This window comes from Clinocottus analis, unplaced genomic scaffold (genome assembly GCF_023055335.1).
Source record: "Clinocottus analis isolate CAN_PGR_092001 unplaced genomic scaffold, fCliAna1.0.p SCAF_14, whole genome shotgun sequence".
Lineage (NCBI taxonomy): Eukaryota > Metazoa > Chordata > Actinopteri > Perciformes > Cottidae > Clinocottus > Clinocottus analis.
In genome coordinates, this window is record NW_027175865.1 from 3,302,623 (window position 1) to 3,583,868 (window position 281,246).

Below are 281,246 nucleotides of genomic sequence, written 5' to 3' on the forward strand. Positions count from 1 at the left end.
CGCTCCTCGTTGACCTTTGGTTAAGACATGCAAACAGCACAGGTGCTGGACACTTGGACAAGCCAAAGTTAAAATTAACCTCCAGACAAATCCCTCCTTTGGCCACAATGTGACGGGCAGCCGCGGCTCCTTGTCTGTCGCTTACGAGCTGTTTATGTGGCCATGCCGGAGGTTTGAAGTGGCAGGGGGCCACTCTGACCAGTGAGCTCATGAGAGGAGAAGTGAAATAAGAGTCGGTGAGATTAAAGGGATTGGGACCGCAATATGAAACCAGTGGAGCCTTTTGTGTCCACCATTCAAAATAGAGCCAACAAGTACCGGGCAAGAATGCAACGACAGCAAAGGAGCACAAACAAAGTCCAGAATATTCTCTTTCTATTAGGATATGATATCTTTATGAACTTATTTATTTCTCTGAAGTAGAACAAGTGACTTATACGTCTAATTTAAGCAAAAAGGGATTTAAAAGTTTAAAAAAATTTAGATCAGGATCATAAATCTTGCATAATCTGCCTGGAAATAAGTGTACTGCTTTCAGTGGTGAAAGAAAGTAGCATCACTGAAGTCATGAATTTACATTGCATGAGACAAAATCCATCATTACTATTCATATTTCTATACTTTAAATGCACGTTAAGTATTTAAAGAAACCACTCATTATGCAGAATGTCTCCTTTAAAGGTTTTACGGGACATTAGCACAGTTTGTCTTTTTCCCTCATGAATACTTTTAGGAGTATTTTAATGTAAAGTTTGTCAATATGGAGACAAGTTTGAAATACTGCGATAGTACTGTAACATATGTAAACATATCATGTGTATACGTACAACTATACAGTGTCAAATCAGTGTGTTGGAGTAAAAAGTATTTCCCGATGAGATGGAAGTACAATATAAAAAGGAAATCTTCGAGTAAAGTTCAAGTAATATACACATAAGTGTAGTACTTGATTGAATTACATGGTTGCATTCCATCACTGATTTGATTATCTTGTTTGCATTTATTTCCGAGGCTTCTACTGTGAAACATTAGATTAAATAAAGGAATAGAACGTTAGACCTTGACACCTTTAACTCATATTACAACACCTGTTACTACTCTCAGAGAAAATTGAGAAACACAGCAGCACGACATGTAAATGTGTGTGAGAGAGAGAAAAGAAAGTAAACGGCTCACCTTGCAGGGGAGAGTGAAAGGGACCAGAGTGAGACGTCTCTGTGCCTCCTCGCTTATAGAAAGGAGTGAGGAAAGGAACCTCGAGGAGGAAGCACCCACCGCTGGCTGATGTCAAGCACTTGGTGAAATCACATGTCAATTATAAATAGTTGACTCTCTTTGGAGGTGTTTTTTTCAGGCGATGTTGTTTTTGTTTGCTGACTCCTCAGTGGGAACGGGGGGCGAACAGGAGGATTTAAAGGTGCTTCATCATTTATACACTGACACTGATCCCGTCTCATTTTTGGCGTGTGAGGGATGGGCCGGTTGACTCCGCTACATGGCATACACTTTGAGGCCGTCGCTTCATGGCTGAAATCCCGCCTCGCCTCTGTTCACAGAGCGCAGAAGTTTTTAGGCAACCTGGTCAAAGATCTGTATCTTCCCTGTCTGTAGTTGCCGCTGAGATTTAATGTCGTTGTCCCGACGGGATGTCACGTTTAGACCCTGCCTCACCTCACTCGTAAAAGAGGTTTTAATCTCAGCGTGACTTCCTGGTTGCATGGATGTTAAACACAGAGGAAGAGAGACACGGAGGCTCTTCAGTTAGGCCGCTATCTCGGGTTTTCAATTTTGATTGGGCCATAAACCAACACGGGTCAATGTGGGGCCCGGAGATAGCAACCTGGCAGAAGCTATCGAAGCCCCGCATGATGTCACGCTGTCGATTACAAACACTGAGGCTTTTCATATCACAGTCATGAAGAGGTTTTCTTGCAACGAACAAACTGTTTAGAAACCCAGAGGAGCAACAGGATGAGATATACTCTATTTGAAGGATCTTTCCTAAACATGCTACCGTTTGCTAATTAGCTCGAAGCACAAAGTTCAGCTGAGAGGAAAGTCAGGACGTACCGGACTGTTTAGGAGATTTAATTACTTCTTTAATTACATTTATATTGTATAACCCAAGAGTACAAATGACAAATTTGATACGTGAAATAGCTGCGACCTCTCACTAGCGCACGACACGGCAGCAATGTTTTTATTTAGGTTCATGAAAAATATGGTTTTGCATTAAATTAATATGTAAAACAAAGTAAAATATGTCTGTTCTGTGAGATCAGGTTGCCAAAGTCATTATGGTTCCTCCTCTGGGGAAAATGAACCTCTGCACCAAAGCTTCAAGCAACCCATCGAATAGTTGCTCAGACTCATGTTGGAACTAAAACTCAGAGGCTCTCCACAGTCGGTGAGATTCATCCTCTGGGGAACAAGAATGTGTGTCCAATAGTTTTATTACAATGCATCCGATGGCTGTTGAGATATTCCAGCCTGGACCAAAGTGGTATCAGCGATCACACAGACCGTGCCATCAATAAGAGAAGGACCTCTGCAGTGTTGCGCCTGTCAACATCCACCGATCGGACGAACAATGGAAACACAACGGAGCCATTAATTGCAGGGGAAGTAAACGGGGTCTCATCGTGCCCAACGTGGACTGACTCTTTGTACGCATTGTTTGTGTGAGAAATGCTCTCTGATTACAAAGTCCCCACCCAAAGCAAAGCACACAGAGACAGACAAGCATCCCCCTCCCCCCTCCTCCTCATGCTGGGTTTCAGTCCAGAATCACATCTCTGTGCGCGGTCACATTGAACCCGGCTCCAGGGCATTCTGTTAGTCATCCGATACGCTCGCGGCCCTGTGACAGACTGCACCGGGATGACCTAAAACCCACCGGTGGGCCGCCGCCGCAGCAATAAGAGTCCTGTTTGAGGGAAAACGTTCACCTGGAACTGAGGGAATTACAGCAGCGACCACGAGGCCTCTAACGCTTGATTGCGAGAGGAGTGCGTTATAGCAAGAGGTCAGCAGGTCTCGCACGCCTTTGATCCTCCGGCTGGACTTTACCTCTGAGCTGTTTGTGGTCGGCTCTCTGCTCCGTGTAACATAAAGCCACAGTCTGACAAACAGGCTGGAAACAGAGGCGCCCTGGTCCGGGGTTTTATTTCGTCACCATTTCACACTTTCAAACTCCTTTTTCCCAGGGACACCTCGCTGTCTCTCTACACTTTCAACTGTCAAATTAAAGCAAAAAGAAAGAAAGGAAAGCTGCTTTCAAATTCAGAAGTGACAACAACAACAACAACAAAACGTGTCATGGCTTCACGGTTGGGTGCACTGAACATTTTACCACATATTTGCAATTTTTTTTGGTACAGCCACTCATTTATTGTCCTTTTGTTTATGAGTAGCGCTGTTTCATATCAGCTATTTATCTCTGAATTTGACAAATGAAATGTTAGATTTCATCTTTATTGCGAATCAGCTCATGAAAACAGTTGTTTTTCAATTTGAAAGCTTTAAAGCGTCCATGAATACTGTGGCATTGGGTTTCAAAGACGCCATTGGGATGCCATGAAGGGACTGATGAAGAGATGCTTTTGCATGATGAGACATGTAGGATCCAGTGTTTTTAAAGCTCAGGATTATCTTATATCATACTTTTGATTAAATATGTCTCTCAAAAATCCACTAAGTTTGACTATGATGTTTTGACACATACATTTGGTAAAATAAAACAAGGAAAAAGGGATTTGTATGTGGATACATGTATTGTATTGTATGTGAATATAAATACTCCACCACCATAAGCACTCATAATGGAACAGATGGACCTCATTGGTTGTAAACATGTCTGATTACTGGTAGCAGCACACACAGACGCAGTTATTTACGTTTCATTGAAATCCTCTGTGCTGCCACCTCCTGGTCTCTCTGAGCATTACAACTCTGTGATGCAGCTGAAGGGCAGCGCACCGGCACCCGATGCTGCTGTGTTCTCTTGTTTCTATACCTGAGACCCTCCATTTATTACTTATGATTACCAGGGCACATTTTCAATTAAATTAGTTGAAATCGTTATTAAATTGCAAGATGCATATTTGCTGTAAATCAAGCTGAGGATGATTCGCTACTGAATCCCTTTATAGAGAGTTTGATCATGTGCCACAGTTCATGATAAATAATATGCAGAGAGTTCTTCGTGAAACAAAGACATGTGTTCAAAATAAACTACAACAAAACTTGACATTATTAAAGAATGAATGAGTATGTATAATGTAATATAATATGTCATCGAAACCTTTGCATCTGAGGAGTTTACGCCTGTTTGCAACTAATAACAACTCATAGACATGAAATGAGCAACAAGGTGCAACAACCAGACCAAGAAGGTTTAACATCATTTAGCATTGTGTTTTATGTTAAATATAAATCTGAAAAATAACTAAAACTGTCAATTAAATGCAGTTGAATAAGAAGTACCATCCTTCTTTTTGAGATGTAATGGAATTAAGTAATACGTGGCATAAAATAAAACCTTTAAACTATACATAAAAACCACAGTTTGGTAAATATAATACCGTCTCATGTCTGTGTGACGCATAAGCGTCGATACACTGTGATTGTGCAGCTTTATTATGAAATCTAAAACAATTAATGAGAGAAAAATCTGAATTTTGAATGTGAATTTGCAGCATTAGTTGCTTCAGATCTCAGCAGGAGATAGAGCGGATCTCTGATGTTTCATAATAATAATAATAAATGCAGGAGTCCCTTTCATAAAGCTTTATTTCACAGATCCCCTGTAACAGGAGGCCTAGGCAGCCAGGCTCATTATACATTTACATACACTGTCTGTGGCCCGTCCTGACAACGCTCCCCTTGTTAAATAACTCAACAATATAAGACGAAAACAACACAAACACACACGCACGCACACACACACGCACACACACACACACACACACGCACACACTGTTCAACTTAAGATAACAATAACGATATCGCAACGACGGTAATAAGAACAACCATTGTCAAATATTATGTCATTTTTTTCTAAAATGTGTTACACAGTCAGTCATCTTTAAGGTGCGCCATAAAATCTGCATTGTGACATTTTCAATAAAACTTGACAGACGCCGCACCAGGACACGCGGTGGAGACAGAGAATACTTTGTTGCTGCACGTTTGTATATTTTCGGATGAGAGCTCCTCTTCCTCCTCCTCCTCCTCCTCCTCCTCGTCCTCTTGCGACAGACTGTGTGATGGGAATTCAGCGCAGTTCATTGTTTGTTTTTTGGCACACGATTTTTCATAAGCCGCTGCGGTGGGGCATGAATCTCATAGCTCGTGGGTGGGCGGGGCCAGGAGAGGAGGAAGGAAGGAGGAGGGGGCGGAGACATAAGGCGCGCGACTCCATGAAGATGTGCGGGGTGACTCACAGGACCTCTGCAGGATGAAGAACAACAGAGGGTGAGACACGGAGGGACTCTTCTGCACCTGAAGGAACGTTCTGAAGGGAGAACTGTAAATGCGACACCGCCCGGCTGACCTTTGACCTGATTGGGGGACTTTTTTTTCTCGTTGCACGTTTCATGACAGACTGACTTATTTGATGCTACAATGTGTCCCAATTTTAGGTTCAGGAGCCTGAAAGCGGTCCTTTAGGATTAATAGGAAGGGGGCAACAGATGTTACAGATATATTGTTTTTGGCACAAAACGGTTCTGTCTGTCATTTTTTGCCAAAATCAGAATATGTGTGTCTGTTTCAGGCTGGTCCCGAAACTGTGATTAGGCTTATTTTAAGGAACACTGATGGGTTGGACCTTAGACCAGTGGTTCTCAAACTGTGGGGCGCGACCCTCTAGTGGGGCACGGAGGTATTACAGGTGGGGCGTGAGGGGAAATGCAGATTCTTTAAAAAAATAAAAAAATGAAAATCTTTTTTTTTTTAGTTAAAAAAAAAAAATCCTTTATTAATCCCATAGTGGGGGAATTATTCTCTGCATGTTACCCATCATCTTAGTAATGAAGGAGCTTTGTGCTGCTGTGAAGCTCTGGGGCTTCAGTGCCTTGCTCAAGGACACTTCAACATGAAACTATGGGGAGAAAACAGGGATCCAACCGGCTTCCTACGTCATCTTTTTGCCAAATATAAGTTATTTTTTGCACATATGTAACTTTATTTGCATTGTTTTAACACAGTGATTGCACATGGTATTATCTTTTGTCAGATGGAGCAATTTAGTTCACTTAAAACGGATTTCAATTTTATTTAATTTATTGATTAAAAAAGCATGGATGGAGAAGTCTCAAAAAGTTGGACCATTTTGTTCCAACGTTGTTGGGGCCCAAACATTTTGCTTCCTCCAAAGTGGGGCGTGACAGGAAAAGTTTGAGAACCACTGCCTTAGACAAAGGTCTTTTATGGACCTCATGACTCATTCATTTCCCCCAAAATAGCAACAAATATCCTCCTTTAAGGTTTACCCCCCCCCTCCTCTCACTAAGCATTAAGCTGTGTGTCAGCCTCTGCTGCGCGGTCACAGTCTCATCGGGTGTCTCTTCACTGCACCTGCGACATGCTGAGGCTTCATGGGGCCCGTCTTCATCAGGAAGGGCTCCCCGCCCTCGAACGGCAGGATGGGCTCGCCGACCAGCGCGCTCTGAGGAGGCGGCGCCGGGCCCCCGCCGCTGTTCAGCTGGACCATCTCCTCGAAGTCGGCCGCCCGCCCGTTGGCCGAGACGCCGTTCTGGTGAGCGGCGGCGGCGGCGGCGGGCTGCACGCCGTTCACGACGGGGCCGGACACGGCGGCGCCGGGCGCCTGCGGGTTTCCCGCCGCTGCGGAGAGATGGAGAGCGATCACGTTTCCTGAAATAATGAGTGAGAGTCCATTTTTGGATACGGCATGGCGACCGGGACGCTTACCCTTACTGAGCTCCGCGTCCTTGCCGTTGACCTGCGGTGAAGCTTTGACCTCCTTCTGGGATGACAGAGAACAAAAAGACTTGTGTTACTTCAGAAAAAGACATCCAGGAGGCTTAGATTTATTTTCACGCTCGTTGAAAAGGGAATCAAACGAACCTTTTCTCCGGCGTCGCTCTTCCGAGTCCTCTTCATGATCTCGTCAAGGCGCTGTGCACATCAGACAGAGAGATCAGTTAGTCAGATGAACTCCAGTGTGAACTCGCTGCACTGTGAAGTTGTTGTTCCCCCCCCCTTCTCCTCCTCCTCCTCCTCATCATCACCTTCTTCCTCTCCAGGCGCTCCTTCTCCTCTTTCTGGAAGTGTTTCTCCCTCTCCAGCTTCTGACGCTCCGTCTCCTCGCGAGCTTTGGCTTCAGCCTCCTCCCTCTGGAGAGACAACAAGACGACGAAAACATGATATAATATAACACTTCCAGTCTAAAGACAAGAGGACCCATCAGCTGCCTCGCAAAAGGACAAGAAGCAGCGGGAGACGTCGGCCATATTGAATGGACACCCACTTTATGTAAATGTTCTGTCACACGCGTCAGATGCTCTGGTGTCGACTCCCACAGAGAATCACAGCTGAACATGGAAATGACTCACCGGTGCAAATGTACCCAAAAGCCCTATTTTTGTCCCTTTACCTTTCAAAATGTTGAACTAAAAAATCATTTCAAGGCTTCTATTTTCATTTTCTCTTCTGTGGGTTGTGATGAAGAAGTACAGATTGTGAAAGCGCATCACCCCTCCATCTGTTTATATAATAGAAATGTATGTGGAAAGAAGTGTAAATGAATAACATTCACATAGTTCTTTTGACGTGCATTGACAATACTGGCTCAAATTTCATAAATTGTTCTCCCCCATTTGTCACTTGGACACAAAAACATGACATAATAGGGTCGAGGTTGAAAAATACCAACGTGAACACGCTTTAAAACCCCGACTGGTGTTCAACGTGTGAACGCAGAACAACCCCTGACCACCGGGGGGCAGCGCGTGCTCAGTCTGCTCAGTCCTTCAGGCCAGAGATGATATTATATGAGCAACTCCATTACTTGGTTCACTGAGCATTTAGATCCAGCACCAACCAAAATAGATGCGTTGAAGCCGGTGGTGAAAAGAAGAGTTATGAAGACAACTTTTAAAACCCTAACATGTGCAGTTTTCACGCGTTTAACCTACAGATCGTTTTGACTGCAGCCATTTGGCCGTGCACAGAAATCTTAAATAGTCACGCACACGTTCAGTGTCCGTTGCAAAGAGAGAGCTCTTAAAAAAAAGTAAGAGGCCACTCCGGTCTGGAGCCGTCCGGGCGGAACAATGGTCCGATTGACGGGGACGGAGGGGAGCGTGGCCGAGCGCTCCAGGAGTGGCCTACACTGACGCTGCTTATCCGACTGTCGGGCCCACTGCGGGGGCCAAGTGTACGAGACGGAGGGCCACACAGGCCCGTCACTATCTCCCTCGACCACAATGGCTCCCCTTCATCCTCCCGCTCATCACCAAAATGGAGGTCACCGGCTGGCATGTGGCCGGGCCGGACGACGGGGCCGCCGAGTAACTGGGCGCACGGATGGTCCGTGACAGCGGCACATATTCTCCTCCTTTTAATCTGCCCAGATGCCAGACAGCCAGTCAGTCAGTCAGTCAGTCAGGGGGGGGTGTGAACCCGGTGTTCGGGCCCCACATACAGCATCAACCCCCCCGACAGCTGATGCATCCTCATATGTATTAATCTGCCCAGATGGTAACTGGGCTTACGGATCAAAGGGATTCATGTCGGTTCATGAAATATCAGAGGGGTTTCAGTGCATTCAGTGTATTTACAGTTAACTCATCGTGTGTCTCACTGACGACGTTTGAAAACGGGTTTGAAGGTGATCTTCCACTGAAGTCATAAGGGTTCTGAGTACAACACAAATAACAGAGGCTTTGTGTTTCCTACCGAGTCAAAAAACACACATGGTTGGCAAACTGCTGCGTGTTTACACATCCCAGCTGTTGAGGAGCAGCTGGATTATTCATCCAGAGACGTTTTTTAAAAATAAACAAACTGTAAATAGTGGATTACAGGTGCGCTCACTGCATTCTCTCTTTATATGTGACGTGTTGAAGCAGCGTGGGATCATGGGAGTTCTCCCAGTGAGGGTTCCTTCGTTGTTCATTGTCCAGGAGGTTTGTGTGACCCACAGAGGTCTCCTCCTCCCCCGAAACAAATCCACCAGGTGATTAAATCCAGAAAAAAACAACACAGAATGAAGTAGTTTCGTGTTGAATACCTACACTTGCTCATCTTCTATCCGACTCGAAACATGGAAACATTTTGGATAATGTAAGTACACAACATATGACATGGGTCGAGTCGTTTTTAGACATTCTTGCAGAGAAAAGTGACACATTATACCTTCAAATGCAGCCACGGGCACAGATTGTATGATTATTTTCGCTCGTGAGACAGAGAGAAGTCTGCAGTGTGTTTCCTGGTCACTGACCTGCTTCTGCAGCTTCTCGTTCTCCTCCTGCTCGGCCACGGCTTTCTCCTGCGCCTCCTTCTCCTCCTGAGCTTGCTGGGCTTCGTCGCGGACACGCTGCTGCTCGGCCATGAACCGGGCCTCCTCCTCCCTGCGCTTCCTCTCCTCCACCTCCCGGGCCATCGCCTCCTCCCGGAGGATCCTGTGAAGACGCGTCGTCCGTGTTACACGCGCGTTATGTATCCGGACAAAGGTCTGTTAGAAAACCTCCAGTTCCTCCACTATTACTCAGGAGGTGTTCTTCAGAACCTGAGGCTGAAACCAGCGTCATCCCACAAGTCATCCCACAAGTCAGCCCACAAGTCATCCCACCAGTCATCCCACAAGTCATCCCACAAGTCAGCCCACAAGTCAGCCCACATGTGACACATCCGGGCTGCAGGCCTGAGGCCACTGAACTGATGAACACCAAGATATCCTTCTTTTAAATGAAAAACACTTTAATATATACATATTTTTACTTGTATAGGTATGTTCATAGGTACTACAATAAAGACAGTGTTCAAACAACTTTGTTTTCTTCTGCTGGAGGTCGGCTGAGCATGAAAAAAAGGTAAAATTGTCCTTGTTGATTTCAAAGTAATGCGTTGTGAGCGTTGATTTCATTTTATTTATTTGTTTATTCATTTATTTGGGAGCAATTCTTTCATGGAAGTTGTTTTTTTTTCTCCCTGCAGTCGCTGCCAAATGACATAGAAATCATGAGAAATGTTCAAACTAAAATAAATCGGTCCCCAAATCGTCAATTTCTTTTTATGTACCAGGTGACTACGAACCTCACAATGTGACGCAATGCAATGCAAGTTTACTTATTTATTTTTTCATTGCAGGACTGTTGTATTGAATGACATCATGTTGGAAGGTGTTTGTGTACTTTGACCGTTTCAAAGTCCTGACCTGTTCTTCTGCTCCTGCTCCAGACGCTCCTGCTCCTCTCTCTCCCGCTGCTCGCGGGCTTGCCGGCGTTTCTCTGCCAGGACGCGAGCGGCCTCCTCCGGGTCGTTGGTGCCCGCTGACGGCCTGCCGCCGCCGCCGCTGGTGCTGGTGGTGCTGGTGCTGGTGTTGGTGGAGGCAGGGGCAGATGCTGCGGCGGCGGCGGCGGCGGGTGCAGCAGAAGGAGCAGGATTAGCGGCGGCGGCGGGGGCGGGAGAACGAGCCGAGGCCGCCGGCTCTACGTTTGGAGCAGCTGGAGCCCCCGATGCCACCGCCGGGCTGAGGATAGGAGGCGTGACCGGTACAGACGACACCACGATGGCAGGAACACTGCCGGAGTCTAGAGAGGAGAGACCAGGATGTAATATGTATAAGAAAGCAAACAAATAAATCATCTGAAGAATAAAATGAGAGGAACGTCGCCAGAATCTGACAGATGAAACATTATTTAACTATTTATTTTGTAGCTTTGATTCAACTTCATATCTAAAAATAATACTCAAAAAAGAAGCTCTGTCCATCAGGACGCTACTGGCAGTTTGGGAAATCCTGTGGAGAGTTTTCCCGCAGTGGAAACTTCTTGCTGTCTGCTGCGTGCAGAGTTATAAATATGAATACAGCAGTTAAAATCTATTGGCAAGAAGAGCAGATGACTTTTCAAGGTCCGATTCAAGTCATTTCAGGTTCACCTGACATCACAATGGTTCATACAGTAACCATGAAAACCTCCGTAGCACTGTTAATAAATTAAATATGTGGGGTTTTTTTGGCACGCTGTAATCTTTTTTTCTGGCTTTTTTTGTTAGATTGAACATTTTTATATGGGGAAAAAAATAATTGCTCAATATCATGGAAATGAACTTCATATTGTGACATGTGATCCTGATGCTAATCCAGAAATACATTTGAATTTATAATAATAATAAAACTGGGTTCTCGCTATAAAATGTAACCTGAATGATGTTGCTGGTCTGCCTGTAGTGTCGAATCTGACACACACATGTCGCCCCAAAACCTCCAAGGTCACCTTGAAGCCTGGATATGCCCTCCATGGTATCCAAACTCACTCTTTTTCTCCTCTGGCGCTCCGGGCTGCTGGGGTTCGGGGCGCGTCTCCACCGCGACCGCCTGGGCCTGCACCCTGGCGGGCGTCTGGGCTCGCTTGGGTCGGGCCTTGGTGCCGGAGGGAGGCGTCTTCTTGCCCATCGGGGTCTTGGAGGCCGCCGCCGCCGCCGCCGCCGGCACCAGAGGAGACAGGGGCCGACTTTTAGGGGCGGCCGGTGACGGAGGTCTGTTCCTGGGCTTCGTGGTGCTGGTGAGAAGAGAGGAGGTGGAGAAGGAGGTGACGCTTGAGTCAAAGAGAGAGGGAGAGAGAGATTTAGTCGCAGCGGAGAGAAAGGTACGAGGTTGCCAGTGCACTAAAGCTCATAACTAGGTCATGTGGAAGATATGAGCGGCTCCATCTGAAACTCTGTGATTCTCCGGCTGCAGGAGAGTGTAACCGGAGAGGGAGGGAGGCAGGGAGACATCTTTTTTTTCCTCCTGCGCATCAGTCTGACACTAACAGACCTGCTGTTGGCTGTCTGAACGGAGTCCAGCAGCAGAGTCCCTTTCAGCAGTTAGATTATAGCACATTGGACCATCTGTCGGCCGTTAACCTGATAAAACAGCAGAACACATGAGCTCCCGCTCTCTCTCAGCCTCCATCCCGCTTGAACTGAGTGCACAATAAAGAATGAATTCAACATTTCGGGTTGTGTGATACCTGCTCTCCGGCCTGGATCTCTGGGTCGTGGCGGCGGGAGACGTCAGCTGTCTCTTCTTCGGCACTTTGTCTTTTGTGAGCGCGTTCTTCTCTTTTTCATTCTCCCTCTCCTTGTCTTTCTTCTCTTTCTTCTTTTTGTCCACCTTGAGGGGAAGACGTGACACCAATAAGCAGTTATCTCCTTCAGGCCGAGGCTTTTGCTAAAGGTCGGTGTGTGATGGAGTCTTTAAGACCGCCACCACAGCGTACTGTCTTTGCACGATCTATTTAGTAGTATTATTGCAAAGTTAAGGTTCTTTAAAATCATTTTAAAAAACGTTATCGGCATTTACTGATTATTTTCCCCCACTTTAAACCTTTTATTGATATATTTTCATGGCGAATGTGTCACTGTCTCAAACACAGAGCAACATTCTCGTTCATTTGGAGTGTTATTTGTGTCCATCTGACGAGTGTAAGTCCAATATTCACTCTCTTCTAGCTCTGTTTGTGGTCTCCACCACCTCCTGAGGGAAATATTTGTCTCTTCAGCTGCTAAAAAACTCAACCGGGTTGGCCAGCTAGTCTCTACCTGTGTCTGTCTGCTGTTTGGTGCGAGTGTCTAGCTTTAAATTGAATATTTTTCTTCACTATAAACCAGTGGCGGACCGTGGTTTTAGACCTCGACCTCGACACCCGACCCGACGTCTAATACCTTTGATGGATCACCAGTAACCGATTTCGTTGGCGTGATTCAACGTGAAGATGTTGAACGTGTCAATCCTTTCTGGTTGTTTTTTTTGTTCCAAACATGATGTATACGTAAGCGGGTCGGCATGTTTGCCCTACCGGTGTGGAATTTCGCCGGCGTTGGCGCTGGGTGATGTCCGGCGTGCTGGCGGAGGAGAGCCTCCAGCGCTCGGCGTTCTGGTGCGGGTGGTGATGGGAGGAGGCGTTCAGCGGGCTGGCGGAGACTGAACGGGAGCAGTGGTGAGAGTCTGAGTAACACGTGGACGTGCAGAGAGAGCGGCAGCGGGGGGCCGATTGTCAGGGGACCCCACACACACACACGCACACACACACACACACACACACACACACACACACATACACCATGCAGAGGGATAATAAAGACAAAGGACAAAGACTACGAAGCACAAATGAGAGGCCGGAGAAGCTGATTTCAGCTTCCACCGCGTGACATTGGGGTTGTTAAACTTTGCTATAATATGAAAAACAGTGTTCTCACACTCACGGGAGTCGCTGTTGTTGAGCAGGGTGGCGGCGCTGCGACTGCGGGCCAGGAAGGACAGCGTCGGCGTCATGAGCCGCTCCACGATGCGGCTCTCCCAGGGGCTCAGGCGCAGGCTGCGGGCTGACAGGTGAGGACAACGTCAGTGTCGGGTTACGGCCGCGGCCGCGTAGGTACTCACCGCTAAAACACACCGCCGGCCACACAGGTGAACACGTGTTCGCTTCACACAGACACACACACACACTGAACACACTCTGTCTCCATCGAAGGCAGAGGGGAGTTTTTACGATGCATTCGTGTGCTGCTTGAAGCTGGTAAGCCTGAGGAAATGTTACCAGGTTATGACGTGTAATAAAAAAGCATCACATGTGACCTTTGTCAGTGGCAAAGGAAAAACAATATCACTGATGTTTAGCTAGCCAAACAAACCCTCATCACATGAAGAAAGAAAAGGAGAAAAGAAGCAAGGAGAAGCAGCCATTGTTGCTTCTTTCTCCTTTTTTCTTTACTGAATAAAAAGCTGAGTTGCTTGGTTTATTATACATATCTTGACTTGTGATTCAGACATCAGGAGGTGGAGACAAGCGGCAAAATTGAGAGTCAGAAAAAAACTCCAGTCTGCCAATCAGAGACTCTCTCAGACTCAAACATACAGAGAAACCATACAGGATGAATGACTGAACGTTAGCCCTCACACACACACACACACACACACACTACCAGACATCAGATAACCACACACAGCGGAACAAGCCCAAGTTAACTTCATTACTTACCACTCACAATCACAATCACGTACAAGTCAGAGAGGCAGTTTTGCTCGAACCAATCAAACCCCGTGCAGTGCAAAGTGAGTTTCAGCATTAGCACAATACACTCTGTACTTTTATTGAGTATAGAGAATATATATAAATAATATATATGACATCCAGCAGCAGCAGGATATAGAGGATGTCTTGTAATGACGGGTGGAAACACAGAGACCAAGACATCATTCTCTCGTGAGTCAAGCAAACTTAATGTCAGAGAATGAAGTTGCTTCTCGTCGGAGGTCGGCACCGTCTTGTTAGAAACTAGAGGCGCTGTGTGTGATTTTCATGAAGCTACTAAATACTAGAAAAGCCCAAAAAAGGGAGCGGACGCAGAAAGAGATGATGAATGAGGCAGAGCGAGAGCTCAGAGTTTGAGACACACAGAATATCACGACGCTGTAGAGCCTGCAGCAGCAGCTGACACAGAGAAATAAACGTTTGAAGCATTTCCCCTCAAATAATTTAAACTTAAAACCTGCAGACAGTACGGGGAGGCAGTACTTTTGTAGTACTGTTTTGAGTTTGAGGTACTTTGCTCTCCTGGTTCGACTTTGCACTTTGATTTATTTGAATTGGATTTCTTTTAAAGCTTTAGTTACTAGTTGTGTTGCAGATTAGGAATGGATGTTTCTAAAATATGATTCATTTTAGTTCAAATAAGCTAAACCTCAATTACTTCATCACTATTACTAAACAGTATCATACAACACTTATTGAGATGATCCAAATGTAGATATAGGACTTTCACTTGAGAGTATTTTATATATATATATTATCTAGTATCAATCCTCTCTTGTACATTTAATCCCCAAAATGTTCTTGAAATGACATCAGTAAGTGTTACTTCTCTTTTACTGTGCTGTCCTGCTCCTTAAAGACAACAGCAAAACCACAGGAAACACTCAAGTGTGCACAAGACAACAACACACAGGTGGACACAGAATGCACCGCCTCAACGTGAGAGCTGATCCATGACAACAGACTGTCCCCCCCTCCAGTCTGTCATGACAAAAACTGACAACATGCTGTGCAAAGACAGATGTTTAGTGACAACTCAAATGTGCACTCTTTCATCTCGACGCTCTGTTGGTGTGCAGGACGCCGACAAACACGCAACCACACAAAACACATGAGAGTCGTGCAATCGCAGCGGCGCGTTTTTTGTTGTTGTCGTTTCTACACAAATGAACTCTTAAACACTGGCCCCTCCTCGTGCAACAGTCCCCTCTGCCGTACGTTGGATGGATCACATTCACAACATTTGTTTTATGTCTTACTGATAACTTGACTACCTCCCATTGCTAGGCAACAGCAGTTTCCCCCTCCCCCCCACACTTCTTCCTCAAATGCGGCAAGAGGAGGATGAGCTGCTGCTGGTGAACGACATACACATACATATATACATACACATACATATATATATATATATATATATATATATATATATATATATATATATATATATATATATATAAAATGGTACTGGTTCCAGATCGCCTCCGGAGGCCATAACCACAAGCTCCGATATGAACTTAAATAGGATTCAGCTGCAAATTGTCTTTTCATGTCCGCGTTATTAGCGATTTTTTTCTGAATCTCCAAAAAGCCGAACTGCTGATTGCACTGCGGGTGATACGATCGGTTATGACACAGGATATGAGGCGGGACGAATCTGTGACGAAGACACTCAGGGGTCTGATGAAATGAGTTTAACAGCACAAGTTCATTCAAATATTCATCATTACTTGACAGCGCGATCCTATAGAAGCCCATTACCGCCACACAAACAAAGAAATTAAAAAAAAAATTAAATGAAAAATTTGGATTTTCGGACCAAAAAAATAAAATAAAATTAGGACAATTGTGGTCCTCATTTTTTTTTTTTTTTTTGGTCCTAATATATATTTTTTTTGTGGTCCTAATTTATTTATTTATTTATTTTGTCCTCATTTTTTTTTTTTGTGGTCCTAATATTATTTAATTTTTTTTGTGGTCCTAATTTTATTTTATTTTTTTTTGGTCGTAATTTTTTTTTTTGTGTGTGGCGGAAATTAGCTTCCACATGTATGGTAGGCTTGCAAGGACAGAAGGTTTGTTAAGTTGAATGGGCTAGTCTAGTCCACATGACTCATGGATCCTTTATCCGACTAAGGTTTATAGTTAGAGTCTTTGTCCTCGACCGAGGCGCTGACATATCAGGAGCTTACACAGACCACTCCAGACAATGCTCGTGATTGCACCAGAAGACGAGGCGCATTGTGTTTCAGAAGTGGCTCTCGGTGTGCCGTGTATTGATAAATCCACGGCGACGTCCCTGGTGCTGAAGCAGCAGACAGATATGTCTGCTTTCAACTTTCTGTTCCCCTCGCCTGTTCAAAATGAAAAACCTACTGAGTACTCTACATATCAAAATCTCCTAGTTTTACCAGACATATTACTTTATCTTATATATGACATATACAGTACGTAACAGAAACTGTTAAGATAACATATGGAAGGTTTTAGCCGCGCTTTTAGCAGGATGTAGGTTCGTCGGTCCACCGCGATGGTCCAGAAGTATCTCAACACACTTTGTATTGATTGTCATGAAATGTTGCACAAACATTCACGTTCCCCAGAGGATGAATCCTAAAGACTTTGGTGATCATCTACTAGCAACACCATGAAACTTTTGAAAGAAGAAATTACATGAATTAAATGATGAATATGTAATGAAACGCATCACAATATGGTGTATTTATGTTGCTAGTGACCCCTGCTGTTCAGCAATAACTACATACTAGTCTCGACTAATGCTAGCATGCTAACACACTAGACTAAGATGGGGACCATCATACAGACCCAACATAGGCATGTTAGCATAGTTAAGAGTCTTTTAGCATGCTGACGTTAGCATTTGGCTCAAAGCACTGCTGTGTCTAAGTATCCGTTAGCATGGCTGTACACACTTTGACTTGCTTGTTATAGCAACATGCTAACTTACACTATTTATGATGATAAATATTATCATTTTAGCCAAATGTTGGCTTTTGTGTAATTACAGAAAGATTGATTCAAGTTTCCTGTTCAAGCAAAATGACTTTGTATGAAGAAATAATGAATAAATGTGCACAAAGAAGTGTGTTACAAAGAACATTTCCTGTGACAAGAAACTGAGCAAATGTGCTTTTGTCTTGGTGGCAGCAATGCAGCGCTGTAAATAACGGATGAAGCAAGAGAGGTTTAATCTCCATGGAAACAGGCTATAAGATCGACATAAAACAACCAAAATAATCATACAACACATGTGCATTTAGTTGCCCCCACTTCCATTTGCAGCAGTCACACTATAATATCCACCACCAGTACCACCACCACACCAGACCACCAACAGTAAAGTGGAGGGCGGCAACCGATGAAGACGAGATGAGAACTCAAAACGAACCTTTTGAAAAACAGAAACACACACACACACACACACACACATCACAGAATATGGCTCGGTGATGTCGCGGTGAAAGGGAGGCTGATCAAAAAAAAATGCAGAGGGAGACTCAAATCAATGACAACCACCAACTGAAACCAAAAAAAATCCACGATGCATACGAGACCGAGAGCGTGACAAGCGAAGGGAGGGGGAGGGAGGAGGAAGGGGAGGAGGTGGTAAATGACCAAGTCACCAAGCACAGGCAGGCAGGCAGGCCACCAGAGAGACGACAGTTATAATAGTAACAGAAGAAAAACCCAAAATAAAACAGATTAAGGGGGGGGGGGTGGAGAGGGGGATGATTAGGAAGGGAGAGGGGAGGGAGAGAGGCCTGGTGGACATTGACGCCGGGTCGTCCTTACTTCTGTTGGGGGAGTTCCAGAGCGTGGCAGAGGACTTGGACAGCCTGTTGTTAATGACAGGGTCCACCTGTCTCGGCAAGTTGACAGTGGAGGCCGAGCATCTGCCTGCACCGGAGAGAACGCAACAGACAACAACTGTTCACAAGGCGGCCGAGGTGCAGGCGGCCCCCCCGGCTGAGGACTGATCTCCACTTCGGTCCTGGGGTCTGGAGATCAGGGACTCGCCATCCTCTGAGGTTCTCGTTAACATTAAAGGAGGAGATTAATCTGGACTCAGACTTGGGAGGAGGGAGGCGGGGGAATAGGGGAGGAACTTTGAGGAAAAGCGCGGGAAGGGAGTGGTAAAGTTAGAAATCGCATTAACGCTTTCTATCTGCTGCGGGAAACCAGCATCAAGTACCACACACACGTTCACACACACACACACATTCAGACTCTTTCGCACTCTGAAGGAGAGAAACTTGTCTTGACCTCAGTGTCACGGGTCCAAAAAGAGGCCGCCCGTCACGTGTTTCCACGGTCGGAAAAAGGGGAGTGAGTACGTTTTCACGGCTTCCTCGGTTCACACTGCCGCTCTAATGAAACACGTTCGCGACGGCTGCCTTGAGACAGAGACCTTCCAGTGAAGAATCAGAAAGGTTTAAGTTACTGAATGAGGCCGTCCGCCTCCGGTACCCCGCCTTCACGACCCTTCAGAAGTTATTTCCTTGAATTGCATCAGTTGGACCAGTGAGTCACGGTCTGTGCGGCGTTGCTCAATGCGAAGGTTTGAGTTACAGCGAAGATGTGATATATTCTTTGTCTCCGCGGCATTGTGGGTCATTTGAAACTCACTTTCTCTGCGGGAGGTCTGGTTGAGTCCGCCCGCCCAGGACCACCGCTGCTGGCGGATCTCGGCCCACGTCTTCTTCGTCGACCTCTTGATCGCTGACTCGTACCTCTCCTGGTGGGACCACGCAGTCACAAACACACCCTCATACGTTAGTTTCGACATTTTGGAGATTAAGCTGATTGGCTTTCTTGTGTGCGAGCACTGTGAATGTGAAGCTACAGCTAAGAGCTGCTTAGCGTAGCTTAGCAAAAAGCCTAGAAACATGGGGAAACAGCTAACTCTATAAGGTATCAAAGTTCACCTACAAGCAACTTTAGCCTGCTATTTAAAATGTTGTCTATTGTTTGTTTAATCTGCGTAAAATCAACATGCTGTGGTTTTATGCGGCCTCCATCTGGTCATATAAGAAGAGCTGATTAGCTTAGTTTAGCATAAACACCAGAAGCAGAAGAAAGAGCTTGCCTGGCTCTTTTTTAACAACATCAGACTAAACTGCTGCTGCCTCTTTTTAGTCTTCATGCTAAGCTAGGCTAATGGCTGCCTGTAGCTTCAAACTTAAGAGTGGTTATGATCTTTTCATTTGACTTTTGACAAAAAAAAAGCAACTTATTCCTTAAACAATGACTGAAATTGATCAATCTGCAGTTAGAAGGGAGACTAAGTGTTTGGTAGGTTTGAGCAACTTGTGACACCGTTTCATTTTCAGAGGTAAAGCAGAAGTAAAAAAAAGATAAGGGATCACAGTTTTGATCAATAACTGTCCATTCGAATTACAGCCAATGAAATGTCTGGATTTATGAGCACAAATGTTCTGTACTCAGCCAACACTTGGCATCACAACTGACATTCAAGATGTGATCAAATCCCTGTTAACACAGGCAATCTTCCAGTGGTCAAAGACTGTATAGGCATTAGGGTTGCATAAACACTCGCCAGTGTCGACTTTTCCACCCTGACTTCAATTAACAAACTATTTTGGAGAGCCGGACACACTTCTGTCCCGGGCTATAAAACCAATCTGTCCGCTACAACCATATTAGCTCAGTGATAATAACTAAAAGCAAGCTTTGGAATTGCATCACTGGGTTAAACCATAATGAATTTGGATGGTTTTGACTGAGCAACTTCGTCCTAATTGGTTGTACTTTCTCACCTTGTTCTTTTCTAGTTTCTGCCTCTGTTTTTCCTCCAGCAGAGCTCGGCGTTTCTCAGTCTTCAGCCTCTGACCCTCCAGCTTCCTCCTGCGATCCTCCAGCTGGCTCTCCCTCAGGCGTCGGGCCTTCTCCTCCTTCTCCAGCCACTGCGTCTTCTTCGCCGCTGCAGGGTCACCAAAGACATTCGTCAGAGATCTTTTACATTCTGTGGTTATCTGGAGAATGTTTTGTACGAAAAGCCCGGCTTTATTTATTTTCTTTCAATGATGATGCAATCATCCTTATAATAATAAACCTATTATATATGGCACTTTCCTTAAACACTGTTTAAGGAACTCAAAACCCACAAATCTCAGGGTGGTGCTGGAAGTAAATTTAGGGTAACACCTTAGACTTAATGGTTCATCCTCTGGGGACTATGAATGTCTGGCCAATATATCTGGAAAATGTTACGCTATTTTACTTGATAATCAGGGAAGTACTTAAATCACAGAAAAAATATTCTCTGAAGTCCATGAATATCTGAAACAAATGTTATGGCATCCATCCATTTAATAGAGTCATTAGGATTCATCCTCTGGGAACCACGAATGTCTGTGCCAAATATTGTGCCAATCCATCTGGTTAATTAGCCATTAATGAAGTGTCAGTGAAGCACTACAATCATGGGAATTATTCTCATAAAGGTTGGCTCCATTTCATAGTTTTTTAAATATGTCTTCATCACTCGAGCCACACAGTATTTAAGGAGACAAAGAAAAGATGCTATAAACGAATTTATGTAAAATATCGTCATCTTTTAACTGAGATTTTCCAGGCACTCCTCCCGAAGTGGATTCTTCAAATCTCACAGTGTGAATTACTTAAACTCCTGATACTCAAACACATCGAGTGAAGCAGATGGAAGACACTGTGTTGACGCCACTTTAATCCTGATAACAGTAAATAAGCAGCGGTGCCCCGCTGTGTTTTACAGCGGCCTCCAGCAGACGCCTGTTTCTCTTTGCACATTCGCTGCTGTGGCTCATTTCGCGCGGGGAAACAATTAAAACAGCAATCAATCCTCGTGAATGAAACCTTCTGTGTGCCGGACAGCCGCTGTCTCTCTCATACAGCTGAGATTCATATCTGTCCTTTCACTCACTTGCATATAACCCTGTTTACCTTTTTTATTGTTTAGCAAGAGTTAACACAATGGATGATGATGATGAGGGCGGGTTACATGCTGCATCCAACACAAAGTCATGGCACGGTTTCAGTGTTATCTCGTGTTGCTGCGAGTTAGACGGCATTAGAAATACTTTTTTAGTGGATTAAGCTCCGCGAGGATGTAGCAGCGTTGTGCGGCAAAGACATTTTTTGTATTGAGTTCAGAATTGCGCAGCTCATCTTCACTAATGAGGCACACAAGTCTGAGCCTCAAGCACAATGAGAAAGCCTCCTTTACTCCTCCGTAAATCTAATTCCTGGGGAAAAAAAAGTCTGCGCTTTGTGCAGCAGGATTGAAAAATATGTCGGTTTAATGCGAGCGTGAGTTCTTCACAATATGTGAAGAGCTGGATTTGTCGGAAACGTAGAGTAAACACTGTGTTTCGTGACCCAGATGCCATTATGTGCATACGTTTCTGAACAAATTGCATGCTCAGCATGAAAAAAAAGCCGTGAAGTTGTATAATTACAGCAAAAAAAAAAAAAAACAGACTGCAGGAAACTTATCTCAGAGCAACTGAAGCGTAGTGGACCTTAGATAATATTGATAACAGCAGAACTGCGCTGCGGCATGACCCCATTATTGATGCTAATGAAAGTAGCAATTAAATCTAATCTGTCTGAGAGGCCCGGTCTCCGTTTGTGGTAATGACTGCTCATTTTTCAGGCCCCCGGGCTCAGAGGGACGTCTCTGCAGGGAAACGCCCACCGAGCCCTGCTGTGATTGGCTGCCTTCATCCACAGGCGGAAAAACCCTCTTTGAAGAGTAGATTTCAACTCTAAAAGGTTGTTTTTTTTGGGGCGAGAGCTATATTTTCACAAGAGAAAAGTTTCATTCTGCAGCCACAAAGCACGACCATGACTAAAGGTGTGGTGGTGGCACATGCAAAAATCCAAAGTATGATTTAAACAACACATAAAACGTTCAAAACTTTCCACCGAGCGACGACGGAAAAAAACCCAAATAAAAAGCACAAGCGATTGATGGAGGAGAAGAAGAAAGGGCGGGACTTTGAAGCCCATCACAAAGGGGATTTCTTTCCCAAATGGCATGACGGCGAGGGTTTCCAGTGAAGCCCCTTCCTTACCTTGCAGCTGAGTTTGCTGTTCTGAAAGCCATGCGAGGAGAAACAGTGAGAGACGACAACAACCGTCAGTCACAGAGACAGAGGAAAGAGGAACGTGAACACTGCGTTAAGAATAGAAGATGTGCATGCATCTCGTTGGTTAACGCCCAGCTTCATGCATCACCAGCAGAGTTTGTTTTGAGGAGTATTTTGAAAAAGTTTATTTGAAAAAAGCTCAAAGTACTTGATGTTTTTTATCGTTTCTCACCGATGTATTTGGCTCTTTCCTCCCGCCGCTCCTTGGCAAGTTTCTGTCGTTGCTCTGAGCTCATCGAATCTGCAGAGGGAAAGAAAACACAAAGCTTTGAGTTGAATATTTCATCTTAAACCGGCTGAGCAAGTTCTGTTGCTTATTCACACGTGCAGCAGTTAAAGCTAGAGGTTGGGAATCTTCAAAGAAGTGTTTTGTCATATTCGTTGGTATCTTCTTAACGTCCCGACAGCGATCATGTAATCATGCCGGTCCGGTATCTAACTCGGGTCTGAAAAATGAAGCGAAAGCAGAAGCGTTCTTTCTAATGGCCGTCACACTAAATGGGTCTGGAAGCTGAGCTGGTTTCACAAAGACAAAGACGCCGAGGAGAACCGCTTCAGACATCCTGAAGGAGCTCGGAGTAGAAACTCTGTTCATTTGCATCAAAGCCAGCCGGTTGACGCGGCTCGAGCGTCTGGTCGGGACGCACTCGAGGGCTTTTCCAGTAACGACTTCGACTGAGAGGAGACCCCGAAAACACGACATGTATATTACAAAGAGCTCGGGAGGAAGAACGCCTGCATGGGCCTAAAGATCTGTGGTAGTCACAGTATTAGAAATGAATTAAACTTCAAACAGAAATGCGTCATTTCAGGAAATCATGTCAATGTTATTGTCATTAATCCACAATCCTGCAAACCGTGTTCAGTGGAACGGAGGAATGGTGCTGTTGTACACAGCTGACAGCATGTTGTGTGGATTATCCCGAGTAACAAGGACACTGTTTTTCCGTGTTGCTGCAGATTTTATCACATTTTTTCAAAGCTGTGAGCACCAACAACCAGATTTGATTGCATCGGGGTGATGGAAAAGCTCTCTGAGAGAGAGACAGCGTGTATCAAAAAATGGAATAAAAAAAATAAGAAGACTTGGATGAATGGATTTCACACCGATTCGGGTTCTCTGTCCCCTTCTCCTCGCACACTGGCGGCGTGATAACTCTCGTGAACAGCGTCTCATCTGCAGCGATAATCGGCGCGGCGTCCTGATGCGCTTTCAAAAAGACGCAGCGGAGGAACGCCGGGATGTCGCGCGTCTCTCCCCGCCCCCGAGGCGGCCTGTGAAAAAGCCACACCGATGGATGAAACCAGGAACCCCTGTGGTGCTCCGTCTCCTTATTGTGGCTGCTATGTAATGTGTATGCGGCGCATCCTCGACCAATCGCAGGGGGGCCCTGCACCGTCTCCATGGCAGCCTGAATTTCCTCCCCGCCTTTTTCACAGAGTTTGCTTCTTATACCCGGCTGCACACTTCAATCCGACTGATACGCAGCGCACTGTGAAGTGCAGGGGAAAAATGAATCTCGCCAACGTGGAGGTCTCACTTCCTGTCTCCCCCGTAGCAAATGCTGATTGGTCGTTCAGCAAGGTGGAAAAACTGTGAATGCTTTTAGGTTTTACATGTGATGGATTTTTGGATTTCTTTTTTTTCCGCCTGCTTCCAGTGTCCCAACAGTTGTAACCGTCGCTATTGTTTATTTTCCGTCACAACAGCAGCGGCGATGACCTTGCGTTGTGTCATTTGAATGAGCGCCATCGTCTCTCTGCTGCAGCCTTTAATTAGCTTTTTATAGCAGCATCCTATCTGATCCCGGCTATCTGCCCGATGCCTGCAAGTGAAGCACACAAGTGGCGGTTCTGTACGACACAGCAGCCCAGTCTCGTGTGTCATTTCCGATAACTTATCGTTTTTAAAACATCTCCATAACATATTAGCATACAAGCAGACAAAAGCCACAATTTCGTCCCCTTCCCTTTTCTGGAAACGTTCATCATTTGGCCACAAAAGTGTGTGGGCTCTCCTGTGGAGCTCAATGCTCCATCTTAGAACGACATTGTCGACAGCAGATTGAATAAATCCACAAAGTCTGTACACAGAGACCTGACCAGGAACTCTGGGAGAGCGGAGGCTGATGCTTCACTGCCCAAATCTGACAAGTGTGCCGATTATAAAGTTGGACGCTATGATTGAGACGTTGAACAACAACCTTTCTTGGGCTGAGGGCTGCAGGTGTTGCCCGGGGTGGAGGGCCCCACGTCCGTCTTGGAGGAGGCGTCTGTCTTGGTGGGGGTCTCCGCCATGGGGCTGGAGTCTGTTTTGGGGGAGAGGTCTGTGACGGCGGAGTCGTCGGAGGTCGGAGTGTCCTTTCCCAAAGCCTTGTCCCCATTCTGGATGGACTGCGGCGCCGTCTGCAGAGGAAGAGCTGCAGGAACGGGGGAGGAAAAAGACACATTTTGTTACCCGATGCGTCGTAACGTCACAACACAATGATAATCTACGTACACGTGGTTTTCCGTTGCGCTGTCGCTGATGCTTCATGTGCGATGTCTGACGCCTCTTAGCATCATCAGTGGACGGTCCCCTGAGGGGGCGTTTCCAATTGTCTTTCACGCCATCACCCCGAACCTTGAAATCCCGTTGCAACTTAATTAACTGTCGGCTCATTAGAAATCATTAACACCTCTTTCACACGCAATTCACGTACATCAGTCGATGGAGGAAGGTTTTTAGTCCCGCAGAGAAAAGGCCTCGTGTCAGCAGCGTTAAACGCGCGTTTAGGGGAGACACCAGCGTGGGATTACAAAAAAAAAGACGAAGATACACATAGATTTTTCCTGTAGGGGCGGAAGAAAACACTGGAGGTTGTTGTGCGGGTCTTTTTCAATTCCCAAACGAAGAATGCTCCCATAGTGAGTATCATGGGGATAATTAAAGATAATTGCTTTAATTATCCCCACAAAGCCGCCTAAACGGAATATAAATCCCACCACTTCACTCTGGGGCGAAAAGCAGAAAATGAATCACAAAAAGTTGAATCACCGAATAATAAAAGTTTTATTAAAGTCATTTTCTTTAAGTAAAAAAGATGGTTTAGGCTTCTCACAAAAAAATGTGTTGCTTTTCTCTGATTGAAATTAGTTTTGGACGGTTGGTCGGACACAAAAAGCAATTTTAAGTTGACTTACATGTTAATGGATATTTTTCAGAGGTTAGAGAACTTTTTTTTTAAAAGAATGGTAAAAAAAAAAATGGCTATGTGGCACTCTGCATGACTTGAAAATTGACTTTGACTTGTAAAGTTGCGCTTTGACCTGCAGATTAATCAATAATGAACTTGCAGCTCCCCGTTCAATATCATGTTTTATGCAACGCGGAGGCCTCCGGGCCTCACGGAGGGCGACAAAGCAGCAAAAAACACAAAACACATCCTGTTTTAATCCCGGCTGCGACTTTTGTTTTCACACTCCTTCCCGGCGACTGTCACTGAGTTCGGCTGCTGCTTCTTTCTTCTGAGCAGAGCCGCTATGACGCATGGAGGAAGGAAATGAAGAGGATGAAGGGGGTTGGGGCAGAAAGACGAAGAAGAAGAAGAAGAAGAAGGGACAATTTGTGCCCTTCAAAAAGGACACATGGAGAGCGAGAAGGGAGTCGAAGAGAAAGGAGAGCTGGAGGACAATGAGAGCGGGAGAGGGAGGAGGGGGGGAATGGTGTGGCGGGATGTTTTATAACGACGAAGGAGGAAGAAGAAAGCGCAGGATTTGAAAAGACACAAAAACAGGAGAGGTAAAGACAGTGACAGCGAGGCTAAGCGCTAGGGGATGATAATGAGACGAGGGCTCAGAGGTAGGAAGGTGAGAGGCTGCAGGCTGCAGGCCAGCTCTCCTCTCCAGTCAGCCAGAGACGGGCAGATGGTCCAAACATTCACCGAACCACATAAATCACAGATTAACACTGGGCTCCTCTCCAGCTACCCCCACTGTACTTCAAGCACAGGGCTTAAACGCACAGGCCGCGTTATGGAATACTAATAGAGGAATGATGGGACGTGAAATAGAGCCCCCATGTGGGTTTAGAGAAGAGAGTAAAAGAAAGAAGGAAATAGAGATGCAGGATGGCACTGCTTCTACCTGGAAAAATAGGATTTGACAAAAAAAAAAAAGAGGATCGCAGTGCTCCTCCTCACTTGACAGGATTACTTTTTCACCAAGCCGCGGCTGACTTATGGCAGTTTGAACAGTTTACCGGCCTTATACGGCTTTAAGAGACCGTCGCTTGAATTCTGAGAATTTCAAATATTCCTGGTAAAAAAAGGATTTAACAGACCGACGAGACGAGTCCAATTTATGGAGACTTATGGAGTACAACTTATTGTACTGCCGCCGCAACAGAAACGCATCCACATGGAGTCAGATGTGCAGAATCAGAGAGTTGAGCTGCTGTAAGTCAATCAAAAATTGTAAATTAGTGAACTGTTTTTTTTCTTCAGAATTAGTTTTAGATGTACTAAATGTTGGTTTTTGTGTCATTTTTATTGATGGTTTTATTTCCTGTTTTTGTTCATGAATTGTGTATGAACTAAACAAAAGAAGATGAAAAGGTTTGCCAATGTGATTGCCAAATAAAAACACAGGTATTAAACTGTATTATTGTCTAGATTCTTGTAGATTATCGCCGAATGCCTCTCGTGATTAAACATGCGTGTAAACCAGGTCCCACTGTGTTGACGTGCACAAACAAACCCCACAAGATCTGTCATACGACTCTAGTTTAGGCTGCAGAGCGTACTCTAACTATAGGTATTACCATAAGTACAGCACGGGTGTGGCTGTTGTGGGTTTTTCTTGCATCTAAACAGCACTGACTGAAAGAGAGGAGCGATGACAGGAGCTATGTCAGAGCAAGACTCCAGGATAAACTCCCGAGCATACAACACAGTTAATGGTGGCGAGGTAATGTCAGACATCTTTAGACGGACACACCGCTGAGTAACACACATTACTGAGTCAGTTCACTGACCCCGTCAGTCTTTCTCTATGACTCTCTACTTGTGCAACTGTCTGAGGAACACTATGTGTAAATATTAGCGTTTAGCGAGTGCCATTTGTGGCCACAGTGTTCAGCAAAAGCTGCATAGTTTGACTTTAAGCAGAGGAGAAACATTCGTGAACAGCATTAAAAGAAAGATGACACCAACTTACTGCAGCTGTTTTAAAGTTGCTGTTGATGCTTATTGTTCACAACAAACATGTTAATCCTTTTTTTATTGATAGATCAGAGATCATTTCTCGTTTCTTTTAGATATTGGTTCCAATGAAATGAGCAGGTGCTAAAAACAAGTTATCTTCAGTATCAAAGACATCCAGTGGTAGTTGTGTGTGTACATCAATGAGTATAATGCAAACAGGAAGAGCCAATAGATAATTAAACATACATTTAGTGACTTTCTAACTAATTACAGGCTAGAAAAAAAGCATTAAAAGCTAAAAATAATGCTTTTAGCTTTCTAAAACAATGACAACATCTTACTTCCTGTTTACATCCCCCCAGAGCATTGTGGTAACTTCCAAAAGTTAGAAAATAATTATCCTCAAATAGAAAAAAAGACCAAGAATAATAATAATAATAGTAACACAATATATGGATATTAACTTTTTCCATGCTTGTTGGCAGTTTTCTAAGAAGACCCCCGGTCATTCGAGGGGAAATTAAACAGCGAAAAAAGTCACACCTGCCTCCAATATAATAGCAACTGCTTATTCATAAAATCATAACATTGGATAATGCCTCAATATGAGCGTGCATCCATAATAATAATTCACATGGCTGCAGTGGTGGCCCCGCAACAGAAATACATGTTTTATCGCACATGATCAGCCATCCATTTGACAAGCTCCGTTTAACACAGAAACACAAATTCAGCATGATGTCGACCCGTCACTCCCCCTCCGTCCCTCCCTCCCTCCCTCCCTCTCTCCATCCTTCTATCCCTCCCTCGGCCCTCCACAGCCATCTCAGGTTTCTGTGCCACAGTGACAGACTCTGGGTTTATAAATAGCCATAAGCGCCATACTGGGAATGTCGGCCATAAAAGGGGCTGGCTTCTGTCGAGGCACCTTGGGACGGCACAGTGACCACAAACTGCAGCATGTGGTGCACCAGACTTACCGCTCAGGGAGGGCAGGAAAACTTAATTTGTGTTTGTGTGCGGGCCACATTGGCTGGTACAATCCTACTCCATCTGGCATTATTAAAAAAAAAAACTGTTGTAACCAATAACAGAGTAAAACAGAGGCAGACGTCCAAATGAGAGTTGGTTACCTGCCAAACTTGACTGATATTTACCAGCGAGTGTGGACGCTTGTCATTTTAGTCCTAGAGCACTACATTTCCCAGAATTCCTTTTTGATGAAAGAGCCAGCAGGTGTGACAGCAGGTGTGACAGCTGTGGGTTGTGTGTGCATTGTCGTGGCACTCACAGAATGAAATGTGAAACTATGAAATGTAACCAAAAATGTGAGTTATGCTACATTCCCAATCGATCTTCACTTTAATTTAACACCCAGAGGAGATGCTGTGTGCAAGCAGATTAAACACGTTTCGTAAGAGGGGTATCCATCACAAAGAGCAAGATGGAGATAAAGACGGGACATATAAGTGGATTAGTAGGACACATTCTCTCATTTTCTCTCTGCATTCAGTTTGTCTTTCACAGCCACAGCATACACATTCTCACTAAAATAAACCTTGGGGGAAATTCATATTTTGTATGCGTTCACACACAGTTTAGAGACAACAGCTCATCCAAAATGGAAAGAAATGCACCTTTAATATCATATAGCTACTATCGGTGTCCCTGGTTCGATCCCGATTGGGGACCTTTCCCTCCTCCCTTCCCCCACTCATTTCCTTTCAACTCCCTACTGTCTACTTTCCACTAAATGCAACGTCTCCAAAAAACAATACAGATAACATTAACAATGGCTCTGTTGTATTAAACTGCCACAGTAAACAGCAAGTCGTGGTTTGTCTATGACCTCGAAACCAAAGCAGCTAAAATTCAATTGAGAGCCATCGTTAATTTTATGTGCTGTGTGATTTTAAACCATGATTTGACTTGTGCTGTTAACATCAAAACGTAAATAGTTATTACCATCGGAAAAGATGGGATCTTTCTGAAAGCTCCAATGTGTTTCGATGATTTTGTCAAAATATTTATAACATTGACGGTAGCCATAGACTGCATTGGTTTAGTTAATATACTATACTATATTATTATAGTAAATATGAAACATATTTGAAGTGAAGCATCTCTTTAATCAGTCATTTTTAGAGGTGGAGGGGAGCTGAACCCCATGTTGTGTGAAGCAGGTCAGACTCTATTGTTTGGAGTTATGTGCATGAGAGCCAGTATGTGAACACACATGTGTTTGTGTGTGTGTGTGTGTGTGTCTTTATGATGAGCAGGACATGTTGGATCTGGGTCAGGCCCACCTCAGGAATCCCTGGCATCCACATTCCCCTTGCACATGTTTTATAAAGCAAATGTGTGTCTTTTTTTGAACGTGTCTGTCTGCATGGTCCGAATGTGCCAAAGACTCAACGGATTAAAATCCTCCTCCAAAAAAAATGAAGAGATTAAATCGTGTATGTGTAGTCAAAACAGGACAATATCCGATTGATCTCGCTTCCACAAAATGCACAAACTCAGATTGAGGGACTCCAGGAATTTGTAATCCAACCAAAAACAGTCATTTTGAGACATAAATTCTCATTTCATAACCTTCTGCAGTACGTATCTGACCGCTTACACATCGTCAAAGTGCACGTGTGGCCTTGATGAACGCCTCCACAGCCTCTTCCTCTGTGGATATACATACAAAATAAAACGGAAACGCGCTTGGGCAACAAGCATCCACGCCCCAGGGAAAAGCAGAGGAAGAACATTCCTGGGACATTGATGGTGCTTAGAGCAACAACAGCCAAAAAAACACACACCTCCAGTTTAGATGTCTGGAGAGCTATAAGAACTGAGTGTGTGTGAAAGGTTCACACAAATTGAATTACGGAGTACATACTCGGGTCTTACACATTTAAAGCTGGAACAAATGTATTTATTGTCCATTGTACTGAACTGAAAAGCCTCCAGTTGCATCTCATAACAAGCAAGAAGCACTGAGTAAGCCAAAAGGCCACTGAGTCAAAACTCAGGCATGTGTGATTTAAAAAAAGCACCAAAACAAAATGTCAACCACACAATTTCCTCCGAGGGGGCAGGAAAACTTCAGGACTCACGAAACAAATGGCGCGTGAACCTTTGAAGCCCTCCGATTCTGCCGTTTCGCTGTGAGAGGTCACCAGAACCAACAGCTGTGTCTGCAACGAGCTCCATGTCGCAGCAACTACATGCACAGCTACTAATCACTGTCCCAGAGGAAGAAATGTGGCTTCTCTGTGCTGATGATAGAAGAGAAACCTTCATTTTTACGGCTAGGTTATAATGACAGACGCCTGTGTGTCAGCTGTAAGGCAAAAAGCTGTGTTTTCTCTTTGGAGTCTGGTTAGAAGAGGACATAGCTGAGTCCCGCTACTGGGCTACGCCTGTCAAGTTTCCTCTTCTTTTGTTAAAATCTATGGCTCTTCAAATGTAGACAAAATAAGGCTCCTCATTTCTACCCAACGAACGAGGACTTACCTTATGATAGCCACCCACCATATGCTAGCTAGCATAAGCTAATGCTCAGTCTGACACTCAGCGAGTTGGTTGAAAACCTCGCTGAGGTTTTAACGTTTCCATTCGGCTTGTTTAAGATGGAGAACCCTGTAAAACCCTGTGTATGATGTGGTAAGCCTGTTAGGTGGACGTGCTAACTATTGCAGCTTACTTTGACACATAGAAATACATCAGCATGAGCAGACTTGTTTAGATAAGGCTTAAAAGCTACAGTTTAGGTACTGTGTCTGTGTACCGTGTTTTACAGTTGATTTGTTTGGTTTCAGAGTAACCTAGCTCACAGGAGCTAACTGGCTAACTCTGGTAGCAGTCGTTGGTATGCAAGGATGTGTGTTCGTCCGACAGCAGACGGCCATGAAATGTGTTAAGAAATAAGACTTGACAGAAAATGTGTCATCAGAAAAAGATAATGAGTAGAGTTTGAATACCTCAACCCTTCCCCCGTCTCTGAATACGGTGCAAAAACAGGACAAGCTATTAAAAGTTAATTAGAACTATAAAAAGTACAACAGAGCCTGTATTGGTCTGAACATGAGAGCTAAAATTGATTCATTCAGAATGGCGGGCAGGAGACAGGATGTTACTCCACAGCGAACACAAGGGATCTCCAGATGCTTTTAACCACAAAGAAGTGGGTTACCCAGTCACAACGACGCACAACAGAGCCCGAGATGAATCATAGATGGAAAATCTATTATTCACCTCTTCCTCCTCTCTATTCACTAGCTCAGGGTTGATATTAAAACATAAAGTCACAGGTGATGCAATGAGAAACGGAAAGATGTCAAAACCATTTACAATGGCGGCGTGCTGAGCAAAGTGTTTCTTCAAGACTCTGAGGAAATAACTCAGGCGCGGCTCGCTATGACTGAAAGCTGTAATCTAGTAAGTTCCACTTGTACGGCCATGACCACATCATTAGGTCATCTTCTCGAGCACATAGCAACAATGAGCAAGACGTGATGTAAATAAGCACAGGGTTAGGCACACGGAAGGAAGTCTGAACAATACAGCAGCTACAGACTCAGTCATTTACACATTACCCTATGACCTAGAGGTCATAGGGTAACAAACAGACAGACAGTAACAAACAGACAGATGAAATAGAGGAAAGTATGTCAATATTACATCAAAACTAAGTCTTGGTTGTGATTTTTTGTGGTAGAAACATCAGACTCAAGTGTATCTAGACCACGGCTGCCCCACCACACTCAGCCACTTGTTTTGGATCCATATGTAGGCCATAACTTTATCTGGCTGACTAATGTTGCAGCGTGGTGAGCTGTAATGACGAACTAAATCTAATCTCAGCTGAGGTCTGGTTTCAGTGCTGCATCACACCGGGTCAACAAACAAAGTTTATATCATGCGCTATGTCCATTTCAGTTGAGCCTTTGTAGTTTCCCTGGGTAAAGTTTCTTAGGCAAAGGGTGTTATTTAGTAAAATACTATACTTAGCGATAATGACGAATAGGGGGATGGTAGAATGAGAGGCTGAGAATCCTTAAAGTACATATCCCATTAATTCAATTAATTCCATTTTTTTTGTTTCTGTAAGTGTAAAATATGTGTAGAAAATGAGGTAAATCAAACTATTACAACATGCACACAATGGTTCTTTTCATTTTTGTGGACATTTGAACTGTATGAATAATATACTCCTGTAAATATATTTCCCAAGTATGCATTTCTTTTGAATGTTATCATTTATTGCTATTCAATAAAAAAGTTGAAGTGTTTTCTGAAAGCACCTTTAGCCTCAAATACTGACAAGCAGACACGATCGTAAAATATTAAACTCCTTTAATTTCCTCAACGCCATGAGAACAAACGTTCAATACCTCCTTTCACAAAATTCAACGGAAAGAAGAAGAAGAAAGTATCATTTATTAATAATCCCCAGTGTCTTGCTCAAGGACACTTCAATGGGGAGACCAGGGATCGGACTTGCAACCTTGTGGTTTCAGCTACAAGAGGCTGCTGCAGCATCAGCTAAGTGTTTTTGATCGAAAACATCAGATGTTCAATATATGTGGGCGAGAATGATCAATATACTGGAGGTCCATAATGATGCCCCAAAAGAAAATCTGGCAACCAAGAGGGTTTGTGATAGTCCACCAGAATTGAGGAAAACCGGACCAGCTGCGGCCAAAATATGCCGGCGTCTTGCGGCAGCCTGCTCGTCCTCCTTCCTGGAGACGAGCTTCTTCGAGGAGCAGAAAAAAAAACACATGGAGGCGGATTGAAAGGAAAGAGAAAGAGAGAAGACGCCTGTCAGCCACATGATGACGCACTCTTACACAACCGAAAGGTTTTCTCGTTGCGGCGCGTTTGGGTACCAGGCACCATTGTAAGATGTCTGTCTCAAGTCAAGATGGCGGATCATACAGACATGTTGTTTATTTGTATTTTATTAATATAAGGTTTGTTGTCCTGTTGCAGTCAAACAGAGTGTTAGCAGCATTCATCAGCCATTATCTGCGCTCTAATATTAGAGCCTGTGGGTCCTGTGACTGTGAGGTGGTTAGTGACACATGTGTGTTTGTGTGTGTGTGTGTGTGTGTGTGTGTGTGTGTGTGTGTGTGAGCATAAGTGGGCAAAGACGGCCTGTTTTCTCCACACACACACACACACACTTAAGCACACATACACTTCAAAGCAAGAACTGGAGGGGGGGTACATCTGTTGGTGATTCCCCTGAGGTTTGAGTAGCACATCAACAAAAACATCCAGTGCATACTGCAAGGCATGCTGGGTAACAGGACAGGAACCAAACGGATGCAGACGCATTGCTGTTACAAAAATCTTGCTATTACAGGGGGTTGTTTCCTAAAAGAATAAACATATTCATGTATCGTCTCCTTCGAGGAAAGAAGAGTCAGCCTATAAGGTCTCCTTTGCAGCAAGCGCAGCAAAAACAAGCTCCTGCTTATCACCGATGAGATGAATAATGCTGCATTAATATTAATCAATTACACTTGAATTGGAACAGCCAACGCCAAGGGAAGTCAAATCTGAGTGTGCTGCAGAATTTTTCCAAAAATGGAGGAAAGGAGGGAGGGAGGGAGGGAGGGAGGGAGGGAGTGAGGAGATGGCCTCCGGGTCAGCTGGAAAGGCCCTGAGGACACAAGCAGTACTGTAGTATTCTGTGTAATACATCAAAGAGAATCGTCATCTTGAATTCTACATTCAAGAGCAGAGTTGCTCGTAAAGCGTAAGAGCAGAAGCTTCTGACTGAACCGTGGCTGCAGCACCAGGTCGTGCAACTCGCTGTAAGTTTCAGTTTTTCTGCAGATTTTGGCTTTACTATTGCAGAAAATTGATCAAAAATGTCCATCACAATTTCCCCAGTATCCAATGTGACATCTCTGTCTCCCCACAACAGTGTCTAGCGGTCCTGTGGAGTTAATAAAGTGCACATTCTTCTTCTTTGCAAAGTCCCAAAACAAAGTGCTATTTTGTTGTTGAGTCCTAAATGAGTCATTGTTTGTCTGTCAGCTGCTCTGCTGTGTTCAAGTGATTCAAGTCTTGATTGATTTTGTCAAATCAAGTCTAAAGTCTACTCTCATGTTTTAAGTCATCAGACCGATGACCTGAGACTGAATCAGTCGTAGAAGCTTTGACTTTGCAAAAGTAAAACATCCTCAGGAAGTGATGTGTCCTTCCTAATGCAGAAGCAGCGGACCATGTGGAATAAACAGAAGAAGAAATTTCTTTTAACAGCTACGAAGAGCACCAAAGTGCTATTTGGGAAGTGCACTGCAATAAAAAAAATTAGCAAAAATCGGATGATTTGGCTTGAGTGTGAAGCGTTTGGAGTACGTGTACACACTTTTGAATCATAAAGAGATCAGCGCTCTGATTACTCTCATTACTGACTCCACATTAACTCTAAAATAGTCACTGTTCGTGTAGGTGTTTGCAACAATGACTCTAATCCATAAAATGTGATATGACAGTTCCTTTTATGACTAAACTCTTGCCTCACACCGTTCCCGATGAGGATTATCCCGCAAACAGGATCAACATCCCATTCAAGAATACAGATTTTTTTCTTCTTCTTCTTTTGAATACACCCAATACGACGGGAAATATGTACAGCGCTCAGGAGGATACACTTCCTTCTCCCTCTTCTTACTCGGCAGCAGAATGAAGCACTTCCTCTCCTTTCTTGTGCCTCTCGGCTGTGATTTACAGCATGTGGTCACAGGGGCTGCTGACGTGGAGGGTCCTCCTCCTCCTCCTTCTTTCTTCCTCAAGGATCCACTCAAACCCCAGCCACACCCCGCCTAAACCTCGACTGCCCGTCCAGTTTCTCAGAGTCATTCTGAGTTGTGTGAACTTGAGCTCTTTGGCTTTAGTCTCAGTTTGGACCCTTCGATGCTCACAGAAACTGTATCAAAAACACTATGTTGATACCGGAAACCTGGATGAAACAATCTAAAGTGCCACGAGTAGTCAAGAAGACGATCAAGAGAGATTCAATCTGTGACTATCGCTCAGGTCGTCCACCCACCTTTAGTATTTTCTCAATTCACTCGAAGCTCGACACGCTAACGTTTGACCGTTCAATCCATTCCTCACATTTCTTTTTTGCTCTTGTATGTTTTTGGGGGTTTTAAAAAAGCTAAAACAGACACCAACCTCCAAAACCTTGTTTTCTTCTAGTATCACTCTTGCTCCAGCGTCAGTTTTGGTTGCTGGATTGTGATTGAGCGAACCCACGTCGCGCTGTTAGCTTGTTAGCTAACAGTCAAGTGAACATTTGACAAACTTTCTTTGGTTCTAGCTTCTCAAGTGTGAGGAGTCGCTGCTCATGTGCTTCTTAAGTGAATATCTTTGTGTTTTCGGACTGGTGGTCGGACTAAAACAAGCAGTTATAAGACAATCGTGAAAATACTTCTTAGCTGCAGCTCTCCATAGAAGTCCCTCAGCTGTGTTTACTCTCCGGGAAACCCGACTTCGAGGTAGCTTCTTCCCGGAGTTTGAAACTGATGATTGATGACAAATTAAAAGGGAGGTTTTCTAGGCCAGAACCCACATTTCCAGCCCGGCTTCGTGATGTTGAACGTGTGCCAAGAACATAACGTCAGCGCGACTGGGGAAGCTCGCGGGGCCAAAGGGAGGCCACGTCTCATGATCACTTCCACAGAGGAGCGCTCACTGAGGCAACTGCAGATAAACCAAACAACTGAACAATTCAAACTCCTTCACAGACGAGTTGCAGTGGAGTGGTTCTGTGCAAAAAGCCGGTGCCGCTCCTCCAGTGGGCCATAAACAAAGACCCTTTGAACATGTTGTGTCTTGGAGAGTCTTGGTTTGGCTCCAGCACTCGCAGAGTTAGTAAGAAAAGGGCCGCCGCTAGCTGCGTTTCCTCTCGGAGAAAAAAAGAAACTCTTTTCTGCTTCCGTAACATTGACTCTGACACACCAGCAGAACACAGACTCTGTTTGAGTGTCGTAATCTTGCTGGCCGACTTTTTCAGGGCGTGTGGAGGGTGACGGGAGATATATGAGGTCAGGAGAGAGATGAATGTATGCATCTATGTGTTAGGGATTTGGATGGTCTACATGCATTAAAGAGCTATACCAAGCGTCTGCCGATCTCAGACTTGAATAACTCACTTGGGAATGGGATCGTGGTCCCCCCCCCTCTCACACTCCGCTGTTTCCTTTTATCCTTCTTTCTTTTCTTTTTTTTTTGAAGAAGAATGAGACTCACTGCTCTCAGAAAGGCGTCAGAGAGGAAGAATGTCTCTGTTTATCTATCGCCACTGCCTTTTTCGGCGTCCTGTTGAACAACCCTGCTGCGTGCTGCGGCTCCGACTGCAACCAAAACACGCTTTGTGTTTTTTTTTTACCTTACATCCCTTATCCATTAGGGGGAACTTGCCCAAGGACAATATGAGCCCTTTGATTATTTCAATAAACACACTTTGTTTCCAGCAGAAATTACACATCTAAAGAAGAACTACCACAAAAGTTCCACAATTAAGGCCCGAAAGACATCTTCAAAGTTGATCAGCATTTGCCTCAGGATGTTATTTTCCTCCTGTTGACCACTGAACCAGCAGCCTCTAGTTCAATGTATCCTCAAAGTTGACAAATTATACATCGAGAAGCACAAAGCCTCACATGGTTACGGGTGTGAACCATTTAAAGATACAAATATCAGTGCGGTTTGACCAAAGGAAGCACTGAAGAGTGGATGTTTTTTCTCAGTCTTTAGGTTTCTTGGTCAAAACAAATCAAACAAGATGGCCGATGTATCGTTATCGGACTCCAAAATATTGATACCGGTACCTGTCGGACTGTTGCTACTCTTCGTCTTGCAAACAGCCGATTCACATGCCGCCGTTCTGGAGACACCTACACATGCAGGGAGCCGGCACCATGACAGCCTGCCTTTGCGGTGATAAAAAGCTGCGGCAAACGTTTCTCCCTCCATCCAATGCCCACCATTGGGGGGGAGGGAGGCTGCCAATGAGCAGAAAGTCACCTTCTGCCAGTACACAGGTCAAGGGCAGAAGTGTGACGGATGCAAGACACCACAAATTCATATAGGCCGATATAAAAGTGTATACTATACAATATATAAAATACTGGAAAACTAGCCTAATTAAATTATGCATATAGCCTCCTTTTCCGGGCTGCTGGTCCATTTCTTGTGATGTGTTTACACTATTAAATCATCATACATGTACAGGACAAGAAAAAAATGGGAATCACTATCAGCTATTCATTATGTGAATTTTGCTTCACATAAAATCTTCACTGGGCTACTGGATCAGCCACAAAGAGGCCGGTCACAGTGCGAGAAACCATCAGCTGGAGATGCAGATGTTGAACATCAGGCGCTGGGTCTGCGCTGCTGACGTGCTCTTGCGCAAAGACACTGCCACTGGAGCTGTTTAGCATCTCACTAGTCTTACTTTTGGTAAGAGTGATTGACAATTATTTATTTTTTCTGGACCAGCTTTTTTCCTCATTGCATCTTTGTGGGCATGTTTCACCGCCCCTGTGCATCACTGACGTGCTTCGTAATGGAGACCACAGCTCAGTGCAGCATTTTCAGGATCTCTTGCCGGTTAGGACCCGTCTGTTATAGAGAGAGAGATGCGGAACAGCTCGCTGTTTGAGTGTGTGTGTGGGGGGCGACAAACATCCCATCTTTTAAGATTTGAAGTGGGATGAATGTGATGTGTTGCATCGATGCAGCTGTTGAATCCAAAGTGTTTAGTGGCCAGAAGCGGCTGGAAAATACCGACACACTTTCAGTATGATTGGTGGGATAAAAAAAAAAAGATTAATGGGGGAGCACATAATAATCAAAATCACAACCACCACCCTGTTTAATTCTACAGTGACGTTATTGGCTGTTGCCTGATATACTCACATTTGTCTGTTAGCGTCAGCTTCTCTGCGAAATTGTGTTCAAGCTCTTTATAATCCATTGTTTCCATTCAGGCGGATCGATTCCCAGTCGCTGTCATTCCTCACCAGTCGCACCAGTACAGGAGATAAACTCCCGGTACAGATCGTCCCCCCCCACCCCCCCCAAACACGCCCTTTGTAAAATCCAACCGGAATAGAAGGAGAAAAGTGACCAAAACAATAATGTGGAAATAAAAAAACAGGATCCGATCCAAAAGAGAAAAATCGACAGGGAATGTCAGAAATGACGATTTGGAATAAACTGTTGCCAGAGCCCAGTCGGTTCAATCCAGCGAGTCTTTCGTGGAAAATTTACAGTGTGAGAATAAAAAAGCTTCAGCGAGTCTTGCGGGGACCAGAGTCAAGTTGCGATGACTCACAAAACTACTTCCGGTCAGAGTTTCTAGAATAAAATGATGCCGCCGTATTTCGAGTTGCTGCATTAAAACGACAGGCTCGTTTTCACTTTTTCATCAATGCAAGTTATTTTCCCGGAAACTCCAGAAATACAGCCCAGAGACACATCCGGTCACAGGCAACTGTACAAATTTTTTTAAAATATATTTTGCCATATTTTTTCCATTCAACACGCACAGTAAATATCCCCAAATTAAACAAATTCAGACTTCAACATTAGGCTGTAATGATTACAATATTGTAGGAGGCAGATTGGAAGGACACTTGATCAGATTTCCATAAGTATGGTCGTAATATTAAAAAGGTCTAATAACAAATATATCATTATAATGTACAATATTTAGCTGAACGACACATTTTCTTTGCACTCCTTGGATAGGTCAACCTTAGAAATAGCATTAAAACAATGACGTGGTCCTACAACACTAAACAGACAGGACAAATAATACAAAAGCATTAATAAGAATTTAGTATTATATCCATGAATGTGTACTACTACTAAGGTTGAAAATGACTAATGATAATAGATACAACAATTGATTTGGAACAAATGTTTCGTGGACCGTTTATTGTGAAAGCAACATTGTTCAGTTTCCGGTACGTGTCTCGTCCTCCCTCGTGCTCGCTTGACGCCGTCGATCGCGACGAAAAACCGCATGCCGGACAACTGGACTGCACCAACCTTTTTTTTCGCAAGGGGGCAAAACTAATTTACCAAAATCACCAGCGCGAATAATCTGCCGGAGACGAATTAAAAAAACGAAAAACAACACATTGAATCTACCAGTTATAACTCTCTCATCGGTTTTGTCCGCAGTAAAAGGACAAAAAGTGTCCCGTTGGACGCCGCGAATGGTTTGATCCATCAGATGATTTCCAGCAGCTGAAAGCAGCCCTGCTGCCGGGAACGAGGTGAAGCGACATACCGGAGAAAACTGACCGTGTGTGTAATTACAGGAATTAATTCACAGGTTGTAACAGTCAATGGTATTCTTCACGCTACAGACAATATATATATATATATATATATATATATATATATATATATATATATATATATATATATATATATATATATATATATATATATATATATCAGGTCAAATATTTATAGTTTTGATTTACAATACGCCTTGATATATTACTAATAAAGAAATAATTACACAAAGTAACATTTCAATGTCTCTGTAAACCTACCGATGAAGGACAATCAATCCTATATACATTGCAGGGGAGGAAGCCAGGTTTATAAATGGATGTTCTGTATAAGCATAACATATTGGACACTGTATGCATAAATTTACCCAAAAGGACAGATTAATTATAGATGAGGTCATCTGTATATCTCATGTTTTATTTGTTCTTCTTGGTTCAGCAGGACATAAGGATGTCACTGAGTTCAAACATACGTTAAAGGGTAAAACATTTTCCAGAGCAATTAATTTTAGATCATGAATACAGAGTGAATTAGAGCTGTGCTTAATGCTGAAAGGCCAAATGTATGTGGGCTTTACCAGAGAGATAAAATATGCATGACCCACTTAGCTTGTTGGAGACACTGAGGACTTCATAGACCTCCGGACTCCTGATGCTTGAGACTTCTTTCCTTTTATTCATAGTTCAGCCCACATTCAAATATTACCAGTTCAATGTCTTGAATTCCTAAGTCCAAAAACTAGCTTTCTGAATAAAAAATAGCCTCTTTTATTTCGTAGTATTCCCATAAACATGGTACGGAGGCTAAAGACACCGCTAATCAATCCACTGGTGACACATGAAAGGGGAAGAGAAGCAGCTCCATAAGGACTAAAGGAATCTGAGCTGGGGAGCAGACGGCTCTGTTGTTGATTCTGTAGTCTCTGGTATAAAAAAAAAAGGATCTGTTGATGCATTAATGGGATTTGCAAGGGCAGGAAATGTAATACAGCGGCAGAGGAAAGGCAGTGCTCAATAAACTTCACATCTCTTGTTCATCTGCATAAGAATGGTCACCTTCTGAATACACACAGAGACACACACACACACACAGACACACACACAGACACACAGGACCAACACACCGCCAGAAACATTGTACAGTATTCACTGCATGTGTTTATGTGTCTGCCAGAAGGATCCGATAACAGACCGGTTGAGAGGCGCTCGATGCCACCGGTCACACTGTGAACTTGTGTTGTTTTTCTACTTCAGTTAGTCATGTGTTGGACGGAAAAGATCTTGAGATATTTCACTTTCAAGGCAATAACCTCAAAATAAATATATGACGGGCAAATGTGGTTCGGTGAAGGGACTCTTTGTCTCCGGTGGCCGTATTCATTCAGACAAAGATTGCAGTGAAACGAGGAACCGACTCCAGCTAAACCTTTAAGTCTCATTCTCCCTGTTACTTTCGCGTGCTAGCATGCAGACGTTTGCTAATTTGCGTGAATATCCGCACCAAATGTCATCCTAATCCATCCTGTGGTTGCCGAAAGCAATGTTAATAAAAGCCACTAGACTAAAAGTCACGGGGTCACATGAAGTCATGAAGATCGCTCCTCTGAGGACCACAAGGGCAACTTCTCCGTGAGTTGCTGAGTTATTCTCCACATTGAGCGTGGCTCGTTGTCCATCATACTTCTGATTCTCAAGAATTCCATAAATACACCGTTTCATGCAAAGGCTCATTAAACTACAGCGGAACGAGTCGTGCCTGCAGGCCACTGATGTGCTGCCAAGCGACACATAACGGACGCAGGCACCGTCACTTTAGCAAGTTAGTTGCATTGTATCTCTCAGACTATTATTGGTCACATTTGGAGCCAAATCTAAGCCAGTATACCAGGTGAGAGCACTTAAACGCACAATATTTAATCAGCGAAGATCCACAAGGAACTGATTCATCCTTCCACTTTTCCCACATCAAAGTGCTTTTTACAAAGAGACTCCCGTGCATGTCCACACTCGCCCACCTGACTGAGACACAGGAAGGTTCAGAGCACCTCCCCGTGAAACCCACAGAGGCATGTAGTTAATTGCCCCTCCTACACACACCACCACAAAGGCAACCCACTAACGTAAAAAGCCTGCAGTTGCACTTAAAAACATTCGTCTGGATCCTCCCCTGCGTGTTTGACCAGGCGGGGACAAGATGTTTTCTGTCTGCAAAGAGGAGTTATAAAAATGGGCCTCATATTGTAAAAAACGCCACGTTCACAATGGTTTGGGTTTTTACAGGGTGAGCGCACATATTTGGTGAGCACACTGCTGAAGTCAGGGTCTGAATATAACTACAGCTGCTGCGCGTGTGGGAGTCGAGCAAGTCTGCAGTTGGTGCGGTTATCGAGAGAAAAAAATACATATCTCCAACTGGTTTCCTTTGGAGCAGATGACACTGTGGGTTGGACTGGAGAGCATCCTCTGTCCTTGCAGATGGAAAAAGAAAGAAGAAAAAAAGCTTTCGGTTATAAATAAACAACTCTTTGGCACCACGTTGATGTTTGGATCTGTCTTTTCCAGAGAGCAGCTCGCTACCTCTCCCTGAGATTATTTTCCATGTCAGCAGCTGCGTCTGATGAACACAAAACGCCGCGCCGACGTTGGAAACGTTTTCAGAGCTGCGGAAAAGCTGGTTTGCTTTGTGAGGGAGAGTTAAGATGAGAAAATCACACCACTCTCGCGTCTCTATAACAAATGTGAAGCTACAGCTAGTGGTTAGTTAGCTTAGCATAAATACTGGAAACAGGGTATACAGAATCAGTCTACCAATAACAAAAAAATGCATGATAGCACCATTGGATATTCCTACATTTATACGTTACACCTTGTTTGTTTATTAAGTTAAACAATGAGCTGCAGCTCACAACCAACTCATCGTGGGGTCAGAAAAGTGTTGCAGCCACTGGTCCAACAGTGTAAGATCTAATAAAGGCTGATGACTGAAGTGTCCATTTGTCTTTCGGGTTAAACGCCACCCTCTCGCCTCACGCCCGGTCAGTCACATTGCTCACATACAGTCCCCTCCACCCCTCTGTCTGCCCTCTAGCAGTTGGCACAGCAGTGTCATCTCAAGCTCTCAGCTGCCGCCATGGCGCACCACGGACCGGACCAGCTGCTGTCGGGCTGTGCAGCAACACCTACTTCTGTGTCCTCCACAGATTAGAGCATCGGGATGTCAAGGTGAGGATCAAACATATGGCCTTTCAAAAGATTTGCATTCCTTTACTCTGGAGAAATCAAGTTTAAGATTCATCTTCCAGGATATATTGTACATCTCATCGGATTACTTTAATAGAAATGGAGACTAAATGGTTGCAAACATTTAATATTGACACGTTTAAGATTCATCTTCCAGGATATATTGTACATCTCATCTCGGATTACTTTAATAGAATAGAGACTAAATGGTTGCAAACATTTAATATTGACATTCCCCCCGCCCTCCCCCCTCCACTCCCCCCCCCTCCTCCAACAACAATGACAGAGATACATGAACCCCAGTACATTCGATCACAGAGACGCTTACCGTGCATGGCAGCATTTGTATACAAATAGTTAATGTGTGCAAAAACTGTACATTTCTGCAGTGCAGGTTTCCCTGAACGCGTTACACAGGAAGCCAGACTCTGGAGTTGTTGTAGAAGAAGGACTGCTTTGGCAAAATGTGTGGATCGTAGAAACCTGGACAAAAAGAGAGAGCGTATCACTTTCCAGACAAATGGGCAGGCTGAGCTAGTCCCACCAAATTAAATTTCGCCTGGAACTTAAAAAGCCAAGTTGACCTTTATATAATAGGACAGCGACTAGTTGCGGGGGAGTTGCTCTTCTCTCTTGCTCCAGGCGGCAGGAGAAAGAGATGAATGTTCATTGAGCGAGAGCTCTGGTCTCCTGCTTAAATCCCCAAAAGCCCAGAAGGGGCATTTGATATGAATAGAACAGTAATTCAGTTTATTAGTGACATCATCTGTGATGTTTGTGTGACTGTGTACTGTATGTGTCGAGGGGGTATAAACCAGAATGTAAACTATTTACAAAAGCATCACAACATAATAAACAAAGGCAAACGTTGGCTTTTTTTGCCAGCATCTCCTCTGACTTCATACAGTGTACCATGTGTAATTTGTACATGTTTGTTAACTATAACAACAAAGTCAACATCTGAGCAGGATAGATCATTTTGCTGGCGAGGAGCACGGCTACTGAATAAAAATGAAAAAATCCCAGGCAGCTATTATAGTGCACCTACTTTTCCTCACATGGCCTCATTTACATATACTAAAGTCAGCATTTTCCTACATTTTCCAAACTAAATGGCAACAGCTCTCAGAGTAGTAATGTAAATGTTATGCAAATTTAAAACCAAATTAGCATGTGTACCACAAGGAAGCAAATGAGTGCATGAAAATGATGATATTTCACACCACAACCAACTCACTGAGAAGTCAGGATTTTAGTTCATGTAGCACATATATTTGTGTATGAAATGTATATAATGATAAGTCTACAACCAAACCTTTTCTCTGGGTAGACACCACAGCCTGTAACAACCTATAAGACCTTGTGAAATACATAGTGTTTGTGTTTCATGTCATGATTTTGCTTTTCTTTTGGCATTACCTGGACCTGGCCTCCTGTCAGATTGTTCTGGTATCCTGTCAGTTTTAGATGCAAATGCAGCTGTGGGCATGGGATGCTTAGACAGGCCATCACAGCCCCTGATGTCATACTGCGCAGGGCCCGGCAAGAGAGGGTCCTTGGGAACAATTATAGGTGCCGCTGATATTGTCAGATAGAATCCCCTCCTACAGACACAGTTCACAGGATACACCTTTTTAGATAGTTAAAAATGAATAACTGGGAGGGAGCGGGGGAGGGGGGCATAATCAGAGCGATGCATATCATCTTTACTCACGGCAGGATGGTCCTCTTCACCGGTGCCGGGGTCTGATGGGGACTGTAGGCTCCTGGGCCTGGTACGCGGTGGTCCAGCGGAGGAAGGATTCTCTGAGTCTTCGACTTAAAGGGGGACAAGACTGCCTTGGAGCCGTCAGGGATTAGGTATCCGCTCACCTCATAGTGGCCTTTAACATATTTATGATGCAAGATTAAGATACATCGAATGCATACATTAAAATGACGTTCATACACGACTTTTCAGAGAGGGCTGAGATGTAATTACATGGCGATGGCTCATTTTTGTTGGGGTACATAGAGTCACGTCCAGTTTTTGACAGGAAAGTCGATGTACCGTTCGCTGAGGATAAGCTCTTTCCTATAATATCACATCTGACCTGTCAATACCGAAGAAACAACACAAAAAAAGGTGCACATAAACGACAGGATGCGCAATACGGCCTTTAAGAGCTACTCGCATGACTCACATACATACATCATATTGATTTGGGGCTGGAGTTTTGTGCTTCGGACCCTCCAGCTGCACAGCCACGGGCAACTTGAACACCCTGGAGACTCCGATGCTGAAATTATTCTTGTTTATCAAGGTGCTCTGCAGGTTGTATACATTTGGTCCCGGGAGGCCTCTCCGCGGGTCAATGGAAGCCCTAGGAGGCTATCGGGTAGAGTAAGATATGACAAGTAATTGTCCTTTTTTTAAAAAGCATATTTGGTGTATTTACAGGCAATCAGCTGGATCTCAATTTTTCTGGGGTTTTAAACTGTCATGTCGGGAAATAGGATTTACAAAAATTGACGTTAACCCATGAGTAAACAACATATTGAATACAATATAATGGTTTCAAATAATGCCTCCTGGACTCTATTAGAGGTTTTCCAGGCATGTCCAACTGGTAGGAGACCATGAGGAAGACCCAGGACATGCCGGAGGCATTATATCTCCTAGCTGGCTTGGGAACGCCTCGGGATCCCCCAGACTGAGCCTGTAAAATGTCTGCTGGGCCTGCTGCCACTGCGACCCGATCCCGGACTATCGCATGAAAATGGATGGATGGTTTCAAATAAGTGTGATATTGTCTTAGACTTGACCTTTGTGTCTCTATAATCTTGGCTATGGCGCTGCTGGGTGTGCACCTGAAATCAGTGGGAGTTACTTGGGGGGAGCCTGACCTTGGACGCAACAAAACCGGTGGTGCCTTTCTTTGAGAAGGAAGGACTTTCGACTTCAGCGCTGGCAATAAACCCATAGCTGCCTGGTCCTGGATTTCCATTCTGAAACAAACACACATTGTCACGTTTATAGTTTTTTTTTCATCAATTCTTTATTGAGATGTTGAATGAGTCCCTACCAGAAAGTCTTGTGAAGGGAATCTCTTGGCTTGAGATGAAAAACCCAACTTTTCTAGATTTCCTATCACCCCTCTTTGGTCTTTAGTTGGCATTGTGGATGAAACAGGAATCATATCTGCATTTAAATCAACAAAAAATAATTATGATTTCTTATTTCATATACAAATGAAATAAAGTTTTCACTTGGACTCACTGTTATGAACTTCTCGGTCCACGTTGCCCATATTTCCCTACTAACTCACGTGTATCGTTGTTATGGCAACTTAAACACAGAGCGAGACGTGTGCGAGTTGACGTCGTGACGCGGTCCTCTACCGCCACCTGTAGGTACCGTGGTGTCCGACAGGCGCTTTATACCAACCCGCCTCTGTTTTGTTTCTACAGATAGCTCCATCCATCATGGCGATGCATGCGAAGGCGACTCCACCACAGATCCCGGACACCCGCCGGGAGCTCGCCGAGCTAGTGAAGAGGAAACAAGAACTTGCCGTAAGTCCACGTTACCGTAGTTCCCTCTAAGATAAATGCTGCATTAAATGTGTTGTTTTACCACGTGGAATCACAGGTAACTCTCACTTTATCTCGGCGTTTGGTAGCTGAGGCCTTGCTAAGTGCTAAGCTAACGTTAGCCATCTCTCGGCCGTTCATAAGCGCAGTGCGAGTAGCTCCTGCTAACTTGGCTAACTAGCTAACGTCACCGCTAAGACAATACTGTAGGGAGCGTAGCGTTATTAATTATAGGCCACCCGTCTATTATTTGCTTTTATTGGAATATTCGGTTGCATTCAGTACTGCTAGCGTTTTAAAATACATTGTTTTTGAAAGTGTTACCGACCGTTTATACTGCAGCGAATGTGCTAAGGAGTTAGCATAGCTTCAATTTAGCCGCCGCCCGGTTGGCGAAGATCTCGCGATACTATAGCTTTACGGGCGCGTTACACATCTGTGGCTGGCGGTCGTTTAACAACACAAGGCGAATATGGTGACAACGCAAGTCATACAGAAACAAGAGCAGTGAGTAAAGTAGTTATTGTAGTGGGTAGACTTCTCTAGATTCTTGACATAATATTGCAAAATCAAGAGTGACAAACATTCTAATACTTATTTGTCTGGTCGTCTGTGCACAGTGCCTACTCATTTCTCACAACTAATTCAAGCGCCATCTGTTTTTCAGGAAACACTGGTGAACTTAGAAAGACAAATATATGCATTTGAAGGCAGTTATCTAGAAGACACTCAGATGTACGGTAATATAATCAGAGGATGGGACCGATACCTCACCAACCAAAAGTAAGTATATCCAACACATTACTGTCGCATCACTCTTTATCATGCGTATATGTAGAAGAAAACACAATAACATAGTACATTGTACAGCTATCACAATAGCAATACACATGTACTTGTGGAATCACTTTTCATTACTTAATCACATTACTTTTTAGTAAATTTATTAGAATCAGAATTAATGAGCATGTGCTTGGTGAGAATGTAGTGATATCCCACTACTTTAAAGTCTTATGGATCCCATTTTTATGTGGAGAATAATGTATACATACAAATAATCAATAATATATATCCCAATGTTTCCAATAACTCCAGGGTGTTGTGAAGTCCAAAAGTCAAAATATATTGGCAAAACATTTCCAAAATTCACAACATGTTTTTATCTAATGACATATTGTACTTTCTACTGCGGTCAAACTCTTCTCCCGTTGGCTGGTGTTCACAAAGGGAGACAGACTCCCGCTGACAAGTTATAGAGCAGCTACACATTCATAAATAAAGATTCATACGTAGATGATGTGTAGGAATGTAATTTTAGCCACATTAAAATTGTGTATCGGAATTAAATTCATATTATACATCCTTTTGTTTTCAGCACAGTCAGTGTGGGTTTCTTTGTGTGCCAGATTTGCTTTTGAAATGCTAAATCAAACAGGCAAGAAAATTATATGCAGCCGAGGGTGAGCCGGCCAAGGAGCTATGTGTGTGTCTGTCTGTGTGTCTGTCTGTGTGCAGCCAAGGTCCTTTCAGAGTTAATTAAGGAGCAGGCGAGGAAAAAAGCAGGCAAATGAGTATTGAAAACGTTTTAATACAGAATCGTTGAATATCCTGATCGGCCTTCGTGGAGACCACCGATCAAACTATTCAGAATAACTATTGGCATATTGGTCGGAACACCCTTAATCAATAACAGCGTTAACCATATTTCTGATATTTTAACAGGAACTCCAATAGTAAGACTGATAGAAGGAATAGGAAATTCAAGGAAGCAGAGCGTTTATTCAGCAAGTCATCGGTCACATCAGTTGCAGTAAGTTCCCCTCTCACTGGACTTTTTTCCGAAATACTTTAGACAAGAAAAGAACTGCTAATGCACTGCACTCTCTGTTTTGATTTGCAGGCAGTTTGTGCACTCGGCGGGATACCCGATCACATGAATGAAAAACGTAAGTGGGTTTTTTTTTCGAGCCAAACGGCCGGTTTCTCTGTCATAGTTCTTTGTACTTTCTGACAGTGAATTTGTGCTGTCACTTGGGTCCCAATAGGCGAGGCAGGCAGCGGCACGGAAAGCGACGCCTCTCCAGATCTCCAGAACCAAGAGAACGAGCCCAGCCAGGAGGACACAGAGGATGTGGACTCAACGCTGCAAGACTTAAAGCCTCAGAAAGCTGCCTCCTCTTCCTCTTCAGGCAGCCATCACGGGAGCCACAAGAAGAGGAAGAATAAAAGACACAGGTACACGATGAAGATACAAGAAGCAGTGTGTCATCATGCTGTCTGATTTTAGCTTCTTCTTCCTTATTCCTTATCAATTACATATCCAATTTCAGAATTTCTTCATTAGGAATCTGAGTCTATTAATAGCCGATCAGTATGTTTACAGGCACACAAGAAACCAGGTTAATGGGAAAGTGGTTTACACCCAGCATGTCTGGGAATGGGTCGGAGTTTATCAATACTATTAGTAAAAACCATTTTGTTTTTAGAGCGGAAACAGTGATTTTTTTTACAGCAAAGTTACAAAATAAGCTAAATATAAGATTGTATTTTTATAGGTCTTGAACCAAATCTTATTACACGTTTTAATGTATTATACGCTCCTTAGAGCTAGTTAGGAAGTTAAACTAATGTATATTCTCACCATCACGACATTTTATGAGATTACATGTGAACACAAACTACTCATTTTCACTGAACAGAGCCTGAACGCATCTTAATGTACCTGAACGTTACCACCACCGTGTATAACAAGCAGTTAGCAGCGCTCCTGTCTCTGTACGGATCGACAACAGTCCGTTACACCACCACTACTTAGCGTCGGCTGGTTTTCCCTGACTCAGCCCTCACTGTTCTAACCGCATATTAACACAGCAGGTGCTCCACCTAACACACTGTGCCGCAGTGGTTCTGTCACTCTGTAAAGTATGGACTGCGGTGTTATGTAGACTGTATGGCTGTAGACTCAGGTGGGTGAATTAACACTTGCTGCTCTCTTCCTTTCCCTAATGCCGCCCCTCTCGCCCCTCCCCCCAAGTCCTTCTGCCATGTTTGATTATGACTTTGAGTAAGTCTGAATTTTACTTCCTGTGGTCTTTACATCCTGCCTGCTGTGAACCCCATCCTTTGCTCTCTGTCTGCTTGTGTTGACCTGAACTTTGAGTTAAGCCTGCCTCGCTATTCAGCCATACTGCATGTCCAACACGCCCATCATTCTAATGCACATCCACATCCAGCACTCTGATCTCCATTCGATCTTTCTTGCTTGTTATTGGGGTATTTTCCACATCTTTGCGACTCCAGAGTGTGCTTCCCCAACTCCCAGCAGTTGAAGAAAAACATTGCTGGATGCGTTCAGATGTTTGTCTGGCTACAGATTGGTGCACGAACAAGAACGAACACGCGGCCATTTAGTGTTCTTGTTATGAGTTTGTCTTTAGGCTTCTTCGTGATATGGTAGTGGTGTCGCTTCTCACCGTAATTCCATCTGAACCTGGTTCGATCAATGCATATAATGCCGCCTTTCTTTGTTTCTGTTGCAGATTTGACATGAAGGTTAACAAGAAACCACGAGCTGTAAGTTGGAGTTTCTTTTTCTTGGTTTTATTTTACAGCAATACTGTAAACTGGTCAGAAAACTAATGATTTTATTTATTGACAAAACATCTGATGTTTGAGATGAATTGTTTCGTCGGTACAATGTCGGCAGCTTTAATGTCAACTGTTCTGACTCAAAAAAAGTCTGGCAATCAGGTGAAGCGCATGAATACTTTGGACTTATTCTCTCATTTCAATAACCGTTGCCATCATTCGTCCCCTGTCTCCCTGCAGGACTATTCAACTTAACAAATACGACTGCAACACCTGGACACACACGAGGAGGATGCCTGTAGAGAAACTCCAGATTTCTGGACTTCATGGACTTTGTATGCCTTTTTATTTTTATTTTTATTTTTTTCTCGGTTGTCATATTTCAGCCTGTACTGTGTTGCTTGACCCCCCCCCCCCTCCCCCTGGTCACCGACCTTTGGTCAAGGTTACGATTTTAACCTGCCAAGTAGAAATATGGTGTCGCATGTTACTTGAGGCCTGACGAGGCCCATCGCTAGTAACACACCATTTTGTATAGTGTTATAAAAAAAAGATTGTATTTATTATGTAGTTAATTTCCCATTGTAAGAAAATTTTTGTTTTTTTTGTTAAGCATCACATAGACGTATAACCCCCTGAATATCCCGGATTCTTTTATTACATGGTTGTTTTGCAAAAAAATAAAAACAAATACAAGTAAAGAATATGTTTTGCTTGTTTACAATGCTTTGCGTCGCTCATCGCGGCAGTGAACATATCCCTGCATGTTGTTAAAGTCCGCGCTGCCTGTAATAATAACCCTACATCTTTGTTTTCTTCTGTCGATCGCTAGCAGATGCACGCCTGTGAAAAATGTAAATTGGGCCAATTCTTGGATGCAGTTCCCACACACATGTTCCATAAAAAGTTGTATGACGGAATAGTTTAGTCCGAGTATAAACAGTCTTTACCGAGCTAATGTGGAGAACAGCCAGCACATTTTCTTCTGTCAGTTCTGTTTGTTTCATGTAGTTACGAAGGTAAACACTGAGCACAGAGTGTCGACAGCACCATGTTACACAACGGTCCCTGGGTTTTAGCAGCCATAGATTTTTAATATCTACTTTAATATTGTTTGGTTAGCAAATGACCGTAAAAGTTGCACCTTTTTTTTTATTTTTTTAAAATCAACATGAAGTGTGTCACTTTTTCCACTAGGCTGCGCCAAAAACACAGTGGGCCGTATGTCTGTATACGACAAATGAAATACACACTCATGCAGAGTTTAATACTTTTGATCTAACATGTAGTGCTGCTTGTCAATCCAGAATGTTTTCTTGTTGGGAGACGTCATCCATAAAGACGTCCGCCTTCTCTCCGATGCAATGGGACTTAAATGGCAGTCAGCGTCTGGCTTGCCATGGCTCCCATCTTTCTCTATTTGGATATTTTACAGCTCTTCAGAGTACTGTGAAACATGGAAGTAGTTGAACCTCGCCGTGACTCACACATTGGTCACAACTGGGGGTTATGGAGAGGAACCAGAGCTGCTGACAGACGCATATGATGGAGAGGCTGACTAGGAAGAGTCCGTCGCTGGAATGCTCTCCTCGGTTTCAGGCTCCATCCACAGAGTCACCATTCTGCTCCTATGACTTACACAGCATCGCAGCATCTATAGGACCAAATATCAACCAAATACATGCAAAACTAGCAGCCGCCTCTGCTGTAGTTTATTTGCTTTGTGTCTCCGAGAGCTGTTAGCATGGCTGCAGGTTGTTGGTGCTCGATTTTAGCCTCTTTGCTACTTTATTGCTCTAACAAACGGATGAGAATTGTTTTATCTTTCTCTCCCTTGAGGAGGTTTCACACGGGACTTCACTTCTTTAACTTGTGATTCACATAACTTGTGACCGGCCGCTGAACATTTCCGCAGGTTCGGAGTCACGCTGCACATTTTTCCCCTCAGTGGTGTTGCGTCCTCGTCTCCTTCCTCATCTCCTCCCATGTCTCCTTCAGAGTGTGTGATGGAGACCAGGGCTCATGTGACCTCGCTCACAACTCACATTCAACCTCCACCAGCATACATAATGCAATCTGGCTGGAAAGAGTCCCGCTCGCACCGCAATGCATTCCACACGTTTAACCTCGGGGTGTGTGAGTAATGAGGCATGCGCGTGCAACGTGTGTTTCCCACTTAGCAGCAAATCTTTGTTTTATTTCCTGTCACGTCAGGGCAGGGGCGGGATTTTGATTTCAAAGGTGGTGGTGGTGAAACCCAGAGTCATTAGTACAGCCACAGAAACATGCTCATCATTCTGATTGTAACAAACATATTTTATACAGACAAAAAAGTGATGAGATTGATCCATGTATTGACTCGCCCTACTCAGGAGATGGTGCATCATGTAGTCATCACTAATGGATTTAATTTATTTAGACTTTGCACTTGTAGTCCCCTGATATCTACATTTTGGAAGCAAATGAATATCAAACCAGAGCCTATAGAGGCTTTTAAAATGAAGTTATTGTTAATATGTGATGGTATGTTGGCACAGTTTAGGCCTTCACATTGATGAAGAAACAATAAATCTATAAAAGTGTAACCAAAAGGCTTCATAGGTGTCACAAGCAAAAAGCCATACACCAACCCTTTCCAAGGTCAAGAATGTACTTTCTGTCTTTTATTGATTGTTTTTCCAGACACATTACTGTATTAAAATGTGTGAATATTGATATGGTTGAGGGTTTTATGATAAAACATTTAAAAAAAAAGGAGGAACCAAGTCAAAAAAGATGATAATCGCCGTCCATCCCTGTCAGTTTACATAGTAACCATCCAAACGAATAGTTAATCCCTTCAGAAACCAAGAATCAACTCGTGTGACGCTACACAGGAAACAAGCAGGAAGCAACAGTGTAGCCGACCGCCTTCCTTCATCTGTGGTCAGTCCGTTGGAGTAATGTCGTCTAATTACTTTAACAGCCTGCAGCAGCGGGGTCCAGCTGAGTCCCCGACCGCTGAGCGGGGATGACGTGAAATCTTAAATATTCACTGAGGGGCTTCGACCCCCTGGCCTTCCTTTCTCCTCCCGGGACCAAACAAGACTCGTTTCGCCGACATCCCCGCAAACAAGGTCAAACATATTTCAGGAAGAGTCATGGGAAAAGCTCAAACAAATAACAGCACCACATGGCGCTTTTATTCCTCATCTGGAGTTGATCTTGTGACGGGGTTTTAACAGGAGAACATGCTTGTTGCACCAAGTCAACACTTTTACACAAGTCATAAAAGATGACGAATAGCAGGAAGTAACGGGAGAGAGAGGGTTCACATCTTGACGGCGACATTTCACAGTTTATGAAGCAGCGCCTGGAGAGAGACAAGCAGCCATGTCCTCACATTAGCACCTGTCAAGGCCAATTTCAGATGTTTACATCTTTTTCATGTAGTTTTATTCCTGAAATAATAGAAGTGCATTACGAATCTGAACTTAATGTCCGCTTGCGAGCTCTCTGGACTTCTTGTCAAACAGTTTTCAAGGTCGAAAAGGAACTTTTTTTTTATTAAAACTGTCATGCGAGACAGTGCGCACGTGTATAAAAGGTATTTCAATTAGCACTAAATTCATAGAAACAAACTAAGAATATTTTAAAGGAATATTTCTGGTGGGAAAGTGTGTGTCCTGTTCAGTGTGTCCTGAACTACATCATGTTGGTTCTCCCACTCGCTCCTGACATGGACACTAGCCTGGCACAGCCGCCATGTAAACACAATCAGAGCAGATCAGCACAGAGGTTCTGAACTGTAAATATTTATGTAGATTATGTGAGTAATATGAGGGGAAGTCTGCAGGGGACGACCCGCAGAAATCCATCGTTGGGAAACGGGGTAAGGGTATTTCAAAGGGACCGCGAAGACATTGTGAAGAGAGTTTAAGATAATATATATTTTTTTAAATGAAGTGTCAGCAAAAGGAAGATTTAGTTTCAGCAGCTCGATGGACTTTAGCGTGGCTGGATGATGTGTGTCTGAGTGAGACAGTGAAAGAGAAACCTTTGAAGTCAACAGGAAGCATTTTGAGCATTTTTTTATTGATATTTCTGAGTGTATTGTAGAAAAATAAGCACAAATGTGTACTAACTGACACCTACTGCACATTATGAAATGTATTGCCCATGTCCATACAGACAAATACTCCGCTGATTAATTCATTCACACACTACCCTTTATTTTGTTACATTTACTATTATTGGATGTACGCCAGGAAAGACATTTTTGAGCTGAAAAAGAAAAGAAAATATACATTACATTCTCGACAAATGAGTTTACATACAGGGAGTAGAAGGGCAGCAATATAGAAGTTATATTCTCTAAAAAGTAGAAATATTTGTCAAGCGGTCATAACATAAACATGTTGGTTCATTAAAAAAAAAAAAAGGTGTTAAACAGTTTAATTTAAAGCTCTAGATGCTGTGTATGGGTTGTATATTTCATTTAGTCTTTGGTGTGCAAAACATTTAAAATATCAAAAAACAAAGTCACACACGTACATCACGGGATGTTTCTGCAGAATTTATACAAACAGTTCAATGTGCGAAAAGGCCGATGAGAGTTTTGGCTTGTGAATACTGAGCTGTGCGTCAGTTTCCACCGCCAGTGAATTAGTGATATCGCAGTGTCCGTGTGCAGGGCTGAGGTTTTTGGACCAAAAACCATCTTTTGTTTCGCTTCACACTGGCCGCGGGCGTCGCGCTCAGTCGTCGTTGTTGCAGTCTGTGCACAGAATCTGGTCGCGGTCGGGGAAGAAGCCGGAGCCCACCAGCGACACGGAGCAGCGCGAACACTTAAAGCACGGCTGGTGCCACTGCCGGTCCTCAAAAGACACGTACTTCCCATCCCCGAACCCTGCAGGGAGGGGGGAAAGAACAAAACATGAGCAACTGATGACGGATGGATCGACCAGAGGAGGGAGATGTGCAGCAGTTCTGGCTGCTATTCCAGTCCAAAGCCATGACTAAAGTTCTCTGGCATGTTACGTGTGTTTGCCACCACGGGATCAAGGTGCCACAGAAAGCATGAAGGTTCCTGCGTGCACCACCTTTCTGCACCAATATCGCAAATTCATTGTCCAATGTCATTGTTCTTATGTTCGTGTATGTTATTCAATATATATTTATGCTGGAGGCTGTGCAGTAGTTAAATGTTCATGTTGATGCTAGTTTCTGTGTTCTACTCTGTTGTCTCTTATTTATTTGTATATATAATGTACATTTGTACGACCAGAGCAAAGTGTAACCGGAGTCAAATGACATGTAGGTGGACACACACGTGGCCAATGAAGCTGATTGTAAATATTTAAAAAGATTCAAGGTGGTTTAAAGAGATTTGAGTTCCACAACTCGAGTGAATATTGATACATTCATGGGGAAATAATGTGTTTGGGAAAAGAGCATTACATCTCCTTGTTTCCCTGCGTTCATTCAATTGTAACATGGACAGTTTGTTTGGGATTATAACTTCAGGTTCGGTGGGAAAAGGAGACAATGCCGGTGTGAAAACTGGTTCAGTCGCAGGTTTGTTTTCAGGAACAGCGACACAGTCTGAAGCCTCCACGCAGCTTCAGGGTGAGTTTCAGCTCATTGTTCAGCGACGTGGCCGTGTGACTTCACTGTTTTGCTTCACTCGCCGCTCTTTTTGAGCTGTTTTCAGTTGGAAAAGCTCTCAAAAAACTACACTACACAGCAGATAGCTGGTGGGCCCGTGGAGCAATCAGCTGCTAAAGATTCAGATATGATACATGAAAACATGCAAATCCCAAAGTAAGCATCACCTGACTCACCTGACTGCCTCCACCTGTTTGTCCAAGATGATTGCTTTGACATTTGATTGATAGCAGTTGAGACAGACAGGAATTACAAGGAGAAAATGGAAGCTGATAAGCGACCCCAGACAGAATTGAACCAGGGACATTGAGACTTCCCACTGACCCGTGATGGCCGTATTGCAGCCGGCGCACTTTTTGGCGTACAGGCTGCTGAAGCACTTGACGCAGTACGGACTCTCCCCCTGCGAGGTGAAGGGCTGGCCGGCCAGCGGGGCCTTGCAGCCCGTGCAGAGGAAACACTCCTTGTGCCACACCTCGTCCTTGTAGGTCACGCCTCCTTTAGTCAGGGCCTGCAGAGCACAAGCGCAAACTCTGTCAGTCAAACGTGACGCTTTAAACGCCTCGTGATTCACCTGGCGGGGGCGTCTGTGACGGCACCTCGGTGCTCGCTGCTCGCTTCTTCTTGCACGTTGTGTCTCATTTATCCTGCAGTCTAACACCTGGATGTTTAAAACATCTTCACTCAGAATAAGTTCCAATAAAACTGGACATTGTCAAATAAAACCACACATGGCCAGTATCCCCCCCCCCCCGACATATTATGGTGTGGACTGCCAGCTAGGATATTGTAAAAGAGCTCACATACCCTTTCAAAGTAAAAGGAAATGAAATTAAAATGTCATTACGGTGAATCTCATTTGTAAGAGTTGCTTTTTCCTTCCACATTCGAGTACATATACACTTTCATGCTCATGCATTTGATCAATTTATATTTTTTTTATACTTTTCCACTGTATCAGATCATGGCTCTAGAATTATTTTTAAATACCAGTTATTTTGTTCTTACTGTTCACTGTTTATGCTGTGTGTATTTAAAAAATAGGACTAGATAAGTGGTGGATGATGACTTCTAACCTCTCGTTGATTTAGTGCTGAAAGGTTCAGTGGACTAATCAATGAGTCGATCGACATTATTGACTGTTAAAGTCATTTATGAAGCAAAAACCCCGAAACACGTTCTGGTTGCTGCTTTTTCTGTGATTTACAGCATAAACATGGAATATATAGTTATCCATATCTTAGTGTGGGACTGACAAACTAAAGGCGACGTTGGAGGGCTACGGGACGCGGCGATGGACGGATTTTACCGACTAAATGATGAATTGTAAATGTTTTCCTACGGACAAAAGGTTGACCTTTTTGCAGTGGCTGCACTGCGGAGCCACCCGGCCCTCGTAGCACGGCACACAGTAATAGTTGTTGCTGTCTGGGATGAAGGCCTCGGCACCCATCGGCTTCTCGCAGCCGTGACACACGAAACAGTCCTCGTGCCACGTGGAGCCGTCGTACTCCAACATCTTTGATCCTGAAGAAGAAGAAGAAGAAGAAGAAGAAGAAGAAGAAGAAGAAGAAGAAGAAGAAGAAGAAGAAGAAGGAGGAGGCACAGATGAGGATGTAAGGTGAGACGTCTGGGATTGTTTGCCGACATCTTCCCCCACATTTGTGTGTCACTCGTGGGGCATTCCTCTGGTCGGTGCCGTAACCGTGAGCTGGAATGAAACCTGAATCACACGTCGGAGAAGACGAGAGGTGATGATTTCAGTGTGACGGCCGAACCGGTTTCTGCACCGCCTTGCCCGCTCCGTACAATTACTTCAGCTCATCGTCCGTCAAAACAATTTGACAAGCTGCGACAAACGCTTGGCGCGCGACCAACGCTTTATTTATTCATTTTACTTAACCATTTTTACATGGGTCTGCTTTTTCGTTGCTAAGAAAACACACACGCTTCACTGCGAGGCGTTTAAAAAGTCAGGGAGCCGGTCACGCCTCCCGGCTCCTTTAATCATTGGCCCTGCTTTATGGCTTTCGGGGCCCTGAAGTGCAAGCCGAATGCTCGACGGTGGGGTTTTGTTTTTTTTAACTTGAACTTGGCCGTGCTTTTAAAGGCATTCCAGGCCGAGCAACGGGACTGAAGAAAAATCCACCGCTCGGGTTCAGGGAAGATCTGGTGAGCTACGAGATCCCACACTGCCCACAGGCCCCGGGTAATGTTCAGTCATCCGACACCACTGGTGTCGTCACAACCCTGCCGGGAGACATTTTTGAAGCGGAGCAAGGAAACAATCCTCCTGTCACAGGGTGTGAACCGTTCTGACTATTTGGCCGATCGCTCAAGTGAGCGGTCCCCAGCGGAGGAATGTCCACTGTGCTTGTTCGAGGCCGTCACAAACCTGGCATGACCGTCTTGTCGCAGGACACACACTTGGAGGAGTACTCGCTGCAGTAGCAGTCGCTGCACACCAGCGCCTCCTCCTGGCTGGTGAAGGGCTCGTCCGCCAGAGAGCGGTCGCAGCGGAAGCAGCGGAAACAGTGCGCGTGGTAGTGTCTGTTCTCGTAGAAGAGCTCCTGGAGGAGGAAGAGGAGGAGGAGGACGTTAGGGAAATCGCTCTGATCACGCACAACGCAGTCATGTGGTCGTCCCTCTTGTTGGAGCCCGCTGAGTCCTGTACAGTGTGACCTTTGACTGAATAAATCCCGGCCTGATTGCCTCAAATGTGTATTGTTATTCATTGTTGTCCACCTGGATGTCATCAGGCGACGATCAGTAGGCTGATGAACCTTTTGTCCTTCGAACAAAGACATGGGAGATACTAAGTGAGGGGAGCAATCAGAGGGTGACGACCAAGCCAACGTGTAAAGAGAGAGCAAAAAAAACACTGTAAAAAACGTTTTGAAAAAAGTAAAATGAATAAGTAGTAAAATACATCTTTGCTCAATCAAATATACTTTGAGGTTTTGTGTCTGCTGCGTTATTCGGTCTGGTCTAAGCAGTATTATGGCGGTGAAAGGTTCACATCCATCCTCTTGCAAATGTGTTAATCCGCATCAGAAAATAGTCCCTCCCCGAAAATACTCCACATGCTTACAACTCCGGTGTCAAAAGGTTTATGTCTTCATTTTTGAATTAAAGCACACACACAGAGAAGTCAGATATTGATGTTACATTGCATCGTTGGTCCACTTGTAAGATCTGTATGATGATAATAAAACTATAAAAGAACGCCAGTTTCATCCTTTAACAACGGTTCAATCACTTTACCCTAAACTGTGAGGTTGTTAACAACACTTGATGCGTTATTGTTCCCCACAAGAATATTCTCTATGCGCCGCTCGGAGGTCACAAGGTCACGAGGTCACGGCCGACGAAAGCACTCGGTTCCCTGTATTTAAGATGCCGATCGACACGGGAGCCTCAGTCAACCCGAAAGTTTCCTATTTTCCACGACATCCCGACGGCCTCCAACACAGCGGGGTTGGCCATTAGCAAAGTTGTTTTTTTTTTACTTAAAAAAATATGAAAAACCTCACTTGGTGGCTGTTTTTCTTCCAACAGCTGCTTGTGTTCCAGTTCATGTGCAGTTCAGGCCGAGCTCCGTGATAAATGGCCTCATTGAATGAGCGGTGGGTGAAAAACTCATTTTTTGAGGCGTGGAGCTTCACAGTCAAAGAAACACAAGTGATGCAGAGGAGGAGAGAGACCACTGATGTTATGTCTTGTGCAGGGAGGGACGGCCAAAGCAAGCAGGAGTGTAATTTACTGCAGCCCCCTCACAGGGAGTCATCACTCACGGGACACTGGTGGCCTCATGGCGTCTGTGGGTGATCGCTTCAGGACAGTCTTTTACATTTTCACTGACTAAGGGGTTTCAACGCAACTTAAAAGGGGATTATTTGGGGTTCTGGAAAAGAGGAGTTTTCCAGCTGGTTTGCATAAGTCGTTGATCATAATGGAGTCAGACAGGTACAGCTTAAGCAGAGGAAGAAGTGCTCTGCATTCAAAGTGTTATGACTTAAATAGACTTAAAGTATCAAAAACAGAGGCTGAATAGTCATTATGTTATTAAATATAATTTGATTATTTTTAGCTATGCTTTATCATCGAGCAGCATCTTAGCTGGTTTATTTAAACTATTTACTATACTCTTGGGTAGTTTTATTGTATTTTAAGTAATACATGATAATGATGATGGAGCTGAAACTATTACTTTATCAAGAGAAAATGAATATATCAACTGATTTCATGCCAACTATTTTCTGGTGTCAGATTGGGATTTGTGGCTTTTCTTTGTTTAAAGCCATTTTTAAATGAATTTCTTTGGGGTTTGGGCATTTAAAGACGTCACCCCGTCCTAATTTTTCCCAATTATCGAGGTTTAATAGACCAAATAATCAATCATTCAATTACTAGGATTTTTAAATCTCAATCAGTAACAATAGTTTTCAAATAAGTGGAGTTTAAAAGCTACAATATTTCCTTCTAAACTGTAGTGGAGTAGATAAAAAGTACAATACTTCATGTACTTTGTTACTTTCCACGCCGTGCACAGTGGCGCTTACCTTGGCATTGTGGCTGATGACCTCTTTACATTCCTGGCAGGTGTTGGCGTGCAGCCGGTCGTAGCAGGGGATGCAGTGCGGGTTGTCCTCCACCTGGATGTATTTGCGTCCGCACAGGGACTCGTTGCAGTTTTTGCAGTCGAAGCGCTCGCTCATGGTGTCGTCCTGCTGGCGAGAGAATTCACAGGCACAGTTTAGCGTTCGCTGAAGGCGGCGCAGGAAGGAGGAGCGAGATTAGTAAAAGACAGAAAGAGAGCGAGCAGGAAGAAAGGGAGGCGAACTGTTTCTGGAATACAGCCGGGAACTGCCATGTCAAAAGATAGGGGGTAAAATTAAAGTTTTAGAGCACCATAGTGAGCGCTTAACCCACGATTAAAAAAGATGATGGAACTAAAAACAAACCACCGACAAAGTGTAGTACAGGACATTAAATCAAACGTTAAAAAGTGCAAAAAAAAACTTGAGTTTTGAGTCTTGAACATAAACAATTATGACGTACTGAAGATAATTCAGGACTGGAGGATGCACCATGAATAACAACGTGGCAGTAGTCGAGTCTGGATGTGATGAAAACGTGGATCAAAGTGTCCGGGATGGGTGGAGTGAAGCTGTACGTTTGAAGGGGCAATGAGATAAGGAGACTCGCATGGCGGTCGAACACAGAGCCTGCTATCGAAAAATCAGTTAAGTATCCAGCTAAATATTTGGCGGCACAGTCGGTCAGAATATGGGAGTGGCAGCGTATTTAGTGGAGACGTGGAGTCGGCCATCGCCGGCGTAGCAGTGGAAGTGGAGACCATGTGGGGCAATGAACAGTGGAGGACCAAGCATTGAACCCTGTGGGACGCCTGGGGACAAAGTGATGGTGGTAAAGGAGGAGGAGGAGGTGCATATTTGGGATTTGGGATATCTGTTTACTGATATTCTATATGTTCCCATCCTACCTTCACAAAGCATGTTCCTGCAAGCGGAGAAAATAGAATGAACACTAACTCACATTTGATTTATTGCAAATGAGGCCTGTAATGACATAACCGCTTCTCCTGTTTCCTCATTACTCACTAATCATTGAAAGCTTACGAAGCTCCGGCTCTCCCTCCGCCTTATTCTCGGACGAAACCCCCTGCGGTGGTTTGGCACTGGGAACGAACAACTAAACAATATTAATTGTCGGGAGCTGAATTGAAGCAGCGCTCTCCATTTCAAAGGCTCCCTCTCGAGGGCTTTTTCATCTTTGTTTGGCTTGAGTTTAAAGGGCAACTGCACTCGTTTATCAAGTTACTCCTGATAGCAACTCCCTTTACTCCTTCTGTCCACAGCTCTCAGTGACAAAATAACACCGTGTGGATGTTTTATTGCTGCAACTCAAGCATTTAGTTTTGTCCAAACTAATTATGATTTTGACAAAGTACTGTGTCTTATGACGGCTGTGAACATGACCCTGAGAATGCTGCGTAAAAATAATAGCAACTGGGAGAAAGTCGCATCTAAAATGTATGAGGAGAACGACTGAAGCCATTTCTTTTCCTTAAAGACATGCTGAAGTTCGCTGGCAGCAAACGCGACACAAGAAAGAGAAAACACCCGGTCCAAAATGACAACACTCAGCAGTGTTTCATCATGATTTGAGGGTCAAAAGATGTTCATCTCAAGAGAAGTCGCCTCCTTGTACTCAATTTCTTGGGGCAGAGGAAGCACAGGAGGAATAAAGGCCGGGCACACTGACAATAGCGTCATCCCACCAGTAATGCTGCACACAGCGAGGCATTAGCAGGGTACGTGATCCCCCATGTTCTGCAGCAGCGAAAGGGAAATGAGCGAGGAAATGAAGTGTGGGAGGTTAAAATACTCTCCTGTGGAACAGTGAAGTCAGGGCAGGCTAAGCTCAGAAAAGATACGTTCAGTGTGGACTAAGATTATGGATAAGGAGCGGTCTCTTCGGGTTCATGTTCATGCTCAGGATCACGACGTCTGGAACATTTACAAAGGCAGCCACTTAAATATTTCACTTGGAGACGGTAATTGTTTATAATTTCTCCCCCCCCCCCCCCCCCCCTATTTTGGTCACAGCGGGGCTTTGACATGTTTTTATAGTGTCAGAAAATGGGAGGTGGGTTCAACGAAGTGCAGCCGGAGCAATCGCGCGGCTTTGAAATCTCCCTGAGGGATTGTGGAATGAGTTGAGACCTCCGTCATCCCCCCCCCCCCCGGAGGACAGAGCACCGGCTCGGCCTGAATGATGAGAGGACCCAGAGGCGGACTATAATGAAGGCCACTTGTTTTCCCAGAAACACGTATTGTTTTTCGTCGTTTTGTTGCGAGGCTGGTTCGAATTAAAATCACATCGTGACGATGGTTTTCCCGGCTGCACGCGTTCACAGTTACAGGTACTGCGCTGCGCGGTCGTCCACCTCCAAATCGGGCCTGCCCGAAGGAGCCGTCGAGAAAGAGCAGTTTACATTCCGGCCGTCTGACTGCTATCAAACATTTTGTTTCTGCTGAGCCGATGATGCAGCAATCTCAGATAAACATGAAAAAAGGGATAAACACAGTCTGCTAGAAGCCGGCGCGGGAAAGCATGAAAGTGCCGCTCGCTCCGAGGCCTTTTTCTCCCCATGCCATGGTCGCACAACGCAGAGGAGGACATCCCTCACGCCGCCTCCCCGCCTGCAGATAACGGCCGGCGCTTCCTCTCGCAGGGCATCAAGCTGGGTCAACAAAACAGAGAGGACTTCACATCCTCTGTCTGTTTTCTGTCAGATTGCTGTCTGGATGAGGGAGGGGAGGAGAGGCAGGAGGAGGGGGAATCAGCACAACTTCCCTCCTGAAACGTCTGAAGGGGTTCGGGTTTCTATTCTCGTCCGTCCATGTCCAACGATGAATGCATGTGACAAAACAATGGGTTTTTTTTTTTTTGTTCCCCTTCCGGCTATAGTCCTTCTCAGTTGTGAGCTTTATGTTGCTCTTTCCTGAGCCACAACATCTGTGAACACATTCTGTGGTCTCCAGCTGTTGTCTGTCATCAAATGCTCCTTTGGGCGTCCAACAAGGGAATCTGTGTGCGACTCCAGAACACAAAGGCGTCTAATTAAAAATCCATCCATGTTGAGACCAATATGTTTTATGGTCCCTATAGGGCAGTTTATTATGACTTTATAGTCAGCTATAAAGTATGGAGAGGTGTGGGGGGGGTATTGGTGGGACTCCTACTGTACAAACTCCTGAGAATCGGTGCAGCATTAGCTTAGCTTAGCATACAGACTGAACGCTTGTTGTTTTTGCAATTGCACCGTTTGCAAATAAATGTCTCTCGCTTTTTTTTAAGGTCACAGCTGACGGGCGTCTAAACATCCGGGACAAGAATGTGCCTCATCCCACGCCCTTCGACACCGTCTGACGCTCGCCGTCTGAGCCGCTGACTCAGGCGTCGAGGAGGCGTTCACGTCCCTCAACAGGTGTCCTCTCGGATCGCACCCGGGGCAACTCGTCGCCGCCGTTCTCCTCCCCTCAAAGCGTGACGTTAAAACCAAACACTCATCCATCCCGTCTGAGTACTCTCTTTCTAGTAGCGCAGGCTGTTGAAACTATTTAAGCCCACAATTCACCTTGATGAGTGGACATGTTGAATTCCTCGACCGATGCACCGACCGTCCCCGGTGAGAGATTTGAAGGAGGCTTACGCAGGATCAGCCGAACGGGAACTGTCTCCCGGGTTCAGGCCTCCTGTCTCATGTCCCTTCATGGCTCGCTGCTGTTATTTTACACCTCGACAAGCTGGATAGTTTCTTACACCAGCGCAGCCAGAAGCTCTCTCCGCGGGCCATGGGAGCTGCCGCCGCTGGGTGTTACTGTTTATTTTCACCCCCGCGGAGGAATTTAGACTTTGTGTCTGAGGTTAGTCCACGATGAAAAAAACCTCTGTCACACGTAATAAAGTCCAGTGGAACAAAATGTGTAGGAATGTGTTAAATATGTCAGGCACACAAAATACTAATTCACGCATCGTAAAACCTTTTTTTTGTGTGTGTGTGTGTGGGAGGGAAGATGACATTCCTGCACACGCTACTGTTGTGTTTTCATATATTATTAAAGTTACAATCGCTGTTGTCTCCTTTAATGTGACACCTACTCCACTGGACTTTACGGGCAGTTAGAACAGGCATGCAGCTAAATAAGTAAATATCTCAACAACTACGGGATGGATTGTCGTGAAATATTGTCAAGACGTTCGTCGTGCCCACGTGATGCGTCCCAGTGAGTTTGGAGATCCTCTGATTTTCTTCTAGAGCCGCCATGAGATGGAAACACATCATGACGCGTGGTTCACGCTCACGTTTGCTCATTAGCAGTAAACAGGGAGTAAAGCATCATGGGAATGTCAGTTTTTATCACATTGGCATTGCTGTTCAGACTTTTTTATGTGACACTACAGCTTGAGTTACTTCAAATAGTTGTGAAGCCAGATAGAAACACTGCAATGCGTGTGTTTCTATTTGTGTTATTCCCAATATCTCTGACTGAATAACACTCAGAGGCTCTGGCGTTTTTCTCGGTTGCTCGTAAACGATAAATACAGCCTTCCAGACTCTTAGCCTTGTTTTTTTTCTTCTCCCCAACGCTTCAACATACAATCACCGCTTTCTCTATTGCCGTCGCGCTCATTAAATGACTCAAAACTGCGCGCGCATTCCATGAAAACAGGAAAAAAGCGCGTAACCAAGTTGGCTTTTTAATCACCACCCACCCAACTTTACTGTTTATTCGCCCCTGAAATGGATTAGGGTACTTTACCGGCCTCTGAAGCCCAGAACAGTCCTCATATTGTGCGACTCCATGGGTTGCATAACCTGGATTTTTTTTCTTTTTTTGGGGGGGCTGAATGTGAATCTGGACACAATGCTGCGTGGAGCACAGAGGAGCCCTGCAGCGAGACAAACAAGGCCGGTTTCTTCTGGTGGCACGCGCTCCCTTTCATCCCGCTATACAAAGATGCTCAATGTCTAATTTCGGGGCCGGGCCACGCACACAGATCAACGCGAACGCGCATGGGACATTTCGTTGTCGCCGATTAAAGTCCCTCGTCGGGAGGAATTGCCGAACGTGCGGAATCGCTTCCTTATAAGGTGAAATAAGTGACTCATGGTGTGCTTCATTTTATACGACCGTGCCATAAATTCATCATCATTGCGCTGAACCATAACACGATCAGCTTCCCTGGATATTAATGACACACACGCCGTTACCCTCACGCCTCTAACATCAGGGGATGAAGCACCTCTGGAGACAGATTACGTGTCTGGTTTTGTTTTATGAGTCTCCAGGCGGCTGCTTGTTTATCCAGTGAAACAATGCGCCGCCGCCGCCGCCGCAGCAGCTGGAGTTTCTCCCCCGAGGCCGTCAAACCCAACTGACAAATAGACATCTCAGTCTGTCAACAAGTAAACAAGTCACCGCCACGCCAAGTCCTCATCACGGTGACCTGACACTTGAGGTCCTTGGGATGGAGGCGGGGATGATTACTGAGGTCCGAAACAGGAAAAACACAGGAACTTCTCTTACTTCTTATTTAGTACTGTACAGTTTTGCTTCCTCTGACTTGTTAAGGACTTTTTGGTTCTATAATATTGTAATCATTTACTTGGAAAGAAGCATGTACTTTCGGGAGACATTTAGTCTCCGATTTGAATTTCTTCTTCATTTAACCAAAAAAAAAGGAACATAAAAGTATTGAGTCCAATAGCACATTTTGTTTCTTGCTATTGAGCTTTGAGCTGCCACAGAGGAAGACTATGAGACGTGGTGAAAAGCTCTGGGATGAAGTAAAAAGTGCAGACTTCTTTTTCAGAGGTCAAGACGTAACTTTCACACTTATCATGCTCACCGTATTTGTCAATTCATTTGCATCTGACAACCTGAAGCAAACACCTGTAACTATAACTCGTGTCACATTGGATCAGGAGGTTTTCTATTTCATATCATAGTATATTTTAGTAATTTCTTTGCCGAGCAACAGCAAGGAAAGTGACTCTCCACATCTCATCAACTCAACTGCAGCCTAACCGCTCTGACAGAGCTAAATGCTAACGAGCGCACCATAAAAAAAAATGCTAACTCCCTTACTGTGTTTGCCATCAATAAACAGCACGAAACACCGCTGAGGCTGATGGGAATGTTGTTAGGTTTGCAGGTATTTGGTCATTAATCAAATCCAGTGGAGATATTTCAGTGGCGGACCGACTGACATTGCCATCCAGGCCCGAGTGCGGCTAAAAATATATGTGAACGTCCAAATGTTTACGCCAATGACGGAATATTGAAAGTAGAGGAGCAGATTAAACAGATTGCAATCAAGTGCGGTCATGGAGTCTCTCGAAATGAAGTACCTTTTGTAGAAGTCACTTTTGGCCGCGCGGCTGTTGCCTTTGGATCGTGTTTGCAGGCAAACGCCGACCGAAGCAAATAAACAGTCGGTCTGATCTTCAAAAAAAAAAAGAAGAAGAGAGAATAAACGACAGCTATCGTCCAAAACAAACACACGAGTAAACATATTTTCCCATCGGCTGCCAGCTGGCTCTGGACAGTTCGAGTCGTGGGTGTTAATGGGAACAGACGTTTGTTTTCCGAGAGACCGGCCTGATGTCCCTGTTTCATGTTCGCTGCTGCGTGTTGGTTCCTCGGTTTCAACCCGTTACACCTGCAGCACAGACACGGACACCGGCTGGAGATGTGAAAATATATATATATATTTTTTTTAAAATAAGGATATCGACTCCAAACTGAAGTGGAAACTACTACTCGGGACAAATGTGACCTTTCCTGTGACTCGTTGAAGGAGCTGTTAGACACTTGAAGGAAATGGCCGATCTGCTTTTCCTGCCCAGAGTTATCGGAGAAGATTAACGCGTCTCTCCGAAGCGCGGATGGTACAAATTTAGGGAACACCCAGCGGCCAGTTAGCTTAGCATGTAGCCTGGCTCTGAACCAAGGCGACAAAATCTGCCGACCAGAATCTCTCAGGCTCAGTAAATAAAACTTTGTGTCTCTCTTTTTGTTTAATCGGAAAACAAAACCTGAAATGAAAACGTTTGTGTGTTTTTCAACGCAGTTGAGGAGATGTGGGAAGTCTCTGTTCCTGGCTGTTGTTCAACGAAAAAAGGTTTCAGCATGTAACACCACAATTGTTCTTTTTACATTTCTGTTGGTGCACGGATTAAACAAACAAGACAGACCGTTTTAATTACACGCTTTACGCATATTGTTTTGGGAGCTCTTCCCTTTGCTTTCAGTCTTCACATTCAAGCGGATCAACAGCTAACAAAAATGTCTGTTTCCCGCTTAAAAAAAGGAACATTTTTTAGCGGTTGGCTAGCCGTTTCCCCCTTTTTTTAATGCTGAGCTAGGCTAATGGCAGCAATCTTTTCGTCTCACTCTCAGCAAGACAGTAAATCAACGCGTGCCTCAGAAATGGGAGATGGAAAAGGCGGCGAGGCGCGAGCGAGGCTGACCCGCGACGAGACGCTCTGTCGGAGCCGACAGGCGCTTTGACGGTCCCCCCCCAAAAAAAAAGCCATCTTCCTTTCAACTGCTTTATTTTGCGTTTGGCTCGTCTCCACTGATTGTACACGAGGAGGCCCGACTTTCGCCCAACGCAAGAATCTCAGAGGAATGCGACTGTGGTCGAAACGTGGCAAAATCTTGTGGCTGAGAAGAAGAAAAAGAAGAAGAAGAAGCAGAAAAAGCAAACAAGAAAAGCATTTTTTTCTTCTTTCGCCCTCTGTGTTCTAAAAAAAAATCCCAAAAGACAAAAGTCAAGAATTCTTTTCTGTGGGAAACCAAAAAAAAAAGACCCCCCCCCCCCTCACTTAAACACATTCACATGCAACTAGAGCTGCATTGTTTCACTGAGTGTATTAATTTCACCCTAATGGATTGGAACATGATGGTGGTATGTATGGGGATGGCGTGCGGTGATGGAAACTATGAGCAGCGCCGGAGCAGGAGGTGAGTGTGTGTGTGTGTGTGTGTGTGTGTGTGTGTGTGAGTGTGTGTGGGGGCGGGTTCGGGAAGGTGGGTCACTGAGTCTCCAGAAGAAAATGTGTAATCTGAAGGAGACGTGACATCACTCGAACTCGCCGAGACTGAACGGTGACGTGCGCCTTGATAACGAATAAGAGCAACGACTTATTGTCTCGTCCAGATGTGGAGGCGCATTTTATGCCAATTCAAGAAAACATTAAAGCGAGGGATTGTTTCCTCAAAGGTCTCCTTGTTCTTGTTCTCACGACTCCTACTAGAAAAACAGGGGCCGCGTGCACTTATTCACAGTATCAGTTACTCACTTTGGACCCCACTCAGGCCCCAATAACATCCACTGCTTCCTCACTCTGAAGAAAGGACTTCCTGGATGTGTGTGTGTGTGTGTGTGTGTGTGTGTGTGTGTGTGTGTGTGTGTGTGTGTGTGTGTGTGTGTGTGTGTATGTATGTGTGGGTGGGTGGGGGGAGGGAGGGGAGGATATTTGGCCTTGTCATATTTTATAATGTAATAATACTAGTAATGAATCATTTACTAATACTTTTGAGAGCAATTATTCATCATTAACGATAGAATATTCACAGTTGCCAGGTTGTTAAAAAAAATCCCTTTTCTTTTTTGTATTTGTCTTTTTGGTGATGATGTAATCAATGTTAACAATCAGATTCTTATGCGCATTAAAGTCTATAAACCGCATTATCACACAGCTGTGCGCCTCCGCGTCGTCCCCGCGGTGTGAACGTACCTGTCGTCGCCTGTGGAGATGCTCAGGAGTCTCTGCGGGGCCTCGAGCCGTCCGTCCGCTCTGGAGAATGAAATGACAAGATAATGAAATCCTCCGTGAAGCTTCCCGCGAGCTGCGAGCTGACGGGCTTCCCAGTGACTGGAGCATCTGGTGCGTAAAAAAGAAACCCAGAACTATTCCCCCCGCAAGCCCCGCCCCTTTCCTCTCTCCTCCTCCTGTCTTTTATTTTCACCTTGTGGGGAGTTCAAGCCGAAAGAAGGTAGACTCTTTTGAATGTAATTGAATATTTTAAGTATACAGTATGTTTTTTGGCCTCCAGCAGCTGATGTAAACCCCTTGTTGTGCCTCTGTGAAAGGAAAACCCTTCCGATGATCTAATTGAATGTGTTTTACTGCGAATATCACAATATAGTGATGTTCACTTCACCACGACAGCCCCACTCCAATGTATTAATCACCAGCAGTACACTTTATAAACACACTATACAATGTCATGTTGTAACCAAGACATTGTGACGTGTTTATTAATGTATTCATCAATAAATATCACACATCATGGCCCTTTACGCGACATCAAATCGTATAGTGTGTTATAGCACTTATCAAGTGTATACGTGTTGTACATTATTTACTGGCTGTTTATAGATGTTATAAACACGATCAAACAGTTTATACACACATACAAATCTTGAAAAATAGAAGTTTGACATAGGATGATGATATAATAAATGAATACGTAAATACTCTTAGTTTTGTAGTCTTCAACATGTACAACTACATGATGTTTACAAGTGATACACAATGTATTAGATGCTTATGCAAGCTGAACAGCGGGCTTAATATATGTTTTTTTATACGGTCTCCTTTCCTGCGCTAGCAGCCATCACGGGGATGAGGATGCTGAGCAAGCAGCTTTAAAACCCCCTCCACACTTTCTGTATCGTCTTTCACTCTCAAGTCTTCTCGGCTTCATGAACTTCTCTGCGGCGATGAGCAAAACTGCAGAAACCCCGGAAAAATAAATAAATACAACACACAAAAAAGCAAGTAAGATATAATTTTCTCTCTCATTGACCTCTATTTTCCACAGCGGTGAGCAGGAGGTCTGGGGACGATTAGAGGCTTCAGCTGTGGCCCCATCCTGCCACTACACATTAAGTCAGGAAGTCCACCAGTGAAGCGATGACGCCTCTTCAGTCACGTGCGCGGCACGATGAAGCTGCTCTTCAGGAGCAGCTGATGAGCTGTTTGAGCTCATGGAGCTCATGGTGAAGGGCTTCTTGAAGCTTTTGATTTATTGGACTTATAACACTTGAGAAAGGGGGAAAGCTTTGCTGCGGCCTCCTGACATGTCACACACTTACATGTGAATATGCTGCCACCTGCTGGCCAAACCTGTTAGTTACAACAATTCCACTGCGGGTGATCAAACAGAGATCGATTTTTTTTTAGCATAAATAAAAAATTGTATTGTTACAATATTAAACTTAGAACATAAATCATTTCAGTCTCTTTGAACCTGTCCAGTTGCGCTACTATTTTTAATTGTGTCATAATTATGACACAATAATTATGATGAAAGTGGGTAATCATACCTTTTTGACACATTTGAGGATAAAACACTTCATAATGTCAAATGTAGGTGCTTTGTGTAGATTTATAAGCTTACATGGTAATAATAAAGCTATGTATTTCTAATAATATTGACACTTAGTCATGATAAGATATTTCATAAGGAAAAAAGGAAGAAAATTGATTTAAATTATCAGACCGGTTTGTGTCATGTGATACAAAGCAGGTGATGGACTTTAATCTAACCTTGTCTCAGATAATGATTTTGTAATTATTACTAACAAACCTTATGAGAAACTGTCATTTTTTAAATTATTTTGTATATCTCATAATCGTGACAGTGCCCCGACTTTGCATGCATTTAAAAATCTCTAAATTATGAGTCAAACTGTAATGACTACGTAGTTCCTCGTATTTAACTACTCAAATCTCTTTAGTTTCTCTCAATTCTTTGTATCGCACACACACATAAGATACTTTCACTAAATATAATTATTACATTATGGTTATGAGATAATACATTTTAATTGGCTGAAATAAATCCATAATAAATGATACAAAAGTTAATTTAACTACCATATTTTATAGTCATGACCAAATATATACACACCAAAATATACTATTTATTTATTTACTCAAAACTATGATAGATTAGTTCATAACAACTTTCTTAACTTGAGAGAAACTAAACATGGAGCAAAATAAATTCATAACTGTGATTCAGAAAATAAGAAACATATTTTATTAAAGAATTATGTACAATAATTACAAATCTTTGAAATAGTATTCAAGGCCTGTACCCGAAAGCAAAAAAACAAAACGTTACAAACTGAATCCCTGTGGAGTGCATTTGGTCAAAGCGAGCAACAGAAAGTGGCGAAGACGCGTCATCCGTTATGTCCAGACTCCATTAAGACCAGCGTGTTGCTAAACCAAGGCTCTAATGGTGGAACTGGCACAGTACTGGTCTGACGGGGATCCTGAGCAGAGCTCCGGCCGCTGGTCACTTGATTCATTATCAACAGAAAACACGCAGTAGAACAAACACTGTGCTTTCTTCTCTCTTTCTGGACATGAGAGCCACTGACAGCGCGCGATACGTCAACGTTTGAGGAGCAGGAACAAGAAAAGAAGTTCACAGCGGCCCTTTTAGTTTGTGGAAATTCAGTTTTTGAACTTCAGCCAACTGAGCTTTTTGTTCATATTAACGATAAGTGCTTAAACTGGATCAGAAGACTCATTTATATACACAAAAAAAATTGCAGAGTGCACAAAAGTAACTGGCCAATAAGGTAAACAAAGCTGACATTTCCATACCGATAATAAATGTGCAGAAAGAAGGAACCACTATTTTGTTATTTTTTTTGGCGTAAGCTCAGTTCATCAGTTTTTAACTGATTCACATTCAGTTGCACAGTCAGGCAACGTGTGTTTGACCGTGTGCATGTGCGTGTGCGTGTGGGTGCAAGTGTGTGTGTGTGTGTGTATTCTCTCCACGCGGTGCAGCCTCGCTGCTCTCCGGGTAGCTTGAAGAACTACGCGGGCCGGCAGCCCTTCAGACAGCGCTTCCATTCAGAGCGCTGTACTTTAGCCCCATCGGGTGGCTTCCGGGGGCGCGGCCGTATTGCGGGGCGCCGACTTCAAACACTTCCTGGATGGCTTTTCGGAAACAGTGGAAGTTGTACTCTATCAGGCCTGCAAAAGGGGGACAAAGAAGCCATTTTCGTAAGGATGTTTCAAGAGTTTGATATCAACAGAAATGTGTAATTAGCACTTCCACTAGTTATTCTATAATAACGCAGCATATTTTCTAAATTTGTCATATGCTTTGTTTGTAAAATAACACACTGTAGTAATTAGCAACTGTACAATAATTGTAGTGAAGTAAAAAATACAATATATAAAGTATAAAGCAGTATAAAATAATATACTCAAGTAAAGTACATCCAATTTCTTGGAGCATTTGGTTCATTGATTGCTGTCGGGATGTACGCCAGAGAATTTAAATCCCACGTGTATGACGTCGTGCGTCATCAAGACTCCCGGTCTACTGGTGCCAACTCCACTGTTTATAAAACTACCCACCTTTCCTCTCGAAGCTCTCCTCTCGGAGGATGCAGACGAGAGCGAGGAACTTTGTGACCTCCTTCAAATAAAGCACCGTGGTGTTGTTGAGCTTGATGATGGCCATGGACTCGTTGTCGTAGGCGCAGCCGCTGCCGTCCTCCATCAGCCTGCCGAGGAGGAGGAGACAGAGAGGCGCCGTTAAGCTTCTCAACGAGAAAGAACGCGACCACTGCCAACGCTCCAAACCGACGCCATCGATCCTTCTCACCCGTAAATGCAGGACACGTCGATGACGACGTCGATCATGTCGCAGCAGAGTTCGTAGGACTGCATGTCCACAGGAGAGCTGTCTGTGGCGATGTAAATCTTGCTGACGACGTCGAACAGGAAGGCTTTCTCGATCCCAGAGTGCTGCAAATCACGGAGAGACGGAAAAAAGAGATGGTACCAAATAAAAAGGCGACACTTTAGAGACTATTTATTCGATTTAACAAACGTGAACATACCGATATGAAAATGTTCAAAAGGTTCTCCAACGTCGGCAACTGGGGAATGAGCTTCTGGACGACTTTACTGAAGGCCTCGAAGATGGAGTGGTCGTAGATGCTGGTTAGGTAGAAGCTGAGGGTGGGGAGGGAGCGGGAGAGGAGAGTTAGGACACCGCAAAAAGACGCAGTGTCGGCAAACAAGTCTCGGCCATAATGCTGCAAGATGAAACAATGCACCAATGCAACAGTGTCACAGTGAGAGAAAACCCAATGCTAAGCCTGAAATGTCTAGACTTTCTAAAAAACATAAAAAATGTAACTAAAAACAGCCGTAGGAACAGCTTGATTTATCTGTAGGAGCTATACAATATTGGGGTTCATCTGAAAGTTGTGTCAAGTAATCTTTTGGCTGCTTCAGTTAAGCAAAACTTGGTCCCACAAACCAAGGAGTTGGGTAACAATAACAACAAGTAACATCTCTCATTACACAGTTTTCACAGACGATTAACATTTTAAAAGAACATGCAGCTTTAAAAGGTTCCCTATACAAATTTCCGAGCATTAACACAGCATCAAATAACTAAACAACATTTGATCTGCACCTACATCTCAAGCGTCTGACCTGTGCAGACGTGTCAGAGGCTCACCTGAGGTGAAGCTTCTCCAGGCTGGCGTCTGCCAGATCGTCGTTGGCTCTCTGGTGGATGTCCCTTTGCGTCTCGATCTTGTGGTCGTCCGACAGACCGTCTACTTTATGGATGAACACCTCAAAGTTGATGTCTGGATTCACTCTGTAGGCTCTGGACACGGTGAGATGTAACCGGCTGAGGGCCTCGACATAGTCATCCTAACGAGGGGAGAAAAGTCTTGTGTTGATTCATCTCACACAGGAAACCTTTAAAAATGAAATAATAATAATCGCAGTCGTCTCCTTGAGGCTGAACTAATGTCGTTCTACCTGAGCGTCGATGACAAAGATCAAAGCGCCGGTCCCGTTAAAGATCATCTCGCTGTCAAAGGAGGGGTCGAAGAAGTCCACCTGGCCAGGAAAGTCCCAGATCTGGAAGTTGACGAAGGAGGTGCTGGAGATGTCGTCCTTGTAGATTTTGTTGGTGCTCTCGAGAAACAGCGTTTCATTGGGGGACATCTTGTGGAAAACCACCTGGTCAGAGGAGCAGGAGGATTATTGTCTCAGCCCAACGTTGTTACACCTGTTTCATGTCCATCTGTCCGTCCCTGAAGTCTCCACCCCACACACGTTTTCCCTTTCTTTAACAGAACAGTTCTCCCCAAAATAAAAATAAAAAGTATCCTCCCTCTTGTGCCTCATCAATCAAGATTGTTTTTATGAATTGAAGAGTGTTGGGAGATGTCAACCATAGTGATGTCATTGAATACTATGTGGCACTCAAAGCGCCAAAAAACAAATGATGTAATGTCTCTTTTCCAGAAATCATGAAGTGGCTACTGGAAATAATCTACAGACCTTGTTGAGAGAAGTTTCATGTAGGAACTGGAAAGAGACGTGTTGACAACATCCTCTGTTTTTTGGTCACGATATTAAAAAACACCTCTCAACATTTCATTCTCTACATGGCATGTTGTGTAGTTGGGGAACTGGATCTGTGAATCTCTAAATGGACATTAGTACCAATCTGGACTGCTGGTTGTGCACATTACCACACCACTGCCCTCATCCCCACCATGACTATGAAATTACTCACAATACACCAAACAAGATTCAAAAGGCAGGCTCATAAACCAACAACCAAACAGCTGTACATTCATGCACCTGCCAGTGCTGTGACTGAGCTACCTTCGTGCTGCTGGTGGTGGTTGTGTGTTTTAGGCCGTTTACCTTCTGGATAGAAGACTTCCCGCTGCGCCTCAGTCCCATCAGCAGGATCCTCGGCTTGTCAGCTGATGCTGAGATCTCCTCCATGTCAGACTCCTCCACCCCGTAGCCAAAACTTTTAGGAAATGACCCCACGACATCGTAACTCTCCGCTAACGCGGGCTCCTCGTACTGAATAGACATCCTAGCCTTTAACTGCTGTCTCTGTTATGTAGTTACACTCTCCTTTGAAGCCTTCCGGGTTGTTGTTTTTGTTGACTTTTCTTTTTTAAGTGTCTAGATAATCCCTACAGGAATGCTGTTTCTTTTCACCAGGAGCTAGCATGGCTAGCTACTTAGCTCGTAGTTGTAGACGCGTTGCTAATATGTTAAAAGTCCACGTGATGCCGCAACGTGTCCGCACAGGGTTCAAGATAACAGATACCGAAAGGTGAACTAACGACAATGCAGCGAAAGCATTATTTCAGACTAGCAAACAAACATGATTAGCAAGTTTGCTACCAGTTACAACAAGGCGAGTTCCTCGTCAGACGGGTCCGCCTCTTGAATCTGATTGGCTGTCGGCTCAACGCGCAGTCACGTGACAAACCGTCCAGCGAAACCGAAGAATCAGTTTTAAGCAGGAAGAACACAAACAGTGAGTGGTGTTTTTGGGTATTCAACGTTACCGTTATCTTGTTTTTGAACATTAATTAGACTCCATGTACTTTATGAATATTAGTTTTATTGTGACATTATTCAGAGCATGAATCTGTGTCTGCATGTTTGAGAAGTTATTGATTTCTTTCACGTCCCCCTCCTTGATTAGTGTTACTCCGCGTGTTCGCGCTCACGACTCATTGATCTTTTTTGCCTTTGCACTATTTTTGTGTAATCATTTTTCTTCAGCCTTGTTGTTGTGTTTCTGTGCAGTCATGATGACGAAGTGTTGCCGAAAGCCGGAAGTGATTCAGCTTAGTGTGTTTTTGCTTCTTCACGTGACTGTTTCAACCTTCTCACTGCCTTTATTTTATTGATCTAACTTTATACTGATCTATATTATTATTATGACAGACAGAGATCAATACAAGGAACAGGGTGGATAAAAAAAACGCACACACGATCCTTTATTTTTATTATTAAATGCTTAATAGAAAGAATGACGCATTCAACTGAAATCAGCAAAATATTCAATATTTTTTATCTTGACTGATTGGATCATTTCATAAGTTCAACTTAATTGATCCCCACAGAGGGAATTCAGTTGTTGCAGCAGCACAAGGACAGCAATGCTGATAAAGAGAAAAAAAAGGATTAAAGATGTATATATTAAATTACTAAAATAATATTAGCAGCACTGTCATATGAAGTTAACAGTGTACACCACACTGACACATTGGTTAAATAATGGTAGTTTGTCTGTATCCATTTAGATATATTTCATGAAAATAGACTATAAACCATAGGGGATGTGGGGTTAAGTTGATCTGTTATGGCTCTAGTTGTTCAGGTCTTGCAGAGTCTTGATGAAAAACAAAAAGCACACTTTGACCCCCCTGTGCATTTGTTTCAGGATCCAGGATGGCAGCCGCCCTCCTGTGTTTCCTTCTGGCTGGTCCGGTGCTGCTGGTCGCCAGTAGCCCAGTTCATACCGCCAATAATGGGACCGTACCACTGGTGCTGTGGCATGGGATGGGTGAGTGACCGCCCGGCCCGTCCTTCTACTCGGGCAACAGAAAAAACATTACATTTCCTCTCATGAGAGTAATCTAATGAAAACGTCTGAAGACTATAACTATTTATTCCAGCCGTTTTACTGTCTGTACTATATCACACACGTTTCACTTGTAACTGGGAGAATGCTCATTTTAATTACATAGTGGTTGAGGAAAATACAGTCAGGGGAAGTGAAAAAAAACAAAGCACTTTCTCTTCTCCTTCAACAAGCAGGTGTCTCTGTTTTATGTGTTGAGAGATGTTAATGTCAGCCATACACTTCAGAAAAAAGAGCCTGTGTTCATGCACGCCGTCCTTTGATAAGGATGCTGTTTTTCTATGTGTTTTGTCAATAAAAAGACAAAAACAAACAACTATTCAAACAGGAATACAAAGTGCATTTTAAAGTACATTTAAAATGTTGGTGTGTCCACCAGGCGACAGCTGTTGCAACCCGCTCAGCATGGGGGCGATAAAGAAGATGATCGAGGAGGAGATCTCTGGCATTTACGTGCTCTCACTGATGATCGGGAAGAATGTCGCTCAGGTACTTGTACACTTACTCAGCCGCTACTGAAGTAAACGGTTAACTTTGCGTCCCAGTTACTTGACCCAAAATGGTGACGTTGCTGGAGAAAATAGGATCTGCTCTATTTAAAAAATGTTGTGCTTTTCAATACACAAACAAAGCTTCACCTATGCACAGTGTGTTTTCCATGTGTGTGTCTTCCCAGTGTTTCCTGATTGTTGATTCCCTTCTCCTGTACTTGTTCCAGACTCCTCCCCCTCAGTGATTGTAAAGCCCCGCCCTAATTGTTTCCACCTGTGTCTCATTGCTAAGAACTAAGTTCTGTCACTTCAAATGGAACTAAAAAAAAGATGTATTTCTGTAAAAGGTACATGAATTAATATCCTGCCATTCTCCTTTTCCATTACACGCACACACACACGTGTGTGAGTATACGACCCGTGTTGACACGTTGAGCCAAGCGTGGCGCTCGTGAACCCACCGGTCTACAATACAAGCAGCCGTGATTGAAACATCCACATGACGTGCGAGGATTTCTGTTCTGTGATATTTGCAGCGCCGGTGGCACAAGTTACATCAGGGAGGGGGGGGGGGGGGCTCTTTTACAACTCCAACTATGTCATTTCTCAGCGGTAATATTCATAGCGAGCCGGCGCGCTCTGCTTTGATCCCTCGTAACGCCTCCGACTTTATATCCCCAGCTACCTCCTCCTCGAGGCCCCGTGCTCGTTTTGACTTCTTTTAATCTGCCCGTCATGCTTTGAGCTTTTCATGTTTGTCCTCCTGCAGGACATGGAAAATGGCTTTTTCATGGACGTGAATGAGCAGGTGTCCGCAGTGTGCAGTCAGCTGGCCCGGGACCCAAAGTTGAAGGAAGGATACAACGCCATGGGCTTTTCCCAGGGTGCACAGTTCCTGTATGTAACTACTGGTCTGGGCACTGAGTGGTTTTCATTATGTGGATGTGAGAGAAAATTGGACAAATGATGCGCTTGTATAGTTTCTCATGGAAATATAATTACCAACGTCTCAGACGACAGTGTGATATGAACTGTTGGGCTTCATTCTCAGGCCTCTGTTGGAGCATGTTGTCCATTGAACGTCTCCGGATAAGAATGAGGAAGCTTGCGTTGACTCTCCCCTGCTTCCTCTCTCTTCCTCGCAGGAGAGCCGTGGCTCAGCGCTGTCCCTCTCCACCAATGAAAAACCTGATCTCCGTCGGGGGCCAGCACCAAGGTACCGCTATGGGGAAACCGAAACGCCACCGATTTAAAACCGCATCAATGAGCCTCACTGTTGCACTGGATGACATGTTCCTTCATCATCATGAATGTGGACACTGTCAGGTTTTTTTTTCTTCATCCCTCCCACACACATACACACACACACACACACACACACACACACACACACGGAAGAACCGTGAATACTCACTAACACACCATAATGTGTATTAATGCACGGTTGAAAATAGTCCCCGGCATATGCATCGTTTAATCTAATTTGACATTTGTGGAAAAACTATAGTGCCTAATTGTTTTAGGGATTTAAAAAAAATAACTTAAACTATATCTATGACTCATTTTTGAAGATTTTTCATCTTCACTTGGAACAAATGGACTTGGTTCTGAGGGCCACAGACACAAAGCATTGCCATGAAGAGTGGAAATGATGGTTTGGCTCTTTTCATGGAACTTGTTGGTGTGATTATCACTCATTACAAACTGTCTTGACAAATATTGTGTGTTTTTAAAATCCTCAGGAGTGTACGGGCTGCCCAGATGTCCTGGAGAGAGCTCCCACATCTGCGACATGATACGCAAAGCCCTGAACAGTGGAGCTTACACCGACATGGTTCAGAAACAGTGCGTCTCTTTCCCCTCCTCCTCTGATCGATTATTTGTCCGATGTGTTCAATGGCCCTGATATCGTGTGGCTATCGTCGTCGCCGCTGCAGCTGACTGAATGTTGTGTTTGTGGTCCTCAGCCTGGTGCAGGCCCAGTACTGGCACGACCCCTTAAACGACGACCTGTACAAGAAGCACAGCCTCTTCCTGGCCGACATCAACCAAGAGAGGGTCAGTACACTGTAAACCTGTAAGACGTTGAGGAATTAAATAATTTCTACTTACAAAGCATGTCTTAGTCATTTACTTTATTAAAATCCATTTTCTAGCTTTTTGTGGGCTATATAAAGGGGACATAACATGCTCATTTTTATGTCCGTACTTTGTAATTTGGGTATGCATATATTTTTGGGGAATCTGAATCTAACAATTTCTCATATAAAAAAAATAGTAATATTTAATATTTTGTATTGTTAAAGGTTGTAAATGAGACTTACAGGAAGAATCTGCAGCTGCTGGAAAAGTTTGTCTTGGTCAAGTTCCTGCAGGACTCTGTAGTGGATCCCGTTGATTCAGAGGTACCGAACACACACACACACACACACACTCACTAATGATCTACTCTACTGGACCATTTCACTGAATAAAAGAAAGCTGCATCACAAACCGCCTCATCGTGATTGTGTGTTTTTGCTGCAGTGGTTCGGCTTCCTGAAAAGCGGCCAGGCCATAGAGACGGAAACGCTCCAGGAGAGTGCGCTCTACAAAGAGGTGACGCTGTTTATTGGCTCATAAATACATGCAGCTGACAGTGTGAGGAACTCAAAACTTACTTATGCCAAGTAGCAATACTACAGTGGTAAAGTGCTCTAATGCAGGTCAAAAAATACTTTGAGTACCAAAAGCCACAGCACTCATTAGAGTAATAGACGTATATGCATTCATATTGCAGCTGGTTTAACTGTTGTACACACGGTCGTACTGTATTGTTTGTCGTTTCTTCCATGCTGTCGGTTTCTTAAAGTTAGCCAACAATGGGGTGCAGTAGCTCCGCCTTCTTACTGCAGCGTTTGAGGACTTTAACCTGAATGTCTCCACCCGCAGGACCGTCTGGGCCTGGCAAAGATGGACAAAGCCGGAAAGCTGGTGTTTCTGTCAAGTGAAGGAGACCACCTGCAGTTCACCAGAGAGTGGTTCAACGCAAACCTGCTGCCTTATTTGCACTAAAACTCAATGACTATAGTATCAGAGTTAAACTACTATTCGGCTTCAGGAGCAACATAATGCCGTCAATAAGCAAAAAAGCTCAAGAACCTGAGCAGTGCTGCAGCGAGCACATGATTCATTCCTATTGCACTGATCACTTGTAGCATCTTGTTGTTTTGTGATTTTTTTGTTTCACTGCATTGCTAACTTGTATCTCTACTGTACACGGTTCTGATGACGTCACTGTCAGACATGTTGAATCAACTTTTTTTTAAATAAATTTTGTTCTTATGTAAATCATTTAAATGCCTCGTCTGTAAACATTACATTTTAATCCAATAAAGACAAACACACTTTATTTCAACATTTTTTAATGATGTCTCCAGTACTAATGAGCATAATTCTGATTTTTGGACCCCTCCAAAAAAAAAAAAAAAATGTAAGAGGTAAAAAGAAACGAAAGAAAATTCTGCAAAGAACCTGAAGAGCTGAAGATAACCAGAGAGTCGACGTGAGCAATGAGCGAGTGGAAAGACGTCGGCGGCTAATTTTTAAGACTATTCAGTAATAATTAATGTCTATAGGAGGTGAATAAAACAGATTTTTCCAATCTAGAGACAGAGGTGAAGCTTTTAACCGTGATTCTGGCCTTCAGTCTCTCCCACGTTCTATCAACATCTTTGCTCTTTATCGCAAACATTTTCTTACATGCTTCTTTATATGGAATGTTTTGTTTTTTAATACTCGGGAATGTCCTATGTGCGGGTTAAAGGGAAATCACGTGGAATGATCAGCTTCCTGCTATTCTAACGGTTCCAACGTCATCTAGATGAGTTTCATGATGTGCACACAGCTTGTTTTTAACTCCTATTTATGTGCTCAGAGTGCTTTTATGCATTCATTGTGTTCCATATTATTATCCACTATGAGTGTTAACACTATTATAGTCAACATCAGCAGAGGTGATATGAATGCTATTATCCTCTTTGTTTGACAAGTGCCAGTAGACTGCATATAGTGGAACAGAAACCTACCAGCGCCCCCTGACCAGGAAGAGGAGCCTGATTGGCTTGCAGAGGAATCAATATGCCTGTTTTCATGTTGGCTATTCTACGCGTTAAATTTAGCTTAACATCATCCAGATAGATACAGAGCATCCCAGCTATTGGCGATACTCATAAATGTTTTTTTTTAGTTTTTTTTTTTTAAAGTGCTCTCTGGCTCATAGGAAAAAAAAACAGCAATTTGAATGCCAAGCCGCTCCCTGCTGATTGGCTGGAGGAATTAGCTCCAGATAAAAGTGAGCAGTCCTCTCATTGGCTGATGGAAGGGGACAGCTTAAGCTGTGATTGGCTGATGAAAAGGAAGGAAGGGAGGGAGGTATAATGCATGAGGTTCAAATCTCAAGTCTACAGTGTAAAAGTGAGCTGGCGAGGGGGCGGTTGATCGGTCGAAGAAAGGCGTTTTAGCAAAAAAAGGGTGTGGGAATGGTATCGAGGACGGGTAGCCATTTTTATACATTTTATGCGTCTATCCAGCAATCTCAGTTGACGTGGTAACGAGCTTCTTGCCGTCCCAGATGGTCTTGAACTGCTCAGGGACAGGGAGCTCCGTCTGGAGAGATGAGAGAGAAAGAAGGCACGTTGAAATCAACGCTTTGCATGCTACCGCTACGTCAAGGATACGGCTAAAGAAACAAAGCTCCAAAAATCCTTTTCAATATTGTTTTACCCAATTTCCCCCCTGAAAGGATACTCACAAACTCTCCGTCTTTGTCGGGCACCAGGACGTTCATCTCTGAGCTCTTGGCGCTGACGATCTCGCAGCTCAGTGAGTCTTTGCTCAGGTAGACGTGGCAGCCGTCGGTCTTGTTGATGGAGATGGTGGGGACCTTCCCCATGACCTGGACACAGAGACACATGTAGCTGTATTCACACATTTATCTGCGGGCCAAAATGGAGCCGTCTGCAGTGCACCGCCACATGAACAGTTACACTTTGCTGTTGCACTGCAACGCACCTGGACTTTGACATCCCTGCAGTTGATGATCTCTACGATGCCGACGACGTCGTCAAACACCAGGCCCAGTTTCTTACAGTTGTCTGACGGAGAGAAACAAAACGCATATTTATAGAGAAGAAATATATACAATATATTCATCTTCAAACAATTACTTAATCTGTAGATTCAGAGTATCTTCTTAGAATACTTTAATTATTACACAAAATATAAATATACTATAGGTTATAATCCAAATTAGCTGCACTTGTTTTTGTTAAAAATTTGCACATTTCCAGCGCAGTACAAATATCCCTTATGAGAGATATGTGTCATTGTTACAGGAATAAAAGAACCACTGTGTCACTTCTATTATTGTTATTTTCATTCGGGGGATCATGCTGCAGGTTTTGGAGGTGACGCTGCAAGCTACAAAGCCTGTGTTTGTTTGCATTTTTGGAAATTAGCAAAGCGAGTTCTGAAATCACGTCTCTCTCGGATTTCTCTGCAGAATTATTTATCTAAAACCTCAGAAGATTTGGACCGGTGAGGTTAAACATCCAACACACGGTTTTGTTCTTACCAATAGTGATGGAGTTGATTTTGTTCTTGACATGCAGGGTGCTCTTGTTACACTTGTAAGCATAAACCACTTGTTTCAGCTCAGTTTTCTCGATCACCAGGTTCTGCGCATCCTCCTGGTTCTCCTGCAGACGGCAAGAAGAGGAAAAAAAACAAAACATCGTTGATGAGCGATTATGTGACAACAAAAGGCTAGCTATTTAAAAAAAACAATTAAACGGTAATTCATTTGGTCCGACAGGCCGCTGCATAAACAAACCATTCCTTTTAAGCGAGAGTGAACCAACAACTTACCACTTTCCATTTCTTTCCATCCAGCTCGAACACGGGGGGCTGTTTCGGGGCGGCTGACGCAGCAGGTCGGGGAGCAGCGGAGGCGAACGGTTTGGGTCCGGAACGTACTGAAGTGGTCGTATTCCTCAGATTAGGATTCTTGTGGGTCTTCTGGTCGTCGCTCACATGCTTCAGGCCTGAACAGGTCAAGAAAAGAAGGGAAGTAAGTCCTCCAGTTATAAACTAGGCGGTAATATTTGGTTTCTGAGCAATTAAGTGCATTTCAGTTCAATTTGATTGATGAAGTCACAAAAATTCAAAAGGAAATGTATTACTCCATCAAAAATATTGTGCATCAAAACTATAAACAGACAAAAAGAAAGAATAAATACAATTAAAATGCAGCTTCTCTGATGCGCGTCACCTACCACTGGTGACGCTTGTTCCCTGGTTGATGGAGGCGAACAAAGCGTTACGGCTCTCATTGGCGCCGCCGCCACCAGACGATGCGCTCAAGTCCATTGGAGGAGGAGGTCCAGGGGGAGGTGGAGGAGGACATCCACCAGGAGCCGGGGGTGGCGCTGCAGAGGCTGAAGCTACGGGGCCCTGAGGAATCATTTGAGCACTTTACAGCTGTTTTTAAAAAAGGTTACTCTGACACTTTACTGTCAGGCGCTTGATGAATATGGTCTCTTTAAACTTTCTTTTAACGTTATCTCTGAAGAGCATTTATCTCATGAGACTCACGCTCTTGCTCCAGGTCAGCCCGGTGGTGTGGTGCTTTTTGATGTAGTTTTGCAGCTCAGTCCAGATGGAGACGTAGGCCTTCACCCAGTCCAAATGTGTCTTATCCCTGTGAGGAAGAGACAGAAACGGTCAAGTCAAAATTTCACCATTTTATTCTGTCTCTTTTCCCCCCTCAAGCAATTATCTGGTTTATTTTCACGGCTCTGTGTCCCAGAGGAAAACAACATATAAGAACCTCCACACACAAACAAAACTAGAGATTAACTACTTAAAAGTTAACATTTTTCTAACCCATATGAAACACTAAGTCCAGATCTCACACGGTATACATATTCGATTGCATGCTTTGTAATCAGCATTCGACTGCAGAGCGCTAACTGACACATTTGAATAAAAACTGTGTGTGTGTGTGTGTCACCGCTCAGCATAAACTAGATGATTTTAGCCTCATTAACGTCCACGTTCTAACTTTTTCAGTTCAAAACACAGGAAGTCTGGCGGAAGCACGAATCAGCGAGTCACGTGTCGCAGCAGCGACTCTGTAGAAATGAACTCAAAAATAAAAAATACAAAAAAGTGCCTGGAGGAAGAATAGATGGACGACAGATGGCAGAGCATGTTGCTTGGCTGCATATGGAAGTAAAGCTGACTATTTGAGTTTTACAATAGAAAAAAATAATAATTAAAAGAAATGGCAGAAGGGGGCCATTTAAAATGAATGTGTGGCCAACTTAACCGCAGACCATACTATAGCTTTACTTACTTTTCCTTGAAATCCTTGAGCACACGGTTGGTGTAGAACATGGCAGCATCCTGCATCTCTTTAACATAGGGGCATGGTTTAGGAGCCTGCGACACAACAACAAAAAAGAAAAAGGTAAACACAAATGCATCCATACCTAAACTGAGATTTATTAAATGTTTTTATGTTTGTGAGTGTGAGATGGGAATCCTTGAATGAAGACTGGAAGAAGGGAGAAGAAAACATCTCCGAAGTAAAGAAGTAAATTAAAAAAAGATACTCGACAAATATGCTCATTTCCGTTCATGAAGAAGTTTTTGAAAAGAATTGGAACAAGGACAGAAGTCTGCACGCTAAATGTGACGCTACAGCCAAAAAAGGACTGTTGGCTTAGCATAAAGACTGAAAGCAGAGGGGAAACAACAAGCCGGGCTCTGTGAACGCAACAAAAGAGTTGCCTTTATGCTTTGTTCTGCGTCTGAATTATACATCCAAGATGTAGTATGTGAACTATAGCTACTGGTAGGGAGCTTCTGTTCACAATGGACAGAGTCAGGCTAGCCATTTCCCTCTGTATGCAGTCTTTATGCTAAGCTAAGCTAACCAGCTGCTGGTTCGAGTTGTATATTCAGTATACAATCACAACGGTATTGATCCTCTCAACTCCAAAGAATGAACGCATCAATTATGCGTATTTGACATCCTGATGTATTATTCACAAGAATCCAAACAACAACAAAGAGTTAATCATCTCCACTGTAACAGCGAAGCTCTGTTTCTGTTCCGGCACGTTTCAGCCAAGAAACCGTCGCTCACCAGACGGCGATGACAGAATCAAAGAGCGTCTTGTTTCCGACCATCGTGCACTCATTTCTCTGCCCACCAAACCCTCTCCTTGGAACGCACAAACTGAAAATTTCAAAGAAGCTTCCCTTCCTGCTCGTTAAACCCCTACCATCCCCTCGTCTTACCATGGCGACCCATCCGAGGGCGGGCACGCTCTCGGACACGGCCGAGAGGTGGTTGAACTGTGGCGAGGTGCGGTGCTGCTCGCGGAACGCCTGCACCTGCTGGATGGCTTTGGACACCGGCTGCAGGAGAGCCGTCAAACCGGCCTGAACGGGGAGAGACGACACAAAAGAGTCGCGGTTAAAATTACAACTCACACTTATGAGCAAGTTGCATCTTTTTTTGAGATTCAGGAGATTGTTTTCTTTTAATCTGGTGAGCTTTTGTGTTCATTACCTAAATACAAATTAAATGCTCCATTACAAAAGAACTGGGTGACTTTGGGCTGCTTTTATTTTACCCAACAAGTTTCTGATATTGGAGACCAAATATTCTACTTTTCAGAAACGCATATCGAGCATAAATCCACAGCATCATTCTGCCTCCTGAGGAGAATACAACCACTGTTCCTCCTTTGACACAACGTCACTTCAGCAGCGCATTAAATCTGCTTAGGAATGAAATCTAATAAATAATATAACCCACTTATGTTCAATTAAATAAGTATCACATGAATTCAAATAGTTTTGATTCATTTGGACTGTACGACTTACGCTGAATCACTCAACAGCTGTCGAGTCTTGTAGCGACACAAAAGACATACATTTGATTTTTTTCCCCCTTGTTTTATTAAATGAGTGTTAACTTAGTGCTGAGATGGAAAAATACTGACACTTGTCTCCAATTTTTAGAATTACATCAAAGAACTACACACTGTTCCTCCACTGCGTCTATACAACTGTAGATGAAAGACTGCGTTGTAGAGATCATAATTTAAGTGCGATACCGACTGATCGCGTACAAAACATCCATCTAGTGTTGCCGGGGTGCCACCAATGGAAAAAGTCCACACATCTCTGGCAGGGCTCCCGTTAACCCTTTGCATTAATCTAGCTGGAATATATAACAGTTAATCAGCAGAATTTTAAATGTAAAATTAGCCGCAATTGTGAGATTCTGACCCTGTTTTCACTCTTCAGAATGAAGCAGCTCAACTGCCAAAATCAAAGCCGCAGTTTGGGCTTTACAAAGAGCAAAATCCCCTCTGTCGAGTTTAATACAATCTAAAGAAAAACTGATCGCTCAAACTCTTCCATGACTCGAACCATTTGAGGTTTCTGGCAGGAAACAAGGAGAAAGACCGTGACAGAGAACCGAGTGAAGGGGCCGCAGGCCAAGATACGAACGCATTGAATTATTCAAATTGATGAAATTGATTAATCAATGCCGTTTAGTCAACAACGTGACCGAGCAATCACAGAGTGTTCAACTCACGTCAGAGGGCTTCTGGGAGGATGAGGCGGTTACGAGGAGTTGTCTCTGACTGGAGAACGCCTGCTTCATCATGTCTGCCTGCAGGAGAAGAGAAAGGTTCACAGTGGCAGAACTCAAATTCAGAACAACGCATGTTGGGCCCCGTCGGTCATTTTTAAACTGCCACTTACATGAGTCTTGACGTCGCCGCCGATCTTCTGGCTGAGGGAGACGTACTGAGCCAATGGGCCGTTGACAATCTCGTCAAAGGCCTCCACGAACACTGATACAGCTATAGAGGAAAAAAAAAGCATACAAAATACATTTAAAAATCATGAAATAGTTTGGAGGAGGCTGAGCTAATGTGAGCGTTGCATGAACAAGTGTATCTGACGTCTAAACTTTAAAAAAAAAAAAAAAAAAGCCTTCAAGCTCTCTTTTTAGACTCAGCTTTGGTCTCTACAGGTAAATAATAGATTTATCGGATTAAAGCATCGTTGAGTAATGCTCCATCACGTTCAGCAGAACTGTTATTCATGATAAGTGGACTAAATCGTACAACAATGATGATGATCATGTACCTCCACCCCCAGAAGAATCTCCACTGCTGCCTCCTGGCCCCGACATGGACTCCAGGCGACCCACCGCCACCTCCAGCCGCTGCACCAGACCCGCCAAGTCAGCCATACCTGTGATGGAGGTCAGGGAATGAATATTATAAGTCTAAAGATTGTTAAAATTAACATTCAAGTGTGAAAAAAAGAACTACTCCGTCTTCGGTAGAAGCCTCTGCCCTTAACCAGGCTCACTGGCAGATATTTTCTGAACCAAAAATAGTTTTCATGTTGGCTCCATGAGAAGAAATAGACGGCGTTACACAGCCCATGTATTGATGAACTGATTTTAGTTCCCCAGAGTGAGGGCAACCTGCCAGTAGTGCAACAGGCGAGTTCAGAGACTGACTGCATCTATATATTGATCAAGGCTCCGGGTGAATAGGTTCAAAAACACATTTTATATCATGTTTGTGAAGGTGTACTGGTTCATGGTCACACCATAACGCAGTTACCTGCTACTCCACAAGCTGCTTTTTGTGTTTGTCCCAGTGTTTATTTTTAAATCGAGACTTTCTGTCCTAGTAGTCCTCTAATTGGGGACTGAATTACTCCTGGGACAAAGGGTAAAAGGCAAATACTACAATTAACAATGAGCTACTTTGGTAGGGTAACAAAGACAGCTGTGCTCTGGCTCCTGGCTTTTCCTTTGCTTGATTTAGTCCTACGAGGCTATGCGTAACTACCTGCAACACGGTGACAAGCTGTTCCAGATAAAAGCTGACATCTTTGATAGAAACATGGTGAAGCATCGGGTCATCACTCCAAGCAGTGATATTTGTCTAACAAAAAATGTCATGGTTTGCTCGACTGATTGTTGTGACGGCCTAAAGCTTTTGACCAGATATCACCAGACTTTTTTAGAAGTCTGAAAATGTAAAATCATCCAATAAGTCCTACAAAAATAGTTTCAAGTGGCAGAATTGTCTCCTTTTTGCTTTTCTATCCGGTTAACCATCTTTGAGCCCTCAATTCCCAAAACTGCCAGCAAAGAAGTATTTTGTCCACACAGGCTTACAACAAAAGTTATTATCCAACATTGCCTGCACAAACCAAGTCTCCCAGAATTTGAATCAGATCTACAAACATGTGAATATGGCAGACCCTTGGTTGCAGAGTGTTTGCGGTGTACGTCACAAATCCGACCACAGAACCTTTGGGTTAAAAATGCAAGAAAAGTAGTCACATTCCACCTTTAGAGTGGTTGGGTCATGAAAAATAAAGCTGAAAGGGTGCGTTGGCAAGCAGGTCAGGACTTGCTGAGGTATTTAGATCATTACAAGTCACCGTCGACTCTGCAGAGTGCAGTCCTGGCCTGTTGTCCCAACTAAGGCATCTGCAGATGCTTGGATGCTTCACAACACTATCATTAAAAAAAATTACTCGCCGCTAAAGTCCAAACTAAGGAGACACTTACAGAATGAAAAAAAAAGACAGCAACCATTGTGATGACCAGACAGTTGGAATGTATGCCAACATGCAATCTGATCACCCTCGCCCCTTTGACTACATGATTAACCAACGTCAATCCAAGTCCAGCATAATCCTACACGGATACACCCGATGAGAAAAGCTGACATTACATAAGATGGCATATTATGTAACCCGACGCTGCCTTCACCTGTGTGAATGAGTGCCTCCAGCCTTCAGGTACTTACACCTGGCTGACGATGAATTGATGCACACAGACCACTCTTACTAATGAGTCCGACGCAAGGGAAACCTGCCGCTACAGTGTCACTTTCACTACAAGACACTGAACTAACGCTTTAGATATCTAGTAACCGAAAGAGCGCTTAACGCTTTTGGCTGTGATCGATGATGAATCTGGAGACTCTTTCCTGGTTGTAATACAAGAGCGAAGGGCGTTGTTCCAGAAATTACTGGCCAATTAATTTGGATACATAAAAACGGTAGGGCTGCGTAGCAAATGTCAATATTTTTGCCAGCAAAATGTCTGTTCAAGTTCATGCTTTAATAAAAAAAAATATGCCAATTTTACTTGATCTTATAATTATGTGCTTCTTGTAGTTAGACAATATTGAACATTTGACAACATTTATTTGTAGAAAAAAACATGTTGCCTTCCCAAATAAGATTAAAGTTTTAAACGTCTGATGTTTTACTGATTCCAATATTAATCACGTTGCTGAGAGCAGTGTATTGGGGCCCTAAAGCCTCACTAGTTGAAGCAGGTTACAGATTAAGTCAGCCCTAAAGCTGTTAAAGGAAGCCATATCAACAGCGTTTGAATGACGTTATTATAAAATACACCAAAACGAGTGCAGGAGAGGCGATACCATGCCACATTTTAAAAAAATAATTAAAAAAAAAAATGACTCATGATGGCCAGCAAAGTACTACTCTTAGCAGATGAGTCAGTCAGTTCCTAAACATCTCAACTTCCTTTTTTCAGCCGCATTCATTCAGACAATGCTGTATATTAACTTCACGAGGCGTGAAGCTAAAACTAGATCATAGCAGAACACATAACATTACTACCCTTGACCTAAATGTTCAGGGCTACTACAGCATAAACTGTGTAGCTGCAGGTATCACAGATATATTTCCTGGTGTCAGATGAGATATGACTCACCAGCAATACAGGAAGGGAGTGGTCGCTAAAGGTGTAGGCTCTGAGAGTAAAAAACAAGCACCTAAAATGGACAAATTTTTTTTACTAACTAACAAACTTTACTCAGTTCAGTTTATAAGCTGGAAAACATTTTCTAAAGTGCATATGTTTAAGCAAAAGAGCTGACCTTCAAGGAAAGTACACAGTCAAGAAAACAGCAACAACTTTCCAGAGACATGAGGGCCGATGACTTCAACCAGGGAATCATGGCTTTCATAACATTTTCCTGAGATTCATGCGCTATAAAAAAATTAAATAAAAATAAAAAAGGCAAAACCGGGGCTTCACTGCAACGTCACAGGAGTAAGAAAGTAAGGCATTTTAAAAGGGAAAGTTAAGAAATGGGGTTTGACGTGCATAAGCTAACGAAGTAATAATAGATTTGCGAAGTACAGCTCTGTTTTCTTTTGCATAAGGGCGTGTGCTAGCTTTTGCCTTTTAAAAACTCTCCAAACGAAGTTTGACTTCATCCTTTCAGCCATGTTGAGCTCTGGAGATGCATGTAAGTATATATGCATACATACTATTACTTATTCTGCATTATAGCTCTTGCTGGTCTTCCTCCAACATGTAAAAACCCTGTCAACTGTATCCATAGACCTACTTTTTGTAGCCATATGGCAGAAATGTTCTGAACAAAGCACCCTCAGCATGCAGGGGCAGTGAAGCAGGCTAGGCCTGTGTGATGCGTCTCTGCCTAGGGGCCAGACGTGCAGGCATAAAGAATGTGTGCGTGTAGCCTCCTCTGATCATTTGCATGGTATAAAGCAAAACCACACAGTTAATGTCTACTTCTCCACAGAAAAGAGGACCAAAACAACGCTGGTGAGCTCTACCTATCCCTAAACAGTCCTACTTGTAGGCTCAGGGCTCCAACGAATCATGTTCAAAGCCGCTGATGTTAATGAGATCACTGGGTTTCCCCAATCAGACGGCCCTGGATGCTAGCTCGGCTAAAGCTAGCTAGCTAGCTGGCTAGCCGGGTGGGTGTTGTGCGGAACTCGGTGTCCCGGGCAAGTGTAACCTACCTAGCCGACACACCGTGACAAAACACACAGGTCAAGCCTTCAATCGTGAAGGAGAGGTCGACGAGACAGTCGGACAGCTTGAGTAAACATAGGTTTCCCCTAAATAACGCTATCTAAGCTAGCTATAGACCGTTGCTGCTCCGATGAGGAACCGTTCAGCACGGCTTGCACAATGTGTCAAAACACCAACGGCGACAACGAGAAAGCCGAACGACATACGGGACGGCTTTTATTTGACAAAGACATCCTACATCGGAGTTAAACATATACCTGGATTGTATTAGTTATTTAACCCTCTCTGTTGTGAAGGGTCTGCAGTCTTTCGGCATTTCCTGGATCTCCTCCACACACACACACACACACACACACCTCAGACGCACACACACACCCCTCCCTGTCAGCTATTGTAAGTCTGCAGGAAAAAAAAAAGAAGTTTCCACATTTCAGCGAGCAGACGTCTCTTAACACAGAAAGAAGAAGTTAACGGACCGGACACACACACACATTTAAACATTTAGCTAACTATATGTAAAGGCTAGCAAAGCAGCCGCCTGTGCTAGCAGGGTGTATTAGCATCACACCGACTTTAACACATTATTTCTGAATGGTTCACTGCATGACGTGTCGGCGCGCGCTGTTTTGTCCTTTTTGCTTATTTTTTTCACGCTTTAGCAAAGCCAATAAAACCCACATCGCGACAACTGCACGACACTTACCTGCTAAAGTGGTCGAGCAGTGATTTGGTCGTTTATGTCACCGTGGGAGCTCGCGGGCTTGTAGAGCAGACGACTGGGCTTCGTCTTTTCTTTTTTTTTCTTCCTGTATCTCGGTAAATTTACCCAGCTGTCACCGCGCCGCGTTTCCGCCCTTGTTCGCGCAACTAATTCCTTTCCCATATAAGGAGTGCGAGAGGCAGAGGGCAGCTATGTTGGAAAGAGAAAAAAAAGAAGAAACAGACGTTTTCCTTCCTCATGCCATGACAGAAGGATAAGCAAAGATGTCGTTGTAGTCTTAGTTTTCCTTTTTTTTAAAAAGTGCCTCAAAAATAAGAAAAATGATCTCATAAATACTCAATATCCACCTTTAGGCACGTGCTGTTTGCATAATTACAGGAGGAGCGTCTTGGTTGCACACTGGCCCCTGGTGTGAGGATGTTGATGTCTAAAGTCCTAAGTAGTTTCAGTCCCTGCATCTGTTTTTTTTGTACATGAACGTAATGTTAAAAAACAGCCAAACACACACACAGAACATATGCATTTACAATGCAGACATTCAAACAATCCCAATTAATGGCACATTTTGTGCCAAAAATATATTTATGTCAATTGACTATTAATTAAATATTTATTTTTGTAAAAACGTCAGATAATGGGGCCCATGTCAATTCTGCTTTGCCAAATTATCTTCATAATTCTTCTTTCCGCAACCTATTTGAAACACAAACATACTTGGATGAATAGTTTTTTCTTCTTCTGTTGTTCACACGTTCCCTAAAAAGGTGTGAATGTGATGGTGTCTTGCATACATATATCACGGTCAATGGGCGGCCTCAGCTAGCAGGTTATGGGACTCTGCAGGCTCTGACAGTGCAAGACGGATGAAGGAACCGTTGAAGCTGGTGCATTGAGGCGCAGTGACACAGCAGATCTCGCAGACACTCAAGGCCGGGGACAAGTCATCATTCACATCAATAGAGGAAGAAAAAAAGAGCTTTGAGATGTCAATCTCAGCGAGATACGTTATCACATTTGAGGCTTCTACTGTAACTTAAAGCAAATGTTACACGACTAAAAAAGGTTTCATAACATATGAAGCCAGATCACATCCGTGCATTCTGGCAGTGGAAAGAAGGGACAAAAAGGAAATAAGTATAATGTGGGGTGGGGAGAAGAAACCTTATGTTCAGCCCAAAAACTCAAGCGCAAACTGAAACATTTTATTTTAATTTACAGATAATCCAGTTGCATCAGGTCTGGGTCACAGAGATGGGAACAAGGATGGCGGGAAGTGGGGGTAATCCTTCACTACAAGCTTATCTAAACATCTTAAGTTAAACTCCCTTCAATCAATAGTTGCTCCCCATTTTTCTCTGCGTGACTTCACAGTGGACTCAGTCAAAGTCGAGGTCAATTCTCCTACTTCTATGAATCCCTAAAGGGACTTGGCTAAAGCAGGACGTGGAACAGAAGATGTGCTGAATCCTCTCAAATTGGTTAAGAATTGTCCTCGAAATGAGTAAAAAAAACTTGGCAATTACGCCGGTTTATCGGGTGCACTTGGTTTTGGTTCGCCTTCACACAAATTGGTGAAAAAGGGGCCGGATATAATTCAGCAACTTTGACTGAGATGTTGTTGATGTCGTAAAATATCTCCACCCCGCCTTGATGTGCACCAAACTAGTGCAGCAGAACAGACATCAGCATGAGAGGACTAAACAGTACAAAAGACAGTTTTTGCAAATGAATCAAACCAATTTCTAAAATCCACACAGCGAGTGAGTTAAAGTGAATCGACAGCGTCCCCTTTCACATTCAGCAGAACAACAAAAGATAAAGTGACTCAACATGTGGACTTGAATGGAAGAGTCGTTTGGTTAAAGTGTTCACTCAGTGCAGAAGCACCCGTCTGTGTTCCTCCAGCCTTCCTCTGGGCGCCGATCCCCTCAGAGTAACCTGCTGCGCTTAGTTGTGGGAAGTCAGTATTTTTTTTTAAAAACACAACTCACTAATTAAAGTTTAGCATTTTCAAGTCAAATTGTTTATGCATATTTTCCTTGTGGTGTGTGAAATTTCCTAATCCCCGAACTTAAAACAGGACCAATGGGCTATTTTTTGAGCCAAATGGTTCATAATTGGTTGTGAAATTACCTCACAGGATTAAAAAGTAAAATTCCCACTTTTTTTACTCCACGCTGAGCTTTTTCATTTTCAAGCCGACAGGTATGTTTCAATTACCGGACTTGAACTGCATTCACACTTTGCTCGAGTATAGCCTTTCCTTTCATGTTTAAAGTCAAGGAAATTAAATATTTTATGCATTTTGAATGCAAGCAAATTGGGTATTTTCTTTTTATGGCTGAGCCTTTCCAACTTTAACCATCACAGATCTCCCAACAAGAGAGAAAATAAGACTAAAGCTGACAGACATGAAATTAAAAGTGCATCGACATCTAATTCACAGCCTGAAGGTTGTTTTAAAAAAAAAAAAAGACATACAAAAACAAACAAACAGTGGTCTTCGTGGTTCAAGCAGTCGTTACATTAATGAAGCTTGAGGTGAGGGAGTTCAATGTGTTGTGAACATCTCCTCCTGGACGTTGTGTATTCCAGTGTTTGTCTCAGCGACTTCATCCACAGAGAAACCTTCAGAATAAAAGCACGGTGTTTTTTTGTTTTCTTAAAGAATCTGCTCCCCCCGCTGACAACATTGTTAACAATTCCGTATGTTAACAATAGAAATAAAAGCATACAAACTGCTCTGAAGCCGCATCTTTTGACACATACACCCGACATACAGACATGCAGGCGATCGTTCCAGCAGCAAATTGGAGCAGAACCGCAATCTGTCACTCTTCATGCACATATTTTTTTTTCTCTTCTTTATACGTGGAGGAGGGTCCGTCGCCGTCATTGGCTCTTGTTTTGGTAGTTTTTTTTCCTTCCCGACGAGTCGCCATGTTGGCCACTGACTAAAACAATCAGAGTTCACCGTTGGCTTTCAGGTGGCAGTTTGGTAGCTTCAAGTTGACCTGGACCAGTGTGATTAGGACGTCTTCGTGTGCGTACGTGTGTGTGTCTACAAGAGGCAAGGTGTGAGCGTGTCAAGTGGCTGGTTTTCGTGTCATCCAAGCAGTTGTTTTTTTTTTCAAGTCAATGTCACGCGGGTTACTTTGTGAGCCATCGGTTAGAGAGGTGACAATACATTCTATACGTCTGTGTTAAATAATCGGGATCTGTGTTATTTTTTTACACCATTGGAAAAGAGAGGGTTCACCCCAAGTTGTCAGCGAAATGGTAGCTTGTTTTTCCTTCCATAGTGGCTCAGTGTGGGAGCAGGGAAACGTTACTACAGTGGTGTTTGTTTGTTTTCTGTGACAGCAGGACGACATGTTGCTCCTCTCGTTCCCTTTCCTTAATCCAGGGAGCACACAGCCCGTCTTCATGGACTACGGGTGTGAGGTTTCTGTGTTGAAGAACAACAAAAAGGGAAACAGGAAGCGCGAAGGAACGGCGGGGGAAGTGACGGCTGGACGAGGGGTACGAGGCGAGCAGCGAGCTCCCCGCCCCCTCTTCTGTTGCTATAGCAGCTCCTCTCTTTGCTTCTTTCCCCTGACCGGGCCCTGGCCGTTCCTCAGGAAGCCGTTCTGGGGCCGCAGGAGGTGGCCGCGCTCCTGCTCCGTCCACGGGACCCCGCCCTGCCCGTCGTCACTGTCCAGGTCAGAGTCAGAGTGCATGAGGGCGGAGGAGGTGGGAGCGGGCACCGGCTTCAGGCGGGCTGGCAGGAGGCGGAGGAAGAGGAGGAGAAGGGGGACAAAAGGACACAGGAGGGTTTCAAATGAATGCTGTATCAAAGCAGAATATTCTATTTAATCAGATTTCTGTGAATTACAGTTTTTTTGTGATTTGCAGCAGTGCCTGGTACAAAAACAGAGGTGAGGTGTGCGTGCGTCTTACCAACTCTCTGTGGTTGTAGCTCCAGACCGTCTTGCTCATCAGCTTCTAGCATTTTATACCTGCTTTTGCTTCTGCGCACTTTACTCTTACGCCTTCCAGGGAATAAAAAAGAAGCAGAGATATATATTTTTAACATGTAACAATCGAGAATAACCAATAAAAACAGTACATTTGAAATGAATAAAGAGTATATTTGAAAGGGAGTAGGCAGAAGTCAAGACCTACAAGGTTCGGCCCCTTTGTATAACTTAGATGATGAACTCAATCTTCATCACACAGACACATAAATAAGCACCTTAATATATCAAACACAATAACGACAGCAATATCAACAAAAGCGTCTCAGTCCTGAGAGTGACATGGCTATCTAGCCATCTATTCTTTTTTCTTTGTACTTATTTTATTTATTACATACATTTCACATGGTCTTTCTAATGTTTAAAAGGTCTTTCTATGTTTTAACCTCTCTGTCTGAGAACATTGCCTGTTATTTTCTACATTGTTCACTATCATCAAGGCGCTTCTTTTCTATCAATCAGTAGTTATGAGAAGTGGGTAAAGTACAGCCGGGCGAGAACGGAAATGACGCATCGACTGTTCGGGTCATCGGACATTCAGCTCACCTGTTGCAGCAACACACCATCCCCCAGACCAATGTTGCTATTGCAACCACAATCATGAAGGATGCGATAGTGACGTAGAGGACGCTCCACTCTGAAAACAAAATATTTGTGATTGTGTTATTACCAAGTAATGGAATACATACAACATGAGTATCAGGAGATTGAAGCCTTATGAGATCAATCACAGTGTTTTAGAGAATTCTTTTAAAATTTTATGTAATGCACTTAGGAGGAATCTTAATTAAATATTTTCCTCATCTCACCGCAATTGCTCTCTGTATCTCCAAGCTGAGCTCTGATGAAGTTCTCCATCCAGAAAGGCTGGCAGACGCAGCGCCGCGTGAACGAGTCGCACTCGCCGTGACTCGAGCAGTTCAGCTGGCAGACTGAGGTAGAGGAGAGCGTACAGGAAGAGAAAGGAACGCTTTAAAATCCCAAGAGTGGTGGATTATCTTACATAGCAAAACGAGAGAGACAAGAAGCGTACAACACACTGAACGTAGGACATAAACGGGTGCATTCAAAAAGATAACAGGCAACAAGTTTCACAACAGACGCAAGAGAAAAAGCAACTTGCAGCGACAACTCAAAACCATTGACCATTATCGTAGGTAACAAAGGTCAAGAGGTCAAAGCAGCTCTGGTCCTATGACCTGCTTGTGGCGTCTGGCTCAAAGTGCCAAATATTTGTTTCTGCAAAGATGGTGTTCACTGCTATTAAACTGCTCAACTGTATGACGCACTTATGTATTCATGTCCACCAATAGTAGCACTTCATTCTGCTGACAATGTACATTCTGACTTCTCCTTTTCCTTTGTTGTACTCACCGACTGTATCCACTCGCCGGGCCTTGTAGATTAGAAAGTCATTCTTCTGTTTGCGCAGTTTGTTGCGTAGGCTAAGTGCAACGCTGCGGCCCGAAAGAGGAGGACGCCCTGGACCGCCCGACACCAGGAAGACCAGACGAGTACTGAGGAGAGGAAAGAAAACCTGCTTTCTTACTTGCATCTTGACGTTGGGGTTTTAATATTTTTCCAAGGGATTTCAGGGCAGAAAAAGGTGCAGTGAGACTCACCTGTGCTCATTAAAAGCACTGATCTCTCGCACGGTGATGTCGCTGTCGAGCACGCCCAGTAGGACCCCCACCTGGCGCAGCAGCATGTCGCGCTGCCGGTGGGACACCTGGGACACGGAGACCTCCAGCACCAACTCCACCAGGTCACGCTCCCATACGTCTGATAAACAGAGAGAGGGAGAGGAAAAAAAAAAGAGGAGATTGAAGATTAGAGCACAGAGCAGAGAGAAAGAGATAAATAGGAACCAGGAGAAACGCATAAGAGAGGCTGATGGCATGGACCCGTCTGACAGTCTGCAATCTGGGAGAGAGGCCAGAGCACCAAGTGACGGATTAGTCTCTGGCTGCGTTTGCGTCTGTGCACCGTATGCCGCACACTGACCTGCTCAACCCTCTCATGTCAGTTGCTGAGTGGCTGTGTGGAAAACATTTGCATGCACACAGATGGGCAAAGGCAAAATTAAACTCCAACTCCCCTGAGAGGGCCACGATAAAATGCTGCAATTTACCACTTTGAACATGGTCGGCTTGCAGCAGCGGACAGAGCAAACACAATCATATAGAAAAAGTAATAACCTGGTTTGACCTCCACTGTGCCGCTGTCACTGCTGGTCTGCCCCTTACTGTCCGTTACAGTCAGGGTGAAGCTGTACTTCCCAGCCACCAGGTTTCCCAGAAACAGCACCGCCTGGTGGTCAGAGTTGTTCAGTACTTCCTGATGGAACAAAGAGACAAACAAGTGTGACAATGTTTCTGTGGTTTAAGTGTTTGAATATGTTGAAAAGGCCTTCGAAGGTGGATTTATTTGCTTTGTAATAGTCGGTCAGAGGCCAGTCTCACCCCCGCAGCAGGACTGTTGTCATCTCTGGTCCACAGGTAGCTGACTCCACCTTTGTCGTCAGTGGAGTGAGATCCATCCAGAGTGCCGGTCCTGACAGGCAGAGCGATGGGCGGACTCGACACAACATGAGCCACCGGCGGCTGGTCCAGTTCTGGAAGGGAAAATGACCATCAAGGAAGAATTGAGACACAATAATGGGATTATGACATGGATAATACAACAGATGGACTGAAGACTGTCTCATTGTGCCTGTTAACATGCTTCATATTATTATCAGTGAGTTTGCATTTGAATATATGACTACAGCTGTGTGTGTGTGTGTGTAACTGTGAGTGAGAATGAACATCTGATTGTGTGTGTAAGTGTTTGTAATCATGTGTATGTAGGATCAGTGTGTGCGCACAGTATTTTTATTATGAATTTATATCTGGGAGACTAGCATTGAGCTAAATGAGATCCAAAATTAACAAACCAATAAGTTTGAAGACACAGCAATGTCTTCTACACATCTGCTTATAATACAACCTTAATTATGAATTCACAACATCCATAATTGTCATCGCTCTGACTGGAACCTCAGCGAACATTAATATACATTTACATGCCCTGACCTTCTCTGACGATGACCGTCACGGCGTCTTTGCTCTGCAGCTTCCTCTCATCCGTTACAGTCAAGGTGAACTCGTACGAGCCGACCCCCAGACCCGTCACGGTGGCCACGGCGCCGTCCGCATTCTCAATCTTCACGCCGCCAGGACCCCTTAACCGGAGGGACAGACGGACCGAAATGGGAAAAGGAAAGAGTGAGGAAGAGAATTCACTGCAGAAGGACGGTGAGACCTTGATGACACTGCAGCAGAGTCTGTTTTGAAATCCGTCTCTTTTGTACATTTTAAGTCGTACGGCGCATTGGAATGACTCCGTTTCAGTTATTGCGTCAACTCGGAGCCCGCGGCCGACGCATAAACTGCAAAGTGTGTCCGACTCACTTGGTTTGTTCCCAGTGGTAGGTGGCGATCTTCTGGTCGTCGCTGCTCTTGCTGCCGTCCAGCGTGGTTCGGTCGATAGGCAGCGTCAGCTCTTTCTCCGGCCCGGCGTCCGCGACTGGTGGTTTATTGTTTTCTGGAGGACAGAGATGAAAGTACAAACACACATCCATCACCATCATATGACACGTGACGGATACAGTAGGAATGGCGATAACGGCGGTAAAAAAGTGTCTGGTTGTCCTTGAAGGCTTCACTGGAAACCAGATGAAGCAATTCCCCTCATGATCAATGCAACGTAACAAAGCACATCCTTCAACAATAGTGCGAATCCTTGACAAACACCTTCATACTTGGCTCTAATAGCTTCATAACTGGCTCCAATACCATCGTAAATATTTCAATCAGAGGTAAGAAAGACAAGGAGTGAAAATAAAAATAAAATAATGAACAACAGCTCAGACAAACTAATTTAAAAAAGGTCATAAAAGTGCTTCTTTCTCATATCATTACTCAAACGGCTGACATGGTCTGACCTTGCAAGTTCCTGTACAAACTCTATATGAGCGCCATCACAGTGTGTGTGTGTTGGCGGTCTACCGTTCACACCAGGTGCTCATCAGGTTGACCGTACGTGTGCACACATGTGCACCAAAGTACACCCGCTCACCGTCAAAAACACTGTTGACCAAAGCCTACGCAAACAGAACTTTCTCGCAGCAGCTTCACACATGATATTGGCCGTATAAAGCTACATTGTGGACTGTTGTGTAGTATGCTCCTCACACTTGATGAGTACATTTGTATATATAACCTGTGGAAGAGATGGAGAGCAAACAAAAGAGCTGATACGCAGGGCATATTGAGTGCAGGAGGAACGCTGAGATAAGGAGTTTAATTCTAGGCTATCTTTGCTTGGTGCATAACTGCACACAGCTGAGCAAATAGGATTAGGAAACACAAGTTAATGAGTGTCAAATTAAGTAAGAAAAGAGGGACGGTTGTAAGGACCTGCAATTAATACCCTCAGCGGCTGAATGACCAAAGATTCCTCTCAACGTTTCAACGACAAATTTAAAAAGTGCCGAGGTGGCATAAGCGGGAGCAGTCTACCTGGCTGCACGATGACGGTGACCTGCGCGGTCTCCTGCTGTCCAGCGGAGTCCGTCACGGTCAGCTGGAAGGTGTAGTCTCCCTCCTGCATGGCCGACAGCTGCAAGATCGGCTTTCGTACGCCCTGAGAAAGAAAGGTGAGGGCGCGAAAAGATGCCGCCGTTAGCCTCGATTCTTTTAGCCAAGAAAAACTAAAACTTGGGGAGTGTAGAATATGCGCAGTAGTCGAGTATCTCACCTGCATCTCCACCACCTTGTCTTTGCTCTCAGGGCTGAGGGACCACTCGTAGGACAGGGAGTCGTGGTCGTCGGTGCTTTGGTTGCCATACAGAGTGATGGAGTTGCGTGGCAACTGGATGACCTGGATGGAGTGAGAGGAAAGAGCAGCAAGTGGTTACCGAGAGGGTGCTGGTTTGGTTTGACATCTTAACATTTTTTCAAGTTAAAAAAAAAACAACAACAGAAAATGTCTGACCTGGTTGGCGCCGGCATTGGCCACAGGCCGGTAATCCTTGGCTTTGTTGACTAAGAGGGTGGCCTGAGTCGAGTTTGTGGCTCCGTCTGAGTCCGTCACAGTCAAACTGAGAAAGGACAGTCCTCAGGTTAAATAGGTAAACCATATGGCAAACACAAGAGTAAACGTTTAAGCCGGCTGTTCTTTTGCTTTTCAAAGATATACTTATGACAGACGTATAGAGAGAAAAGAAGTCGGAATAATAATATGAAATTGGGGCCTATTTATCTTTGTAAGCTCTCGGGTGGGATGTCAAAGCTGCCACGTACATGAATGTGTAGTTCCCGTGCACCAGGTTGGTGAGGGTGAGGACGGGGGTGTCGGTGGAGACTTTGTCCTCCCTCAGGGGACCTTTGACCTCGTCCCAGTGCCACGCCACCACCTTGTCGTCATCTGTGCTCTCTGTGAGGAGGAGAAAACGAGGCGTATGGATTTAAATGTTGGAACACAGTGTACCTATAAGCTGGCGTTAAAACACGTTTGTGTAGTTGTGTGCGCCGCGCGGGACACTCACGGCTGCCGTCGATGACCGTGGAGCTGGTGGGCAGGGAGATTTCCAGGAACTTCGGGGAAACAACTGCAACGGGAGGCTTGTTTACTCGCGGCTCTGTCAGGTGGAAAACATGGAATTAACTTCAGCGTTACGGAAACAGTGTCAGCTCGGCATTCAAGTTTATTTAACCAACAATGAGGCGGACCGGTGCACTGACGCCCGATCGTTTACATCTGACAGACACTTAGGGAAGACACTGCCATCAAACATTAGTCATGCCCTTCTGACGAGCTGCTGCTGCAGCAGCAGAGGCGCCTCACAGCAGATTATTGCTCATCTCATTAGAATTAGCATGCGGACTATTACACAGCGTTAGTGTCAATCAGCAAATATGTATAAAAGGAAGCGCAGTAGAGATATCTGTTCAATCCTCCGACCCTCGATTCAATTAAGGAAAAATTACAAACAAAATTACAGTATGTACATTTAGGATGACAAAATTAGGGATAGAATGCACGTATAGATTGGGTCGGAGCCAACCTCCTATCCACTATAATATTCCAATGAGTCCTAGCATCATCTGCTTTATAACCTATTCATCTTCATTTGACTCAAAGCCAACATTCACATTAAGGGCCGTGGATCTCAATTCCATTTTTTTTCACACCCAGATACAAAATCATTCTGCCTCGGCTGTCCACATTTATGTGAAGCGACTCATATCCGAAAAGGACTTCTGTCTCGCATGCAACCAATAACGTGACACACATGGAGAGAGGGGGGGTGGGGAGGGGCTTGTGAAAGTGGCCCAGATCTCAGGAGATCCCCACTTTAATGCACGATATTCGACATGTGCAAGCTCACCTGGCTTGACTGTGACATTGACGTAACCTTCTCCATGAGCCCCCGCCACGTCTACCATCACCTCAAACTCATACAGGCCCACAGTCAGCTGGGAGAGAGATAGAGGGAGAAAGAGAGAGAGAGTCAAGCAAACAAGAAGAGGAAGTGATCTTTTTGAGACACGACTGAAACCTTCCGTTTAAACATTCAACAGAGCTCCAGCTGCATGATATATTTAGCAGGACATGAATATGAAATGTGGAAGTAGTGATCTGCACCTTGCTGAGTTTCAGAGTCTTGCTGTACTTCCCTTCCATCTCCCCACTGTAATCTTTGGGATGAGTTATCAGACGCCAGTCGAATGCATAGTTTGTCCCTGTGAAGAAGCAGCAACGACAAACTAAACAAAAACGACAAACAACTGCTTGTGCATTTAATTACAATCCATCAGGATAAGGATCATTTCCAGATGAGAGATTTTTTGGGGGATCGTCGGAGCGTGTCGACGGAGGGATCAAGAGATTAACAAAATGATGACGTGGCAACGGTGTAATCTTCCTTTTTCCAGTGAGGATTTGGAATAGTCTGACGAGCGCTCAGTGTGACTTTGCTGACGGTGACTCAGTAATACACCTCGTCAAGCAGGTTGTAGTTAATGGCTCCATTACTGAACAACACCACCACCACCACCACCACAACATGCTAAACCTCACTCGGTCTGCAGTTGTAGAAACCTGCTACATATAAAGAAAATCAAATGTTTGGAGAAAAACTTTTCCAACCTTCAAATCGTGTATCGAATACTTCCTTACCTGGTGGGGGCGTCGAGACCACGAAGGCGTTGAGCTCGACCTCGCTGCGCGGCAGCGTGACCTCCACGCTCTCCCCCGCCGACACCACCAGCTCCCTCACTGTCGCGGGGAAACAAACGGGAATCAGATGGAGGCCAAACGTACAAGCGACAGACACAAACTGCTCGGAGAGCAGAGTATTCAACAGGAGAGGAACAAATAACACACAGATGCATGTACTTGGGGAGGTGGAAGTGGGTGAGATGCATCACATCCCTACGTGGCATATTCACTAAAACTATAAACAACGCAAACAAAAACAGTTATTGCAGCAGAGGATGAAAAGCTGCAAAGTTTGTCCACTAAACCCTCCCACCCTTGCAAACAACCAGCGCACGTCATCCAGTCCACGTTGCGATTATTGCATCGTCAGCGTTATTTTCTCCGACCTGACAAAACTCCCTCCCGAGCCAAAGGAGATGTGAATACAAGTGTTCACACAGGCCGAGGACTCCTCCACATGACTAGTAGCCTGATCACGATGTGTAAGAATCAGTTTTCTCTTGTGAACGCGAGACGTTTGAACAGCGGGAGAGTTCAGCTGGCTTTTCGTTCAGCTTTCCAGTCAGACCAGCTCATCTTGTTTGCCTTTGTAACCAGATTGCTTGTTTAAAAAAAAAAAAAAAAAGGGCAAAACCTATTTCATCTGCAATGACATGCAACGCTGTTGTCCGTTTGAAGCTGATTGCTGTGCTGTCATTCAGGAGAAACGGATCATTCCAGTTCTTCCTGTTTGAAGGAGACGGCATGTCTCAGCACATTCCTGTTGCCTAAATCAAACCTAACACCCCTCAGCACATGTGGCTTTCATCTGGAAAAATAACAGCCGAGCGGTCTGCCGTAAATACATTTGTGGGCAAATGTTATCGAACATCGGCTGACGCGAAAACACTGAAACAGATCCTTTGCAAATTGTGTGTGTGAGACAGAAAAATGCACAATTTAAAAACAAGGACAAGGGTGTATTTACCCAATTTTTGTAAAGAAAGGACCCGACAGTCGTACAAAATCTTCTTTCAAGGCTGCAAAACCCACAGTGCTGCCGCTATAGCATTTAGCAGCTCGTAATTAATAAATGAAGACAAGACGTATTACCGAACAAGCTGAAAATAGGCGCCGCCGACAGCTCCCTTACCGGCCTGTGTTGGCGCCGTGATGAGGGCGCTTGTGGCTGTCGTTGGCGTGCTCGCGTCGCTGCTATTGGAAGTGTCGGCGGTGGCTGTCGAGTTCGGCTGTGACGGAGCCGGAGCCGGAGCGACGGCCACGCTCCCGTTGGACGACCGGCTCTGGTTCTTGTTGGCCGTTTGCAGCAGAGCGATGGCGCCGGGGGTCATCGGAGTCGGGCCAGCCGTTTCCACTTTGGTCTTTTCCTGCAGAAACGGTTGCAGAGTGAAGGTTTGAACAATCCGAAAGACAAAGATTTTAGGAAGAATTTGGGGGAACCGTCAAAGAGACAAAAGTTCTTCATACTTTCAGGTTTATGCATTTGTATTCTCCCTGAATCTACCATCTATTCTCTTATCTCATAGGTGCCATTGCAAGAATGAGGAAGCCAACTTATTAAAACAGAAGTTTCAGGAAAGCCAGATCAATACAAAGTTTTTAAAAATGAGTCATATTCTGTGAAGTTACCGTGCTGGTTAGTTGTCCCGCCTGCGGTGCGGGAGCAGCCCTTCTACGTCTTGCTCGGATGACAGGACTCTGAAAGTAAAGTAACGGGTAAATATTTGAGATATTACTGATATCACACACACACACACCTCTGCCGATACCGTCCAGCGCAAGGGCTCTCCATACCTTCGAGAGCAGCTGAAGGAGGCCGAGGGACTCCTGGTGGGGCGGGGGCAGGATGGTGATGGGGCAGCCCGTACTCCTCGTGCAGCGGAGGAGCACGCATTGCCCGCCGAGGCTCCACACGCCGTTGCAGCTGGGATTCAGGCAGCAGGACTCCCAGCACGTCGCCCCGCCGCTCCCTTTGGCCAGCGAGTGCCAACCCAGGCCGATGACGCTGCTCCAGTGGATCCCCAGCACCCCGCCGGTCACCCGGCAGAGGTTTGCGGACACACCTGGACGGAGACCGAGGGAAAGAGTAAAACAATCGTGTGTACTGGGCTGAGGGGGGGACTTATGTGTCACTCGCGGGAGACCTTTTTGCACCACGGTCACGCCGAAAAACGTCGGAAGTTGGTCCCGAAATATGGGTGAGTGGGAGGGTGACAGACTGGTTTCATTGGAGAAAGAGTTTTGTTTCTCGTGTGGGTCGATCAAAAGGATCTGCCAAAGGGCGACATCACGGATCCGCCGCCGGGCAGCGCTTCCCAGGCCTTTTCAAAAATGTCCCTGTTAGATATCAATCAGGGCATTGTTGGCTGCTCTTGGCATTGTCGCGGGAAAACGGTGTGACGCGAGACCCACAGAGACCTTTCACCGGCCGGCCTTTTGACTGGACACTTTCTCAGAAAAGCAGACATGCAGGCGTAAATTGAGCAGTCAGCCAAGTCAGCGGCGGAGAGGGGAAGTGAGGCTTTTCCCTGACAAAACAAGACACTGATTAAAACCCAGAGCACAGTGCGCAGTATGCAGTGCACATCTCTCCCTCCCCCCATGAGCCAGACCATATCAGGCTGGTATCAGCAGTGCGGTGAGCCGGTGTGACTCTACATGAGCATTGGTCCGGGAGCTTCAAACTAGATTGTTATTCAAGCCTTTGCCGTGTCAAAAAAAAAGTCAATTCATCCACTGTTACAACATAAGAAAGTCACAGTGTAGACAAGACACAAGGAACAGCACGGACTATAAAACACACAGACTTTAAAAGTAACAACAGGGAGAAACGGAGGGGAGGGGGGTTATATCTCACCGCTACTGAAATAACACAGAAGCCAAAACTAGCATTGAATAACAGTCCGGGGTCGGCGGAAAACTGCCGAGTCACTCTGTGAATTAAGAAAACTGCGATTGCAAGGAGAAAGAACTTGTTTTTGTTGTTTTGTGTCGGGCGGTTATGAATGGTTGACACACGTAAGCAGATCAAAGAGTTTGTCCAGGTGTGTACACAAGATTATAATCATATCCTGGTCATGATTGCTTGTTATTTATTAGTGCCATCAGTATTCTTCGCTACATTTGAAAATATGCAGCTCAAGGAATGCAGCACAAGTACAAGTTGTTCTAGCCTTGCTTCACACTGCAATTTAAGAATAATTAAGTTACATGTATCGTTATCCCCACATAGAAACACAGTTTCTCCATCATTGATGCTATCCAAATGGACTCTCGCGAACGTTCCTTAATATTTCATTTACAGCAAACTATTCCTCAGTAGTGTTTTGTCAAAACTGCAGCGGAGGAAGCAAAAATCACGCTCAATGATCAAAGACGGTCAGTAAACCGTTTCCTTCCTGTTATGTGGTCTGATTTAATGCCGCACACAACAGGAGAGGAACAGCGAGAGGTGATGGTTACCACGCTCACTGTGGCTGCTCTTTCTTGAAAAAAAAGGCCAACATTGATTTTGGAGAAGCTTTTTTAAGGGGGGCGGGAGGAGGGCGGATGTGCAATCGCTGTCGGCGCTAACCTTGCGTTTCCTTTGACTGCCTCGAACGACAAAAACGACTCCATCGGTAATTCAGAACGTGAAGACATTGAAAGGCTACGTGCTGAAAAAACAACGCCAACAGTAAAATGGTGTGAAAGAAAGGGTTTCACTTCATGAAGATCTAAAAGAGTTATAAAATACCTGCACTGCGACACTGGTGCTCTGTCAAAAAAAAAGAAAAAAAGAGCAAGAAGCAACAATATTCTAGATCTTCTAAAGACACGATCCAGCCGAGTGCAAAGGTTAGTCGGTGGACAAACGCTGCTCTTCCGATGACAAGGCCGCCAACAGTCTCAAAAGAAAAACTGAAAAACACATTTCATCCGAGCGTCTCTGACAGTGCTGCACTGTTACGACCATGGCAACAATGGTTGACTTTATGGGTCATCAGTGTAACGCAAGGCTGAAAAAAACTCAGGTCTTCCAAAAAAAACAAACAGACAAAAGCACTATAGTTTGTTTGAGAAAGGACCTTTCGGCCTGTTTAGTCACCCCCCCAACACACACACACAATGTCCACTCACAGAGCCCCTATTGTCCTGTTTCATATTGTAACCCACTGAGCAGAGTGGCATCTCACACACACACACACAGACACACACACACACACACACACACACACTAAGAAGGATGAGTCCAGCCCTGAGCAATTAAAGGCGTGTGATTTACAGTGCAGTTGTCTTTTTGCTGTTCTTTGTCAACAGCCGTGGTTTTACCAGGTTGTGTACAGGGTGGCGGTTTGCTTTACCTGTGGGAGACGCCAGGAGCGAGAGGTAAGTCAGCGGTAGGAGGAGGAGGTGAGGTAAGCTCCAGGTGAGCAGCTTGTGGTGCGCATAGGACATTTTACACAAGGACCAAAGGACCTAGAAAAACAGGAAATAGAACTGTGTTAGTGTACTTTGATGTTCTCACGATATCCATTTAACAAAAGCTGACCTAAACAAACATAATTATTCACAGCACAGTCTGGTGGGCCTCACACCCCTCTCACAGAGAAAACTAAAAACAATTTAAACAAACTGAAACTATTTAAAAAAAGTTATAGTTGCACTAAAGTAATCAAGCACACTTTCTAAACAAAACAAAAAAATGCATCACGCAAAACGCGCCATGTTTACCTGTCTCCCGGCCAGGTGCTGGAAGAAAGAAAGAGAGAGAGGGGGGTGGGTGGGAGCAAGGAGTTAGGTCGGCATCCAGGTGCTGTGAGGCGACGGGCGAAGACGGGTCAACACCGGCACTCTGAGGGAGAGATCGAACATGGCCGCCTCCGGGAGCCTTCACAGGCTCAGCTGCTCAAACACCTCGCTGCAGGGTGCAAAGACGAAGTGAGAAATTCAGTTAGCAAGTGGATCTGTGACACTTTTTACAAGGTTCTGTCGTATAAATTCGTCATGAAAAAAAATGCAAAAAAGAGATCAAAGCTCCTCCTCACCTCCCACATCTATTACAGACAACTGGGATTCAGCTCTTTAAAAGGACTTGAACAACCAATAACACACGGACTTGATCACATAACTTTTTGCCACAAAAATTCAACTAGACTCAGTCCACAGATCACTTCATAGGAGCGTTACTTCAATCCGCTCTACCTCGCAAACACACGCGCGAAACACATGGGACCAAGACATCATCCCATGGCGATGGCAAACAGAAAGACCATCAACATCATCTTCTGTTGGAATTACGACACAGGAAGAAAAGTCCCATGATTGAGTGCAACCAGTCTGTTTCATAACGCAACAGTTGTCCTGTTCACAGCAACTCTCACGGAGGAAGAACACAACTCATTACCTGGTGAGCTCCCTGCTTCAAACTAGAAATGTAAGCGACACGCGAGTGCAAACGAAAAATGCATGAAAGATAAAAAGCATTTGCATACGTCAATCATAGGTGTCTAGTCCTGCTCAGCCAGCGGCAGTTTGCTCACACATTATGCAAAACAATCATTGCTGTGCACTCTTATCTGTCATTTGTATCTTGTTTTGCAGCCTCACAACCTATTACTCAGTCTGTATGTTCAGAACAAAAGTGAAAATAAAGATTGCTGCATCTCATCTCCTTCCTGTGCAACCATCACAGCCGTTACTCTACACACGGCAGTCGTATCTCACTGTTCCTCCACACTATTTTGTGAGTTCTTTGAGGCACTTGCTGCAAGTCACTCTAGGTAAAAAAGATAAAAAGGATAGCCCCACGTGGGGTACAAGGATTGAACCTAAACCCCCACTGATGCATGTGCCACATACAAAGTGACTTTATCCCATTTGACACCATTGTGGGAAAACGCAACGTAGGTTCAATTGTCCTCAAGACGCAGTCACAGGCCATCCGGACCCCGGTGGTAACTTCCTCCCGCTTAATGCCCCATCCTGCAGGAAGTGTGAACAGGAAGTTCCTCATTTCAAAGTAATTAGTCATGATAATGAATTCATGCTGGAGAATAATTACCTTGCCAAATGAGCCACCAAAATAAAGGGAAAAAAAAAGGAGCAAGCGGTAGATTGTTGTCCAGCGCTCGTGTTCACATAATGTTCTTTTCCAGTAAAGGAACACTTCAGGATGGCAGACTTGTGATTTTATGAGAAATGCATGGAGTTGTTTGGAGTGAAAAAAAAGCCTAAATACAGCCCTTTCTTTCCCACGTCGCAAATTATCATGCAAGTTATTGCAGGAGAATGGGCTAAAAAGAAAAAAAAAGAAAAAGAGGAGGAGGGAACAGTACAAGTCCTGGGACACTGTGTTCAAGACGTGAGCGAGCCTCTTCCACCTCAACGTCCCACTAGGAGACCACTACGGGGCGGTATGGCGATGGGTCGAGCAGCTCTCACAAGCATCTGCTGTCCAGACGGTCTGGAGAAGATAGCTGGACGCTCCCTCTCTATTGGTCAGTTTTTAAAAAAAGGCATATGAAGATACTTTTACCTTTTTGCCGTGAAGATTTTAAGAACACACAGTGACACTTAATAGTTGTTTTTTTATGCTTGCAGATCACTGTTTAAGCTGAAAGCACCCTCATCTGTGACAACTATATTAGACATGTTGTGAACACCTGGCATAGATCACCAGCTCTCACGTTCTCTCTCTTTCTTTCTTTCTCTCTCTCTCGAAACATGAACTTCTGACACAAACCTGTATGGTCTGCCTCCGTACGTGGATCTGCATTCCTGCACATGGACGCTCGAGCCCCAGGAGCCTCCTGTCCGTGCTGTGATGAACGGCTCAGTAAATCCCAAAGTCACCAGCGGCCATCAGTCCTCCAGCGCTTTGTTTTTGTTTTTCTCTCCAAGTTAAGCCACCAAATCAGAGAGAAATGAAGAAAAAGCTCCAGGTAAAAATAATCCAGACAAAAAATAAAAAAGTGGTGGATCGTTTTTTTTAACACCTTGATCTACAACACAGTCGATTTTTTTTTTTTTTTACTGCGCAGCAAATACCCACGAGCTGGTGGTGACTGAGTGCGTGCTGCACAGTCGTGCTCAGGTGCACTTGGTCATCTGGGCCGATGACAGATAAGCCATTATAGACTTTTCAATGGCTACTTTTTCCCACGAGAAGCTTTTGCAAAACAATGATCTCTGTGACCAAACACCCTCCTTATGTCCGGAGAGGACAAGTTCTCCCTCTCGTTCGCTCTCTCTATTTGGCTGTTTCTTCCTCCCTCTTGGTTGCAGCAGTCAATAGCACGCTTGTTAGCTCTGTGTTGGTTTCTAGGCAGGCAGGTTGGTGGCGCTTTCTCTGCAATGACACCAAGTCCCACACAGTTTCTTCTGGTTGCTACATGGGAGGAAAATTAAGTTGTTTTATCTGTATGCAATACAATACTATTAATAACAATAGTAACACTCCAATAACAACTACAGAAAAGTCCTTGCAGCAAAACTGATCCATTGCATTAATTTTTGACTTGGGGAAAAGAAACAACAGTGTGTGCAAACACTGTTGGCAAAAAAACATATTTCTAAAGGTTCCTTGTTGTTCATTTTACTAATTCTGATTGATGAGTCTGTCTGCAACAAATTTCTCATTCAGGACGACACAGACTGAACTGAACTGACAATACATTGATTCTATGATCGTTATAATCCACAGAAGAGATCAATTACTGCCACACCGATGCTCATTAGAGCCTTTACAAAAGAATTTTCAGGGATCCATAACTCCTCCTGTACTTCATCAAGTAATTGATCAACATTTAAGAAAAAACAATGTAAGACAAAGAAAACAGAAATCATGAAAGCAGTGGTGCTTGCCTCCATATAGGGATGGATTGACTGATTAGTGCAAATAAGTGCATGATTGACAGCATGAATGGAGGTATGTCACTCAGATGAAACGCACGAGTAAACCCACTGCTGGGATCATATCTCCGAGACATTTCATTCAAAATGGAGGGGCTCGTGCATTATGTATCTTACCAGGATAGAAAAAAAACAGTCTTTTTTTTTTTAACTCAAGACATAAAGTCTGTGGCTGTCAGATAACTCAATAAAAGGCAGATGGAGCGACGTAGTCCACCGCACGGTCACACGCAATTACAAGCCGGGGACGTTTTGAGTAAACGATGGTTTCGTGTGTATATGTGGTCTTCGTTTCCCCTTAAAGTCACGCCGATGTGCAACTACAATAATAAGGGTTGAGGTAGAAAACCCCGTCAGGTATTTCTACCTGCGCAAAAACTGGAATCGCTCCTGAAGAGGCACCTTGAGACGAACAGCTGCTGACATCTCTCTTTCACTACTACACCGTGCGAGACCACTGATTTTTTTTTTTAATGGCAATTGGCACGACACAATTTAAATAAAAAAAAATGTACAAGGACTTACAGTGATAGTAAAGTGACATTCACTTCGGTGCGTTGTGTCGTCGTTGTTGTCGTCGTCCCTTGTAGAGTTAATTAGGTCAGCGTTGCTCTCGCATGTACAGCTGAGGTGCCTGTGGAACCACTGTCAAGCCAGTATAAGTGATAAGTAGCATTTCCGATGGCGGGCTTTTCAAAATAAAATACATGGTGGCACAGTCGCTGCGGCGTTTTGCGACCGACAGATGCACAGCGTTTCAAGGCAGCGATATTTCTGGGAAATGACTATTTAGTCAATTAAATTAGGCAAGGCAGGTGATATAACACGGACATCTCCTCCGATATTGATTGTCCATGGGCTACTCCGTCTTAAACTGAAGGCAGGTCGCGCCACCTGCTGACCGGCTGTAGATGGCGAACACGTTCGGCTCAACGTAAACCGTTAACCTGCTGAGCTTTGGTAACGTTTGTGGCTGTTTACTTCTGTAAACCCTCAAAACAGAAATAAAACAGAAATGTCTTCCGTGACATCGAAAAAAAAAGTAACGCCGCGTCTCTTATGCGACGTTTCAACACTGACCAAAATGGCGTCTCCGCCTTCCAACTATCCCTTTCGCGATTGGTCCGTTGACATTCTTGGGCCGTTTTCATTGGCTGTCTCGTGGCTCTCGTGACGTTTCACTTCCGGAAAGTGCCCACGAGCCGTTGCCGCGCGGGATAGAGCTGTCAACAAAGTAAGTTATTTTATATCGCTACGTGTACAATTATCTGTTTCATTGTTGCCGACCGCACATGAGAGTGACTCGGCAAACCAACCGGATATCATTAAATGAGGCTGCTGTTGTCTCCTTCAACGGAGTGGAGCCAATGAGCCGGTTTTCCATTTGATTTTCTATCACTTTGCTTAGTTTTCTTTTTTTTAAATATTGTATTCCTCTCCTCGTTACTAAGGTCATAATGGCTGACGGCGCCGAGGTTGCACTTGCCGTGATCACCCAGCCTCCGGCAAAAGAGGAGCAGGAAGGAGGAGAAGCCGGAGGAGGCTCAGAGAGGGATGCAGGAGGAGGTTTGACTGATTCCCAGATGGAGGTGTTGGAGAAATGTCTCCATGCGCTCAGGCAGGCTCAGAATGACAGCCACACACTGGCTGCTCTCCTGCTGGTGAGTGTCTCCTTGCATGAACAAGATCCACTGGACTCACTATTTCACTGATCCTTGATGTTGATCATCATTGCTAACTGTTTCCCTTTAAAACGAAAGCATTGGCATCTAGAAAAATATATGCATTCGTACTATTTATCCACATGTAAATAAAAGAAAATAGTTGCTTGACTGCAGCTATGAACTGAACATGAAAACTTTCACAGAGGTAGAATTAATAGCATACATGATACAAACATGCATACAAAACCAACATGTTTTAATAGCTTTGTGTAACTAATTATACACACATATAGGGATTTGTGTACACAAAGAGTCCAAGTATCGGACCTCAGCATTGACAGGTGCCCCCTGTCTCTGTCCTCAGATAACTCGTTTGTGCCCGGCAAGCCAGCTTGACAAACCCACCTTGAGGCGCATTTTCGAGGCCGTCGGCCTGAACCTTCCGGCTCGGCTTTTGGTGACGGCGGTCAAGGGGAACGACAACTCCGGCTTGCCCCCGCAGGAACTCCTATCACTGGGCACAGCTCTGTTGGCCGCCTTGAGCACCGACCCGGACATGGCCTGCCATCCCCAGCTCCTCACCACCATCCCGCTGCTGCTGGGCATTTTGGCGAACGGTCCTGTGACGCGACGGAAAGCAGAAACCCAGGAACAGAGCCAAGGCGGAGGGGTGGAGCCGAGTCCATGTGATAAAGTCCAGTCAGAGGAGGGTCCAGATGCGGGAGAGGGACAGACAAGCAAGCAGAAGGCTGTTGAGGGCAGTGAAGCAAACGGACCGTCGGCATCCCAAGAAAGCTCCCCTTCCTCCAAGCTGGATGAAGCCGTGGCTTCCGACTGCTACCAGGTTCTCACAGCCGTGTGTGCCTTATCCAGAGGCCCCGACCAGCTGCTGAGCAGGGGTGCCATTCCTGCCCTGTGCCAGGCAGTGGAACACAACCAGACTTTCAGCCACGAGAGGGGGCTTGCCCTGCTGGGTCTTCTCCTCTCGGGTAAAACCAAGGACAAAGTGTGGAGTAAAAACCCTGCGGAACTCCTCGCTCTGTTGGTGAGGCTCTCCAAAGACTTCTGCCTCGCCACAGGCCAGACCCAGCTGGACATGTGCGCCCAGTTGGCGCACTTTCTGCCCCCGGTGGGTGTGTCCGTAGAGAGCGAAGAGCTGAAGGCAGCCGTGGTCCGCACGTGGGGGGCGTTGAGACCCATGCTGCAGGCGAAGTTGACGCCGCGACAGATCGGGCCGATCCTGGTCCTCTGTGCCTGCCTGCTGGACTTGTGCGGGTGGGAGCCGGTAGGGCCGCCGAAGTTCTGCTGCTTGCTGGTGAACCGGGCCTGCGTGGAAGTCAGAATGGGTTTAGAGGAGCCGCCTGGTAACGAACTGAGTGCAGAGCTGCAGCACACGCTCACAGGTAGGTGGGCCCTGTCCATCGTGAAACCGCGAGGCTGAGATTAAATTTTGTTATTCAAACCCTTCTTCTTCTTCTTCTTCTTCTTCTTCTTCTTCTTCTTCATAGGCTGTTACCGAATCATGGAGGCCGCCATAGAGCAGGCCTGTTGTCAGGCAGTTTCCTCGACCACTGTAAATCCTCAGAGCTCCATCCCGTCGATCAGTCTGCAGCAGAGCAGGCAGATCCTCGGGGTGCTGGAGGAGAGCTTCTCCGCTTTAATGTACCATCTGCAGCAGGTGAGAGGCCGACGTTCAAGCTTCCGTTAGTGGATATAAATCTGCAGCTTCCTTGATAACAAGTGAATGTTGGTCATTAATCTTTGCGTGTTTCAGACCATAACAAGCAAAGACCCCCCCCCCCCGCTCCCTTTTCCCTGACGGATTGTCTCCTGCTTTCTCCCTGTTCCTCGTAGGTGGACCCGAGTCGGTACGGCGACCCTTTTATCTTCGCCACGTTCCGCTCCCTGTGCTCGTGGCTGGCCGAGGAGACTTCCTGTCTGAAGGAGGAGGTGACCGGGCTGCTGCCGTTCCTGGTCGACTACTCCCGGAGCCACCTGCAGGGCGAGAGCCCAGAGCAGGGCCTCTCTGATTGGATGGCAGAGGTGTCCCCAAGAGAGGAGGGCGGGGCGTGGACGGGCAGAGAAGCGCTGAGGTAACGATGACGACGACCTTTCAGAGAGAATCGATATACAGAACTCCTTCTTGTCGTCTGACTGCATCTTTATTCCCTAATCTCCTAATCTCTCTACTCCCCCCAGGTACTTCCTCCCGGCTCTGTGTCACCTGTCTGCGGAAGAAGGTCCCAGGAAGGTGCTGCTCACCCTCGACACCCCAGCACTGCTGGTGGACTTCCTGTCGCGGTGCTGGACCGCCCTCAAGGGGAAAAGCAGGGTGGCGTCCAGCAGGGATCCCAGCATGGAGACGGCATGCTCAGCGCTCCTCAACTTCACCGTCACGGAGCCAGAGAGAGTCAGGTAGCTGATTTACAAGAGAGAGAAACACTCGCCTGAAGCCTGCTATCTGTTGTTTCATGTATATTAATACTGAGATATCGCCACTCATTAAAACTTTTTGTTGTTGTTGTTGTTGTTGTTGTTGTCCAGGAAGGACCCATGTTTCAGAACTCTGGAGGCCCTTCTGAGTGAAGCACTTCCTGTTTTGGTGCACAAGCCCCGCCTGCTGGTTCTCACAGCGAATTACTGCACGTTGGGACTCATGATCGGCAGACTGAAAGCAGCTCCTTCAGGTGAAAATGTCTTCTTTTTTATTGTTTGGTTTTTGTTTTTTTCTCACACTTGGTGTCATTTTGTTTTCCAGTTTTTGTGTTTGTCATTAACTCCAGCGATTTCTTTTATTTTTTATTTTTTATTTTTTTTAATTTCATTTAAATACATTGTGGGACAACCTGTGTTTTTATGCAGTGTTGTCGACATGTAGTTTGTAGTCCTGGTGCTTGTAAAAGACGCCTTTTTTTCGTAGCGGACATTTTGACATGTCGCAGTAGGAAAATCACAGACTCTGTTCTCTTTAAATGTCCCAGCAAGCCCTGTGACATTAAGCTAACATTCACAAACAGGGTCAGTGCTGTGGCACTGGCAAACCAGTGCAGCCTTTACTAATAATATTGGTTCCTCTTTATGTGTAACCGCTTTAAAAAAGGCTTATGGGAATGCAGATCATGTCGGCTGTAGGTTGGACAGAAAAGCTGCTATTCACGAGATGCAGAATCGAACTGTGAACGGCTCTACCAACAACACATACCCCTTTTCTTTTCTCCCCCACCCCCAGGCTCGGTTGAAGCGGGCCAGAAGCGCCTCTTCTCCGCCGCTCTGCGGTTCCTCCGCGGCGCCCTGGACTCCGGCTCCAGCCCCGGCCCGGTCAAGGTGAGCCCCGGCTGGGAGGAGAGCTGGGACGAGGCCGCGGAGCTCTGGAGGTTGTGCCTGCAGGCTCTGGGCGGCTGCGTGCGCGCTCAGCCCTGGGTCGCCGCGCTGGTCAGGGAGGAAGGCTGGCTCAAGCACACGCTCACGACGCTCAGTCAGTGCAGCGCTCTGCCCGACCAGCACACGCAGCAGGCGCTGGAGGAGGCTCTGTGCGCCATGGCCGACCAGTGCCCCGTCTGTAAGAAGGAGATCGCGGACGCGATGAGAACTGACCAAGGAGCTCTGATGCGCATGAGGAACCTGAAGAAGTCAGTGGGAGTGAAGTGAAACTGTCGACGGCAACAGACAATGTGCTCCTTTTTTTTAATGGAGTGCTAACATGAAACGCTGAGGGAGAGTCGTTACTGAAGCCAAACTTGTGTTTATTACGTGTATCAATGTGACATTTAATAATGCGTGACCTGACACGGTCTCTTACCTGTCAAGTGTGAAATGTTAATGTCGTTAATAAAGAACTATTTTGTTAGAAAACCAAACCACAGACTCTTCATGTTTTCATGTCTTTCTCTTTCTTTTTTGCTTTGAACATTATACTTTTTCCCATCACAATCTATTTATTTTTAGGATTTACGTCTTTGTTAAGAAGAAATGGGCCGACAGACAGTCAAAGAGACCGATTACCTCATCGTTGTGGGACAAATCTAGAAATATTGCATGTTGTCGGTCATTGTCCTTTTATCCTGCAAGATGTGCGTCTTAAAGATCTTTCAATGAGTGCAATAGTTTTTTATTTTTATTTTTTACATAGCTTAGCCTTCATCCAATCAGGACATAGGCAAGATCATTTAATATTCAAGCTGCGTAGCAATGCAGAAAACGCTGATATGTAGTTGCATTCTTTTTGTATTGTTCATTTAAACGTCAAAACTTGTGAATGTCTTGGTTTTTAAGCCTCAAGTAACTTAAGTCCAACTAGCAAGTCTGCTGTTCTAGCTCGAGGTTTTGTTTTACCCAGTTTTGTAACAAATAGACTTCATGTTAAAATCTGGCAAACTACAGGACTTCTCAGCAGGTTTCAGTCAGGATGGATTCACTGTTCCTGTCTTTTACATGAACCGCCACAAGATGGCGCAGTGAGACTCGTTTGCATCTAATATTGCCTTAAAGTTCTCTATACTGCATCCACAGTATGTCTGTATACATTGGTATGTCAACCTTAAAGAGATTATCTTTCCTCCTAATTCTGCTGTCTGGCTCATAATCAGAAGTTGGTAATTGTATGCTTTTAAAGTTGTTTGGTGATGGAGATTGAACACATAATATATTTATATATACATATACTCCATTGTTTGATGGTGCTTTCATTAAAGGGCAACAAGAGCAGCTGTAGCAAAGTGACTCCTCTCAATAAAACATTAAATATTGCTTCATATTTATTCCTCAAATATTCGGATAAACACATTTTCTCAGTGTAAAATATTTGAAAAACGGACGTAGATTGAACAGGAAGTTTCAAAGGGAGATGATCCCGTTGTTGTTCACACCAGGGACACTTCGCTTTGTGATTGTCTTCCTTGTTCACGCACGAGCCGTGAAAGAAAAGTTTTGCTCCCCTCTCCGCGACTCCTGTCACCTCCCGCCCTCTTTCTCTTTCTCTTTGTACCCCCCCCCCCCCCCCCCTCTTTTCCCAACATCCATCCATACAAACTCCTGCATCATCTCTCAAACTAACTCACTCCTCTCCGCACCTTCATCCCGTCTCTTCTCCACCCCGCGCGTCACATTAACCCCTCAGCTGCAGCGTGACAGCCGCACCGAGAGCCACCGGCACCGCCACCATGCTCTGGAAGTCCCGAACCAAGACCGACCTTCTGCAGGTAAAAGACACACGGCACAGGTTGTGGTTTTTCTTCTTCGGCGGTCAGTTGCGTTTTTAATTTTTTTTTTTTTTTTTATCTAGGCCGTTTTAGGCCTGTTAATGGAGAAGTCCATCATTGCGCAAAAAGGCTGCACATTGTGGGCCTGTTGGCTTTTTTTTTTTTTTAAGGGAAGCTGCATCCAGTGAATACACTTGTGTGGACGATTCAGTCTGGGTGGAATTTTGGAAGGAAAGAAAATGCATTTTTAAATACATGATCCAAGATTTCTGACTAGAAAGATGGCTCCTCGTGCGTAAAAGTAAATTATTTGGACGGTAAAAGTGAGAAAATGTGAATATTTGTTGTTGGAAATGTGATTTTTGTTTAAATTCCTTATAAATAAACACATGACAGCTCTGATATTTGATAGTCCTTTTGTCTCGATGCCAAAAAATCGAGAATAGGATTCAGTGTAATTTCTTAAAACGAAAAAAAAAAACATCCTAATAAATGTGAAAGTACGTTGTGTTCGTTTGAGTCCACGGAGGCTAATTGAATGAAAATATCCCTTTAAGAGAAGTGGACCCCGTCGACCCCTCCCCTCATTCTGCCGAGCGCGCGCAAAGCCTATAAGTAGTGCGCTCATGGAGAGTCTGGAGGACTCCGTGTGTGTTGTGCGCGCGTGTGTGAGTGTGTGCATATCTGACAGCAGCGTTTCATCCGTGCGTAAAGAGCTCCGTCAAAGAGAGAGAGAGAGAGAGAGAGAGAGAGAGAGAGAGAGAGAGAGAGAGAGAGAGAGAGAGAGAGAGAGAGAGAGAGAGAGACAGAGAGAGAGAGAGAGAGAAGGAAGGGAAAAAGTAAATAACGCCTTTGAATTTAATGGACCGGTGAAAACAGCCTGGATTACATCTCGCAGCATTTGGTGGCTTCTTTCAGTCGTTGGACGCTCCGCATCCTGTTGAATATTACATTTGGGGTTTAGCCAAAGTGTTCCAGATGTTAATCCACACCTATTCGGCTATGGTGAGTTTAGTAGAGACTTCGTGTCTAAGCTTCTTCTTTCTTTCTGTTTTTTTTTCAAAACATTTTTTTTTACTGTCGATGTCTGTATATTTTAGGAAAGAGTTTATTTCCTGTGCCAAGTGTCGGGCTGAGCCTGAAAGAGCGCGCGCGCAATGAGTTTTCACTTAAAAAGCAGCTCGGTTTGGGTGAACAAGGTCGTGAAAAAAAAGACGTGATGATTTAATCAATATGTTACATTTTCAGACAACTCTCATCCTGCAGAGTACACCAGCCCATGGGATTTTATTTTTTACTTCTACTATATTTTGGCTCACAATGAAATACATCTCTGATCCGTGCGCCTTGTTCTTTACTCTCCAGTAGAACCAAAGTGTCCGGTGCGTCCCGATGAGCCGATCTGACACACACAGTTTAGTGTCGCGGCGCCGCGCATCTGTCCGCGGAGACGGTCTTTGTCCGCGCGGTGTCACAGCGAGTGAGGCCGGCTGACAGTAAACTGTCATCTCGCCGCACAAACTGTGACATGCCGCAACACGGAGGAGCGTTATCAGCTCCAACAGCCTCTAACATTAACTGCGTTGGACTGAAATGACTGAACGCGCCCGCGCGCGGTGATGGATGACAGATATGTGTGTGTTTGTGTGTGTGTGTGTGTGTGTGTGTGTGTGTGTGTGTGTGTGTGTGTGTGTGTGTGTGTGTGTGTGTGTGTGTGTGTGTGTGTGTGTGTGTGTGTGTGTGCTCTTAAAGCTGCTGTCCGGCTCACATAATGGACATTGTTCCGCAACAGCAGCATTGATCTGGCTGACCCCAAAAAAAGGAAGAAAAAAAAAGAAATCCAATTTGGCCAGGATGTGTGTGAGCAGAAATGTAGGCTAGTGGGCTCCATGTGTTTTGTGTCTCATCTCGTTTTACACGACGGGTTTAAACTTGTCAGGTATAAAATCACATTTGCTTTGCTGGAATCAAAAGCCTCTTTTTCTTCCTGAGCTGTGGGGGTCATTGTGGTTTTGTTGACACGATGACGGATTGTTTACAGACCCCCTCCTCTCCTCTCCTCCCCGAGCAGCGTGTTGTTGTGCATTACCTGTCCTTTGTGCAGCTTCTTGGTGGCCGTGACCTTTGTGACACTGTTCGGCAGCGATGCCAAGGGCGTCTTCTGCCACTGCGCATCACTTCAAGCACGGCGGCTGTTTCCAGCCATCTAATAAAAAAAAAAGAATGCAGATGCATTTATTTACGGGGTTACAACTGTTCATGTATTGCATTACAATTGTCTTTATGGGTTTGTTTAAAGTTTGCCTCGGACACACACAAAAAAAGCATAATTTCACGGCGCTCATCCCTATTTGCAATGTGACATTTGATGTTTTCGCTCTTTGAGAGTTTAACGAGGACTTTTGAGCTGCTGCTGTGAAGCAAACTTTATTCTGCAATGTGTCCACAGGACCGCGCGGACGGACTCAGCGGCTCCTCGCCGAGCGGGCGGCTCTCCCAGCTCTCCTCCCTGAACCAGGCCGCGTACTCCTCGGCTCCCCCGCTCTGTCACACTCCGGCCTCTGACTTCCAGCCTCCGTACTTCCCTCCCCCTTACTCCCAGTCCTCCCTGCCATACTCCCAGAGCCAGGACTCATATTCCCACCTGTCAGACCCGTACACTTCCATCAACTCCCTCCATCAGCATCAGCAAGTGGCGTGGCACTCGCAGAGGTCGCGCTCCGACGACGGGGGACTCCTTTCACAGTCGCACCGGGCTCTGAGCCTCGACCCCCGGCGGGACTATGCAGCTGTTCCCCGGCTGCTGCACGGTCTCGGGGAAGGCGCTGCCGCTCTCGGGGACGGTCCTCTCGGGATGCACATGGGACACCACGGCCTGGACGATCTGCAGGTGACTTTTTTTTTATTTTTTATTTGCTTCGTTTGGGCTTTCCATCCTTTTGGAGCGTTGGCGCTGCGCACTCGGAAGCTCGTGCGTAAAAGTCCCAAACCATTGCGCACAGGCATGAAGTCTCTGTGAACGAAATCTCCACTGGGCCTCTTTGATACTTTGTTTTAATTCATTTATTCTGATGCCGTTATGATAATTCTACATATACTTAAAAGATACTGGAAAAAGATCATTAAAGCAATTTATCTTTAATTTCCTTCAAACGACAATTAATGAAAAATAGCTCACATTAATCAAATAGATTTTTCAGTAAACAGCTTCAATTAACGAATAATACACACTATTAATCATGTTTATTCATTTAGAATGTTTAACCTAGTATTATCTTTTATTATTTTATTATCTTTTATTATATATATATATATATATATATATATATATATATATATATATATATATATATATATATATATATATATATATATATATATATAATAAAACTCCTCAGTTTATTTTACATTTTCCAACAAAAGCAAAAATCACAGTTTTGGTGTCTGATATTTAAAAAAAAGAAACATTTGTGCGTCGCACACTAAAAAACTCAACTTAGTGAAATACAAATTTTTGACAACATTATCAGCCGAAATGGTTTGTTTTCTCTTTCAACTTCGTTCATAAAAGAATACATAAAACCATGTTAGATAAATGTCCTCCATTTTGTTAAGTGTGAATTGTAGATGCTCTTCTTTCTTTCTTTCTTTCTTCACATATTAATTTGTCATTTTAAGAGTTTTTTGAGACAGGGCTGCTTCGAGTTTATCTGAAAATGTAAGCATAATAATGCATATCACATATATAAAGTATAGGGATGTGAAGACGTATACAGCCTTTATGGAAAAGAGAGATTTGAGTCATATCCCTCCGTCTTATTATGAGTCAGGACATTCAGCATCCCCCGACGTCTCACACAAAGACAAAGTCATTCTGCAGCCCTTTCGCCTTCTGCAGGGTTTTTTTTTATTTTTTGGGGGGAGGGAGGGAGGGGGGGGGGGGGGGAGAAGAATAGTTGCTATGGTTTATGGAGCAGTCAGCTTCCCTGCAGCAGGTGCAGCTGCAGACGCTGTTTGTTGCCTCCTCGCATGAAGAAAAAGAAGAAGAAGAAACACACCGAGACCAATTGATGTGCTCGGTCATTAATAGAAAAGAAACGTTGTCGCGCAGCGCCACGCAGCGAGGAGTCAACCCGGGCATGTCGCTGTTAAACGCTCCCCACTTGACAAGGACCTTTATTTGATTAATGGATTATATCCTCCGCGTTTGAATCCTCTTATAAATTCACCACAAAAGGAGACATCCGAGAATCGGCCTGCAAGACGGTTTCACCCCGAGTGATGAAAAGATCAAACACTCCGCGAAGACTTTTCATTTATTATTTCAATATGTGGACCGAGGTGGCTGCTTTTAATAAGCATTCTTTTTTTTTTTTTACTTTTCCCCCATTCAATAGTGAAATAAATATATACATTTCTGTATCTTTACATGTTGGAAATTATTACATTTCTCAGCAAAAAAATAGAATATGAAAACAAACTGCACTTTAGTTATTTAAAACACTGTACATTGTGACAGTATTTATTATATTACATTGTATTTTATTTTCTAAATAAGTAGATTTCTTGCACTGAAAAATGAAAAGGCAGCTTACACAATATTTTCAACCAAACATTGAGCTCATAAATGACATAAAATATACATTTATATGATTCCTCAAATGTAAAAAAAAAACACTCCAATCCTTTTGTTTCAAGCTGTAGAATGAACTATGTGAAATCATCCGTCATAACTTTCATGATTTACTCTCTCTGCTCTCCTCCATTCTGCACAAAGAAACAGAATCCAATAAGAGGAACAGATTTCATTATTCACCCGGATATGGATAGTTGTTCATATGTGAGCTGCGAGGGGAAACCTCTAACACCGGACCGTCCATCTTGCTTTGGCCTGAGAGAGAAAAGCTCAGAGTGTGTGTGTGTGTGCGTATATAGAACTGTGTGTACATATATATAGAAGCGTGTGTGTGTGTGTGTGTGTGTGTGTGTGTGTGTTGGCTGTGAGGCCGGTGGATAAATGATAGTGACTGTCTGTCTGTCTGACACAGGGAATGGAGGAAGGATCAGCCCTGGGCATCCTCGACCACTCTGTCATTAAAAAAGGTAAGAGGAGAGAGCTCTGTGTGTGTGTGTGTGTGTGTGTGTGTGTGTGTGTGTGTGTGTGTGTGTGTGTGTGTGTGTGTGTATCGCAGAGGGAAGCGAAAGATTGAGTGTGTGCGTGTGTGTGTGTGTGCACATTTGTGTCTAAGTGTGCACCTATATAATTGTGCTATACATGCTGAAGGGGGTTTTGTGTTTAGGGGCACTCCAACACCAGTCTCTCTCTCTCTCTCTCTCTCTCTCTCACACACACACACACACACACACACACACACACACTCACACACACGCACACACACACTATAAATAATTCTGTTTTGCTATTTCATTTGAAGTCAAGAAGTCCTCTAATACTCAGCTGCAGACTTCACCCCAAAGGCACACATTCTTAATGAACTGTTCATGGTCATATGAGAGAGAGCGGGAGAGCAAGAGAGAGGGAGAGAGAGAGAGAGAAAAAGAGAGAGGGATTAGAGTGAAGAGGAGAGGAGAAGTGGGGCAAAGAAGAAAAGGGAGGGGAACATGATAAAAGAGGAGTTGTGGGGGAATTTGCAGAGTGTGATCACTGTAATATTACCGACTCCGAGTTGCAGGAGACACAGGGGCACGATTAGAAAACTCAAGTTGGATTTGTCGCTGGCGCTGTGATGCTGGGAAAAAAAAGAAGAAAGGAACTCCTGATATGATAGACGGGCCTATAGGGTGCGTGCTGCAGCAAAAAATATGATATATATATATATATATATATATATATATATATATATATATATATATATATATATATATATATATATATATATGGGAGAGAGAGATGACACCCGGTGTGTCGTGAAAGGCCTCACAGTAAAGACAAAATAACACCCAACACACATCATGGGTGCTTTGTATTTGAGAGAATTTCCTTTCTCGAACCTCATCACTGGCCTTCATCTCTTCGCGCCACAAAGTTTTCACAAAATCAAGGATTTCATTCTCCAAATCAAGCCCCCCTCCCCCCCTCCCACCGCCCCCCACCCCGAAGAAGAAGAAGAAGCAGAAGAAGAGGAGCGTGCTCCCGCTGTGGGTTTCCAGCTCGACTCAAGCAGCTGCAAACCGGCAGTGATGCGATGAAGTGACAGCGACTCCACTTGTTTGCCAAACGCTTTCGAATTGATCAATTACCACGGCGAGACTCTCTCTCCGGCAAGCACTTATATAGCAGATAGCAGAGCAAACCTAAAGCCCTCATGAATAAGAAAATCCAACGGGGAGAAGGGAACGACACGGAGTATAGGAGAAAGAGAGGGGGAAGATGAAGAGTGGGAGGCACAAGAAAGAGTCAAAGATGATAAGAGGGAGGGAAGGAGGGAGGGAGGGAGGGGCAGAGGAGAGGGTGAGAGAGAGAGAGAGAGAGAGAGAGAGAGAGAGAGAGAGGAGGCTCTGCTGCTCCGTGGCCTCGCCGGCTGGCTGATCGGCTGCTTGTGAATGAGAGAGAGGGATTTCAGAGGTTTCTCTCTTTCAGTCTGCGCCGCTCAGCCAGCGTGGCGTCGCAGGGAGGCCACCCCGCCGCCCACAGGGTGCCAGAGGAGAGCCGGCGTGCCACTGTACAGCACCACAAGATGACATTTTACAGAGAGACAGAGAGAGAGAGAGAGAGAGAGAGAGACAGAATGAAAGGGAAGCGTCAGGATTGAAGAGAAGGGAAGACTGAAAGAGAGAGAGAGGGGAGAGGGGGGAGATGTATAGACACATGTTGCATATTCTTGTAAACACCCATAAGGACGGCTTCTCCCAAATTAAAAGAGAGAACTAAGTAATAAAATGCATGTTATTCCCCTTTATCCCTCCTAGTGTATCCTTTTCCCCTCTTGTGGGGTCCAGTCACGCTGATAGTTGCAACAGGTTGACCAGATCTATGCCCCCACACCGGAGGTGTTGTTGTAGTCGAAGAGAAAAAAGTCTCTTTCCAAATCCAGTTTCCTAATGAACCCCCGACAACAGGTATAATGAGGACTTTAGCGACAGATGAACACAGAGCAGGTTTATGGATTGTGTCTGGAAAGACATTTGGTGTCACTCTTTGAACAAAACGAATACAATCCCATCCCCTCCATTCAGGCCAGACCTTTAAGACGTGGGCATCTCAAAACCCCAAAAGCAGATGTATCTGCATGGCCTCACCCCCCCCCCCCCAAAAAAAAACCCACCTGAAAACAATGAGGTGGAGCTCTACTTTGTATCCTGGTGAAAGACTGCGCTGCTCATAGAAGTGGAGCCGCCAAACGCACAAAGGAGTTGATTCCTTTCAATCCTCTCAATTCAGAGGATTTCTGCCCACACAACCGCAGATTTGAGTGGATTTGGTGGTTTAAGATTCAAGACTCCGCAGCTAATTTCATCGACACCAATTAGCTCCTTCCAAAAGATGACAAAACAAAGATGGAGGAGCCGAACAAGAGCCAACGTAGATCCTGACGAGCGAGGGGGCGGGGGGGAGGCCTTTAAAACCAAGGAGGCGCCACGCCACCTCGCCTTGAACCCTTGAAAGTGGTCGGCTTCTCCTCCTCCTCCTCCTCCTCCTCCTGCTCCTCTTCCTCTTCCCAAAAACAAGGCCGACACACTCGCGGTAAAAAAGTTTGCCTCCTAATGTGGAAAAGTGAGTGCGAACTGGAGCTGCTGGAGGTGTGAAGCAGAGCAACGTGACAACGTCGCCGTCAAAAAGGATAGAGGATCGACGAGCGGCGCTCCAGATATAGAGCTGTGGGCCCGAGGGGGAGAGGGAGGGAATGGGGGGAGGAAAGATGGAGGGGGGATGAGGAGGGGCGTTACACTGAATAGATTCATCGGGATCATTCACACGACACCACAGCTACCGCAGAAGGCACATGATGATCTTTCTTCACCCTGTTTTTTCCCTCGTTCCTCGGCAGATGTGTCACAAAGCCTGTAAACTGAACCCCCCCCCCCTTTAATCTCTCCTCTCTCCCTCCCTCCAGTCCCCATCCCGTCCAAGCTGAACGGCTCGTCCCTGTCCATCTTGTCCCTCGGCAAGGACGGCCTCGGGATGGGGTCCGTGTCCAACCCGGCCGAGGTGTTCTGTTCGGTCCCGGGTCGCCTCTCGCTGCTCAGCTCCACCTCCAAGTACAAGGTGACGGTCGGGGAGGTGCAGCGGCGCCTCTCCCCGCCCGAGTGCCTCAACGCCTCCCTGCTGGGCGGAGTCCTCCGCAGGTGAGCTGGAGACGGGGTTATAGGGTGTGATGTTGTTTTAGATTCGCTCTTCATGATTCCTACGCTCATTACAATATTCAGAATTCTCCACCTGGTTTGACTCTTCCTCAGTCTTTGTTTTTCATACTCGAGGGTTTCACGAAACATATGCCATGATCACCTCCGCCTTACATCAGTGGAGTTCAGATGAAAACAGCTGTTTTGACTTGCCGGCGCCATTTTGTCGCTCGGTGGTTGCATCTCTCTTATATTCCCGAGGCAACATTTGTGATTTGTGGTTGCAGGTTCTCCCAAAAAATGAATTGAATTAAAATAACTGGCTGAATTCAACCTGAAATATTGGATGTGTTTCATTTAACTATCTGGAAAACCAGGGGTTCATCTTCAGTGACAGTTTGGCACCAGCGCTCCATCACAGGAGGACGAAGCTGTGTCGCCTAAAAATAAATAAAATACAGTTTGAGGAAGAACCACAATTGAGGCCTTTTTTTTTATAGTGTCACCAAACTTATATTTTAGTGAAAACTGAGCTTTCAGGAGGTTAACAGAGTTCAGGGAAAGATTTGAAAGCTCTTTACTCAAGTGAAAGAGGAAAAAAACTCAACAACAATCAGTATTTATTAAAAATATAATGCTAACATACAGCAATCTTAACAAATCCACTGTCTATAAATACACATTGTACCTTAATGTAGGACAAACACTACTTCCTCATATTGATTTTGTGAGTTTATTGTGGCTGTTGGCTGACAGAAAAGGCTTTAAATCACAAGAGGAGGCCCGCGACGCCATCGTCCTGAAGCCTTTCACAATAAGAGCGCTTTAACTTCACTGAGGGGCCGGAGCTGAGGACCCAAAATGGGTCATGGGACTAAATCACAAGAGAGGCGATGTGGTTTAATGAAGCGCCGCCTCGGGGCAAGAGGAGAACTTTATGGCCGGGGTTACAGGCTGGAGGACTTCAAGAGGGCATGATTAAAAGATCTAAATGGTCGTAAATATGGAGAACCTCCTCATGAGAGAGATGAGAGATATTACATCACTGCTTGTCAATTTCACGTACTTGTACTCCAGTATAGATTAACCACCCAGTATATAAAGTAGTACAAATTAGCTCCGCCTCCACTGTCTGCTATTTCCACATGAATGCCTACACTCTATTAATGTGACAATATTACACCCACAGAGGCCGTTTTCTACACAATAAGTGCTTTTATTTTGGATGATTGAAGTCTTTTTTAAATGCAGGACATATTTTGATGCTATGCTACTGCTACTTTGACTCATGTGAGGTCTCTGCCTTTCATAAAAAATACCCCATAATGGTTAAAAAAAATAAATAAAAAGGGTCTGCACTAATATGTACTGGAATGTCTTTAAAATATAAATATTCAAGAATGAAGAAAGGGGCGAGAACAGGCAGAGGAAAGTAAAGCGACAACTAAAAACCGTGAAAGAAATACAAGACACTATCAGTGTTGACAGGGAACATACTGTAGGGAGATTTCAGCCTCACATTCACTTACATAAACGCACACAGACTCAGCTATAGACACACACACACACACACACACACACACACACACACATGGACAAGGACCATCTCCTAAAAACTGCTCTCTCTGTCTCTCTGTCCCCCCTCAGGGCGAAGTCAAAGAATGGTGGCCGCTGTCTGAGAGAGCGTCTGGAGAAGATTGGCCTCAACCTGCCCGCCGGGCGACGCAAGGCAGCCAACGTCACTCTCCTAACATCTCTAGTGGAGGGTAGGCTGAACACACACACACACACACACACACACACACACACGCACAGTGACCTGCATACATCCTGACAGATAGAGACACATATTCACATAGAAATCTCCGCGCATGAGCAGGCATGAATAAACAAGTCAAAGCACAGCGAGGGGGAGGGGCTGGTGGGGGGCGGTGGGTGTCATTTGAAGGAAAAAAGCAGCGGCTGCTTCGCAAAGCCAAAGAGCGGTGAACTGTTTGAGCGGCGAAAGTGAGAAAAATGGCTGCAGAGCTCGTGTCCCCTGACCCGAGCCGACCCGGTCGTTGGGGAAAAAAAAAAGAAAATATGTGGATAATTATCTGACATGAAATCTAAACTGAAGCGTTGACCTTCTGCTGAACGAATGCAGAAGACTTCCCCCTTATTTGTACTAGTTAGGACTCACTCTCCTCTTCCTCCTCCTCCTCCTTTTCCTCCTCCTCCTCTTCCAGGTGAGGCCGTCCATCTGGCGAGGGACTTTGGTTACACGTGTGAGACGGAGTTTCCCGCCAGAGCCACAGCCGAGTATCTGTGCAGGCAGAGCGAGCCGGACCAGCTCCCGACACGGCGCAGCATGCTGCTGGCCACCAAGTGAGTGATTTTGAGGGTGTGTGTGTGTGTGTGTGTGTGTGAAACAGGTGCTTTTCAGCTGCATTATGGGAAGTGTAGGCTCCACCTTTTACAACACTATAGTAGAGGTCAGGAGATTTTGACCTCTGCTGCTTCTCTTGTCGGTCGTGCAACTTAAAAAAAAAATAAGCGCAACACTTAAGCAGCACTTTGCTGTTGCTGTCGGTGGAGGCGGAGCTAATTTGTACTACTTTATATACTAGGTGGTTAATCTACAAGTAAAAGTATGTCAAATTGACAAGCAATATCTACGTGGTCGCTACTTAATTGCTGGAGATAGTGGCAGACGTCTGAACTATCAGATCCACACCGGTCATGTTTTATGTGTGCTCTTCATTTAAATGCTTCAGTTATATCAAGTAATTTCATGAATTGACGTGCTGAATTAGTTTGAGAAGAATGTAATAAAGGTTTGCGTGAACAAATAGTAGCTGAAAACACAAAAGTGTGCTGTATATATTTGCTTTGTTTACCAGGCAAAAAAAAAAAAGGCCCGCTCTCAGTGTGAAGTGTTAGATTTCTACAACCAAAACGATGCATGCACTTAAAGTATTTTACCAGGTGTGCAGGACAAAAGGCAGAAACAATGTCAAGAACAAATGGGCCTATTTGGACTTCTTTGAGCGTAAATATCCGACGGGCGGAGACTTCGAGGCCCAACGTTTTCCACGTGACGGTGTGTTGCCACGACATCAAACTAACGCCTCGCCTCGTGGTCTTCTTCCTCTCAGGGAGATATGCAAGGAGTTCGTGGACATGATGTCCCAGGACCGCTCTCCGCTGGGCGGCAGTCGACCCACGCCCTGCCTGGAGCCCGGCGTCCAGGGGAGCCTCACCCACTTCAGCCTGCTCACCCACGGCTTCGGCACGCCCGCCATCTGCGCCGCGCTCTCCGCCTTCCAGAGCTACCTGGTGGAGGCCATCAAAATGCTGGACAAGGGAGAGGGCGGGGGGAAGAACCACCACGACAAGGAGATGAAGCACCGCAAATAGAAGAAGGGGGAGGGCCGGGCGGGCGGGCGGGAGACGGACAGGACGTGCTGCCTGCCGGCCGGATGGACGGACGGATGAGAGGCGGAGAGGAGGAGTGACTTTCACCTTCGCCCTCAGGACAAAAACTGAGACTTTTCACCTCCTGGAAAAAAAAAAAAAACCCTCTGCTGCCCCTTTTGTCAAGGAGGCGTCGGGAGGAGAGGGGGCCGTGATGATATCTGTACTGTAATGTGTGTCCACAACCACCTCACTCAACATGACGCATGGACCTCTCTTCTCAGTAGCTGGTTTGTGTCATGATGGCGTCTACAAAACACCTCTTCAGGATGAGTTCCTACATGTGGCTGTATTTATTTATTTCCTTCCCTTTTTCTTTTCTTTTTTTTTTTTGCTTCATTACTTTGGTAAACAAGTCACTTTTTATCTGTGTTTTAGAAACCCCCTGTCTCCATCAGTCACTTTCTCTCTCACACACAAACACACACACATACACACACACACACACACACACACACACACACACACACACACACACACACACTTGTACACGTCTATTTTTTTTTGGACCGAACTCATCTGGGAAGTGTCGTAAAGCCATATCCGAGACAACGACCTGCTCTTTGCTCCTCTTGAACTTTGGGAGACTTTTAACTCCGCCTGATTGGACGAGCACAGCCTCCACATGTAGTTCTTCCTCGTGGGTGGTCATGGGAAATTGAGTTCTCGAAAAACAGGGGGGTAAGGAGGAGTCAAAGGCAGCTAAAGGAGATTTGGTTTCTTTTATTTTGAAGTACTGCGTGTTGGTAACTTAAGGAAATAACACAAATCATTTTGTACTTTCTGTGTATGTTTATTATTAATGTTATTACTGTTGTTATTATTATTGTATTACGGCATAAATGTAATATATTATTAAAGAATTAACTGATTGCTTTAGTTTCACGGCTTTGTTTTTATCTTTTCATCCGGGATATCAGAACAATAAAACAAGTTATGGCACCCTTCAGGTGCCTTTAAATTACAAATGCCCACTTCAACTTTTTCAATCCAAAGGTGACGATGGGCTTTTATTGTGCTCTCTTTGTAAACGCTTCCTCTTTCCATTTGTCGCAATAATGATATTTTTTATTGATCCCTGTAGGCCTGAGTCTATTGTGACTCCAACGGAAGGTCACAGCGAGGGCTGCAGCGAGCCGTTCATTTAAATATTGATTGACGTGTTGATTTTTTTTTTTTTAGGTCAATCGCTTCGTCTATAAAATGACTTAAAATAGAGAAAAATGTCACCGCTTCCCAGAGCCCAACGTGATGTCTTCAGAAAACAAACAACATTCAATTTATAATGATTACACACACACAAAAAACAGCTTTATGGCATTTCATTTTGCGGGATGGTAGAAATGTCTCTATGTAACTATCACACAGATGTTGGGGGACCATGAGACATTCATGTTCCTCAGAGGATAAGTCCTTTGAACTTTGGTGATCCTTCAAGTGTTCCTCAAACGCCATCAGCAGGTCAACGTGTTCACTCATCCAGGGAAAATTTTCAACAACTTCTGAAAGGATTGGGACAGGAAGTTGTGCAGACATTCGTGCTCCCTTCATGATGCGCCCTCATAACTCTTTTTCCCTCTAGTGACACCAGAAGCGTGATATATTATAGTCCTGAGAGAAACGTCTCCTCCAGTTTGAAATGGATTGCCATGAAATTTGGGACCGGCATCCATGCCCTCCCTAAATTGTAATACCTTTTAATTTGCTGCCAGTCAACATGAGGTCAGACTTTGATTTATGACCAAAATACCTTTTAAAACTCAGCCGCACTCTGTGTTTTGTGCTAATTAGCAAATGTTAGCATGTTGACCCCGCCGCCTGAACGTGGTACACCTGCTAATTGTCAGCGTGTTGGCATTGTGAGCCGGTTGGCGCATTGGCGTTAGCATGTAGCTCGACGCATCTGTACAGCCTCACGGAGCCGCGAGCGCGGCTGTAAACTCTTATGTCTCGTTGCTTCATTAATGACCTCGGCTATTAATCAAAACGCCCAAACGAGCTGATGAATGTTCTCTCAACCTACTTAACGACGAACCAACAAATTGTTTCAGCGCCCGCGTAGCGCAGGGCCGCGGCTCGCTAACACAAGATTTGGAAATTAGTGGTCACACTCATGCTTCATGCTTCATGCTTCATGCTCAGGAGTCGGGACAACTGTGGCCCCCAAGGGGCCGCTCAAACAAACAACAAAAACAACAAAAAAGTAGTCAAGGCCCTTTTATTCGCGAAGGGCTCCAAGGAGGGGCCCCGGTGAGAGGTGGCGGCGATGGCGGCGCAGCTGCAGCCCTGAACGCTGTACCTGGGAGAGCGGAGGCAGCGGTGCGACCCCCAGCGCCCACCAAGCCACACACACACGTCCCGCCCCACACACACACACACACACACACCACGGTTTCCCCCCCCCTCAACCCATCTGTTCCACATTTCTCCCACCGACCACCACCACTCGCCTCCGCTCCACAGTCCTTCGCTTTATTTAACCGGGACGAGCTACTCAACACAATTACTGCTTTCCAGGGACCGCACACGTACACGTGTCGTCTGCTCGTTGCCTCTCGAACATCACTCACTTCTACCTGCCTGTGTCTCCCTCTCTCTCCTCCCATCTCATTACCCTCCTGTGTCAACCCCCCCCCCTCAATCCCTTCATCTCCCACTCTGTAACCTAACCCCCCCCCCTCCCTTCCCCTCCTCCTCCTCCTCCCCCCATCTTCCTCTCCCTCTATCTGACACTCAGCGGGGCCGCTCTCCATCTCTCCCTGTGCCTGCAGGCAAAACATATGCTGCTCTTCCCGTCAGATTCCGGTGTGTTTGAGAGAGGAGGGATTGTTTAATGTTTATTAATCACCTGTCTGTGGTGGAGACGGTGATAGCGCCACACACACACACGCTCGTTTACACATGGGCTGTCTCGCACACGCACACACACATGCACACACCCGCTGCGATGTTACCAACGCGGCCTGGTTGTTCCATTTACAGCTGTATACGAGTACGCTTGTTTACTGTAACACTCGCTGTATACAGTCTATTTCAGCCACTACTTTTTTGATGGCAAATCATTGACATTGGTGTGTGTGTGTGTGTGTGTGTGTGTGTGTGTCCCCTCCCTGCATAGATTGTCTTACATGCCTGTTGTTGATGTGTCAAAGGCAAAAACGGTATCAAAAATACAGTTAAGATACGGTGTAGAAATGCTGCACACGGTCTTCAGCATCAAGGTGTTGTCGTCCTGCTTTGTGCATTTGATGCCTGACAAGAGGTCTTCAACTACAAAGTTGCTTTTTTCAACACAATTATTGAATTTTCATATCCACGTCTAAGATTTGGTTTATCTTTGACACGATTGCACCCCGACGGTAAATTTAAATTCCTTTAACAGCCTGATTACTGAGACATCACACGGTTAAATAAAGACACGGTGAAATGTGGCTTTCAGAACTTGGCAGGCTTTTGTTTTTTTCCACCCGAGTTGTTCCCTGTTATTTTTCGGTGCAAACGATCTGCGAGAAGTGTGTATACGAGCTGTGATGGTCCGAGTGGCAAAAGGTCATCGCTGACTGAGGGAACGGTGGTTATATTGCTAAAATAATTCTAGTGTTTTTTTCCCAGAGCTGTCAACCGAGTGTGCAACCTCAGTATGTTTTATCTTGTATGATCAGCAAATATATCGTACCGGTAGGAAGATTTACAAATGAGCTCTGACAGAGTGAACTCACCCGCTGACGGAGAAGAAAGACTGTGAAGTGCGATGGGAAAGTTAGTCAGTGGACCTTTATTTAGGACCGCCGTCACCTGCCTGCACGTTCAGGTTAAAGGTCAAATGTATTCTTAATCTGTAGGCGTTGTTGGTGGAATAAACTCAACCAGCGTCAGAACAGCTGCACACTGTAAGCCAGCTGGTTAGTGCAGGTTATGCGTGTTCCTCTGTGACACTGCAACACAGAGCTGCAGCTTTACGGTAAAATAGTTTTGCGTTTTAATCCATGGATATATTGCAGTTATTAACGTTGGGAAGTCAGAAAGCAGCTAGCGTGTATTGAATGTACAGCAGCTAGCATCTATTGAGTCGTAAACTAAATTAAATTACTAATTTCCCCGAGAGGGATTCTTAAAGTATGCTTTCATGATTCATAATTAATATGAATAATAATTAACAATAACCCTAACCATTGAATACATTATACGATACAAAATAGAAGAGTTTTAAAAACACTATATAAATACCACCAATATTTCAATGTGTTTTAGTCATTCGAGGAACAAAACTATAAAGAAAAACTACTTTTTCTAAATCCGAGTTAAACCATGTGCATGCGTTTTTTATTACACGTGTACAAGCATGAGCAAGTGTACATTACCCACACGCACACTCACCGAGTACAAGTGCAAAAGTACACAGCCAGGAGGCTGTTCTCTTTCTATGTGCAGATGAGTAGACTAGAGAGCAACGAGAAAGCACCACAGGGACGGACAGCTTGTATCTCAACTGTGTGTCACTTTTTATTGGAACAGAAAGAGCAAGGAGGTCAATGGTACAAAAAAAAAAAAGAGGGAAAAGAAAGAAACGAGGGCGTGAGGGTTGGTAGTTAAGCAGTGAGCGGTCACTTTGAGCCCGAGGTGAGCGTCTCCAGGTCATGGATGCCCTCCTTGTCAATCACTCGGACGGTGAAGGAGGGGAGGTTCAGGATGAAGCGCTTCTTCAGCTGCAGGAGAGAGAAAGAGAGGGAGAGAAAAGAAATATGAAGACAAAGACATGAATACGCAGACTGGATGTAGCATCAAATGAAAAGCAGAAAAATAAGGGAGACGCAATGAGAAAAACACAAGAAAACTAAGTGGCATAGTGACTATTTAAAGCAAATTGCCTGTGAGTCGGCCACAAACAGCGCTTAAAAAAAGGCTCTCTGTGCGGCTTTACACTCGGCTCGTTTCACTGTAAGAGAAGATTCCTACAGATTCACATGAAAATAATAATATAGAAATATATAAACACACACACACGTCTGTGAATCAACAAAAACAAAACATGCCAATCCCCTTCCCTGCGGGAGCCAACGTGAGAAACTATTTTTTGTTGTTGAAATTTCAGCCTGGTGAAGACAGTTTGGCCGGCAGCCGTCCTCTCAGCGCCGCGCGGCTCGAGCTAAGGTCGGGCAGAAGGTCGCCGTGGATTGAGCGAACTCCCAGTGATAAGAGAAAATCCATGCGGGAGTCTGGCTTTAGATCTCTGTTCCTGAGTACTTTTTTTATTTTTGCAGGGCCAAGTTGGCTGAGCAACATAATTAACAATTAATTAAAAGACGCTTATTGTTCTCATTCATACAAACTCAAACTCACTTCCTGGATGCACTTCTTCAGCAGCTCCACAGCCTCATCTCGGGTCAGATCTGGAAGGAAACAATAAGCAGAAGAAAATGAGTGTGATGAAAGGAGAAAGAGGAAAAAGGAAAAAGGGGGAATGAGAGAGCCGATGCTGCAGTGCAGTCTTGGGAAGAAAAAAAAAAAAAAAAAAAGGAGGAACAAGGATGCCGCGTGAGGAAAGATAACAAGTTGCTAGAAGCACTTAATGCTAGTTTAAAAAAAACATGCATGAGGCATTTCTCTGCACCGACCTGGTCTGTAGTGCTGGTCGAGAATGGAGAGCGTGAGGAAGGCGCCGTAGCCGTGGGCGGCGAAGGGGGCTTTGGCCAGGGAGGATAGGTAGTCCATGTAGTAGAGGCCGGGCCCGTCCGTCTCGTCGTAGCCCGCCAGCAACAGGTTCACGTGGTAGGGAGTCTGGAGCCAGAGAGGAAGAGGAAGAGGGAGGGGGGGGGGATATTCAGATCAGACTGTGTCCTTGTGTTGCTACTTGATCCGAGCTGACGTCCACTGGAATTTTAAAATGGACCTTTAAATCATAGTCGCCGTGTATGTGCGGCTTACGGACCGCCTGAACGGCGCAACTTCTGTTCCTCAACTATTTTGGATTCTTCGTTAGCTTGTTTACCTCAAAGATTAGCAGAGAAGTGCAGCGATGCACACGGCACGAACAGCGAAAAAAAGGGAGGGGTAGTTTTAGAGTGACGTGAGGTGAAAGGGCGTCACAGGACAGAGGAGGCTAGTGTGCGTTCGTGTGCGAGGAGAAGGGGGAGGAGGGGCGGAGGAGGAATCAGAGTGTCACCGGCAGTGTGACATCTGCTGGGAGTCAGCACCCCCTGTTGCACCCGCCATCGCGCCCTCCCTCTTCATCCCTTCTTTACCTCCCTCTACCCCCCCTCCCGCCTTCACCCTGTGCCCTGGAGTAGCGCCAGGGCTCATTAAAAACTTCTAAAGTCGTTTCTCTTGCCCCTTCCTCTCCCCTCCCCCCCTTCTTCTCTTTTTAAATTACATCTTTTACGCTCCCAGCCTCTTCTCCCTCCTCTTCCTCCAAAAACACTAATTTTCTCTCGTCGTTGTTGCAAGCCACTGTTCCTCATTTAAAAAAAAAACCTTTAAAGCTAGACTCTTTTTTTTCTTCATCTTCTCAAAACAACTTGTGGCCTAAATTCTTGACGGAGGTAGCGGTGTATTTCGGGTTTAAATGCAACAAAGCGCGGGTGGGTTGGTGGGGATGCATCGCCACAGTCGCCGCCGCGCAGTGAGGCGAGCGTGACTCACGTGGCGACTTTGCGATCCGCACACCTGCCCTCATGTTTCAATTCATCGCTGAGCCAACCTGCTTGCCACTGTGGCTCGTGCGTTAGCTCCGTGTTTGCCACCGGGGCATCGCTGAGCTCCCTGTGGAGCAGGATATCATCTGTGTTAACGATGGTTTTGAATACACACACGTGAGAAAAAGTGTGTGTGTGTGTGTTCAATGGGCGTGAATCTCAGGATGAATATCTTAGTGTGTATTTATACACGTGTGTGTGTGTTTTAACTCCTCCGTGAGCCTGCGAAAGCCCCAGTGGCGTCAACCCCCCCCGCCCCCCCTCCGCTAGACACCTGTCTCGCTGGTTACAATGTAACAATAATATGGACTTGGCATCAAAATAACCTTCCCGTGTCACCTCGGAGGGAAGCAGGCACCTTGTTAACCAGCCACCTGAACTCACACGTTCATGTACAAACAATGCACATCATATGTTTTATCCATATCTCACCCCCCCACCAACCCTCCCACCCAACCCCACCGCAAAGCTTTCTCTCAGCCAAACAAGGCGCCCGCCGCGCTGCGAAACTTAAAGCTGCACCTGTGCGTGACACAAAGACGCTACACCCGGTTGTTTGTTTGTCCAAGGGAATGGTTTCTGGAAAGACATTTTTTTTTTGAAGGAAGAAAAAAACAAAACTGTATTTTGCATTCTTGCCCAGAATTAGATGCGAAGACTGATACCACTCGGTTGTATGTACGGTAAAAAAAAAGTTAATGAAGCTAGCAGACGCTTAGCTTAGGGAATGGCGCAGTGTTTTGGGAAATGTTGCCGATTCGTCTAATTGTTGAGAGTTAGAGGATGAGGTGGATACCACATTCAAGTCTGTACACTAAGTATGTGACGCTACCGCTAGAAGTTGGTTAGTTTAGCTTAGCACAAAGACTGGAAACGGGGGGGATGCTAGCCTGGCTCTTGGAGGCTTCGTTAACGCTGGACAGAGCCATGCTAGTGGCCATGCTAGAGGTCCAGCTCCCCCTTTCCAGACTTTATGCTAAGCCAACCAGCTTCTAGCGGTAGCTTCACACACTTAAGATTGCAGACTTGAGTGGTATCCACCTTCCAATCGAGAAGACAACGAAGCAAAATGTCCCACAATGCTGCAGCATTCCTTTAAAACATCAGCACTGTCGGATCCAGAGCAAAAAAAAAAAGAAGCTTTAGTTGCGACACAAATTAAGGTCAGGCCTCTAAAAAAATCATGCAAAACTCATTCCCCAAATTCCCCTCTTCAACGTTCCAGCACTTCCCCCCCCTCCCTACCTCCTGACTCCCCACCTCCCTCCCCCATATTTTTTGCACCCTGCCCCGGGGCGTGTTCTCTTTATTGGCATTTCTCCTCAATCTGCTGTATTAATTGTTCATCTGTGCAGGAGCAGGGGAGCCGCGCGCAATATGGCGCCAGTAATTATTTGTACCCATTGTGTGCCCGCGCCACAAAAATGTTTTACAAACCCATATGGGGCCAGCTGTAGATCACCAAAACGCGCAGAGGCTAACTGTTGCTGCGGCCTCGCGGAAAAAAAAACAGCTCCAACTTCACGGGGGTGGGGGGGGGCTCGACGGAAACCGTACTGGTTCAGCGCGAACACCGAAATGTATCCAAACATATCAAAAACTGGATGACTGCGAGGCATTTGGGCCTCGACGTGATCTAAAGATGTGATATTTAAAAACCATCTGTGTCGCTGCGTCTATCTGACCTCACGCCTCGGCCCTCCTGAGCCTCTTTACTCAATAGCAAATCTCCGTTTGTCTTGGACACACATTTTCTTTGCAAATATCGCAGGTCATCAGACGGGAGGCAGAGCACAAGCGGCGCTTCTGTGTCGCTAAAACTTTGTTTTCACTTTCTGGTGAATTACCGGTATGATGCAGACAGCAGAGTCCCGGCCTCAGGTGATGATGCGTACCGCTAGTTTGTTTGTTTTCTCTTTGTCTCCCCTCTAAATCTTCAGTGAATGCAGTACTCCAGAGGTTAGGAGAGTTGTTTTTCAGGAAGGCCGGGATGGTAAGCAAGTGCACGTCCGTATGCCAATGGCAGGGTGGGGGGTTTGCTCGCTGTGCGGCGACATGCTCCGCTGGGTTTAGCTAACGACGCACCTCCCGGAGGTCTGCAGCCACCGGGGGGGCGCGACGTCTCCCAGACTAAAAAGGCTCGTCTGTAATTTATCCTGCAGGAATACGGCCATCAGAATTAACAATATGACACGGAGGCATTCATCAGCCAGTGGTTAGTTCACCTTAAGGGTCTGGATGTGCCAGTGGATCCAATGATTGTTTTGTTTTGGGTGTGGGAGAGGGGGGGGGAGGGGTCAGACGATGATTTAAGGATGGTCAAAAAAAAAACTGATTTGATATACAAAAAGCAGATCATTATCTTTCCTTTCTGTCTGGGCTAAAACTTTAATCTGCCGTGATTTAATCAGATTAATTGAAAAAGATCCCAACGTGTGCGGCCAATTCTCCAGACCGGAGCGGCGGCGTCTTGCACTGCAGGCGGTTTCCAGCCACATACGTCCACATTGTAAAACGTGTTTTAGGCAACGAATGGGCCGAATCCATGTTGTCGGAAATGTTGTTAGCAAAAAGTTTCAACGTCGCAATTGTTATAATCACTTTAAAAATGTATTGATGAAATGATTAGTCAAAACTAAAATTTGACATTAAATCGTGTCTTTTTAAAAAAATTTCAATCAAAATTGCTCAACAATGGAAGTCTTTTACATTCTGAAATGTGAGCATTTGATGCTGATCGTTGAATATATTTCTGGTGTGCGGTTGCTTGTTGAACAAAATAAGAACTTCAAAGAAGTTACCTTGGGCTCCGTGAAATTTTAAAATGGGCTTTTGTCAAATGTTTTGTGGCACTGTGGAAACCCAACGATTCATCTATTGATTGGAACGTAAATAGTAAACGATTAATTAAAAGTAGGAAGGGACCACTTGCACTGAAGGGTTACACGCTTCAGAGAGAATCATTTCTGACCCAAATAAGATAGGAATCGGGTCAGGTCTCCCTCATGTTTGTGAAAGAAACATTACTTCTCGTTGATATTAAACGTTCCGAGGCTTTTAAACGGACGACACACTTTACATATTCTACATACTCAAGATGGTCTGAGGCGGGAGGGGGGGAGCTGTTTATACAACATAATTTGCAAATGTCCATGCACTCTGGAGGTTGATGAATGCGAGAGGAGCGTAGCTGGAGGAAGGTGTGGGATGCAGAGAAGAAACTGCTATTGCTTCAGTTTCTGAGCACTCCTGAGAACGCGGCATTAGCAAATCCTGCACTCATAAAACCAAATTCATCACCGTGAGGCACGAAAGAAAAATAACGATACACTCGCCGCTCATGGCAAGACATGAATATAAATGTCATCCTCCACAACATGTGCAACCTTGACAGAATGAAAGAAAGAAAGAAAGAAACATCCCGATCCTATAGGTCCCTCCCGTGCGCACGCACATTGTGTCTGTGCGTTGTGTTGTTGACTCCTACTCGTTCTCACCCTCAGTCTGTGTGGTGTTGTCTACTGGGCCTGGTTGCTTCCCCCCTGGGACCCCCACACACCTCCTCCTCCTCCACCCGCTCTACCCCTATCCCCCGCTCGGTGTGTCCCACATTCCCTTCCCTGCCACACTAATTGTTTTTTGTAATTATTTTCACCCTTCTGCTATTGTGACAGGCAGCGGCTGCACTGCTCTTAACAAATTAGTGCGAGCGGTGCTTAAACGCGCGGGTTACGAGCAGCAGCAGAGGCCGACTCGATCGGAGCGCGTCCTTACATCGAGACGCACATATGCCGCCGCCCACGTGAACGCCGCCGTGTACCAGGGGGAGGAAACGGATGTAAAACGTATGTGGGGCTGAAACAATTAGTTGATCAATGGAAAGAATGTACGCGCCGCTGTTTGTGGTGGTGGATTAGAGACATTTGGAGGCAGTGACGTGAAGCGTCATCTTGTTCTCGTGTCATAAATGTGAGCATTTGGCGCTTCTCCAGTTCCATTTGACAATTTGACATCTTTAGAATAAACCTGACTTAATTTAGTCTCATTAACCAAGTTACCGAACAATGATTGCTACATACTGAATATGCTGTTGTCTTTCAAATTGGGGCAGGAACTGAACCTCCACTGACCTTTACAACTTCATCCTTAAGTGTAGATTAAGTAGCATAATAATAAAATACCTAAACATGTATTGCATTCAGAGATTAAGTCTCCATGCTTGTTTTCCAGTAAAGGCATTTAGATCTAGTTCTTGCTTTTGTGCCTTTCACTATACTGCTTTTTGTGTGTTTTGCTTCTGCAGGGCTCCCAGGTCTCTGCAAGGCCTTAAGGACACACATAATAATTACCACAAAAAAAGCACTGCACTTTTTCACGACGTGTTTGGCATAAATAACGCAGCCAGCTGACAAACATGCGAACTGATCAATTTGCTGGTTGACGGTGCCTGGTCTTGCTTAAAAATGAGAAAAGATTCTGCACCTTCAAGTGTTCTGATTTGCCTGTTTCTTTTTGGGTCCGGTTTTGGTTCTGATGTGTCAAAGGCCAACGCCGTGGTATTTGGATAATATACCCAGAGCAGCGGTGCAGCTGGAGTAGAAGACAGGGGCGGCAGGCTCAGGTGTTGTCAAGAAGTCTCAAGAGGGGAGGGGGAGCTGACAAATGTACTTGTCAAGATGCATCTACTGGTTCAGTTCACAAGGGCACAAACAAAAAGGTGTAATTACAGGTGAGGCTTAATTCCCACCAGAACATCACAGTAGACTCACGTCAGCAAGACAATTAGGTTTGAGTGCTTTTAATTTAATAAAAACGTTTTCTTTTTCTTTTTTCAAGCAGAAATTACGAGGAAACATATTTCTGATACGGTTTGAGTAAACCACATATGTTACCGCTCCAGCCATTTCAAGTGAGTATTGCCTTAAATGAATTAATTTGCCATTCCATCATTCGTCCCCTACAGCCAAATGAGATTGTAAATGCTAACAGAGGAAGGTAATTAAGTTAAAATAGAAATTCAAATATTTATAGGCATGTTCAGTCATTACTCCACAATGAATACGCTTAATTCAAAAGGGTGACCACTGGTACGGGGGGATTAATTAACTGTTTTGTCAACGTAGGGAATGTACACAGATACAAGTGGGTTTGAAACGGTTTGTCTAAGCGCACAGGAAGAAAAAACAAACATGTATCCCAGAAGCAGGGAGCAGGTCAGAGGAACTGTGGCGACACAAAGTACAGAAGACGATGCAAGTCGAGTTAACATTCGTGTTGACGCCACAAGGCCGTTCAGCTGGTTTTCTGTGAAAATCAATGTGTGGTCTTGTTTTCAAAGACAGTTGTCTAATTTCATACAACCCTAGCTGACAGCGTAGTAAAAGTAATCGTATAGAATGACAGTGAAATAAATTACACTAGTTTGCTGGTTGCCTTTAGTTTGTTTTGGCAAAATAGCTGTATTATTTAAGTTCCCTTAAATGTGACAACAGTCTAATCAAATAGCATGATTCTTCTTCTTTTGGAGTCAAAACTACTTTTAATATAGATTAGTTTGGGTCTCTTTTAATAGTTATTATTAAGGAAGGAATTAAAACAACAGAGCAAGTGACGACAAACTTTTGAGAGGATGTGCATATTCTGTTAAAAAGTGTTTAGCGAAATAAACAGGTTCATATTGACTGACTGTGTTCACCAGAGAGCCTATTTTCTCAAATCAAAAACACAAAGTTATTATAATTGTATTCTCTGTCTACTGTGTGGAGCCAAAGTGGAGAAAACATTGCCTCACAAAAAGACATCCCCTCTGTTCTTGTGTGCAGAGATGAGATTCGAAAAAGAAAAAATTGTGCCCCATTAACTCAAACAATTACTTTGTTTATGACCATATTCACATCTCTCATCAAACTGTTCCCTTAAAAACAGACTAAATCCTCTCGGGGCACGAGAAAACAACTCTCACATCATAAAACTGCTGCTGCTTTATGGATAAGAGCAGTGCCGAAAGGAACGAGTGATTTCAAAAGAACACAAATAAACAAGTGGACAAATCCTTAATGGAAGTGACAAGTAACGCAAGCTAAAATACATAGCGTTCTACTCTTTGCGATGCGGTAGTTATATGCTTCGACGGTGTAACAAGTAATCTGAATGTGTCGACTTGCACCCATTATGTTCCAAATCAATCTAATTGTAACGCTAGCTCATTACGGTGTAGTGAATAGTCAGGATTGTGCCTACACAGCTGGTGAATTGAGACGCTCTGGGATGGTTTTCTTGAAACTAAAAAGAACAGCCTTTAGCTCATATGGATTTGTATGACACACATGTTCTCCTATAGACGCGCGTCGGTCGTGTTATTGGGATAGTTACCCTGCTCCGAAGGTAGTCTGCAAGATTCTTTCGTGTGAAGTTGGCTGCAGCTGCTGGACTGAGTTCATAACCTACAAAAAACAAAGATTTAAAGAAAGACAGTAGTTATGTGTGTGCTTCTGTATATAATGTCATTACGCCATATTATGGAGTTGAAGAGGAGACTTCCGGAAAAGAGGGACTGTGTTTTACCACACACACGGTCACCTTGAAGGGGGTCTTACCATTTCTCATCTTGTAGAGCTGAACATTTTTCTGGATGTACTCTGCAAACTGGGCTGTGTCCCCTGCTTCTCCAACACACAGCAGCAGGATCTTCTCGCTCAGTTTGAACATCTTGTCGGCGTCTGAAAAAACAGGGAACATCATTTATTGTCGTTTTGTCAACGAATTGCTTTAAAAGGCCATTTACTGACGACCGCCGAGAATGAGCAAGCACCGTCACACCAGTCCTCTCTTTCACTTTCACTGTCAGAAGTCTGAAGCTCATGCTAACCGTAGCTTGATTTTAAAAAACATTAAAATTGAGTTAACTCCGGGTAGTAAGTGGAAATAATTGCCCGCAGTGTTGAGAGTTAAAGTTATTAAATAGAAAGTACCCAAACTGCTCAAACACAATGAGAAAGATTTAACGTAACATGCGACTTTAACTTATCGTAGCTACCATTGCGGTTAGCTTTGCTAGCTCATGTCACATTCGGAATAAGTGGTTAGGCTTTCATTGGGATTACACGTCAATATGGCATGAGAAGAAACAACGTTAATCACATGTATTAGTAACACGAGCAGGTTTTAATGTGAACAAGAGCTATGACAACAGCTCTTGTTAGCAGGTTTAGCTAAAGCCACCGGCTGAATGGCTAAGCTAACGCGTTGTCATACCGTGTTTCATCTGAAGGATGCTGTTGGCTGCAACATTGTCGGCGGCGACGAGGACGAAATCGGGTCCCTGTATGCCAATTAAATATTCCATTCTGTGAAATAGATGCGAGCCTAACGATTCCCGTAATATTCAGAGCTATCAGACGTCTCTTAACCCCGGCTGTACAGATTACACAGCAAAACTTTGAGATTGGTGGCGCGGGCGGATGTCGTCACCGGAAACGGTGGATTCGTCATCACCCCGCGACTCGGGCGCGCAATTTGAGATTTGAGCGGACTGCTGTTGTTCGTCTGGCCCGTGTGGCGATAAGACCCTCCGATTATCGAGGAAATCCACGGATACTCGTTTATTTCACCAAGAAAAAGGGGTCAGTATGAACGAAGGGACGCTCCGAAACGTAATGGCGGAGTCTAATAATGTCAACGGCACACAGAGAAGACGGTCGCCGCGTTTGACTTCTCCTCTTCAGGCTAACGTCAAAGCTGACAGCAAAATGGCGCCGGCCTCCTTTGCTGTGAAACGCTCCATTACGGTGAGGAAAATAGCACCAAGGAAAACCGTCGCACCGTCGGAGCACGACAAGGAGAACACGCCGAGACGGTCGGAAAGGTCGGAAAGCATCCAGCAGAAGAAACAGCAGGTCTCCACTCCAGGTCCCGTCCCGGACCGCGGGGGCTCCACCTCGGCGAAGAAGAAGAAGAAGAAGGAGGCCGCGGTTTTGTCACCGATCCTCCCTTGCTCTCCGCCGGCCTCGTCTCACCCCCAACAGCCGGCAATGGGTGCAGAGGACGCGGTGTGGTCGCAGAAAGTGCGCCGCTCCTACAGCAGGCTCGGCGACAGGTCCTTCAACAGCTCCGGCGACAGGTCCTTCCACAGCCCCGACTCCCGGGACAACCTGTTCGGCTTCGATAAGATGCAAACACCGGAGGTGGCCCCGAGGGTCCTGCGATCCAAGGCGGGTCTGGAGGTGTCCTGCGGACCCCCGTCTGGTCTGAACTCATTCACGTCATTGCTCGAGGTGGAGAACTGTGGCTCAGAGGTCCCGGAGCAGGACTTAAACATACCCGGAGTGGTCGTGAATAAGGAGAAGAGGATTAGGAGGAAGAAGGTCCAGCAGATCGGCACCACGGAGCTGGACGCACTGGCGGCCCAGCTGAACGCAGTGTTCGACGAGGCGGAGGAGTTTGAGCTGCTGGTGGAGTAAATAATGTGACTGAAAGACTGAAGGAAGCTCATGCTGCACGTTGTTTTCACCTCTGACGTGCTGGGAAAACAGACTCTGGAGGGACAACACGCCTCTGTGTGCCTCCTGCTCTCAGAACACGTTTCTGTACGTTTCCTGTTCTAGATATTGTACATTTGGATGCCTTGGAGTTCCACATGTTTGGTTGTTCCTTTTTTTAATATCAAGTGTTGTTGTTTAGGACATTATGTAGACCAGTAAAACCTAAAAGCATGTTCTTTGTTTTGGTTCATTGTTGACACATTACACAGATTTAGTATTGTGGTCAAATATCTTCTGTTTGTCATGTTGAAAGGTCCAACTTGGAAAAAAAATTGCATTTTGGAAGTATGCTTTTTAAATGGGCGTTTGACAGTTTTTATTTACTTTTTTTTTTTAAGTCTAAAACTGATTTTAAGCTACTTCATAATCGCATATGGAAGCTGCTTTGACACATTATTTGCAGGATATCAGGAGGCAAATTGAATAGACGGACCTGGCATTTTGTATTTCTTATATCACTGGAAAAGCACAGAGATGTAAGCAGCAGTTCAGTGTCTTTAATCAGGATACCGACCTTTTTACACTGTTTTACAGACACAGTTGTCATACCGTTTCAGAGTAAGACAAAGATATCATCCATGTTGTACACTTATCTTTTTTGATGTTGTATCTGTCCACAATTAAACATTAAATTGGCTGTAAATGTATATCTAATCATTGAAGTCAGAATAGAGGTTAATTCAATCACATTGTCTGTATTGCCAAAACAGCCCATTTTGAGACTTTGTCAATGTTTTCAGTGATGGCTTTAACGTCGATCTCAATACAACCTTAGCACAAATTTGCAATATTTTAAATTCCAGTTGGTTAATCCTCTATATCTGGGTCCTATAACAATCTCTGGTTTCTTTTGACATTGAAGCAAAAATTATCACGTTAACCTACACAGGCGCCTGACAAGGTTCTAGCCGAGCCACCACCTGACTGACAACACATTCACATGGCACAACACATACACACAGCGTCGGCCTCCAGTGGCTCTGATGAGGCGGCCTGAGCGATCAGTCTGGATTTAATGAGAATGGTGGACAGGTAAAACGTTTTCCTCTGGAGTCTCTTAAAGGTGTAAGTGGACGTGTTGCATAATTTGCACTAACGAGAGGGAGAAGGAATGGGGGAGGAGGTTGTTAACGCAATGTCTGCCTCTTGACTGCAACCTTCTCTCTCACGTGAAGTCTTCCAAATCCAACCTGCTGCTCTGGTAGTTTAATTAATTCTTCACAGTTCTTTTTTTTATAGAGGGATTTCAAAATCAAACAGTAAAGATCTGGTCTATGTGTATTACCAAGGGACAGAAGCAACTGGGTATTGAACTTCATCATGTTTGGAGGGTAAAGTGCCTGTAGCAAATGTTAACACCTGTACCTTCTGTAACATTCCACTCCATAAAATATAATTGTACCACACTATATGACTCAAATGTCCTGAGGAAGAGTTGTTTTGTTAAGTGATAAAAAACTGATATTCCACAAAGTATATAAGCTAAAAAAAAAAACCAAACGTGTAAAATACCCAGCATGCACTATTGCAACATAACTGCTCCTCCGTTTACCATCAATCGATGAAATGTGGGAACTTTATTCTCTCCTCGCCAGTAAAAGCGTCCCAGCTGGTTCCGTCGCCTGACTCAAGCCGGTGTGCAAGTTTACTTCGCAGATGCCTCTGTGCCATACCGCGTTATTGCTGTATAATCACTGCTGTTTTTACAGCTCCTAATTAAAATACACGCTGCAGCTGTCACAGCGAGAGAGAAAAAAATAACAATATCGGGGTTTGGAATAAATAAACCCTCAAGATCTGTAGTTTAAATATAAAAGGAGCGATCCTGCGGAGGAGGAGGAAGAGGATGCTGACAAGTACATCTTCATCTCTGAATAAACTCCGAAGCCGGTTGTTTACATCTGCCGAGAGCGCGCACGCACGCGCACGCTGATAGTATTTGCGAGCAGACAGCGGAGGGGTGACGGCGGAGCGAGTAAATCCACAATTTTGGCATTTCAGCTGCATGTGAGAGAGGAGAGACATGTTTAAACTTTTTTTTTTTTGCCGAGCACAACACATGCTGGCTTTGCCTTTTTATCCTGTATATTTATAACAAAGGTATTCATGTGTGCGTGAGGTGAGAGCTGCAGAAACACTTATTGATTTACATCACTGCTGCTGCTTCTGAGTCTGTTCGTTTTTTTTGGGTGGGAAGGTTGGATATTTTACACTCATATTCATGTGTTTTATTTTCTCCCTTCTCCCCCCTCCCTCCCTCTTCCTCCCCACATTTCACTCACGGCAGTTGTCGCTGGTTCAGCTTGACTGCTTCGTTAGGGCTCATCATTTGCATTCAGATTAATTATCTAATTACCGACAAATGTCCGGCGGCCACCCCACACTCCGGCTCGTCAGCTCTCAGCCTGTAATTATTTTAATCATTTACTTTCATCTGGAGCGTTCTTGCCATTCTCCTGTGTTTAGAGGCCATTCTTAATTACCCTGCCAAGACACTCTTTTCCATGAGAGGGGAGGGGAGGGGAGGGGAGGAGAAGGGCCTGGTTGGAGGGAGAAAGGGGAGCAATTGGGTGAGGGAAAGGCGCGCGTGCGTGCATACGTGTGTGTGTGTGTGTGTGTGTGTGTGTGCGCGTGTGTGTGTGTGTGTGTGAGAGAGAGAGAGAGAGAGAGAGAGAGAGAGAGAAAGAGAGAGAGAGAGAGAGACCAATGGGGACATGATCCAGAGGCTTTGACAGCACAGAGGAAGCTCCCTGCTCTGCTGGATGCTCTTTCCTCTCTCTCTCTCTTCTTTTTTCCTACTCTCTTTCTCTCACTCGCTCCCTCCCCCCAACCCCCCCCCCCCCTCCCCAAACCAACTTCCTCATCTCTCCTCTCAGCCCCCCCCCCCCCCCCTCCTCTTCCACTCCCCGCTTCCCCCCACGTTATACTTCCTCCCTTTTTTTTTCTTCTTCTTCTTTTTTTTCTCCCTTTATCGCAAGCACACACAGGAATCGCCCGTGGGCCTCAGTGCTCTGACTGCTAATACACTGACACACACACACACACACACACACACACACACACACACACACATACAGAGAAACAGGCAGAGAGAGGGCGTCATGCGCCCTGTGTTTGCGGGACTCATCAGGATGCACACATCTCTCCACTATCTCTCTGGAAATCTATACCGCTCTGCTTCCGTCTCTTTGTCTGTCTGTCTGTCTCCGTCCGTCCGTCCCGCACACTGCTGCAGGTCTGTCTGCTGTCTCTCACCATCTCCACATCCTCCTCTTCGGCTGTGGACAGGCCTCCTGCACGCTCCCCCGTCCTCGATCAGGGACGCGGGTCATCTCTTTCTCCCCTCACCCCCTCACCCCCCCACCCTCCCACCCCTCTGTGTGACCGCTCCATAATGATGCTCTCACTCACCCCTTAAGCCACTCGCCTCCTCGCCTCCTCTCCTCCTCCTCCTCCTCCTCCTCCTCCCTGACTGCTCTTGTTAAGAGCAGCGAGAGGGAGAGAGGGAGATACAAGCTCTGTAATTGGGCTCTTGAATATTTAAGTCACTGGGGATGAAAGTTTAATGAAAAGATGATTATCTACCAGTTTATCACACCACTGTTTCATATTTCATTTTCACATCCTCGTTCGCCAGCCGCAATGTCCGTCCTGGCAGTCGCGGACGCGGTGACGCCTGTGAGCCAGTGTGTGTGTGTGTGTGTGTGTGTGTGTGTGTGTGTGTGTGTGTGTGTGTGTGTGTGAAAACAGGGTGTGAGGACACTGAGGTCGCGATACACAGGAGACACTTTAAGAGAAATAGAGATGGGACGTTTTGTTAAAGTCCAATTATTTCTGACTGTTTTATAGGATTTTGCCACATTGACAAGACAACAGCTTTCTGATCTGCTCAAAGGATTGCAGCTGCACCATGTGAGTGAAATATAAGCAGAAAAGATGGCTAGATAGATAGATAAATAGATAGATAGATAGATAGATAGATAGATAGATAGATAGATAGATAGATAGATAGATAGATAGATAGATAGATAGATAGATAGATAGATAGATAGATAGATAGATAGATAGATAGATAGATGTTGACTCAGGTCCATTGGTCACAACATTTCTCTCCACAGAGTGTTCGTGGATCGGAGGAAAGCTGACGTAAAGCTTTACGTCATGTTGCCGCCTCCATCTTGACTTATAAATTATGAGTTATGATCAGTGAGTGTTGAAACTATACTCAGCAGGAAGAGAACTGTTGAGGCCCTGCAACAAGAAGGAGACACTTTTGCCAACGCCAGGGCCCCATGGAGACTTTAAGTTATCGCTCCTATCTTCTGCTGTTGTGTGTTCTTTGTGACCCCCTTTTTTTGTGTTTTTTGTTTTGCATGTGTTGCAATGTTTTGCCCGCAGTGTCCAAGTGGAGAAGTGTCACACAGTCGTTAGCCAACACATAAACATTAGCAACCGTAATCTACTGGTCCAGACCATAATAACATTTAAAAATAATAATACATATAAAAGAGGAAGAACACAAACAGAACATCTGAATGCTAAAAGGTGCTGATTGAAACACACGGAGTTCAAATTGTCCAAATTCACTACTCATGACATAACGAAATGGATACATTGAGAAGTACAGAAGACAGTATGACGGTGAGCATTGTGATGTATTGTCACATGATTACTTCATGCTCTGTGGTGTAAATCAGACCTTTTGTTGCCTTCCTTAACACATTAATTAAGAGATGCATTCAGAGCTGCGGCTTAGCGCATCAGATGGTGACTTACCGCCACCTCCTCCAACGCGCTCAATGAAATACTGAATTAAAAAAAAAAGCACAAGGACACTCTTTCCTTTATTTAATCGTGCGAGATAAAACAGACGGCTGTTTGCTATTCATTCTCATTATTCATAATGGTGCCGACATTAATCCCTTTTTGCTGGAAGATGGTGTGAACAAACAACAAGAAAAAAGCAGCGTCCTGTCGCACTTTTTGGCCAAACCCCAGCGGAATAGCAGGGAGTTTTAAAGTGTGTGTGTGTGTGTGTGCATGTGTGTGTGTGTGTGTGGGGAGGGGGATTACGCTGAGGACCCACACATAGCCTTGGGGCCACAGTTTGGAAATAAAAGGGGGACACAGTTTGGACGACAGAGATTAGAGAGCAAGGTGTGAGCGAGGAGGCCATTTTATACTCACAAACAGCCTGAGTGGGTCAACATGGGGGAGATGAGGAGGGGGGGGGGGCTATCTCCTATGATAAATTAATTCTCATGCAGGTTTTTAATTTTTTTAAAGGCATGAACATGAAGATAACAGGGGACGCCTCCGTGATAGGCCCCAAAAAAAAAAAAGGCGAAAAAAGCCCACACAATGTTCATTCTTCGTCGTTATTTGATTAATTATTGCAGGGATAAATTCATGAGCTGCATTATTAAGCAGCAGCAGCTTCATCTACAGGCCCCCTCCATATATACGTCACACACACACACACACACACACACACACACACACACATAAAACCTTAAATCCCCTCAAAAAACCTGTATGAAAGGGGGATCCTCTGGGGACCGAGGGGAGTTAAAGAGTGTGTTAACCCGGCCTCGCCAGTTACTTGGCACTCACTTAGTCCCATAAAAACGGTGGGATCCGTATCATTCTCGCCGCTTATCACTTTTAATCCAAGATTTCACGGCGCAGAGGCGTGAGGGTGAGGGGAGGCGACCCGAGACGCTTGTCGCTTTTGTGGACGGGGGGGGGGGGGGGGGTGTCACCGTTTAGCCCCACCTCGGCGGCTCATAGAGGTGGGACGGGGAGTGGGAGGTGAGGGAGAGAGGGAGGGTGGGGCGGGGGGGTAACCTGGGTAAGAGGGGAGGGGACGCTCCATCCCTGGTGCAGGGGGTCAAGGAGGGAAAGAGAAAAAGAGCAAGTTAAATGAAAGTGACAATCTGCAAACATTCCTGCCGGCAGCTGCAATAGCGATTCTCCATAGTCCACCTCCCCTCTGCGTGGTCATCGGGCCCTCCCCTCCTCACCCCTCTGCCTCCCCTCCTCACTCCCCCGCCCGCCCGCGACCCCCCATGCCCGGCACACGCACCTGCCGCTCCCACAGCCGCGCTTTCACCCACAGCCAGATAATCTATGGGCGGGTCCGGCTCCTCAATGCGCGCTTGAGAAAACCCCTTATGCGTGAAAGAGCCCCCTTTCTTCCGCCTTTTGTCCGGCGACGTTTTATGGGACAACATCGGGGCATTATGAGGTCTGGGGGATTTTTCACGGGACTCTATAGAAGGGGATAATCCTTTCAGGCACGAGACGCATGAAAAAGTTTTAACCTGCTGTTTTCATATTTATTAGCTGGTTAAAGCAGACGAGGCAGCTGAACCATCACACACACACACACTCCCACTTCTCTCTCTCTTTCCCTCTCTCTCTCACACACACACACGCACGCACACACACACACACACGCACACACACAAACACATGCACACACACACACTGATTGCTTTAACTGAATTAGTGAAGAGAGTCAAGTGGTGACTGACACTGAGGTCACTGGAGGCCTATAGTTGCTGTTTGAGTCAACAGGTTGCCACACACACACACACACACACACACACACACACACACACACAAACACACATTATTAGATGTTTTGGTTGATAAGAGTGGACTTGTCTTTGTCATGTTTCATGTGTTCTGCTCGTGGTTTTTAAGTTAATTTGAATTAAGGGACACGTTTAGGTTTTCTCTCTCCGTTGCTGATGAGACGGTTATTTGTTTCAACCCAAAAACTGACAGGAACAAGCAGAAAATAGCGCAAAACTGATGATTGTTAGTTGAGCACAGTTCCCGTATTAATTAACGGGAACTGTCAAAACATTTCTCTTTTTCTTTTCTCTTCTCTTGAGATTCAACTCTCGTTGTCGTCAACGCACAGCAGGGTTATGAACAAACCAACAACTTTCACCCAAAAAAAGAGAATCCCACAGTGGTCTCCCACCATTAAAGTGCCTCTAACTTATTATTTAGGGTTTTATTTGACTTAAGAAATGGATTTGCATGAATGTAATAATAATAAATAATATTTTTTACAATAATGCTAATTCTTGATTACTTTTTTGGCTGTGATTTCAAACTGAAGCTGGACTTCAAAAAAGTTGTGATATCTATCTTTCCATCCTTCCATTAATTCATCCATCTATCTATCTATCTATCTATCTATCTATCTATCTATCCCTCCATCCATCCATCCATCCATCCATCCATCCATCCATCCCTCTTTGCGTTGTGTTGTTTCTCTTCTGACGACAGGTCTTTCTATCCAGTTCATCATACACGGGCCTCGGGGGTGCAGCCCCCCCACCCCCCTCCCTCTCCTCTCTCTCCTCCTCCACCCCCTCCACCCTTCATCCCTCCCTACTCCTCTACCTCCCTCTCTCCTCCCCACCACCACCCCCTTTCTGTCAAAGCTGATTGTTTCCACGCCAGCAGAGTGCTGCGGGCGAACACACTGTCACACTACATCAGGCAGAGGCAGGAAGGGGGAGAGGGAGAGCATGATAGGGTGCACATGTATATCTCTGCGCCCACAGAGCTCAGCAGCCACAGCCCAGGCCTTTCAGCGGGGGTCCCCGAACTTTTTGCATGTCAAGGGCGTCCGCGTACAAGACCGAGGCCCTCCGATCGCGTCCCCGAGGAATCTGAATCTGAGAGAGATGCAAGAAATAAAGAAATAAAGAACACTGTAAATGTGACAGCGAGAGGGATTAAAGCTTTGCGAGGCCACGGATGTGCACAAATAGAAAGGACTGCTTTCATGAGAGGTGAATTTAGGCAGAGGGCATGAGGTTGTTTTCATGAGAAGTATTTTTAAACCCTATAGATTGATTTTAACAAGTTGTTAGTTGTGCAAAAGTGGCGTGGAAATGACATTTCAAAGCACAAAGGATTCACTCCTTAATGACCCCATGTGGCAAAATAAGCTAGTTGGTGTCGTTGGGTTGTTGGACCGGTGCTCTTCAGTGTGTGCGCAACATGACGCACAGAACTTTATTTAAAATTCTAGTCGGCATCCCAAAGTCACGAGATGGTTCCAAATATGTGGAACATTTCTCTCAGTGTGAACATTATAGTTATGATGGAGCGCTGGAACGTTTTGATCCAGGAAGACACGCTGCAGACGGTGAGGAAGAGGAAGAGGAAGGGGTTTTCAACCTTAAAGGGATTGAAGAAGGTAGTGTTCAGAGACAAGAGACTCCAACACAGTCTCTCCCCATTAATATGTTCTGTAAATAAAATATGAATGCACAAAAAAAGAATACATAAACCTGGGGGAAATTATATGAGTCAACATGGAATTATAATTTCCTATTCAATGTTTTTAGGTGATCTTCTTCCTTTCTCAAAAATATCTATTGGTGTCTCAGTAGGAATGAGAAAAAGGGAGGCTGCCCAAAACTTAAAAAAACTGAAACTATATAATCATGACATCATCAAACATTAATTGTGACCTATTAAAAATAAGCCATGCCTTCTTTTGACCCTATATCATTACATATTGAGTCTACAGGTTGCAATCAGCTCGACAAAACCAAAATCAACATTTGTTTTCCTTGTTTCATCTAAATATTTGTTCCCAAGGAAATGAAGCAGACATTTGAGGGAAAAACGAACATAAATATATATTTTTTAAATATATATCTATATGTCCCGATCTCAGGTCATGACTCTCTGCATCATACCAATTCAACATGTAGTGGAACAACACTGGGAGCTCCAGGGGGAACCCTCTCGGGGTCCCAGGTGCTCCCCCTCTCAGCGCGCCGCTGCTGGAGGATTGAAACCTGCGCGCGCTCCGCCGCCCCCTGGCGGCAGCGCGCGGGAGCAGCAGCCGCTGCTCTGAACGGAGAGAGTCTGTGATGGAGTGTCGCCCCCTCGTGGACGCTGCTGTCCGCGGTTTACTCTCACAAAGAAAGCCTCTGCGTGTGTCCTCCGGGTCAGAGATGAATGAATGCGTGAGCGCCCATAAAATCACACACACAGATAATTTCTCATGGGTGATTTTTTTTTCTCTCCTTTTTTTTTTTTAGCAGGAAATAATGGGGAAGACAGATTAGTTGCTGACAGCAGGTGAACTGTGTCAGGTCACAGGTCAGGCAATGGGAGGTCAACTGAATTCATGTTAAATTACACATAATGTTTGATTGGTTAAATAAACAACATTTCTCGAAATTAAGAATATTTCAGTTATTTGTCGCCTGATTATTTTTTTTTAGGAAAGCCTGAAACATATCAGCTCGGCCTCTTCATCACTCTCTTCATCACTGTGTCTGTCTTCTAGAAGTGTGTTAAAGGGAAGGCAATAAACAATCCCTCTGCTTTTCCTGCTCTTTCTTTATCATTAAATATGTATTGTTTGTTGGTTTTATTCTAATGAAATGAGAAAGTATACATAAGGGATGCTTTTTAGTTTAGATTTTTATAATTATTGTAACTACGACTGTGCACTTATTGTGTATTTTAAACGACCACATAGCCTAAATGCGATCATTCAGGATATCTATTATGTTGTTTTCTTCTTTTCTTAATTGTTGGTATATATATATATATATATATATATATATATATATATATATATATATATATATATATATATATATATATATATATATATATATATGTATTATCACATTTTCCGGTCTGGTAAGTGTCTCTGTAAAGGAAATGCCTGGTATAAAAATACAAAAATTGAAAGTTTGTGTTATTTCAGGATACAACAAAAATGACAATAAAACCTCAAAATATTGTGAAGGTGAAACAGCACCTCATGCTCTCCATGAAGTTTTGCACTGGAAAAAATAAATAAACATATCTGTCATTTACCATGTGTTGTTTTCCTCTCATTAATATTTTTTATTGCTGACTAAATGAAAAAGGAGAACAGAGAAAGAGCCTTCAGAGCAGTGCAGCAGCAGACCCGACAGTCACACCCATGTTTGATCACAATACATATGAATACATATACACATATATATATATATATATATATATATATATATATATATATATATATATATATATATATATATATATATATATATATATATATATATATATATATATATATATGATCGACTTCCAGTTTCTGCACTTATGGTTTTATTTCGATGATGATATTGTATTTTCTTTTTAGATCAGCTAGAAGCTATTCATTGGAACAAATGTTTATGTTGTAAAAAATAAAGACAAATAAAAGACTCTCTTTCTTTCTTGTTGTTGTTGTTTTTAAGTTCGTCGGCTCGTGCTCCGTTTGACCTCTGACCTTTCGGGTAAAGCGCTGCTGAAGAACAGCCGACAACCATCCTGAATATTTGTGCAACTTTTAGCAGCAGCTCCTCTCCAGAGCAACACGTCTAGAAGCCTCGATCCCAGAATTTCCCTTAGGGGATCAATAAAGTAATTATCTATCTTATCTATCTGTATGAGCTGCCGGGCTTTCAGGAAGGCGAAAGCACGTGACCCTCATTGGATGACTCCTCTGAAAGATGCTATTCAGATTTTATTATAACAAACTATAAATTGATCTAATTCACGACCTATAACTGAACATAAACTATGAGCTCATGTTTATTACCCATTAATGAGACTTTAAACTCTGCACAACGAGTCTCGTGGAGCACCGACGTGCATTATGTGTTGACTTGTTTGTTTCTTAATAGGCGGAAATGGTAACAAGCCAATACCACCAGGGCTTTATTACTCACATTAATACTGCCTTTGCTCTAAAAAAAAAAAAAAAAATACCCCGACACTTTCTCCTGAGGTGAAACCGATCAGATTCATCTCCAAAGCAGCTTTCAGGCTCATTTATCTCCTCGCACGCTTTTGTTTGGATGAATTCCTCCTTAACTACCCTGAAATCCCGTCTCGCTGGTTTACAGAGCCCTCCATCAAAGGCCTGTTTGTTCCCCCTCAGTGTCCCTCCGTGTTGCTACACAAGGTGTCTGCCTTGCGCGTCGCTTACAAGTCACTACTCCGGTGTAAACATGTTATCCTCGCGCTTTAAAACAACAATAAAAAAAAAACCTCCCAACCTTCAGCCAGCGAACACGGGGATCAATATGTAAATCGACTGCCGACTTCTCCTCCGCCGACGCCTGCGTCCAGGGGAGGCGATAAGCTTCAGAAATAAAGCGGGAGTTATAGTTAGGAGGCACGGCCGGGGATTATCCCACAAGCCGCCCCGGGGTTTGGCTCTCCAAGCGCGCGGCCGGACCGGCGTCTGTTCACACCGAGGCCCGGGAGAGGACCCGCAGGGCCCCGGGGCGCAGACCGGAGGGGGGAGGGGGGAAGGGAGGGGCACCCAGACCTGCTCGGGATGGAGATTATAGGGGTGGCAATGCGGCTGGTATCTCTGACACACACACACACACATACGTATATACACACATGCACGCACACATACACGCATGCAGATGGAAGGAGGTGAGATGATCTCGGGAGCGCCCGCGGCGGCATCAGCAGCAGCCATGCCCATAAAGATTGAGGCTTGAGCCTCACACGGCTATCACACTCCCCGCAGAAGACACACACACACACACAAAAAAAAAAACCACACACACACACACACACACACACCCTTGCCCCTGTGATGAGCCGATACAAACCAACTTTGTTCGGCCTGACAAAGAAGCAATTGTTCGATGAAAGGTCATTGGCCCCGGGGCGGCGGGGGCCTCCAGAACAGCAAGTACAGCTCCAGAAGATAACAACTGGCTCTTCTTTAGTCCTATCTGCACTGAGGGAGCTTTGATAGACCTGCTCCTTGAAATCAACATGCTGAGCTGTTATGAAACGAAGGCTCCGGGCTCCCGAAGTGCTGATATCAGCCAAAAGATGTGGACTTTCCCTCCGATCACATCCGTGATGGATCTCACTGGGATTCATTTCATTAGTTCAGATCGTATACGAACGTGCGGAAAAAACAGACGACGCAAACCCATATGGATATATCATATAACTTTATTCTTTGAATTCACCGTTCATCTCCCTCTATATACACACAAGCATGACCTCAGAGTACAAATCATCTCCAACAGTTACATCGACACAATGTTCTCTTTTTCTTTTGGTACAGTTTTTTTTAGTTTTTCACGCACAGGTCAAGACAAACGAGAACAGCGTACAGACGGAATATTGATTTTTTTTTCCTAGATATGAACATTTTTGGTGTTGATACACTTATGTATTGATGCTCCAAGTCGCCAGAACAAATAAAATCATTACAATCAGCAACATGAGTGTGAAGTACAAAGACAATGGGAGACTTGGCTTCTTTTCTTTTGACTCAAACCAGATGAAATGTCTTCAGAATGGAAGCAAACCAAACAAAATGTTGTTTTTAAACCACTTCCTGGTTCAGATCCTCCCACGTCGCTCTCTCTCTCTCTTTACGATTGGCCGGCGACGGCGGCCTGAGAGGCGGCGTTGGCGGCGGCGTTGGCCACGGCGGCGGCGGCGCCCATGCGCAGCAGCTCCTTCCTCTGCGTGAGGATGACGTCGAAGCTGGACTGCAGGCGGTTCTGCTGCTCCTGGATGCGGCCCTGCAGCGTGCGCACCCAGCGGATCAGCGCCAGGCGGCGGTACATGGTCAGCTGCACCTGGTGCTTCTCCATCTCCTGGGCCTTGAAGCGCTCGCGGTCCCGCAGCGTCCACACCGCGTCCATCAGCTCCGGCGCGTCCACGTCAGAGTCCGAGGACCGGTCGCCGCCCTCGTCCTCGCCGCCTTCCTCCTCCAGCAGGTTCCCCAGGCTGCTCGCCGCCAGCGACTTGCGGCTCAGGCTCCGGCGCCTCGCCGCCAGTTCGCGGTTGCCGTTCCTGTTCGGGTCGCCCTCCCGGGGGATGGGTTTGGGTTCCCCGACGCCGATGCGGTCCCAGCCTCCCATGAGCGTCCCCTCGCCGGCGCTGTCCATGTTGATGGAGGACGCGCTGCCGCCGGACCGGTTGCTGAACTCGGACTCGGAGTCGCTGTCGCCCCATTCGTCGTCGTCCTCCTGCAACGCCACGTTGTCCTCTTCCTCCCTGGCCCTGCTGCTCTTCCTCCTCTGCGTCTCGGCTTTCGTCTCCCCGACGTGGCTCGTCATCATCACCTTCCTCTCCTCGTCCTGGAGCCGGCCTTCCTCCGCCCCGTCGGGGGGAACCCGGCCGTAGCCGTCGTCCCCGCACTCGATCTCCGGCAGCGGCTCCAGGCGGCTCCAGCAGGGCATGCGGGAGCGCGGCGACAGGAGACCCGGGTTGTGGTGGTAGCCGGAGTACGACGACGAGGAAGAGGAAGAGGAGGAGGAGGAGTTCGGCGGGTCGCGGCCCAGCGGGCCCAAGTTGCGCAGTCGCACCGGGTTCCGGTTCTCGTCCCCTCCCCCTCCGGTGCCGTCGTTGTCTTTGCCGGGCAGGAAGTTGAAGTTGCCGTCTTTGTCACACTTCCTGTTGCGCAGCGAGGAAGAGGAGCCGTCGCTGGAGCCTCCTTTGCCTTCGTAGGCCGAGTTCAGAGGTTGGTCCCGATGGTGGAGCATCGCTGACGTGGACTGAGCCTCACTGGAACGACAAGGGACAGAACATTACAGAACCTGAAGGGCCTCAGATTCTCTTCTCTCAGACCATGTTTGTTTGGTGGAGCGTTAGCTTGTTCTGGTCTGTAAATAAAGTTATCTTTTGTCACAGAAAAAGGCCGAATGTTACCGACCGAACCCACGGGGTGCGGTACAAAATCAGCCGTTGTATGGAATTTACACCGGCACGTCATCGGTGGAGCTAAAGGAAAGAAGCTATGGCACACTCTGGGAAATGTGGGGATTGCGACAAGAAAAAGAAGCTGCATTTAAAAAAAATTAGAGAAAAGATTGGACGAAAACAGATGAGTCGAAACAACAATAAAAGGGCACACACACACACACATACGCACACTCACACACCCCAAACTCCTTGTTTATAAGGGCTAGAAATACAGGCAGGCACACTCCACTTCTATTAGCATCAAATATTTACATGTCTCCTCCGAATGGAAATTACTCTAATCCTGACTTCAGGCTGCTGTCAATCAATCCCCCTCTCCCCTGTCTCCTCTCCTCGCGCGTTCACGTGGTGCTGAAGGACAGCGACTGTGTCTTTGTCGGGAGCGCGCGTGCAGCAGACGCGGAGGACCGATGCTTGCCGGTCACGAGGAGACGAGGAAAGCAGATTCTCCCTGTATACATTTCATTTTAGATATCATTTCTTTTGATCGACCATTCTTCATCGCTTCAGAGCGAAAAATATGTATGTAAAATAATGCATAATGTGGTCAAAACATATGTCTGTTTGTGGAATGATTTGCTTTAATAGATCAGTAGTGCACGCGAGGGAGGACGTGATCTTGTCTGCGCTACAAGGTCGACGACAGAAAACACACCAAAAAAAAAAAAAAAAAAGGCGACTGCATGTTTACGGCTTATGATGAATGTGAGACACGAACCACGACAGCTGTGCAACGCAACAACAACAACACAACAACAACACGAAGCCTCGGCATTTCCTCTCAACGCGGTGAAACGACATGAAAACGCTGCAGAGGGGAGAAAAAGAAGAAGAAGAAGAAGAAGAAAAAAGCCCGGGTAATATGTGATGCGCGCTGGGCGTCTTACGTAACGCTCACCCCATGTCTGTGCCGTGTCCTCGCGCCGCTCAACGACAGCCTTTCACCGGCTTAAAGGCGAGCGACCGACGCACCCTGCCGCGCGGCCGCGTTACAGCACCGCGCCAGAGCTCCTTTCTTACCTTTAAAAACAAACAAATGTTCGTCTTCTTCTTCCTCTGCTGGTTCCGTGGAGAAGCTGGACGCTGCCCCTCCTCCTCCTCCTCCTCCTCCTCCTCCCCCTCCGCGCCTCCTATGTGATGTTTATTTCCCCTCTTCCTCCTCCTCCCATCCTCTCACTGCTGATGTGATTCTGGGTGGAGGGAGGGGAGGGGGGGGGGTGAAGCTAATGGCACTTCCTACACTGGGCTGGGACTGCAGGAGAAGGGAAGCCATAGAGAATAGAAACAATGTGAGCAGAGATGGCCGTCACGCTCCATATATAAATATATTTATCTGTCACTAACAGTAACAGCCGCATGCCGTCGTGATGTTGACCTCATTGCAGAGTCACAGTGAGGTCTTGTTGCGTTGCCACTTCGGCCCTCTGGCAACAGGCACTTTTATAAGAGTCCTAAATGGGGCCTCTCAGTGTTTACAGCCTGTGTTATGCTCCCTTTAACCCTTTTAGCATGTATTAACAGCGTGCAGCAGGTTGTAGTCTCTGACGAGTATTTACAGTGACACAGCCTTTGTTTTAAATAACTATGTGAGGTATAGCTCCCAGCTACATAACACTAATATTAGCTACTAATATCGGTTGGACTGCTGCTAGAACAATAGTTATGCGTTATATAATAAACCAATTTGTCACCCTTAATCCAAATGTAATCAATTTTGAAGCTTGGGTTTTATGATCGGATGTCCCTTGCACGTTATGGGAGCTTTCAGCACATGTTTTTGTTTCATGACTTCTGTCATTTGGTTTTATTTATATTATATGTTCAAGTTTGTATGCGTTGTGCGACAAGTATTACCCAAAGGGTTAGGGTTAAGGACAATGTGTGTTTAAAGTAGAAATGTGTGGCTGATACATGTTTTTTTTCCCACAAAATAGTTAAAAAAAACAAATTAGAAAACTATATAAACTCCTCATCCCTCAGTGAAAACAAACCAAATACATGAATCCATGTTGCTTCGCTATATATTGGCTTCCAAACTACAGCTATGATGTCATAAATATATGATACTGATGGTGGGAAACAAAGCTGCAAGTTCACGTGCAGGATCGCAGTTATTTGGAGAAAAAAACAGCTTGTTGTTCAATCATTCTTTTTACGTAAAGTGATAAAATACTCAGATACTTCCAGCTCAGTAAAAGGAGTTTGAGTCAGATGAGAATCAGAGTCAAGTTTAGCGCCCCGCTAAAGTCGTGTTATCACATGAGAACATTTACAACTGTAACACCATCGAAAGAGAGTTTTTTTTAACGCATAGGATGTGCAGAATATCCTGATCCGGGGTTGTGCAAAAATTCACGGCATGAATGAACTAGCAAGTAGGAGGATGTGTGCGCGTGGGGACGCAGAGAGACGTGATTATGTAACGCAGTGAGTCTCACGGAGGAAGCAGAGGAAGCTTTCCAGCTTCAGGAGACTTAAACTCACTCCCCCCCACACACACACACACACACATCTGTTGTTTTCCACTGGGCTACTGCCGTTAATGTTTCTCTCTCTCTGCACCATCTTGGTCTTATTGACCTCGACAGGCGAGCCAGGCCGTGCCAGTCCTCTGGTGGTCGTCGAACGGCATTCTGGGAAATGGAGCTAGATGAACAAATCGCAGCAGCAGCGAACGCCAAGAGGCTTCTGGTAGGCGTCGGGTATATCTATACGTCAAGCTCAGCCCCGGTCGGGGGGTTCTTTACTAAACCTTATGTATCTTCAAGTACAGGTGTGTTTAAGGCTTTTAAAAAACTACCCACAATGCAACACGCACAGGCAACGTCACATGTGCGAGAGCTTCTGCAGTGTTTCTCTGAACTGGTGACGCCCGATTGCTTTTGTGATCGTCAATCTCAGATGTAAGGGCACGGCGGGCGAGTGTGTATTCTAGAGGTGTGTGTGTGCGTGTGTGTGTGTGTGTGTGGTATAGAGGCTACATCAGACAGACTTAACAAGTGTTCACTGTCTCCCTCCACCCTGCTCTCATCCCCCTGACATGTCGTCGCTGGCGGCAGAGAAGAAAGAGAAAAAAAACTTGCGTCCTCCTCCTTTTCTCTCTCTCTCTCTCTCTTTCTCTCTCACACACACACACACACACACACACACGCGCACGCACGCACGCACGCACGCACGCACACACACACAGCATTCTATCCCTATCTGCCCCCCCTCTCCCACCTCCTTCAACAACATCCCCATTCAAGTGCATCAGCTCCAGGCATCCTCCCTCTCTCCCTCCTCCCTCCATCCTTCCCTCCCTCCCTCCCCCCATCGTTCACCAGTAGCCTAAGCACATAAAAAATACATCAAACACAGCCGTCCGCCCAAGGCCCCGTCACACGCAAAATCATCTCTCCCTCCATCTCTCTCTTAAAACGAAAAAAAAAAAAACAAGTTACAAAAGACGACTACAGAGGACACTGATAGGAGCGATAGGATGAACTCTGAGGACTGAGGGGTCGTCAGTGAGGCCTCCTGGGGGAGAGACAGATTATTTTAACGTTAACACTAACCACATCTCCCCCCTTTTTCACTCACACACACATGGGAAAGAGTAGAAAAAAACAAAACCAACTAAAAAAGCAGGCAGCATGACTTACCTTGTGCAGAAGGAGACCTTGTGTGAATGGTACACTTGCCTGCAGCGGCCTGACCCACTTCCCTCAGTTCAGCTCCGCATCTGCTCCGGCACCAGTCCCCGGCCGTGACAGCGGCCGAGGGCGGCCGGCAGCACCCACGGGCCACGCTGTCAGATCCCCGGCGCCGAGATGCACAGAGATTGAAACGAGAAAAAAAGGGCCTGCCGGACCTCCAGCTCGCAGCCAGCACCCTCCTCCTCCTCCTCCTCTTCCTCCTCTTCCACAACAACAAAAAGAGAAATCATCCAAATCAGCCCAGACGTGCTAAATTGAACAGCCAGTCCAGCACACGTTGGCTTTGCGGACTAATTATACACTCTTTTTTTTTTCATTTTTTAGGCATAGATGTGAGCAGACACGCGCGTATACAGTGTATACGTCACAACACAAGCGCTGCACACACACACATGGACACACACACACCCCTTGGGTGCTAGAGCTCATGTTTCTCTTCAATTATTCCACCCTCTGCCCTCTCTCCTCCTCATAATCTGAATAAAGCCAGATCCGTGTCCTCTAGATATTTAGAAGCCGGGCCTCGGTGCCAAAACATGTAACCTTCCTCCTCTTTCAAGTGGGGGAGTGAAAAAGGAGTTCAGAGGCGGGGGGTGGGAGGCTCGGCTTTACTGCGTTGACCTCTGAATTTCCTCCCAGGGGTTAGACAAAGTTGCAAAATTGAGTTTGGAGAAGCCGGCGAAGAGAAAGAGAAGAAACTTGTCGACACTATTCCTATTAAATCCTAATTAGGATTGATTTCTTGACCCTGCAAACAGGCCCCGCAGGACTTGGAACCAAGTCTTTATCTGGCTTAATTGCGTCGTAATGGCTCGAAAATAAAGACGGAGGCGACTCAACAACAAACCGTATCATGCATCGGCCCCCCACAGCTCGTCGGCTCCGTCAGATCTCTCAGAGACGTCCCGAGTCTTTTGAAGCCAAACCGTCAGGAGACGAGGGTCTGAGCACGTGGGACAAAAGGTAGAACTGTAACGACCACTTCGACGGCAATAGGGACGGCAATAGGGAGGGATTAAGGGAGGGCCCGCCAGCCTGCAGGTACGGCGGCCCGCTGTGGGCAAAGCCCACCATGGGGTTCATTCCAGAGCCTCCTGGCTGTTGGCCCCTAATGATGTGTAATGGGGCCTCCTTGCGCGCCCGTTCCTAACCCCGGGACCTCCTCCTAATCACCGCGGCCACTAATGAGATGGAGAGACATGAAAGAGGCTCGTTAGAGGACCCTCCTTCTAATGCCGGCCTATTCTTAGCCACTTGGCAAATCATTAGTCTTTAAACTGCGATTATGCTTCCCTCCAAAGCCAGGAGACAAAAAGTGGAAGAAAGAGAGTGAAAGACTTGCAAAGGACAGGTGGAGAAGCGGAGCGCTACGACACTCATCAGATCCCTTTCACGTCATCTTTGATGTGCAAAACTGCAGGCCGGAACAAACGGATTCTCTTTACCTCTCGAAAGGAAAGTCATACAATCTAACGACGCCCAAACTCTTTCCAAATGGACCATGTTTGTGTTGTAATCAGTGAAAAAAACAGGAGAGTAAATGCTGTGATTCTCTACTGGCATGTTAGCATGCTCACGTTTGAAACCAAGCACAGCTGATTCTGATGGGAATGTTGTAAGTTTTGCAGGAATTTAGTCATAAATCAAAAGTATTTAATGAATTAATTATGTCTATTAACAGAGTTTATTTACAAATCCTGATCTTTGGATCATGGGCATCTGTACCATATGTAATGTCTGCTCCTAAAAAGCAGACAGGCACACACGCACAGAAGACAAAAGCAAAGGTCTTAAAATACACTTTTATTTACAATGTAAAACAAATACATTTAAAATCATCATTCAAATAATAAAAAAAACCTCCAAAATCATTAAAAACAAATCAATCATCCTATTTACATGATAAAACATTTGTAAATGGACCTCTGTCAGAAGGTCCAGATTATGTCAAGTACAGTGTGACCACGAGACGCGCCTCGGTGGCGTGCTTTAGCTCGCCATTTTAAAAAGGCAACGTAAACATACACACGAGTGTCCGTATTTGTGTTTCTCAGGCGACGTCTACCTCGGCACGCAACCGTCCCTTCTTTTTAAAACCACCTACTTCCTTTTAGAGGTCTTGCTGGTTTGTGAAACACTGGATGTGGTCGGTCAATTCTGGCCCTTTTGTCTGCTGACGATCATCACTCAGCGGGTCGTGCTGCGTCCTCAGTGGTCCAGGAAGTTGAAGATGCTCCTCGGGGGGCCTTTGGTCGGTCCTGCGGGCCGGTTCTCACTACACACCCTCTTCGCTGCTGGGTTCACTGCCTCCAGAGGCCCTCTCTTCTTCTTTATCGTCTTAAGGAGCAAACGCATCCAAAGTTAAACTGTTAGCTGATGTAGAATTAAGGACAGACTAAATAAAATGGGGTTAATGATGAAAATTGTGATAAAAACATGCTCGGGAAAATAAATAAATGAAAAAAATTGCGACTCAATAGGATCTGATAGAAACAGCGGGCTTTGGCTCCACCTAGTGTCAGAAATCTAAAAGACACCCGAATCGATAAAGTCACCCGTCCCACTCATGACCGTCGCACTGAGCTATCTCTGGCCACCATCTTTGGAAAGTATTTTGTTTTGGTGCTTATGTTCAGATCAAAACCAGACTGGATAGGGAAGATCAAAGTGGTTAAAGGTCAGGGGAAGAGAATTATTCTTTTCATTCACGAAACAGCTGGAAAATATGTCTATAGTTGTTTGTTTTTCTGGTTTGATTAGCGACCAAAGTGGTTTTTCCTTGAAAAACACTGATGACTTTTAAAGAGAACCGATGAGTTTGTTTGAGACTATTGTTTTTTAAGATCGGTGGTGGGGCAAATTGTGGTCATGTGGCCACGTTACACCCTTGTTTTGCAACACCACAAGCTGCGATTTGCAAAATAACGTCCTTGTTTGCCCTTTACCTCATTTTAAAACAATACAAAGCATTCGCCATGCTTCGCCAGAGCCCTGGCAGGAGTCCCAGACTCACCGGTTTCTTAGGAGCGTCCGAGTCCTTCTCCGGCGACAGGGTTTGGAACAGGAAGCCTCTGCCGTTTCTGGGCGCCAGAGGATTCCCCTCGGAGATGGAGGCCAGCTTCTGGAGGACGGAGTGAGGCTGACTCAGCAGTGAGCCTCTCCTCACCTGGAGGAAATAAATAAATAAGTCTCCAAATGACCGTGTACAGAGCACAAGCAAGAAACAACAAACTAATATATGAAGCTACATCCACTCGCTCCTCTCACTCTGCATTGATCTCTTTCAGTAAGGATGAAGTTTAGTAGAACATGAAATCAAGACATTATCATACGAGGAAAAAAAAAAAAGTTTTACTATTTGGTTTGTCGAACAGATGTAATATTCACATAACGGTTGTCTACCTGTGAGGGATGTGATGGTCTCTGGAAAGGGTTGAGAGCCGGAGTCTTCTTCTCTGGCTGTGCTGCCTCTGGGGGCTCTGGTATGAAAAAAAGTGTAAAAGTTAAGATGGCGAAATATTGTGAATATAACTTGCCACAATTTTTTTTTTTTAAAGGGGAAAAAAAAAATACTGAATCTCATTTGTCTCATTGTTACATTTGTAGTGCAGAAGTATTCGTGATACAGTGATGTAAAGGACTCTGACAAAGCTGCTGTATAATCATCATATAAAACGTTAGTTATTTTAAAGCGGAGTGTAAAATAAAAACATGTCTTCAGTTGATTAAATTACTTTGAGATCGGACTACTAACATCCTGCACAGCCCACTTTGTCATTTGGATGAAAGGATGTAAAGTGACCACGATGAAAAACACAAAAAATAATGATGACACGCCGCAACTCACACTTCTTTTTTCTTCTTCTCAGGAAACCACAGCTATGTTGAAATTAATGTTCTGAAGTAAGTCGCCATTTAGCAACGACGGCATTGGCCCCAGCGTTAGTTTAGTTTGCTGAGACACATGCCAGTGTTTTGGTGCTGCCGGTGTGAGTTTGTGTTTTTAATCTCTAAAACGTTTGAACACATCAGGTGAAATTATCAACGGTCTTTTTAGATTAGACTTTTTCCTCTCTGCTCAAAAAGATCTGGAAACTGTTGATGAACACGGAGGAAATAATCCCAAACTTTAGAAGGATCTGTGTATTCCTGTAATTATCATTGGACAACAGCATGTCTGGGTTTCATTTTGAGGGTCTTGATTCTTCTCGCGAGGCCTCACGTCAAACCGACCTTTCCTCTGCAGAGTCTTGGCGGTGAGTTTCTTGGCCAGCTTCATAAAGCGACTGTCTTCCTCCCCGAGCTTCTCGTCGTCTGCATCCAGGTCGTCGTCCCCTTTCTTTGCTTTCTGCTCAGACTGAGAGAGGAGACACAGGAAGAGAAAACGGTATGAAGACAAAACATATCCTTTGTTGACATTTACACAGACAACAAACTTTGATATCAGCCAACATTCCCAACAGAGTATTTTTAAAATATATCTTCTTTCCATCAATTGCTCCTCACTATAACCTGCGAGTAAAGCTACCTGTTCTCTGAGCCACTGTTCTCTCTCCAGCCTCTCCTTCCTCCTCTGGACCTCGGACAGGTCCACCTCTTCATCGTCCTCCTCCTCTCCGTCGCCCTCTGCGCCCATCCTGTCCGCATTGAATGCATCATCTGGGAGGAAGAAGTCAAAAAGAAACTAAATGATTTGTTGCAGCGACTCTATAAAGTGAGCTTAGTTTTGTTTGAGACAAACTACTTGGGGTTTGTCTGCTTTTAACAGTGTTTCAAATCCCATCAAGCTCAAGTTCCAGTACGGTGACATTGACTCACCCATATTTTTCCAACGGAAGCGGCGAGCTCGCCCCGGGCCGTCAGAGTGCAGGTCACCGTCAGCGAGGTAGCGTTCCTGGTAGATCCTCAGACTTCGCTTGTCGTCGTCCATTATCTGCTTCCTGTGGGAGCGAAGCACAACGGTTTATGTTTTTCATCTCTCAGCTCGATTCATTTCCGAATGAGAGTCTGAATCGGGCGAGTTGGAGCGCGGGACGTTGGCACTCACATGTGGATCTTGTTGACTTGGTCCTGCAGCTCTTCATCAGAGGGAAGCTCCTCGAGAAGCTCCTCCTCCTCGTATTCGTTCTCTCCGTCGGCGCCCTCGTCATCGCTGCCAATGTCGCTGCCGGACAGCTCCGCCTCCGACTCCAGGTAGTCTGTCAGACGCCTGCGGGCAGGAGACAAGAAAAGTGTCTGTCACAGCGTGTATCGTCTGAGAAATATTACTTAACACAGAGAGAAGAGTACAAAACATGAATTTTGTGCGCATATGTTCATACATGTGATTTAGATTCAACACTCACATCTTCTTCTTCTTCTTGACCCGGTGTGATGCGAAGACACCCTGCATCTCCTCCTCTTCTACGTCATTGTCCTCGTCCTCACCAGCGTCTGCCTCGTCCTCCTCTTCACCTTCCTCATCATTGTCCTACAAACCCCACAATTCACGTGTGATTTCAAAATCACAGACACGTACATCCAGCATGATCTTTATTCGACAGAAACAAGCTTACCGATTCACTCTGACTTTCCACATCTGACAGAAGCCGGAATTCGCAGTCCTCTTCCTCCTGTTGCTCTTCTTCCTCTTCCTCTGGCTTATTTTTACTTTATACAGAGAAATTACTATGAGAATTTTACATTGCATATTACAATGAGTAATCCTTTATCAGAAGGAACTGAAGAAGCGAGTACAACAAATACTTTTGTAAAGTATTATGCCCCCCCTTCAGGTCTTTGAACTTTACCTGTCGAGTGCCGACGAGGCCGTGTGAGCAGAACCTAAAATTGTAAGCAAAGGAGACATTTTAATATTGTGGAACTGGAAGTCAAAACATTGTCAAACCTCAAAGTACAGGCGAACAGATGGAGCAGCAAACCGTTGTTCACCTGGACTAGAAAACTTCCCCGAACACAGGCCCAGCAGCTGATCCATGGTATTATCCAACTCCTCGTGCCGTCCATTCTCCTCCTCCAGGTCCGCTCTCTTCTCCTCCTCCCCGGCCTGAGTCGGCGGAAACGCTCCGGAGCACAACCCGAGCAGCGCGTCCTCCTGCGACGCTCCGGGGTCTCCTCGCCCCGGAGCGTCGGAGCCACCGCTCTCCGCTGTCCTGAAGACCCCCGAGCACAGCCCGAACAGCTCGCCCATGTTGGCGTCCATGGCGTTCTCGTCCAGGCTGTCCAGGATCAGCTGCCTCTTGTGGGAGAGAGGCGCATTGGACCGCGGCCCCACGTTGAGGAAGCCGTCCGCGTCCAGCAACTGCGAGTGGGTGTCGTCCTCCAGGGAGAAGCGACCCTGGGAGTCTCCGCTGAGGCCGGGGCCGGAAGCAGCTCGGCCCAGGGGCCCCGAATCAGCTCCCGGGGACTGAGGCCCGTACAGGTCTTGGGAGTCCTCAACGGGGAGGCAGAGAGACGGCTCGGAGAGTTTGCCTGAGCTCTGATGGAGGGGAAAATAGATGATGGGTTACTATACGACATCAATGTAAAAAAGATTACTTTTCTTAGATTCTTCTTCGTAGTTGCTTTTCAAAATATTTCAAATGTTCTTCTATGAACTTGCAGCTTCTTACCTTAATTTCTATTTCAGGTAAATGTAAACTTTGGTGGAAGTGTGACTGTACTTTTACCACAATGTCTAAGAGTGCATACCATATCTTTATTGGGGTTTTAAACAAACAAATTAACTAATTAAAATGTGACAGTAAAATTGTCGACGTACGTTTAGGAGAACTCAAACCCCTGCCGACGACATTTTGGTAGGTCTTACATCTCTATTTCTTACCTTGGAGGCAGAGCCGAGGAAGCTGGGCCTGAAGAAGCAGGGCGAAGGGGAGCGGAAATGGGAGGAGTTGGAGATGCACCTCCCTGCCGAGCGCTGATGACTGACAGGCTGGTAGGAGGTTATCATCGATCCCGCCAGCTCAAAGCTGCTGTTGTGGCTGTTGTCCTTCACCAGGTACAGAGAGTCGTCCTCTTCTGGAGAAGGGACAGACGAGAGTGCGGGAGTGAGAAAAGACAACGGAGTGGATTCAAAAACATTTGTGTCACTCCACTTAAAGCCTCATCCCTCATAAATAACTAATGATAACTATACTTTAGTCGGATTTGAGCACAAGGGCCGAAAATGCTACCCACCCATCTTATTGCTGCCGCTGTAATGTCCAGAAGGACCAGACCGTCTTATGCCGTCACTGAAAAGGAGAACAGTGCATGTGAAGCTTTACTCCATGAACACACAGTGCTAAAGTAAAGACACCAGCTCATGTTTTGTCACTTGATTTAAGGAGGGTTTATTATTTTGTTTGTTTTTAAGTCACTTACAAAAAGGTACAATGTGAAAACCATAAAAGACGAGAAACTCAGAAGTGCACTTACCCGGTACGAGAGCAGGAGTTCCCTGGGAACAGCATGAGTGTAACGTCTGTATTAAGGTCAGAGGGTTCGTTCAGTGCCATGGGAGAAGGACTCCTGATACTCTGCACTACGCTGCCCTCCTCATCTTCATGCTCCCTCTCTTCCTCCTCAACTCCATCACCTCCCAGTAAGTCGTCTACGTTCTGTTAAAAACAAAAAAAAAAGAAGAGGATGAGAAGACGATCAGGCTTGACGTGAGACCAATGTACATAGCAATGGTATTGTCTCCAAAGCAGCAAACAAACCAAACACCCCCTTACCTCTTCCTCCTCGGACTCATCGGTCATATCTTCCTCCTCCTCGTCCTCCTCCCCACATTCTTCGTTGTCGAGGCGATTCAGCTCGGCCCTGCGTACCCTCTCCTCCTGCCTCCTCTGGGCCATGGCGAGCTGCAGGCGCTGCTTCAGCGTCAACAGCTTCTCTCCTGCGAAACGAGAAGAAAAGAGGTCAAGTGAGGTTGCGAACGGGATAGAGGGTCAACAATCTGGTTTTTTAATCTCTCGCGTCCATCCACACCTGGTTTGGTGGCCGCGGGGGGCTTCTCCGTTCCCTCTTTAACGGTGACAGTGACGGACTCGGTGCGCAGCTCCTCCTGGCCGGATGGGGTGGTGTCTTTGCGGATGATGTTGAGCTGCACGGTTCGCTCTCCCTGAGGGCGTGCGGGTGGCTTGACGTGGCGCAAGTAGCGCTTCTTCAGGGCCTCCAGACCTGGTTGAAGAAGAGAGATCAATGTGATGGCAGACTGGGTTAATTCTGATCGTCTTTCTCCTCTCACTTGGCTGAAATCTAAAAATAAATAAATAAGCGCTTACCAGGGTTGAGCGGTGGCGGCTCGAGTTCCACAAAGGCGCCGTCGTCTTCACACAATTTAGCGACAGGCGGGGGATCCAGTCCAAGCCTCTTCAATCTGGCCAATTTGTCCGCCTTGAGTTTGGTGGGCTGCCGTGCTGAAGGCTCTGCTGCGGCCGGATCAGAGCTCCCAAACTGGGTGGCTGAAGGCTCCGCCAAACCCCCGGACACGGGAGCTTTCTGCAGGGCTTCCGACTCAAACAGCTTTCGGTCCGAGGGTGGCGGAGACGTTTCTTCTCCGCGATCAGAAGCGGCTCCAACTGCTGGGACGGACTCCTCCAGACTCTCGGAGAGGTACAGCATCGGTCCTGATTCCTGGTCGGGATCCAAGTTCGCTGTGGCCTCTCGTGCCTGATCGAGGCTCACCTGCTGCGGGGACGAGGTGGCGGCGGGTTGAGGTATGGGCTGGATCTGAGTGGAAGACAGATCTAGAGAAGGAGGGGAGTCCTGCTCTGTGGATGGCTGCAGAGGCTCACTGGGAGGAGCCGGCGTCTCCAACATCATGGCTGAATACTTTGTGGATCTATTAAGGAAATAAGATTTGTTTATTTATTTTAAGTGTGTGGAAATGATATAATGAATGATCAAATTGTGACAACTGATGGTAATTTCTTGTGTGAGTCATCCGTGTCTTTACTTCAACAACGCCATGGCAGGACCCTCTGGCCTGGCTCTCTTCTTGAAGAACTGGTCGATGGTCTTTGGCGCAGGGACGTGGTAGGGCAGGCCAAGTGTAGACTCTAAGACAAAGACAAAGATGCAGTATGACTCACACGGAAGACATTAGACCCCCCCTCCCCCACTCCCTTGTTATTCTGACGCAATCACAATTTAAATGGTGAACAATCAGCAGAAAACAGTTCACACGTTGTTGTTAACTGACCTCTGACAAGTCTCTGAGTCTCACTGTGGAGGAGTCTTATCGCCTCTTTGCTGGCACGCGCAGCTTTCCTTTCCTGAAAGCAACACATGTTGAGAATGAAACAGCTGTTTTTGGGTGTACTCACATTAAAGCATTTAGAATAAATTCAAACATTTAGCCACTGCATACCACACGCTGGGGTTTCTCCACTGCAGCATCATCTTCATCATCCTCCTCCTCCTCCTCATCCAGAAAAGGATCCTGCAGAAATATTTTAAACACTGATTACACAAAGGCCTGCTTGGTGAAAATGCTGTGGTGACAGATGTTGTCCAAAGTGCCATTAGCAAGTTGTATTCCCCAGTGTTGTGTGAACCAGCTGAGTCGTGCTACAAACAACAAACAATGGCTCAACTTCCTGCTGACAGCTCTTACATACAAACACAGTGCTTGTTCTGATCCTTGATATTGCAAACAGTCATTCGTTTTTGTACCTTGTGTTTTTTCATCTTTTGTTTGACAGCAGCTCGGATGGCCTCCAACGACTCTTCCTCCTCCTCATTGTCGTCCAGACCGGTGTCAAACAGGTCCGTGTCGCCCAGCAGACACCCACTATCATTCAGGGCCCGAGGGAGAGGAGTGTTCTGGGGAAACGGGCATAAATGTTGTTTTAAAATATAAAATATCATCCGAGTCAAGGATTCTTATTACTTAACAACTGTTTGATTCGGCTTCTGCTTAGTTTAACATTTCACATCAAAAATTTTGAACTTTAAGGAGATGTTTTTATTTGATAATGTGGGTTATCCAGAGCAATATTTAAAACGCACATTACCATATCTCCATTTACATAAAGAATAATTCCATTAGATACAAACCTTGGTGTGTGAAATATGCAGAAAGTAATTAGTGACACATACAGCCGCGTGTACTTTAAATATACACAGAACAAAAGGTCTGTGTGCAGTTTCCTAACTTATCACAATATATAACATGGAAGTGTCCAATTTGTGTTTTTCTTCACACATCTCCAGACTAAAATGTCAGCAGAAGAAGAAGAAAACACCACAGAGAAAGCGGCACTAACCTCATTCGTTTCTGAGTGCCTTTCCTTCTTCTTTAGTTTTTCCACCGCTTTGCTCTGCTTCTCTCTCTTCTCCCTGTGCCTCTGGCTCTTCTCTCTCTTCTTTGTTGATTTCACCTCCTTCCTCACCTCCTCCTGTTGCTCCTCCGTTCCTTCCCTTTGCTCTTGCTCCGGCTCGCTGACGTCGCTGTCCACGGGGGCACGGCTTATTCTCTTGCTTTTCTTCTGCACCCCGCTGTCTTTCCTGTCATCCTTCTCTCCGGTCTCCATCTCCTCCCCGCTGGAAGCGGATAAGACCAGCGCTTCGGCCATCTGTGCGCTGTTCTCCGCCGCTACCTCCTCGGCCTCACTGTCACTGTCCCTAATGGCGTTACGGTGAGGCTTTCTGTGGACTGTGATGTCTTCATCCTCGTCAGAATCTGAAAAAGTAAAAGAACAGTTTAGACTTTTACTTGAAATGGGTCTAGTTGCTACTGGTGTTACTTTTACTTGCTCTAGTTTTACTACATTTATTATTGCGTAGCACTATTTTTTTTACGTAGCATACATTTTTCACAGCTTTGAGAAATTTATGCAGGGTCGATTATTCATCCGGAGAATATTGTGGTTCACTTGATGCCACTCAAATGACTTGATTGAGTTTTTAGAGGACATTTAGTCACAAAGCATACCATAGCTGCATCACACAGTGTAATGCAAATGGGGCAAGTTCACTGTGATTGCATAGACATTAACACAACTGTGGCCCTCATTTACACAGCCAACATCTCCTGCCCATCACCCATTGTTTTGTTACTTCACCTGGAAGCTCTTCTCTTTTGTTGGCCGTCTCGGTGGCCATCTCCTCTGCCGGAGAGCCCATTCCACTGTCTGAATCACTGTCTGTTGCGGTTTGAGCCAAAGCCGGGAGCCCTTCAGCCTGGATACAATAACACAAACACGGATTTCACCCACCATGAGGTGCTTTTTCTATAGTCTGGGGAAACTGCATGGGTTGGGATGACGTCTGTTTACTGAGGGGAAAAAACATGACATTTAATAGTCTTAACTCAAGGCACATAGTGCTAAATGATAGTGTGCAGGGTGGCTTATCTTGCTTAGTGTACTTTAATGCAATCTAAAAAGGGACTGAGTATGAATGCCACGGTTAATGTGGCAGACTGCAAACATTGATTTAATTAAATTAATAAAACCTACACTGGGGTGTCACTGTTTGTCAATATGTATTAAAAAAAAGAAATACACGAAAAGGGATTTTCTTTGCAAAGTTGACATGAAGCATTTCAGTCGATTGTGTGACTTTAAGCAGCCAGCTGGATGTTAAATTACATCAGTGGTACATTGTAATAATGCAAACAATGAGCACGTACGTTAGCGACATTGCTTCCTTTCAACGAGTATAGTTAACATAGCCAGCTAATGGTACGTGCTATATATAAGTATATACATATATGTGAAAAAAAGTTACTGCAACAAGTGATTGATTTCCGTGAGTAATCCCCCAAGATCGTAACCTGCTTAAATATACAGTTTTAACAGGATAGATTAAGTAAACTGGGAAACATGCACTTAAAGGATGGGACCAGGCCGAGACTACAACCAGCAGCTGGCTACAACAAACCTAGCGAGCTAACGGCTAAAGCTAACGAGACCTGCAGTTAGCTCAATCTTATTAACAAATGCTTCGTCGCTGTCCAGTAGTCTCTTAATAACGTTACTCGTAATTAACGACATGTATGTTAGACTCTCACTCTCACCCCATAACCCCGAAACAACGTCAAATGTCCAAAATACTAAACTAATATGTGAAATAATGTCCTCACCAGTTGTTGAGGAACGACAAGGCTCATCTTTGTCCGCCAGGCTCGTTTACGCTCTTTTGTGAAATAAACCAGCGGACACGACGCTTCGTCAAATGTCAGCAGACTTAACAGACGTCAAAGAGCGAAGGCCTGCGTGACAAAGGTTGTTTCAGACTGTTATAGCATTTTTAGAAAGCCTTTAGCCGGGCTGTTTCTCTTCCTCCCGCCTGTTCCACCTAACAGAAATTTTGATCTTTCGCGCGCCGTGACAGCTGGCCCACAGTTTCTCCTCACTGAGGTGTCAATCGTCATTTTCTCGGATCCTATTGGTCTATTGGGGACGTTTGTATCCGCCCACTTTGACGTCATGGCTTGGTGTGAGCAGATTTTAAATCCCGTGGAAGCTCAAGCGTTGCGTTGCTAAATTGTTGCACAGCATTTCCAAAACAAAGTGGATAAGGAGGCACGTAAAACTAAAATATAAGAGTAAACATAACAATGAACATAAGCACAAAATGTAAAATCATATACACACAATGTCACACATATAATACTATGTAATATGGGTAACAGTAAGCTGCATTTCAAAATATGAACGTGCAAAATAAGCACATGTCATGGATAACAACACAATAGATAAAGAAATACATAAAGATGGTTTTATCTCTCTGGTGTATAAATAATCCCTGAGCATTATTTCATATAATACAGTTTTTAATAATGTGGAAATAAACCACATAGTTATAATGGGTTCCAGGCATGCATTATTAATGAACTCATGGTATGTAATGAGCATCCTAAATCATGAAGAGCACATTTGCAAAAGCCATCAAACATTGATCCTGTGGAGTAAGTCCTGCATGACTGCCCTCAGTGTGACGTTCCTAAAATCTTCCTCTTCTCTGAACTTGCATATTCTAAAACAAGAATGACCTACTGTGTCACATACATTAACAGTTTTGCTCCTCAGACAGCACATTGTGAACCTTCAGTGATGATATCTGCATCTTGCGTCAATACACTGACAGGACTTATATGTATGGACACTCTCTTAGCTCTGAATGATAATGTAATAATACTGGTAATTAAATTTCAACAGTGTAAGTTAAGTAAAATAACTAAGTAACATGCTTTTAATCGACGTGACAAGGCCAAAACTTTAATCACCACCCCTATACTAGCGAGCTGGATATCTGGCTCAGCAAAATAGTTATAATTTCTATTCAGATAAAGACTTTACATACAGAATATTTAATTACTTGAATACATTAATTGTTCTATATTGAACTACACAGGAACATAGTTCAAATAGCTCCCTCTTGGCCGACTAAGTCATGTAGAATAACACAAGTACATTTTTCTGACAGCTTAAGTAAGGACCATTTTGAATGCAGGACTTTTACATATATGTTTAAACCGTTGTAACTATTAAAGTAAAGCATCTGATTCAGTGGTGAAACAAATACTCTTTTATTTGAGCAAATAATTAAAACAATTTAAGTTATAGTGCTAGTTAGCACAATTCCTAATAATGTGTCATTATTTATTTGTATCTGGCATGAAGTGGAATCCCTAAAGTATCCTAATTAAGTAGGCTCTTTTCTAATCAACTTCATGAATTAAGTAACACAATTTATTATATAATAATAATTACAACTACTATGATCATATTATAGTATGTAAGTGAATGCTCTTTACACCCTTACTATACTTTCTTTACTATATTTATACACAAGCATATATAAATATATATATATATATATATATATATATATATATATATATATATATATATATATATATACATATATACATATATATGCACATATAAATGAATGTGTGTAGATACAACACACTGTATATTGTCCTATATTCATGAGATTTACAGTCAGAGCGGTACAGCAAATTACGCATGCGCACAGCCATCCCTACGACTTCTATCCGGCGCATGCGCACTTACAACTCCATAGAGCCAGCAGCAGCGGCGGTAGCTCAGGTCAGTTAGTTCAGTCAGCAGTCGTTCACGCATCTATCTTTATTCCCTTTTCTTAAATTAGCCACTCTAAGCTTCGCGATACCGCCCCCAGTAGCAGCCTCGGTACGGAGCCGCCAGGCCGGGACAGAGACGGAGACGGAGGCCTCGGCCATGGAAGCGCTCGGACCCGGTAAGAAAAAAATGTGAAAATAGAAAGCGCAGCAGCGGAGAGAGCGAGCCGTGTGCGGGACGCGTGTGCACAAATGTCGCATCACTGGGGGCCGCGGCTGCAGCGAGGCCTCGGAGCTCAGACGGGAAAACAAACCGAGGCCCAGCCCGTGTGTACATATATGTGTGTGTGTGTATACATGTGTGTGACTTTATTTACACCGAGTTGGAGACACGTTTTGTGCCTGTAGGAGGAGAGTTGGGGGTTTGATTTGTTTTTTCCAGAAACGTCTGCGCGGTTTTATTTATCTGAAGCACGCACTGCTCGTCGTGTCGGGGCTGGCATTGTGTGAGTGGGGATTTAACTAGGACCTTCCTGCCTTCCTTCCTTCCGCGTCGTGCTGTGTTTACGTTGTTTGCTCACGACGTGTTTTCGCTTTGACCACCCAACACGACCCCGTTCCGACAGCGGACACACAACATCGTCGAAATGTGTCCAAAATCGTACCCTTCCTGTATCAAAACACGTCCTGCGAAACCCTCTATATTTGTACCATCGCCATCAGGAACAGTGCGTCTCCTCGGGCTGCCCTCCGCTCCGTCCAAGATGACAGCGATGGGTGGAAAACTCAAATAAAGGGCAACAAAACGCATGTTTACCGGGCGTTAAACAAGCCAATGTGCGCGTTTTGTGACAAGTAACGTTATTACACTGTATTTTATGCATGCCTGTCATTGGTTCACGTGCCATGCGCCTGTTCGAGCCCAGCAGGGATGGATGGCGCTTTCATCGATCCGATCTGCAGGCCAGCTCCATATTATTCTCCTATATGATAACAAAGGCACTTGTTTTTGCAGCGATCTAATGATAAAAGTATGCGATGAGAAATCCGCCTTCCACCTGTACATCCAGCGGCACAACGCTTTTTTTATTGGCCAAAATATGTGTGCACCCCCCCCCCCCCCCCCGTCCTATACATAGACCCATTATGTTTGTGAAATGCGCTTTTGCATACATGAAGAATTGAGTCCAGCTTGCAGAGCTAATCACATTTTCTTGCCACACTGAATAAATTGTTTATTTTTGTTGACGCGTTGCATGTACACACACACATACACATACATTGCTTCCATGCTTTTGAAGGAAGGTGGTGGCATTAAGGACAACCCAGATGCAATTATTAAGGAGGGAATAAGCTTAAATGTTGAATGCCTGCACGCTTCTCGTTGTTTTGGAGATGACTGTATTGTACAATCATTCACAGGTGTGAGTGTGAGCTATACACAACCAGGCCAAGCCACCAAGCTCTCACCTCTGATAATAGCTGCTGCATTACATTCACCTGGTACATGCATTTGTCAGGAAGTAGGGTTATTCAATGCACAATTACCTCACTAGGTGTAGATTCAGGCTTTCTCTAGCAGTCATTGTTTAACCAGAATGAGGATGAACAGGGCCATTAGTATGGGTGTTGTGTCCAATCCCAGTGTCCTTTGACATTCATGTTGGCTTGATACTTGTATGCATGTTTGTAGAGCGACAGACGGGGGAACTGATATGCATGTTTATAGAGAGACAGACGCGTTGATGTGCAAAACAAGCTTTACTCAGTCGTTGTACTAAGTGGTGTAGACTCTGACCCAATCAGTTTCAATTCTACAAACAGCACAGTGATTTAAGAATGAGACTGTACTCAAACTTTATTTCAGACTCATGGTTTATATGTATATATATCTATATGTATATATATGTGTATGTATGTGTGTATGTGTGTGTGTGTGTGTGTGTTGATTTTCCAAACTACCAATTATATCTAGTGCTATAAAAGATGAAATTAGTGTTCAAATTTTAATCTGAAATGTTATCTGCCTCTGGTTCAGTTGCATGGGAAATCCCCCCCAAAGTTTGTGTGTACTGATGTGACGTCGGCCCCGTGTGCCTTCCCAGAGCAGCTTGTTTAATCTGTTCTCATTGTTTCGGTGAAACGACTGAAGTGTGGTGCTCAGAATTGAAGCAGTCGACACCAAAGCATTTGGTCTCGGACTGAAGGACAACAATTCACTGAGGGGGGCGGGGGGGGGGGGGGGGGTGAATTAAGCCAAGGATGAGCCCGCTTGAGTTGAAATTGTAATACCTTCAGTTAGAAATTCCAGACTATTTTGGAATATGCGACTCCACTGCGTACAGAGACGGGTGCAAAAAAGCCTTGAGGAACGTGAACGAATACAGTTTACGTCAAAACGTCGGATCGATTGACGTAGGTGATCACGGCAAATTTTTCTTTATTACACACAGACTACGCTATTTCAGCATTGCTTTGCTGATCAGATCTCTGTAGATGGCGTCAATTTTGATTTGTTCCTGACGCAAAAGCGGTGCTTCAAACTTCTCTACACTTCAGAGGGAGATGTTTTCTTCCTGGGAATGCTTTCTCACTCTTGCGTGGCTCTTTTCACAGTCCAGTGTCGTACCTTAATCCAGGTGCATTTGCAGGTGTGGGCGTCTGCATGCTCCCCGCTCAGTGCGGTTAGTCTCTGACTCATCACCAGGCCAAACCATCATTCTCATGCTTAGCTTAACCCCAGCTGTCTCTCTGCTTGATCACAGTGTGGTTACCAGGGACATTCATAGCATGAATGCTCTCTTGCTACTCTAACACACAATCTGATGTTTTTTGTTTTTTTTTAAACATGAGGTCAGTGTAGATTCATAGCAGGCGATAATCTTTGTGCCGTGTTGTGTTGCTCCTTGAAGATGTTGGCGGTCAATTTGGATCCGAGCTGAAAGACGCACGTAACCGGAGCAGAAAGACTCGTTTGGCTTCGGCGCAACTGTCATTTTCTGCGCCAGGGAAAGCTAATTTCACTTCCTCTGACTCAAAGTCGCTGCAGCTCTGTCTCACTTGGATCAGAGGCGTAACATTTTTAGGATGTAACTTAAATGCCAATTTGGAATGTAAGGGTCTCTTAATTGTGAATTATGTTTTATTATGTTTACCGTTATTCTGTTAAGCGCCACCAAAAAAATTCACACACCTGTTCAGATCAAATTAGTGCTCTTCCATAACGCACGGCAGGGTTGTTAAAGAGAAGAATAAAGCACACACAGTAAAAACAGAACACTTTTTATTAAAATACGTTTGTGACAAAGATAGAAGGGCGTTTTCAGGAAAGAAATCACTCAAGAGAGGGATGTCTTCTCGATGGATGTAATGTTCTTCTGCATATTTGTAGCTATAATTTAATTTCCCTGAAATGTTGGATGGTCATGTGATTTTCCTCCTGGTTTATTTTTTATTTTTTCCTTAGAAGCTGTAATTTTTTAAGCAAGAAATATTGAGATAATGCTACTCATCGTCTGGTTTCTCTTTCTCGTCCTTTTTGGATTTTTTTCCCCCATAGACTAAACGATAATCAGCATTTTGTTTGTACTCATAACCTCATCTGAGACGATGCAGAGAGAAAAAACAACAACGAACCCAGTCTATTGCGATTATGTTTAAAATGCATTTGAAGCTGAAACCTTTCGTCTGTGTCCACCAGTTGATTGACACTGTTTTGATAATCAAATGAATCATTTCAGTCATTATTATTTTAAGGCAGCTCTTCCTATCTCCAGCTGCTTGGTTGTGAGAATCTTTTTTCCCCTATTACAAAAAGTAAGGCTCAGACAAACATTTAAACCAACATTTTGTCAGCTAAACAGTCAAGAAATGAAACTATTAGTTGTGAGTTTTTAGCAAAGTGTTCATTTAACACCCTCGGTTGGGGGTGTTGGCTGTGGAGGAAGGATGAGTTCAGGCATTGCATGTTAAGACACATCTAAGTGTGGTAGTGTGGCAGCTGAGGAGGCTATATATAGGTACATCTCTGGTTTTGGTGAACGTGGAAGAGGAAGATCTCAAACTCGCTGCGCTGCTCTCCTCCAGAGTGAAACCCTTTCTGTCGTGCCTGTACATGCACGCGTTCAGCAGAGAAAGTACAACGTCGTACAATTCAATCGACCCGTTATCTGCAGGTCTTAAACTGCGTTTCATGTTTAAATTTAAAAAAAAAGGCCAGAGAAAAAAATACATTATTTTTTTGTTACGTTTGTGCAGTTTAATACATGTTATGTCATATCATACCTACTAGTTAACCTTTATACTTTCATAATTAAAGCTGTTATTAGACATTTAATCAATTGGTCAGTCCTCAAAATATTTTAAGAGTATTTATTAATCACAGAGTACAGCAGCTCTGCAATATGCGCTAGCGTGAACTTGTGCGAAAGAGGTCTCGACTCAATTGTGTGCTGAGTTTTGTGTCCATCGTTTGCAATTGGGCTGTTTTATCCAACTGCATTTTATTCAAATAATTTCAGCCACCCCCACGTGCATAAAACCAAAGATACGTTTTCCCGCTTGTAAAGCTTTCTGGGGACGCTGTCATTACTTCAACCAAAATGGAGGCGTCAAGGAATGCACTTATATTGAGTTACAATGCACTTTGAGTGTGTCAGTGTGCATTTGATACTTAACGTAGAATTATAGCAGCACTCGGTCGGTATGCCTTTTGTTGCTATCAGTAACGAGGCCAGCGGGACAAAGTGGAGTGAATCATCAGATGGTTTTAAATCCAAGTCGTGACAAAGAAAAACAGCCAGTGCAGCGAGCAGCTCCTCGTTGGAAACCGTATCATGAGCATAATAACGGCGCATAAAAGCAGGACTATAGCACAGTGTATAATCAAGCTAATGGTGTGTTTTGTGCGACGGAGGTGGCGGGTTGGGTCTCGAGGAGGAGGAGGAGGAGGAGGAGGAGGAGGAGAACGAGGAGGGGATTTGGGGCCCAGGCTGGATGGAGGGCATGTTAGGAAGCGTGTTTTCAGGAAGCGATGGGGAGGGTCCCGATTGTCCGTGCTCTCGCGCTTCACTTGCTAACTGGAGCGTGTGGGTGCATGGAGTTCAGGAGGACCCCCGCAGTCCCTTAGCTGTCAGTTAACAAAAGCTGTAAGCGGCCCCCGCCAACCTCCTCCAATACCACCAACACAACGTTATTTTAATATCGTTGGTGTGTGCGTGTGTGTATATATTTATATATATTTTTGATAATGTTAGCACTTGTACATTGGAGATGTCTGAGGTCTTCACCCATTTTGGCTACATGCTCCTCTACTGCCTGCAGATTTTTATGCAAGACGCCGCACCTATGGGAAGCACCTGTGCACATTACATACACTGCATGTGATGCGTCTGCGAGCGGGATGTGATGTTTGTGTGTGTGCTGTGTAACAGAAATCCCAGACCCCTCTGCGCGGCACCCCTCCATATGGCCCTGCTGCCGTCTGTCTGAGAGGAGCTCGGCCTTTGTCTCGGCTTGAGGGGTGGGCGCCCTTGTGTGTCTGGGTGGAGCTGGGGGGCGGGCCGAAGGATAATTGGAGGTCATTGTTTCGCCGGCCCCTTGTTGACCCATGTAGGTCAGGGGGCCGGGGGTTTCGGATCAATCAAACATGCGTATGTGTGCCGGCGGGTGCCTGCGAGGCCATTTCAGTGCATTCAAGCAGGTGTCACTGATGAGATAGTTTGCAACAAGCTCGGCATTACGTCGCCCACGTTCCCCTTCTCGAATCTGACATTTAATGCACAAGATCAGCGCACACACTGTCCCTGTTACCCGCTTTGTTAACGTTTAGAACAAATGTCAAACGTGGTTTATCTGAAGCGGGGCCCTTTGGTGACGAGGAATCCGTGCCGAGCGTTTTCTTCCGAGAGGCTGGTAGGTTAAGTCTTCACTGGAGGGAGGAAGCTGACAAATGTTGCGGGAACATTTACAATGAAGGAAGTTGCTGATGGTCTTATGCAAAGTAGGGACTCGCCTGTCAATAAAAGTAACGGCTATTCTTCCTGGTCTCTTAAGATGGTGGTAACTCAGTCATTTTTTCTCTCTGCCTCTCTCCAGGGCCGCCGGCCCCTCCTCCTTCTCTGTTCCAGCCTCCGCGGCGTCCCGGCCTTGGCACGGTGGGGAAACCCATCCGGCTCCTTGCCAACCACTTCCAGGTGCAGATTCCCAAGATTGATGTCTATCACTACGATATCGACATCAAGCCTGAGAAACGGCCTCGGAGGGTCAACAGGTAAATCCTCACAACAGGTTTAGATCATCTTGAGATGCCTGTTGCATCTGTAGCTTTTATAAACTCTGACCCGTTTTAGATGCTAATAAATGGGTAAATTGGGGGGGAGAAAGGAAGTATTTTAGTTTTATTGCAGTGAAGTCACCAGAATGAAGTCACTGGCATGCCTGTGTTTTTGGCTCACCGCCCTTTTGTCTCCCAGGGAAGTGGTGGACACCATGGTGCGGCACTTCAAGATGCAGATCTTTGGAGACCGACAGCCTGGCTACGACGGGAAGAGGAACATGTACACAGCACATCCATTGCCAATTGGGAGGGACAGGGTTGGTATTTTTAAACTCGGCTTGTACAACCATTAACTTGTGCCTCCTTTTTTGAAAAACAATTGAAATTTGTTCCATTTCAAGACCCTCGAGTCTCGTAGTCGTGTCATGTTATGGTGAAATTAGGGTGTTTTAAAATATATTTAGTTTCACATTTCAGCTCCTTAAACCAGATTTGCATCAGAATTTAATAAATAATTTACCCTTTTTCGCTTCTGGTCTACACCTGTGGACTGTGGCTAAACTAATGTTGTGTTTCAATATGGATCTTTTGTCGTTCTAAAAAGTAGGAGTCTGTTTTTTGCCCTCTTTATTTCAATCTACTTTGCCCTTGGGTGTTCATTGGCTTTTATCTGTCCCCGTCACCGGTTCTTCAATCCATTTCCCTCCGCTTATCTTTTGTTTCCTTCTCTCCCTTTGTCCTCTTCCCCCCCCCCCCCCCCCCCCCTTCTTTAGGTGGATCTGGAGGTGACTCTGCCTGGCGAGGGGAAAGATCAAACGTTCAAGGTGTCTTTGCAGTGGGTGTCTGTGGTCAGTCTTCAGATGCTGCTGGAAGCCCTGACGGGTCACCTGAACGAGGTCCCAGAAGATTCGGTTCAGGCTCTGGACGTCATCACGCGGCATCTGCCTTCCATGAGGTACCGCCACTCGCCTCAAACGCTCCACCCACATCCCTGACAGAGTTATTGCTTCTCATCTTTTATTTGCCCGTGTTACTTAATTTCCTGCCGCCGTGCGTCTTTGTGCATCATATTAAACTCATTTTAAACATCAGCCTTCGTACAGTAACCTGTGCTCGTCATTCGTTTCGCTCGTCGCGTGGCGACAAATTCTATGAGAACAGTCCTCTTGTTTTCTGCCTGTTGCTAAGTAAACAACATGTTTCCTCCATTTCTGGAATATTGTCAGACACTTGTTATTTTTTTTATCTAAAAAAGGTGTGAATTTATAGTTTTTTTTTAATGTTCATTTGCAAACGTGTCTCTTAAAGGGTCCTCCGCTGCTTTCACCGTCTGCTCTGAATCAGAAACCAAAATGTGGTTTTGTGTTACTGTTATATTTGTTTGTTTTCCATGATAAACAAAGTTTAAACTTGATCCGGCTGATTTTTATGAAAAGGAAAAACAATCTTGTGAACAATTGATGACTTGAGGTGTGACTTTTGGTCCATTATTCAACGTTTTTTCTGTGCTCAGGTATACTCCTGTGGGGCGCTCGTTTTTCTCCCCTCCGGAGGGCTATTACCATCCTCTGGGTGGAGGCAGAGAGGTGTGGTTCGGTTTTCATCAGTCTGTCCGTCCGGCCATGTGGAATATGATGCTCAACATCGACGGTAAGAGCTAGCCGCCTTCTGCTGTGATTTTATTCTGATATTCGATGTGTCTGTTAACTGACAGATACAAGAAATATTGCGACGTATCAGCGTTTACTCAGAAAGACGTACTGTAGATGTACGCACACAATCACTGACGACCAGCTACTGATTGTGTGGAAAATAACTAAATACATTTTAGTTTCATTTCCACCATCATATTACTCGAAATGTGTGGATTGTATTCCACGAGGTTCCCCCGACAATGCATCACCTTTTAATTTTTTTTTAAACCTGGAGGCTGTTGTTGTCGCCAGTAAAGTCAGTTGAAATTGTAAAACTCTGTATTTCACAAGGGATTTCGGCACTAAAACCAGTTCCTACATTTATTCAGGGTAAAGAAGGTAGTTGAGATGCCCGCTTGACACCAAGACCAAAAACATAAACTCACTCTATGATCCACACTGTTTAAAATACTTTATTACTGGACTAAGAGGGTTTGCGCTCTCGATGGCGTGTTTGTTTGTATCCATTCGGTAATATTGAAAAGTAATTCTTGTGTGGAGATATTTGGCGTTGTGAATGAGATCAGGACGTTCATTCAGGCCGAGTGAATGAGCTTTAAAGCTCCCTTTTTGGCACCGTTCTACAGTTTGACCGCACTCTACGTAGGACATGCAGCATCGAGGACTCATTTGGCTTGCGTTCAGTTTATTGATTGAAGGGACCGATTGGCTGAGTATTGTCATATCTGTCCCCCCCCCTTCAGTGTCAGCCACAGCTTTCTACCGCGCTCAGCCTGTGATCGAGTTCATGTGCGAGGTGCTCGACATACAGAACATCAACGAACAGACCAAACCACTGACGGATTCGCAGCGAGTCAAATTCACCAAGGAAATAAGAGGTAAGAGCTCAATACCAGCACAGAGACACAAACATATCTTTATGAGTGTATGTGTGTATGCATGCCGACTGCTGCCAAGAAGGACAAAAGGGTCAATGTGAACAGAGATGCTCACGTATGCACAACAACTGTACATGGAAATATTTGCTACACAGCGAGTCACACATTACAGATAGTTATGGGCCTGCAGGGCACATGGGTGTTTGTTTTTATGCAGAGTGCAAGAACTAAAGAAGCTGCTCCCACTCACACACATTCATGCTGCACACCCACTAAACACACACACAAACACACACACTCTACTTGGCCTCCACCAATGCTTAACTCTTGTTCTTAGCCACAGGGGGACAAAGGATCGGGTTTCTCAAATCAGAAACTATGTCTGAGCTTTAAAAAGTCCTTTGAATGTGTCTCCTGAATACAACTTTCGTTCATAACTCACCGATTTATTGTTTTGAATGCAAGAAAATACTGCTTTTCCAAACAACTCCGGTCTCTGTTTGTCTTCACTCCTGTCTATTGTAAATACCCAAAGAACCAACAAATAATCCTGCAAGAAATAACCCTGTTTTCCTCAGATAGTGTGGCATTTCTAGCTGCTTATTTTTCTTCGGCAGGCCCATGTAAGCTTTGCGAAGTCTCCTTTTTGAGCTGAGATGTAACAAGTGTGTAAAGTGAAGTTGCAGAGAGCGGGACTGTCAGCATTTGTCGTGATCTCACGGCATCTGAAATTGCTGCCTCTTCCCCATGCCTCTGTGACGGTGCGTTCTCGTATGTGTTTTAAACAGGCTTAAAAGTTGAGGTCACACACTGTGGTCAAATGAAGAGGAAGTACCGCGTGTGCAATGTGACACGCCGACCTGCCAGCCACCAGACGTAAGTGTCCACACTCGTCAGCTTGTTCACCGCCACATGGCAGCGAAGGCCACATTGTGTGTGCGTGCGTGTGTGTGTGTGTGTGGGCGTGTTCTGAAATCCACTAAATAGTCGTAACATTGTAAAGACACAATGAATGATTGATTCATTAAATCTTTTTTGTGTGTTTTTATACCCTTGTGGGCTTTCCTTGTGCGATTTCCTCACATTTTCCATTCATTCACAGGTTCCCCTTACAACTTGAGAACGGCCAAGCCATGGAGTGCACTGTAGCACAGTATTTCAAGCAGAAGTACAATCTGCAGCTCAAATATCCACACTTACCCTGTTTGCAAGTCGGACAGGAGCAGAAGCACACCTACCTTCCCCTGGAGGTGAGCAAGAGGCTGTTTTTATATGATTGAAATATCATTTTTGTTAAGTGTTTGGCAAGCATCACCAACTCTGACATTCTCCCCTCTTTAAGTTTCCTGCTGTGTCCGATTGATTTTTAGTTGAACTCATGAAACGTTTCTTCCCGCTCCGCAGGTCTGTAACATAGTAGCAGGCCAGCGCTGCATCAAGAAGCTGACGGACAACCAGACATCCACCATGATCAAAGCTACCGCTCGCTCGGCCCCCGACAGACAGGAAGAGATCAGCAGACTGGTGAGTGTTTCCTCTTGGGACGCCAGTAAAAAAAATTACATTTACCGATATGAACCAGGGCATACGCCACTCGCGTACAGGTAATGCAAGAAAAGTGTTTTGGCCTTTCGGTTACACCCGACTGTGTATTAGGCCACTTAAAAAAAATGTTTTGCGCCGTTTTCATCGTCTCTGAGGCGTCGCTAACGAGGCAACCTGTCGTGCAGCAGCAGCATGAAGGCATTTATAAACGAAGTGGCAGAATACATTTTTATGTTTACACATGAATGTGCAGTTACTCTTCCACTATATTGAGGAACAGAGGCGTCAGATCGCTCTATGGAGGTCACTGTTACATTATCAAACACTTAAAACAGACCACAACAGTTTTTTTGAGAGTGGACTAGGCCTCAGTCTTTCCTAAATGCCAAATATGAGAGAAATTCGCAAGTCAAGTCTGTGTATGTCTTTTTTTTTTAAATATTTCTTTTTCATTTCTCAATCAAAATGTGTCTCTTTTTTTTACTATCACTTATCTCGGGCAACCAACACCTTACGCCCCTCCCTCACGGTCTCCTCCTTTCCCCAGGTCAAAAGCAACAGCATGGTCGGCGGCCCGGACCCGTACCTGAAAGAGTTTGGCATTGTGGTGCACAACGACATGACCGAAGTGACAGGGCGTGTGCTCCCAGCGCCCATGCTGCAGTATGGGGGCCGGGTCAGTACGGACACGGGGCGCGACTGTGGCAGGGTGAGTACTGGACGCGGGCTGCAATCTGAGATTGTGGGCGGGGTTTGGGGGGCATCTGAGGGAATGCTGGGAAAATACGGCGTTTGCAGAAGTCACTCACCGGAAGGGTTAGAGTTTATGATGTTTTTTTTAAAATTATTATTATTATTGAACTATTTGAGATTGAAATACTCAATAAAAATGATACAATCTGCACCTTTTTTTTAAATTAACTCAGTAGCTCAATTTTAGATCTCTTCTCCATGGCAACAGCAGCCGTGGCTCATCGGTATTGTGTTTTTTTTTTTTTCCAATGTGTAAATATAAGGAAGCTATTAAAATGACCGTTTCAATTGGAAATACAGATTCTATGGAGAAAAAATAACCACCCTCTTCCTCATTTATGCAACTCTCTAAACAGTAAATTAATTCAGGTGGTGACTAGATGACAGTATTCAATTTATGCAGAGCTGGAAGTTGCCCCATGTTACAGTCTGCAGTCTGTTAAGTGCACCTCTTTAAATACTCTGTCCCTTCACTGACAGGTTCTAAGTCTGTAAATATTGCAGTGTATGTACAGTAGATGAAGGCTTAGGTTTTCATCTGTTGCATCCACTAGTGTTGTTAAGGAGAAGAGTGGCGATGAGGAGCAAGTCACTGCAGACTGCTGAGGTTCACCCACTGAATCTCAAACCTGCATTTGCATCCAGCTCGTCAACAGAAGACATAAAAATCAACATTTTATCGAGATGAGAAATTGGCCTGAAAGGGATGCATACCTTTTGATTCTGATATTTACTGGTTGTTAGATGAGAGAGAGGCTGAATTGAGATTAAAGGATTTTGTGTAAAGGGAGGCGAGAAGGGATGCGCTACAACAGGATAAGACTCTTAGTCACCCAGCATTAAAGTAAAACCTGTCTGAAAGATTCACTTTTCAAAGCCTGTTTGACTTTAACTCAAAAAAATGTGCTGTAATACAGCACTGCACCCATAGGCACTGTTACAACTTAATGGATCTTTGTTGGGCGGTAATTTGTTCAGTATATGAGCCAGCTTCTCCCTTTTTATACTATATGAAATCTAGAATCTTTTTTTACAGAAGTACAGCAGATTGTTCCTTGAAAACCCAACAAAAAGCTCTTCTATTCCAGTGCCAGACTTAAATCCCACTATTGGCTAATTTACCCGAGATCCCATCGCAACGCTCTTTCTGAAAGGCTTGGCGACTCGCCTGCTGGGATATCGAGTCTAATCGGCTTCCAGTGAAATGCCCTTAAATGCAGACTGAAAGCTTCTCCCATTCCCGCGATCGCTTGTGATGAATTAAATCAACATTTTGTTCCATTTTAAAATGTCATGCGGACGTTTGTTGGACATACAGTTGGCTCAGAGAATGCACAAAAGGAAGGCCCTCCCTGAAGTGACTGTACGTTCAGACAACCTGCGGTCATTCATTCGGTAGATTCGATCCTGTGACTCTGATTACGTTGCAAACATTTGAGACGATCTGGGGATGCGACGGAGAAGCTCTTGAACGTCTCCTGGCACGCCACACCCACGTAGTTCATTGTGGTCGCTCGCTTTGGAGAATATAAGCTTCTAATTCCTTTGGCAAATCTTGTTAACTTAATGGAAAGCCACTGCCCTTTTTGAATTTGTAGTCACAATCACACTCTGGAGTCGGACCACTCGGCTAATGACGCGTCCTCTAATAGATACACAGCTCCTGATATGGGATGTTACAAAATCAGGATAAACACAGACGTGAAGATTTATCTCCAAAATGAGTCTTTACCAGCTGGGTGGGCTTGTGACGCTTGTCAAGGTTTGAGTGAATGCGTTTGGTTGTAGTATCTGTTGTATTGGCTCATCCAACCGGGGGGTTGACTAAGAGGCTAGGGACTCTCTCCGCAGAACAAAACCGTGGCCACGCCCAACCAGGGCGTGTGGGATATGAGAGGGAAGCAGTTCTACGCCGGCATCGAGATCAAGGTCTGGGCCGTGGCCTGCTTCGCCCCACAGAAACAGTGTCGAGAGGACCTGCTCAAGTGAGTCTCTGCGCCGTGTGAATGAGTCATTTTTCCAGAAATGCACATGAAAAAGGGGGTTTTGTGTGAAATGACCAAACACTCTTTGGATGGATTGTCATGACATTTGGTGCAGAAACATGAACAACCCTTTAACTATGAAGGTAGATTTGTGTCTTTTTTACCTGAGCAAATTTCTTGTTTGTAAGTAAATTGTCTCCAAATCTTTGCTCTCAATTCCAAAAATTGCTATCTCAAAAAAAAAAGAAAACGCTCTAAAAACTAAAATTTGTTCTCCAAAAAAAAAAAAAGCTCTCAAAAAAAATGCTGTCAAAATTTTTTTTTTGGAGCTGTTTTTTAAGAGCAACTTTTAGTTTTGATACCATTTTTTTTATAAGAGCAACTTTTTTTTTTTTTTTTTTTTTAAGAGCGTTTTTTTTTAAGCGCAAATTTTAGTTTTCAGAGCATTTTTTTTTTTTTTTAGAGCAAAGATTTTGAGATAATTTTCCTACAAACAAGAAATTTGCTTGGGTAAAAAAAGACAAATCTACCTTCATATTTAACTGCCCGCGCACAATCATTCGGTCAGTCAAATTTTGAATTTGTCCATGACATGACTTTAGTATCAAAGCCCTGCAAACATTCGTATCCATTTTTCTGATCTGTACTTTGTGTACTAAAGCACTAAACGAAAGATGGTGACCACGGTAAACAGGAGCAGGTTAGCATTTAGCTCACATCCTAGTACAGCCTCTTGCATCAGTTTAATAAATCTCTTTTCTCCCTGCTACGTTGGGTTGCATTGGATGTCGTCTGCTTGTGCTGCTCATTTCTGATGAGCGTCTAATGCTTCTTAACAGGAGTTTCACTGACCAGCTGCGAAAGATTTCCAAGGATGCCGGGATGCCCATTCAAGGCCAGCCATGTTTCTGTAAATACGCCCAAGGAGCCGACAGCGTGGAGCCCATGTTCAAACACCTCAAGATGTCTTACGTGGGTCTGCAGCTGATCGTGGTCATCCTGCCCGGAAAAACACCAGTCTATGGTAAGAACGGGGCGAGTGACGGTTCGAGTACAGACACGTACTCCTTGCTTTAGAATTAAATGAGCAAACAGCTTTTAGACAAGAGGATGAAGAAAACATCATTTCTGTGTCATTGAACGTGGTTATCTCCGTATGTGTCTCCAGCCGAGGTGAAGCGGGTGGGCGACACCCTCCTCGGCATGGCCACGCAGTGTGTGCAGGTGAAGAACGTTGTGAAGACGTCCCCTCAGACCCTCTCCAACCTGTGCCTCAAGATCAACGCCAAGCTCGGAGGCATCAACAACGTCCTGGTGCCTCATCAAAGGTCAGCACGGATTTTATTCATTTCTTCCTTTACTGTTTCTTGGCTTTCGAACGTTTTTCGCGGACTTTCCCTAATTTCTAAACCTAGAACCGCTCTAAGAAATGGCCTGTAAGGAAAAGTCCAAGATACCAATAGTGTTTTGTGTCCCGTTCTCGGTTCAGGCCCTCAGTGTTCCAGCAGCCGGTCATCTTCCTGGGTGCGGACGTCACACATCCTCCAGCAGGAGACGGGAAGAAGCCGTCCATCGCGGCGGTGGTGGGCAGCATGGACGGCCACCCCAGCCGATACTGCGCCACGGTGCGAGTCCAGACGTCGAGACAGGACATATCCCAGGTAACTTATTCGTGAAAGTGACATTTTCATCGTGACAACTCGTATCGAGTAATTCCTTTTTCATAATAAATAAATAAATATATATATTCATCAATCACTTTGGCATCATCCAGTGTTTAAATGCTGTTACTAGCTATGAATGTAAATATTTCTATTTCAGTTGTTCACCTTCGAACTGAAGTTTACTTTAAGTTTTTTTTCTTTTGTGAACAGTGCCCTACTCCTCCAACCAATCAGGAGCAGCTCTTCAGCCAGGAAGTAATCCAAGATTTAACCAACATGGTGCGAGAGCTGCTCATCCAGTTCTACAAGTCCACTCGCTTCAAGCCCACACGGATCATCTACTATCGCGGTGGAGTGTCGGAGGGACAAATGAAACAGGTGAGAGCTTTGCTGTATTTGTGGGCCCCCAAGAGCGATGCTACTCAGCAGGGATGGCAGCTGTGGTGATTTGTATCACCTGTATTTGCACCTTATTGTTATCTCAGACTTTTATATTGCACCCTTGTTATATTTTGACACATTTCACTTTGTACTGTAACTGCTGCACGGCATGAACGCAGTTTTATCTTTTTATATTAAAGATGACACGCTGCTTGTGAACAGGCACCAAAACAAGTGTCACAGGAAAATGATTTTCAACCGTAGTATATCAAGGCAACATGTTGCATAGGAAACATTTCAAGTGTGTGTGTGTGTCTCTGTGTGTGTTTTCAGGTGGCGTGGCCGGAGCTCATAGCCATCAGGAAGGCCTGTATCAGTCTGGAGGAGGATTACAGGCCGGGCATCACCTACATCGTGGTTCAGAAACGTCACCACACTCGTCTCTTCTGCTCTGACAAATCTGAGCGGGTCAGTTGGCGTTCTCCTCTCCAAGATGTGTGTGTGCTATTTAATTGCCTTCTATTGTGCGAGTCTTGACATAACATCTTAACCGATCGTCCGCTGCAGGTGGGGAAGAGCGGTAACGTCCCAGCAGGCACCACGGTGGACAGCACCATCACACACCCGTCCGAGTTTGACTTCTACCTTTGCAGCCATGCTGGGATTCAGGTGAGGGTCGCACATTTTCCGTAGTTGGTGCAACATAAATTACACAAAAGTAGTTTTTGTTTGTGTGTGTCACCAAGTTATTGACGCGTGCCATGTAACATCTCCCCTCAGGGAACCAGTCGTCCGTCCCACTACCACGTCCTGTGGGACGACAACTGTTTCACCGCCGATGAGCTGCAGCTCCTCACCTACCAGCTGTGCCACACCTACGTCCGCTGCACCCGCTCCGTCTCCATCCCGGCTCCGGCCTACTACGCCAGGCTGGTGGCTTTCCGAGCCCGCTACCACCTGGTGGACAAAGACCACGACAGGTGAGGCAGCCTTGGATGTCTGTGGCTCCAGTTCATGGAAGATAGTTTCTTTTATTTATATATGTATATCTTGTTCTAGTTTGGATGAGATTTATAGAGCATCCGGTCTCTGCAAAGCACTTTATAACATTTGTTTGAAGACAGACTGGACCTCTTACCTACCAGAACACCTCTTCTGAGTCCGGTCTTCATCAATGTGCTTGTTTTCTCCTCCAATTTAATTTTTTTGTGTCGTGGTTTCATTACCAATAGTCAAACTGAACTCTGCCCTCTCTCTGTCTTGCAGCGCTGAAGGAAGCCACGTGTCGGGCCAGAGTAACGGCCGGGACCCCCTGGCCTTGGCCAAGGCAGTTCAGATCCACTATGACACCCAGCACACCATGTACTTCGCCTAAGCTAGCAAGCGAGCGTGTCAGCCAGTCCACCCGCAGATTCTTCTTCTGTCTTTTAATCTCTTATTTGCCAGTCTCTCTCTTCTTATCTCTCTCTTTCTTTCTTTCGCTCTCTCTTCATATCCTTGTCTCTTTATCTTCACACTCACTCTACATTTTCTAAATCTGCACCAAAGCGGCTCTCGGACAGGGGGGAGGGGAGGGGGGGGGGGGGGGGTAAGGGGTAAGGGGGGAAGGGGAGGGAGGGAGGGAGGGAAGGAGGGAGGGAGGGACGGAAGGGAGGGAGGGAGGGAAGGGAAACCTGCTGTGTCTCAATATCAGCAGGTTTTTTTTATTTCAAGGAACAATCGCCAACCAGCGTTCCCAATCGAGCCGCCTCTCAAACCAGCAATCCAGCACTGCAAACCCCGAGGAGAGGGGGTGGGGGGGTTTCCAATGCACAAAAGGAGAGAAAACAAACAAAAAAACAACACGAAAAAACAAAAACAAACCACATACACATATACTACAAGTTGAGCCATTATTTTTGAGTTTGTTTTTGTTTTTTCTATGTGAATGTCTGCACTCTTGTGTTTGTAAGATACACTGAGCAAGGGAGCGGACCGGCACAGTGTGTGTCGGCCAGCGCAGCTCTTCAGCTCTCCCAGCTAAGCAGGACTCTTATCTACTTTTACCTCAAAGCCCCTTTGGGCAAAATCTGTCACACGGTCTTGGGTTTATTGGGTGGTCGGGAGGGAACTCTACATGAAAAAGAGATGGAGGGGAGTCAACCTTTTGAGAATTATATATATTTTTTTTCTCCTTTTTACGAGTGTGTGTGTGTGTTTTAACCTTTTTCTCCTTTTATGGTGTTTAACAAGCGAGGTGACCTGGGTGTCCACGCCCATTACTGTTTTCCTCCCATCTTAGCGAAGAATATGCGTTTTTTGTGTGTTTGTGCGTCTCTGTATATACATGTACTCGTGTATGAGTGTGTTTGTGTGTGTATGTATGTATGTTTCATGGCAGGCCACTGAATTGTAAAGGGAAATCAAGGAGATAACTGCTGTAAATGCCTCAGATTTGTTGTTTTTATATTCACACATACAGTACATATAAGCATATATTTACATCTATAGAGCAACTTTGAGACATATGACATAAACAGGCCTCCTAGAGGCTGGTGTGGGTATTTGTAGCAGCCCTGGCTCACTTGTTAGTTGAAATGCTTTCAGTTACATTTCTTTTAAAAAAAAATTTTTTTTAATGGTTTGGGGGCGGAGGGGATTTGCACATTTGAGAGCCAGTTGCTCCTTTTGTGCCTCAAAACATCATTGGATCCCAGAAGAAACACAAAAGGCAACTAAATCCATTTCAAGTAGCAAGTGAAGTCGGGTCTGACTGTAGCAGTGGTCACCGTGGTCTGGCCTGAGACCGGCTCAGCAATCGCGACCTGTCGACTGGCTGCAGGCATTAAAACGCAGAGTATGGTCTTTATCAGCCTTGCTGTCTGTGTGAAAAGCAGGATCCTATTTTTCTTTGGACCTGACTTATCTGAAAGATTATATGACGACACTGCTGGACTTTACTTTTCTTTTTTTTGGTTTGTCATAGAAGTAGTATCAAGGGCCAGAAACCAACGTAGTTTTTTGAGGTCTCCTTTGCTAATATTGGCCAATTCATTGCACTGACCCGGGACGCTAGGCAAGCAACAGAGGGCACTCAATCTCTCTTAACTTTATGCATTTATACATACGAATCAACAAAGCAGATTTGTAAAAGTTTAATATAAGATGTTTTGTGGTTATCTTAAGAAAAAAAAGCAACAAAAAAAAAACAACGGTTGTTTTTAGAAATTGGTAGTTTATCGTGGATGTTGTTGTCGTTATCGTTGTTGTCAATGTTGTTACTATCGTGATGAAAATTTATGGTCCGCGGCAAAGCCAGTGATCTAGTTACTAGTGCGACTTCAGGAATAGACATCCGTTGTTGAGCTGCAGGTTAGCGCGTAGAGCTTTTTGGGTTTCTTTTGTAGCACTCTGGCTAATGGTGAGAGGAAGTCGGCCCCAAGAGGATGAATTCACGCCTCCTTTTCCGTCGGTTTCCGATGCGAGCGAAACGCAGCGGCAGATTGGAGTTACTGCGTAGCACTCTGACTGGTAAATCGGGTCTGCCGCTGTGCGCGCCGCTCGGCTGGCATCGAATGGTTTTGATCAGATGGATGGAGAAATCAGGGATTGTAATCAGAACGAACCTAGATTAAGGGATTTGTTTAAAAGAGAGAAAAAAAAGAAAATGGTTTGATAGGCAATGAGTTGAATTTTTAGATTTTTTTTTTTTATTAAAATGGTTTCTATGACTCTGTGTATTTGAAGTATACCCACCTTTTTAAAGTCTCTGCTATTTGACGGTGTTTGTTTTCATATTTTTATGCATTTTTAACACTGGATAAAATGAATTGACAATAAGCATAAGCACTGCCCACGGACCCCCGCTCCGCCCGCCCCTGTGCGAACAACCCCTCGGCGGTCACCTCCTCCCCCCCCTCTTCAGTTGCGCTTAGGTGAGGGAGAGTTTGTAGAAACGGTCGGCGCGCACGCCTCATCAGGAAGGGACCGCTCAGCTAAAACCCTTTTGTAATAAACCACCCGTAAAGCAGCAGGTTTACTATGAATGAGTTTGAGCACCTGCCTGTTGGAGGCGTGGGCGTTGGCAGTGGACAGGAGCGGAGAAGTGAGAGGAGGAGGGGAGGGGGGGGATGTAATACAGGGAGGGAGGGGAGGGGGTTGTCCAGGCTTTGCATGCAATAAGGTTTTTTTTTCTTTTTAAACGTGCACTAGTTTCACCAAGCCAAGTGGGCTGGGGTTGAACATTCATGTGGCATTTTCGACGGGGAACGACTCGACGTTTTTAAACCCAATATTTGATCGTTGAAGCATCCAGTCCGATAAATGATCACTCCCCCTTTTTTTTTTTTTTTTTTTGTAACATGACATTGCAAAGCAATATTTACCCAGTTGTAGTTTTCAAACGTGGAAAAACAAAGCTATAATTCTACTCATTGTGGTTGTTGGTCTCTCACTATTGTGTATCTGTACTATAATTTGTCTTTTTTGTTTGTTTTGTTTTTGTTGCTTGTATCAATCAGTGGGAATGTGCATTTGGTGGAATAGTTACGTAGGCTTTAGACAATTTTCTTTAAAATAACACAAATTTAGACTTTGCTCGCCTGCATGCCAGAGTATTTGTCCTTTTAAAAAAATAAAAAAAAAGAACTGAAAAAAAGAACAACAAAAAACTTTTGGGGAATCATATTTATTATGAGAAAGGAAAAAATTACAATCGCTTTTTTTGGGGGGGAGGGAGGGGTAAATGTTTATCAATTTAGTGGGACTGTTTTAGGCTAGCAATATTTGTCAAGTCTCTCTTAAGATGCTTTTTAAAGATTCCTACACAAATGTCAGTGATTTGGGAGGTACAAGCGCTTCTCTGAGGGGAGGGGCCCGGCTCTTTGTCGCGTCCATATTCAAACGAGGTACCTTCTTCAAACGTGGACCCGTTAAAGACCAAACCCCTCCTCTCTTTGCCAGGTTACCCGTAGCGAGTATCCACATTGTCTCCTCGTTCCTGGTTTGTACCTGTGGCCACACCTCTTGGTGGGTGGGTGGGTGGGGGGGAGGAGGGGGCTCTCCTGTCTCCGTGGCAACTCTGCTGACCCCTCACAAATGCACTTCCTCTTTGTGAAGGGGTCCCCATGGCATCAAGGGAGCAGGATTACCTCTTTTTAACCTTTTTAAAAACAATCCATAATTCTTTCTGTGCCCCAATAGAGAGAGCATGAATTATTTTAAAATTCCTCTCACTTTGATATATTGTTATATCTTAACGGATTTGTAATTTGACATTGTGTATTGTGTATGTTAATTTTTCTTTTGTTTTCCCTCTTTGGATCCCTTTTTTTGGGGGGGGGGGTGGGGAGGGGGGGATGTTTTAGCTCTGCTCAGTTAATTTTTTCTCGGTTAATTTGTTTCTCCTTACTTTTGTTTTCTGCTAGTGGTCTCTGAAGCTGCATGTGAGTGTCTGACAGCAATAGAATCATAGAATTGGAACATTCCAATTCCAAGAATGGAACACTCTGATTCTGTGAATGAACGGAACCCTTTCTGACCAGTTGTGAGGGGGGCGGGGCATGTTCTGGCTCCGCCCCCTAACAGAGAACCATTCACTCGCTGTTATTGCTAATTTTGTGACCTGTTCAAATCCTTTTTTTTTTTTTGTTTCTTTTTTTTTAGCCTGCAGGGAATTTTTGTGTTAATGTGCAAAGTAATAAATTGGTATTTTATGCCTATAACGTAGCCGTTTGTGTTCTCGTCATTGAAAAGATTTGGGAAGTCCTCATTGACCTTTTAACACCAAGGTCTTCACGCGCACGCATCTTGCCACTAGATGACGCTCTTCAACAGGGCCGGTCAAAGGGATAGCATGATTACTGAGAACGGTGAAACATTAATGACCTAGACCAGTGGTTCCAACCTTTTTTCAGTGACGTATCCCTTGTCGAATTTAGTTTTCAGCAAAGTACCACTAACAGGCGCTAAACATTTTTGGTTAAAAAAAACAATGTAATACACAGCGCTGTGCCACCAGTGTCTGAATCAGAACCATTTATTGCCAAGTAAGTTTGCGCAAACAAGGAATTTGTCCTGGCAGAAGCTGCTCAACATTTAACAACAACAACACTAACAATGAACATTTAACTATAAAATTTAAAAAAAAAAATATATATATATATATATATATATATATTGATAATACAAAATGAAAAGTATATAAATTGAGATAAAAACAAGTATGCAACAGTAAAAATTTTTTTAAAAAAATTGAAATTCATGCTAATTTTAAATATTTTTTGTGATACCCCTAAGGTACTAGAACCCCCATCTGAGAACCCCCTGACCTAGACAACCTCCAGATGACTCAAATGCTAAAACAATGCATTAATGAAGCTACTACTACTTAATGAAGGTACTCACGGGCTAAACAAAGGAGGGAAGAGGTGGTTCTGTGTTCCTTAATAATGAATGTCTTCACTGTGTTCTCTGTAACCAAAGTGACTTTACAAAGTATTTTTATGAGAGCATCCTTAAGTTGCCTTTAAGACATGCCCCTTAACAAGTGTCCATCCATCCTCTCTCTCGATGGCCATCATTGGTATGTGTTCGCCTTCCTCTGCTTCCCTTCTTTTTTTTTTTTTTTCCTCCTTCGTCTCATCCCCTCTGCTCTCCCCCATTTCCTGTGTTGGCTGGTTGTCATGACCACCGTTGCCAAGGAGCGCGGAGGCTACAGAAGAAAGGAAACCCGAACCTCGGATCTTGATGCTCGTGATATTTAATTCATCGGCACACCGAGGGTCGGTGCGATGCGGCGTGTGGAGCGAGCGCGCTCTCGGGCCGAAGGGGACGTTTCCCACAATGCGAGGGACAAAAGACGTGCTGTCGGATCCTTCTGTTGCAGCCGGGGGCAAATTATTTTTCCCCTCCTCTCGCTGTTATGCAATAACCATAATAAATAAACTGGTAGCGACCAGCCAGTTGATGTTTCTGCCCCAATTTTGTGACATTTCATTGGAATGAAACAAATTAGATGAAGCTGAGTGTAAGAATTCAGGGTTTTGGGTTTTTCCTTTTGTCCAGATGAACACACACAATACTTTTGTTGTAGTTTTACCTGTGGCTGTTCAGCATGGTCGCCCCTTTTGAGAAGCAGTTTCTCCCTTTCATTGCAGACAAAAGAAGGTAATTAAAGGGTCATTTTTGTGAAAGCTTTTTATGTGAGTTTGTGTGGTCAAAGCAATACAAAGTGTCTAATCCTCATTGTAGAGCCCCATGTTGTCTTTGTTAACTGATCCACCTCCAGACAGCGCTCCATCCTCGGCCATCCCTCCCTCCCTCCCGCCTTTTTGTTATCTCACCCTCTTTTGCCCTCTCCCTCCCTCCCAACGCTTTTTTTTTTCTTTCCTGGTGTTCATTGTTGCTCTCGCAGGTTTGAGTGTCGACAGCGGCGTTGAAGATGGAAGGCCGGTGAACAGATGCTCCGCTCGCTCACTCGCCTCACTGTGTACGGCCCTGATTTGTCACCTGGAACCAAGACGTGACCCATTTTTTGGGGGGGGTGGGGGGGCTTGCGCTGCTACTGAAGGAAAGCGGGTTTGGGGGGGCGGGGTGAAGCCGAGCGGCCGCTGAAGTGGCCTCGCCGTTCATCGACGACAAGGAGATACTTCAGCTGGCAGCAGCAGTGTCTGATGACCAGGTTTATGGAACCGTCGTGCTTTCTCTTTGGAATCGGAGACACGATTTAAAAGGCAATCTCCTGCGAACTGTGACGTTGATTCTTTGGAAATAAACTGGAATAACCTTTTTTTTTGTTGGATTGACTTAAAAAACAGCCAATTGCTCATCTCAATGGGATGATTTTGTCGCTCGTTCCATGAGGACCGAACATCGGCTCTCTGTCGACGAGAGGTAAAACACTTGGTTCATTGCGAGCACCCCCCTTTTTTCCAACCTTGGCGTGACAGGATACACGCACAGCTGCATCGGACCCAAGTATCGGGTTCTATCAGGCGGATCCATCTCGGTAAGACGACACCGTACCAGGAGTGTGACACTGAAGCACACTGGATTTGAACCAGAGCTGAAGGCAAAGACACACTTCCACCGAGGGGATCCATTTCACCCACAAGGCCGATCGATCCCGTCCCGCTACCGCCGGCTGCCACAAGTGGCTGCAAAGCTATCGGCTACTCAATAATGCATTGATTCAAAATGAGGGATGAATAGGAGGATAGAGAGCCTCTGATCCTTTTGAGAAAAGAAAAAAAAAACAAAAAACGGGTGCATGACTGGAGCGAGAAAGAGAGAAGGCAGGTGAATATTTCTTGGTAACAGTGATTTGAGGCCTCGTGGGAATTAAAAGAAGTGTGCAGATGTTGAAGAGGAAAAGAAAAAGAGAAGAGAATGGCTGCTGACAAAGTGGCATTGGGGCAAAGGCCGTAAGGAGCGTGTTCAAGTCTGACAGGAAGGAGACGAGTCAACCAAAGGAGTGGACTTTAAAAAAACACAAAGGATAACAAACGCAATAAGAGTTGACTGTAGTAGACAAAGACCTGTGATCCATCAGAGGTTAGTCTAAATATAAATATATAGACACACACACACACAGAGATTTGTCATGATGGTGAACACGGGCATGCAGCTGATCAGCTTCACCTGCGCGGTGACCGGCTGGATCATGGCGATCGCCGTCACGGCGCTTCCCCAGTGGAAGGTCTCGGCCTTCATCGGCAGCAACATCCTGACCTCGGAGATCAAGTGGGAGGGCATCTGGATGAACTGCATCTACCAGACCACGGGCCACATGCAGTGCAAGACGTACGACTCCATGCTGGCCCTGCCGCCGGACATCCAGGCGGCCCGCGCCCTCATGTGCCTGGCCATCTTCATGGGCTGGCTCTCGTGCACCGTGTCCTGCTGCGGCATGAAGTGCACCACCTGCGCCGGCGACGACCGCCGCGCCAAGGCCGGCATCGCGCTCTCCGGCGGGGTCCTGTTCATCCTCACCGGCCTGTGCGTGCTGATCCCCGTCTCCTGGACCGCCAACACCGTCGTGCAGGACTTCTACAACCCCAACGTGCCGCTGATGCACAAGCGGGAGCTGGGCCAGGCCATCTACCTGGGCTGGGCGTCCGCCGTCATCCTCATGATCAGCGGCGCGGTGTTGAGCAGCACCTGCCCCCTCATGGAGAGGAGCGGCAGGTACCGCCGCGGCTACATCGGACGGAGCTTCGCCAACTCGCCCGCTTCGGCGCCGGATCCCCCAAAGCCCATCACGTCTAATAGTGTACCGTTAAAGGAGTACGTATAGGAAGAGGACGGAACGCCGGCAGCAACAGGTGGCGAGAGAACAAATTAAAGAGTTGAGTCCGTTTGAAAAACTCTTTCTTTTCCTGAATGTACTCGCGTTTTAAATCTGTGAATTTGAAGCTCTGAAATGAAATATATTTATTGATATATCCATCCTGTATTTTATATATCTCTTTGTAATGTTAAAACGTGTCTTTGGTACTTTTACGTGTGTTTTTCTGCACTGTGACTAACAGTAGAGCCTGAAGAAAGCCCGTTCATCGTGGGATCGAGTTTGACCGATGCGGTGGCTTTAATGATGGCTTGTGTTGTGGAGGTTGCCGTGGTTTCTTCTGCAGTTGTCCGCTGACGGATGTCGTTACACTCCCTCCCCCCCCCTGTTTGTCACACAACGCCTACACTTGATTGCGTGTGAAATAAAAGTGTGCTTCTCTAACCATGTTGTGTGTTCTGGTTGTTTCATTTGGTTCGGGCCGTCGATCGCGTATGAAATGATGCTACGGGGTAGATTTTTTTTAAGTGTTGTAATTTCCACGCATATAAAGTCTGGTACACACACACACACACACACCTCCCACAGAGAGGTTTATTTGATAAAAATAAAAATAAATCCTGTTCTGTCCACGGGGAATATGTCTATGCATTCGTGCATGTTTAAGTCCCAGAGTTCCACTGGTGTTGCTTTTACTGTCTTCATTGGGACTCGGTAAAGAAGGACACATTGCGAAGTGCATCTGAAAGAAGACAGAGAAGCAGAACATTAGTTCACCTACAAATATTTTTTGTCCCCCACACTTCTAACACTGACCACTAACAACAGCCATTATGACATTAGACCAAATAAAAATGCCCGAAAAAATGATCTGCTGTAAAACTTCTTCCTGCTCCACAAAACTTCTCATAGTTTGACCTTTCATCTATCTATAGTAATACACAAATCTAGCAAACATCTTTCCAATACTTGATGGTAGTCTGACTATTTTAGTGTGGACTATAACAAACTGTTTTCAACTACATGTACCTGTGATGTGGTCCTCTGCACTGGTACACTCCAAGGATTTCCATCTTTTGGGAGCAGATTCTAAAAAGGAGAGATCATCTGCCCTCAGAGTCAGCAGCAGCGTCTTCCTCCTCAGAAATCTGAACACTTGAGTTTAGGTTAAAAATATTTAAGTATAAAGCCCAAACGTACTCCAAGCCCCAATGCAAACATAAACAGAAAAAGATACTGTTGCCGATAGTGGCGCTCGGCATCCTGCAGCCACTCCAGCATGTCGGACACTGACGGGGCGGTGGCCGAGCGCTCGGTGACGGCGACCAGATCCAGACTGTCTTTGTTCTGCTCGTAAAGCTGGAAGGATGCAGAGACCTGACTACTGATGGAATCTCTCACCGACTGCAGAGAAGACCTGAGGGACGGAGAGAGGATGGATGCCATGGGTCAAAATCCAAAAATATATATATTTGTAATTCTTGGACAGACTATAACAAAGTAGCAATACATGTTAGTCATCTGCACTTTACCTCTACAGGTCATGGTGCTATGAAGCGACAAGGTGCATGATATTTGAGTGGTTTCCTGTTGTACTTCTCGATACCACTTTTAACTTGGATGTGTCGACGTCATGTTTTATCGCTACGAGCATAATATTTGTGAGTGACATAAGCCAGCAAGATAGTGGCAATATACCAATGATCAACCGTGACACCACTAACTAAAAAAAAACTAGCATGCCATCAGCCACTTTGGCTTTGGGGGGGTTGGTCGAGGCCCATAGCTCCGATATGTCCAGAGCCCCTCTAGCAAGTGGAGCAGGCCCTGCACGCCAGCTACAGGCCAACAATACACGTGTAGATCTCCGTGCATCATCCCTGCAGACTCACAGGCTTCGTTGTACTATCCACTCAGCCACTTACATCTTCTCGTTGAGTTTGCCCAGCACTGTATCCGTGGCTTGAGACAGCTTAAAACGCAGCCGTTCCTCCAGGTCTGGGAAGTCTCGCAGAGGCGTTTTGGAAATTTGGACGTTGGAAAGCGCCCGCGACTGCTCCGCCAAGTTCCCGAGGGACACCATCAGAGGGCTGATATCGGCCAACACACTCGTCCATACTTTCTGGTTGTTTTCAAGATTCTGGAAGCTTTTCCTCAGCGCTTGATGCAGTGAATAAAGCGCAGGTGTGGACATTTCCAGATGTCGTTTTCAGTTAACCACAAAATGAAAGTGGCGTGTGCCTAATACACTGATCTTAGTATTTAAATGAGCTTAGTCCGTTTTGGATCAACGGACTCCTTTCACATCGTAAATCATTGAAAAGTGAGGTAATATTGACGCCATCTCTCTCTCTCTATACCATGCTGCGCTGCCTGAACCCACTTCCGCCCTCCCGATGTCAACACTGACGTTCTGCGCTATGATTGGTCGCGAACTATTTTCTGTAACGTAAAGCAAACGTGAGTCGTGATTGGCTGACTTGACGTCCGGCCCCTCCCCGCGCGGATATTTGAAAAAGCCTTGTGAAGAGCAGAAACAGTTTCTGACGAGAGAAGAAAAAAAAAACAGCATACAGGTAATTGTTAATAAAATATGTATCACCAACTAATTATTAGAGTTATAAAATGTGTTTGCGTGTGATTTTACCAGCTGGCGTTAGAACAAGAGACGTTGTGGCCGACTGTTAGCTTTAACGTCGTTAGCCGCACGTCGTTACAGCTAGCGGCCAGCTAACTCAGTTAGCGTTATATTACACTACGACACTTTATGTCCTCGTCATGCGGCTGTTTAGTGTCCTTAAGTGTGGGTACATTTACTTTGCAACCGCTGTCTGTCTCTGCAGACATGGCGCCCAGAAAAAGGACCACCAAACAACGGAAAAACAACCCCAAAACGGCCAAACTGGAGGCTTTTCTAGAGGATTTCGACAGTGAAGGTAAATACTTTTTTTTTCTTCAAGTCAGCCCTCACGTTGTTTTTCGGTACGTGAAAATGCCTATTCAGTGGATATATTGAAGGGCTTAATTTTTAAATTCAACATGTCAATACTGATGTAGTTTGTCTTTAGTAGACTGGACTTGGCTGATGGTATCCATTGGGTTTATCTAAAACTCCTGTTTTTTTCTCACAGTGAAGACCAGAGTTGGACAGATGAAGGAGAAGATCAACCAGCTTCTGAAGGATGTGGACAACAGCTACAATATGGCTCTAATTAAGCTTCCCAAGGCTGTCCGACAGACAAACTGGTTGGATTATTTTAGTAAGTTGACACAATGAAACCCTATTTAAATGTTGGATAAAATGAGAAACGGTTGCGTATATTGTTTCTTTTAAAAAAAAACATTTGCCCCATCTCACTGTAGTGTTGAAGGAACCCAAATCACTAGAAGTGGATAACGTAAAGGTGAGTAGATTATCTCATCTCATATTGTGTATACAGATTCACAGTGTGTCTCCATTTGGCTAATGGAGACCCACCCCGTGCTGTGTTAAACACCCATTCACTTCTTGATTCACTTCTACGGTCTACCTGTTTAACAGAGAGAAGAGGAAGCTGCCGTTGTTGAAAGCGTTGTGGCCGAAAATCATGCCGTCCTTCTGAAATCAGTCAAGAAAAGTAAGTTAAATCAGACTTTTCAGTTGTTGTTTTTTTAAGGCCAGACACTTCAGACTAAAACTGTGTTTGATGCACTGGTCACTGAGATTTCTCGGCTATTTTGCTTCCATAACATTGTTCACACTTGTGGAATGGAAAGAAATCGAAATACACATTTAAGTGTTTATTCCCATCTGTAGATTACTTTTTTGATTTATGATATCCAAAATGGTCGACTCTAATGTATCAAATTATAATAATCATTTTGCTCCTGGCTTCATCCAATGTTCTATAAAAAATATGCAAATTTTTATTTAATCTTCAACCCGCAGCATCAAAGAAAAAGGGCGGATCCAGCTATGGTGATGAAAACACGCCGAGCACAATACGGAAGGTAACTGCTGTTTTCTCTGTTCAAGCTCTCATAAGAGGAGGGAAACGCAGAAGAGCGATTTGACCGCATTGTTAATCGTAAACATATGGATGATTGCTGTGGTATGTTGTTTCTGTACAGACACTTTATGTTTAACTGCTTGTTCCTGACTCAGGGGAAGACAACAAGGAAACCTCCAACAACGTCAAAACGGGCGAAGGCACTGGCCGCAAACAAGCAGAACACCTCGCTCAGACGGTGAGACTTTCTTTATCACTTGATCTTGTTTTGCTAGTTCAGCAGCCCGATAACGCCGGACTAACTTATGTCGGTCTGGTTTCAGATCGAGCAGGAAGATGGTCACTCCTGCCAGGAGTATGATGGACTCCTCTCTGATGATGGGCCCCACTCCCCTCATTACCCCACGCTTCGACCCAAGGTGAGCAGGCATTCTAGATCCGGCTGCACAACCACACTGCCAGTTTTTGTGTTAAAATAAAATTGCTTTTGGCCTCGTTTCTGCAACGGATGATGATTCGTTCGCTGTAAAGTTATGCGGCTCATATTGGTCCGTTAAGTGCACTGATATAATTCTGGTAGTCTGATCGTTGAGGTTAAATGTCTCCAAATGAAGTGACATGGAAAAACTGTATGCTAAATATGAGCAAGTGCTTGTTTAATTTAGTGCTCTTAACTGTTGTCCTGATGGTGATTTTATGGCAATGCAACGGACAGATAACGGCCAAACTATTACATCAAATCTAAATTAAAATTTAGCTTCTTTTAAAAAAAAAAAAAAAAGATAATATGTATTGCATTAAGTTGGGCTTTAAAGATTTGCCCTTACAGCTATCTCACTATTTTGAAAATGCAGTTGTAACGGAGCAACTCGTGTATTTTTTTTCCCGTGAATCTGTGTGCAGACAGCAAAAGCTTCATAGCGCTCACCATTCAAGCTTTGTTTCCTCAGGCTTCCTAAGACCCCCGCCGTGAGGATTCCCCGCCACAAAGAGAGGGTGTATAGCATCTCGGTCAACGGCTCGCCGATCGCGGCAGGAAACGAGGACATCGTCATCAACGTCCCCGTCGGCAACGGAGAGGTGCGATCCCGCTGTCATTTAAATAAGACAGTTAATTTGCTTCTTATTCTTTACTGGTACACAATACTCCAAGTATGTGTCCTCTGTGTGCTTGTGTGAGGCCTGTATTCATGCTTATTTAAACAATTTGGGTTTTATTTATGACATGAAGTCTGACAAGCGGGCTGACTTGCCAACCCAATGTCTTTTTGTGATCTGTTGATCCAGAGCGTCCAGCTGTTTGCCAGTCAGATGAACTCGGTGGACCTGTCCCTGCTGGATGAAAGCGCTCTGAGGAGCATTCGGCTGCTGCAGGTATACTCCTCACTTGTATTATCTCAGAGGCCCTGTTTAGCTACACAATTTAGTGTTGTGTTAGATGTGAAGTATATGCACATGCATTTATTCTCATTGTTTTTTGTTTTTTTTCACCTCACAGAATCGTCTCACGACCCTGTGTGGAACAGCAGAGTGACCCAACAGTCTGTCGTCGACTTGTACATTACCTTTTTTAAATTTGTTTTTATTCATTTACTGTTTAAAGATTTAGTTGGCTCACCTTGCATTTTTAAATGTGTATTTTCTCTTTTCAAGGGTTGGGCTTTATCTTTATATACTGTTAATTTACTTTCCAGTGCTTTTCGAAGTTTGAATTTTATTTGTCCTGCAAGTCTTCTGAGACTCTACCGCAAATATGATTTCACTGCTCATAAGTTCACTTTAATCTTACACTTTTTTTCCGTGCAATTCAATTTGTCAACGTTGAAAACACAATCCTCTGTGTACATAGATCACTGTGCAAAAAAACAATAAATGATTTAGCCCAGCGCTCTACATCTGTGTGTGTGTGTGTGTGTGTGTGTGTGTGTATGCATGGGTTTATTTTGGAAGGCAATGTGTTGGTTGATCACAAATCTATCCATGTAATTTTAAAGTAGCCGATATAATGACATTTAGTAGATTTTTGAAAGCTATTGGCCAAATCAGTCTCCAACCAAGCTGTGCTTTTGCGTGGTGACCAGTAGGTGGCAGCATTTCTCTATAGATGTTTTATTTCTCTGGCTCTGTTGGCTCTGGTTGTAACCTGTCCTCAGTATTAAAGCTGTGGCCACAAGACCAAACCTATTGAAGTAAAAACCTGTTCCAATACTTCCTTCTCCTGCAGACAATCACCCCCAACCTTTGTATTACCTTTCTAGATACCTTGTACTTCAATGTACATTATATATTTACGGCTAACCAATAAAACTTTGTTGTGCTGCATGCAGTACGCCAGAGCGGTTATTTCCCTTCTACAGCTCAACACGCTCTTGCTTATGGAGGAAGTTCCTCTTGTCCTTTTTGGCGACTTTGTTTACGCCCAGGGGGTCGTCTGCAGCCGGGGTCACGTGACGTGCCGTTTGGCAGGAAGTGGCAAGCCTGGCCCCTCGCTGCTGGCACGGAAACCCTGCCCTCTGACCTTCGGGGACATCACAACGCTGCCAATTAAGAGGCTCGTTAAGCTTCGTTAGGCCTGATGAGCTCGTTAGGGTTTTCACCTGGGATGGTTCTGGGTCAGACCGGGGCCTCACCTTGGGCCCAGACAGACACGCACAACTCTGCTATTCCCGCTGGACTCTCATGCATCATATGCTATCAAGCCACGTCACGGGGAACTATGTATGCACCCCCCCCCCCCCTCCCCTCCAAGCTGAAAATCCGGGCCCCGTCCATCCATCTGTATCCATCTTAAGCGTTTTATCATCTGTTTAAAAAAAAAAAGCCAAGCTCCGCATTCCCTCGAACGACAGATGTTATGGTCAGCGGTGCGAGAAGTTCAACTCCCTCGTTAGCAGAGCACCGAGCCCTCGTGCACCTGCTCTACATATCATAGAATATTCCTACTTTTGCCTCTGAATGGATTGGATCCTTTTTTTCTTTTTTTTTCTCCTTCTATTCTCTAGGTGGGTGGAAAATTGCCATTTTGCACGGATGGCTTGGTTTTCAGTAAGCACGCAGGCAGTGGTGCCGTGACAGGTGCGGTATGGATGGGGCGGATTTTGAGGTCACAGAGCAACACTGCTACATAAATCATCTTCAGAGATGTTCGGCATGAAGGACTGGAGCCAGAGATGGTGGAAGAGAGACGCGCACACACAGTATAGAGATGCTTCAACAACCAGCAGCTCTGTATTTCTGTGTGGTGGTTTATTGTAGCAGAAAAAAATCAAGAGATTAGAAGCAATGCATTTGTGCAAAGGTCAGTCCAGCAAAGCAGCTGTTAAAGCAGCAATAATCAATATTTTTTTTCTATCCCTGCTGCTACGGTCATGGATGGATTTACCGAACCTAAAGTGTTAGGGCAACTCCTGGCTTACACCTGCAACATGCAACTCAAAGAGACTAGCAGAGACATGAAAAACATCATCAAAAAGACTAAAGAACTATAAAGTCTGTTTCTTGCTCTTATTTCGAAGTAGTGCATGTCTTTGCCCAGGGGCTCCTTGTCTTATAATCTCCCCCCCCCCCCCCCCCCCCCCCCATGGCTACAATATCTCCAGCTTGGTAGAAGAGCAACAGAAGTTTCAACACACCTCTGGCAAAGTTGCCGCAAAGCCAACATCATCGGCAGTTTTGCATATAAATAAAAAATCAGATCACGCAATTGATGTAGCTAATTTCCAAATGCAACCCCAAAGAAGTTGCTAATTTAGGTTAGTGAGAGGAAACATCTCCCACTCTGTGCAGGGCTAAGTTGATGGTTGGCACAGAATTCAGAGTTCCACCTAAAAATCTGCTTGGAGACACGATTTGCAGGAACTTTCTTTCTGCAAAAATTTTCTTTCCAGCGGACCGAACAAATCAATTGACAGTCTTAAAGCTCCGTCCGAGTCCCGTGAACTAATTTCTTTACCTCTTCTTCTCGTCCCCTTGTTCCGCAGTCGGCCCCGCCTCCCCAACCTCCCCACCAATCCCATCGCTCGGCCCTCTCACCCTGCTCGTTCACCTCCTAACCTCACCCTCGTCGACCCTCATTTTGTATTCCCGGTATCTGTTATCATCAACACATGTGTCTGACACGCGTATTTCTCGACAAAGCTGTTCCCTCCCCAAACTGCTGGAGCCGGCGGTTAATTGAGCCCCCAGACCTGGGGAAGATGCCAAATTTGCTGCCAAGACGAATGGACCTGGCAGAGGCATGTTCTTCTCGCGAAATTAATTCTCTGGTGCGTCGAGGCCTCCTATAAATCCCATCCGTCAAGTGCCCCACTAATCAATTTATTCATGTGCCCGCACCTCCGTCTGCCACTGTCTCTCACTCAATTCGCGCCGAGCCAGACGGCGGTCGAGGTTTCATCTTTTGCTCGGCTTTGTTCTGTTCGCTTTTGGTGACGGAGAGTTCGGAGGATGCGAGCTGACGGCAAAGTGAAGCGTCAGACGGGGAGGAAGAGTTAAACGGGACTGAACGGGCCCCCGCGTGATGCATTCTGGGCATGCGTTCGTCTGGTGGCCAGCGGGGTCCTGATGGCGTTTTGATGGGCGGGGCCCCCCCCTCTGTCGCTCGGTTGGCCCCTGATGATGGGCGGGGTGGAGAGGAACATCTGCTGCCAAAAAAAAAAAAGAGATCCTGTGGAAATGAAGCCCTAAAAAAACCAACGGGCTACTCGGAGGAGAGGCAGAAGGTTAATGCCGTTTGCTGATTGCACAGAGCCAAACTTTTCTTCCTGGATGGCAGACGTTTGTCCGCGAGGGACGAGGCGATGTTTGTTTGTTTGCCAAAAGAAGTTCTAGACATTAAACCTGTTCTGGGATCCGGGGAAATGTCACGTCTTTGATTTGTGTGATCGTTAGTAATCGGCGGATGGCTTTTATTTGCCATGCGGAAGCTCAGGGAAAAGGAATCGACGTTGCTTTTTGCACGCGGTATATTTCACGTTGCATGTGAATGGATTCTCAAATCCAACAGTTCACTAAAGTCTATTACATGTTTTTTTATCGCACACAAAAAAACGCCCCCTATTTGTGTTCAGGGCCTTTAGTGTAACAAAGGAAAGCAGTGAAACTGTCTTTCAAATATCTACTGAGGTGCTACAGAAAGTGTGCGTGTGTGCACGCTCAATGTGCCAGTCGGTACAAAGTGACAACAGATGAAATTGTGGTCAAAGCGTCAGTTTTTAGGAGTTTAACGGCACAGATTTGTTTATTGTTTCCACATATCTAAAGTGTATCTTCACGCTGGATATTTAGAGTTCTCATCAGTACCTTATGCTATGCATACTTTATATCTGGCCATCAACAGCCGAGGGGCACAAACACCACAGCCTGCACGGCAGAGGGTTTTAATGTGGAAAAAGAAGCACCGGCAGTGGACTCGTTCACCTGAGCTTTGTGCTGCCGGTCATTCCTCCGCTGCACCTGGCCCTGCATGTTGAAAACAAGCGTTCCCTATTTGCTCAGACGAATATGAGATGCAAATATTAGGAAGGGCGACAGAGCAGGGATGAAATAAAGTGAATTCTCACCCCATTCATTACCTCCATCAAAGACAGAGAAAAAGGAAAGTGACCATAAAATGAGCGGTGGAGCAGTGGCCGGGATTGCCTTTGAGAAATAATTAAAGCCTCTTTGCGATGCTCCCCAGCCTCCGGGAAAAATCCCCGTCTTCTGTACGGTCCACAATTGATGTTTGGTTTACCAGCCCCTCCGTATAAAGCAGACCTTCAATAAACTATATCACCCTATTTGTGAGAGTAATACAGCCCAGTGCGGTCCTCAATTAGGTATAAATGACACAGCAAATTGGAAAATTAGGAGGAGAGGGAGGGATAATTGGCTCCAAAACAGGCTAAAACCAATTCATTAGGAGACCAGGAAGGAGACAAAAAGGGTCCGTTTCTGTCCTCCAACAGAAAATCCCACTTTAAGTTCAGATGCCTTACCGTTCACCTTGCCACGGGCTGCGTGTGCAGGCTGATCTTATCACTTAGTATGACTCATATGTGATGAATGTTGTGCGGGGTTGCAGGTTGCACTAATGGGTGATGTGTGAGGAGGAAAGCCAATGGAGCCTCCCTTGTAAATGCTTCATGTTTACCAATCAGACACATTTTAATCATAGCAGAAGAGGATAACATCCCCCAATTAAGTATGAGTAGCGCACAGTGTCCGTAGCATATTCAGATAATACATGGATCCATATAAAAAAAGAAAAAAAAAGTATGCTATCGCTCTGCTGCAAGGGCAGTTTAGAAGGCTCACTAAATTAATACATTAGTACGACGTAAAATATTCACAAGCTGCTCAGAGGATGAAAGTTATTCAAAGACAAGGTAACCTGTGCACAATCCATACGTAGCCTGTTTGTTTTTCTGTCTGTCAGTCTTCATTAGATCCACCATTTTGGTCCAGACTGTGACGTATCATCTGTGTTTTGTCCATTGGATGTTTTTTGTTGTTGTGAGGATGATTCCTACTGACCTCGGGGACAATGAGGTTGACATTTGTGGTCGGACATATCTTGTCACTCATTGGATGGATTAATGTATTTAAACTCCCTCAGAGAATACATTGTAACCACGTTGGTGATCCTCTGACTTACGCTTCAGCGCCACCTGCAGGTTGAACATTTGGGTTCAGAGTAACATGTTGTGACAGCTATTGGATGGAGCGGTAGACATGCACGGTCCCCAGAGGATGAACGGCAATCACTTTGATCCCCAGGCCTTTCATCTGGCACCATAATGAGGAATAAGGCAGAAGCAGATATTCCAAAAGCAGATATTCCCATCAGCTTCAGATGTCCATGTGCATGCATGCTAACATGGTAAACATCCTACCCGTTAAACATCAACATGCTACCTATGTCCATGAGCATGTTGGAGAATACGGATGTCTCACAAGGCGTGGCTGCTACCACGGCTGTACTAGTCTCCTTTTCCCTCAGGCTCAACACATTTTTGTGGTATTTTCAGTGACAGACCAGCAAACAGAGCAAACTCTGACACAAGAACACGTTCACAGATGTCGTTTCTGGTATTATTTCCCGTTGTTGCTCAAAGCGTTGCTGTCCCCCGGACCTTGATATTGCCGTTCAAGCTGTGGCTTTTGCTCGTGGAGTAGCTTTCATCTGCCCCTCGTTTGGTTTGGGGAGATGTGCTTACGAGCCACATGCTGAACATATACAACCCATATGTTGTGTGAGTTACTCTTTATCACCCTGCAAAGACGCCTGTTTTTAAATCCTGCTGTCAATTAAACCTTTGCTAAGTGTAGCATGTGTAGACATTCAGTATGCCTTCAGCAGCTAGCATAGCCCAGAGGCGCGGACGCTAATTAATGATGCGCTAACGTACTCTGCTAATACTAATCTCACTTCCCCCTGGAGGGTCTTCTCGTACCCACAGGGGAACACGTACCCCCTCATCTGAGAACCGCTGGTCTACAGGATTGTTGACAGCTGGTCGGAGCTGGCCGACGCTACGCTACGATTGGCCTCGTAAAGGGTCAAAGGGTCAAATAAAAAAAAAAAGAAATAAACAATGCAAATCCTGGAACTGTGTCTGATTCGCTCTCTAAATGCAGACGCTGTGTGGCGCCTGTCCAGGTGTGTACTTGTGATTCTGGGCACAAAGCAATGCAGATATAATAAGTTAGAGGTGATTCCATTGGTGCTGTGAGTCACTGAACGAACACACACACACACACACACACACACACACACACACACACACACACACACACACACACACACACACACACGCACACACACTATTGGATCATTTGAGAAACACCTGTCTCTCTTGGATTCCCGGCAGCAGACCTATACATGATAAAATAAGTTTGGGGATCAATTTGTCTTCATTTCCAGCCTCTCTTTTTATTAGATGCTGTGGTGAGTGATATGATTAGGGCGGGGGTCCGCTTCAGGAGCTGCTGCACAATGGGCCCCTGCCTTCCCTATTACACACACACACAGACACACACTTCAGCTCAGGAAACCAGTCAATCTTTACAGAAGACAATAGGATGTAATTCTGGTAATTAATATTCCTCTCTATCATTTGCATGTACAATGAATCATTTCTATGCTTTTGAATGGCCTGCCGAGGGTCGGGCTGGTTTTAGTCACCAGTTGGCCGTGACACATGCGCCAGCATTACTTCCATGTAGTTGAAAGTGCATGGTCATTGTAATAGTATACAGGGGAACACCCGAGCCCTCATGAACCGGTCACAGCGCAGAGAAAGAAACGCACAAAATGAAGCCCAAGATGGAGGCTGACAGCACTTCGGCTGCTCAAGGACTGCCGGCAACTTTGACACCGTGACGTCCTTTTGAAAGTACTTCTTTGGTACGGGTCACCTGTCAATGATTAAATCTCTCGCCATGAAAGAGGGAGATACTTGACTTTTTTTTTTACTTTGGGAGTTTTCAGAAGAACATGGTGCACTTTATTGATTCAGCCTCTTCCTTCATAACGGTTGTTGATCTACACAGACAGAGAGAGAGACAGAGCAGGAGGCAGGATTTCAATGCACAACAACCAACAACTCTGCACTCGTTTGAAGGTTCGGTTTAAGACACAGATATCTCAAAATCTGGCTCAATAAAAAACAACTTAAAAAAACAATCCCCTGTCAAAGAGCTGCAGCCAATGAGAGAGGAACCTGGTGGAGGGGTCGCCGGGAACAATATGAGCGTTACTGTGTGTTGTACGTAGTTTGGAGACACAACCTGGTGAAAGATCTCATAGTGTTGTAGTCAAGACCACCTAAACCGAGACAATCCATGACTGGAGTTTATCGAGAACAAGCATTTGAGTTGTTGAGACCCGGTCAAGACCAAGACCACGAACAGACCAGTAGAGCCACGTTCACAGAGAAATACTCAGAGAAAACAAATTGCCACCATCAGCCGCGCAGTGTGAAAACCTCCAGCGACTTTAAGACCTGAGACGACACAAGACGGAAAGTCTCGCGGTGTGAAAAGTATCGCGTGAACCCGTGAACTCGCCTTCAGTCACGTTAGCTGTTAATATAAAAGTATTGATTGGAGCGGCTGTAAACACACTCGCGTCGACGCGCTTTGGTGCCACAAGCAAGATAACAGTCCTTCACACACACACACACACACACATATTCACATTCACATTCACACACACACAAGTGAGTGAGCATAGGCTGCTGGCCCATCACTCCTCTGATGCGTCCGCGGTCTCTGAGCGGGGATTGAGAGCCGAGGAGTGCGTGGAGGGCGAAGTGAGTAAAGCGCTGACACCGGGAGCGCCGCTAGCAGAGAGCCCTGTCCCTCTGTCACGCATCACGGAGCCGTCGACCTTCAGGCCCCTCGCGCGTCCGCCCGGTCGCACAAACGTGCAAAGTGTTGTTAAGTGCTCGGCCCTCAAGTCTCTAGTAGCAGGTGGAGCCCATTTCCTCGCCTGTTTTGTCCCCCGCTCCAAAAAAAAACCACACCCACGTGGCGGTGTGTAGGAGCAGCACACCGGGCCTGTTGCAGTGAGTCCCAGCCGAGTGATTTAAACAAAAGAGTCTTGAAGTCGACGCTTGAACATTTGTGTGACATTTTTTGTTTTTTGTGTGTTCGAATGATTCCCCGTCTCTTCCCGCGTGTTGTTTCACAAACAACGCAGATAGCGACAGGTCTCGACGCGGCGAAAAACACGTTTATCGTTTGAATCGTGATCGTGTTTTCCTTTGACATTACGGCGGCGAGAAAGAGACAGAGAGAGAGAGAGCGAGAGAGAGAGTGAGCGGAGTCAGCGTTTCCCCCCGGCACGCCGCGTGATCGTGAGGACTCGTGGGCCTTTTTTTTTTTTTGCCCTGAAGTTTCGCGGCGATCACGGCTTCGCGGGGCTCATCTGAACTGACTGAGCGAGGCTGCAGCGTGGTCGCGCCTGCCAGGAGCTTCAGCAATGCGGCAGCTCAGCAGGTTTTAACACAGAATATTGCTGGTATCCTACCATTTCTCCGTTTTTTCCCCCCGTGTTCTCCTTTTACAAGAACCGACAGTTGACATGGTCGGCCACGTTTTGCGTATTCTTGCAGCGGAACCGAAAAAGAAAAACGTGGTGAAATAAGTAATTATTTCTTTTTTTCATTTCCATTTAGCTTTCGGGAAGGCCGGTTCTGAAGAACACTGATGTGATTTAAATTGACTGAGGACGTTGTAGAGTCTCAGGTGTCTCCTGCTCATTCCTTCTGCCTCGGCGCTATAAATGAATCCTCCCGTTGACACCATTTGAAAGCATATTGTGTGCCTCCTTTCTAATCTAGTGGTCACGAGCCCTCAGATCTCACACAATGCACGCATGGTGGTTTCCATCGGCCCTCTCACGGCACCTCCTTCCTGCTTCTCTTAACAAAAGAGAGGGATGCTGCCATATGCGGTGTCATTTGGCCATCTGCAAATATATGATCCAATAAAGAAGTCTGAGTGCAACATCCCTCCTCTCTGTCCATGTTGTTGTTGTTTTTTATTGGCACAGCTGCTTTTGCAGTAATTACAGTTCCTGCTTACTGCCTTGACTTAGTATCGCTTGCTTTTCTTTTCACCGATGAACTCAAGATTTTACTTGGGACATGCTACTTACAACATGTGCGATGAAATCAGCTTCAGCATCCGCGTAGGCCGCCTGGCCAGGATCACTTGTGTGGTCCAGGTCCTGCAGAGTGCAGTGCAGAGGTTGCTGCAACTCTCACTCCCATTTCGGGCTTCATCATAGACGTATGGATGTATATAGGAAGTGGACGTAGTCACTGTGATGTCCTCTGGTGGTTTGTGGACTGCCGTTGTGAAGCCTTGAGTTTGGCATTCAGACCGTCGCCATCTTGGTTGTTTTTTTTTGGCAACCATTAGTGGCACAAGACGGTGGAGCTGAGTTCAACCGGATGCGGAAAAAGGACTTTTTAAGCGGCCGCAATGCTCCTTTCATGAACTGAAACCACATTGTGAAAGGGTTAAACTTCCATCTCAGACCGGAAAGTGCAGATGGAGCAACCTGTCAACCTTGTAGCCCCGCCCTAAAGCATGCCCTGCTTTATGGTCTGTTTGACTCTAAATGGACCATCATTTACTAAATAAACATCATGCTGCAATGAAGAAGACTTGAAACTAGAGATTGAGACATAAACTCATGTTTATAATGTTTACTGAGGGAATAACGCAAGAGAGAAGTAGAGTCATTTTCTCATAGACTTCTATACAACCAGAGGAGTCGCCTCCCCTGGTGGACAGTAAAGAGAACGCACGTTTCAGGTGCTTCAGCGTTGATTTTACTTGACAGACCCGGAGATATCCGCCTGGGCTGTTAAAGTAAAATGTACTTGACTTCCCACCTGCTTCCCTGTCGTCTCACCCCTGACCTTTGCGCCACAGATAAAGGTTGCAATGATTTTAGTGGAAAGAAAAAAGCGAAGCGCAGGCATTTGGAATCAAATGCAACTTTACAGAGAAAGATACCGGCACTTGTGTGTGTGTGTGTGTGTGTGTGTGTGTGTGTGTGTGTGGACTGCCTGCAGTGCGAGTGACTGACTCCCCCCATTAAGATGTGGAGGTGGTTGGGGGGGAGGAACGAGTAGTAAAATCTCTGACGAGTTTGACTTTTCAGTGACTTTGCTGGTGAGTGACAGGTCTGTTCCACTTGCTGCATTAAAAGCACTGCGTCAGAAAAGTGTGTAGTATAAAATGCCCAGTCGAGAAATAAATCACTGCCATATTATCACATAACTGCTAATAAGTCACAAATTAGAAAAAAAAACCTTTAAAAAAAAAAAGTAATTTTGGGAAGCGTTCATGTGTGCCGGCAGAAATTATTTAAACCTCTTGAGGACTTGACGTTACAGAAAAGGGATTTTTCTGAGAGCCGGGGAAGTATTGGTGTATTGATTGGAGGCTGAGCCCGATGGCAGCTTTAATGCTGGATCGATGCGCGTCAGGGCTACTGTACGTGAACGGGCCGCTTTGAGTGTCAGGTGGAGGTAATGAGAGGAAACTGTTTGCTGTCAGACGTGACCTTATTGCCAGACCCAGTTAGGAGAGGTCACCGTGTCCGCAAGTTATCAGTTAAGGTGTAATCATTAGGGAGAAACACATCAAAATACACCTTTATGATACGATTAATTAACACATAATCAATGGTGTATCCTTTTTTTTTAAATCGTTGATTTGAAGTTTTAGAATAATACAAAATAAAAGCTATATTTTGGCATATATTAAGCAATAAAAAAGATCTTTCATCCGCTGTATTCCGTACCTGGCTCCTATCCTTATTTGTCCCCAATCCCCTGATATCTCGGTGGCTATATTACACAGCTGAGTCTATCTTTGAAGGAATCAAGGCAATAAAAGGCTTTATTTACCCTTATCTGCAGACCTCCCCGACAAAAAATAACTCTGCGGTATAATACAGGCCGGGACGCGCCAAACAGGCGACGCACGAACGGCGGCTCGTCCTGTCTGCCGGCAGGATTTTCGTCTTATTTTCCTTTTTTATTAAAAAGTCTCATTCCTCGTCGCCGTGCATTGTGCGTTATTGCGCGTCGACTTTCCTCGGAAGGAATCATCTCCCGTGAGCCGGCGAGGCTAATGGAGGGAAAGGATCCAGGAGCGGAGGGCTGAAACTTCATGTTGCTAAATCAGGTCCTGCCTCCGACCACTTAATAAAGAAAAGCAATTACAGGCCGGCCTAGCGGGGGAGTTTGTATTCTTCTTTTTGATTCATCAAAGACCCCCCCACCAGTCGTGGATGTCAGGATAGCTTTGAGCGTTTGCTTCGTGTTTCGGTTTCTCCAAAACATTTTTGTGCGACAACACATCTCGGAAGGATATTCACAGGCAGCAATATGTGGTAAACACGTTCTAGTAGAAACCCCGTATACAAGTCAGAACCTGAAGATGAGCACGATGTCCCCGTTAAAGCCCCCCCTCATTGATGTTGTCCCTCCAACTGGTGATGTTTTGAACGTTAACCTTCTGAATATGAACAGTGAGCCGTGAGGAAGCCACCGGGCGCTACATACAGTAAGATCAGGGGGCAGCGGATCTTCAACAAAGCCTGGCAGCCGGCCTGTGTGCAGCACCTGTCTATAGCCTGGAGACTGTATTGTCCATAGTCATTAACAATAACGCGATAACTCCACCAGGCTTTTGGGTTTTAAACGGTGGCCCTCCCGCTGTTTTAACTGTGAACCTTCGCTGCGCTGCGTGAATATTTAATCCCACCGCCCAGAGAAGCCCGCGGGGGTCACAACATTTTCGGGATGAGTGATTTGCGGCAGACGGAGCTTTTTCTTGGCAAATTGTGATGACGCGAGGGTGACCTTGTTGCTCTTGGCATTCCCCGCGCAGAGATAAATACATTAAAAAAAAAAAGTGACGAAAGAAAAAGCCACCCGAATAGCGTGACAGCCACCTCTGCGTTTCCTGCGAGGTGTGATGGATGGTGCGAAGCCCTTCTCAGCGGGTCTTTTCTCGGCGAGCTTTTTTTCCACGTCGGCGAGGCCGCATGCTGGGATGAAGGTCATTTGGAACTGAAGTGTCTCATTCACTGTGTGAAACGCGAGTCAAGCCGAACACGTGTCAACACAGCAATGACGATGACGTGAAAAAAAAAACAAAGACTCGGGCGGCGGCAAAGCGAGACAACACCCGACGATGTTCATCCGGCGTGTCTCCCTCGCCGCAACCGGACGCTTTCCAAGTCACGCCTCTCGAACTCAAACACACACTTTACCTTGATGCCCCTTTCTCTGTTAAGCCGCTGCAATATATGTACTGTATATAGAGACGATTATTGTAGTATTCTGTCCCACCAGCGTGCCAAATATAACCTGCAATTTGGTCCCTTGAAAATATCTGTTATTGTAGCCTTTTATTGTCCTTGGACTGTTTCCGTGAATACAGCCCCCTTTTTTTTTCTTCCTTCCCCTGTTTTAAGCCGGGATGACTGGGATCTGCTCCCTTCATGTAAATATCCCCCCGCGACGAGGTCTCAGAACAAAGACGAGCCGTGTCTGGTGAGCCACCCCGGCTCTGAGCCTCGGGTTGAGACATTCCCAATGGGGCCAATCTATCACCATGTGATTTATAGGCTCTACAGGGTGGGGGTGTGAGAGAGAGAGAAGTGGGAAAAGACCGAGAAAGAGAGAGAGAGAGACGGAGAGGGGGCCAAAACACGACTGCAAGGAGATGCAGAGTGTGGAGGTAATAATTAACAGTCTACAGTAAACACGCAGACGGTACCGTGTCGTTAACCACGAGCTTTATTGCAATCGGATTAACATCTGATACAGGAAGGAAAAAGGCGTAACAGTAAATGAACGCACATCACATCCACCGGGTTTAATTGCTGAAGGTGGGCCGATTAGTTGCGTCGCGTCCACAACAACAGTTGCAGTTTTAATTGCACATTAGGTTAAAATGCACTAATAGGGTGATAATGAATGACATTACTTAAGTTAGTTTTGTCCGTTTAGATGCGATGTGCTCACTGGCTAGCTCAATGGTGTTAAAGAGGGAGGGAGAGGAAGGGTTGGTCTGCTGCCTTTTGTATTTCAGGTTTGTTTTAACTCTCTTAAAACTTGTTTTAAGTCTGCTGAAAGGATGACACGAAAGAAAACTGTCCTGTGAAACAGTGTTGGCGGTTATTATGTTCCCAAACTGCACCTTGAAAGGACATTTTGCGGCGTTTGGTTTGCTTCTGATGACGAATAAGTCTCAAGGAGAGAGCGGGTTGGCGTCTGTCGGTGGTCTATTCTGCCCCTCATACACCTGGCGTCGTCATACCTGAGTCAGGCCGAGGCTGATCGTCCACCTGCAAATGAATCCCGCCGCTGAAATAGAAAACAAGTTTGACCTTGTGTGTCAACTGATCTATTATTCTAATTATTTTTAGTATCATTATTGGGGACAATTAAGGGTCCATTATGCTGTGGGTGTCATGCTAACTCTTACATTGAGTTATATTTTACTTTGTGTAGTTTTACATTGAATCTGTTCAGGCAGAGCTGCATAAGTCTCTGTATTTCCTGATCATAATGTTTGCGTATCTCCCAGTTACTTCAGGCTCCCCTGGTCCCTCTGCATGCATGTTAATAGGAACAAAAAAACACGCGGAAGGCGAGTTAAAAGCTGCAGCTATTGTTGAAAAGTAGAACTATATATTTTATTTCACAGCTTTAGATGTGAAGAGTTCTTCCTAATTTGAGGAAAACAACCCACTTGATCTCTTTTATTCATCAAACCTGGACCTGAAGGCTCCTGGCTGAGTTCTGATTTCAGGTCAAGCCGACTTTGAATCAGAATAAATTGATAAAATGCTTTAATATTAAAAGTCCAACATGCACTCGGCACTGCATATCTGTCTATATGTGCACGTCCTTCCCTCTTCACCTGGCAGACAGTGCAGACCGGCCCTCCCCGCCCCGCTGTGACCCAGAATGATGACGGCGAGGCTATCAGTCCCTGTCAGGCCACACAGTCCGGCCCGCTCCCTCTGAAGCCCAGTCAATCACTCGCCTCTGTATCACGCGCTCCCAGATGGCAGTCACCTCCCTCGCCGCTGTCCCGATCCATCATGCGTCTGATTCTGCGAGGCAGTGGGCGTTAAAGGTTTCGTCGAGGGTGGGCTTTTCCACGGATCCCAGAGCTCACAAATCTGCCAGAGAACAGGTGAAGGGTCACTCTGCCTACAGCTCGGAGCCTTTGACCTCACCTAGTTCACCGTCCATTACTCAAATTACCCTCCACCCCGGGTGTTACTACCCCTCTCATGTGCCTTTCTAAGTGCCTGTACCATTCATGCTTAAGAAAACCACATAGTGGTGGATTGGCAGGTCAGTTTACATGTTAATACTGACCGACTGCAGCACGGGGAGAGAAATTAATGGTGTTATAAGATTTGCTGGCTAAGAATATGTAAAAAATAAGAGAGGGAGATAAACACAAGACGCCATTTAAACTGCGCGGCTACTTTAGTGCATCTCGTATGCCAGTTTCAGCCGTTTCGAAAGCAATCAATAATAAGAAATAATAGCTTTGGTTACCACCCTCTGCCATAGTTTAAAAGGTTGCAGTAAATATCTTCATAAATGGTGAATAAATAATTGAATAATACATCATGAAGGGAAGCTCTCTCCTGGGGTTGTAAAAGAAATCTTTTGATATGAATGGATTTGGTTGTGGATGCTCGAGTGCTCTTTTTCCAGCAGCCATGTCGCGTCCATTGGAGGCGTCTCGGTGAATGGAAGAAACACAGCAGATAAAGCAGCGAAATATCTTCATTTTTCTGCAATTTGCTGGAGGAGTCCACACGCCATCCACAACCTGGCAACCCAAAAGTCGCTCTCATCAAGGACTTATCGTTAACTGATTTATAAAGCTTCATTAAATCAATCGATAGCAATAAATACAGCCGCTAGTGTCAACCTATAAATCCTTTATAAAGTCTGTAAAAATTAGAACGCCATAGCTTGGTAAATAACGACAGATGGACGATTTTTTTGGACGCATTTCTTGCGTGCATCTATTTCCCCTCACATGCCGGCTGTATCCAAAGCACATGGACCGTTAATATGACCAAAAAAGATCCCATAAAAATTTGTAAAATCCATCCAATCGACCCACACATAAAGCCGACATGCACGCTTTCATGCATACACTCACGACATAGATTTTCCATCAATGCCTCATATAATTAACAGCAGTATGAGGGTGCCCTTTCACACACGAGGCCGTTTATTATATTAATAAACAACCACCCTGACCCCAGTTCACCTGTACGGCCGGCAGACAAACAACAGGAAGTAAATCATCTGCGAGTGAATAAGGTTGGAGAATGATGGCCTTTCAACTCTCTTTAACCTTTTCTTTTCTCTGTTGTTGTTGTTGTTGTTGTTGTTGTGAAGGTGTCCTCGTGAGAACTCAACGTCCTCTGTCCATGAATCAAATAGTGTTTAACAATAAGAAGAAGAGGGGATGTATGGAGAGATGTGTGGGAACGTTATCATGAATTATACCGGAGAATTATCCAGGCGTCGGCACATTGTCTGCGTTCCCGTCGTCTCATTACTGTCCAGTTATTGCAGCAACTCCCTCCGGATGATGGAAGTTTCTAATCCAGTTCTGTTTGCCCATTCAGATTATTAATACACAATAGGAATCAATTATGATGCATCATTAGATTAGGATGCCCGGCAGTGTATAAACTCATTAAAATGAGCTTCACTTAGAGGCACTGTTAAATTCATGTACACATTAAAGCATCAATAATTATAATTTAGTGTTATAATATACATGCAGTGCAGGACTGTGGCCACTCTGAAGTACCTGGAGTGTTTTTTTATGCTATATGTTGATTACTTTTACTCAAGCAAGATCTTGAATGCAGGACATTTAACATATCAACCTGTTAAAGGTATAGGATCTTTTTGCAGGTATTGGACCGCATCCTTTTCTTTTGTTGTATTTAATAAACTGGGAACTGAGTGTGAATTGGCCTCTCTTGGGTTTTGGAGTTAGCCAAAAGAAAGCCGGCACTTTATAATATCAAACATCGTAGACATAACAACTATCAAACTCTCTTAACATTTTTGAATGTCTTCTCTTCAAAAGAGTGAAACAGCGCCTTCTAGAGTCTGACGGCTGTAACGCGTACGGCAGCCTGTGTGGTCAAAAGCAAAATTGAGCTTTTTTCACTCGAGGTGATCAACGTTTAGGACAAGAAGCGAGGTGAAGCTGCATCATGTAGTATTAATGAAGCGTTAAACACACCCATTACATTACGACACATTAGGTGGACAAAACTGTGGAAAAATAATCCGAAAATGAAATGAGACAATCTTACAGCACAACAAAATACATTTCCACATTTATTATTAGTATTAGTTTTTTTATGCTGGGTGTATAACGAATAACGGGAATGGGTAAGTCATGTATATTTGACACAAGCATCGCTACTTGAACACATTCTCACAACTCATTCTGATGTGAAGTGTATTGTAACAGCTTTGCATTACTGGATGCATTTGTTTCCTTAGCGGCCGACGTGTAATTAATGGACGTATGATGCATCGCTTTGCTTCTTTTTGATGTTCTGTCCGACATCCATATTGGCAGACACATTCATTCAAAGCGACTGGTGTTTTTCACGTACACTGGGAGCAACTCGGGGTTTGATGAAGTGCTCATCCATGTGAGCTGACATTGTACAAATCCACTAACTTCATTTATTTCGGGTAGTTGTATTACACCACAACAAATCAGAATAAAATCTACCGTATCTTTTTCAAACCGCACAAATAATGTTCTTTTACTTGGCTTGCCCAGATGTTTTATTAATTGTTTTACTGCACCATGCCACGGCTAGTATAAACAGTAAGTGTGCCATTATCTGCTCCCTGAGATTCAAATAGCACACAGTCCCTCCTCCCGCTTTTTTTATTGTACACTTTTGCAGACGACGCTACAACCGTTCCGCCGCATGGCGTTAACAGACCTGATCAACAATACACACACACACACACACACACACAAAAGACGGCGTGAAGCACCGTGGCCCTACAATCTGAAGCCGAAAGAAGAAGGAGATGTTATAAGGTCACACTGTGACTCGGAAACAGCGGGATGATCCAGTTAGAGACGCGGTGTGCGAGCTTAAAGAGCAATCAGGATGAGTTGCTGAAGTTCAGCTTTCAGAGGCCGTGACAGATCGTAGGAGTTGTGTGAACACTTTATTCATAACTACAATTGCTTTTTCCCCCTTCTTTCTCAAACAATAGTATAACTTTCCACTTCATTATACTAATGTGGCTCCTGTACACAACAGATGTGACTTGTTGGAAGTATTGTTCTCAAGGGGCTTTTCCACTGCTTTCAGATGCAGAGCTTTTTCAGCTCTCATCTCTTATTTTGCCTCCTTTATGAGCAGGAAGAAAACAAAAAAGGCACCAAATGTTTGAAGTCTCATTAATTGGCACAAAAACACAAGACAATACATACCAGAGTGAGAACAAGCTCAACAAACTGAGGAACAGAACAAAGAGGCCTTCGAGGGAGAGGGGGGAAAAGAAAGAAAACGACAAAGCTTTGTCTCCTCAAATGTATTGATTTGATACAAAAGGACGATCTGCTGTCTGTCTGTCTGTCTGTCTGTCTGTCTGTCTGTCTGTCTGTCTGACGCATCGATGCGGGGGACAGAACTCGAACGGGCGCTTGGTTTCATATCATCTCTGAGTCTTCACCGGTGCTCTGCTGTCATTTGACTGTCTGTCTGGCTCGTTTCCGTCGTTTCTCCTCTCTTCGGCGCTAAATCTCAATCTCGACCCTCAGGGGAGGCGTCGCTCCTCCAATGTGAGAGGACCTGCTGTCAACAATGTTGGGCTGAAAAGAAGAAGAAAAACACACGCATGCAATTCCAGCGCGTTGTGCTTCAGTGGAGAGAAGCAGCGACCTGAACCGAGAAAGAGAAAGAAGAGCTGAGAGCAAGTGACTAACGAAAGTCTGCAAGCCGCCGGGCTAATTCATGCGCCTTAATAGGCCGTAGGCGTTCAGGAACCTGTCTGAGAGCTGCTATGTGAAAACACACATGCAATGCATGCGAGGTCTTGTGTTGGGTTTATGTACTGAGGTGGTTCCTACAGTACTGGTGTGGAAAAGATGTCGCTCTTCATGTCAGATGGCTGTAGGGCTTTTTAAAAGCACTTTCTAAATACAGAAAAGGGAGTTCAGACTCCATAGTATCTATAGTAGCTAAGTAGCTATAGTATATAGCGGTATAGAGCTTTGAGCATGCTATACATTGAAGTGCATCAACGCTCTGCTGGCTCCTCGACCGACTCCTCACCTTTGCCTCGACGCCCAGAAGGACCCGCTCGTCTGTCAGTGGCTATTTTACCCACAGACTCTTCTTAGCGAACACATTCCTCTGCACCTGAGCAACACTTGCCTGCCTGACCCCCCGGGGTCCTCTCTCATTGAGCCGCCCACGCGTTCGCCCGTCTCGACTTCTTTCCGGCTGTCAGTGGATGGACTGACACGCGGGCGGTGGAGGTGACAGCTTTCTGCTCGTTTATTCTTCATCCTTCCATCACAGCAAGGAGGGCGGAGGGCGGCCGCATCGGAATCAGCGCTGTTGATAAATAAGGAGGCCGCCCGTCTGGCTGCCTGTGTTTCCCTCTGCCTCCCTCGCAACCCACCTGGGGACACGCGTATCTACTTATCTGCCCGTCAAGATATTTCATGCTTTTCCTTGACGTCTGTGCGATGTTTCCTTCGTCTTTATTTCCGCATCTCAAAATAGTCCAGTGCGTAGGATTTAGGTTACCTGGCACGGCAGCTGGATTCTCCAAGAGGTCAAGAGGTCACACGAAAATACATCTCGTAAGGCTACAGGTACCGGCTTCAGCAATGGTTTGATTGACAGATGGTTCATCAAATTACCTGCCACGTAAAGAGAATATCCTCTTGATACGTGATTCTTTTTTTAAAATAAATTCATTCTATCTGCTATTTTTGAAACGCTGCATGTTTGTAATGATTCATAATTTTAAAAAAACAGATGAATTTACTTCCATTATCTTTTATCAATTCAAATAGACAGATGTGCCAACTGGAGGGAAGCACTGCAAAGAGAAGCAACAGGAAAATAAATAAAATTGGGCCTGTGGCAGCTTCATCGTATTAAAAACACACAATTCAGCATGTTTGAAGTCATTCGACATAACAAGCCACCTTTAATCCCAGATAAATAATAAAGTAAAAATAATAACACTATCTTTTTCTGCCACCAAAGCAAAAAAACAAACAGCCATGAACACTGAACGCCACCATATTATTTTACCCTCTGAGCTTAATGTGGCAACCAGCTGCTGATTTACACAGCAGCCATGGAGCAACATTAGCTTTCATTTGATATTACGTTTTATCGACCTGATTATATTTCCCTCAGGGGTTGGTAGAGACCGAGAGAACCCGAAAACAGAGGGAATATTGGACTAACATTTGCCCAGCCATTTGCCATGTGTTACTGGTCCAAGATGTAAAATGTAGGCCCATTAAAAACTACACAATGGGAATACAGCAGTCATTTGAACAAATTATAATCTGATAGACCTACGTGTCTGATTAAGTTAGTCGTTATAAATATTGCTCTGCACCTAACGTTAGCTAGCTCTTATCTGCTAGCTCTTATCTGCTAGCTCTTAGCTGCGAGCTCTTAGCTGCTAGCTCTTCGCTGCTAGCTCTTAGCTGTTAGCTCTTAGCTGTGAGCTAGTTAGAGCTACTCTCTGATCAGTTCTACACAACACTGAAGAGCACAGACACTCTGCCCAATGTTAATTCTCTTGACTAATACAACTTTTCCTTCTTTTTGTTGAGATTCAGGAAGTTTTATCGATTGGACACACACGCTTCACATTTCATCTGTTTTATAGGACTTCCAATGTTGCCGTAACAGTTGCTCGATAGCACACTCATTCTTCATCGCAACCTCCAAACAACTCTCCTCTTAAGTGTCAACCCCTTCCTCCTCCTCCTCTCCTTCCTTCTGTCTTCCCCCCACTTTTTCCTCCTTTCTTTCGTCACCTCCAGACTACTTATTTACTAATGATGTGCCGCGAACGCTTACTCTTGTGTTTTTCACGCTGCACTCTCCACCTCCCCTCTTCACCTCGCTCCTCTCCACCTCCCCCAGCGGCCTCCTCATCCTGTTGCCAACCTCTGACTCCACCTCTCCCGCGACCCCGTCAAGGTGAAACCTGAGTGGCTTTAATTGGCCGGTATCAATTAAATTCTGAAAGCACATAAACTCACGAGGGACAAGTAAGCGGAGTCCGCTCCAGCTAGTTATCTCCGCTTCCTTCTCCTTCGCCCCCTTGGACCTCAGGACCTCTGTTCATCTTCCGACATGTTATTGATGCCTCTCGCTCCCGCTCTCCAGCCAAATCTTCCCTTTCATTACATGGCCATCTATTTCTCTCTCTCTCTCTCTCTCGCTCTCTCTCTCTCTCTCTCTCTCTCTCTCTCTCTCTCTCTCCTATCTCTCGCTTCCCATTCATTGCTGCCGCCACTTTTAAATAGATCCCTGCGGCAGTGACTGCGCCACACACGGCCTCCATCATGGGACCAAGAGGAGGCTAATGCCTTTTTAATGAGGCCTCGGCCACAGTGCGACACTGCAAAGTGGCAGGAATCGGCGGCTGGTGAGCCCTTGGTCCAGGGTATTTATCACCTAAAACCCTCTGATCCACTGCGCCAGTGGGAGGGAGGGAGAGAGGGAGAGAGAGAGAGAGAGAGAGAGAGAGAGAGAGAGAGAGAGTGGGAGGCGAGCAGAGGTTGAGGAGGAAAGAGAAAGTTACCAAAAAAGAAGGTGAAAAGAGATGGAGGAGAGGAAGTGGAGCAAGTGGATGGGATGAGAAAACACAGTATGTATGGATATGTATCTAAAAAAAATCTGTCACCATGAAAAAAAAGAGAAACGGGCAGGAACAGAGGAAGGACAGGGAAGAATATTTGCTGGCGCTCCTTATTTTACTCTCCCCGTCGTCTTAAGTGGCCCGTACCTGTTTAGCATCCCATCTCCCTTTGATTGCCCCGAGAAGCTGCATAATGTGAAATCATGATAATAACCATAATGCCTCGACAGTAATTAATATTCCTCCGCGCATATTGCTGCAGAGTCCTGGAGAAAGGCACTGAGAGTGGTTTGCCTCCAGTTAAGGGAGCTCGCATTATTATATTCCCACTTCATTTAATATTAATGTCCACTGGGCCCAGTATTTTAATATGAGTTCTGGTGAAAATGGCCTTAAGTGGCTGAATAGCAAATAAGATAGATTAGCAACATAAGAAAACCACCTATTTTATTATTAACGCAGATGATTGAAAGTAATGGGTAGAAGCGCGAAATCAAAGAACCCCTGAATGATGATCTGAGGATCTCCTTAAAGTGCGCTCGCTAAGGACTTCGATGGCGGCCGATTATTGCTCTGCACCACATAAAAAAAGAGTGCGAGGTCCAATAAAATGGCCGTTGTAAAACTCGCCCATTGAAGTTCCTCGCTTCAATCGCGCCTCGCCGCCGCCTGGAGCTCTGGAGCGACAGCAGCAGCGTACGTCCTCTCGCACAAGCCGCTGCCCGAGAGGCTAGCGTCGCTCATCGCGGCTCCTCAGGAGGTACAGCAGCTTTGTATCACTCGCAGCAATACATCTTTTCTTTTATGAAACCCCATTCGGTATCATTAAAAACATTTTTTTTTTACAAAGGAGCAGCCACTCAAAACACATTTCAGGCTGTAAGTGGCGCTGCGTGTATCTCGAGCGTGGACACCTGATCTGAGCTCTGCTGGAATAACCCAACGACGCACACCAGCGGCTCTCCTGTCCAGTTTGCAGCCTGGTAACACAATCCCAGCGCTTCAGATTACACTGCCTGTATCTGGATTGGGACATAAATAAGTGAACGCCTGTCGGTGGTTCAGGTCCCGCTCCGTTTACCGCTCACTGGGACTCGGGTCGCGTTCACACTCAGAAATATGCAGCCGTGGCTTCTCACTAGTGCAGGAACCGACATGGTTGCATGCATGTGCTGGATGTGATGACAAAAGCGCAGTCGCTGTTGACTGTCTCCGTCTTCTTTTATTCAAACCGAGGTGATGCAACGCACAGCGTACTCTCAGACTAGTTAAAGGCTGCACCGGGAACTGACTGGAGTTGCTCTGCTGCTGTTGTGTTTCTGACACTGGAGCTGCTCAAGGCCACAAGGAACACGTGTTACACAATCAACCAGCACTGATCCCATTGCTAAATAGCATATTTTATTATATTTCTTGTCGTTTGCTCACCCAAAATTGGACATACACTTTAACTGTGTAGTGTAAGTAGTTCCTTTAACCCTGTGACCTATTTATCAGATATTCTTCTTCTTGTATGTGTGCTTTAAAATACATATCCTCTAACTACTGAAGTCTGCAAAGACTTTATTTTTTTATCTCAGCTCTGTCAATGTAAAGCTTTAAAACAAACCTAAATCATTAACCCTGAAAAAAGTAACATCTCCAGTGTGGAAATATAGAAATGTAAAGCCCCGTGCTGCTGCTGAGAGATGCGAGCGGAGCAGAAAATGCGCTGAGGACAGAGAAATAACGCGTTACGGGAAAGTTGTTGGTGCAAATCTCAACCCGCGCAATGACCCAGCAGGAGCACTGCAGAGGTGCCCTTGGGCAAAGCAGTGAAGCTGCTGTGACTGTGTTAAACACATCCCAAGTGTACCAGTTTATAAGGCCGGGAAACCTCACGCCGGACTAAAAACAACAGCAAAGCGTACATTCATCTGTCCCACGAGGCCCCGCCTCCTCCAGGCCTCCATCCTGGACTCTGTGCTCCGTTTGTGACACGCAGGAGAAGTCTGTTTTTAAACATTTTGCACGGGATGTGAGATGGACTAGATAAGGCTGGCTGGAGAGGGGTGAGGGGAGGGGAGGTGGGGGGGGGATTCGTCTCAGACTGCCGGCAGCATTTGCTCCAGCAAAAGTAAAAGAAGCAGAGGGAGGCGCCACGAGAGAATTGGTGTAACGCTGTCCGGTGTTGGGAAAGAAACCGAGCCGGGGAGTCTCCCGGTCAGAGACCAGCTGAGCTGTTAGACGGGTGTTAGTGTTGGTTTTAGGATACGAAGATATGCCCTTCAGTTCCCTGCTGCAGGCGTGCGTTCCAGACAGTCATAAATGTTGTATGAGTCTGTGGACGGGCCTGGGGGAGAGGAGAGCAGAGGAAGTGAAGGAAAGGAGGGCAGCATCGGAGGAGGAAGAAGGAAGGACGGAGAGGAAGAGGACAGGTGGAAGAGGGACGAAGGAGGGAAGACACCCGGCTGCACAGACTCAAGGCCAGGAAGTGTGCAATCTGGCTTTTCATATCGAGAATTAGTCCGTCTCCACGCGCGTACATGAGTCACTTGATGTCGTGTAGGGATTAAAAGAGGTGAATTGAACGTTTAGCGAGATGAGAGAGAGAGAGTCACCGGGCGCCGTCCTCCTGTAATGAGTCTTTTTGGAGATTAGGAAACATGGCTCTCATGCGCGTCCACACGGCTGTGAGCGAGGACGTCAAAGCGACGGCCTGCCTTGAGTGACCATGGATACTGCATGCTGCATGGGTTTAATCAGGCACTCGGGTCCAATACGTTCTGCTTGTGAATTAAAACAACACTATTTACATTCATTTACGATCCCCAGCAGCTCATGGGTTTCACAACAAGCTGCCTGTTGTCAGCGTGGAGCGCAATTTATCACCATTTGTTCAGGTGCTCAGAAGCTGCTACAGGGAGTCGCTTTTTTTTTATTCTTCATGGAAGTGTAACGTATTTGGAGAATCCCCGAAATCTGTCTCGGACAAAGGTCATAATATATTTTGAGAATCTAACAACGCCGACTCCCCCACACACACCTTTTTTTAAAATTATTCTTTCATCCCTGTTCTGCAACTATTTCAACATTGACTAATCTACAGATTCATTTCATGATTATTACATTTTGGGGTCTGGAAAATGTCAGAGAAGTTGGACAAAGCAAAAGCCAAAATGTCAACCAAGCACCGCAAACTCCACAAAGATATTCAGTTCATTATCACGTAAAGAAAAGCAGCAGATTCTTTTAAAGCCAGCCACTGGAAAATACTCCGCCTGGATCTAATTCCTCCTCATTCCTAATTCATCTAATATTTACCTGAATGTATTCTGACTCTGCTCGCCTCATCAGTCATTATTCTAAATTAATTGCTGGGAAACGAGGAGAGAGAAAAAGAAAGAAAAAAAACACATCCAGAGGCAGAAAAAGCACCGGTCTTGGCAATAAACAGCGTTTCTCTCCGGGCTGATGCGGGGCAGTGATGAATACGACGGCTTCCCCGTCATTAATCAGACCGCAGCCTGTCCCTCTCTGGGATGGCCCCACGTCCAAACCCACCTCCCCCCCCCTCCTCCTCCCAACTGGAGGAGGCTCAGAGGGGGGAGGTGCCTCAGCAGACACCAAAGCTCCCTTTTATTCCACCCCCTGCTCCTTCCTCCCTCTCCTCCTCCACCTCCACCTGACAGCTATCACCTCCATCCGGCAGTCCCTCTGGTGACGAGGCTCTTCCTCAGCGGAGATGCTAAAAAAAGGGCCTGTAGTGAAGCCGACGGGGAGGAAGAAAGAGGTGCAGAAAATATAGAGGGGGGCGAAGGGAGGGGGGGGGGGGGGGGGCACACCAAAAAATGGAAAAGGAGGAAGAAGGCTTTTAAGGAGATGGGGATGAAAAGGGAAGATGTGGGGGGAGGAGGGAGAGGGAGGGGGGGGGGGGGGATATCAGGGTGCTCCTCTCTTTGTAACCCCTCCCCCCCCTCCCTCTCCCCACGGGTGGCTCCCACCGACTGAACATACTGGCCTGTCTTTAACAAGGCGCCTGTCCTTGGGAGATTTCTCTCATCATCAATCAACTGCAGCCGGGGAGTCACGCGGGACAGAGAGCGGGCGAGAGAGATTGAGAGTGTGAGAGGGAGGCAGAGAGAGAGAGAGAGCGAGAGAGAGAGGGAGATGGAAAGTATGAGAGGGAGAACGGGAGATAAAGAGGAGGGTGGAATTGATTTAATTAAGCGATGGAGGATGCAGGGAATGAGGCGAAGGCATACATTTCAGAGAGCTCTCTCTCTCTCTGCTACGTGCCTCTGTTTCTCGATGTCGTGCACGCCGCCTGACAGCAGACGCGGCGAATATGAAGCGGCCGGCGTGGAGCAGCGACGCGCCGCCACAACCCACAGAGCCCCGTGGAGGCCATCGGGGTAGAGGAGGCCTCCTCACTCATTCACCGCCCTGACAGACGCTCTGGTCTCAAGTCTTCTGTCTGCTTTGATGTTAAGGACATTTACAATTTACAAAACATGCTCGGAGCAACTTTAGTGCAAGATTGGGCAACATGACGTCTGGTTTTGGAGATTTTCTACTGTGTCGTAACTCGCTCGTGTCTTTTTTCTTTCGTGCTTTTTGTCTTGTGTTTCTTTGCAAGCAGTTTTCAACAGTGGTGCCGTTTGCATATTTCGGCAGAAATATTACTGCCTGTGGTACGATTAGCGTCTTAAATCTCGGTTTTCCAAAAGGCAGGTCCAGAGCCGCTTGTGTTTTACATTCAGTTAAGTCAATAATATCAGGATGAAACAGTAAATCAAACGCGCTTTCAACAGATACAGTCGATCAATCAGATGAAATTCAGAAGCTGCAGAGAAAACCACACACACACACACACACGCGCACACACACACACACGCACACACACACACACACACACACACACACACAAGTCTCTCTGTCTTCATTAATCTCAAGGTTCCTCTGCTCTGACTGACAGCTTGAAAATTACCACTGGAGACTGAAAACAGACTTGTGTGTGCAAGTGTGTGTGTATTCGCGCGCGCGTGTGTGTGTGTGTGTGTGTGTGAGAGTGGTCGGTGGCAGCGGGGTTTAGATGTTGATGATGAGACAGCCCTGCTGTACCTGTGATGTGTGATGAGTGTCCCAAGAATCAGGAACACATTCCTCACGTTGCGTATCCACACGTTATACTTCATCTGCATTATGTGTGCCTTTCATCTGCTGTACGTGAATTATTATTGCATCTATTAGCCACTTTTTCATGCCATTTGTACACAAACAAATGTTTTATCAAGGGATACACTGTTGTACCGGCAAGCTAATATCATCCACCGAACAACAAATCGGTCATGCTCTCTCGCGCATGCCTTTTGTGTATCTGCGTGTGTGTGTGTGTGTGTGTGTGTGTGTGTGTGTGTGTGTGTGTGTGTGTGTGTGTGTGTGTGTGTGCACGCGCGGTGTACGTGTGTGAGATCCAGATCCTCCACCCACCAGCGCATGCTAATTAGCAGCCATAATGTCCCGTCAAGGGAAATGCAAGATAAATCAGTTTGGGTTTGACTTTGTAGTGAGACAGAGTGTTCTGGGAGGCTGGGCGGTAAACACACACACACACACACACACACACACACACACAGACACGCACGTGCACATGCCTCTAAATACAGGCAAGTGATGTAAAGTATGAAAATTTCCTCTCCTCCTTATTGGCACACGACTATCAGCTCAGTTTCTCAGTTCCTTCTTCTTGTTTCCTCACCCCCTCCTCCCTCCCTCTCTTCCTCCCTTGTTGGTCCATGCCCGTCAGTACTTAAACCAAGCCGTGAGCTGCCTCTCATCTCGCCCCCCCACCCTCTTGTGTGCGACTCTACCTTTTTGCCAACGGGCTCGGGCTGGCGTCCAAACACGTGACGTGACTCTCCAGACCGAGCAGGTACGGCCGTGTTCCTGGAAGCTCCGAATGGAGATACATAGCGACCGGCTGTGAAGCTGAGATATACCTGTCACTGACCAGAAGAGGACACACACAGACATAATGTATATACATATGTATGCACAGTGTCCTCACACACACACACACACTGGCTCAGACACAAGCACTGGCCACACACACACTCTTGCCACAGGCGGAAAAACTGATGAAATTTTATGCCAACTCTTTTTTTCCTTTTCTTCTTCCCATCTTTCGGTTTGGCCGAGGCGAACGGAGCGTGTCACAGCTCCCTTCGCCTTCTGCGAGTTCATTTTCACGACAGCGCAGTCTAATTGCGGAGATAATTAGATTTGGGGAAGGCCGCGTTAAAAATAAAAGCCTCTCGTGTCTCTCAGCGCTTTTTTTTGCCCGCATGGGTGGAAGGTGTTTGAAGGCGACAAAGTGCCGGGCGCTCTCTTCTGCTCTTGCTCGCGGGGGGAGAGTGGCACTAAAGAGAAACTTCCTTTCACAGAACTTTGGTCGGTTTCCTTGGAGAAACAGAAGGTCAGAGTTACAAAGATGTCTACACTTTTTTTTTTTCGGGATGGGACGTTTTGAAGCGAGGATGTACAGTCCTGAGGAAGAGGGATTTTGATGATATCTAACAGCAACCCACCTCCAAAGTGAGGCATTTGACTTTCTCTGTGATATGTCTTCAGTTTTTTCTGTGTGTGTGTGTGTGTGTGTGTGTGTGTGTGTAAGGCCATTGTGTAGCAGCATGTACTGTACCACTAGGTTAAAGACTTCTTTTTCCCAATGTAAACCTATGGAAAAATGATATTTTTGGGCCCATCGTCACATGTCGGACCCAGAAATTGTAATTCTACCGTTGTCAATAAGTTGAGACTTGTTTATTCACCTCACTACTTTCTTCTTTCTTCTTCTTCTTCTTCTGCTTCTTTGACCTCGTAGAGAAACACGTTTTCCTCAAAATGTTTTCGAATTCTTGAAAGTCGCGAATCAATTCAGAATCTTCGAATATAAAAAAAAAGAAATCTTGATCCTCACATGAATCGATGCCCGGCCCCTAGTAGGCGCTGCGTGTGTTCCCATGGGTTCCCCCTCCGCCGCCGCGTACCCGCGTGCTCCCCTGCATACACGCCAGAGCCCCGTCTCTGCATCCACTCCCAGTTTTTCTTCGGGTGCAAAGGCATCTGGATCGATTGCGCGAGTCTCGCACTTGATGCCCGGTGATTGATGGCGCGAAGGTGATTTATTAGTCATGTCCGAGCAGCAGGCAGCGGGGGGGAAAGCTCTTTTGTCCCTGTCTTTTGAGGGCCTCGCTGTTGTTTTTCATTTTCTCCCTTTCCCTGCAACGACTCTCTCTCTCTCTCTCTCTCTCTCTCTCGCTGTTTTATTGTCGCCCTGCAGTGTCCTTTTAGATCTGTCTGTGAAATCGTCTCGTAGCAAGCGCCGCTACATCTCAGATGTCTCGCCCTCGCACCGCTACAAGAGTGTAATTCTATAGGAACGGGCTGAAATAGAAAGAAAGCGCTATAGGCGGGCGAGCGGCGGCGTGCGCTGTAGTGTTTTTGTCTCACTCCCTCTTTGCCCTTGTCTTGTTCTCTGCGTCTGACTGGAGGCCTAATAGCTTGCTAATCATAGGCTTCAATAGGTAACCCTGGAATGAGCAATTTCCTGCGAATCAGGTTTGATGGGGAGGAAGTCAAGAGGGAGAAAGGGATGAAGCACGGTAAGAAGCAACCGGTCGGTTGCCAGCACTTCTCTCGTGCCTCTTGTCACGCTAACAGCTAGCAGAAGGTCTGAGGGCTCGTGGGTCTGAACCGACTGTGGCTGCTCATGAGTGGCGCTCGGAGAGGGAGGCTGGGGATGGTTTCCACCCTTCAGCCAAGTTCACGCCTAGAAGTGAGACTTTAAAGTGCTTTGTACTGTACTCCCATTTATCACACTCTTACAAGCAAACACATTGTGTTTTATTCCATTTCATACACTTTTGCTTCTGTGGTTTTGGTAAGTCTACTATTAGACATCTCTCTCTTTAAAAACATAAAACCTTAAAATACATTTTAAAAAAAGAAATCATTGAACAAAATGTGCTGTTTGAATATGACGCCACATTTCAAAGCACCATCCAAATCGAGGTGCTGTTCATTTTTTATCTTGTAAATGTGTTCCTTTGCTGTTTATTTCAGCGTTGGTCATGTCACCTCTTACAGTGCTCTTAATCGTTTTTTGCCGATATTTCCTCCAAATAGTTTTGTCTCCAAAAGGCCAAACAGAAGAGACAAAGCGAGGACGCCGATGCCTCCTATCTCCTTGTTTCCAAATCGACCTCTAGACCCCAAAGGAACCTTTAGACGGTCATGTTTTGGTTACTTTATTGGTACCCGAGGGTAGACTTTGGTTGCAAACAGTAGAGAAACAGTTGTGGTAATCACATAACCCATTCATCCTTTGACTGAACACATGACGGTGAGAGACTGAGAACTAGCTGCTACCTTTAAAAAAAAACAAACATCCTTCTAGATTACAGATGAGTATCTTTCCCTCGAGAGTGATACGTTACACATCAACAGAAGAACAATGATCCATTTCATGACTGATAGACATCAGGCTCCAGTGGTTTGATATTGCCGCGTTTCAGAGTCGCTGTGACATATCGTGGGATTCAATAAAGCACAAATAGTTCCACTTTAATTCTACGTTTTTGCATCTGTTGCGGGGGATCCTGTAAACATAAATCAACACAGTGCAGTTAAGCGAGAGAAACATTCAAATGGGCTCCTTCGCTTTCCGTTTGCGACTGCATTTATTACACCGGGTGTTTCAGCAGATAGAAGAAAATCATTTCACTTAATATGTTCAAACACTATTGTGTACCGTTTGCAAATTACTTGTTGCAGAGTTAACTTATACAGTTATAAAACAATACATCAGCTGCCTTTGTGGCACCAGGACTCCTCTGCAGACACGACAACGTGAAGGAAAAAGAGAGTCGATACGTTTGTGACGCTTTGATTGATTGGTGACTTCTCTCTGGTGCAAAAAGTGAATCTTCCTGTTCTCACATCCTCTTCATCTTCACCTTTTGCTTCCATCTATCAGCGACATCATGGTCCCTGCCATGAAGCAAAGACCGTACTGTCAGGGAGTTAAAGTCAGGACTCCCAGGCAGGTCAGCTGGCAGTGCTCCTGTAGTTTGGCCTATAGATTGGGGGCAATCATGAAGACGGGTGGTCTTTCATCCTCACAGAGGAGTGTTCTTTCCACTTCATGTGATGAGCACCGCGGCTGATTCAGACCGGAGGATCAGCGCTTTGGCTCCTCTGTGCTTTCTGCAGTACAGCGAACACAACTCCTTCCCAAAAGAAGTCCCAGAGGACGCGTCTGGAGTCCCCGGCTGCAGGACTTCTCCGCTGTAGTGACGCCGTCGAGTCATTTTACGAGCCTCTTGCTCGATAGCATTACGAGCGGCCGGTGCCGACGCTCATCTGCATCTTCCTGAAAATCAATTCATTTCACGAGTTTTGTGTGGAACCTGCAGTGTGGTTTCAGACCACTGCTGAACTATTTGACACTAAACAATAGTTGTATAAACATTTCCAATGCGATGTTACCATCACTGTCTAGTTTAGAGGCAGGATGATACTGAGTTTTAAGGTTAATAGCGATACTAATTTGTAAAAACAATACTTCAGTTGATGGGCATGTTTTTGACATAAACAAACATTTCTGCAAAGGACTGCAATTATTTTCTTCGTTCATTTACGTCGTGGAACATTTTATAGCTGAACAATAAACTCAATTGCTACTCTGACTTCAAACATTTATAGACTGATTTCTTCTTACGTATTGATGCTTTATCTGCTAATGAAGACCAATATATTGCAAATTAATGGATTCTAGCTTCATCACAACAGCTTTCCAGTCGGAACAACAATAAAAAACAGCTACTAAAAGCTGGGATGTTGCATTATATGAGCTATCAATTTCATGCAAGATACTGCAAGAGAGATTCATACTGTCATTTCAAAGATGGGTAAGCGCTACTTCACAAATCAAAGGAGGGAAACCAATTGAGGGAAGGATGCAGTGGGGTCACACACACTCATTGGTATTTTGGGTTTTTTGCAGCAGAAGTGGAGGCTCTCATTGGAGAAAGAGTCAGGAGGCAGCGACAGAGTGAGTGTGTGGAGGAGAGGGGAAAGAGGGAGAGAGTGAGAGTGTTGGTTCAGTGTATTTGAAGAGAAATGGAAGTGGTGCAGTCACACCTGCAGGTCGCCTCGACAGGAGCTCAAAGGAGGATGTGCAGTGATGCTGATAGTTTTTAAACCCACTGGTGGGCATTTCAGTGGTCCGCCCAATAAAATGTATATTTTTTTTGTTGGGTGGTATGACCAAAAATGTGTATCTCAGTGTTTTAGCTCAGTGTGATTGTTGCGGTTTCTCTGTATTTAATTTCTATTTTTGCATGACTGGGTCAGTGGCTTATTCTACTGTCAGGAGAACATAATATATATAAAACATGAAATGTCCTCATGCATGTACTGAAAGCTTTATGAGGGTTTGCGTGGCCGCTTAAAGTTATATCAGACAAACAGTTTCACAATTTGTGTTGTCCAAATGAATGTAAAACACTTTAAGTAAATAAATAAGTTACACATGCCAAGAGCTATTAGCATTTGAATTGTGTTTTAATGCAAGTAATCATTATATATGACAATACATCTGAGAATTTTTTTTATGTTTAGCATTGACTAGAGGACGGTTAAAATACATTGTTGGGACGGTGGTTCTAGAAAATGCTGTTCATCACCGTGTTATTTAGATGAAATAAGAGGCATAATTACCGGTTCGAGCGTTCAGGAGCAGGTGGAGGTGTCAGGCAGCGACACCAGGTGTGCCATCTGATCGCTCAGTTGCATCAATAAGAGCGATGATGTCACAGGCCCTAACGGCGGCTCCAGATCGACCATTAGTGCATCTCCACCTGCCCGGCCCGCTCCGCGTACTGTAAACGACGGCGGCTCCTTCGCCGGCGATGAGTATTGATCCTTCGCTTTCTCTCTCTCTCTCATGAAGCATTTCAGTGCGTGACATCATCAGCTTAATTGATGCAGCGCAGTAATCAGCTGGCACACCTGCTGCTCGTTAACTGTCGTTACCTAACACCTGTACCTGCTCCCGGGGAAGACGGCCCTCTCTGGGGTCACACTCAGGGGCCATTTCCCCCTCTATCTTTTCCATATTCTGTCCATACTGAGATCAAATTGACCGTCGTTGGCGACCAATAAACAACTGGAAATCAAATCGAGTGACCGATACCGAATTGTTTTCCTCAAGCGATTTCATTAAATTGTACAGCGATTACGTTATGAAAGCCTCTCTCCGTTTCGCATCACATGCGCTGCACATCCTCACATCTCATCATGTGATGCCGTCGGCGCCGACAGCGCTCTGGTCCAGTCTTTACTTACCCGAGCTCCTCCGCATCGCTCGCCTCGTGTTGCCTTTTCCTTTTATTCCCCCTTCACAGTCTCTCCTTCAAAACTGCCTCTCCCTCTCGTCTCTGCTGGTTGTGTGTTGATGACAACAGGTTTGTGTGATTACACAGAACAGCTCATGCACTGCACCTAAACAGCCTAACTTATTATTCTGGGCTGCGTTCGTTCGACAAGACATTCTTCTTCATTGTTCTCCGTTACACTCCTCTCCTTTATCATTATTTCATTCGGCTCTCTCTCAGTTGCTGCTACCTTTACTGTAATGCCGCATCACTGCTGCACCTCTGCACCCTCGTCTTCCTGCTCCTTTGCCTTTTGAAGTGCACGCTCACGTCTCACATTCAGTCTTTGTGCTTTTTTATTTTCAGCTGTCAATCAGAAGGAAGATGTTTTTTTTTGTCATCTCCTCCAAGATACATCTGTATAATGAATATTTCTTTAAGGGATGGAAGTGCTCCAGGATGTTGTGATCCCAGTAGTTTCTCCATATTTGGCAGCAACACTGTAATTTGCAGACACAATTAAAACATTTTAACGATTCAATCTTTGACCTTCGTGACCCTTTGTATCAGGATGTAGTTTGCTCAGGGACCTATAGAGGGCGCCCTTTAACTACACTGTGTCAGACAGGTATGACCTGGCACTATAGACCCACATGATGAACCGAGGTTTCTCTCTCTCTCACACACACACACACACACACACACACGCACACACACACACACACACACACACGCACACACACACGCACACACACACACGCGCACACACACACACACACACACACACACACAGCCCAGGCTGTAGCCAACCTCCTTCTTTTGGGAAAGGAGTGATGTGCAGGGGGACAAAAAGTGATGAGAGGCGGTCGGGTGAGTGATGAGCACGGGGAGCGATTGGCTCGCTGGCAGATGATTCGAAGATCATTCACCCCCCTCCTCCTATGCCCCCCCTCTCCTCCCCTCCACCCCCCTCCCCCGAAATAGCTCGCCAGTTACGAAGGTTGTCTGAAAGCATTAATAAGTAATGAAGGACCAAAGGCCCTGGTTTTGTGGATGCATACATGCACGTGTGTGTGTGTTTGTGTGAGAACTTTGCTGAAGGTTTTAGTAGGCGTGTGTGTGTGTGTGTGTGTGTGTGTGTGTGTGTGTGTTGCTTGCCTGTTTGATTGCACATGTGAAAATATCTCCCATCTAATTGGATTTTATACTTTCTGTTTTGTGCCGGTGATGTGTTCATTAGCTCATACGACATTCAGGTGACTGAACCTGTCTCTATGTCTAATCCGATTTGACACATGCCACGTGTGTGTGTGTGTGTGTGTGTCTCTGTGTGTGTGTCAGTGTGTGAGAGAGAAATAGAAAGAGAGAGAGCCTGTGTAAATCTCATGTTCTTCATATGAATAATATTCAGAGCTGTCCCTGACTTCCATTTTGAAAAGTGCTTCTCTCAGGTGTATCTTCCGCAACGCGAAAGTGTATTAACTTTGAATCTCAATGTCGCTAAAAAAGGTCACGCAGGTCACCGAGGATCCCGGCGCGAGGCCGCAACCTTGTCGATTCCCTTTTGAGCATGATCGACGGGTCCTTTCAGTTGTTTTGCCCCGGGAACAGTCTGTAAGTCGAGGTCGAGATCCTCTCGCATCTCTTCTCATGGTCACTTGAGTCAGCAGATGACGTCCCACACAGCCACGCTCATTAAATATATATTTACTGCGTGAAACATCACCTCTGCTGTCTTGACCGCGCTGTAAAAGGTTTACCTTTTAAGTAATGATTTAAAACAGAGGAATACAACCAGTATCTTTGATTGGGATCAGCTAGGAAACACTTGAATTTTTTTATTTAACTCACAATCTCGAATTGTGTATTTTATGTGGATATATTGAGACGTATGTGGTCAGTAAAGTCACAGATTGAGTCTTTAAAGTGTGTGGGCTTTTCACGTGACATATGGTCTGGGATGAGTCCATTTGTGTCGCTAAGAAACTTGAGTGGTTCACACGCTTTGCTCTGGGAGAGCAGCTTCTGGACGTCAAGCTGCTTTAGAATATATATTGCAATATGGCAGTAACATAGTAGTAATTTAATCTATTTTTTTTTAACCGAGAGGACTCTTTGAGAAGAGAATTAACACATCAGACGACGTTAAAGCAATCTCGTTATACGTTACAGCTTCCATATATAGACCGGAGTTGACAAAGCGCTCCTTATCAAAGAAAAGAGGAAAAATAATTGCGTGTTGCGTGCCAACAAATCCCCAGCAGAGATTCACACTGTTCCCCCCTTTCACATTCATGCGCCGCCAGAGCTCCTACAGCCTGTAGGTCTTTTGTGCGGTGGCCATTTTGCATTTACCCCTAGTAAACACTCAGTTTAATTTGACTGGGGACTCAGCATGGCGCAAATTAAATCAGCTCCCTGTGTACAGTCATTTATTTTCCGAAGGCCGGCGAGAATAATGCGAACGGATCGTAAATCTGCCCGCGCGGTCCGACTGCAGAGCGGATAGCTGCTGCAAAAACCCCACAATGATGTCATCTCCCAAAAACTGCCATGTTCCTTTGTCCTTTGGTGCATAAAGAGACTTCATCCACGCTCACGGAGGCCTGGCAGCGGGCTGTGTTGTGCAGACCTTTTTTAGTTCTGATCGCTCAATAGGCCGGAGCACCTGGACGGCACTAATGGAGACAAGGCTGTAATTTGTCCGCGGAGTTAATCAACCCTGAGTGAGAAAGAGAGAAGAAGAAGAAGAAGGATGAGAAGAAGGAGGTGGAAGGCGAGGGTTGTGAGGGAGGTGAGATGTAGAGTAGTAAGTGGGGAGAGGAAAGAGGAGGGAGGCCCGGTTGTTCTGCAGGGAGAGGACGGCTGCAAAGAAAAAGCTAGGAGGAGAGAATAAATCAAGTCATCATGCGTGGCCAGTAATTTTTCTTTTAATAAATGACCTCCACGCGCTACATAAATATCCTCTTACCCACACAAGTGTCACTTCCACTTTATCTCCTGCCAGCAAGAGACACACGGGGAGGAAGAAGAGGAACGAGAGGAAGTATAGTAGCGCTTCGCGGTATCTGCAGTGGAGAAAGGATGAAAGGGATTCGGGATACGTCGACATCTGGGTGATAAGAACTCCGGGAGAGGGGGCGACGTAATATCTGGAGATGTCCCGATTCAACAGACGCAGAGGGGACGGGTGAGACAATTCATCACGGTTTTCGTAACGTAGTTGGAGAACAACTGGTTTCTGCATCTGGAAGCCACACACAGTTTCATTCAGAAATGGAGCAGTCAGAGTTTAAAGGCGAGTTCATCTCTCCGGTCGCTGCTGGCTTCATGATCACGCTGTAAAAATCTAATTTTTGTGTGAAATTTCAGTACCTTTTCGGAGTTGCATCCCCGTCCAGGGGACGTGCGATCTGTTAGTGAGTAAGCGTGCAGCTCTGTGTCCGTCCACAGCAAACTCCAGTGGCAGCTGCACGCTGGAGGACCGTTCCAGGTTTGCGCTGACTTGCACTTTCTCAAAGCCAATTCTGGTTTGTATTCATTGGATTAATCAAGACTGCAGTGGCCATTGCACACACATCTGATGCACCTTTCAAGTGCTTAGCGAATAAGAATTTCCGAATTTCATTATACAGAAAATGTAGAATTTGTTTGTGGTATAATTTGGCGTAGATACATTATTTGTAGCTGGAAATGTAAGATAAGCGTCACACAAGCGTAGAACAAATGACCCAATTTTCAGAAAAGTGTGTGTGTGTGTGAATGTATTTGCTACGCATGTGAATTTTGGCCTATGACCGTGTTTCAAGTGGGCCTTCGTGTGAGTATTTTGTCAGGAAATGAAATGATTTCCTTCTGGGTTCCCACTTGTCAGGCACCGCATTGTGCGAGTGTGATCGTGTACACAACGACTCCACGAGCAGACTGACATGTTGCTCATCATCCACGTCCTCCGGGGACCTACTCAGCATTAGTCCTGCCGTTTCTTGTCGTGTCTCACCCCTGAGCCTCAGGAGGAGTGGGGGGGTGGGTGGGATGCTTCATTGTTCATCGCGATAGAATCAAAACACACAATGATGATTCCCCGTCATGGTTCCCATTGTCTCCGTGTCGTTGTCTCGATGCCTCTCCGCGACGCCGTGAGCGCTCTCGTCCCCGAGGCAGAGAGGAAGGGCAAGGCGAGGCTGCAGAGCTCCAGATCGCATCGCCCTACGTCGAGGATTACATGTAATGCAATTTTTATAACACGGTTAGAAATATCACGGCTGAAATCAGCTGCAAATACCGGAAGAAAAAAACAACGACAGCGTGGTAATCAAATGTGGGTGTTGTCCCATGATTCCTGCAATGCTGTTAAATGGACAAAAAAGTAATAATACAAATAATTTCTGTCACTTAGTGGCTGCTCGGGGAAAAAGAAATCTCCAGGAAATGTTTGTCGCCATTTGTCAGAATGCCACGTGGCCGATGGAAGCGACGCTTTTGAGCTTCGGCCTATAAAGGTTCATTTCTCTTCATGCCCAGTGAAGCTTTAAGCAGAGCTGCCTGAGTTGTAACCGGTTGCAGTTAACAGGATTACACTGATTTGATATGAATACTTAAGGAACGCTGGCCTCTAACAGGCGTTTTACAGATTAGAAATAGCGTTTAGCATTCAAGCGGAAGAGTTCAGAGAACGTTGCCGCTAAAGGCCAAACTGTCGATTTTTAACTTGAATAACAGATAATGAATAAAAGCCCATTATCATGTCGGGAAGCCTGAGGCCACGTGTTGAAATTGCTTCTGTTCTTTTGTTGTCCAACCAACAGTTCACTTTCATATAAGACAAAGAAAAGCAACAAATACAACATGGTAAGATTGTATGCAAGACGTTTTCTGGCATTCTTGCTTTAAAAAAAAAAGATAATAATGACTTTATCTATATAGCACTTTTAAAAACAGAGTTGACAAAGTGCTTAGACGCGACCCAAATGGCGGCAAACATAAAAGACCATACCATAAAAGTATTTAACACAACCAACACAAGATGCTGATTGACAGAAAGAAAATCGACGAATCCAAACTCATACATGATGACAAACATGCAACAAGAAAAAAGGGAGATGTCTTGTGTTCCGGCACGTGTAAGCGGTAACATGACGGCGCCGTCTGCTGATCTCACTTCATTCAGACTGTGTCAATCCGTCTCCGTGACCTGAACAACACACGAGCCATGGGAGGACAGAGCGAGGAAACGGAAGGGAAAAAAAGAAAAAAACAGAAAGCGTCTGCAGATGGAGAAGCAACACGGCCACGGGAGACTTGTAACGGACGTTTTCAGGCCAAAAACAGGAATGCCCAGAGGTGTGGTCTCAAAACGTCAGCCGCACGGATATCAACAATACGGCAACGACAATGACAAGTGTGGGGGGAACAGACGAGCGGCAGCAGCGCGAGGGAGGCCGAAGTGAACAAAAAGTACTCGCAGGGCCGATCGGAGGCGGGGACCGAGCTACCATGTTGGAGCTATCGTGTGACATCGTCGTGACCGTCGTCTCCCGAGAGCGACAAGGAGTCGTTGCATTAGCATCCGGCTCGGTCAAAGCAGAACAAGAGGGAGGAGAGCCGGAGAGCCGTTCAAATAGCTGCACTCTATTTCACCCTTTTCCCTGCTCGCTCCCTCGCCTCCCGTTTCGTTTTGGATGTCTGTTTCATTTCTTCTTCTTCGTCTTCTTCTTCTTCTTCTTCTTCGTCTTCTTCTTCTTCATATACATATCTCGCTCCTCTCCTTTTTTCGCTCTTCAGGTGCCTGATTCGGTCTCCCCCTCCTTGCCTTCTCAATTTTCCTCTTTCAATCTCTCGCTCTCCGCCCCACAATTCCCTTTTTTTTCCCCCTTTCTTTCTTCGACTCTGCACATTTCCCCTCTCTACCCATGTGAGATTGGGCATTTTCTTCCAGGAGTGTGCTCCGTAAGTGGCACTGAAGGTGTGTCTGTGTGTGTGTGTGTGTGTGTGTGTGTGTGTGTGTGTGTGTGTGTGTGTGTGTGTGGAGTCCAGCCATCTGTGTCTAGAAGAAGCCATCTCACAGCTGGCTCTATTCAAAACAATATTCAGCAGGAGGGTAATTTCATCAGTCGCTCTGTGGTCCAGGGGTCAACACTGATTCATATCCATTTCCCATCTCTCCAGCCTCTCCCGCTTGCTTTCTCATACGTTTCACACACCTTCACACACGCCTTAATGCATGCAGACACACACACACACACACACGCGGCTATGTCAGAGCCTATATGAATATCTGATGCTAATGCCAAGGTGCACTTTTCAATTTTCCCCTCGCAGGAGTGCGACCGGCTCCAATCATGAGGATATTAGCCATCACTGGCGAGAGCCGAGAGTCTTTAATGGAATATACTGCTCTTCATGTATTACACAGCATGTGCTACGTTACCTTCTGGTACCGATCATTAGCATTAGCATTGGTCCTCTGCTACTGTGTTCATTACAATAATCGAGTCTCTGAATTATAAAAAACTGAAGAATTGGAGCTTGGACTGGAGGGAAAAATGTGCCACCTTTTTATCTGGATGTCCAATCGGTGCTGATGCTGAATTTAGTCCCCTGAAGGAATAAACTCCCCAGTCTGTGCGACGTGGATCTCTCCTGCTGCAGATATCTAAACAGAAATAATGTAACTGCACTGCATCTTCTGAATTCAAGTTCCTCTCTCTTACGACCAACTAAGACGAGCTGAATTGCCTCGTTGCCTCGTCGTAAAACACACTTCATTGTAACCATTACATCTTTACATCCATAATAGTTGCGGCGATATTTATGCCGCTTTAACTATTCCCACAGTTCATTTCTGTCTGTGAACACATCACTCTCTCCCTGCACTGTATGACTCATGAGCTTCTTCTTTATCATCATTTTTATTTCTAATAAAAGTGTTTTGAATAACAAATTAACAAATTGCTTTGTGTGTATATTTTGCAAGCCCTTTTATATCTCTCGATCTGGATCAGTCCCGCCGCCACGGTGCTCTGTGATATGAGTTTGTGTGTGTGTGTGTGTGTGTGTGTGTGTGTGTGTGTGTGCGTGAGCAGAGAGTCGTCGTGTTTGACAAATATTAGCAAAATAATTGATGACAAAAAGCAATAATTGCATTGATCGCACCGACGGGACGAGCTCGTTAGACGGGCCTCTTTCCGAAAACACAGGTGGCGGCTGACATAAATAATGTAATTTTTAATAAGTAGGCTAGATAAGAAATGTAATTAAAAACATGCTCCTTATCTTCCAGTAACCATGTTTATGTCCCCTCGAATAAGAGCGCATTTAAGTTCCTAGTAAAACGATACGTTGAACATCAGCGTGGCCTCACAGTGAAGGTGTCGGTATAATTAACTTATGATCGGTATGATGAATATAGGCGTGGTTTTAATTATGAACAGCTATTTACTAATTCTGCTTTTACAATAACTCAGTATGCAAGAGTCAGGAAGGAGCACCAGAGGAACCACGTGTGCTTTTTATGGGCAAAAAAAACACACACATTACATGATATTACACTGTCAATTCATGTGTAAAATGTACTCAGGGATCAATGAAACTACATTCACCTCATTCTTTGATATTTATTTATTTTCTTATACAGTCCTGGGTAATCCTACATTTCAGGTCTCTTAATTCTTCATGTGAAACAGACCTGAGACAGCTTCTAGATATAAAACTGTGTATTCAGGGATCAGAGGTGGCCCATGTTGGTCACTTTCTCTGACTAATGAGTCCTTTCCTTAGCAGAAGAAAGCTTCATGACTCGCTCTGCTTCTGGCTCCTTGACTCGAGAAGCTGAAGTTCAGAACTTTTCACCACCGTGTTAGGAAAAGTGCAACGCTCCTTTTAATATGACGGACTCCTTTTCCTTTAGAGAGCTCCATTTGCCGCTGCTTTGCTTTTAGAAATCTCCATCTCTGTCACGGTGGCCTTTTCGACAGAGCGCTTTAGCAGCAGCGCCGCCCTCGGTCCGCTGCCAAACGTCTGCCTCCCAAAACGCTCTAATTCAAGTCCGTGGGAGCAATCTGGCCCGCTGATATTTTGTATCGACCTTTTAACAAGAGATTCATCACGGATCACTTTTTCTCTGCCCAGAATCCCCCCGAGGGGAGGCTGGCTCTGTCCTCCAGATACAGCCACTTTAATCACGCTTCATCCCATGATTACAGCATGACGAGCCGCCGTGCTTTGGAGATACGGCTTTGGTATTGAGCGATGACATGACGGTCACCACTACGTGTCCTGCTCTGCCCAGAGTGTGTGAAAAAATATGGTGTTTTAATGTAAAAAACTAACATTTTAATGTAAAGTTTTTTGATACAGGATTCTCGCTGTGATTCTAATGTATACCAATACCAAAAAAATTGTCCGTTCCAATTTCCCGAAGAACAAGGTGACATCTTGCATCACTTTGGCTTTTAAAAGACCAACAATTATCAAAACAAGTTGCAGATTTAACTTTCTATTTGATGAACTACTTGATAGTTAGTTTGCAGCATCGCCTCAAGTTCCCCGAGTGAAGTCATGAGCGAGGACAGTTTCCCAACGCGAGCTGCAACTCCCCACAAACACAGTGAAGACATGTATTCATGTATTTGTGCCCCGCTCACCGATTCACATCCCATTGCAGTGTGTGTGAGTGTGTGTGTGTGTGTGTGTCCCTCACAGGATGTCTGGTAGATCTGATCATATTCTCACAGCAATGCACCTCGTGCATTTCACAATACGCTGATAAGATCACAATTTTAGGAAAACGCTATCTTTGTGTCAGTTGTTCTAAGGCGAAAAAAGTAAAAAAGAGTATTTTGGGGTGGAGGAATTGTACAGGATATCAGTTTGTGCCGTTGTTATCTGTGTTGTTCATTTTTTTAGAGCGATAAAAGTAGATACATTTTAATTTAGATTTTGTCCACACAGCAAAGTTGGCTCAGACTTTCAGGCCGAGCCGAACCCGACGAATGCAAACTCCAGACTCGATGTGTTTAGTATGAAGTTACAGGGCTTTTTAGACCCTTTCAACACGGCTGCAACTCTTCTATCCCAACAAATGATGAATGATGAATAGCTACTGTGTGCATTTGCGTCTGCACATGTTTAACTGGCCAATGCGGTGACTCATCAGAAGATGTTGGACCACAAAGGCCGAACCGTAGTCAAGTTTTTCCAGATGCTTTCTTAGTTAGTTGAGACTGAGGGGCTGGGTGATTTCAGCCTCCTTGTCAATACATGTAGCAGCTGATTTAAGTGCATGTGAGTCCCTCCTTTCAACTCAGCACTTCAGGTGATGAGATGCATGGATTTTCTGCAAACCCGTCTCATGGTCCTATAGTCGGTCTCATCTGGGCTCGTGATGGATCTCATACGCAGCAAATTTATCGTACGAGTGTATGTGCTGCCCATGTTCTCTCCTGACGGTACTTACAGTACATGTTCACTGTCATGGAGACAACTTGAGAAGAAAACTGCTTTTTTTTTTTGTCTTTGCATGTCGGAGGAGGATGAAGAGCAGGAAATGGAGTTGAAAGCAGGGGTAAAAGGATGAAGAGCAGCAGTCGATGAGGAGCTAAAGGTGGGGGGTGGAGAGGGAAAAGGAAGGTAAATGGAGGTGAAAGAGGGTGACCGGGAGAAGCCAGAAAAGGAGCATTATGAAAATCAATATCCAATCCGAGCTGACTTCTTAACATTTCAATGTTCTTCAGAGATACGGGAGTCTCCGGGGTAACGCAGTGATGCCTGTTTTATATCACGGGGAACATTAATGACTCCCTTACAGAAGAGCATCAGCATAAAACAGCCACAACTTTTTTATAATTAAAAGTTATAGCTATTTCATACATGAATTGTTGTTCACAAATACACTACATGCGCACTGCGACCAGCTGTTGAACAGCTGATCGAGACTTTGACTCCTCTGACGGTGATCTCCGGTATAGAAGAGGCCTAAACGAGTGTCTTCCTGTCTGAACCGACGCTAAAGCTTCACGTGTTTACACAAAACCAACAATAACCCGTAGCTGTGGCGTCACAATGAGGCGATTCGGTTTTCCAGCTGTAGACACTGAAGGCACAGGTAGAAAATCCACAGCCAGCCACTGTTCCTCTGTAAGGCTTCTTTCTATCAGTTACCTCATATTTTACATGGAGACAATGAACAGAACGTTTACTTCCATAACTATGGATGCCCCAAATCCTCCCTCCGCTACACTCCCGTTAGACGTTCGGCAGAAGATCTGCGGTTCGATCCCCGGCGCCGCTAGCCCATGTCGATGTGTCCTTGAGCAAGACACTCAACCCTAAATTGCTCCCGAGCTGTGCCTACGGAGTATGAATGGTTGATAATAATGATGTGGCACCATGTTGCATGGTGGCTCCTCCCACCAGTGCGTGAATGGGTGAATGATGTCATATAGTGTTTAAGCGCTCAGAGAGGTCGGAAGACTAGAAAAGCGCAGGTCAATTTCCTTGAATTATAGCCAAAATATGTTAATATTTTATCCTTAAGGGTCCAGGTGGATGTGAGAGCCACATTTGAATACATTTGCTCGAGGCGTTCGTGAAGGCCATAGAGACCTCGACCTTTGACCTCCAAAATCTCATCAATTCATTCTCGAGTGCGAGTGGAGGTTCATGCCAAACTCTGAAGAAATACCCTCCGGGCGTATCTCACGAGGCGGAGCCCGGAACGGAGGGACGGACCACCAGGAAACACAAAGCCTTGGAAGGGAAGAAGGAAAACAAAGATAATGGAGGTAAATAGAAGAAGCATATAGCACATAGGGGAAGCAGCAAAGGTGGAATGAGACGAAAGAAGATGAAAGAGCAGAGGACTATCCAGCCGAGGATGAGGAGGATGAGGAGGATGAGGAGGTCGTATGTATGTGTACTCTCCCGGCTCGTGACCTCCCCTCCCCGCGAGGAGGTCAGCGGCATCATCATGTGTGGAGGAGAGGAGGGTTACAGATATGAGGGAAGGGGCCCTCTCCATAATGGATTGATAAAGATCCCCCCACCCCACAAACTCCCCCGCCCCCTCCACCCTCTTGCTTTTCTCTGCCCTCCCATCATTCCCCTCTCCCTCCGTCACCTCCTCCCCTCCATCTCATCTCTCCATCTCCCAGACAGTCGTTCATCTTCCTCCGTGTGCCGCCGCTCCCATTTGTTCTCTCCTGACATGGCCTTTTACCTCAGATCCAATTCCCACCATTTTAATCGAGACAAAATCACATTACGGTGGGCTGCTGTTCCAGCCGGCCGGCCGGCCTGCCCGCACACGCGTGTGCGTGTGTGTGTGTGTGTGTGTGTGTTTCCCACCATTTTGTGTTTCTTATTGGGTGTGTCTACCTGCTGCATTAAATACATCTTCTCTGCTTTTTTAATCTGTAAGAGTGTATCTTTTAGTATACTCGCGCGCGCGTGTGTGTGTGTGTGCGTGTGTAACGGTAAACAACAATTAGTACAGTCGGATGTTCATAATTCGTCTCTAAAATAAACACTTCTGAGTCATGATCACCTTTTGCGTTTCTCTTCTTTTCCTTCCGTCTTCGTTCCCGCGTGTGCTCTGGCGAAGAAAAATGAATCTAACAAGTCATGCCGATGAAAAGAAAAAAAGGAGCAAAAATCAATTGAATTGGTAAGCGAGAGAATCTGCCACCCATCCATCCTCCGTCTCTGAGAGATGGATTTGGCTCCGTGCATGACGGCATTCTGCAGTGTGAATGTTATCTGATTGGCTGCGATCCCCGCATGTGCCACATGGCAAACACAGGGCGTTTGTGTGCGTGTGCATATGCGTTTCATTTTCCATTTGTGTGTGTGTGTGTGTGTTGTTTATCTATTCTCCCCTACTGTTTTTTGGCAGTCGGCTCAAACGGAGGGAGGAGGAGAAAGGGCAGGTGGAGAGGGGGGGGGGGGAGAGAGATGAGTCTCTGGAGCAAATCCCTCTTATGCTTTGTGAGCGAGGAGACACTGATATCACCGGGTTTATCAGGAACGATCTCTCTCTGTCTCTCTCTCTCTCTCTCTCTCTCCCTGACCACCTGTTTCCTGTCTCCCATGAAGCCGGCAGCCCTGTCTGCCATGTCCGTGTCCTCGTCATCATCATCATCCTCGTCATCTCTGTTCATACATATATTAATTCTATGAGAATCGATTAAAGGAATACCTCGCCTTTCAAATGGGCCTTTGTGAACTCTTTTTATGTTTTTTTTCAAAGGATGACAAAACATTATGGGACTTCTTCTTTGTCCAACGCCGTTTGTAACGCACACGTTTCTCCCTCTTTGTGTCGAGGGTCGAAAAAAGGGCACAAAGGAGCGTCCCGCTGCTGAGGTTAGTTAGTGGAGTTTGCGATAACTCGTGGACGCTCTGCGGGTGTAATGCACAGATTCCTCTCCCCGCTGAGAGAAGGGATGAATGCTGAGAGGTCTCAGAAGACACAACATTATCTCCTGTGCTCTTTTCATCCATTTTTTCTTTCTGCTCTGAACGCTGCGGGGGCAGCAGAAGCACAAATGAGGACAGAGACAAAAGGATGTCCTCTTATTGTGATTAGTCTGATCCTGATTGCAGAGCGTCTCAACAATAGATACTATCTTCACGCTGAAGGAAGCGGAGACAGAAGGATGGATGAACACAGAGAGCGACCCCGACCCCCGCCCCCTCCGTCCGGTTGACACAGTAGTCGTCTGCAGCACCTTTCTCCCGCTCAGTTTCGGTGACTTTACAGCGTGGATGACGTCTGCGTGTCAAAGGACACGGCGAGGCGGCGGCACGGGGCAAGCGGAGGGAGCGAGAGAGCTCCTCGTGTCCTCGTAGCGGCGTCCTCAAGCTGAGGTAGTCCGTGAGAGCGAGCTGGATAGTTTCTAATTGGATAAGAGCTCTAAGCCCCGACTCCAGATAAGAGCCGGTTATGTAAGATTCATTTAGTGATACGGCTCTTCAAGAAAATTGGACGGATTGAAATGAAAAAATAAAGAAGAAAAAGGTGAAATGCCCCTCTCTGAAATAATAACTCATCTCTTATAGTTTCTGCCGCTTTTCAGAGAATATCTTGCGTCATGCAAATTGGGGGGGAGATGGTGAATTCATGAAAAATAAATACAAATGTGGCTCCTAAACGTACAGAACACCACACTCCTGCAAAAATAACTTATGAAACAACGTTGACGGGCAGAAATTTCAGAATAAAATGTATAACGGGTGTACAATATGATCATAATAGAATAAAGAATATGTGGCGTGATCTGTCGGCCTTCGTTTTATGCCATCTCATCACGCTCGCCTTGTACTCCGGAGGGCGACCTCGGTGAACTCCTGTCTCACATGTACCTTTAGTGGTGCTATAATACTGTGTGTGTGTGTGTGTGTGTGTGTGTGTGTGTGTACGGAGGTGTGTGAATGTGACAAGATGGATTTGTGAGTATGAGACGTGTGAGTAAGAAGGTGTGTGAGGGACAAAAAGGCGACAGACCGCCTGAGAGAGAGAAAGAGCTCTTTGTCGAGGATCGTCAGAGTTACTGTTTGTGATAATGAGCCTTTGTACGAGTGTGTGCGTGTGTGTGTGCGTGTGTGTGCGTGTAGTACGTATTTGACAAGGAGTGAACGTGACCCATTTCTGTGAGTGTCTTGTTTTTTTTAAACATTTTTTTGGAGCCCTTTGTGTTAACTAAACTAGACTTGAATTCTTAACTTTTTCTCCCCAGACGAGAGTCCTCTCAACGTGACGGCGTGTTAAAGGAACAGTTCTGCGTTTTAGGAACTACACTTTTTTCCCCCGTCCTTGCTTAAAGCCACGATACCAACTTTGACGACGCAGTGCTCAATTATTACGTTTTTTTCAATGTCCTTTCCTTTCTCTGCTTCACAAAATCAACATGTTTCTCTGTAATTTGGGTGAATTTTGGGTGGAAAAAAAAAGGCACAACAGATTGTCCTCACGCGCGACAAGAACAAAGTGTGTGCACGGATGTGTGAAGCCACATTCCCCTCACCAACTGTGTGTGCGATGTGTGGCGCACAGGTGTGTGTGTGTGTGTGTGTTCATTGAGCCTCTGCCTGCCCTCCTGTGACTGTGTGTGCACGGTGTAACCTATCACTGTCTCTACTTGTGTGTGTGAGTGTGTGTGTGTGTGTGTGTGTGTACCGGTACTCCAGGCCCTCCCACGAGGTGGCAATGAGAGTGAATGAGCACTTCCTCCCCCACGGTGTCCGAGGGGACCAGCATCTGTCAGCGTGATGCACTCTCGACTGGTAGAAACTCCATTACCCAGTGTCCTGCTTCTCTGTCACTGTCAGCAACCCTCGTAGCACCCACACCGGACACGTTTACACACAAGCGAGACCAGCACACACACACACAGACACACACACACATACACACACGGCCACCTGGGCCATTGTGAACGTGAACATGTAGGATACACGTACATGTACATTACGGGACACTATGATAAGTCAGTATGTATACCTATGTGCAGCAAACCCCTACACACACACACACACACAGACACACACAAACACCTTTTTGTGCAGACAAAGAGACAACATAAAAACATTTGGGAGCTCCAGCAGCACTCTTGACAAAGATTACCCAGAGATTACACTCTCCCTGCTGGCCATCCATCTTTGTGATTCTCTTTCGCTCATCCAGTCACTCATTCACTTTCTGCCCTGTACTCGCACACACACACACACACACACCTACACACCCCCCCCACACACATTACCTTGACGAGAGCCCGCTGAAGCCCCTCTCTCCCTCACCGTAATGGCGCTCAACAGGACCGGAGAGCTTCTCCACAGCCTCTCATGTGACTCTCTCGTGACTGAACGCCAAACTCACCTCAGTTTTAAAAAGCTGAAATTCAGTGTTTTCACATTTAACGAGTTTCAAGCCTTTAATGCTCAGCGACCGCATGGGTTGGAACGTATGGAAAAAGCGAGATCTCTGTCAGATGACGCAAGAGTGAATATACACAAACAGCAACATGTTCAGAAAGTGGTCGGATTAAAATGACATTTAAAAATGAGCACAGTACACACCTGAAAATACAGAAACTGACAGTTTGCAGCTGTGAGAGATGCAAAAGACTACTTGCTGTGCTATACAAGTACAGGTCCATTTACTTCTGTCATTTTTTATAATACTTTTATGAAATAAAGGGATGAAATTGAATAATTCCCCATAATTGTAAGTGCAACCTTGAGGGTTTTACGGGTGATTTTAGAGCTTCTAAAGCAGCTCTCAGGGAAATCAACAAGCCCTGATAAACTCAATCTCATTTGCTAAACTCAATCAACTGCATCAGAACTTTGTCACCATCGTCCCGATGATTAGGAACAAATTGCTTCGCTCGTTCCAGAAAATTCAGAGGGAATTAGGAGACCCTGAAACACAACACGGCACTAACCGCCCTTTAAAGAAATGCTAACTACCCCGGCACGCCGCCGCCGTGACATCGTACCGCGACATTAGCGGCATTGGGAGCCACTAGAAAACAAAACCTATGACTTCTTCTAGTCCGCCTCATTGATCTTTGACCTTTGCCGCGTATCCATCCGGTTAGGCTGAGATAACTCTGAAGAAGGCCGGCGACAAAGGCAAAATGTCAAACGGCGGCGGGGACGACTCGTCCAGCTGTGCGCTGGCGTTCATTCCAGCGTCTCCGTGACGGACGGTCTCTCCTCGCGGCGAAACGAAAAGGCCGACACCGACGGTTACTGTACACTACCAGAATGAAAACGAGAGGTCATTTGTATAATAAGTGAAACTCACAATCTTAGATTTTTAATTTTTTTTTTTGGGACTTCTCGCTTCTGTCTCTTTTGTCTGCCGTCCCTCAGTTTTCCAGTGGAATGAGATATTATATCGACCATATTCTCCGAAAGCGCCGCAGATAAGTGTGCGAGTGTGGTGAATTGCGTTGAATTAACTACCTGAGTAAAATGAATTGGGGCATGATTCTCATGACGGCGGCGCCGTCGCTCCCTCCGTCTCTGTTTCTCGGTCTCTGACTCCGCCTGCTTCCCTTTTCATCTTCCGTGTCGCATTGGAACATTTAACAAAGATTATAAGGCTCGTGATGATAACCACAGACTCTCCTTATAGCTGCAAAAGGTATTCGTAAAAGACGTCAGGTATATGCAGAACTTAAAGTATAGCAAATGAAGTCCTACATTACATATGGATTTATCCATATCGAGATTGTAGTCACCACTACAATGCTGACTCAGCCCTCAATGATGGATAAGTACTGGAGAGTAAAATCCACCCAGCACTCCTGGCTAATGTGTAAAACAACAGGTTCATTTTTTTTGTTGGAGTTGTTGTGTTGAATATTTCTTGGGGCTGCAGTTTGTGGTGCTGTTGAATTTCGTTGCATAACACTGACAGTGTTCGTGTTGCTAATATTCATCCTCAGTTTCAGTTAATGTACCTAATAACCTGGCAACATTATTTATTGTTTTACAATATCCCAACCTGAGTTGTACGTACTTTCTGATAAATCAATATCTATTTAAGTTATTTGTGTTGAGTCCGTCCATATGTTGTGCCCAAAAACGTGTGTAAATGCCAGCCAGGGCGCTTTCATCCTTTCATACGAGGTGGGAGGTTACGCTGCCATCGCACCTGCCGTTAATAAGCAACTAAAAACCTGCACGCTGCAATGAGGATGATGAGGATGATGAGGAAAATTAGCAGTAAGTCTCAATGACTTAAACCTAAACAAAGGCTAAAGATGTTGTGCATTGTAAATTCATCCCGGGAGGTTTTACTGCTCCATTTGGCGGTTTCAGTTGGGCCGACCTCACTATCTGATCATGTGACATCATTGGACGAAGAGGGTGGAGCATGTGAAATAAGTCGCGGGACAGATCCTGAAGCTCAAATGTCCAAACGTAGTGTCTAAAGTTGGTGTCGCTGTTGGCAAAACAAGAGTTGCAGCAACTAGCTATAATGGAAACACAGTTCTTTTTTCCGTCCGTGAGTCGTTCTAGTCTCGGCGAGTTATTGTAATTTGATCACATTTCTATTCGCAAATTCCCCCCTTTTTTTTCTCCACTTCAGCAACTGATCTCTCGAGAGTTCGTGAATTGAGCGCTGAGTGTTGCGGCGCCAGAACGAAACGCCGCTCATCAAAAGTCGGGTGAACGTGTTGCAGGAGACGAGGACTTTGGCTGACATTGAACTAGAGTGGTTAAAAAGTAGAGATGCCCGAGGTCAAGCTAATCCGTGTTTCCTGTTCATTTTACAACAAAATAACTTTGATTGAGGATCTTATTTAGAGCAATTTACAAAGCAATGAGTCTGTATTTCGGCTCAAGGACACTTTAACGAGACATAAATGGTCACGGATGAACACACATGGTGCGTTACAGAGCGACTACGCTGAGCTTTGTTTGTGTAGACGCCGTCCTCGATGTAAGACGTTAGCGCTGTTCGCTCAAACCGAAACACCAATCACGAAGCGACAATTAGCTGAAAGCCTTAAAAGAAAATTTGGCTACTTATTTTTTCCTGCTGAGACTTTTACATTGTACAGTTGTGGGATGGTCTCTGCTGCTTCCACCCTTCATGTTCAGCCTGTTTATGTCATGACCTATTTGCAGTGATGATCAGTGACTCAGTGGAGGCCATTTATCTGCCCGGGCTCTGAAACTACAAAGCAGGATCCTCTGACACCCGCTGCCACAATTCCACACACACACACACACACACGTGTGCATGACACACACTCTTCTTAATATACCGAACCCATGAATGCATTCATGAACACCTATAGTCAATGCATATGTGCAAAGATAAACACTGCGTGAATATATGCATGTATGCAGAAACAGCACGCATGGACACACTACCAGTGTGGATATACGTCACACACACACACACACACACACACACACACACACACACACACACACACACACACATTGTTGTCCGCTGAGTGGTCGGCTGACAGAAACAGATTGGTCCTGGCTAGCACTTTAGGGAGGAGTGGCCATTCATCAGCCTGACCTCGTTGTGGGACCGACACACTTAATACAATGTGTCCTGTACACACATGCACACACACGCTTGCAAATACACTTTTAAACACACATACGCGCACAAGAGTGTAAGTTTGGTTTCATTAGTCGGGGTGCCACAATGTTATTCTCCCACATGCATTCAAATACATTCACATCAATATAGACGTGACATAGCAATTTCATGCTAAAGGCAGTAGGAGATAAATTGAACTCTAAATGAGTGAACGAGCTGCCTGATACTTTAATACAGATTATGTTGTTCATCTTAACTAAAATGGCACTTTGTTTTACGACCTCATCTTTTTTTAATGTTCACTCGACCTTTTGCTAAGTCCCTTTTGCTGAGTATGTCAGCGTGTTAGCGCCTCTATGCTACCTCTATGCTAGCTACTGAAGGTATACTCAATGTCCACACATGCTGCTTTTGTTTGTATTTAATTGTGACGTGAATAAATATCCGGCGTTCTTACCTTATCATATAAAATGAAAATAAATACGTAGATTAAATGAAGTTTAGAAACATTTAGAAGGGGGGGGGGGGAGGGAGCTTTTCAAAGATATGATTTTCAAAATGGAGGGTGGGCGTGTTCTTCCCATCCCCGATGGAAGCTATGGCCTTGCCTTCTGAAGGATGCCCTTTCCCCTCCTCCGAGAACCATCTCACTCGTTCATTTGTGCCTTTTAATTCTAATTCATTCATTTTCCACCTGTCCCTGTCCCTCACCCGCTCAGACTCCAGCAGCGGCTAACTTTAATGATGTCGGCATCGCGGGGACGAGACACTTCATTGTCCTCTCGCCAACCCTCCTCCGCCTGTTCCCTATTTCCATCTTTATTCATTTAGGCCTGTTCCCTCTCTTCCCTCAAGATGCATATTAATACTAATGGCCGTGTGGTGCAAATTCGTTGAGGTACAGAGAGAGAGAGACACACACACACACACACACACACACAGTGAACTGGTCCAGCTGATGGGATGGCAAAGAGGGAGGCAATGATTGACTGGGAGAACGCTAGTGAGGATCAGAGGGAGCGAACAAGGGGATGAGGGATGGATAGAGGGCGGAGGAGAAGAAGAGAGATCAACATGGCACTAATTGTTTCCTCTGCACCCCCGCCGAGCCTCCATCAGCCATTCATCACGCCGCTACAATCGGTCCAGCGCCGACACTTTGGCAAATGAGGCTCTCCTCTCGCCGCATCCGTTAAGACGGCGGCAACACATGTAGGTGTGTGTTTTATCCCGAAAGGAAGACGGATGGTGTGTGCAGAACGATGGCGCGAGTGTGTGACATACAAAGGGATGATGGCGTGTTTGTCAGCGGATGAGCTTCTCTCTTCCTGTTGGTCGGGGTGCGGGAAAAAAAGAGCAAAAAAATCCAACCACATCTTTCATTTTCTTCTCATTGGGGGCAACACCATCAATCAGCTGAGGTAAATCAAGTGGAAAATCATGGGCGAGAGCTTTCTGCATGATGCTGACGCCGGTACGCACTCTTGTATGAAAGGCAAGCAGACATCAGGTGGAGAATTAAGCTCGGAGCCACACCACTGTACAACACGGCCTCGGATCTCATTGCTTTTATTAAACGGCGGTAAGGAAGCGTCCTAATGAGCAAGCCAAAATTCGCTTAGCTCCAGCTCCGCGGCTGCCAGCTGCCAACGTCTCGGGAAATGAAAATGTGACGGGGAAAAGTCAAATCAACAGCTGCGACCAAAACTTTACCGCTCACGCTACTACTTTCACACAATCAGCAAGTCCTGTTTTAGAGGCAAATCACCTTTTAAAGCTTCTAAAACAAGTGCTGGATAATTCTCCACAATCAGAGCTCAACACTTAAAAAAAAGGGTTGACGAGCAACCAGGCATCAGCTTCTGGTTTGGCCTGGAAAATATGGCTGCCATTTTTAGTCACCTTGTATTTTGAGTAATAAAGTTGTGTCTACTTTAGCTCAATAATTTAAGGGCGTAATGTAAAAGAAAGTGTTATCAGTTAACGTGTTCACCCTCAATTCCTGATATACACAAGACCAGCATTGCTGCTGGTGTCATGTTCTTTACGTACGCCTCAAAAATTCACCCAACAAGTCACTGGTTGCTGTTTATCACTTCCAATGTTGGTTTTCTGGTTCTTTGTGGATCTTTTCTTGATCCATTGGACCTTCAGCATTGCAGTCTTGGCTCGTGGGCCCCTCAAAAGACACCAGTACAAGCTTTTTCATGTCTTAAAAAGTGGCAGCCAAAGACAAAGAAGTGGTTGCCAATTTCTCATAGAACCTGGCAACTATTCCCGCCGAGGACCCCGTGATGATGTAAACACATTCATCACTGAATGACACGAGAAATTGTCTTTTAGTTGACTGTAATTGTACAACAAAATCATTTTACAAGTACTTATACAATATACCACTCACTCAGAAGCATCCCTTACCAGCAGATAGTGTTTTTTCTTTCAGTGAAGACGGCCATGAAAGCTTTGGACACGCCAGTCGGCTTCCTCTTGAGAATCGTGAAGCTGTTGTTTCCAAGAAAAAGAATAAATCTTCAAGCTCAAGGATTCCTCACGTAACTAGTATGCATGACACATATTTAGAAATACAAAGCATAGTTTTCAACGATACTGTCCACTTTGGCAAGCGCTTTTGTTGTGCACTGATGACTGGAGTGTGTTCATTCTGAGTTTGATTGATAGCAGAATATTATTCACCAGTCGTTTTGAAATAGACAACAAATACAAGTGTGCAGTGATCCAAACAGTTTAGTGTCTGAATCCAAATGTGCACGCTTCACTGATCGACATGTATCTGTATCTTCATGTAGGCCCGTGTAAAAATGCACATACAGTATACATGAATATTATAATCTGCAGTGTTACACGGGAAAAAAGTTGTTTTTGTATCCAATTGACAAAGAATGAATAAATATGGCAGCCTACAATATACTAATGGAGATATACAGATGGAGCAGCAAACCCTGCACATATCTTTCATAAACTGCAAATGTCAACGATGTCAAAATATAGTCGGGGTACTGGGCGGTTACAGGAACTTGAATTTATATCTATGGAAATGTTGGAGTCGTAAGTCATGTCTCGAAGGCACGTTTTATCCCCCCGCTGCACCGCGTCCTCACTGACTTGATGTGCTGTGATGTGAAGTAATCATACGAGCTAACATGAAGGAACGTGATAAAGTATCGATGTGACATTATATCAGTGGCTTCCACAAATAAAAAAAACCCTAAAAGTGAAGTTAAAAAAGCAATGAAAAAAAAAGCAGCATTCAAATCCCGAAGTGAAATCGACTACAGAGGCGACAATTTCTGAATTATTAGTCTTCTATAAAGGATACTACAATCACATGAGGCCCAAAAAAGACCTTTCCCATCAAATTACATAGAAAAAGATGCAGCTGTCATCATCTTTTCAGTTTAAGTAACTTCCCAGTCCGAGCACTTGAATCTCACTAATTCAAATCGTTAGGTCCTAAAAATTGTAAAATGCATAAATAGTTTATTTTTTCCTCTTGTGAATGAGCCCTGGACCGAGGGCCGGGAGGCGGGGTTAAAGGAAACGCTAGTGCACGGCCGCCATTATGCGGATTTCAATCTGAAATTCATCCTCGCAAAGTCAAACTTTTTGTTGCTTCGCGTGGCGCCGAACATCCTTCATCAGTCGGACCGGTGGCCCCGCCCCCCTACGCTCCGCCAATCAAAACCTGGATCGGTCCCCCGGGGGCCGTCAATTACAGCTCGCTCTCTCTCGCCCGCTCTTCCTGACACCAACATCATCACACGCCCGTGAACATGAAACGCCTCCCATCTTTTCGTTTCATCATCTCATCGTAAAGTGACCCTCCCCCCCCTCCTCCTTTCCCGTGTTTCTAGCCCTAATTCAATTTTCAGCGTTCTAAATTAATTACGGCACACACACACACACACACACACACACACACACACACGCAGAGAGGAGTTTATTTATTTATTTATCGCTCGGAAAACCTCTAAGAAATTGCATTAGATTAGGATGGGGTGTGTCCCGTGGGAGCCTTTTCATCCAAAAGCTGGGTTGATTGTGTAGAATTTAATCCACGTTACATGGCAGCGCTGTTTAAAAAGGGGCCCCAATTAAGGCGAGGTCTCGTGGAGACGAGGCTGAGGGCAAAGAGAGCGGAGGTGGCGTGTGAGACAAAAAGCATGTGTGTGTGTGTGTGTGTGTGTGTGCGTGCTTGTGTGTGGAAGCATGTGCAAATTAAATTACACGTACATGCATGTATGCTTGGATTATCTGCAGCGAGCAGAACGTATAGACGAGAGCCAGAGGCAAGAAATAAAAATGGCATCATGGGAGGACAAAAAAAAAAAAAGAAGAAGAAGAAAAAGAAAGCGAGGGAGGATCATATCGGCGTTCCCTTGAGATTGTGAGAGCCTTTGACTGTCAGCGGTGTTTTGAAAAGCACACTGCGCTTCTTATGGCGGAAGACATTTTATATACATGTGATGGTGCTCGTCTCACCGTCGCCTGCGCTGCTTCTGGTTAACGCTCAGGATGGCGTGGGCGTGCACGCCGGCATGATCGGTTACCTTCCGCAGATGAATCGATGGCGCCTCGTGATGCCATGCCTCGAGTTTGAATGTGGCGCTCCTGGCTTTGGCCTTTTCGGTTAGTTTTTCCTGCTGCGGCGCAGAGAGCGGACTGCGCTGAAAGGGAGGACAATGAGCTTATCGCACCAACTGATCTTTCCTTCCCCCCCCCCCCCATAATCCACTTTGTCTCTCCTCCTCGCTCTGATCTCACTCCTTCGCCAAGACTAGGCTAACCTTGGTGCTGCCGCGTCCCCCCTCGTCTCTCAAAGAGTCCGAATTCATTTACTTGTTTATCTCGTTGCCTTCTCCCTTTTGGGTCTCTTGTCTTTTGTGCCGTTCAGGTGAACAAGCATCGTGGCTTTGAAGAGAGATTTAGTCTTTTACCACCGCGTTTAACTCCGTTTAGCGCCGCTGTCGGCTATTTTTGTGTCATTTTTTTTTGTTCTTTCCCGCCTCAGATTTCATTCCCATTCATTCCCAAGACTCTTCACTCCAAAAATGATCCATCTTTTTTGAATCCTTTAATCAAGTTGCATCTGGGACTGCATCTAACAATCACGATATTATTGATACGTCTGTCGATTCTTGATTAATCAGCCGGACGTGAAAGTGGAGGAAAGGCCCATTATAACGTCCCGTAGTCCGATCGACATGTTCAACTTGTTTTATCTGACAAACTGTCCAGAAAAAGGGAAAAAACAATATTCAGTGTGTCATCATATACGACAAAGAAAAGCAGCAAATCCTCATCTTTCAGAAGCTGGAGCAGGGAATTCAATAAGCTAATCGTTTCTGCACCTACTATTTGGAACAAAAAAAAAAAGGACTGAATATAGAAAACCTGCCAAAAGTGCCGCAATAAATCCTTTTTCCTAATAAGGTGTCGTTTTCATTAGTGGAGTGATAGTCCTGTTGATAATCTGCAGATACCGACGCGTGACTATCAGACCATAAAGGGAAAAGCAGACATCACGCTGGTTGAACTTCATCAGCCCACTGGCACAACGCTGCACTAGTTTAGAGAAAGATAAGATCCTGAGCATGAATACCCGATGAAAGGACTCGTCTTGGTGGACGCGCTCCTTTTTTTTTCCTTGTTTTTTTTAGCAGTGCACGGAGGGCGGCGTCCTTGACGTGCCCTTGAGTTTAACAGTGATGAGGTAGATTTATGTGTGCCTCTCAGGCACATGGCCGAGGCTATCATGTCATAAATTAGTGGCTGGTCACAGAAAATAGATGATGCAGTGATAGCGAGAGAGAGAAAGAGAGAGAGAGAGGTGGGAGGAGGGGGTGAGGAGGGGGAGAGCGTGAGCTTTGTGTACACATGCTGTTGCTTTATCATAATCACGTCTTTATCCACCTGCTCCTGTCGGCCATTTCTTTTTGCCTCTCCCTCCTCGACGCTTCTCGTCCTCTCTCCTTTCCTTCCTCTGCCTTTTCCCTCCCCTCTGACCTCTCCTCTCTCCTCTCCGCTGCGCTTGAAGGCGTCTTTATCCCGAGATAAAACTGTAGCATTGACCCGCCACACCTGAGAGGCTCCTTATTGCCTCCGTCAGCATTTTAAAGTCCGCTGGAAGAAAAAAAAAGACGGGATGGGAGGAACAAGACGAAAGAGAAAACGGGGTGAAAGGAAACAAAAACGTGCAGAGGTGAAGGGTGGGACCGGCCTGGGTATTGGCACGTGATTGCATCAGTGCGTGTTAGCTTGAGCGTGTGTGTATATATATATGTATATATATGTGTGTGTGTGTGAGGGGCAACAGCAGCAGGGGACTGATGCGGCGTGCTTGTGGCTGTATTTGTATTTGGCAACCCGCATTAGATAAAGCAAATGTAGCGTGCTATCACGCGCGCTGAAGTCAGGAGGGTTAAATAGAATAACCAGCCACACGGGGAGGCTGCACAAAGACAACAACCCATTCAGCTCCATCCCCCAACATGCAACTTCTTCCAATTTGATCCCCAATCCTCGTCCTGTGGTTGTTTCTGTTCATCGCCGCCGTCTCTTCGGTGCCCCGACGCAGCTGAACGTCGCCATGCTTCTGCTTCCATTAAAGCGGTTTCAAACTCAGGAACAGGAAGTCACGATTCAAAAAAAAAAAGAGCAAGCGTCTTCATACCAGTCAATTTAAGCGGCGTGGAGGAGCGACGCCAACTCTCTCTTCATCGCATGTTCAGTGTGTTTCGGTGCAGTGAGATGAAGATATACCTCTCGTTCCCTCTTTGTTTCTCTCCCTTGTTATGATTCCTCTTCCTCCTCCTCTTCTTCTTCTTTGACTCTGTCATTCTCTCTCTCTCTCTCTCTCTCTGCCAGCTGTAAGAGATAATTATTTCCAAACAAGCGGTCCCCTGGGTGAGGCCGTATTATCCAAAGCTGCCTTCATTAAAAATTCCCGCAGCTGCGTGGACGTCTTCGCACTGCGGTGAGGGGGAGAGAAGGCGAGATGGAAAGGGACGCCGAGACGCCGAAAAAGAAAGAGAACAACGGCAGCGGCACCTGAGCTGGGACTTGTTTGTGTCCCGCACGAGATGGCAACGACAAAATTGAGCAAAGAAGAAGAAAGGGGAAAAAAAACCCTGAAGAGGAGAGGTATTAATCAACTGTGGGATTGGTTTATCAAGTACAGCAGCTCGGCATCTGGCGTACATGTGTCTAATGGGAGCCATCAATACGTTGAGGCATTGTTGATGTCCTTTGTCTCCCGTAATCGTTCCAAATGTCCTTGTGCGCTCGCTGCAATTACACTCTCCCACTCACAAATCCGTGCACAGCGGCTCAGAAACAACGTATTCTGCAGGTGGATTTATGACTAATCCGAAATGACAAGATAAAATGTAAATTATGCGTGTGTGTAACAGCCGGGCCTGCAGCCACACACACACACACACACACACACACAGACATGCAGGCTCACGTCCACGAGAGTTGCAAGAGGAGAAAGAGCAGCGAGCTATTTACATAATAGAGTTGGACAATGCACAGCGTACAGGTAATGCATTCCCTTCTTATGTCAGCATAACTCCACGTACAGCACGAGTCAGTGACGCCGGGCGAGAGATTGGCATGTCTGAATCGATTTGCATGGAGGAGGTCTGAGTGGGGATGAACATGAGGCGCAGCAGAGGCACCCACGACGCCGACGCGAGGGCGCGCGCCCAACATTCGCTTCCCGATTACGCCGCTATTCCTCCGACTGCAATCGGCTGTAGAAAAACCTGAAAGAACTGATGATTTGGTCATTTAGGGATAGTGGAAACGAGCTGTAAACACTGATTCATGATCGTCTGTACAGATGATTTGCACAACCGGTGAATACAAATCCGCGTTAGCGTTCATCTGGAGTCGTGTTTCTGTCCGCCTCGCACATGTAAGTCCCATATTTGCTCTCTTTTAGAGCTGTGTTTGGTCTCCCGGTCAAATATTTAACTTGTTAGCCGCTAAATGCTCCACTGGGTTCACCAGCTGATCGCTAGTTTTTTATCGTGTTTGTTTTCCCCACAGCTGATGAGGGACATCGGGGAGCGATCATGAACGCGGTGAAAAGAAACCTACGGGCAGGAAACAGGAAGCAGGAACGGTGGACTTCCATGTTTGACATTGTGATGTGCACATGCGTAAAAGTCACATCGCAAGACATGCAATGTGAAGGACAAGCACTCAAACACTTGCACTGCAGGGTTTTAGCCCCTAGCATTAGCATTTAAAGGATTCTTAAGACGTCTTTAAGACCGAAAGGACTTCCTGGGTCTCGCTTGCCACCTGCTCATTCATGCGACAACTTCTTACAAAGCTAACTTAAGGTGGACTGACCTTTTTAAGATGGACCTGTTATTCTTATTGTGTCCGTATAATATTTAAGACCTCCTGTATCCCTTTTAAACACCACCTCCATTCACAGATGAGCCCTCTTATTTTAGGGTGTAGGCAACTTGCATTATTAATATCATGACATGTCAGATCATTGACTTTGGCTTGGATTGATGGAAGAGTATTATCTGAATACAATGGTGTCATGGTGAGTCATCCAGTGTATTCATCTACCGAATTACCCAGCCCTCACCTTCTTTTGTGTTCGGTGCGTTGAAAGCAATTATAGATCATTTAAGATCAAGAAGACTTTTTGTGCATTTTCTGAAAGTCCTGACGTCGTCGCTTTTCCTCGGGAAGACATGTCTCCAGATTTTCTGAAGGACACGGGCGTCACACGGGCGGACCACAAAGCAGCAGCAGCAGCAGCAGCAGCAGCCCAGCTTCCAGTAAAATCCATTGTATCCTTCAGACTTTGTTAGCAGATTTCAATGACAAGCCAAGGTCATCTCCTGCCCTGAGATCTGACAGGGTCCAAATCTACAGAGAGGAGGAGAACGTCAGAAGCTCAAGGCGGGAGATTTTGCTGAGCGTACAAAAACCACTGGATCAGGATCCGGATCAGCTGGGAGTGTCCAAGGACAACGATTGTGTTTGACAAAACTACAATATGCTAAATTTAAATCCTCGGTAAACCGGACTACATACTTAAAGCAAGTGAAACTGCTGGCTGGATTTTTTCACATGAGCATTTCTAATAGAGGAGAAAACAGTGTCATGCTCGCTCTGGACTCAAATACAGTGTCACCTAATGTGGTTTACTTTCACAGAAGCAATTATTTTCTGAACGTGGGTGTGACTTTTATTCAAATGTTGGATATCTCACTTTGGCACGAATCCTGCCTCATTTGCAAATTGTCGGCAATTCTATTCAAATATCACTCCCGATTCAAAAAAGAAGAAAAAGAACTCGCCACACGCACGCAGACGCACATGCAAAGTGAACCGATAGTGAACCTGAGACATCCTTTGTATTGTAAAGAGGTGCGATGAGGAGGCAGCGCCGCCAAAGACGAACGCTGCGGCGGCTTTTTCAAAGTACAGCGTTCGAGTCTTCCCCCCCTCTCACTCGGAAAACCCTTCCACTAACTTTCTCCGCATCTCGGAAGAGTTTCAGATTCCCCAAAAAGTAAACCGAGCAGCTTTGAAAGGAATGTAAAAAAAAATAAAGTTTTGGGGTGATTGTCTCATTGCTGAACTTGGGGGAAAGTCTCCAGCGCAGTGCAATAGTGAACACAGAAAAAACAATACAGCCGTAACCACCTTCACTTTTCAGACCATTGTCTGGTTCCTTTACTGGACTCTTTTACAAACACAAGCCAAGAGGACTTCACATTAAGTCGCATTAAGTCACATTAAGTCACAGACTGACAGGTAACCACTTGATTGGACGGTGTCGCTAACTTAGCTAGCGGGGACACCTTCCAAATGTAGTAGCGGCTTGTAACACGACTTTTACGGTACCTAACTTGACTGGTGCTTATGTTAATGTCAACTTTCGCTGTATGTGTGTGTGTGTGTGTGTGTGTGTGTGTGTGTGTGTGTGTGTGTGTGTGTGTGTGTGTGTGTGTGTGTGTGCGAGTGGATTTATATCCCACTCCTCACACAGATGGAGGAATGGTGCAGCGGGGCCACCGGGGCCTCCCCTCATCCTCCTCTACAGAGAGCAGGAAGAGAGACATCTACTGCAGATGAGGAAAGCGGAGAGGCCGTAAGATGAGGGGGGAGTATCGGGGAGGGAGGGAGTCAACAAGATGGGAAAAACAAGAGAGGAGAGGGGCGAGATGGGAACATAGAAAAAGCAGGTGTAGGGGGGTAAAAACACTGAAAAAAAGCAGTGAATTGCTGAGAAGAGAGTGGGAGATTGAATGAATAGGGGGAAAGGGGAACAAGGGAGTAAATAGTAGAAGAGGGGGGAGGCCGAGAGAGGTGAAGAGTGGGGGAGGAGAGGAGGAAGACAGGCAAACAGTAGGGACGAGACAAGCTGGGAATAGAGAGGAGGGAGGCGAGAGGCGTTTAAAGAGGTGGACGAGGTGTGGATAAGCAAAGAGGAGGAGGAGCAGGAGGATGGTTTGTGGGGCATTGAGAGGCTGTGTGTGTGTGTGTGTGTGTGTGTGTGTGTGTGTGTGTGTGTGTGTGTGTGTGTTGTGGAGAAAGAGAGTCCGACACAGAAGGGTATTGCTGCATAAGCAGTCTGTCCAGCTGTCTCGCCTCCGAAAACCGACGGAGACGAGTGATGTCAAGTCTCTCTCTCTCCCTTTCCCTCTCTCTCTCTCTCTCTCTCTCTCTCTCCCTCTCTCTCTCTCTCTCTCTCTCTCTCTCTCTCTCCCCCCTGTTTTACTACCCATCCCTCCTTTCTTCACCCCCTCTCTCCCCTCGCTGTTTATTGGTTTATTCATGCAACGTTCAGATGTCTAGCAGTTGGGATCAAAGCTGGAAAACGAGGTCTGCATGCTCATGAATGTAAGCATGTGTGTGTGTGTGTGTGTGTGTGTGTGTATGTGAGGGTTCATATTAAACATACACTGAATGTGTATTCATGATGGTTTTTATTTTTTTATTTTTACGATACGCATTTCCGCACCATGTTATATGTGTGTGTCTGCCGTGTCCCATGCTGGATATACTAATGTCGTGAGTGAAGTGAGACATTCGCACGCACGTCTGGGTGTTCCCATGGTGTCGCGTAGCGGAGGGAGCGAGCTGGCTAATAGGAAGTAGCAGTTGACCAGATAGACACACACTGCACCATGCGGAGACATCAAATTGGTTCTGGGGATGGGAGACGCTGCTGCGCTCACATTGAGCCTCGCTTTTAGAGAGAGAGAGAGAGAGAGAGAGAGAGGCTTTATGTCTGGAAATGATGTATGTAAAGTGACAAAGGGCGTCTGTGTGTGTGTTCATGCCTCGTTTCTGAAGATTGTTTACAGTGTGTGAGCTGAAGCGACAAGTCTCCGTCACGTTTTCTTCCATTTGCAAGGAAAGATGTCCATCATGTTGACTAAAGTCAAGTGTGTGTTCAAATTCTGGTGACCTCTTGCATAATTATGTGACAATTCCTCCTTCCCGCTGTCGTGAACGCGACACCTAGGGAGGAAATTTGGGCTCAAACTTCCACTTGGACTCGGCTTTGGAGTACTTGTGTCTTTTTGTTGCTGCTAGATGAGCAAACATTGGAGCAGGTTAAAAGTTTTTTTTTTTTTAGTTAGATGACTTGTGTTTCCTTTATTCTGGAGTCCTCCAAATGGATGAGGAGGCCGACACAGATGGGTATTGAAAAAAAAAAGACAGCAAGCAACCCATGAAATAACCTCCACAGGGCCTTGAATTCACGTCTCATATTCATGGACTACTTTGTCTTTTCATTCAGGCCCCGTAAAGAAAAAGAAGTCAAGCATTAAATGCATTGTAACGTTCCCTCATGCAGCGCTGTGGACGCTATCTGAAGGCGGACAACGGCGGGATGAACACAGTGGTCTTGGAGGATCTTTTTCTAGTTTTGAAAAAAAAATGGCCATCGCGAGAAAGAGAGGCCGTGTAAGTAGCTGCATACGTGTTCCACAGTGTGGACTCAATCTTGTTTTTTTAATTTTATTTACATTTTATTAGTCTTCAAAATCTCACATACATATATTTCAATTTTTCAGATTCTATGTATGTGGCAAACAGTGTACTTATTTTATAACCATTCAGGTATAGAGATGAGGAGAAAGAGAAGTAAGACAAAAACAAACAAACACACATATTAATAAAGAAACAAAAACAATATCATAATAACAAAACTATCAATAAAGCAGGGAGAAATCATTTTCCGTAGGGTAAAGAAATAAAGTCAGTCATTTATCTGTGACATAGTTGCACAATTTTAATGTGCATAGAAACCCAAACGCACAGTGTTGCACAGACAGATCCATGAAAGAGGAATTCAATTTGGCAAAAAAAAAAAATAAAAAAATAATGTTCTCGTACTTCAGATTTAAAACAAAAAAACACAATAAAAACAACAACAATACAAATGCATAACAAAACAAAAAGCCATCCCGTAGCCACATAGTCCCAAAGCTTTGATACGCAGGCGGCAATGTCACCATGTCAACGAGAGAAGGAAAAAGCTCTCCTCATCATCGTCATCATCATCGTCATCATCACCGTCATCATCGTAAGCAGAATTAAAGAGGCGGACAAGTCCTGGAAAACGTAATAACATGTTTAATATTACAAATTTACATTTAGTGGAATAATTGCTTCTATTTCTGTCTCTAATTGACTCTAATAGTGTTTCTCAACATAATGATTGAATATGACAAATTCAAGCTGAAGTGTGAAGCTGGAGCGACGTGGCAGACGGATAAGAGGAAACGCTAATGTGATGTTTGGGCACTTAGATCCTTCACGAGTCGCTGAATAAACACGCTGAATGTTGTTGTTGTTTTGAAGGCTCATAACTGTGAGTATTAGCTAAAAATTTGTGCTAATAATAATAATAATAATAATGATAAGAATCCAACATTCGACTAGTTAGATAAATTAACATCTTGGCTATGAATTACACCCAGAAACAAGTTCCACTGCAGCTGAAGATTCATGCTTTGAAATGCATCAAACACACAGACACACTCACACACACAGACACACACACACGCACACACACACACACTCACAGCTCGTCCTCTCTGTCTGTGTGCTCATCCATGTTAAAACGCTGACCGCGGCCGGTTGTGTTTACTGTTATTTACTAGACCAGTGGCATTCACTTTCATTCAGTAGCCGAGCACGAGATGAAGTGTTTTTTTCTCAAGTGTGTGTGTGTGTGTGTGTGTCGCTGTCTTCTCTTCTGAGTCTGTCTGCTTGTGTGTGTGTGTGTGTGTGTGTGAGAGAGCTTTTTACATGTGTCACATATGTATACATTAGACATACGTGAAAATGTATTCATACACTTAGGCATTCGCGGGATTGTGTGTGCCAACATGAGCGTGTGTGTGTGTGTGTGTGTGTGTGTGTGTGCGTGTGTGTGTGTAGTATAGGGGTTGGGGCTGACAGTTCCAATAAACATCAGCATTAAGGCAGAACCAGAACACCCATCTTCCCTTTCTCCTCCATTCCTTTCTCTCCTCTCTCGTCCCTTCTCACTGTTTTGCTTCACCTCTCTTTCTCTCTCCTCCCTCCATCTTCTCTCTCTCTCTCTCTCCCTCCACACCTCCCGTGTTCAGGAGATCCAGAAGTGCCTTTAGCAGTATACACAGGGTGGTACTTACCTTGCCGCTCGGTGTGGCTGAAGAGGCCTTTATGTGTCAGGAGAGGTTACTGATAGAGTTACACGTCTGCTAGCTTAGCTCAGCTCCCGCGGGCCTCCCTCACCGCCCTGCACCATGCTGCTGCCATGCGGGGAAACGCCATAAATCAGATTTTTCATGTTTTTTTCTCAATATTTTACACTCCTATTGACAATTTAGATTGCCCTCAAGATGACGTGAAGGTGTGCCCACCCTTCCCCTCCCTCCAACCCTTCTTGAGTTACCCAAGGAGCTGAAACTACATTTTCCTCCGTGTGGACTGGTTTTCTCACAGCAGCAATGGCTGCTGGGTAGGATCGTTGTCGTTGACATTTTAATCAGGGGATCGATTTGACAGGAAACAAGGAGGGATTACAGCATCGCGACACTGATAGAAAGGAACAGCTCTGCCCCCAAAATTCACAGCTCAGTTCATAACCACTAACACCTCCTGTCAGTCAACTCTCTAATGGGAATATTTCCTGCAAACACTTTACTGTTGGCTTGATTTCAAATAATCATCACTTTGGAAATTACAGGAGATAATTACATTTGACTTTTGGGGCAATGGTGCCGTTGACAAAACACTTTGTATGAAGCATCTAGAGGAAAAACAGAGATCACAACATTTTGGTTCAAAATCATAGGGTGAGTAATGCACTCGTGCTTCTGTTAGATTTGTTGAAATTCCCGTGGCATTACAACAACAGTAGACAAATCAAATGCGCTGCCGTAAAACCGGAGGAAGGCCAGAGTCTTCTCATGTGGCAGGACTGTAATAAACCGACCTTTGGTGCTGTAGTGCTGAGAGGGTTTTCCACACTGGGCTTGTCTTCTAGTGGAGGATGTTTTGTTTTTTTATATCTAGCATACTCTTGTTGCTTCTGCAATGTTCACTACCCAAGCTTTAATGGACAAGTAGCTGGAAAAAACATTACAGCCCCCCTTCGCACACCCACTTTTGGAATTAACTCTTTTTTACGATAGAAAACTCTTCATACTTTCCACATACATCCTGGCTATTGAAGCGTTAATGTGACTGTTAGAGCCTCACAACAACGCTGTTATAGTATTTAGTCCTAAATTAATAGAGTGCTTGCGAGTGCAACTGTGGTAAACACAGATTTAAAGTGTTGCTTTTGTGTGCTTCTTCTTGATTTTGAAGATCTGCCGATTAAACCAACTAATCGATGAGTCGACTAAATCATGCGAGTGTTGGTCGCCTGAGAATGTCATTGGTTCGAGGACATCCCTCGTTACCACGTTACATTAAACACTGGTACGTGCATACATGGACTTTGTTGTTTTACTGCATATGCTTGGCCTAACTCTTATTCAGAAAGGGAATAATTGCGTTGCCCTCTTCCTCTACTGCTGCGCGCGTTGTGCTTTCACTCCGGCGGCAGCTTCATCGTACTCCCCTCGAGCAGAAGTCGGTGCCATCGTGAGGTTCACAACCTTAAACGCCGGCTTGCCTCCACTCCAAGCGACCGCCCCCCTTGTTAAACCTGAACAAATCTTCGGCTGTTGTTCGCCGTCTCGCACGTCAAAGACTCGGCACGCAGCACAGCTTCCCCCGGCTTTGAGTCACAACCATATGGCGAGGCGAGAGATGTAATGTCTGTTATTACGTCGCGGGATCCAGAATTGCAGCTGTTTGCCTGTTTAGAATAGATGGCGATAACGCAGGTGTGTGCGTACCGGAGGTGGAAAGCAAGCAACATGTTAAAGAGATGACTTTATTGCCGTGCAGCCGGGCTCGGAGTTCCAATATGTCCGACGTGCGATCGCCGTAACTGCTGCAGGGAAGGTCACTGCCGCTCGGTTCATGTCACGACATGTGACGCGCTGCTTCCTGCCGGCCTCAAAGCAATAACAGTGAGTCCATGCAGCAGGTTGAAATACACACACACACGCACACACACAGATAATATTAGAATCCCAGACCGGTAATAATTTAATACAAAGTAGTATTACAGAGATTTTTCATGGAGGTAAATTTTCCACAACAGTATTATAATGGTGCTCTTAGGCTTTGTGTGTGTTATTAGAAGTCATTAAAATGTTCCAAAAAAAAAGCTCCTGGCTAATTTAGCTCATTACTTACTTGAATGAGCAGCCCCTCCTCATTATACTGTATTACTTTATATTAAGAGCTCCGCAAAATTATCACAGGGCCTTTGTATTACCTTTAAAAAAAACAAAAAAAAACATGCCTTAGCAGTTAGCGGCGCCATCCATCGCTGGATTCAAACTCATGGCGAGAACGGTCAGCAGCGTGCAACTGCACCCGTTCCACACACACACACAACTTGGTAAGAATTGGAAAATGTACGAGTTACTAAAATAACATTTTAGTTTGTCCTGGAAAATAAAGGTTTGTGTGAGTGAGCGGCGCTGACTGACAGTCGCTCGTTGCTTCGTCTGCATCTCCATTTCTTTTTCCATCACTCTCCCCTCCCCCCGTCCCTCCTCCCCTCCTCTTCCTCCTCCCTCATGCAGACAGCTGATGTTGGCGTGTCAGCAGTATAGTTCTTTTTCAGGTGCGAGCTGCTGCTCCTCTAGGAGTTAGTACGTGTGTGTGTGTGTGTGTGTGTGTGTGTGTGTGTGTGTGTGAGCGCCCTGTACGTGAATGTGTGTGAGATAGAATCAGATTGTGTGTGTGTGTGTGTGTTAGGGGGGGGTGCGTGTACTCGATGTCTTTATGTTTTTGCTGTGTGCATGTGTGAGTGTGTGTGTGTGTGTGTGTGTGTGTGTGTGTCCCTGCATATTGCTTGCTGCCCCATCAGGCAGCTGGATCCCCGCTCCGCCTGCATTTGCTGCATAAGGTATCTCGAGCGGTATAAGTGTACACTACACACACAATGTGACGCATTGGATTGCTCTATTGTTTTTTTGCTGCATCGAGCATTTGCACAGTCCCGCTGCATCGTGTGTGTGTGTGTGTGTGTGTGTGTGGGGGGGGCACCTTCTGCACCAGCGTGCTCTGCATCGTAGCCGGACGCTTCAGGGCGTCCGTGCGGCCGAGCGGCATCTGGGACCTCTTGCATCTCCCTCCTGCTGCAGCTTCTTACCCGTTTCTACTCGACCGAATGTTCAGCAGGATGACGTTTAATTGTCCATTTGTAAGCCAGGTGAGGGTGCTGGGGGGGGGAGTGTGTGTTTGTGTGTGTGTGTGTGTGTGGCGCACATGTGTCATTATTAACATGCGATCCGTTCATGCAGTCGTGGTGGGATGCCGACTCAGCTTTTAGCGCTACAGCAATGGCCCTCCATGTAGCTCAAGCCTGTGTGTGGCTTCATCGGCGTGAAAAGTCTTAGAAAAAACAAAACGCACCAAAGTGTCAAAATACATTTCATGAAATCATTTTAAAAAATATAACTCTTAACATATAACCGATTCTGGTGAGGTGTATTTCTCTTTTTCTTTCTTTCGGAATACTAAGTTGGTATCAGAGAACCAAACAACAAACAAAGTCCTACAAACTCACATTGTTGTTGCTGTGCTCTGGCGAAGCCTTTCCCAGTGGCAGAAACGCCAACGCTTTGCAATCACGAGCAAACATTTGAATGTCATATTACTGTTAACATCGTGCTCTGGAAACCACTGAACTGCATTTGTGCTAATGAGGCCGAAATGAAAGGGAAACATTCACAGTCGACTACCTGCCATGTACACAACGTTGCTCTATAAAACCACTTCACAAGCGTTTACACAGCTGTCAGTGTGGCTTCACGTTTTCTACTGTGCCATTATACTGTAGTATTCTTTGTATCTCCCCCCGCCCCCTTTCTAAACTTTGCGGTAATGTTGATCTTGGCCTCTCGTTGCGTTTCGCCATCTGTCTCATGCTCGCTAGGTAGTGTGTGTCTGGCAGCGCTGGTTATTTGCTTCCGTCGCCACGCAACAAGAGATTTGCGGGGCGGAGGCACCCGAGAGCTCGCCGGAGAGAGAACTGACAATGTAGACAAACAACCCGGCCGCTCGCTCGCGTGCGAACGCGCGGGCCCCGCTGTTCACGACGCGTGACCCGGGGACTCTCTTCCATGCAGATGATCGCATTATTCCCAGCATCCCTCTGAAAGCCGAGAGCGTCAGGAAACGAACTCGCAGCCGACATCCTGGTCTCCTCCTGTTGTTGTACGCACTCTGTCACTCGCTCTCGTTCTCCCGCCGTCATTCAGTCGCTTTCATTGCGTTTCTCATTCTGTCTCTCGCCCCTCCCGTCCCCTCTCGCTCTTTCAGAGTAGAGGAGAAGTGACGGATTGACTGTCTCTCTGTGGGAAATGAGCCCGCTAATGTGGCGAACGGGGCTTGTTCCATATTCATCTGAAAGCCTGTGAATCACCGTGCGGCTATAGAGGCTGCCGTGTGCACGGAGGCACATCTGCCTCCCTTCCTCTCCCTTTCCCTCCCCCCCCCCCCACCACCAAAAAAAAAAGTCAAACGGAGCGCAAAATGAGCGGTGAATATAAATCCATTTCCTGTCTCTTTCAGGTCTTCATCAGTCCATCTCTCTGCTTCTCTCTCTCCTCCTCCTCCTCCTCCCCTCACGATCTGCCTGCTCCATGACACCTCTCCATCTCCCCTTTCACACACACACACACACACACACACGATCATCTTTCCGAGCGCTATTGTTCCATCCCCCTTTTCTCTTTTCCTGCCTTTCTCTTTTAATCAGCCCGTCCTTATCGTCTCTTCAACTGTCTGCACCGTCACCCACGACAGTACAAAAGAGAGGTGGCTTTTTATGAAAAAGGTATCAGGGAGTCGGGGAGACTGGCAGACGCCTCACCAGCTGGCGCTGAGAGGGGGAGAGAAAGAGGCTGGGAGTCGTGAGGGATGGCTGCAGGGATTAAGGTATGAAGCGTCCTCAAGTCAGTCAGACACAGTAATGTGGTCCAGCGCGACTATCTGAGCAGACCCGGCGCGATGGCCGGGCAGCGGGCCAGTTTTGAACACTGGCTCAGCCAGTGGAGTATAATAGATGGACAACAAGAGGGTTGCAGGTCTGCTGCATGAGGCCTGCTATCAGTGAATGTTAAGTAGCTGCACAGTACAGTGTTCGAGCTGAGAGCGCCGCTGGGAAGAAGGCCTTTCACAATAAAAGGCATCATGTTCCAAGGCAAAAGGGTTCACCGAGTGGATTTGGGCCTTCATTGGTTTGCAGTTGTAGTTAATGAAGGTGTCTCTTGACAGAGTGAGTTATTAATAAAGAGGAATACGACCCGGTGTCCAAATGTTTTGTTTTTTTATTTTGAAATGTACGTTTTGAAGGATTTTTAACTAAATAAATGTGCACAGGCGCCTTCAAGTTGTGCTTGAAGGCGCCTGTGCAACTGTTCAACTTTTAGTGCTCGAGCTTCAGCAGCGCTCAATTGTAATTGTGCCGTTTATCCTCTTTGTACAGTTTGCTTCAAAGCCCAGCCCGCTCCCTGGGGGGTTAAGGCTTTGCCATCATGCTAATGACACAGGAAGTAGTCTGACAATGGAGCTATTTTGGGGGGATCCCACCTTTTTTTTCCCACGTTTTTGTGACCACTGTTGTGAAAACTGAACATCCGTAAACTCTGGCTCCAAAGATCTCCTCCAAATTGTTGGAATCAGCCAAATATCCAGCCACGACAATAACAACGTTTTACGTCACGGAGCGACGCTTTCTGTCCTCCAACACAAGAAACTCGGCCTGGTCTCCGAGGCTTTTACGTCTGCTATGTTGGCTTTATTACATTTGTATTTCAGTGACTCATCCTGTGCCAGCTGAGGCGAGACGATTCGGCAAGTTTACCAGTCACAGTTACACAACGTCTCTCTTTCTCGGCGCCCGTCTTTTTCTCCAAATGTTCCCCGTTTCATGCTTCACTCCCGAGAAGAGCTCCATACCAGAGGGGGTTACCGCATCACGGTAGCACGCCACCAGTGACGTCAACCTTATCAGTAGAAAAAAGCAGCTTAAAAGCAAAAACAAACAAGCCCCCAAGAAATCTATAAGAAGCAGGATTTGGCCCTGATATGATGCAGTCATGCAAAGCTGTCGTTTGAATCGTTCGACCTAATCTGGTTTTAGTTACGTATTAAAAGGCGCAGGGAGGGAGGGAGGGAGAGCACCTCCTGGGCAAAGACTTAAAGTCACTCCAAATCATGTTTGGTTGAGATATTCTGAGCGGAAGGCGTCGGAGAATACGTGTCACAAACCGTGTTTTCGAACACTAAAGTTGCCGCTTCGAATCATCCGACTTCTAAAGTGCCTTCGCCTATCAAACCCAACACACACACACACACACAGACATAACAGACGCGCAGAGATGGATTACCAGACTGAGAGTACTGTGTCCACAGTATTATGCAAAGCTATTCGTGACTGACAATGTAATGGGAATGGCAAATTAGTCGCAAATTGGCAGTCTGCTGTCAAACTTCTGGAAAGCAATATCTGCTTTCATAAATTAGTGCTTATGGTGGCCTGAGTAGGACACACAGCCACTGAGCAATGAAGGCTCCACGGTCCCTGATGTCCCCTTGTGTGGATGATCATACCTTTTTATTTACCTTAAATATGATCAGTCATGGTGAAAGTTGGCTGTTGTGTAAGATGAGTTATGTTAATGTCGTTTTGCTCCTTTGTGTATCGTAATTGGTGCGTCACACCTGGAGCTAATCAGCCAATCAATGATGGAAAGAGGAAGCGGGGTTGTGTACTCTGTTCAAACAGAAGGCGTTGTTGATTTCTCCCCTTTTTATGGGACTGTTTATTCAAATTGAAGAGGTCTTTAACACCGCCCTGTTCATCTTAACAAAACTGTTCGAGCTTTGTTAAGTTGCCTCGGGACTGTGGGTGAACGGCAATAATGGAGTCCACGGGGGCTTTGAAGCCGGCACGATGTGTCTCACTTTCCTCAAAAGGCTTTTACTCTCTCACTTTGTGTCGTACTGAGTCCACAAGCTGGAACGCAGCCGTGTCTTTAAGCACCGATCATCTCGGGACAAAAGGGCCGAATGAAACGTTAACAGCCTTGTCTTCCACCATCGGCTCCTCATAAGTGTTCCCGTACAGCTAAGCGGCATTTGTCTCCCGGCCACAGTTTTAAAACGTGTGGTTAAACGCTGTGAACGGCAACAAATCAGCATGGTTAGGGTTAGTAGAATACGAGCGCAATAACTTCTTTAATATGTTTTGAGTTGCACACGTGAGTGGAAACATGTCAACGTTGACTTGTTGGTCTGTCGCGGCACACGAGCAGCGGCCTCCTGTGGGGGGAATATCTCATGTTGACCCACCCGTCCACCCCGAAACTCCTTCCCTCGGAGTACGGTCAGAAACATATGAATGAGACGGCAAAACGATCGCAATCCTGGGAAAGAGAAAGGTTTTCGTACTGGGAAAGTTTTGAGACGACCGGGCTGCGTCTCCAGGTCTTAGTTCTCTTCCTCTTCATCCCGGCTGTACTTTCCATCATTGTCTGTCCTCTTGTGTATTTCCTCGAGCCTCTGACATCTTGGAGAAGAAGCGTCAACATGATCAATTTTACAGTGAAACGTCACCGCCACCATCCAAACGCCCTTCATCAGCAAGCTCTTAAACAAATCAATTCATTTGTTAATTAATCAAACAAGTGCACTGATGTTGTATGTGGACATAGAGCTACACACACACACACACACACACTGCTCGCTACCCACTGTCCCAACACACACGCATACACACACACCCTTTTACTCCTCCCATTCTCCTCTGTGGATCTCAGTATGAAAGGGTCCTTCGCTCAATTCTAATTTAATCTCCGATCTCTTTTTCGCCATCGATCTTCATACACCCTGCGCGCCTCAAAGTGATATTGAGAGAGGGACCGGTATGGAGATGGACATTGATTTGGAATGAAGAAAGAGAAGAAGGAAAAATCGGGTGGATGGGCTTGAAGAAAAGTGTTGCGAGGAGAGTAGAAAAACAGAGTGACAGAGACGGAGGGGAGGTGAGAGCTCCCGCGTTGATTAGATCGACTTCTGCTGATATTACGACGCTATCGGTTCCGTCCCATTTCCTCCTCAGCTCGGAGAACTTCATCAGGAGGAAGTTAGCGTGAATTATGCAGCGGCCTTGCCCGGGCGGCTGACAGGTTGCTCTGCCTCGCTGGTTTACTGCTTTCTGCGCAGCAGCCTCCGTATACCAGCCCGCGGCGCAAGCATTTGCCGTCTTGCTCGGGATCTCCACTTTGTGCCTGGGTTGTAGGGGTTCAGATGCAAAAGCCTGCAAACAAACAGGGGTTGGCTCTTGCTTTTTTTTTTCCTTTCTGAGAAACGGTAAATGTGTGAAAGGTAGCGGCCTCGTGGGGGGTTTTTCAGTTTGCAAATGTCTGCACTGCCGGCCCGAAAAACTGCAATAGCAAAAAATCAACACAAAAAAACTCTGACTGCTATTGTGGAAACCCAGAGTTTAAGTACACAGCTCAGTCTTATTAAAGAACTGTGCGATAAGTAAACATCAGCGGCCTTTTCAAGATTAGCCGACTGTTTCTGAACGGCGTTTCAACATTTAAATAACCAGCAACTACCGGTAGTGACAGCCGAGGCGGACGTGTTTACCAAGAAACCCCCACAAACGCCCATTCTACTGCAATTAGGCCGTGGAGGTCAATACTCCCAAATCGCAGCAGCTGCCACACGAATAAGCATTACAGGGTGATTACAGTGCTACTCAGCCCGGGCCTCAATCAGGAAGTGGACTTCAGATGAACAGCCCAGGTTGAAAGAGGCAGAAGCCTGCAAAACAATCAAAATACTCAAAATCTGCATCACAAAAAACTGTTCTGCTGTTAGTTTTTTTTTTTACCTTTGTCAGTTTTATTAAACCTTTAACTAAGACTGGGTAGTATTGTTGGAAATAACAGACACTTGTCTACCCAATGATGTTTTCTTCTTTCAAGGTCATTCAAGGTCATGGCTCGTGGGAAGTGGATGATCCAAATCAAAGGCGCACACATGGCTCTACATTAACCTCTGCATGTACGCAATTATGTACTTTCCTCTTGACATTTAATAAAAAGCATGTACGCCTCTCCTTCAAGAACGCTGCGCCGACATATCTTTTGAAGATAAGCCAGGAAGTACAAAACAAGACGCACACAGAATAATTTGCATACATTCAAGACTGTAAAAGTTTCAACTGAGAAATGTCACGAGCGATCGTTCCTGCTTTTCCACAGCGGCTGGTTGAGACCCAGAGACGCACACGAGGGACGAAGTGTTGCTGTCGGCCCCGAGAGCTGGAGGACAGACCAAGAGGCCTTCAACAAAGGTCCACGTGGCAGGTTTTGTTTTTTTAGAGGCGCTGCTTCAACAAGTCTTGTGGCCTTGGAGCACATTGGTGGAATTCATCGCGCGCTGTAACACAGCTGCCAGATATTTATTCAGGATTTTGCTTGACTTTGGCAGTCACCTGTAACTCCCTCACTCGGATCTCCTCTGGCAGAGCGCTCTGCTGGAGGATTTCAAAATAAAGGGCTGAAAAGCGGAACAAAATTTCTTTTTTTTTTAAAAAAAAGAGGATGAATTATAGATACATAGATAGATACATAGATAGATACTTTATTAATCCCCAACGGGAAATTTGTCGTCAAAATAGCAGCGCCACACACTTTACAGACACAAAAATTTGATAAACTAAACAAATTAAACACACAAAATAAAATAAAATATATCTTTTTGAAAAAAAAAAATATATATATATATATGCAGTAAATACACAATAAATACAATAACTGCAATAAATTAAGGAAATTAAATTAAATGTAAACAGTGTGCAAAGTGTGCAAAGTATGTAAAATATATATACTTTGTAATAATATATACGTTTAAGGTTATATGAGTAATAATGGACATTCAAAGACACCGTCATTTGTTATTTCTGCATTTTGACTGGTTGCATTTCATCCACAAATATTAGTATTTAAAGATAACCTCAATAACACTAACAAGGGTGAATGCAGAATGCTTTTTTGAGACGCTACAACAATGTGGTGAAGCATAGACGAGGCAAGAAGAGATAGAAGAGAGAGAAAATTCAGGCGTTGCATAACTGAATATCGTCCTGTTACGATGCCGAACAAAAATCTCATCATATCGCCCAAGCCGATATGACAGATTGTCATTTTTACGATCACCAATCTGCTCAGTGAATAACGGCAGAACAGCGAGGCAATGTCATGGTACACCTTGTGTGATCGGGGCGGGGTGGGCGGGCCCAGAGGGGCGGGGCGGGGCGGGGGCCTCCTCGCTCTCAGCGGTGGCCTTGGCCCGACGGAGCCGAGGCCAAAAACCCGCTGGGCTCACTTCACCTCCTCTGCTTAGCCCTGACACATCTGAGCCGAGGAGACAGAGAGAGAGAGGGAGGATGAGGGGGGATGGGAGAAAATACTCCCATCC

At 45.2% G+C, this 281,246-nt stretch overlaps 18 protein-coding genes across 36 annotated transcripts; 8 read left to right on the forward strand and 10 right to left on the reverse strand.

The window, feature by feature from the left end:
- Nucleotides 1-4,507: 4,507 nt before the first annotated feature.
- Nucleotides 4,508-38,945, reverse strand: LOC137784450 (MAP7 domain-containing protein 1-like). Of its 11 annotated transcripts, XM_068575103.1 has the most exons (18): nt 38,563-38,945; nt 24,643-24,858; nt 22,611-22,679; nt 22,364-22,384; nt 20,066-20,229; nt 18,915-19,023; nt 18,081-18,185; nt 13,435-13,560; nt 13,035-13,183; nt 12,207-12,349; nt 11,509-11,753; nt 10,406-10,781; nt 9,470-9,650; nt 7,254-7,358; nt 7,090-7,140; nt 6,934-6,988; nt 6,580-6,846; nt 4,514-5,451 (listed from the first exon to the last, which is right to left on the reverse strand). In XM_068575103.1, the coding sequence occupies exons 1-18, from the start codon at nt 38,627-38,629 to the stop codon at nt 5,441-5,443; spliced, it is 2,460 nt and encodes an 819-aa protein (XP_068431204.1). In that variant the 5' UTR covers nt 38,630-38,945; the 3' UTR covers nt 4,514-5,440. The 11 variants fall into 11 exon arrangements, with proteins under 11 accessions (XP_068431202.1, XP_068431201.1, XP_068431205.1 ...); XM_068575101.1 differs by having other exon boundaries at nt 4,508-6,846; nt 6,934-6,985; XM_068575100.1 differs by having other exon boundaries at nt 4,508-6,846.
- A 4,522-nt stretch (nt 38,946-43,467) lies between these two features.
- Nucleotides 43,468-46,723, reverse strand: stpg1 (sperm-tail PG-rich repeat containing 1). Of its 3 annotated transcripts, none has more exons than XM_068576386.1 (8): nt 46,502-46,721; nt 46,259-46,374; nt 46,080-46,181; nt 45,385-45,564; nt 45,175-45,286; nt 44,908-45,076; nt 44,613-44,797; nt 43,468-43,676 (listed from the first exon to the last, which is right to left on the reverse strand). In XM_068576386.1, the coding sequence occupies exons 2-8, from the start codon at nt 46,370-46,372 to the stop codon at nt 43,603-43,605; spliced, it is 936 nt and encodes a 311-aa protein (XP_068432487.1). In that variant the 5' UTR covers nt 46,373-46,374; nt 46,502-46,721; the 3' UTR covers nt 43,468-43,602. The 3 variants fall into 3 exon arrangements, with proteins under 3 accessions (XP_068432487.1, XP_068432486.1, XP_068432488.1); XM_068576385.1 differs by having other exon boundaries at nt 46,453-46,721; XM_068576387.1 differs by lacking the exon at nt 45,385-45,564 and having other exon boundaries at nt 46,453-46,723.
- meaf6 (MYST/Esa1-associated factor 6) lies at nt 46,532-51,058 on the forward strand. 2 transcript variants are annotated; one of them, XM_068576388.1, is made up of 8 exons: nt 46,532-46,748; nt 47,434-47,549; nt 48,489-48,576; nt 48,667-48,712; nt 48,812-49,001; nt 49,801-49,830; nt 50,306-50,339; nt 50,595-51,058. In XM_068576388.1, the coding sequence occupies exons 1-8, from the start codon at nt 46,659-46,661 to the stop codon at nt 50,607-50,609; spliced, it is 609 nt and encodes a 202-aa protein (XP_068432489.1). In that variant the 5' UTR covers nt 46,532-46,658; the 3' UTR covers nt 50,610-51,058. The 2 variants fall into 2 exon arrangements, with proteins under 2 accessions (XP_068432489.1, XP_068432490.1); XM_068576389.1 differs by lacking the exon at nt 49,801-49,830 and having other exon boundaries at nt 46,535-46,748.
- Nucleotides 51,059-54,425: 3,367 nt separating this feature from the next.
- fhl3b (four and a half LIM domains 3b) lies at nt 54,426-69,466 on the reverse strand. 2 transcript variants are annotated; one of them, XM_068575349.1, is made up of 6 exons: nt 69,340-69,466; nt 60,563-60,727; nt 58,396-58,570; nt 57,358-57,527; nt 56,325-56,511; nt 54,426-55,242 (listed from the first exon to the last, which is right to left on the reverse strand). In XM_068575349.1, the coding sequence occupies exons 2-6, from the start codon at nt 60,716-60,718 to the stop codon at nt 55,091-55,093; spliced, it is 840 nt and encodes a 279-aa protein (XP_068431450.1). In that variant the 5' UTR covers nt 60,719-60,727; nt 69,340-69,466; the 3' UTR covers nt 54,426-55,090. The 2 variants fall into 2 exon arrangements, with proteins under 2 accessions (XP_068431450.1, XP_068431451.1); XM_068575350.1 differs by having other exon boundaries at nt 60,563-60,730.
- A 2,164-nt stretch (nt 69,467-71,630) lies between these two features.
- rragcb (Ras-related GTP binding Cb) lies at nt 71,631-75,856 on the reverse strand. The gene is made up of 7 exons (XM_068575122.1): nt 75,325-75,856; nt 74,425-74,628; nt 74,114-74,313; nt 73,485-73,599; nt 73,247-73,389; nt 72,997-73,145; nt 71,631-72,606 (listed from the first exon to the last, which is right to left on the reverse strand). Exons 1-7 carry the CDS (start codon nt 75,502-75,504, stop codon nt 72,467-72,469), a joined length of 1,131 nt encoding a protein of 376 aa, XP_068431223.1. The 5' UTR covers nt 75,505-75,856; the 3' UTR covers nt 71,631-72,466.
- On the forward strand, nt 75,757-80,898 carry ppt1 (palmitoyl-protein thioesterase 1 (ceroid-lipofuscinosis, neuronal 1, infantile)). The gene is made up of 10 exons (XM_068575123.1): nt 75,757-75,958; nt 76,874-76,996; nt 77,454-77,563; nt 78,335-78,462; nt 78,711-78,781; nt 79,308-79,410; nt 79,533-79,623; nt 79,872-79,970; nt 80,092-80,163; nt 80,497-80,898. Exons 2-10 carry the CDS (start codon nt 76,882-76,884, stop codon nt 80,617-80,619), a joined length of 912 nt encoding a protein of 303 aa, XP_068431224.1. The 5' UTR covers nt 75,757-75,958; nt 76,874-76,881; the 3' UTR covers nt 80,620-80,898.
- A 54-nt stretch (nt 80,899-80,952) lies between these two features.
- Nucleotides 80,953-92,311, reverse strand: cap1 (CAP, adenylate cyclase-associated protein 1 (yeast)). 2 transcript variants are annotated; one of them, XM_068575119.1, is made up of 13 exons: nt 92,196-92,311; nt 87,784-87,891; nt 87,394-87,494; nt 87,224-87,301; nt 85,912-86,055; nt 84,962-85,047; nt 84,199-84,304; nt 83,880-84,057; nt 83,473-83,648; nt 83,180-83,303; nt 82,618-82,700; nt 82,358-82,501; nt 80,953-82,212 (listed from the first exon to the last, which is right to left on the reverse strand). In XM_068575119.1, the coding sequence occupies exons 2-13, from the start codon at nt 87,887-87,889 to the stop codon at nt 82,129-82,131; spliced, it is 1,410 nt and encodes a 469-aa protein (XP_068431220.1). In that variant the 5' UTR covers nt 87,890-87,891; nt 92,196-92,311; the 3' UTR covers nt 80,953-82,128. The 2 variants fall into 2 exon arrangements, with proteins under 2 accessions (XP_068431220.1, XP_068431222.1); XM_068575121.1 differs by lacking the exon at nt 92,196-92,311 and adding an exon at nt 91,750-91,862.
- A 1,083-nt stretch (nt 92,312-93,394) lies between these two features.
- On the reverse strand, nt 93,395-112,515 carry kiaa0319l (KIAA0319-like ortholog). The gene is made up of 25 exons (XM_068575305.1): nt 111,914-112,515; nt 110,220-110,864; nt 108,209-108,395; nt 107,839-107,953; nt 105,290-105,558; nt 105,125-105,193; nt 104,628-104,862; nt 103,454-103,552; nt 102,920-103,017; nt 102,663-102,750; nt 101,820-101,912; nt 101,575-101,707; nt 101,267-101,372; nt 101,030-101,152; nt 100,792-100,915; nt 99,682-99,814; nt 99,304-99,452; nt 98,692-98,843; nt 98,428-98,566; nt 97,852-98,011; nt 97,604-97,746; nt 97,039-97,161; nt 96,776-96,866; nt 96,153-96,244; nt 93,395-95,973 (listed from the first exon to the last, which is right to left on the reverse strand). Exons 4-25 carry the CDS (start codon nt 107,930-107,932, stop codon nt 95,777-95,779), a joined length of 2,910 nt encoding a protein of 969 aa, XP_068431406.1. The 5' UTR covers nt 107,933-107,953; nt 108,209-108,395; nt 110,220-110,864; nt 111,914-112,515; the 3' UTR covers nt 93,395-95,776.
- On the forward strand, nt 112,509-116,909 carry ncdn (neurochondrin). Its single transcript, XM_068575307.1, has 8 exons — nt 112,509-112,622; nt 112,840-113,049; nt 113,417-114,455; nt 114,561-114,730; nt 114,907-115,145; nt 115,252-115,467; nt 115,597-115,739; nt 116,282-116,909. The coding sequence occupies exons 2-8, from the start codon at nt 112,846-112,848 to the stop codon at nt 116,698-116,700; spliced, it is 2,430 nt and encodes an 809-aa protein (XP_068431408.1). The 5' UTR covers nt 112,509-112,622; nt 112,840-112,845; the 3' UTR covers nt 116,701-116,909.
- A 1,257-nt stretch (nt 116,910-118,166) lies between these two features.
- Nucleotides 118,167-130,491, forward strand: tfap2e (transcription factor AP-2 epsilon). Of its 2 annotated transcripts, none has more exons than XM_068576374.1 (7): nt 118,167-118,250; nt 120,700-121,140; nt 123,299-123,353; nt 126,326-126,557; nt 128,202-128,320; nt 128,783-128,921; nt 129,692-130,491. In XM_068576374.1, the coding sequence occupies exons 1-7, from the start codon at nt 118,212-118,214 to the stop codon at nt 129,951-129,953; spliced, it is 1,287 nt and encodes a 428-aa protein (XP_068432475.1). In that variant the 5' UTR covers nt 118,167-118,211; the 3' UTR covers nt 129,954-130,491. The 2 variants fall into 2 exon arrangements, with proteins under 2 accessions (XP_068432475.1, XP_068432476.1); XM_068576375.1 differs by lacking the exon at nt 118,167-118,250 and adding an exon at nt 119,033-119,255.
- Nucleotides 130,492-134,494: 4,003 nt separating this feature from the next.
- psmb2 (proteasome 20S subunit beta 2) lies at nt 134,495-144,175 on the reverse strand. The gene is made up of 6 exons (XM_068576273.1): nt 143,957-144,175; nt 143,299-143,421; nt 143,075-143,145; nt 135,626-135,788; nt 135,351-135,400; nt 134,495-134,716 (listed from the first exon to the last, which is right to left on the reverse strand). Exons 1-6 carry the CDS (start codon nt 144,045-144,047, stop codon nt 134,615-134,617), a joined length of 600 nt encoding a protein of 199 aa, XP_068432374.1. The 5' UTR covers nt 144,048-144,175; the 3' UTR covers nt 134,495-134,614.
- Nucleotides 144,176-144,209: 34 nt separating this feature from the next.
- cdca5 (cell division cycle associated 5) lies at nt 144,210-145,885 on the forward strand. Its single transcript, XM_068576271.1, has one exon. The coding sequence runs from the start codon at nt 144,331-144,333 to the stop codon at nt 145,159-145,161; it is 831 nt and encodes a 276-aa protein (XP_068432372.1). The 5' UTR covers nt 144,210-144,330; the 3' UTR covers nt 145,162-145,885.
- An 11,354-nt stretch (nt 145,886-157,239) lies between these two features.
- On the reverse strand, nt 157,240-160,158 carry LOC137784392 (uncharacterized). Of its 2 annotated transcripts, none has more exons than XM_068574994.1 (2): nt 160,045-160,158; nt 157,240-158,826 (listed from the first exon to the last, which is right to left on the reverse strand). In XM_068574994.1, the coding sequence occupies exon 2, from the start codon at nt 158,802-158,804 to the stop codon at nt 157,686-157,688; it is 1,119 nt and encodes a 372-aa protein (XP_068431095.1). In that variant the 5' UTR covers nt 158,805-158,826; nt 160,045-160,158; the 3' UTR covers nt 157,240-157,685. The 2 variants fall into 2 exon arrangements, with proteins under 2 accessions (XP_068431095.1, XP_068431094.1); XM_068574993.1 differs by lacking the exon at nt 160,045-160,158 and adding an exon at nt 159,923-160,038.
- Nucleotides 160,159-164,686: 4,528 nt separating this feature from the next.
- LOC137785251 (claspin) lies at nt 164,687-174,998 on the reverse strand. The gene is made up of 24 exons (XM_068576392.1): nt 174,796-174,998; nt 173,774-173,891; nt 172,976-173,391; nt 172,383-172,532; nt 172,078-172,149; nt 171,910-171,982; nt 171,664-171,766; nt 170,990-171,549; nt 170,694-170,885; nt 170,438-170,601; nt 170,139-170,320; nt 169,899-169,954; nt 169,546-169,739; nt 168,654-169,200; nt 168,512-168,545; nt 168,278-168,371; nt 168,068-168,192; nt 167,770-167,931; nt 167,541-167,662; nt 167,251-167,381; nt 166,956-167,079; nt 166,125-166,201; nt 165,736-165,888; nt 164,687-165,059 (listed from the first exon to the last, which is right to left on the reverse strand). Exons 1-24 carry the CDS (start codon nt 174,820-174,822, stop codon nt 164,931-164,933), a joined length of 4,005 nt encoding a protein of 1,334 aa, XP_068432493.1. The 5' UTR covers nt 174,823-174,998; the 3' UTR covers nt 164,687-164,930.
- Nucleotides 174,999-176,767: 1,769 nt separating this feature from the next.
- ago4 (argonaute RISC component 4) lies at nt 176,768-193,452 on the forward strand. 2 transcript variants are annotated; one of them, XM_068575404.1, is made up of 19 exons: nt 176,768-176,939; nt 182,857-183,031; nt 183,234-183,354; nt 183,811-183,992; nt 184,551-184,687; nt 185,436-185,570; nt 186,359-186,446; nt 186,673-186,820; nt 186,975-187,094; nt 187,663-187,824; nt 189,705-189,853; nt 190,693-190,877; nt 191,022-191,181; nt 191,343-191,514; nt 191,728-191,895; nt 192,232-192,366; nt 192,466-192,567; nt 192,679-192,878; nt 193,165-193,452. In XM_068575404.1, exons 1-19 carry the CDS (start codon nt 176,921-176,923, stop codon nt 193,271-193,273), a joined length of 2,667 nt encoding a protein of 888 aa, XP_068431505.1. In that variant the 5' UTR covers nt 176,768-176,920; the 3' UTR covers nt 193,274-193,452. The 2 variants fall into 2 exon arrangements, with proteins under 2 accessions (XP_068431505.1, XP_068431506.1); XM_068575405.1 differs by having other exon boundaries at nt 189,720-189,853.
- A 6,441-nt stretch (nt 193,453-199,893) lies between these two features.
- On the forward strand, nt 199,894-201,252 carry cldn35 (claudin 35). Its single transcript, XM_068576085.1, has one exon. It carries the CDS (start codon nt 200,480-200,482, stop codon nt 201,170-201,172), a length of 693 nt encoding a protein of 230 aa, XP_068432186.1. The 5' UTR covers nt 199,894-200,479; the 3' UTR covers nt 201,173-201,252.
- Nucleotides 201,253-201,639: 387 nt separating this feature from the next.
- Nucleotides 201,640-203,531, reverse strand: airim (AFG2 interacting ribosome maturation factor). Its single transcript, XM_068576086.1, has 4 exons — nt 203,089-203,531; nt 202,401-202,580; nt 202,193-202,311; nt 201,640-201,905 (listed from the first exon to the last, which is right to left on the reverse strand). Exons 1-4 carry the CDS (start codon nt 203,355-203,357, stop codon nt 201,865-201,867), a joined length of 609 nt encoding a protein of 202 aa, XP_068432187.1. The 5' UTR covers nt 203,358-203,531; the 3' UTR covers nt 201,640-201,864.
- An 85-nt stretch (nt 203,532-203,616) lies between these two features.
- Nucleotides 203,617-207,045, forward strand: cdca8 (cell division cycle associated 8). Its single transcript, XM_068575967.1, has 11 exons — nt 203,617-203,739; nt 204,007-204,099; nt 204,295-204,423; nt 204,527-204,567; nt 204,705-204,780; nt 205,092-205,153; nt 205,308-205,390; nt 205,476-205,571; nt 206,103-206,232; nt 206,440-206,526; nt 206,651-207,045. The coding sequence occupies exons 2-11, from the start codon at nt 204,009-204,011 to the stop codon at nt 206,684-206,686; spliced, it is 831 nt and encodes a 276-aa protein (XP_068432068.1). The 5' UTR covers nt 203,617-203,739; nt 204,007-204,008; the 3' UTR covers nt 206,687-207,045.
- The last annotated feature ends 74,201 nt before the right edge of the window (nt 207,046-281,246 follow it).

What these genes read in the sequence shown, in the direction of transcription:
- LOC137784450 (XM_068575100.1), bottom strand. Translation starts at nt 38,629, where the DNA reads ATGGAAACAATGGATTATAAAGAGCTTGAACACAATTTCGCAGAGAAG. An exon ending in AGCGCCAGAGGAGAAAAAGA is followed by an intron (nt 10,782 to 11,508) that starts GTGAGTTTGGAT and finishes TCTCCTCTCTAG; the next exon opens with ACTCCGGCAGTGTTCCTGCC. An exon ending in ACGAGAAGCTGCAGAAGCAG is followed by an intron (nt 7,359 to 9,469) that starts GTCAGTGACCAG and finishes TTGTCTCTCCAG; the next exon opens with AGGGAGGAGGCTGAAGCCAA.
- stpg1 (XM_068576385.1), bottom strand. Translation starts at nt 46,483, where the DNA reads ATGGGCAACGTGGACCGAGAAGTTCATAACA. An exon ending in CAGCCCCAAATCAATATGAT is followed by an intron (nt 45,287 to 45,384) that starts GTATGTATGTGA and finishes CGGTATTGACAG; the next exon opens with GTCAGATGTGATATTATAGG. An exon ending in GTGAAGAGGACCATCCTGCC is followed by an intron (nt 44,798 to 44,907) that starts GTGAGTAAAGAT and finishes CTGTGTCTGTAG; the next exon opens with GAGGGGATTCTATCTGACAA.
- meaf6 (XM_068576388.1), top strand. Translation starts at nt 46,659, where the DNA reads ATGGCGATGCATGCGAAGGCGACTCCACCACAGATCCCGGACACCCGC. An exon ending in CATCGGTCACATCAGTTGCA is followed by an intron (nt 48,577 to 48,666) that starts GTAAGTTCCCCT and finishes TTTGATTTGCAG; the next exon opens with GCAGTTTGTGCACTCGGCGG. An exon ending in ATGTTTGATTATGACTTTGA is followed by an intron (nt 49,831 to 50,305) that starts GTAAGTCTGAAT and finishes TTTCTGTTGCAG; the next exon opens with ATTTGACATGAAGGTTAACA.
- fhl3b (XM_068575349.1), bottom strand. Translation starts at nt 60,718, where the DNA reads ATGAGCGAGCGCTTCGACTGCAAAAACTGCAACGAGTCCCTGTGCGGA. An exon ending in CGACAAGACGGTCATGCCAG is followed by an intron (nt 57,528 to 58,395) that starts GTTTGTGACGGC and finishes CTTCTTCTTCAG; the next exon opens with GATCAAAGATGTTGGAGTAC. An exon ending in CTGCAATACGGCCATCACGG is followed by an intron (nt 55,243 to 56,324) that starts GTCAGTGGGAAG and finishes CCCTCCCTGCAG; the next exon opens with GGTTCGGGGATGGGAAGTAC.
- rragcb (XM_068575122.1), bottom strand. Translation starts at nt 75,504, where the DNA reads ATGTCTATTCAGTACGAGGAGCCCGCGTTAGCGGAGAGTTACGATGTC. An exon ending in TCTTTGTCATCGACGCTCAG is followed by an intron (nt 74,314 to 74,424) that starts GTAGAACGACAT and finishes TCCCCTCGTTAG; the next exon opens with GATGACTATGTCGAGGCCCT. An exon ending in TTTTGAACATTTTCATATCG is followed by an intron (nt 73,390 to 73,484) that starts GTATGTTCACGT and finishes CGTGATTTGCAG; the next exon opens with CACTCTGGGATCGAGAAAGC.
- ppt1 (XM_068575123.1), top strand. Translation starts at nt 76,882, where the DNA reads ATGGCAGCCGCCCTCCTGTGTTTCCTTCTGGCTGGTCCGGTGCTGCTG. An exon ending in CCGACATCAACCAAGAGAGG is followed by an intron (nt 79,624 to 79,871) that starts GTCAGTACACTG and finishes GTATTGTTAAAG; the next exon opens with GTTGTAAATGAGACTTACAG. An exon ending in AGAGTGCGCTCTACAAAGAG is followed by an intron (nt 80,164 to 80,496) that starts GTGACGCTGTTT and finishes CTCCACCCGCAG; the next exon opens with GACCGTCTGGGCCTGGCAAA.
- cap1 (XM_068575119.1), bottom strand. Translation starts at nt 87,889, where the DNA reads ATGGCTGACTTGGCGGGTCTGGTGCAGCGGCTGGAGGTGGCGGTGGGT. An exon ending in CCCTCGGATGGGTCGCCATG is followed by an intron (nt 85,048 to 85,911) that starts GTAAGACGAGGG and finishes GTTGTGTCGCAG; the next exon opens with GCTCCTAAACCATGCCCCTA. An exon ending in AATCAACTCCATCACTATTG is followed by an intron (nt 82,701 to 83,179) that starts GTAAGAACAAAA and finishes TCTCTCCGTCAG; the next exon opens with ACAACTGTAAGAAACTGGGC.
- kiaa0319l (XM_068575305.1), bottom strand. Translation starts at nt 107,932, where the DNA reads ATGTCCTATGCGCACCACAAGCTGCTCACCTGGAGCTTACCTCACCTC. An exon ending in TCCTTCAGCTGCTCTCGAAG is followed by an intron (nt 105,194 to 105,289) that starts GTATGGAGAGCC and finishes CTTTACTTTCAG; the next exon opens with AGTCCTGTCATCCGAGCAAG. An exon ending in AGTGCTTTTAATGAGCACAG is followed by an intron (nt 97,747 to 97,851) that starts GTGAGTCTCACT and finishes TCCTCTCCTCAG; the next exon opens with TACTCGTCTGGTCTTCCTGG.
- ncdn (XM_068575307.1), top strand. Translation starts at nt 112,846, where the DNA reads ATGGCTGACGGCGCCGAGGTTGCACTTGCCGTGATCACCCAGCCTCCG. An exon ending in CACTGGCTGCTCTCCTGCTG is followed by an intron (nt 113,050 to 113,416) that starts GTGAGTGTCTCC and finishes CTCTGTCCTCAG; the next exon opens with ATAACTCGTTTGTGCCCGGC. An exon ending in GCTGCAGCACACGCTCACAG is followed by an intron (nt 114,456 to 114,560) that starts GTAGGTGGGCCC and finishes TCTTCTTCATAG; the next exon opens with GCTGTTACCGAATCATGGAG.
- tfap2e (XM_068576374.1), top strand. Translation starts at nt 118,212, where the DNA reads ATGCTCTGGAAGTCCCGAACCAAGACCGACCTTCTGCAG. An exon ending in ACGGCCTGGACGATCTGCAG is followed by an intron (nt 121,141 to 123,298) that starts GTGACTTTTTTT and finishes TGTCTGACACAG; the next exon opens with GGAATGGAGGAAGGATCAGC. An exon ending in CCACTCTGTCATTAAAAAAG is followed by an intron (nt 123,354 to 126,325) that starts GTAAGAGGAGAG and finishes CCCTCCCTCCAG; the next exon opens with TCCCCATCCCGTCCAAGCTG.
- psmb2 (XM_068576273.1), bottom strand. Translation starts at nt 144,047, where the DNA reads ATGGAATATTTAATTGGCATACAGGGACCCGATTTCGTCCTCGTCGCC. An exon ending in CAGACTACCTTCGGAGCAGG is followed by an intron (nt 135,789 to 143,074) that starts GTAACTATCCCA and finishes CTCTGGCTCCAG; the next exon opens with ACTCCCTACCACGTGAACCT. An exon ending in CGACCAGCACTACAGACCAG is followed by an intron (nt 135,401 to 135,625) that starts GTCGGTGCAGAG and finishes GTTTCCTTCCAG; the next exon opens with ATCTGACCCGAGATGAGGCT.
- cdca5 (XM_068576271.1), top strand. Translation starts at nt 144,331, where the DNA reads ATGAACGAAGGGACGCTCCGAAACGTAATGGCGGAGTCTAATAATGTC.
- LOC137785251 (XM_068576392.1), bottom strand. Translation starts at nt 174,822, where the DNA reads ATGAGCCTTGTCGTTCCTCAACAACTG. An exon ending in ATGAGTCCGAGGAGGAAGAG is followed by an intron (nt 170,321 to 170,437) that starts GTAAGGGGGTGT and finishes TGTTTTTAACAG; the next exon opens with AACGTAGACGACTTACTGGG. An exon ending in TGGAAAGTCAGAGTGAATCG is followed by an intron (nt 168,193 to 168,277) that starts GTAAGCTTGTTT and finishes TGGGGTTTGTAG; the next exon opens with GACAATGATGAGGAAGGTGA.
- ago4 (XM_068575404.1), top strand. An exon ending in AGGAAGAGATCAGCAGACTG is followed by an intron (nt 187,095 to 187,662) that starts GTGAGTGTTTCC and finishes TCCTTTCCCCAG; the next exon opens with GTCAAAAGCAACAGCATGGT. An exon ending in GCAGCCATGCTGGGATTCAG is followed by an intron (nt 192,568 to 192,678) that starts GTGAGGGTCGCA and finishes ATCTCCCCTCAG; the next exon opens with GGAACCAGTCGTCCGTCCCA.
- cldn35 (XM_068576085.1), top strand. Translation starts at nt 200,480, where the DNA reads ATGATGGTGAACACGGGCATGCAGCTGATCAGCTTCACCTGCGCGGTG.
- airim (XM_068576086.1), bottom strand. Translation starts at nt 203,357, where the DNA reads ATGTCCACACCTGCGCTTTATTCACTGCATCAAGCGCTGAGGAAAAGC. An exon ending in GAGCGCCACTATCGGCAACA is followed by an intron (nt 202,312 to 202,400) that starts GTATCTTTTTCT and finishes TCAAGTGTTCAG; the next exon opens with ATTTCTGAGGAGGAAGACGC. An exon ending in TGCAGAGGACCACATCACAG is followed by an intron (nt 201,906 to 202,192) that starts GTACATGTAGTT and finishes GTCTTCTTTCAG; the next exon opens with ATGCACTTCGCAATGTGTCC.
- cdca8 (XM_068575967.1), top strand. Translation starts at nt 204,009, where the DNA reads ATGGCGCCCAGAAAAAGGACCACCAAACAACGGAAAAACAACCCCAAA. An exon ending in TCTGAAATCAGTCAAGAAAA is followed by an intron (nt 204,781 to 205,091) that starts GTAAGTTAAATC and finishes TTCAACCCGCAG; the next exon opens with CATCAAAGAAAAAGGGCGGA. An exon ending in TCCCCGTCGGCAACGGAGAG is followed by an intron (nt 206,233 to 206,439) that starts GTGCGATCCCGC and finishes CTGTTGATCCAG; the next exon opens with AGCGTCCAGCTGTTTGCCAG.